The 288,358-nt window shown below is 40.5% G+C and overlaps 1 protein-coding gene and 1 long non-coding RNA gene across 3 annotated transcripts; one reads left to right on the top strand and one right to left on the bottom strand.

The window, feature by feature from the left end:
- Positions 1–81,949: 81,949 nt before the first annotated feature.
- LOC134344118 (cytoplasmic polyadenylation element-binding protein 2-like) lies at positions 81,950–206,328 on the bottom strand. 2 transcript variants are annotated; one of them, XM_063043417.1, is made up of 11 exons: positions 205,183–206,328; positions 203,178–203,462; positions 165,575–165,665; positions 139,121–139,171; positions 108,266–108,289; positions 96,120–96,296; positions 95,932–96,021; positions 93,504–93,622; positions 89,428–89,542; positions 87,343–87,524; positions 81,950–85,861 (listed from the first exon to the last, which is right to left on the bottom strand). In XM_063043417.1, exons 1-11 carry the CDS (start codon positions 206,326–206,328, stop codon positions 85,634–85,636), a joined length of 2,508 nt encoding a protein of 835 aa, XP_062899487.1. In that variant the 3' UTR covers positions 81,950–85,633. The 2 variants fall into 2 exon arrangements, with proteins under 2 accessions (XP_062899487.1, XP_062899488.1); XM_063043418.1 differs by lacking the exon at positions 108,266–108,289.
- Positions 206,329–248,487: 42,159 nt separating this feature from the next.
- On the top strand, positions 248,488–281,176 carry LOC134344119 (uncharacterized). Its single transcript, XR_010017363.1, has 4 exons — positions 248,488–248,743; positions 251,158–251,246; positions 254,945–255,087; positions 277,814–281,176. It is a non-coding gene; the product is annotated as an uncharacterized LOC134344119 (long non-coding RNA).
- Positions 281,177–288,358: the final 7,182 nt, after the last annotated feature.

Here is a 288,358-nt window from a genome sequence, read left to right on the forward strand (position 1 = left end):
AGTCGTGTCTAAGTGATTTTGTAGGGTTTTTTGAGGAAGTTACCAGGAAAGCTGATGAAGGCAAGGCAGTGAATGTTGTTCTACATGGACTTTGACAGGGTCCCACACAGGAGGTTGGTCAGGAAGGTTCGGCTGCTTGGCATTCAGGATGAGGTAGTAAATTGGATTAGACATTGGCTTTGCGGGACAGAGTGGTAGTAGATGGTTGCCTCTGGTGACGTGTGGTGTGCCGCACGGATCAGTGCTGGGTCTGTTGTTGTTTGTCATCTATATCAATGTTCTGGATGATCAAAGTCTAAAGACGTACTGGTTAGTCATTGTAAATTGTCCCTTGATTAGGCTAGTGTTAAATACGCTGGTTGTTGCGCAGTGTGGCTCTTTTGATCGGAAGAGCCTGTTCTGTGGCATATCTCTAAACAAATAAAAATAAAATTAAAATGTGGTAAACTGAATCAGTGAACTTACAGATGACACCAAGGTTAGAGGTGTAGTGGGCAGCGAGGAAAACTATCAAAGCTTGCAGTGGGATCTGGACCAGCTGGGAAAATGGCAGATGGAATTTAATGCAGACAAGTGTGTCATGTTGCACCTTGGGAAAGACAAACCAAGGTAGGACATACACAATGAGTGGCAGGGCACTGAGACGTGCAGTAGAACAGAGGGATCTGGGAATACAGATCCATAATTCCTTGAAGGTGGCATCACAGGTAGATAGAGCCGTAAAGAAAGCTTTTGGTACACAGACCTTCATAAATCAAAGTCTTGAGTACAGGAGTTGGGATGTTATGGTAAGATTGTATAAGATGATTATGAAGTTGTCTAAGATGTTGGTGAGGCCTAATTTGGAGTATTGTGTCAAGCTGTGGTTACCTACCTACAGGAAAGGTATTACTAAGATTGAAAGAGTATGGAGAAAATTTACAAGGATGCTACCAGTACTTGAGGACCTGAGTTATAGGGAAAGGTTGCATAGGTTCGGACTTTATTCCCTAGGGCATAGAAGAATGAGGGGAGATTTGACAGAGTATACAAAATTATGAGTAGTATAGACAGGTTAAATTCAAGCAGGCTTTTTCCACTGAGGTTCCATGAGACTAGAATTAGAGGTCATGGGTTAAGGGTCAAACGAAAATGTTTAAGGGGAACGTGAGGAAGAACTTCTTCACTCAGAGGGTGGAGAGAGTGTGGAACGAGCTGCCAGCAGAAGTGGTGGATGAGAGCTCGATTTCAACATTTAGGTGAAATTTGGATCGGGACAGGGGAGGGACCTGCCCACTGTTGGTCCTGATGCAGGACTTGACCCAAAACATTAGTGTTTTCCTTTCTCCCACTGAGTTCCTCCAGATTCTTTAGTTACTTCTGATTCCAAAATCTGCAGTCACTTCTGTCTCTACTATTCAAATGAGTCTTGGTTCAAGTAGTACCAAAAAAAAAAGACATAAACAAAAGTGAAGCAACAACTAAAAGTGCAAGAAAGCACAACCGTGCCTCTACTTCCTCGGGAGTCTGCGGAGGCTCAGCATTTCATCGAAAACCTTGGGAAACTTCTGTAAATGTGTGGTGGAAAGTGCGCTGACTGGCTGCATTATGGCCTGGTATGGGAACACCAATACCTTTGAGTGGAAAACCCTACAAAAGGTAACAGATTCAGCCCAGTACATCACGGATAAATTCCTCCCAACCTTTAAGCACATCTACATGAAACATTGTTGTAGAAAAGCAGAATCCATCGTCAAAGATCCTCACCACCCAGGCCATGCTCTTTTCTCTTTGCTGCCATCAGGTAGAAGATACAGGTGCCTCAGGGCTCACACCACCAGGTTCAAGAACTGTTACTACCCGTCAGCCATCAGGCTCTTGAACAAATGGGGATAGCTACACTCATTTAAGGACTCTATTGTTATTTCATGCTGGTTATTTATTGCTACTTAGTTATATCTGTATTTGTAGTTTGTTTATAGTTTATAGTTCCTGATGTTTACAGTTTACAGTTACTGTTCAATAGATTTGCTAAGTATTGCCACAGAAAAAGAATCTCAGGGTTGTATGTGGTGACATATTATGTACTCGGATAATAAATTTTACTTTGAACTTTGAAGTAAGGAAATATGAGCTGGAATGGATAAGAAAGTGGTTGACAATATGACTGGTAGCTTCATTTTTTTATCTTCTCATCTTTGGGATCTGGGTGCTGCTGGTAAGGCCATTATTTATAGTTTATCTTTATTTGCTCTCGAGAAGGTGCTGGTGAACTACCTGCCTAAAGTGCTGCAGTTCTTCTGGTGAAGATACCCTTCGCTGCTGGTGGGAAGGGAGATCAGGGCTAAAACTCACCCTATTTTATTATATCAATATACTTTCAGGTCAAGACGGTGTGGATCTTGGAAGGCGTCTTGCAAGTGGGGGTATGGCCATGTGTTTGTTGTCTGTGCACACACTGGGGGGCAAAGAGAGCAGAATTGGTGAGGGGAGGGGGGAGTCTGTTGGAGTAGCCTGAGGAAGTTCAGTGCATTTTGTGGATAGTACACACCAGGGCCACTGTGGTGAGGATATTTGGTGGGATGCCAGTCAAGTTCTGGAGGAGGACATCAAGTTATTTGAGGGTTGTTGGATCTGCATTCACCTAGCCAGGTTACACTTCTGCTTGTGCCTTGTAAATGACAGATAGGGCTTGGAGGGTTATAAGTGACAGGAGTCGAGTAACGTCTGGCAGAAAACCCAATCTCCAACCTACCCTTATGGCAACGATATCTATCTGCTAGTCCAGTTAAGACACCAGTTAATGGAGATGCCAGGAAGTTAATAGTGAATAAATCAGCAATGGTGTAGGACATGTGATTCGACTCTCACTTGTTAAAGATTTCCAATGTCCGATACTTTGGTAATACTTTACTTGCCATTTATTGATCCAAACCTAAGTGTCGTCTAAGTCTTGCTGCACGTAGACATGGGCAGCTTTATCTGCTGAGGAGTTGCATTGAAATGGCATTTGAGCATGTTAAAATCATCAGTAAACATCTCCCCTTATGAAATTGAGATAGAAATAAGATCAAGGATGATGCAACTGAAGATGGTTGACCTGGGACATTCCCCTGAAGAACTGCTGCAGTGATGTCCTGGGGCTGTGATGATTGACATCCAACAACCCCAACCATCTTTTGTGTGAGGTATGACTCCAGGCACAGAAATGTTATTCTCCTGATACCCATACACTTCAACTTATCAGGGCTCCTTGATGCCACACTAGGTTACATGTTACCTTGATGTATCCCTGTACCTGTGGAATTCAGCTCTTTGCTCCAGATTATGAGGTCTAGAGCTGAAATGTCCTGGTAAAATCCAAGCTGCCCACTGGTGAGCCTACTTAATAGTATTTCTGAAGACAACTTCCATCAGTTCACTGATTAGCAAGAATAGGCTGATTGTAGGGGGTACTTAGACAAGATTGATCCATCCTGTGTTTTGCACCCAGGGCATATTTGGCAATATTCCATATTGTTAGACCGATATCGGTGTTGTAACTGTTGTGGAAACATTGTTAGCTCTGGAATGCAGGCTCTCAGTACTACAAATAAAACATTGCTAAATCCTATAGTTTTTACTGATTCCAGAGCTCCCAGTGACTCTTGATACTCATAATGCGAACCATATTAACTAAAGACTCGTCAAGGTTCGGTCATGATTTTGCTGGGAGTACGGAGCTCTGCACCATTTTATGACTTTGCTCCAAGCATTGGAAATAGTTAAAGTAACAAACTATCTGGTGGAAGAACTCAATGGGTCAAGCAGCTTCTATGGGAAGAAGGGAATTGTCAATGTTTTGGGCTGAAACCCTGCATCAGGACTGATTTCAAAGGTTTTGTTACAATGGTTGCCGTTGTCCAGAACAGCATTTGACCAAGCATGGCATCAAATGACACCAGCAAAGTTGACGTAAATGAGAACCAAGATGAATACTCTCTGTTGCCAGTGACAATCAGAAATGGCTTGCTTACTGGAGGTCATCAATCACAGACCCACGGTATTGCTGCTCTGCAGCTTTTCAAGCTCCTGTGCCCAGTTTCTTCAAACAACATAGTCAAATTTGAACTTAATATTTTATATTATTGGTACTAATTTCTACATCAGTGATACAACCATTAGTTGACTTACTTTGCTAAACAAAAACATTTCTCCATTTCCAAATTGCTACAGTTATTTCTCTAATATAGAACCCACATGAAACATTTCTATTGAAAAAAATCTGACCACTAAAATATATGTTTGAATTGGCCCTGACATCAAGGTTTCTAATTTCAGTAAGATTATGTCTCTATCTCCATGTGAAAAATGGAAAAGTACTGTATGGGTTTCAAATAAGATTGCTTTATTTTATTTTCCAAAAACAGTGTGCTCAGCTGCATGGTTGAGCAGGTGGAGTTACTGCCTTAATAGACAACGTTGCAATGTTTACTCATGAGAACTACACGTCATGTGCAAAAGGTGCTGGGGGGCAAAATAAGAAACATTAATGGTTTTAGTAGATTACAATATCACAGCATAAACTCAGTTAAAACATGTGTCACATTTGCCCAGGAGCAAGGAGCATTTACTTTTCAGACACAATTCAAAAGTTAGCAACAAAACTCATTTTTTGTTTTAGCAATTCAGTGCCTCGATCATTTTACATGAATCACTGGCTACTTCCCAGGCTGTTGTCTTCTTATTGCCAACTCCAATCAATTTAGCTGCTTTCCTGGGGTTACAGAAGGAGACACAGATGATATGTGTCCTCACAGCCACCTGAACAGTTGGCATTGCCCTGTCTTTAGTCCCTGGGATTATCAAATCATTTGGCCTGCTGTCAAAGTGGCTTTGTTACTGCCAAAAGGAAAAGCAATAATATATTCCCAAGATGTGGTATGACATTCAGAATTCCTTCACAGTGTTTTGTCCAAGCCATGAAAATACAGTATGAATGATATATTTCTACAGCCACCATCTGGCCCATATTTATCTTGATTAAAGTAATAGCAGCCATTTGGAGAACACAGGTGTTGGCGAGGATCAGAAGACACGGGTGCCCTGTGGAAAAGCTCAATGTGAATCAACTGCAATTAATACAGCTGGTGCCTCGTCAAAAGAAATATCCATTTCATATTTTCTCAAGGGTCATTTCTAATTAAGCATTGCATATGGCTTAAAATCAAGTTGTGGAAAGTGCTGTTATATATAGATTATATCTTCCTATTACAGTATATGCATTGAATGAACACAAAGACTTCTAGATTTTTTGAGCAAGTTTGTGAGGACTGGTATTGATTTTTTATACCATTGTGTATATTTGTTAGTTTAGAACTAAGGTACAAGAGTTAGTATTCCCAAGTGCCTGCCATTTCTCATATAGACAGATCAATAAAGATATACTGTAGCAATATTTTACAGGAGTTTACTTCAGTGTTTACTACTAAGGTGAATGTTAAATATTTTGCAAGTTGCAATCAAGTGCAACATTCTGATAATGTGAAATATCTCTCAGTGCTGTTTGACGCACTGCTTTAAATTTAAAATAATCTTAAGGCAACCTGGAAAGACTGCTCTCAGAAGGAATAACAAAGCAAACCTTTTGGGCTGGATGGCATTTAACAAAAAGAGTAAGCACAGAAATTATACAAGCTGTGAAGCTACATTTAGCCTGCATACATCAAAACACCTTTTGTGGGATGTATCACTCTTGGTGATGGGATATTGTATGTTGCCCCAGTAATGGCCTCTGGTGCACATCACTCCATTCATTCCACTATTGGCAGCTGCACCAGGGTGACAACCTTTCCGAATTGTGTAGCACCACCGGTTCTCTCCCTCTCTAACTAACTTCTAGAAGCTTCCTTGATCATCTCATCATCATCAATCCAATGGCTCACCGTCAAATATGTGAGATAACTTTCTAATGATATTTCATTGAATATTCCACTGCTACACAGACAGATTCATTTTCGACAACGGTGGATCTCCCATGGAATTTTAGGTGGAGATCGCGAGTAAAGTGGGGTTAAGGTGATGGAGAAACTGGATCAGGCTCTGCAAATGTAAATGCATATATAAGTTACAAGTCATTTCTAACTGTTGTCAACAGCTAGCAATTGGTCAACATCCCATTTTACACATTACCCAGTGATACATAAAACATTTGCTAAGTGACCAACAATTTCCTTTTTACTTCTAATACTGTAATTTTATCTTCCATTAGTCATGGTGCTGCAAGTTCTACACTGGCAAGGGAATATAAATGCAGTTAGTTAGATTTATGTGAGGAGTTTCCTCTGAAAATAAGGGCTTAAGAATTTACAATGGCTGTAGCTGCAAGTGGATATGGGGGAAATTAAAACTATTAATATACTTTCAATAACATTGTACCTTAATTCTCTCAAAATGTAAGTAAATAATACTCCCGATGAGTTGACGGAAAGAAATTGTTGTATGTTTTGTGGAAGCATTAACATAACAGGATGAATTTCAAAATACAACATCTGCCTGTTTATAGAAGGCACTAATAAGATCAGTATAAATGTGTATTGACCATATGAAACATTGGTTTTCTAATGGGCTCATTTTCTGCTAATGAAAGTTGATGGCAAATAGCAACAGAGGTTCACTCTCTCTTTATAGCATTTCAACACTACAAAAAGGGAAGTTATGAGACACAGTTTTACTGAATCGATTATTTTCTTCTACAATATTGGGAAGATCTTGGAGACAATTTATGTATTTGATAAATAATATTGAATATTTCCTAACAATAGGCAGCTGTTCCTTGAACAAGAAAAATGCCATCCTAATAGATATATTCAACAAAAATGTTGCCTTTCCAGAAATGTATAATATCAGAGCACTTGAAGAACTGAGATTGAATGTGACAAAATCAGCATAGATTATTGAAAAGGAAATCATGCTTGAAAATCTACTGGAATTTTTTGAGGATGTAATTAGCAGAATAGATGAAATGAAGAAAGTTCAAAGTAAATGTTATTATCTAAGTACTTATATCTCACCATATACAAACCTAAGATTCATTTTCTTGTTGGCATAGTCAACAAATCTAAAGGATAGTAACTGTAACAGAATCAATGAACCACTGTCCAACTACGCTGTTCAGCCAGAGTGCAGAAGGACAACAAAGCATGCAAATGCAAAAAGAAGAAACAATAATATAAATAAATGAGCAATAAATATCGAGAAGATAAGGTGAAGAGTCCTTGAAAGTGAGTCCATTGGTTGTGAGAACATTGCAATGATGGGGCAAGTGAAGTTGAATGAAGTTATCCCCTTTTTACCAGTAGATGTGATGTAATTGAATTTAGGAAAGCATTTGCTAAGATCTCACACAAGCTATTAACATGAATTATTAAAGTACATAGACTGGAGTAAAGGTGCTGAATGCATATAGAACTGGTTGGCCAATAGGAAACTAAAGGTAAGAGTAAATGGATCTATTTCTGAATTACCAATGGGTTACCATAGGAACCATGATATGTATTAATATTTGTATGAGGGAACCAAAACAAATAACTTTAAGTTTGCAGAAGCTGTTTGGGAAGGTGATCCTTGAGGAGGATGCAAATCCTAGGCTCATTTGGAAACGTTCAGAAAGTGTAGAGATATATGACAAGCGCAATATAATTGGGGAAATGTGAGTTTATATATGCTAATTTAGCAACAGAGAAGCAGATTATTATCTGATTGGCAATTGATTGGGAAGGGCAGAGGTACATTGAGACCTAGTGTCCTTGTCCACCAGTCACTGAAAAGAAGCATGCAGGTGCAGTTGACCTTAAGACAAATGGCATGCAGGTTTTGTAGCGAGAGGATATGAGTATAGGCACAGGGAACTGGTGAAATGGCACCATTAGTAGGTGTGCAGCTTTGGCCTCCATATATGAGGGTGGATTTTCTTGCAGTGGAGGGAGTTCAATAAAGGCTCACCAGGCAGACTCCTGTGATGGCAGGACTGCTGTATGAAGAGAGACCAGGTCAATTAGGGTTACGCTCACTACAGCATAAAGAATGATAGGGAGCTCATAGAAACCTGCAAATTGTCAATTGGACTGGAAAGCTTAGGATACTCTGGATGATGGGGAATTCCAAGGCTAAGAGGTCACAGCCTCAAGAAGTGAGGTATTTAGGAACAAGAGGATAAGAACATCCCAATGGTTGTAATGGGGTAGGAAGTCAACAGCATCTTTTTATAGGAATATGCAGATTTCTTGCTTCAAATTTTTAAAAAATGAGTTTGTGTTCAACCTGTCAGAATTTGGTGAAGAGAAAAATTCATATTTCTGATGTTGTTCCCACCATATATCTGATCATCTTACAGCTGCGAATTGAGCTGTAATGTTTCTCCATCATTTCATTGCTTTTAATTTACTTTTCACAGCAGGTTGATGGCTGTTTATAACTGTGAATTTCTGTTGTGCTTGGCTAATTATTCTCTTGATATTCAAATGGAGTTGCAGCTCACCTAGAACTTCATCTAAAGTTTGAAGTAGTGGTGTTATAGTGATGATTCACTCTCATGTTACAGCAAGGTTATTCATTTCCAGTGTACGGGCTGGTAGCCCACCAGTGGGATGATTCAGGACAGAAAATGTTCGGCCTTTTTTTAGCATTATGTTTAAATTGGATGAAAGAATTGCTGTGAAATATCACACAGAGAAAATTGTTGCAAGCTGTGCTGAACAAATCACTATTCTGAAATTTATTTTGGTGGACATAAACAAACTTCCATCAATTTACCCTGTCAAATGTTTCCGATGATAGCTTAAAGAAGTGGAAAAGTAAAACAAAGTATGACTCAATAAATCCTCTAAGTGAGCTACACAATTTTGACATATGAGTCACAATCCCAATCGAGTTATTTATCCTTGATGTAGGTCATGAAGTTTGTCATTTTGTGACAGCAGTACAATGCAGAAAGTTAAAAGTCAGGATAAATTACAACAAATAGATAAGTAGATAAAGATGAAAGGTGAATAGCAATGTTGTGTTCATGGGTTCAGGAACCATTCAGAAATCTGATGGCAGAGGGGATATAGCTGTCCCCAAAGCATTGATTATGCATCTTCAGGCTCTTGTACCTCTTCCTTGATGGTAATGATGAGAAGACAGTTTGTCCCGTGCGATGAGGGACCTTTTCAGAATGGCAGGCAGTGACTAGTGGGGTACCGCAAGGCTCAGTGCTGGGACCCCAGTTGTTTACAATATATATTAATGACTTGGATGAGGGAATTAAATGCAGCATCTCCAAGTTTGCGGATGACACGAAGCTGGGTGGCAGTGTTAGCTGTGAGGAGGATGCTAAGAGGATGCAGGGTGACTTGGATAGGTTGGGTGAGTGGACAAATTCATGGCAGATGCAATTTAATGTGGATAAATGTGAAGTTATCCACTTTGGTGGCAAAAATAGGAAAACAGATTATTATCTGAATGGTGGCCGATTAGGAAAAGGGGAGGTGCAACGAGACCTGGGTGTCATTATACACCAGTCATTGAAAGTGGGCATGCAGGTACAGCAGGCGGTGAAAAAGGCGAATGGTATGCTGGCATTTATAGCGAGAGGATTCGAGTACAGGAGCAGGGAGGTACTACTGCAGTTGTACAAGGCCTTGGTGAGACCACACCTGGAGTATTGTGCGCAGTTTTGGTCCCCTAATCTGAAGAAAGACATCCTTGCCATTGAGGGAGTACAAAGAAGGTTCACCAGATTGATTCCTGGGATGGCAGGACTTTCATATGAAGAAAGACTGGATGAACTGGGCTTGTACTCGTTGGAATTTAGAAGATTGAGGGGGGATCTGATTGAAACGTATAAAATCCTAAAGGGATTTGACAGGCTAGATGCAGGAAGATTGTTCCCGATGTTGGGGAAGTCCAGAACGAGGGGTCACAGTTTGAGGATAACGGGGAAGCCTTTCAGGACCGAGATGAGGAAAAACTTCTTCACACAGAGAGTGGTGAATCTGTGGAATTCTCTGCCACAGGAAACAGTTGAGGCCAGTTCATTGGCTATATTTAAGAGGGAGTTAGATATGGCCCTTGTGGCTACGGGGATCAGGGGGTATGGAGGGAAGGCTGGTGCAGGGTTCTGAGTTGGATGATCAGCCGTGATCATAATAAATGGCGGTGCAGGCTTGAAGGGCCGAATGACCTACTCCTGCACCTATTTTCTATGTTTCTATGTTTTATCGCTAGATGCCATATTCTTAAGGCACTGCCTTATGAGGATATCTTCAATGGTGGGAAGCTTAGGCCCATGATGGATCTGGCTGAGACTACAGCCCTCTGCAGCCTCTTTCAGTCCAGCGCATTGGAACTTCCTCACCAGCCAGTGATGCAACCAGTCAGAATGATCTCCACACTACATCTGTACAAATTTACTACATAGTGAATCTGCTCAAACTCCTAATGAAGTATAAACACTGGCATGCCTTCGGCATGATAACGTTAATACGCAGAGCAAGGATAGATCCTCCAAAACGTTGACACCCAGGAATTTGAAGCTGTTCATCCCTGTGTGTGTTCCCTCGACTACCCCTTCCTGAAATCCACAATCAATTCCATGGTATTACTGACATTGAATGCAATGTTGCTATTCGACACCACTCACTTGCCAACTTATCTCTCTTTTGTACATCTCCTCTTTGTCATCTGAGATTCTGCCAACAATTGTAGTGTCATTGGTGAAGTTATCAATGGTGTTTGAGCTGTGCCTAGACACACAGTCATGAGTGTAGAGGGAGCAGAGCGCTGAACATGCATCCCTGAGGTGCATTGATTCTCAGTGAGGAAGAGATGTAGCTATGGATCTGCACTGACTATAGTCTCTCCAAGAAGAGATCAAGAATCAAGTTGCAGAGGGAGGTACAGATCCCTCAGGTATTGAAGCTTGTTGATTAGAAGTGGGAGGATGATGTATTAAACATTGAGCAGTTAATCAATAAATAGACGCCTGAGGTAGATATTGCTGGTTTAGTCATAGTCATAGTCATAGTCATACTTTATTGATCCCGGGAGAAATTGGTTTTCGTTACAGTTGCACCATAAAAAATAAATAGTAGTAAAACCATTAATAGTTAAATAGTAACATATAAATTATGCCAGTAAATTATGAAATAAGTCCATGACCAGCCTATTGGCTCAGGGTGTCTGACCCTCCAAGGGAGGAATTGTAAAGTTTGATGGCCACAGGCAGGAATGACTTCCTATGACGCTCTGTGTTACATCTCGGTGGAATGAGTCTCTGGCTGAATGTACTCCTGTGCCCACCCAGTACATTATGTAGTGGATGGGAGACATTGTCCAAGATGGCATGCAACTTAGACAGCATCCACTTTACAGACACCACCGTGAGAGAGTCCAGTTCCATCCCCACAACATCACTGGCCTTACGAATGAGTTTGTTGATTCTGTTGGTGTCTGCTACCCTCAGCCTGCTGCCCCAGCACACAACAGCAAACATGATCGCACTGGCCACCACAGACTCGTAGAACATCCTCAGCATCATCCAGCAGATGTTAAAGGACCTCAGTCTCCTCAGGAAATAGAGACAGCTCTGACCTTTCTTGTAGACAGCCTCAGTGTTCTTTGACCAGTCCAGTTTATTGTCAATTCGTATCCCCAGGTATTTGTAATCCTCCACCATGTCCACACTGAACCCCTGGATGGAAACAGGGGTCACCGGTACCTTAGCTCTCCTCAGGTCTACCACCAGCTCCTTAGTCTTTTTCACATTAAGCTGCAGATAATTCTGCTCATACCATGTGACAAAGTTTCCTACCGTAGCCCTGTACTCAGCCTCATCTCCCTTGCTGATGCATCCAACTATGGCAGAGCCATCAGAAAGCTTCTGAAGATGTCAAGGCTCTGTGCAATAGTTGAAGTCTGAGTTGTAAATGGGGAAGAGAAAGGAAGACAAGACAGTCCCCTGTGGAGCCCCAGTGCTGCTGATCACTCTGTCAGACACACAGTGTTGCAAGCAAACGTACTGTGGTCTGCCAGTCAGGTATCAAGAATCCATGACACCAGGGAAGCATCCACCTGCATCGCTGTCAGCTTCTCCCCCAGCAGAACAGGGCTGATGGTGTTGAACACACTGGAGAAGTCAAAAAACAGGACCCTCACAGTGCTTGCTGGCTTGTCCAGGTGGGTGTAGACATGGTTCAGCAGGTAGACGATGGCATCCTCAACTCCTAGTCAGGGCTGGTAGGCGAACTGGAGGGGATCTAAGTGTGGCCTGACCATAGGCCGGAGGAGCTCCAGAACAAGTCTCTCCAGGGTCTTCATGATGTGGGAGGTCAATTTTCCAGGTGGTTCAAGGCCAGTTGAAAAGCTAGTGAGATTATGTCCACTGCAGACCTGTTGTGGGGGTAGGAAAATTGCAGATCACCAGTATCCACTAATAGCTCATGGATATAAAATTAAACATAAAATAAAAATAAAATTTTCTGCTACGTGCACCTAGGGTACTGAAGACATTTCCACTTGTTTAAGTGTCAACTTTGATGACAAGTATGGGGACGAGGAGCTTCCCAGACCTGGTCTCATTCAATAATGGATCATTGCAGATCTAGAAGAGATTACCTTTCTTTTAAAAAAATGTTGAGAGCTTTTTTGATGTAGGATGCAAGTTTTGTAAAGATTGTGAGGTTTTAACCTATCTGCAATAATTGGTCAGATATTTCCAGGATATGTACTTTGTCCAAATAACCACTCCATTTCTTTAGATGAGGAGATTAGCTCAAACTCCCTGTGGAACCATTCACAAAAAGCAGTATCAGCATCTTTTTTCAGTCACTGCTTTAGTCGATATAGTTTTGCAAGCAATTCCTGGTTTGTTGCTTTTTTGTTGAGAAACTTGGCACAAAAGGAGCAGCCTTATACTTCTTCAGCTTACGACGTTCTCTATCACCGTGTTTGGCTTGTTGCCCAGGCCTGATTGTCAGTGGTCACAGCCATCCTCAGTCAGAAGACACCTTTGTGAGTCCCTATGGCTGCCGTCAGCACAGTCAAACTTTGCAGCTATCATTTTGCAACCAATTTACAGCATTAAAGTGAATCAGAATCAGGTTTAATATCACTGCCCTACTTTGTGAAATAACGAAAGAAACAAAATTAATTCAATAAGTAGATCAAAGAATGGTGGTGGGGAAGAAGCAGTTGAAGAATCATTGAGTGTGTGTCTTCAAGCTGCTGAACCTCTTCCTTGATGGCAGCAACAAGAAGAGGCCGGGCCTTGGGTGCTGGCGATACATAATAATGGATGCCATCTTTTTGAGGCAAGTGAGAAGATCTTCAAGAAAATTTTGACCCCACATTTGTCATAAATCCCACTTTATTCATGATGTGGATACAGAGTCACATCCTCATCACAAATTCTGACGTGCAAGCAAGATCGCAAAGAATCCGTCAGTGCTTCAGATGGTGTTCAACAGATAGGATAGAGCTGATGGCAAGAGGGCAAGCATTTCATGTTTATATCTTTTCATATATTTGCTTATTGAATATAGAACTTAGAACAGTGTAGTACATAAACAGGCCCTTTGGCCTACAATGTCAGTTACCAAATGTCAGATTAAACTAATCCCTCCTGCCTACACAATGTCCATATCCTTCGATTTCCTGCACATTTTTGTGTTTAAGAGCCACATTAAAGCCTCTTTTATATTTGTCTCCACCATCAATCCAGGCAGCGCATTCCAGGAATCCACCACTCTCTGTGTAAAAAAAACACTTTCCCCCACATCTCTGTTAAATTTACCACCTCTCACCTTCAATGCATGCCCTCTGGTATTAAACATTTTGACCCTGTGAAAAAGATAATGATTTTTGACTCTATAGTCTTACAAACCTCCATAAAATCTCCACTCAGCCACTGCCTCTCCAGTGAAAACAACCCAGGTTTGTCCAACCTCTCCTCATAACATAGCCTCGTGGTAAACCTTTTCCGTACCTCCTCCGAAGCCTCAATGTCCTTCTTATAATGTGATGACCAGAGTTGAATGTGACACTGGAGATGTGGCCTAACTAAGTTTTATAAAGACAGAAACCATAGAAAAACTACATCACTGAAACAGGCTTTTTGGCCCTTCTTGGCTGTGCCGAACCAATTTCTGCCTACCACTGACCTGCACATGGACCGTATCCCTCCATACGCCTCCCATCCATGTATCTGTCCAATTTATTCTTAAATGTTAAAAAAGAACCCGCATTTACCACCTCGTCTGGCAGCTCATTCCACACTCCCACCACTCTCTGTGTGAAGAAGCCCCCCGCCAATGTTCCCTTTAAACTTTTCCCCCCTCACTCTTAACCCATGTCCTCTGGTTTTTTGCTCCCCCTGCCTCAGTGGAAAAAGCCTGCTTGCATTCACTCTGTCTATACCCATTATAGTTTTATATACCTCTATCAAATCTCCCCTCATTCTTCTATACTCCAGGGAATAAAAGTCCTAACCTATTCAACCTTTCTCTGTAACTGAGTTTCTCAAGTCCCTGGCAACAACCTTGTAAACCTTCTCTGCACTCTTTCAAAGAGATGCAAAATTCCTTCCAATCTCTTGAACTGAGTTCCTTGGCTAATAAAGGCAAGCATGCCATATGCTGTGCTGTCTTCACCTCTGATTATGAAATAAAAAGTGGCCTTTGGACTATGGAGTCTATGTTGACTCTCAGGACAACCTTGCAAATCCCATTTCGCCACTTATTTCCCTGTAACCTATTACCTCAATCATTGCAATTCAGCACTACTGAATCTCCCAGTAGTCACCTTCACAAGTGGTAACCCACAGAAGTCAGTTAACTGACCAGCTATCACATCACTGGGATATGCGATGGAACAGGAGTACCTGCGGGAAGCCCATTCAATTATATGGAGAATGTACAAACTTTGCACAGACAGCACCAGAGATCAGAGCTGATCCCAGGTCGCTGGAGCCACGAAGCAGCAGCACCACATGTTGTACCCCTGTGCCATTCACTTTTAATAGGGCTAGAAGGGCTGAAGAACTTTTCTGTTTATTTTCAGTGAAGATTGTTGGATAGGTTGTCTGAAAATTTGGAGAGAAGGGAGGCGGTCAAGAGAGAGGCCGGTGAGGTAGTTCTGGCTATTGCTAATTCGCAGGTGTAACTTGGAGTGCTGCTAATGATATTGCTGAAGGCCAGTGTGCAGGTGAGAATTAGAAAGGGATCAAGGATATATTTTCAGGTTGGTGAGGTGGGTTTGCATACATATTACCAAAAAGGAAATGAGAAGACAAGCCATTGCAAGTGATTTTCTGACTGAGAAACTAAGTATGACCCAAGTAAATAGTGAACTGAGGATGTCACCTTCAACCCTGCCAAAGGCTGAGCACAGACTGAGAAGGAGAATGGCCATATATTTATTAAACTCACATTGGGTGACAGTAGTAACTTTGAAATAAGCTCTTTCAGTTCACGGGCACAGAAAATAAATGACTGGAATGTCTCCAAGAAGTGATAGGCACGGGCGTGGGACGTCAGAGCACATTTTGGGGATTCAAAAAGGAAAGATTGATTAAACTGTGTCGGGTTAGGATGACTTGCTTGATGAAGCAGGGTGCTATTACAGCAGAATTGAAGATTTAGTTTTGAGGAGAGAGAAGATAACAATATTTTATCTTGTGTACCAAGAAGAAAAACATTCAGGTAGTGAATGTTTGTTGATAATTGCACAAAGTTTTTTTGTGGTTCATCAATCTGTCTGCACTACTGTGACAAAAGCTGGATATTGCCCATATTTGTAGGCATGTATGAGAAGTAACATTCATACCAACAAGCTCCAGGCAACAGTCGCCTCAGGAAGTCTAACTACTTCTTCTCATCAGTCAAAAACGCCATTATTAAATCTACTACTCCAATGTTCTTATGGTCGCTGTTGACCAAAACCACAACTGGACCAGCCAGATAAATAGAAGAGCAACTCAGAGACTGGGCTTTATCCAATTGACTGGAGAGTTCAGCCCCACCAAGAAGCACAACCATCTAGGACAAAGTAAGCTGATTGAATTACACTAATCCAGCACCACAAATGTACGTTCCCTTTATCACCAGTGCATCGTGTCTGCTGTGTGTGCTGCTTACAAGATACGCTGCAACATTTTGCCAAGGCTTTTCGAGAACATTTGTCAAACCTGCAACCTCTATCACTGAAAGGGCATAGGAAAGCAATAAACACCACTTCCTCTAAATTCCCCTGCATAGCATCTTTCCTTTGTTACTGCTGAGTCAATATTTCCAAAATCCCTTCCTACCAATAAATAGTATCTTCCTGAGTAGATGAAAAAAAGTGTACTGCTTGTCAACCAAACCTCAATGAACATTTTAAAATTCATTCATTATCAAACGTTGCTGGGAAGAGGAATGTAACCTTAATTTACTGTATATTCAAAGGCATACTGCTGGAATATGAACATTATTTTGGGGAATATGGTACTTATAGAAGAATAACGACATGATGGTCTATCCGTAAGCTGAGTGTCAACACTTTACAAGTGTTTCTTTTAATAGTTGTCACTGACATAGACTAGTGTATGGTAGAAGCTTACATAACAAAGAATACCCAGAGCTGCAGAGAATTTTTATCCCTGCAAGCATGCTCTTTGAGCTGTAGGACCCTATGGTGATATTGTTCAGTCAGTATTGTTGGCTGTGTTGGAGTTTTTTCTGGTGATAAATTAAAAGGTAACGGGCAAGAGGCGCATTACTAGCAAGCCTAACCATACTTCTGGCTAAAATGAACAGTAGCTAAAAGATACTGTACACAATTTTTCTGTCTGTTCATTATACTTCCAGTATCCATTATCTAGTGCATGTTAACAACACTGCTGCTCTCTTTATTCCATTATCAAGGATAGTACATTTTGGCTGTAGCAAGTGGAGATGACTGTAGCTTCATTTAAGACATGAAAGGATTCTGCAGTGTTTTGAATGCTGCAGTGTATGAGTTGGTGGGGAAGATAGGAAGCAGAAGAGATGCCCTGCGTTAGCAGCGCCAGGAACATGCTCTAATAGCAATACAACAATGGTGGAGGACAATGCCAAACCTGAAGCCCTAAAGGTAGGGATGCAAGTCTGCTAAAAGTTTCAATTACTTCATGTTGGTCGCGTTCGGTGAAAGTACCATCTCATACTTTGTTTCATTACCAACAGTACTCGAGTCCTACATCTTCGATACACCACAAACCAAAGAGTTCAATTAATGAGCACTCAGATCTAATGTTAACACACTGTCATACAATGACCACCTAATCAAGCCTAAAAAAACCCTTCACTACCACTACTTGTGTCACAACCATAGGCTCAATGTGCAGCAGATGCATCTTTTGTACTCATGAATATGCAGGTGTCAGGTAATTATTAGTTCATTCTGGCTGTATTTAACTCCCTTCTTTTCGTTGTAGCGCTTGTCAAGACTTGAGTAAAGCACAACATTACGCTGCCTGCTTGCAATCGGCCTTGCCTGAGATTAGCTGAAAGACCTAAAAGTACATAAATCACATGGGCCAAATGACTGCACCCTAGGATTCTGAAAGAGGTAGTGTTAGAGATTGTGGTGGCACTAGAAATGATCTTTCAAAAATCATTAGACTCTGGCATGTGCCAGAGGACTGGAAAATTGCAAATGTCATTTCACTTTTCAAGAAAAGAGGAAGGCAACAGAAAGGAAATTATAGACCAGTTAGCCTGACCTCAGTGGCTGGGAAGATGTTAGAGTTAATTGTTAAGGATGAGGTGATGGAATACTTGGTGACACGGGACAATATACTACAACTTCAGCATGGTCTCCTCCAGGGAAAATCCTGCCTGACAAACCAGTTGGAATTCTTTGAGGAAATTACATTAGGATAGATAAAGGGGATGCAGTGGATGTTGTATATTTGGACTTTCAGAAGGCCTTTGACATGGTGCCACACATGAGGCTGCTTACCAAGTTAAGAGCCCGTGGTATTACAGGAAAGTTACTAACATGGTTAGAGCATTGGCTGATCAGTAAGAGGCAGTGAGTGGAAATAAAAGGATCCTTGTCTGGTTGGCTGCCAGTGACTAGAGGTGTTCTGCAGTATTCAGTGTTGGAACTACTTCTTTTTATGCTGTATATCAATGATTTAGATGATGAAATCAACCACTTTTTTACCACATTTGCAGATGATATGAAGATTGGTGGAGCAGCGGGTCATGTTGAGGAAACAGGTAGGATGCAGAAGGACTTAGACAGATTAGGAGAATGGACAAGAAAGTGGAAAATGAAATACAATGTTTGAAAATGCATGGTCATGCACTTTGGTAGAAGCATAAATGTGTGGACTGTTTTCTAAATGGGGAGAAAATCCAAACATCTGAGATGCAAAGGGACCTGGGAGTCCTTGTACAGAACACCCTGAAGGTTAACTTGCAGGTTGAGTCAGTGGTGAGGAAGACAAATGCAATGATAGCATTCATTTCAAGAGGTCCAGAATACAGGAGCAAGGATGTGATGCTGAGGCTTTATAAGGCACTGGTGAAGCATCACCTTGAGTATTGTGAACAGTTCTGGACTCCTCATCTCAGAGAAGATGTGCTGGCATTGGAGAGGGTCCAGAGGAGGTTCACAAGGATGATTCCAGGAATGAACGGGTTATCATACGAGAAACGGTTGATGGCTCTAGGTCTGTACTTGCTGGAATTCAAAAGGATGAGGGGGGATGCCATTGAAACCTTTCGAATGTTGAAAGGCCTAATCAGAGTAGATGTGGAAAGGATGTTTCCCATGGTGGGAGAGTCTAGGACAAGGCGGCACACCCTCAGGATAGAGGGGCGCCTTTTGAAAACAGAGAGGTGGAAAAATTTCTTTAGCCAAAGAGTGGTGAATTTGTGGAATTTGTTGCCACATGCAGCTGTGGAGGACAGGTTGTTGGGTGTATCTAAGGCAGAGATTGATAGGTTCTTGATTGGACATGGCATCAAAGGTTACGGGCAGAAGGCCGGGAACTGGGGTTGAAGAGGAGAAAAAAAAGATCAGCTATGATTGAATGGTGGAACAGACTTGATGGGCCAAATGGCCTAATTCTGCTCCTATGTCCTCTGGTCTGATTTCATTAAGATCACATCTCACTTTCCTAAATTCCAATGAGTAGAGACCCAACCTCCTCAAAAATCTGTCAGAAGACCACCCCTTAATCCCCAGAACAGGTTTTATCTGCCTCCAATAAAAATGCATACCTCCTTAAATAAGTAGACTAAAATTGTAAACAACAGAAAATCTGCAGATGCTGGAAATCCAAGCAACACACATCTATGGAAAAGAGTACAGTGAACATTTCAAGCAGAGACCCTTCATCAGGACACTTCATCAGGCTAAAGTTGTTTGCAGGTGTGGTCACAGTGATGGCCTGTACAATTGGCACAAAACTTCCCTACCTTTGAGTTCAAATTCTTTGCAGTAAAGGCCAACATTTTCCTTTCCATACACAAACGTAAATTCTGTGCCTGTGTGCTCACTTCCTGTAGGCCAGATGGGAACATCCAGATTCCCGTATTCTGCTGCACTCTGAGGTTTCTTTGTATCTAAAACAATATTCTGAGTTTCTGTTCTTGGCGCATGGGCGGGCTTGACAGAAAAAGCACTGTATGGATCAATCGTCAAAACATTGGTGTCTCCATATCAAAGTGCACAGAGCTACTGGCCAGCACCGAAAGCCCATCCTTTCCAATAGAGAAGTGCTGAGTGACTCCATTAACACATGCAGGGCTTCAAACAGAGTAAGTCCCTGCTTTTTGAATGACATAACAAAAACCACCAAGTAAACGTGTGCTGAAATGGCACTCAGATGCATAACATCAGAATCTCTTTAAAGAGCACCATTTGGTGGGTCTTTTGCACTGCTGAATACAAGTTTATTTCTAGGTGTCAGCTTGTCATTGAGGGCTAATTTGGCACAGCAACGTCCAATCAGCACTACACACTGAATGACATTTGATCTTACTGTTCTGCAAAACCTCCAGGGGGATTAGGTTTGCACTCATTAACACCTTTACCACTCCAGCAGCTGCACCTGGAGGTACAAGTGTGCAAGTGCATCAGGAACCATTTTGGAAACGTTACAACAAGCCAGGTGCGGACAAATTTTGCAGTAATAACTTTTTTTATCGTATCCCTCAGTATAAAGATGATGACAGTACTACACTAAATTGTCTAAGCAAATGCTAAAGATATCAAATTATATAAGCATTTGTTATTTGAGTGGAGTATAAGGTAGATCTGAAAATTAATATACTTTCTCCCACAGATATTAGGACTGATTACTCTCTAATAACACACTAAACAAAGATGTGCATCTTCATAGAAAGCCAAATTCATAAGGATTTTACTAGCATTTCAATTATGTGAAATTTATGGGAATAATTACAACTACTTACAGCACCTCGTATTTGACATCTCCACACAGCTGACAGATGATTTAGTCAACATTCGTGCAGAATGCAGAAAGTAAATGTAATTTCCTTTAAATACAATTATCCATCAAGGCAGCAAATTACATGTTATGCAGATGAAGAAAAATTAGCACAATTTAAGTTTTTGTTTTGTTCAATGTTAATTAAACCCAATGAACAGTAAATGCACCAATTGCTGTGCAAATTTCTGTATCTCCAGCAAATTCTGATATTGATTCCCAAAGAAGAGAAAATATGATGGTATGGCGTAAAATGTTAATCCATTCTGCAGTCTGACTATAACTCAGCACTCACTGGGGCTGTGCAGCTGTGCCAGCTTCCAATGTTAAAATGGATTCAGCCATCTTACAGATTCATAGATGCTTAAGATTCATAATGTTATACAGCAGGGAAAAGGCTGTTCAGCCCAATTTGTCCATGCTGACCAACATGACAATCGAAGCTAATCCCACTTGCCTGTGTTTGGCCCATATCACTCTAAAATTTTCCTATCCATGAACCTGTCTAAGTGAGTGTTAAATGTTGTAATTGTACCTGCCTTAACCACTTCTTCTGGCAGTTTATTTAGTATCCTCACTGTCCTCTGGAAAAACCTGCCCTCAGATCCTCTTTAAGTCTTTCCCTTCTCAACTTAAACCTACATCCCCTAGTCTTAGACATCCCTACCCTGGGAAAAAGACAATGATAGAATCTGTCTGTACCTATCAAAATTTTATAAACCTCTGAAAGGTCACCCCTTGGCCTCCCCTTTCCCAGGGAAAACAATTCCAGCCTATCCAATCTCCCCTGATAATTCAAGCCCTCCAGTCCTGGCAGCATTCCTGTGAATATTTTCTGTGCCCTCTCAGGATTAATCATATCCTTATCTTAGCATGGTAACCAGAACTGTAGACAATATTCCAAGTGAGACCTAACCATAGTAACCATGGTAACCAGAACTGCAGACAATATTCCAAGTGAGGCCTAACTATAGTAACCATGGGAACCAGAACTGCAGACAATATTCCAAGTGAGGCCTAACCATAGTAACCATGGTAACCAGAACTGCAGACAATATTCCAAGTGAGGCCTAACCATAGTAACCATGGCAACCAGAACTGCAGACAATATACCAAGTGAGGCCTAACCAATGATTTGTAGAACTCTAACATGACGTTGCAACTCCTAAACTCAGTGCCATGCTGATGAAAGCAAACATATTATATAAATCTTCTTCACGTCACTGTTACCTGTAGTAGATTATGTACTTGTATCCCAAGATCCTAGGGTTCAATTACATTCACCAGGGCTCTGCCATCCACAGTGTATGTTCTGGTCTGGTTGAATTTCCCAAACTGCACCACTTCATGCTTTTCTGAGTTAAATTCCATCCACTATTCCCTTGATCGTTTCCTCGTTAGAACTAAATACTGTTGCAATCTGACACAGCTTTCTTTAATTTCCATTATGCCACCAATTTTGGTGTCAGCTGCAAACTCACTAATCATAATTGCATTCTCTTCAACGTATTAATATATATGATTATCAATAAATTCCTGTGACACAGCACTAGTTACTTGATTCCAATCTGAAAAACAACCCTCTACCAGCACCCTTTGCCTCCTACCACTATGTGAGCTTGGTATTTAATTTTCAATCTCACCCCAGAGCCCATGTATCCTAAACTTCTGAACCAACCTGCTAAGTGGGATTTTGTCAAAGACTTTGTTGAAATTTATGCTATCGATATGCACTGCACAGCCCTCATCAATTCTCTTGGCTACTTCTTCAAAAACTCAGTCAAATTTGTGAAACATGTTCACCCATGAACACATCTGTGTTGACTATCCCTAATCAGTGCTGATATTCCCAAATGTAAATAAATCCTAGCCCTCAGAATCCTTTCCGATAGCTTTCCCACCACTGATGTAAAGCTCACCAGCCTATCTATACTCAGCGTTTCCTTCCAGCCCTTCTGAAATATAGTCACAACTTCAGCCATCCTCACCTGAGGCTAACAAAGATACAAAAATCTCTGCCAGAGCTTTAACAATATTCCTCCTCGCTTCCCACAATATCCTAGAATATACATCCTCTGGCCTCAGAGATTTATCCAACTTTACATGCTGGAAGACTGCAACAATTTCCCCCTTGTGATATTGATATGCTTCAGGATGTCATTGTTCGCTTCTTAGAGCTCATTGGTGTCCATGACTTTCTTCATAGCAAATCGGGCGTGGTAAGGACGGCACCTGAATGAATCCCTACAGCATTTGGTGACCCTGTGACCTCTGTTTCAGAGGCCGACGTGAGAACATCCTTCAAGAGGATGAACTCCTGCAAGGTGTCAGGTCCCGATAGTGTCCTGAAAACCTGTGCTGATTAACTGGCCGGGGTGTTCAAGCACATCTTCGTCTCTCACTGCAGCATTCCGAAGCTCCTACTTGCTTCAGTAGGGCATCAGTCATACTGGTGTCCAAGAGGAGATGGAGGAGTTGCCTCAACTAGTGCAGCTAGGACTCACAATGAACGTGTTGAAGTTCTTTGAGAGGTTGGTCAAGGGTAAATTTAACTCCTACCTATGAAAGGACCTGGAAGAGATGCTGTTTGCCTACAGGTCTACAGTAGATGCAATCTCATTGACTCTCCTCTCAACCTTGGAACACCTTGGCAACAGCAATACATATGTCAGTCTTAAACATGAGGAAGTGTGCAGATGCTTGAAATCTAAAGACACACACACACACTCACACACACACGCACACACACACACACACACACACACACAAAATGCTGGAGGAATTGGCATTCAGCACCATCATCACATCATTTTAGATCATCAAGCTTCAAAACCTGGGCCTCTGTACCTCAATCTGCAGTTAGATTCATGCCTTCCTCATTGAGAAACTACACTCAGAGCCAATCGGTAATAACATCGCCTCCTCACTGACAATCGACACAGGTGCACCTCGAGGATGTTGGCATAACCTACAACTCCCTCTTTCTACTCTCATGAAGAGTAGGCACAGCTCAAATGCAATCTACGATGCCAATGATGTCAAGGACAGCACGGTTGTTGGCAGAATCTCAGATGGCAACAGAGAGGTATACAGAAGTGAGATAGATCAGATGATTGAGAGATGTCCCAACAACAACCTTGAACTCAATATCAGCAAGAGAAAGGATTGATCATGGACTTCAGGAAGGGAACGTCAGGAGGACAAACACCAATCCTCCAGTAGAAAGGGTGAGCAGCCTTAAGTTCCTGGGTGTCAACATCTCTGAGAACCTATTTTGGGCCAAATATATTGATGCAGTCATGAAGAAGGCATGCCAGCAGCTATACTTCATTAGGAGTTTGAGGAGATTTGGTACGTCACCATAGACTCTACCGATTTTCTACAGGTGCACTATAGAGATCATTCTGACTGGTTGCTTCACTGCCTAGCATGGAGGCTCCAATGCACAGGATCAAAAGAGACTACAAAGGGTTACAAACTCAGTCATTTCCATCACAGGCACAGCCTCCCCACCATTGAGGACATTTCAAATGAAGATGCCTCAACTAGACAGTATCCATCATTAAGGACCTTCACCAGCACTTCTCGTGCCCTCTTCTCATTACTGCCATGAAGGAGGAGGTACAAGAATATGAAAAGCCACACAAGTTTTAAGAACAGCTTCATTCCCTCTGCCTTCAGATTTCTGAATGGCCCACGAGTCCATAAACACTACCTCGCTATTCCTCTTTTGTACTATATATCTTTTTGTAGTTTACAGTAATTTATTATGTTTACACTGTACTCTGCTGTCACAAAAGAACAAATTCACAATATATGCATATCACTGATAATAAACCTAATTCTGATTCTCATTCATTTCATTTAAGACTTTGGCTATATCAGTGGTTCTACCCATGTATTACCATATTCATCCTTAAGTGAACCTTTAGTGCCCTGAGTTACTTCTTTGCTCCTCATGTACTTGTGGAATCCTTTAGGATACTTTATCTGCCAGCGGTATGTTATGTCCACATTTTGCCCTCCTAATTTCCTTCTTAGTATCATCCTCAAAGAGTTCATGTGATCCCATATGCCTTCACCTGACATATTTTCCTATTTCTTACTGACCAGAGCCTCAACTCCCACGTTCCGAACGTTATATCAAAAAACTCAAAAAAACCCCACCAAGTTAAACAGTGCCAGTTCCACAACAGCACCAGCAGGTCCGCTTGTACAAAACCGCTCCGTTTCAGGAACAGTGAGTATTAGGTATTGAATTTCCAGCATTACTAGTGCTTTTCCTCATTTGATCTCGGGAAGCAACCTTTAAGGGTTCCCATCACAAAGCAAACAGCACTCATTCATCTACCAGGGAGTACTGGCAAGAAATCAAGTTAGACTCCAATGATGGAATTGGGCACGTTGTGAGTAGAGAGGGGGCAGAGGAATCTGCACCAGCTTCTTTAAAACACTGCACCCCTTTTTATGAAAATGGGCATTTATAGCAGGGAATGAAAATTTTTAAAAAACACAGAAGTTAGGAATCTGAAATAAACAATGATAATGGTGGAAACACCAGGTCAAGAAGCATCTGTGTAAAGAGGAAGAACGTTAATGTTTTAGGCAGGAGACAGTGTCAGAACTGTGAAAGAGAGACAAAGAATTTTTTTTCAGCTATGCAGCAGAGAGCAGCAATATCTTAATGGCAAGTACGAGCTGAGGCAAGGCTGCAGAGTGCGAGGGTGATCCTGACTTTGACCTTGAGAGCAGTGCAGGCACCTGTGTTTATTTTCTAGACAATCCTCAAATTGCAAATAAACACAAGCACCTGCACTGGTTGCAAAGTCAAAGTCGGTGTCATCCTTGTTTCAGGGTCCTTTCAAGTAGTTCATGCTGATCTACCTTACAAATGACACTTAGCTGTGGATTCCTGCCTTCCGGAAGTCACGAGTAGGATGACTATCTGTGATTTACAAACAGCACTCATGCCTTTGCAGGAAACTCCATAGTAACTCCTTGCTATAAGCACATCTTTACTCGGGAGTTTGTATCAAATCTTTTATCCATTCTCAATCAGATGAAAGCAGAACTATTTTTCTTTAGCGGGCATTTTTTTTCTGATACTTCTGGCCTTTTACTCTTCAGGAGAACCTGCTGAAACCACTGTGGGATGTGGTGCCAGAGACAGTCCGCGTTATTTCTCAGGGAACATGCAAGAAGAGCCCAGTCTGTGACAGCCCTGGGCTTGAATGGTTCTTTTGATTGGGTTCATTTTTTTTTTACCCTGTACAGAAATTCATTCCATCTTCCATCTTATATGTTAAAAATTAGACACTCTTTTTCACACTCACTTACTAGGTACAGAGATGGAACCCAGTGTGGTCTTCTGCAGTAGCCCATCCACTTCAAGTTTCAATGTGTTGTGTCTACAAAGATGCTTTTCTGAACACCACTGTTGCAACACGTGGTTATTTGAGTTATTGTCACCTTCTTGTCAGCTTGAACCACTCTGGCCGCTCTCCACCAGATCTCTCCCATTAACATGACGTTTCCTCCACAGAACTGCCACTCCCTGGATTTTATTTTGTTTTTTGCACCATTCTCTGTAAACTCTGGAGAGAATGGTACATAAAAATCACAGGATTTCAGCAGTTTCTAAGATACTCAAACCACCCCATCTGGCACTGACAATCATTCCCACTGACAAAGTCACTTAGATCACATTTCCACCACATTCTGGTGTTTGGTCTGAACAACAACTGAGCTACTTGACTGTGTCTGTCTGCTGTTATGTATTGAGTTGCTGCCACATGATTAGCTGATTAGATATTTGCATTAACGAGCACGTGTACCAAATAAAGCGAACCTGACAAAGGATCAGGATGTCTACAAATACAATTAATTGGAATCTCTATTTTTATGAAACTGGATATAGGTATATATTTATGAGCAGAGATTAAAAATGACAGAATAAATTGAGACTTCATGGATGCATAGGCAGGTTGGAAGGCTTGCTGAAACTCTTTTCATAAAAAAAGTCATGAATGGACTAGCGAACACGAGGAAATCTGCAGATGCTAGAAATTCAAGCAACACACATAAAAAGTGCTGGTGAACGCAGCAGGTCAGGCAGCATCTAAAGGAAGAGGTACAGTCGATGTTTCAGAAATCTCCACTTGCCAGACCACATAGCTCTGAGAAAGTACAGTAAGTACAATTCTAATCCCTTTTCCTCCATAGATACTGCCTGGCCCACTGAGTTTTAGCAGTTGCTGCAGATCCCAACATCAGCAGTTTGTTATCTCTCAAAAGTATACTGTATAAAGTTCATTTTCATATTAGGAGCAAAATATTAATTCATCCTCTCAGCTCTTTGTCTTTAGCCTCTTCCACTGTTCCACCAAAGCTCAATGTAAGCTCAGGAAAAAGCATCACATCTTCCTACCGGACACACTCTTGCCCTCCAGACCCAGCACTGAGCAGTGGTTTCCGATAATCAACCATTCCTGGTTTGTTGCTCGCATATCTGGACTTCTATTCTCTCTCCTCTTCTAATAGTTCTAGGATTTAGCTTGTCACTCATTTGCACAACACCCAGAAATATATTTACTAGTCTTTGTCATCTGTGTTCAGTCAGGAGTTACTTCACTCTGCTAATCTCCACCCCATTACAGATCTATTTTATTCTCTTCTCCCAGTTGTATCATCACCAGACTCTCAGTAATCCACCTCCCCATCCCTGAACTATCCTGTTCTCTGCAACTGTAAACTTTACCCTAACTTGTCCAAGTTCTGAAGAAAAGTTATTGACAGGGGGGCAATATCTCACTTTCTCTCCACAAATGCTCCCTAATATGCTGAATATTTCAAACTGTTTTTATCACAAAATTCTAGCATCTATATCTTTTTTTTTCCAAAGTTGAAAGTATATTTATTGCTAAAGTATGTATGCAGTATATAACCCTGAGATCTGTCCTCTCCAGACAGCCATGAAACAAAGCCGTTCAAAGAAAAACATCATCCCACCCCATGCACAAAAAAAACCCAAAATCACACAAACGCCAACAAGAAAGAACGGGTAAAAACACAGAATACAAAAACACAACATTTAAAGAATCCAAACAAGTCACAGTCCAATCCACAAGCTGTAGACCCAGGACATCAGTACCATCCTCCAAAAGAACTGAGGGAGAGAGAGAGACCAACCAAATGCAAAGAATTAGGGTGTTTTAGTCTGCACACGACAGATTGAGAAAGGCAGAAGGGAAAAGGGTGAATGGTTAGAAGAACCCTAAATGTATGAAATAGTTTGCAACGTTTAGTCCTCATTTTGTTCTATGCTTTCTCTGGGAGATCTCAACGTTAAATTGTCATAGTAAGTAGCAGAGAATATTTGGATGAATACATGCACTTTCTAATGGGGTTGGCTGTAACGTAAAACTAAGGCAATCTCAAAAACAATCTAAAGCATTAAGGAAAACATTCTGAATGTTGTCAGTCTGCAAAATATCTAATGCAATCATACCTGCATACGCTGAATCCTTTATGAATTGTAACTGAGTTTTATAAATATCTTAAATTGCATGTGATTAATGGGAACAGCCCTAGATTTTGGATTTTTTTTCATGTAATAGAAGTAAAAATCTCATTGACACAGAATTGTGCTTGTAAACAATGGTAACTAATCTAGGATGACATAAATAATTTTGCTATATCCATGGCCCAACATTAAGTAATTGTGAATTAAACTTCATCACTGTTTTTTCCCAACAAAGTGTTTTTTTCTATTTTCTAGAGAGTGTTTCACTCTGTATCTATAATCCTAAACTCATTTTTACCATATCTCTATAACAGGAAATGGAGAAATCTAATTTTTGTGAGGATTTCTGGGTGTTCTAATATGCTTTGGATAAATGAAATTGGTGGCATACTGATCATGGCACGTTTCCAAGGATTTTTTAAACATAAATATGATGACACATTGTTCTTCTTATCCACAGCAGTATTGGTGGCTTAGTATAGGAGAATTCTCAAGCATCTTTAACAAAATGCCGGCAGCGGAGTCTACCTCAGTAAATATATTTAAGACAAGATTGGATAGATTTTTGCATAGTAGAAGAATTAAGGGTTCTGGGGAAAAGACAGGTATGTGGAAATGAGTCCATGGTCAGATCAGCCATGATCTTATTGAATGGGGAGCAGGCTCGATGAGCCAGATGGCCTACTCCTGCCCCAATTTTTTATGCTCTTATGTTCTGATGAGACCTTTTAAAGGCATAATATCTGTATCTCAAAACTGAAAAAAGAAAATTGAATAAGATGTGTTATTATGTGTGTACATAATAACGAACTTCAGTTCTTCAGTTCCCAGTGTGCAATGCAGGCGGTTCACCCGGAACCAGAGGTGACATTGATGAACAGGTCTTACACATGCTCTTGGCAGGCTGAAAGTCCCAAGTAAAGTGTGGTCGAGCTGAAGCCATTCTGTAAATCTGTAAATAAAATAGTTCTAGCGTTTTTACCCACGCAGGTTTGTCTTTTATCAAGAACAAACATAACATGATGTCAGAAGTCAGCATGAGGTCTAAATATGAAGCGTAACAGAATACTAGGAGTGACTAAGAAGGAGACACTGGCTCCTATGGAGAGGAGTTGCCACTCAGAGAGCAGTGGTGTCTTGAAGCTGCTGAAGTTCACTGAATTCACCAAAAGAATACCAGGTGAGAGAAGCCCAATAAATTCTGTTATGGATAACTTAAGTCCACCCGCACCTATGCAGTTTACCATCAATCTCGCTGATAATTGGAAACGCTTCAAACAGCGATTCAATATATATTTATCAGCGAGCAGAGCTGGCAGAAAAAATTGAAGGCATCTATCTTTCTACATATAATTGGCAAAGAGGATTTGGACATCTATAACAGCTTTCAAATTGATGAGACAGACTTTAAATTGGACATTCTGATGACAAAGCTCGAGGAGTATTTTGTGCCAAGTAAAAACATCATGTTTGAAAGGTATAAATTATTTTCCTATGAACAGAAACAAGGTGTTAGCTTTGACCAGTACTTAGCTGAGCTTCACGCACTGAGTAAGTCCTGTGAGTTTGGAGACTTAAGAGACTCACCCTTACAGTTTGTAGAACAGTTTGTAGAATCCCAGATAATATTCTCAGAGAAAGATTGCGCCGAGAAAAAGATTTAACACTAGGAAAGGCTGTGAATATGTGTAGGGCAGTGGAGACCACACGAGCACAAGCTAAAGAACTGCACAGGGCAGAAACAACAATGCATGCTATGAAAACAGAGGAGCAGAGCACAAGGTGCTTCCCAAAGCAACAGGATAGCAAAGAGATAGGATCAAACAGCAGTTGCAGCAAATCTGGAGGCTGGCATATCCCACAGAAATGTCCTGCTTATGGAAAGTCCTGCAATAACTGTGGGAGGGTGATTCATTTTGCAAAGTGCTGTAAAACCACCAAGGGAAAGGTGCACAAGGTTGTAGAGGAAAAGGAGGAAGTCTTTGTAGATTCACTGCAGACTGCTGGTGCTGGTAAAACAGAATGGGTCGTTTCAGTGACTGAATGAGACAGTAATTCCATTCAAGCTTGATACCAGAGCCCAGATGAATCTGCTATCCATGGATGATTACAAAACTCTCAAAGTAAAGAGCAAATTTTACCCCAGTGAAGTTAAAAGTGACTGGATATACTGGAGAGAACGCTCCAGTAAAAGGAGGCTGTATCGTGATCTTCAAGCCCAAGGGACAGCACCCAAAGGCACATTTACTGATTATTGAAAAGTGAGTACAGCCAGTATTAGGCCTGAGTGCATGCAAAGAGCTCAATCTGGTGAAAAGAGTTTTCATAGTGGCTTAACAGACAAAAAATGACCACACTTCACTCATGGAAGAGTGCACAGATGCCTTTGAGGGGCTTGGATGCTTACCTGGTGTACACAAAATCCATGTAGATGAGTCAATAGCTCCTGTTGTCCATGCGTGCAGGGAAGTTCCGCTTGCACTTAGAGATGAGCTTAAACAAGAACTAGCATAAATGGAATGGATAAATGTCAGACAGAAAATTGAAGAACCAACAGATTAGCTGAGCTCACTGGTCATTGTACAAAATAAAAATGTAATATTGCGGATATGTCTCGACCCTAGAGATCTCAATAAAGCCATCAAGAGAGAACACTTTAAATTGACAACATAGGAGGAGATCATGTCCCAGTTTGCAGGTACCAAAAGGTTCAGCAAACTTGACGCGCCTTCTAGGTTTTGGCAGATGAAACTTGATGAGATAAGTTCAAGTCTGTGTACTTTCAACACACCAGAGGGAAGGTGGCGCTTTCTGCAGTTACCATATGGGATCCTGTCCTCACCAGAAGTCTACCATAAAACCATTCACATGATCTTTGAGGGCATACCTGGTGTCAATACCATGATGGATGGCATCATTGTCTGTGGTTCCACCGGGGATGAACATGATGCATGACTGAGACAGGTGTTAGACGTGATACAGAATGTCAATTTGAAATTAAATAATTTCAGAAATGTGAGTTTGGTGTTAAGATACTGACTTTCATAGGAGTTGTCACATCAGACCCAAGAAAGATGTCAGAAAACGGAGAGGCTGGACTTCCGGTGAGGCACGAGGCAAGATGGCAGCACGGCACTGAGCGCTGACATACAACCCTCCTTTTTCAAGTTCTTCAGAGCTCATAGACGGTCTTAATACAAGGTTGAGTTGGAGAAAGATCTAACTAAAGACATGGCTTCAAAAAAAGATACAAATTCAACCAGGAAACAAGATACCAGCAGACGACAACAAGCTAGCGATTCATCTGAAGAAATAGCTATGCTAATTAAACAAACAATGGCAACAGAGATGGAATCGTTGCAAGAAACGGTAGCCCACATGCTAAGGGAGTTGCTGGAAAAGGCTCTCGACCCCATACAGAAGCATATGGCAGAGGATGGCAACATTCTCCGGTCGTTAAAGAAGCAAGCGGACATTCACGCTAAAAAATTTAACACGGTCTTCAATAAAATAGACAACGTTCAGGTTTGTTTATGCAAAAATGAGGAAGTTACTAACTCCTGTCTCGTGGAGGTGTCTAAAATATGGAAGAAGTTAAACGACTTGGAGGACAGGTCCAGGAGAAACAACATGCGGCTGGTCAACTTACCGGCAGGTGCTGAGGGCGACAATGCAAGAGGTTACCTCCAGAAGATGCTACCTAATTGGATTGAAGCGCTCAAGAATTCCCACAGCACTCCTTTGGAGATCGATAGAGCGCATAGGATCTTTTTCAGCAACACCTCAAGACCACGGACCATGATTTTTAAGCTTCTACGGTACACCGACCGGCAGGCTATCCTGGAGGATGCGAGGAAAGCCAAACCTACTCTCCCTGATGGCACCCAGCTACAGTTCTTCGCCGACTTTAGCACTGGCACGATGCAGGAACGACAGGAATACAAGGAGATCCGCGCTAAACTTCGACAGAAGGAGATCGACTCGTTCCGTATATACCCAGCGATTTTGAAAGTGAATATCAAGGGCATGAAGATGTCGTTTAACTTGACAGAGGAAGCAAAAGAAGTTCTGAAATCATCGGTGCTGGGAGATATGGAAGAAGACCCTGGGCAAAGTCCACACGCCCCTCGGGAGGAGATGGAACAGCATTAAGAGGTCGGACTAGCCCGTATGCGCAATTTATCAGGCAAGGGCAAGTTAACATTCTAGGTGTGAAGTTTTCTGGTTATTCTTTTATCCGAAAGTCATTTGTTGCACCTTTGTATTTAGTTAATTAATGGGCCAATTTGTTTCTGAGTATTGCAGGTCAGAGTTTTAAGGTAATATTCAATATATCCAAATGTAATACTTCATCAGGAATTAAGCTGAAAAACAGCAGTTTGTTCTGACTAACTTTAGAATGTTATGTCTCCAGTTGACTTGTTTACATTTCTGGGCACCAGATAATACGTCATTAGCGCCATCGCTAAGTGACAGTTTATTGAAGCGACAGTTTCTTGCAAGATAGCTGTTAGGATCTTGATCATGTGCTATAATATATGTGAGACGGAAACGGTTTTACTTATATAGGTTAACGGGTTTGTCCAGGTTTCTTTTTACTTGTCTCATGAATATGATTGTCTATGAGAACTGCTTTGCCTTTCTAATTGGTTGGTGTGGGAAGGGGGCGGTTGATGTCAGTGTTCAGTGTCTGACATTGCTAAATGACACTCACAGATGTTACAAAGTAAAGGGTTGAATGGGAGGGGTGATGGGAGGGGGGGTGGGAAGGGGGTAACTCAGGGCTCCACCACCAACTTACAACAACAGATCCAGGGGAAGATGAGCAACACAGATAAATTAGAAAATCTTACTATTGTATCATTTAATGTTAGAGGATTAAACTCTCCCTACAAGCGTTCAAAGGTTTTAGATTTCTTACGCAGAATGAAAATAGATATTGCGCTGTTACAGGAAACACATCTTAAACCTAATGACATTCCCAGGGTTCAAAACCGTTTTTATAAACCCGTTGTGGTATCAGCTGATGGTACTCATACGAAAGGAGTTATGATAGTAATGAGACGTAATATTAATGTATCATTTGAAAGGACGGGCGCCAACAATAAAACTTTTTGCTGCACATCCATTCAGGGTAAAAAAGTTGCATTCATTAGCCTATATGCCCCAACTATATTCGAGATTGATTTTTTTCCCTCAATTACCTCACAATAACTGAAGTTAAGTGACTACCAACTATATGTTGGTTCGGACATGAATGCTTTGGTAAACATTAACCTTGATAAATCTTCCTCAACTATATCAAGCTCTCAAGAATCTGCTTCCAAAGCACTTAACCTTTTTCTAGCGGATTTAAATTTAACGGATGTGTGGAGGGTACATAATCCATCTGCTAAAGACTATACCTTCTTCTCCACAAGACATAAAACTTTCTCTCGGATAGATTACATTCTTATATCCTCCGGTCTGCTGCCTTTAGTACACTCAACAGAATTTTTGCCCAGACATCTATCTGATCACAACCCAGACATATCTACTTTTAATTATGGCAAAATTAAAAATAAGGCTACTAGGTGGAGGTTTAACTCCACCCTTCTAAAAAACGACAAATTTCTATCACAACTGAGAACACAACTGACAGAATTTATAAATGTAAATAAAAATAGTGTCTCAGATGTGACAGTGATTTGGGCCTCCATCAAGGGTTTCTTATGAAATAATGCTATGTGGTTCAGTTCTCACCTACCTAAAAGCCGGTTTCAAAAGACTTCCACCTTAGAAGAAGAATGTAAAGCTTTGGAAAATGATCTCAAAATGAGATACACCATAACAAAAGAAAACAAGCTCAAAACAAAACAAGCAGAATTAAATGATTTATTAAGAAGCAGGGCAGAATATATGATCCATATAACCAAACATAAGTATTACACAGAAGGCAGCAGGCCGAGCCATATTTTGGCGCTAACGCCCAAACAACAGGAAACTAAAAGGTCTATACCAGCGATTAGATGTGCTAAACGTGGAGTAGTATCTTCAACAGAGGAAATAAACGAGACATTCAAGAATTACTTTAAAGAATTGTATACAAGTGGCTCAATTCCTTCTGAGAATGAGTTCACGGATTTTTTCAGTGGATTAGACCTCCCTACGTTGTCATTAGAGGACACCAAAACTCTAGACTCTCCTATTACACTGGATGAGCTACTCAAATCAGTCAAAGCTACAAATAAGGGCCGTACGCCAGGCATAGGTGGCATACCTGTGGAACTTTACCTAGCACTTTGGGATATTCTTGGACCAGTATGGTTAGAAACATTAAATTATGCTTTTGGAAATGGCGCTTTCCATAGAGATCTAAACACAGCCCTGATCACAGTTATACCTAAGCCCAGTAAGGACCCCTTGGAGTGTGCCAATTACCGTCCAATCTCCTTGATAAATGCCGACCTCAAGATATTTTCCAAAGTCTTAGCCAGTAGACTTGAGACAGTAGTTGGGAAAATAATTAGCCCAGATCAAACGGGCTTTATCATGGGGCGTCTCGCATCTGGTAACATTCGCCGGCTCTTACATGTACTGAGTGCAACACATAAAATCCCACCTGCCTGTGGCCTGCTATTTCTAGATGCTGAAAAAGCATTTGATCGCCTTGAATGGCCATATCTTTGTAGAGTTCTAAAAGAATTTAAGTTCGGCGATAAATATATCAATATGATTCGAACACTGTATGCTAATCCTTCAGCCCAGGTATGTGTGGGAGGAGATTTCTCAGAGTTATTTGACACAGCACGGGGCACACGACAAGGGGACCCTTTGTCTCCTTTAATTTTTAATATATCTATTGAACCGCTTGCACATTTAATTAGAAACTCTCCTCAGACCTCCCCTGTTATAATAGGTACAACATCGCATTCAATAACACTTTACACGGACAACATGCTAGTTTATATGGCGAATGTTCAACAAACTCTCCCCTATGTTTTAAAAACACTGGAGCAATTTGGATTTCTTTCAGGATACAAAGTTAATTTGTTAAAATCAGCATTGATGCTGATTAATACGGATAAAAGTAAGGTGTCTCTTCCTCCCCAGATTAAAGTTACAAATGAGGTCCTCTACATGGGTATTAAAGTTAATACTTCCCTGTCATCTGTGGCTAAAACAAATTACTCCTTAATTCTGAAAAAAATAGAGGAAGATATTAATAGATGGAGACACCTGCCAGCATCAGTTCTGGCCCGTATTTCAGTCATTAAAATGAACATCTTACCCCGCATTAATTTTATCAGCTCAATGATCCCACTTGCACCTCCAGCAGGATATTGGCAAAAACTGGACTCCTTACTACGATACTATGTTTGAAATGGTAAACGACTCAATATAAAATGGTCAGTTCTACAATTCAAAAAGTCGAATGGGGGATTGGCATATTCAAATTTTAAATTGTATCACTGGGTGTTTGTATTAAAAAGTCTTAGCTATTGGATCGAGGAGGATAAAGTTTCGTCCTGGAAAAATATAGAACAAGAGCTAATAGCACCAATAAGGTTGAAGGACTTTCTCCTTATAGGTCTGTCTACCAAAAAATGTGATTTGCATTACAGTCCAATTTTAACCCATATGCTACAAGTGTTTAGAGCAGTAGAAAAATTCCTAAAATTTAAAAGCGTATGGTGTAAATCATCTCCATTATGGAACAATAATCGTTTTCTGTCTGGGGGGAAACCATTCACTAACTGAACTTGGGAGGATAAAGGTATTACTACTCTTCAAGATATTAATGGGGCAAGTACTATCCTTAGCTTTCAAGAACTGATATCTCACTATAATATTGATAAACACTCTTTTTTTTCTATTTTCGAGTAAGATCAGCTTGTAAAGCCTATGGTGTTCCCTAGGGGTCAGATTTAAAGGACCATTCCATTTTAATTTGGATACAAAGTGTTCCAGGACAGATAGTGTCATATATCTATGATAATTTAAACTCCCAGAATTATATGGCCACATCGGGAATGAAAGCTTGGGATCTGGACATATCTGAATTGGGACAAGACTTAGACTGGGATGCAATTTGGGATAATGCTGCCAGTGCTTCAAAAAACCTAAATCATTGGTATGTACACTTGAAATTTTGTCATAGAGCGTATTTAACACCGAGAATTAGACATCAAATGGGATTGGTTCCTGACCCATATTGCTCATTTTGCCCCCATGGAGCCATTGGCTCTTTTATACATGTTGTATGGGAATGACCAGGTGTTTTTGGTTTGTGGGGGAAGGTTATCAGGACTCTTACAGAACTAACAGGGGTACAATTACCAATGGTCCCCGCTGTACATCTTCTAAATGATGACTCCCACCTTTCCCTTACGGAAAGAAACACACAAAATCTGGCTGGCAGGCCTGACTGCAGCTAAGAAGATTGTAGTCCAGTGTCAGAAACTTCCCCATGATATTTCAAATACTCACTGGCTTCAGAGCTTTTTGGACATTTCTTACCTGGAATTATCATCAGCAAGAGTAAATGATGCATGACCAAACACAATCATAATGTGGACAAATTTGATATCTAACTTAAAAGATCTTTTGTTAAAATAGGAATGCTTCGTCTGTGTATGTACTACTATTCAGTTGATTGGTGGAGGGGAGAGGGATGGGGGAGAGAGGGGTGGAGGGGGGATGGTGATGAAGGTTGGGAGGTGGCTGGGTTTAACAGTCAAAATGTAATTGGCAACTGGTTGTATTGAATGTAATTTGCTGGTGTTGCAATAAAAAAAATAATAATAATAAAAAGAAAATGGAGAGGCCCCAAAACAAAAAGGAGTTGAGATGTTTCCTGGAGATGGTGGTTTATCTGGCTAAGTTTATCCCTCGACTGTCTACTGTGTCAGCATCACTTAGGTCACTCCTTGAGCAGAAAAATGAGTGGATTTGGACTCAAGAGCAAGAGGAGTGTTTCCAGAGGCTATGGAGAACTCTAACTGAAGAGCCTGCAATGAAGTTTTATGATCCAGAAAGGTGTACTAGGATCTCAGCTGATGTGTCCCGGTACGGCCTTGGAGCAGTACTACTGCAGCAGTATGACGGCACAAGGCAACCTGTGGCCTGTGCATCAAGGGCTTTAACAAGTGTGGAAGCCAAACATACACAGACAGAGAAAGAGTTCTTGCCAGTACATTTACATGTGAAAGGTTCTGTCAGTGTATGGACAATCTTTAAGTGGAGACAGACCATAAACTACCAATCTCAATTATGTCCAAACTACTGAATGGCTGTCCCATGAGGAAACAGCACATGTTGATAAGGCCGTAGAAATATGATGTGAAGATGATCCACCCAACAGAAAAATATATGTTTGCTGCTGATATACTGCCTCCTTGAGCAGTCAACAAGAAAGAAAAGAGTGACCAAGAGATTAATGCTGATATATAGGCCTATGTTGACATGATTGACACCTCCATTCCAGTATCTCCTGATAGAACAAAGAAAATTAGGACAGCTGTAGGGACAGATAAAACAATGAAAGTACTCAAAGAGACAATACAGAAACGATGGCCAAAGACAATAAGAACACTGTCCAATATGTACTTGACATTATTGGGCAGGGAGAGCTGAACTGTCAGTAGTGGGAGGTATGGTCTTCAAAAGGAACAAGTTTGTGATTTCAGAGTCACTACACAAGAAATGTTCCAGAAGATATGTGAAGCACATCTTGGTGAGGAGAAATGTAAACGAAGAGCTTCTGAAGTGATGTACTGGTCAAGAATGAATCAAAACATCAGCCAGACTACTGCTTCATGTGAGATATGCCATACTTGCAGACCAAACCAGCAAGCTTAAATGCATTACACCACAACCTGAACCAGACAGGCCGTACTTCAAAGTTGGAGGGGATTTGTTTGAATGTAATGGGAAGAGTCTTATAGTTGTAACAGACTACTTTTCCAATAAGCCAGAGGTCGTAACACTCCAATCAACATCCAACAAAGCAGTCATCACCTTCCTGAAAGCGGTGTTTTTGGGGCATGGAGTTCCATGTGAAGTATCAAGCAATGGCCCACAATCTTTGAGCTGTGAATTTGATTCTACATAAAACTTCAAGCCCACATCACCCATAATCTAATGGCCTAGCCGAGAGTTCGGTCAAGGTACTGAAGGGTCGCATGAAGGAAGTGCAAGATGGATGACAGGATTTCCACAAAAGTCTGGTGATTTACGGAAGTCCACCGCTATAGAATGGCCTTCCAATGTATGAAAACTGGTTGGCACTTAAATGAGCAAATTGGCTAAAATAAAAGGGGGACAGATACATGGATGGGAGGTGTATGGAGGGATATGGTCCGTGTGAAGGTCAGTGGGACTAGGCAGAAAATAGTTCGGCAAAGCCAAGAAGGGCCAAAAAGCCTGTTTCTGTGCTGTAGTTTTTCTATGGTTTCTATGGAAGGAGAAACAGAAATAGTATCACGACAAGACTGAGAACAGCCTACCAGTCCTGAAGCCTGGAGATCAAGTGCAACTCTGAGATCACAATTCTGGCACATAGTCCATGCAAGGATATGCGCAAGAGGAAGTTGTTCCACATTAATACCACATTAATCCACATTAATCACATTAATCCACATGGTTCCTTCTCAGAGGTGCTCTGTCTGGACAGAGCAAGTAGCATCTCTGAGAAGGAACCATGTGGATCTACGACCACAAGCTCCAACCCATAGCTGTGACACATCACCTGTCAGTACACCAAAGGGGTCAGCGGATGTGAAAAATTAACTGGTTGATCAGAACTCTCAGAAAGACTTAAATATTAATAAACCAGATATAGTCAATACACCTATGGAAACAAGCAGCAGACAAAAAAGAATCATTAAACCACCCCAGAGACTAATTGAGAGTTGTTGAGTGAATAAGAGATGTATTTGCTCATTGAAGTTAAAGTAAATATCTGTGTTCAAAAGCTTATTACGATTGAAATTAATGTAAGTATCTTTGTTGTTTTATTGCATTATTGTTTTTTGCAGGTTTATGAGGGCTTAGTATTGTGTCTGCTTTATTTAAAGGGGCGAGATGTGTTATTATGTGTGTACATACTAAAGAACTTCAGTTCCCAGTGTGTAATGTGGAACTGTAAGTGACATTGGTGAAAGTGTCCTACACATGCTCTTGGCAGGCTGAAAGTCTCGAGTAAAATGTGGTTAAGCTGAAGCCATTCTGTAAATCTGTAAATAAAATAGTTTGAGCGTTTTTGCAATGCAAGTTTGTCTTTGTTAAAGAGCAAACATAATACAAGATGCTTTGCTTCCTCCCTGTAAACAACAGATAACATCCTACAGCACAGGTAAAACTAGGTAGAACATCACAGAGTTGTGTAGGTAGTTTGAGGTTGACACCAGAACATTTTGTTTTAAATGGATAATGTGCCAGTATAAGGTTGTAGGTAAATCTTGCATTTTTATAAGCTATTAAAGTTGCTGGTGCCTGACTCTAATTAATTAATCAGATAAACAAAAAACCAAAAGCTTTTAATGATGTCACCCGCTTCATGCAAAGGCAGTCTTCCGGGAATGGACAAGTTCCCACATTGAGAAGAGGACTTAAGCAAGGAGCTCTGGATCGCCAATGAAGCTGAGAAACATTATTAAGGAAAATGAAACTTAGGATGATGTTGAAGTAATTTAAGATTATGAAAGAATTTAATATACTAGGCATGAGAAAAGGTATTTCTACTTGACACTGAGACCAGAACAAGGGCACATAAATATAAAAATAGCTGCTGTGTCCAAAGAGGAAATCAAAAGAGAAAACCTGATATAAAAATGTTTAGAATGTGAAATCTTTTATCAGAGGTATAGTTGGTATAAGATAATAGATTAAAAGACCATAAGATATAGGAGCAGAATTAGGCCATTCGACCCATTGAGTCTGCTCCGCCATTCAATCATGGTTGACTTATTATACCTCTCAATCCCATTCTCCTGGCTTCTCCCTATTACGTTTGACACCCTTAGTAATGAAGAACCTATCAACCTCTGCTTTAAACATACGTATACTGTAAGTACAGGGATGCATTTTAAGGGATGCTAAATAATTACATGAGGGAGGTAAACAGAGGGTCTTTTGATGGGGCGATGGAAGTAGGAGAAGGCTTTACTATCAGAGATGTGACATCAGATCTATTAAGCTGAGTGGCTAATTCTTATGATGTAACTATTTTGAAAAAAGAAATTCAGTTTGCATTATATGCATTCAGCATGCCAAAACAAATGGCTTTGTATCCATTACCCGTACCTGAGATTATAACTAGGAGAAGAGCTCAGTGCTGGATAAGAGTCAGTGAAAGCTCAAAAAACAGAAGAGTAGCAACTTGAATCATCGTGAATCTCTATGAAACCTGCCCATGTATGAACACAGCTGAATCAACGTTTGTTACAGATAAGTGTAAATGATTGTGCAAAGGGTAGTGGCGTGGTAGAGAGGGGGTCATAGTTCAATTATGCAGCTCAAAATGCATCTACTTGTTCTTCTAGATGGTCCGATAAATCTTTTGAAAAGGTTTATGAAGTACTTTATCCCTATGATTTCTGCTTCAGGAAAACCCAGTATATCAACTAGAATACTGTGTCACCATGCTGAATATATACTCTGTTTATATAATCTAACATTGTTGAAGCCAGATGAAGAAGTCATCATTCCCAACTATGTGTTAGTTGACTGATCCATAATCCTGATTTGAATCAGGAAGCCTGCAAAAGTTGACTCCTTTCATCTTGTTTCGTGTGCACTTGCAGATTGGAGCATGCACTGGAAGTTGCTCTTGCAGTTACCTTGAACTCACAGTCAGATTTCTCTTCAAGCCAACAGACTTGCTGGATACAGCCAGATTGTTCGGCGTGGAACAGACAAACCAGTTACCATAGTAACATTGGCTTGACATTTATGAAAAAAAACAATGCCACTACGAGATAAAATGTTTTCTGTCTGGCTCCCAGTTTTCTATTAACTATTATCCTAAAATCCCGATATTAATCTTACAAGGTCAATGGTATTGAGGTGAGCGAGTATTTAAAATGAAGACATATTATGTGCTCCTGCTTTACAGAGGGAAAATGAGCCACAGGTAGGCACAGACTACACATGTGGGAACCTATTAGTGAATCTGCATGAGAATCTATCAGCTCAAATTTTCTGGAGTGGAGTAGCCACTACTAGGCTCTGTGGAGAAGGGCCACAGTTAAAGTATACTAACTGGCCAGAAACTGTATTAAAATCTCATGAACTGCTTGCCTCAGGGTCGACCATAAATGAAAATTGATGTTGTGCTGATGTTAAGTAATTGGAATCACATGACCTGTGTTGAATATATTGAGTTGCATGTTATGTAGGGAAGTGGTGTTAGGTAAATTGAACGGATTGAAGGCAGATAAATCCCCAGGGCCAAATGGTCTGCATCCTAGGGTGCTTAAGGAAGTAGCCCAAGAAATAGTGGATGCATTAGTGATAATTTTTCAAAACTCGTTAGATTCTGGACTAGTTCCTGAGGATTGGAGGGTGGCTAATGTAACCCCACTTTTTAAAAAAGGAGGGAGAGAGAAACCGGGGAAGTATAGACCGGTTAGCCTAACGTCGGTGGTGGGGAAACTGCTGGAGTCAGTTATCAAGGATGTGATAACAGCACATTTGGAAAGTGGTGAAATCATCGGACAAAGTCAGCATGGATTTGTGAAAGGAAAATCATGTCTGACAAATCTCATAGAATTTTTTGAGGATGTAAGTAGTAGAGTGGATAGGGGAGAACCAGTGGATGTGGTATATTTGGATTTTCAAAAGGCTTTTGACAAGGTCCCACACAGGAGATTAGTGTGCAAACTTAAAGCACACGGTATTGGGGGTAAGGTATTGATGTGGGTGGAGAATTGGTTAGCAGACAGGAAGCAAAGAGTGGGAATAAACGGGACCTTTTCAGAATGGCAGGCGGTGACTAGTGGGGTACCGCAAGGCTCAGTGCTGGGACCCCAGTTGTTTACAATATATATTAATGACTTGGATGAGGGAATTGAATGCAGCATCTCCAAGTTTGCGGATGACACGAAGCTGGGTGGCAGTGTTAGCTGTGAGGAGGATGCTAAGAGGATACAGGGTGACTTGGATAGGTTGGGTGAGTGGGCAAATTCATGGCAGATGCAATTTAAGGTGGATAAATGTGAAGTTATCCACTTTGGTGGCAAAAATAGGAAAACAGATTATTATCTGAATGGTGGCCGATTAGGAAAAGGGGAGGTGCAACGAGACCTGGGTGTCATTATACACCAGTCATTGAAAGTGGGCATGCAGGTACAGCAGGCGGTGAAAAAGGCGAATGGTATGCTGGCATTTATAGCAAGAGGATTCGAGTACAGGAGCAGGGAGGTACTACTGCAGTTGTACAAGGCCTTGGTGAGACCACACCTGGAGTATTGTGTGCAGTTTTGGTCCCCTAATCTGAGGAAAGACATCCTTGCCATAGAGGGAGTACAAAGAAGGTTCACCAGATTGATTCCTGGGATGGCAGGACTTTCATATGAAGAAAGACTGGATGAACTGGGCTTGTACTTGTTGGAATTTAGAAGATTGAGGGGGGATCTGATTGAAACGTATAAAATCCTAAAGGGATTGGACAGGCTAGATGCAGGAAGATTGTTCCCAATGTTGGGGAAGTCCAGAACGAGGGGCCACAGTTTGAGGATAGAGGGGAAGCCTTTTAGGACCGAGATGAGGAAAAACTTCTTCACACAGAGAGTGGTGAGTCTGTGGAATTCTCTGCCACAGGAAACAGTTGAGGCCAGTTCATTGGCTATATTTAAGAGGGAGTTAGATATGGCCCTTGTGGCTACAGGGGTCAGGGGGTATGGAGGGAAGGCTGGGGTGGGGTTCTGAGTTGGATGATCAGCCATGATCATAATAAATGGTGCAGGCTCGAAGGGCCGAATGGCCTACTCCTGCGCCTATTTTCTATGTTTCTATGTATACACAAGCAATTTTTATGAATAAAGTATAAAAAAAAGAGCACTGTGTTGTGATACCTTTGCAAAGTGAGCAAAACATCTGTAGTTTATGGTGGTTTACAATATGTGGGGTAATTTACCACAGATGCAAGCCAGATTTCATTTTAGTGATGGAAGAATTGTTCAGTCATTAAAGTATTAAACAAGAAGTGAATATTACCACTGGCCACCAAGATCCAGCAAACTTTGAGACTTGCACCAAAATGTCTCAAGAAAATCCAGGCCTTGACCACTGATTCCGTGATACAACTAGGACAATGAGCACATTTTACTCAAAATAATAACAGCTTTCTCCATTACCCAACCTAGCAGCATTGCTTTCTTGGAGCCAATGAAATTATGCTTAAAAGACTATACATTTGTGACCAATTGAGCATTCTGTATATCATTGTACAATATGGATTCTGGGTGTGTTTCTATATTTTTAATCTGCCTTATAACCCCCAAAAAACTGTATTGGCTGTAACTGGTGCTATTGCAAGACTTGGATTGCGGGAAGAAAAGCACTAGCAGAGTCCAAGCCATAAACAGACAATGAAAGAAGGCAAGACGAAGAACAGGCCATGTGCCATCTGTGCACTTTGTGTCAAGGTATCTGGAAGCTGCTTTTCTTCAGCTAGGCTGGTGGTGATCTTGTAGGCCTCTGCAACACTGAGGGAAGATAGACTGGGGGCAATTCCGGAAGGCAGGCATGGCAAAACTAAACTTTACTATTAACTCAGTTTCTTTACTAATGCCTCCTTTTAGTTAGCTACAGCAACCTAAAACTGATCTGGCAGTCTGCATATTCACTGGTCAGTTTATCCTCGGGGCTGAATAAAGTCACCTATGGAGGGATGAAAGCAAGGTTTACCGAATAAAAGGAAAGAATCTGAATAAATAGCTATGCAAGAATGAGGCATGGACAAGCAGCAGAAATGCAGCAAACTATAAACTAACTGAAGATATAAACTGTTAAAAGTGGAATTAGTAGTTAGTATCTCTACCCTACTACCCTATCTTCAATGTGAAACCCCTGGAGGGGAGACAATATCGATGAAAGATTTATTGAAGCTATGGCTATAATGAGCACCAGCTATACCGAGACAATATCGGCAGAGAGTAGTGTCCAAGATCCCTACTGTGTAACCGGGAATTAGTTCTGTTAAATTATTCCAAGGGATTTGGTGAGTTAAAACACTTTTACTGTTCTGAGCGTATACTTTGTGTGTAACATATGTTTAGCAGTGTTGTAACTGAGAAATGTTTTGGAAGTGACAATGTGATATTGAAATAGAAAGTAGAAAGCGTATAAGAACTTATTGGATTATAATCCTGTTGTATACAGGTCAAGTTTTTTTTTGTGTCAGTATTGTGAATCGACTTTCCATGGATGACCCACCATTTCATCCAATGAACCAAGAAGCAAGATGGTGAGCCACCCAAGATCGAAGAACCAGCACAGGAACAAAATGCTTCAAGATGTAGAGGATTTAATATGGTTGGATGTATAAGTGTATTTCTCATTTGAAGGATCTGAATTTGATTATCTGGAAGAACTGTTGTGTACATACATCTATTGATGCTTCTGGACACATCATGCAAGGAGTTTGGTAAGTGACTGCATGAGACTTACTTTGTTTAAAAGTTATGATGTTGGGAATTTGTTGTTAAAGCAATTAGGCTGTGTGTGTGTGCATATATATATATATATATTCGGGGTTGAATTTGAACTTGTAGACTTACTAACCTGAAACTGAAACTGAAGTTAACCATGACACTTAAAAATAGGAATTCAATTAGTTTCCTAACTAACTAGGGATAAATAGAAAGGCAAATGTTAGTCTGTAATCCTTTTATAACACTAGGTCTAATTAGTTAGAGAAATTGGAATAAAAAAGATTATTGTAATCAATGTCACTGATTCTAACTAAAAAGGAATTTTCTGAGATTTGAAACCTAAGACAGAATGTTGGAAGTTTGAATTGTTCTTACTCATGTGAATATTTTGTATATATCGCTATTTTTAGAAACAAAACTTACCTCCAGAAGTACAGCAGCTTCCACCCGTGTAATTTGTAGAATTACAGCAGCTATAGTTAGCGTTGACTCTGTCTGTGAAGTGAGGCGGGGTTACCAAAACTGAGGCTAACAACCATCTCTTCAATCAGTTTTGTAGGCCATTTTGGGACCACCCCCTGATCTTAGAGCTGCAACTGGAACAGAAAAATCAAAACCTGCCATCGTTTACTGAGCTGCTGGCATTCCGACACACACACCAAGGAAAAGAAGCGGGCTTCCAGAACCACATGGAGGAAACAGCATTTCGGAACGGTCAAACAATGTGCTGTTATACAGTTTCAGACCGCAGGTGCCTGTAATGATGATGTAGTAGCACAACTAAGTTCAATTACTTCTCAACTGACTAAACAAATTGCTGAGCTTCAAAGTTAACTAGCTACTCTACAAACTACAAAACAGTTAAAGTCGAGCTCTAAGACAGCAAGTGATAAGCCACTAAAGGAAAGGCTGACTCAAAAGATAAACAGGAGTCCACAACCACTGACAAACAGCCAAGTGTATAACCAAAGCCTTGGTACTGTTTTAAATGTGGCGAAGATGGGCACACAGCCAGCTCTGATTGTTTATTTGATACAGGATCGCAGGTCACTACCATCTCTAAATCCTACTATGATCAGAACTTGGCAGACCTACCAGCTCATTCTCTTACCAACTTATTGGAAGTTGAGGGTGTTAATGGACAAACCATCCCATAGATGGGATATGTAGAAATCAATGTTACATTCCCAAAAGACTTTATAGGAGTGGATGTGGAAGTGCCCACCCTGGCATTGATTGTTCCAGACATCTCTTTACATTCACAGCCTGTGGTGTTAGTTGGCATGATTACCCTTTGCTGTATAAAGACTACTCCTTGGGTTCTTGCCCGAAACGTCGACTGATCGTTTCCATGGATGCTGTCCGACCTGCTGAGTTCCTCCAGCGTGTTGTGAGTGTTGAGTGGAAAACAAGACTTACCCAGAAATTGTGGAGCATCCCTGATGTTTTCTCCGTCATCACTTAGATTTCGGATGTACTGACAAAGTAGAACATCGAAACAACCTTATTGTTGAAACACCAAACACCGCCTTGACCTATACCCCCAAAAAATATAGAAGCTGTTCGAAAGCATTCCAAGAGCTGCTAAACGCAGGAGTGATCAGACAGTCTGAATCTCTAGTTGTTGTGGTGAGAACAAAGAATAAGAATGTCTGGTTGTGTATAAACTATCAGAAGTTAAACCAACAGACAGTTCAAGATGCCTATGCTCTCCCGAAGCTCAAAGACACTTTTATGGCTTTGACCAGTTCCAAATGGTTTTCAGTCCTTGACCTGAAACCTGGTTATTATCAGAGAGAAGCTGAAGAAGTCAACAAGCCTCAAAACCACCTTTGTGTGTCCTCTTGGATTCTATCAACTCCATGGGATTACAAACGTGCCAAGTACATTTCAGTGACTCCTGGAGAAATGCATGGCTGATATGAACCTGAGGGACATGCTTGTATTTATTGAAGGCATCATTGTGTTCTCTAAAGACTTGGATGAGCATGAGGAAAGACTGATGAGAGTGTTGAATTGACTCAGAGAGTACAGTCTTAAGCTGGCTCCAGAAAAGTTTGTTTTTGCACAGACCTGAGTCAAATATCTTGGACATACAATGTCCCATCAAAGAGTTCAGGCTGACTCTGACAAGATTGCCGCAGTCAAAACTTGGCCATTCCCAGAAGTCTGAAGGAACTAAAGTCCTTCCTTGGATTTATCGGATATTACCACCGATATATCAAGGACTTTTCTCGAGAAGTTAAGCCGCTCACTGATTTGACATCGGGGTGCCCACCTACCAGAAAGAACTCCAAGGTGAAGCATGATAGCCTGTATTATAATCCAAAAGATCCAGTTAGAGGCCGGTGGACTACTGCACGCCAAGTAGCATTTGACCCACTCATAAAGGGACTTATATCTGCTCGAGTGTTGCCATTTGCTAACCCTCAGCTGCCATACATTTTACACACAGATGCCAACACTACTGGTTCAGGGACTGTCCTCTACCAAGAACAGGACGGGCATGTCAGGGCCATCGTCTATGCCAGCAGGGAGCTCTCCCATAGCGAATCAAGATATCCTGCCCATTAATTAGAGTTCCTAGCCTTAAAATGGGCAGTCAGTGAAAAATTTCATGATTATCTTTATGGTAGTTCATTTACTGTAGTAACAGACAGTAACCCTCTGACTTACGTGCTTTCCACTGCTAGACTGGATGCAGCCAGTTACAGAGTGGCTAGCCATTCTGTCAACCTATAATGTTAATATAGGTCTGGGAAGCTGAACAGTGATGCTGATGGGTTGTCCCTACGACCACACGGAGGGCTATCAGATGATCTCACATCCAAGAAAGAGCAGAATCATATCTTAAAGCTCACTGAAAGTCATCTGGTGAACACGGGTGATGTGGTTGAAGTTAGCGCTGACGTTGTTCAAGCTGTATGTGAGAGTTGTCTTATCCGACAGACAGAACCTGCCACAGATGTCACCATTGCATTTGTTGGATCCTAACGATGCAATCAAGTGCTATACCTGACAGTTATGCACAAGAAGATCAGTGTGGGGGATTACCAGTCATTTCTCATCTCTCTGATGATGAGATTACAGACTCCCAGGTAGCAGATCCTTGTATAAGGGAAGTTATCGAGCAGATGGAAACTGGAGGAAAAGAGAAACGCAATCCCCAGACTACCCTACCTTCTCAGAGAATGGGATCATCTGGAGCTAAAAGATGGAATACGCTACAGGAAATGAAAAAACAGAGATAAAACAACATACCAGCTTGTTTTATCTGAAAAAATTCAATCTGACAAGGCTTCACGATGATTTAAATCACTTGGTTATTGATCATACCCTGGTTTTAGTTAAAAGCCAATTCTATTGGCCCAAGATGGCTGCTGATGTGGACACAAGATTAAAACATGAGGTCAATGTGTAAGAAGAAAGACCTTGCCTGAGAAAGCTGCTCTGTTAGTGAATGTTGTGACTATTTGACCCCTTGCAGCTGGTCTGCATGGACTTTCTTACACTAGAACCCGGTCAAGGTAACACAAAAGATGTATTAGTCATAGTTGGTCATTTTACTAAATATGCTTTGGCTATTCCTACACCTAACCAAAAAGCCAAGATGGTTGCAATGTGCCTTTGGGAGCATTTCATCTTGCTTTAGGGTTATCCTGAGCACTTACACAGTGATAGAGGGCATGACTGAATCCCGCTTGATTAAAGAATTGTGTGAGATAGCTGGAGTTCAAAATGTCAGAACTATGCCATGTCATCCCTATCAAGCAAAGCCCTCTCGAGAGGTTTAATAGGACCTTTCAGTAGTGAGCAGTTGTTGGAGAAAATCCTGAGCGGCAGGACTTATAAGCATTTGGAGAGACATAATCTGAATCGGGATAGTCAGCACAGGTTTGTCAAGGGCAGGTCGTGCCTTTCAAGCCTGATTGAATTCTTTGAGGATGTAAGAAGACACATTGATGAAGGTAGCCAACAGCTGCAGATTTTCTTTTGTTTGTTGATGAAGGTAGAGCACGGGATGTAGTGTATATGGATTTCAGTAAGGCATTTGATAAGGTTCCCCATGCAAGGCTCATTCTGAAAGTAAGGAGGCACGGGATCCAAGGAGACCTTGCTTTGTGGATTCAGAATTGGCTCGCCCACAGCAAGCAAAGAGTGGTTGTAGATGGTTCATATTCTGCATGGAGGTTGGTGACCAGTGGTGTTCTGCAGGGATCTGTTTTGGGACCCCTCCTCTTTGTGATTTTTATAAGTATACTGCCAGTGACGATAGTAGAGGAAGATACAATAGGGTCTTTTAAGAGACACTTAGGTAGGTACATGGAGCTTAGAAAGATAGAGGGCTATGCAGCAAGGAAATTCTAGGCAGCTTGTAGAGTAGGTTACATGGTCGGCACAACATTGTGTGCCAAAGGGCCTGTAATGTGCTGTAGATTTCTATGTTCTATGCTCTATGTTCTTAAATATGCTGGGAACCCAGGAGACACAAAGTAAAATTTGCTGGCGACAATTTGTGAAACCATTAGTCCATGCCTACAAATGTACTAGGAATGAGATGCGAAACAAGTGCTACACATGCCCTTACACTTCCTCCCTTACCACCATTCAGGGCCCCAAACAGTCCTTCCAGGTGAGGCATCACTTCACCTGTGAGTCGACTGGGGTGATATACTGCGTCCGGTGCTCCCGATGTGGCCTTTTATATATTGGTGAGACCCGACGCAGACTGGGAGACCGCTTTACTGAACATCTACGCTCTGTCCGCCAGAGAAAGCAGGATCTCCCAGTGGCCACACATTTTAATTCCACATCCCATTCCCATTCTGACATATCTATCCACGGCCTCCTCTACTGTAAAGATGAAGCCACACTCAGGTTGGAGGAACAACACCTTATATTCCGTCTGGGTAGCCTCCAACCTGATGGCATGAACATTGACTTCTCTAACTTCCGCTAGGCCCCACCTCCCCCTCGTACCCCATCTGTTACTCTTTTTAATGCACACATTCTTTCTCTCACTCTCCTTTTTCTCCCTCTGTCCCTCTGAATATACCTCTTGCCCATCCTCTGAGTCCCCCCCCCGTCTTTCTTCCCAGACCTCCTGTCCCATGATCCTCTCGTATCCCCTTCTGCCTATCACCTGTCCAGCTCTCGGCTCCATCCCTCCCCCTCCTGTCTTCTCCTATCATTTTGCATCTCCCCCTCCCCCTCCAGCTTTCAAATCCCTTACTCACTCTTCCTTCAGTTAGTCCTGACGAAGGGTCTCGGCCTGAAACGTCGACTGCGCCTCTTCCTATAGATGCTGCCTGGCCTGCTGCGTTCACCAGCAACTTTGATGTATGTTGCTTGAATTTCCAGCATCTGCAGAATTCCTGTTGTTTTTTTTAGGAATGAGATGACTGGTTTCAGTCTGTATGAATTAATGTTCAGACGACATCGCAGACTCCCAGATGACTTAGCTTTCAGACTACCCTTGAAAAACAAACATGGTACATGACACTCTCAGTATGTACAAAATATAAAATCTCATCTTGAAGAAAGCTTCAAGATAGCAATGGGGAACTCATGGAAAATTACAGATTGGAACAAGACCAACTATGATAAACATGTGATAGCTTCAGAACGAAGGAGACCAAGTGCTGGTAAGGAATGTCCGCTTATGAGGTAAAAACAAAGTTACTGATAAATGGGAAAAAAATAGTCTATGTAACAGTGATCTGCCTGTCTACAAGGTATGTCCTGAGAATCAGTCTAGGCCCATATGAACATTGCATAGGGATTTATTGCTCCCTTGTGGATTCCTTCCTTCTGAAGAAGATGAACAACTCTCTCCTGTCCCTATGTATAAGTACAGAACTCGCAGGAGTACTAAGAACAAACAGTCTGTTGAAGAGGAAGAAAACCCAATTGACTCTGAGGGGGACGAGGATGAGATTTATTACCACAGACCAAGACCTGATATTCAATAGGTTTCAATAGGTTCATTTAATGTCAGAGAAATGAAAACAATGTACATCCTGAAATTCTTTTTCTTCACAAACATCCACGAGAACAGAGGAGTGCACCAAAGAGTGAAAGACAGTTAAATGTTTGAACCCCAAAGCCCCCCCCAGCTCCCCCCTCCTATGCATAAGCAGCAGCAAAAGCGACGACAGCCCCTCTCCCACCAGAATAAAAAGCATCTGCACCCTCCACCGAGCACTCAAGCATGCAGCAAAACATCAATAAAGACCCAGACTTGCAGTACCCCAAAGGCTACTCATTCGCCCGGTAATTTGACATACCACAGGGTCTCTCTCTCCCTAATAAGGGAAAAAGAGATGTCCCCATTTCACAGCCAGAGGGGAGACCTAACAAAACAACTCGCTGGTTGTGCTTTTTCCAAGCTCTGTGCCAGAAGAACTCAGGTTTCTGGGCACACAGCCAGCAGCCAGCTCACTGCTTTCGATCTTCCATGTACTCCCATGACACATCAAGCAGCAGCACCAACCTTGAATCCGTCCGTCTTCAAGGCCACAAAAATCCGGCACCCTGAAGGTGCACTGGGCTTCAGGGCCACGTCTTTGGCACATCAAAAAGCAGCAGGTCGTGAGGCCCTGAGAGCAGGTCCCATTTCTGCAAAGAACCAAAGTCAGCGTGTAACACCAGGTCAAGGTCTTCAAAAGAACTGGAAATAGAGCTGTTTTGGAAGATGCAAGCAAAGGAGTTGTCGTTAGGCGCCATCATCCTAAACTCCACCCTCCAATTTGCCAGATGAACCCTTTAGGTATCGGGAAGCCTGGGAACAGATTCACAAAAGAATGTGTGCTCCAACCCAAGCCCTAATCAGCCACCTACAACCCCTCCAGTTGCAGACCCAGTACTGGAATCCCAAAGAAATGTAAGTGTTGATGTAGCAGACTCCACTGTAGAAAGTAATTTACCTGTCAGTCCTGAAGAAAACTCTGTGGAAGAAACAACAACTGTGTAATCAGCATATCCGACCTGATGGAAGAAGTCTGGAAACTTTGTAAATCCCCGATTATTCAAAGGTTAGACAAGAAAAAGAAACGTGATGAAATATTGACGAGAAAAGATGTGACAAATAAAAATTCTCACAAAGATGAGCCTGAACTCAGGAGATTTTCCAGACACAGAGAAAAACCTAGAACTCTAACATATCCTGAGCTAGGAAATCCTTTAGTGACAATAGTTCAGTCCCTTTTCCAAGGTCTGAGTCTCTTCGAAATTTCACATATGTTGAACACCCCAGACCCATTACAGTGCAAACTGTAGCCATATGCAAAGGGACTTGCATAAGTTCAAAGGGGGTGGGTATAACACTGGTTAATTAAACCCAAAAGATGTAATGTTAGAAAGCTCCAACTGTGGAGGGATGAAAATGAGGTTTAACGAATAAAACAAAAGAACTTGGAAAAAAAGTTATGCGAGAATGAGGCATGACTGATGACGTGTGGACAAGCAACAGAAATACAGCAAACTGTACAAACAATTAAAAGTCAAAATATAGTTAGCATCTCCACCCTATTTACTGGAAATCCTCAGGGTGAAGCCCCTGGAGGGGAGACGATATCGATAAAAGATTTATTGAAGCTATGGCAATAACGAACACCAGCTATAGTGAGACGATATCAGCAGGGAGTAGTGTCCAAGATCTCTACCGTGTAATCGGGAATTCTTCTTCTCCATGTGCTTTGCATGTTACATGCCTGGGCGATCATGGCTCTCCACATTGAACAGTCCCTCACAGGATCAATGATATTCCGCACACTTAAATCTGTTAGTTCTTTCACAGTGTCCATATATTTTCTTCTTTGCCTTCCTCTACCATGTTTCCCAATCATACGGCCTTGTAATGTAAGGCATTCTATTTCTCCCTTTCTGATGACATGGCCCAGGAATTTAAGTTTCCCCTCATTTAATGTTCTCATTAAAGATCTTTTCGTATGGGCACGTTGGAGTACTGTCTCATTAGTTACCCTATATCTATATGATATTTTCAGCACTCTTCTAAGAAACCATATTTCTGTTGCTTCTAAATGTCTTTGGAGTTCTGGTAAACACAAAATAATCTGCAGATGCTGGGGTCAAAGCAACACTCACAATACGCTGGAGGAACTCAGCAGGTTGGGCAGCATCCGTGGAAATGTTCTGTCGACGTTTCAGGCCAGAACCCTTTGTCAGGACTGAAGGGGGAAGGGGCAGAGGCCCTATAAGGAAGGTGGGGGGAGGGAGGGAAGGAGAAGGCTGGTAGGTTCCAGGTGAAAAACCAGTAAGAGGAAAGATAAAGAGGTGGGGGAGGGGAAGCAGGGAGGTGATAGGCAGGAAAGGTGAAGAAGGAATAGGGGAAAACACAATGGGTAGTAGAAGGAGGTGGAACCAAAAGGGAGGTGATAGGCAGCTGGGGGAGGGGGCAGAGCGATATAGTGATAGGGGAAGGGAGGGGGAGGGAATTACCAGAAGTTGGAGAATTCTATGTTCATACCAAGGGGCTGGAGACTACCAAGATGGTATATGAGGTGTTGCTCCTCCAACCTGAGTTTAGCCTCATCATGGCAGTAGAGGAGGCCATGTATGGAAGTATCTGAATAGGAGTGGGAAGCAGAATTGAAGTGGGTGAAGCCCCTCCGCGACTCCCTGGTCCACACGTCCCTCCCCACGGACCTCCCACCTGGCACTTATCTCTTTAAGCGCAAGTGCTACACCTGTCCCTACACCTCCTCTATTGCCACCATTCAGGGCCCCAAACAGTCCTTCCAAGTGAGGCAACACTTCACTTGTGAGTCTGTTGGGGTCACCTATTGCATCCGGTGCTCCCGGTGTGGCCTCCTCTACATCGGTGAAACCCGACGCAGATTGGGGGACCGCTTCGTCGAGCACCTCCGCTCCATCTGCCAAAACAGACAGGATCTCCCAGTAGCCACCTACTTCAACTCTGCTTCCCACTCCCATTCAGATATGTCCATACATGGCCTCCTCTACTGCCATGATGAGGCTAAACTCAGGTTGGAGGAGCAACACCTCATATACCGTCTAGGTAGTCTCCAGCCCCTTGGTATGAACATAGAATTCTCCAACTTCTGGTAATACCCTCCCCCTCCCTTCCCCTATCCCCATGTCACTCTGCCCCCTCCCCCAGCTGCCTATCACCTCCCTCATGGTTCTGCCTCCTTCTACTACCCATTGTGTTTTCCCCTTTTCTTTCTTCACCTTTCCTGCCTATCACCTCCCTGTCTCCCCTCCCCCAACCCTTTATCTTTCCCCTTACTGGTTTTTCACCTGGAACCTACCAGCCTTCTCCTTCCCACCCTCCCCCCACCTTCTTTATAGGGCCTCTGCCCCTTCCCTCTACAGTCCTGACGAAGGGTTCCAGCCCGAAACGTTGACTGATCTTTTCCACGGATGCTGCCCGACCTGCTGAGTTCCTCCAGCATGTTGTGAGTGTTGCTTTGGAGTTCTAGTCCATATTTTGGAAGCATACAGCAAGATTGACCAGATGTAACATTTTAGTAGCCTAAGCCTTGTTGTCATAGAAATGTGTCTGTTGGTAAAAATGGGTTTCATTTTTTGGAAGCTGGTTTTGGTAATGGCAATTCTTCTTTTTATTTCTACTTTACTTCTAGCATCTTGTGATATAAAACTACCAAGGTAATTAAAGCTGGTCTTTTGTTCAATCTCTTGGTTACCGACGTACAATTGGCAATTGGGAGTATCCTGCTGTTTTGATTGGGAATTAGTTCTGTTAAATCATACCAAAGGATTTGGTGAGTTAAGACATATTTACTATTCGGAACATATAATTTGTGTGTGTGTGTGTGTGTGTGTGTGTGTATGTGTGTGTGTGTGTGTGTGTGTATGTGTGTATATGTGTGTGTGTGTGTGTGTGTGTGTGTGTGTGCGCGCGCGACATGACAAGCTTTTTTGGTATGCTCATTGTACGGTGTCTTGGGCATCTGAAACCTGGCAGAGCCCATCCCTCTCCAGGTTTTTTTTTTATGAGGTTGAGTTGTTAGCTTGACACTCAACCCAGGCACGGATGGAGAGCATGCAAGGGAGCCGGCTGGATTCGAACTTGGGACCTCTCGCCCCAAATTCCAGCGCTGATGCCATCACACCACCAACCAGCGATATAATTTGTGTGTGAAATATTTTCAATAGTGTTGTAACTGAAAAATGTTTCAAAATGGCAATGTGATATTGAAATAGAAAATAGAAAGCTTATAAGAATTTACAGATTTTAATCCTGTTGTATACAGGTCAGTTTTTGTGTCAGTATAGTGAATCAACTTTGCATGGATGATCCACATTTCATCCAACAAATCGGGAAACAAGATGGCGAGCCACCCAAGATCGAAGAACCAGCGCAGGAACAAAATGTTTCAAGACATAAAGGATTTAATATGGTTGGATATATAAGTTTATTTCTCATTCGAAGGATCTGAATTTGATTTTCTAGAATAACTGATTATTTTTGGAAGGTGTTTGATAAGTGGCTGAATGAGATTTACTTTGTTAAAGATGTGCTATTGGGAATTTGTCGTGAACGGATTTAGGCTGTATATCTATATTTATATACATACAGTGGCATAGAAAATTTGGGCACCCCTGGTCAAAATTTCTGTTACTGTGAATAGCTAAGCGAGTAAAATATGAACTGATTTCCAAAAGGCATAAAGTTAAAGATGACAAATTTCTTTCATATTTTAAGCAAGAAACCTTCTTTATTTCCATCTTTTACAGTTTCAAAAGATGGACTTCATAGGTCCACAGAACTTGTTTCCAAAATGCATCAGGCTTGTTTAGATGTTCCTTTGAACCTCTTGAATAGAACTTTTTGGCCGCAATGAGCAAAGGTATGTTTGGAGAAAAAAGGATGCAGAATTTCATGAAAAGAACCCCTCTCCAACTGTTAAGCATGGGGGTGGATTGATCATGCTTTGGGCTTGTGTTGCAGCCAGTGACATGGGGAACATTTCACTGGTAGAGGGAAGAATAAATTCAATTAGATACCAGCAAATTCTGGAAGCAAGCATCACACCGTCTGTAAAAAAGCCGAAGATGAAAAGAGAATGGCTTCTACAACAGGATAATGATCCTAAACACACCTCAAAATCCACAATGGACTATCTCAAGAGGCGCAAGCTGAAGGTTTTGCCATGGCCCTCACTGTCCCCTGACCTAAACATCATTGAGAATCTGTGGGTAGACCTCAAAAGAGCAGTGCATGTAATACAGCCCAAGAATCTCATAGAACTGGAAGCCTTTTGCAAGGAGGAATGGGTGAAAATCCCCCAAATAAGAATTGAAAGCCGGGGGGGCAGGATCTCCCAGTGGCCACACATTTTAATTCCACGTCCCGTTCCCATTCTGACGTGTCTGTCCACGGCCTCCTCTACTGTAGGGATGGAGCCGCGCTCAGGTTGGGGGGGGGCAGCACCTTGTATTCCGTCTGGGTGGCCTCCAACCTGATGGCATGAACATCGACTTCTCTAACTTCCGCTAAGGCCCCACCTCCCCCTCGTACCCCATCTGTTACTCATTTTTATGCACACATTCTTTCTCTCACTCTCCTTTTTCTCCCTCTGTCCCTCTGAATATACCTCTTGCCCATCCTCTGGGTCCCCCCCCCGTCTCTCTTCCCGGACCTCCTGTCCCATGATCCTCTCATATCCCCTTTTGCCTATTACCTGTCCAGCTCTCGGCTCTATCCCTCCCCCTCCAACTTTCAAATCTGCGTTCACCAGCAACTTTGATGTATGTTGCTTGAATTTCCAGCATCTGCAGAATTCCTGTTGTTAACGTCGACTGCGCCTCTTCCTATAGATGCTGCTTGGCCTGCTGCGTTCACCAGCAACTTTGATGTATGTGGTTTCAAATCCCTTACTCACTCTTCCTTCAGTTAGTCCTGACGAAGGGTCTCGGCCTGAAACGTCGACTGCACCTCTTCCTACAGATGCTGCTTGGCCTGCTGCGTTCACCAGCAACTTTGATGTGTGTTGATTGAAAGACTCTTAGCTGGCTACAGAAAGCGTTTACAAGCTGTGATACTTGCCAAAGGGGGTGTTACTAAGTACTGACCATGCAGGGTGCCCAAACTTTTGTGTCGGGCCCTTTTTCTTTTTCGTTATTTTGAAACTGTAAAAGATGGAAATAAAAAAGTTCTCTTGCTTAACATATTAAAGAAATGTGTCATCTTTAACTTTATGCCTTTTGGAAATCAGTTCATCTTTTACTCGCTTAGCTATTCACAGTAACAGAAATTTTGATTGGGGTGTCCAAATTTTTGCATGCCACTGTATATTTGAGGTTGAATTTGAATTTGTAGACTTACTGACCTGAAACTGAAATTGAGGTTAACTATAATACTCAAAAATAGGAATTCAATTAGTTTCCTAACTAACTAGGGATAAATAGAAAGGGAAATGTTAGTCTCCAAAAATTTAACAACACGAGATCTAATTAGTTAGAGAAATTGGAGTAATAAAGTTTATTGTAATGAATCTCACTGATTCTAACAAAAAAGGAATTTGTTTTTCATTTGATATCTGAGATCTGGAACCTGAGAAAAACGTTGGAATTTTGTATTGCTCTTACTCATGTAAATATTTTGTATATATTGCTATTTTTTATAAACAAAACTTATCTCTAGAAGTGTGTGTTTTCTATTCACTGCCTGCTTCTGATACCGAGAGCTCCTGGTGGCCCACTAGCACCTAGCGTAGTCCGAGGTAATTTGATTTTTTTCATAAACAGTGCAGCAACCAGTCACACAAGCACTACACAGGTGTTACATATCACCATCCTTTATCATTGGCAGCTGAAGACTTGCCACTGTCTTTTCAAGGGAAGTTAGCAATTGGCAATAAATGTCATCAGCTTCCACACCCACAATGGAATAAAGCGAAGTATCTGTGGCAGTGATGCCAGTCAAATAGAATTATTTCCCTGGGTGATACTGGGCCTCCAAAGTGTTGTTGTGCGATCCAAGCAATTGCAGAGCATTTTATTTCACCACTGGAGGACAAGCAATGGTGAGTGGTTGAGCTGGATCACTCATCTCAGAATATCCAGGCTCTGTCTTACTGCTGTAGCCACAGTTGTTATAAGGCTGGTTCATTTCAGCTATAACTTTATAATAAATCCCAAAGTTTAAATGCTGAGAGTCTTATTTAAGGTAGCACGTTGAAGAGCAGTTGAATGTTGCCTGCCATGTATTGTAGATTACCGACTACTTGCCTTGTAAGCCTAAATCTTGTGCTGTTCATTTACATGCTAAACTGTTTCAATTCTGAAGGGGTTACAAAAAAATGTGACTTTTATTATATTGTGGGGTAACAAGTCCACTTCTAAAGATGGTGCTGGTGAACTATGGTGACGTTCTGCAGGCTATATATAATACTGGGATGTATGGGGTGTCAGGGAGGGGTAGGACCTCTGGTGGGGGAACATGTCGCGTCCTTTTCAGGGCGGTTAGTCCACCTTTGGTCCCCACCTGGCACTCAGCTCTCACCTGTGGCTCCCCGTAGCTGTTTGCATGCGACAGGGGCCACACCCTGGGCAAGGGCTTCGACAAGCCGGCTAAACCAGGTGAGGGTAGCCGATGGGTCTCAAACCGTCAGTGAGATAGGGAGTTGTTTATCCCAGCATGTGAAGACAGACTCCGGCAGATTGAGCGGACGAGACCAATGGAAGGTCCAACGGTCAAGAACGTAGTCTCTGCAAGTGTCGTGGAACGTATAGAGCAGGACAAGACACAGAAGACATCATGGTCATCCACTGCGCCTAGTCCCATCTCCAGCCGTCTTGACTCTTGTCTTGCCGCTGGATCCAGGTGGGAATTGGGAAGAGAGAGTGAGGCTGACGCTGCGCAACTCTCCCTCACTTAAATCCAAATCACGTGCTAGTCTCAACACCGTCATCAAGCCAGCTGGTGGCGCAGTGACATCAGTGCCGGACTCCAGGAGGGAAGGTTCCCAAGTTCAAATCTAGTTGAGCCGCTCGCGGGCCTGCTTTCTATCCGTGCCAGGTTGAGTGTCGAGCTAGCAACTTGACCTCGGAAAAAGTACTAACGGTGTTGAGGTCTTCATCGATGACGATGGACAAACCTTATGTATAATACTTCTAAACATACCTCTTTTGAATTACTCTCCCTGTAATCTGCAGCATGTGGATTTCCTTTAAGCAATGTACTTTTAAATCAATTTAACGATCTACAGATTTCACGCCTTCTGAAGGACTCGACAGAACAAGCAGGTACGACACCATTAAGTGAATAAAGACTCATTGCCATGGCCAGAAGCGAGGCAGGAGGTGGGGGGACTGGGATCTCCAAAGCAGGCTGAAATGCAGAGTGATAAGGTCCATTCTACCCAGCATCTTGTTAGCAAATGTGCAGTCACTGGAGAACAAAGCTGAGGACCTGAGGATAAGATTGATGTATTGGAAGGAAATGAAAAATGTTTATGTTTTATGTTTGTGTGAGACATGGCTTTCTCCCAACATACCAGATACAGTGATCAGATGTGAAAGCTTCTTGATTTACAAAATAGATTTGGAAATGGCAAAATGTGGAAGTGTATGTTTCATGATGAACTCTTGGTAGCGATCCGATGTGGTGGCTTTGTCGAGCTCATGTTCCCCAGACCTAGAACACCTAACAATCAAATGCCGTCCATTCTATTTACCTAGGGAATTCTCAGCCGTGATCCTCACAGGAGCATACATAGCATTAGTGGTTGACCAGTGGTGGAGAGGGTAAACAATTTTAAATTCTTCAGTGTTATTTTGGAAGACCTGTCCTGGGTCCAGCTCATAAGTACAATTATGAAGAAAGCGCTACAGCACCTCTGCTTCCTTAGGATTTCGCAGAGGTTCAGCATGGCACCTAAAACTTTGACAAACTTCTGTAGGTGTGTGGTGGAGAGTATATTGTTTGGCTGCATCACAGCCTGGCATGCAAACACCAACAACCCTGAATGTAAAATCCTACAAAAAGGAAGTATGCTGATTGGAAAAACATTCATGGATTAGATGAATTTGGCTAGATGAAGATGAGTGGTAACTTGCAGCAATGTTGTAGGTTTAAAGCAATTGGCTTTCAGCAACCATAGCCATTGTACTTCAGGACAAACATGACTAACATATGGGGTTTTAAATTTGGCCCTCATTGATTATGGTCTTTGCTTGGGCTGCTTGACGCAGCTGAATTCTATTTTATATCAAGTATAATAACAGCCTTATCTCCTTCCATTCAGCTCTGTGTACATGCCTGAATCATGCCCATGAAAAAGTCCAATGAGGATTCAGCCCAATGCATTAGTAGTGATACAACCTAGCAACTCTTGGTGTGAATATCACTGCAGTGGGATTGCACAAATGTCCTCCATCATCTAGCCCTTATAGAGAGCAAAAAATGGCGAGTGGACATTGTCTAAAAGGAGAGTGTCTCACTGAATCCACTAGCATATGTTTACAATCACATTTGGTTCCTGCTATATGCTTCAGGAATGGTTCCTTGTGCTCTAGCAGTGCTTTATCATAATTACCCTGGTAGTGTAACAACTAGATATAGGGTGTGGGCTGGGAGAGAAGAAACATAGACTTCCTTTACTATTCCACCTTAGTTCAATTGGCAGAAATCTCTCAAAGTCCAAAGTAAATTAATTAACAAAGTAAATATACGTCACCACATACTACCATGAGATTTATCTTCTTGCAGGCATTCACAGTAGAAAAAAGAAGTACAATCAAGTCTGTGAAAAACTACACAGAGATGAAGAATGACGGACAACCAACCTGCAAAAGATAAACTGTGCAACTGCTAAATAAGTAGATGGATAGATAGATACTAAGTACATGAGTTGTAGAGTCCTTAAAAGAGAGCACATAGGTTGTGAAATCAGTTCAGTGTTGAGGTGAGAGAGGTTATCCATGCTGGTTCAGAAGCCTGATGGTTGAAAGATTATAACTAATCTTAACCACAACCTGGTGGCGTGGGACCCAAGACCCTTTTGCCCCCTACTCAATGGCAGCATCGAGAAGAAAGCATGGCCTGGACGGTGGGGGTCCATGATGATGGATGCTATTCTTGTGGCAGTGCTCCTTGTAGATGAGAGTGGTGGTGAGGGCTTTCCCTGTGATGGACTGGGCCAAATCCACCATATTTTGTAGGCTTTTCTGTTCGTGGGCATTTGTGTTTCCATACCAGGTCGTGATACATTCAGCCAAGATATTCTCCACTGAGCATCTATAGAAGTTTTTTAAAGTTTAGATGACATGCTAAATGTGCACAAGCTTCTGAGAAAGTAGAAGTGCTACTGTGCTGTTCCCAGGTTAGATCCTCTGAAATGATAACACCAAGGAATTTAAGTTACAGGCCCTCTCCACCTAATGAGGACTGGCTCCTGGACCCTGGTTTCTTCCTCCTGAAGTCAGCTCCTTGGTTTTGCTGACGTTGAGTGAAAGGTTAATGTTCTGGCACTATTCAACCAGATTTTCAATCTCCCCCCTCTATGCTGATTCATCACCACCTTTGATTCAGCCCACAACAGTGGTGTCATCAGCAAACTTAAATATTGCATTAGAGCTGTATTTAGCCTCACAGTCATAAGTATAAAGCGGATAGAGCAAGGGAATAAGCACATAGCCTGGTAACGCACTGGTGCTGATGGTGACTGTGGAGGAGATGCTGTTGTCAATCTGAACTGACTGTGGTCTGTAAGTGATGAATCAAGGATCCATTTGCACAAAGAGGTTTTGAGGCATACGTTTTGGAGCTTATTAAATAGGTTCGACTGGATGAGGTAAGGGGTTGAGGATATCAGTAAAGGCTCCTGCTCTCATGTTGGCCTCAGAGGATGAAGTCACAGGATCATCGGGGGGCTGTAGGAGTTCATGAATGTGCCTCTGTGTTCTGTCTGTCAGAGTGAGCATGTCACATTTGTTGTTTGGTATTGCTTTGTAGGAGGTGATAGTATTCAAGTCTTACCACAACTATCAAGCAACATTTGGTGATTCAAGTTTGGTCAGAAATTGCCACTTTGCATGTGAGTTGGCTTTCTAGAGGTCATACCCGGACCTCTAGAACTTTCCTTGGTTGCCAGACCTGGACACTACCGAGTTAGTCCCGAGCTGTTTGCAGATCTTTGGTTCCTCCAGGGCTTCTGGCTGAGGAAGATTCTGAATGATTTTGTGGGGACACATTTGTCCACAAGTATCTTTATGAAGTCCATGACAATCGTGGCATATCCATTCAGGTCCTCTGATGAGTCCTTGACTGTGGCTGAGTCCACCAGCTCAAACTAATTCCATAGCCATTCCCATGACCACCTCTTTATTGTCCTTACCTCTGCTGCCTTTCTCTTTAGCCTCTACCCGTATGCAGGTAGAAGGAGGACAGCCAGATGATTAGATTTCTCAAACTGTAGGCCAGGGATGGAACAGTGGGCGTTCTTGGTGGTAGTGTAGCAGTGGTCAAGTTGGCTGGTTCCCCTTGTGCTCCAGGAGATGTGCTGATGGCAACTGGGCAGAGATTTCTTTCATGCAAGCCTGATTTAAGTCCCCAGCAAGGATGTGAAAGATGTCAGTGTAGATTGATTCTTGTATGCCAACCATGCCAATACATCGAGTGTTTGCTTGACATCTGTCTTTGGCGGTATGCAAGCTGTGGTTAGGATCTGTTGCTGTACATCAACAGCAGCATCTTGATTCCCCAGCACCATCTTTCTCCTTGCTACTTGTACAAAGATAATTTAAATGCAATGCAGAAAGAATGGAGATTCCACTTATACTGAAATTTCCACCTATCAACAAGCATTTCCTGCTAAGTTCTCTATCAAAGAAAACATTTTCACGTAATATGATAATCACTTATGTTTCAAAAGACAAAATGTTTTATCTTTCCATTAAGAAAAGAGAACATTGCTGAGATCTTGAGATGGATTAGTGGGTCATGTGCGACAGCGAGGGCCTTCCTGGGAAGAAAATTCTTTCCAGTCTATTTTGAAAATTAAATAACCCTAGAGAAACTGCTCTCTTGAGCATCCAGAAGGCATTTTACTTATTGGAACAAACCCTTATTAAAGCAAAATAATATGGGCTGCAAATGGTTGGCTGAAAAAAACAGCAAGTGATGCAGAAGAGTAAATAGAAAGGATGTAGAGATTTAACCAAATCTGAAGAAACACTCCTCATTTTTTTCATTTGAGATAGTTGAACCTCACCACTGAAAAAGCAGATGATTTTCATATATGTAAGGATGTTCAAACTCGAGATTTTGCTGGCAAGTTTGGTGCCACCTAACGTGTAAATTTTTATATTGAACCCTGGATACAATCTTTACTTTCTCTGGTGACGTTCTAGCATGAAGACTAGGGATGAAAAGATGAATTGGAGGAGAGATCCAACTTATTTCTATTACATGGCTGCAAAAGCAAAGTTAACCAAATAATGATGATGTTAAATCTCCCACCCACGTTCTATGGTTTCTGTGGCCATCTGCTCCATCTGGCTGGTGGTCAAATTCTTGAGAACTATTGACATGTGGGAGCTTGCAGCCAGGTGATACAATTGGCCAGTGGAAGCATGCAAATTAAAATGAAGACAAGTTGGGACTAGAATACCAGTGAGGGCCATTTTAACCCAAGCACTGTGGCTTTAACGCTGGAGTTTCAGATTTGAGTTTCGACTTCAAGCCATTTATATTCTAAATTTGCATGACATTTTCTAATTTATGATCCAGTCGAGAGGAGGTAAAGCTTTTAGAGCTGCAGCTTTCAAAGGTTTACAGTACTATATCTAGATTATTTTTGCTGGGGCATGGTCTGGAACTGAGCCACACATTGGAATAAATTAAAATGCTGGTTCTGAGGTTCAGTCAGTCATGCCATTAGCATTTGTGTCAAATCACTGTGGGCACAGTTTAACAAAATCATTAAGCCCCAGGATTTTTAACTATTTTTCTGAACTTTCTTCCCTCCTCTCCTAAAGGTTCAAACACTTGCTGGGGTGGAGCTGCACGGTTCTCAGTAACACATCAGATAGCTGCAGTTAACGTGTTAGCCCCAAGGACAGTTGCGAACATGTGTACATTATTGAAGATCTGCATTCACATTGCTCAAATGCTTGACCTCAGTCCGTTAACTCCTGCTAAGAGGTGGAGATAGAGGAATTTGCACAACTGGGAACAATTAGCTTTTCTTTTTTTTATATTTTTTCCCCCAAGTCTCTAATTTAAGGGTGTACTGCAACTCAATTTTAAATCATGCCAGTGTTGAGTTTCAAGTAACACTATCCATGGTTTCAATGTCTGTGCATGGTTTCCTTTACTGCCACAATGAAACCCAACTCCTTTGGAGGGGCAACACCTCATTCTGTCTGGATAGCCTGTAACTAAATGGCATAAACATCAATTTCTCCAATTTCTGGTAATTTCACCCCCGTCCTTGCTTCTCTTTTTTCCATTCCCTATTCTGGTTGTGCTCTCACCCCTCTTCCTCTTCACCTGACCATCACCTCTCCCTGTTTCCTCTCCTCCTCCCCTTTCTACCATGGTCCACTGTCCTCTCCTGTTCCTTCTTCAGCCTTTTGCGACGAGAGTCCTTGATGAGGATGAATTGGACCATAATGCTGGGATAGCCAAAGAAACGATCGAGACACAGTATCACACTGGATCTGAGCTCAAAACAAACAGCAGATGATATCACATGTAGGCTTATGATTGAGCACTGGAGCACAGTTCAGGTGTTCCTTAAACACTCAATTCTTGGCACTCGAAGCATGATTACCAATTAGCAGGACTGTCCTGGACCCTTAAAGGAGCCACGTCAACCATCTGTACTCTGTTTGAGTGTATAAATTCCGGAAGTTGGCATGGTTAGGGGTGTCTCATAACAGGATCCCTTCCCCTATGGCCGACTCCTGACAGCCCTGGCTGCATGGAGAGGTGGTGATGGTAGTCGTGGATGAACACTGGATCCAAGATGTCTCTTTCGGGTACCCAGCCCTTCTCTCAGTTCACGAGATATTGTCGAACAGTACGCGAGCCCAAAGGTCTTTTCACCATGAAGACCTGTTCCCCCTTGATAAACCTGGGTAGTGCTGGGGCTGATGGTGGTGGGGCTAAGGAGCTGGTGCAGACAGGGTTTAATTTAGAAATGGGGAAGGTGAGGTTGATCTTTATGGTCTTGGGGAGTTTCAAGATGTAAGCCACCAGGTTTACTTTACTCTGGATGTTAAAGGGTCCAATAAAGTTGGGCGCCAACTTTCTAGATTCCACTCAGAGAGGCAAATCATGAGCGGACAGCCAGATCATGCTGCCTTTCTTTCCTTTCATGGCTACCCGGGAAAGAAGAATTTCAGAGTTGTATACTTTGATAATAAATGAGCCTTTGAACTACATTCATCTATTGAGATGTTCCCACAATGAGTGATCTCACTTTAAGGACTCGTTATCTGTTATTTCATGCTCTCATTATTTATTGCTATTTGTTTATATTTGCATTTTCACAGTTTATTGTCTTCTATGCTGTACTTGCTCTTTCATTGATCCTGTTTACTGTTACTATTCTATATGTTTGCTGAGTAAGCCTGCAGGAAAAAAGAATCTCAGGGTTGTATGTGGTGACATTTATGTACTCAATAATAAAACTTACTTTGATCTTTGAACTTCGAGGTATCATTATTTTTGGCTCAAAGAACATAGAATATAGAGGAGTACAACACAGTACAATGGCTCACAATGTTGTGCCAATCTTTTAACCCACTCCAAGATCAATCTAGCCCCTCTTTACCACTTTTCATTTATCTACGTTGCAGGCTAGGAGCCTCTTCAATGTCCCTCATGTATCTGCCTCAACAACTTGTTCCATGGCCCCAGCACCCTGTAAAACACTACCTCTGACATCCTCCTTATAATTTCCTCCCTCACCCTAACATTAGGCCCTCTTGTATTTGCCACTTTTGCCCTGGGAAAAAGACTCTGGCTGTCCACTCTATCTATGCCTCTTATTATCTTATACACCTCTATTAAGTCACCTCTGAGCCTCCCTTGCACCAAAGAGAAAAGACATAGTTTGCTCAACCTCGACATGAGGAATTCTGCAGATGCTGGAAATTCAAGCAACACACATCAAAGTTGAAGGGTCTTGGCCCGAAACATCGACTGTACCTCTTCCTAGAGTTGTTGCCTGGCCTGCTGCGTTCACCAGCAACTTTGATGTGTGTTGTTCAACCTAGTCTCATTTGTACCGAGAAGAGTAAGAAAGAAAAGGAAAAGCATGGATGAAGAAAGAAAGATGAGAAAATTAAAGGAGCAATATGACCACAAAATTCAAGTCCTTAGTGCTCATTGTCCGGCTGTTAAAAATTCTGGTCTCATTCTAACATGCTGATAGGAGAGGGAACACATACTTCAATGACTATTAGAACATGTATTGTAAATGGCATCCAAAGTAGGTGAGACAGGCAGGTAATGACGCTGTTTAACATGCAACACTGATTTCATGCCTGTTCTGTCAAACTGGAGCTAATTTCTCTAGCTACTGTTCCCTTTTAATCTCGCACAGCTGTACACACATTCGTGAGTACGAGGTAACACCTCAGTGCTATTTGAATGTATAATCAATTGCCTGCAGGCTGCTGATTGATCGTTGCTGGCAGGTGTTATAATTCTACAAATGTTCAAAACTATGATTTTTTTAAAATGTCTATATGCTACAGGGAGTGCCTGCTAAACACTGAAGGAGTTTGTCTCGACCTCAAGGTTTCTCACAAAGGATTTGTTTCCAGAGGTGGGCATTTGAGTGGGAATTTGATGATATAATTGTTGAATATAGACCTTGCATGCTGCCTGTGTGGAATGTGCAGGCTCCTTCTGTGGTTGTGTAGGTTTCCTCAGGGATTTTGGGACTCCTCCCACAACCCAGTGATGCCAAGTTTGGTGGGTTAATTGGCCATTGAAGGTGAGTGGTGAAACCCAGAAAGAACAGATGAGAATGTGAGGAGAATGAAAAAAAGATAGGTGGACGATGTTGGCATGGACTTGAGCAGCATGGTGGTATAGTGGTTAGCACAACACTTTACAGTGTAGGAGACACGGGTTCAATTCCCGCAGCCACCTGTAAGAAGTTTGTACGTTCTCCCTGTGGCTGCCTGGGTTTCCTCTCATAGTCCAAAGATGTACTGGTTGCTAGGTTAATTGGTCACTGTAAATTGTCCTGCGGTTAAATCAGGGGGTTGCTGGGCAGCGCGGCTGTTCTGTGCTATACCTCAGTAAATAAACAAAACAGGCCTGTTTGTTGGAGGCAGCCCTCTGTGATTCTGTTGCAAATTACCTTCTCTCAGCAGCTGCCACCAAATCAAGATGGGAAACTTGACTGAATTCTGTAATCCACACCATGGGAGTACCATAGCCTCCTGCAGCCTTTTGGAAGCAGCTCTGTGCTGGAATTAGGAAGGGGACAGCTCTAGTAAAGCAACTTTATTGTTGACCATGCACACCTGTATTATGCTGCTGTATAAATGGGTCAAAGTTCAGCATACAAAGGGATCTGTGTACTTCAGGAATTTGCTTCACTGTTGGCACTATTTTTGGACAAGGATTCTTTAGAACACATTGTGAAACTTAACATTGAACATAAATGGACTGGGTTATGAATCCCTTCTTTCATCCATTATTCATGATGAGGCCTCAGCTGCAGATCTGATCCAAACAGAAAGTTCCTTCAATCTCTCAACTACTGAACTTCCTTTGTGACTAATAACTTTTCAGTGTATTTAGAACCTGGAAAATAGAATAGTACAGGCCCTTCAGCCCATAATGTTGTGCTGACCTTTTGAACTATTACGATCCATGTAAAATTTCCATCATAAAATATTCTTAGTAGGAAGTCTGTATGTAAAATGTTATGAGAATCAGTATAAAGAGTAGGAGAAAAAAACAAAAAGAGTATCTATTATTATCTAGATCTGCTACTATTGGGCTCTTTTGATCAGAGCAAGTGATGTTATGAAGTGTCATGCAGGGTGTAACTGATGGAACAAAATTGCTGAGGAGGTTTGAAAGGATTTTGAACTGAGTTCTCTTGTGTAACATTCAAATGTGCAGTAATAATTAAAAGCTACATTATTTTAACATGTATATTTTCTTACTGGGCAATTATTATACATTTAAGATTTGATAGCATAGAAACGGAGCAATAAATGAACTGAAGTATAATTGTTTTCTGATAGCTCAGCAGTACAACTTTTGCAAACAGGTTGCTGACATGGTCCCTGTTCATTTCAGCAAATAGATTCCAGAGACAAGCAATGCGCTAACGCCCTTCATAGAGAATATCAATTAGCTGCTGTAAACTGTTCCTATTGTACACATGAAAATATAAAGGCAATGTCGGAGGTTGGGGAGGGGGTGGGGAAGAGATTAGTGCAGAATTAGTGTAACTGGATGCTTGATGGTTGTTACATATCCAATAGGCCAAATAACCTGCTTCTTTACTGTATGGCTCTGTAGGTCTATGACCAATATGACTGATTGCATAAAGTGCTGTTTTAAAAAATGTGTTGGCCTTATCATGTGGTAATGGAGCTTGAGATAGTGGCTATATGGCGAGACTCAGTTTACCTTATAGTAACCCGAGGGTATAATTGTACCATTGTAGGTTTAGACCATAAGACTTGGAAGCAGAATTAGGCCATTCTGCTTTATCATTTGACCATGGCTGATTTACCTTCCTTCTCAACACAATTCTCTTGCCATCTCCCCACAACCTTCGATGCCCTTAAAAATCAACTACCTATCAAACTCAGCTTTAAGTATACCCAGTTACTTGGCCTCCACAGCCCTCTGTGGCAATGAATTCCACAGGCTCACTACCCTTTGGCTAAAGATGTTCCTCTTTTTCTCTGTTCTAAAGGTTCATCCTTCTATTTCAGGAAGCCCTCGCCTCCCAAACAACCCCCATCCTCCTCTGGCCCTCCCAATTTTTTGTCCCTTCCCGTATACGTCCCACCCTACCCTGCACCAACAGTGTCCCACCCCCTTCCCCTCCTGATTCCTGGATTCCGGCATCTTCTATCCATTCCTAACCACACTGACACTTCTCCCTCTGGTTTCCCATCTCCACCTCCCCCCGTATGGTTCTGCTTGCATTTTGTCATTCCGGTTTCCCTACTGGTTATCATGATCCTCTCCCTCACTTTAGGATTTCAGCCCTGGTCATCCTTGTGTACCGGCTGATTACCTTCAGCCTCCCTTCCCTCACATGAATCTATCTGCCTCTGGCTCCCAACTCCACTCCTCCCTTCCCCTACCTGATTCAATTTGCCCGTCATACTTCATCCCTCCTTGGTTTACAAATCAATTCTGGCCCCTGCTCCACATTCCCCCTTTCCTCTTGAAACTGGCTATCTCCTCCCTCTATTCTTAGTCCCGAAGCATGGTTTTGACCCAAAACGTCAACAATTTATTCCCTCTCACAGACGCTGCTCGATTGCCTGCAGCAGACCAGTTGTGCCTGATTCCAGCACCCGTGGCCTCTCATGTCTCCACTTCTCATCCTTCATTTGCCACAGTACAAAATGGAGGAAAGGAACCCTCGAGATGTAATTGGAACTGAAGGAAAAGACAACTGATTCTTAGATCCACAAGCAGAATTATCAGGCAATTGAAATACTGTATACACCAACCTTAAGAGGTAATTGAAATGTACACCCACTTTAAAAGATGAAAATTATTTTTTGTGGCATTCTGTAACACTAGTACAGACATTACTGAGGGAATATAAAACCTTAAAAAACAGAGATTAACACTGCTTATCACATTCATATCTTGAAAATAGAAGCCGCTATTGTCTCAGTCCACCCTATATGCAATATAGGGTGGCCACTTTATTAGGTACACCTGTGCACCAGCTCATTAATGCAAGAATCTAATCAGCCAATCACGTAGCAGTAACTCAATGCATAAAAGCATACAGACCTGGTCAAGAGGTTCAGTTGTTGTTCTGACCAAACATTAGAAGGGGGAAGAATTGTGACCTAAGTGATTTTGGCCACGGAATGATTGTTGGTGCTAGGTTTGAGTATCATAGAAAATGCTGATCTCCTGGAGTTTTAATACACAAGAGTCTCTAGAGTTTACAGAGAATGGTGCAAAAAACAAAAAAAAATTCCAGTGAGTGACAGTTCTGTGGGAAAGAGAACTTGTTGAGGGTGAGTACCACTTCTGCCAGACAGAGTAGGATGGTGGCAGGCGGAACTAGTTATGTCTGTTGATGAGAAAGAAGTAGAAGCTTTAAGGCCTTCTTGATGGGGAATAGAACTGTGTGAGGACTGGACATTCGTGGTGAAAATGAAGTGGTCAGGCCCAGGGAATTGAACGTTGTTGAGGAGATCGAGAGCATGTGAAGTATCGCAGATGTAGGTGGGAAGGGAATGAATCAAGAGGGATAGAATGGAGTCAAGGTGTACTGTCATGAATTCAGTGGGGCAGGAGCAGGCAGAGACAATGGGCTTACCCGGACAGTCAGGTCTGTGGATCTTGGGTAGGAGGTAGAAATGAACTGATAGGTACGGGAACGGAGTTTGGTGCCAATGGATGGGAGTTTCCTTTTCCCCCCTCCCTCATCCCTCTTCTTCAATTCCTCACTCTAGCCTCTGACCTCCTCCCCTCACCTGCCTGTCACCTCCCCCTGACGCCCCTCCTCCTTCCCTTTCTCCCACTCCTTTCCTATCAGATTCCTTTTCTGAAAGTAATGATCTTACAAGAATCAATAGATTCTGGCATTGTTCTAGAGAACTGGAAGTTTGCAAATGTCAGTCCACTCTTCAAGAAGGGAGGGAGGCAGAAGAAAGGAAATCGTAGGCCAGTTAGCCAGACTTCAGTGGTGGGGAAGATGTTGGAGTTGATTGTTAAGGATGAGGTTTGAGGGTACTTGGAGGCCCATAATAAAATAGGCCATAGTCAGCATGGTTTCCTGAAAGCAAAATCTTGCCTGACAAATCTGTTGGAATTTTTAGAAGAAATAACAAGAAGAATAGACAAAGGAGAATCGGATGTTGTGTACTTTGCTTTTCAGAAGGCCTTTGACAAAGTACCAAAAGTGAAGCTACTAAACAAGGTGAGAAGCCAGGGTATTACAGGAATGATACTAGCATGGATGAAGCATTGGCTGAGGCAAAGAGTGGGATTAAATAGGTCCTTTTCAGATTGGCTGCTGGTGACTAGTAGTGTTCCACTGGGGTCTGTGTTGAGACCCCTTCTTCTTACGTTGTATGTCAATGATTTGGGTGATGAAATTGATGGCTTTGTGGTCAAGTTTGCAGATGATACAAAAATAAGTGGCAGGTAGTGTTGAGAAGCAGTGAGTTTACAGAAGGAATTAGACAGATTAGGAGAATGGACAAAGGGGTCGCAGATGGAATACAGTATTGGAAAGTGTAATGTCACGCACTTTGGTAGAGAAATAAAAGTATAGACTGTTTTCTAAATGGAGAAAATGCAAAAAATCCGAGGTGCAAAGGGATTTAGGAGTCCTTGTGTAGGGTTCCCTAAAGGTTAATTTTCAGGTTGAATTGGTGGTAGGAAGGCGAATGCAATGTCAGCATTCACTTCAAGGTGACAAGAATGTAAAAACAAGGATGTAATGCTGAGGCTGTATAAGGCACTGGTGAGGCCTCACTTGGAGTATTACAGGGAGTTTGGGCCCTTTATTTATTTGGGAAGTGCTGACATTGGAGACTGGAGAGGGTTCTGAGGAGGTTCATAAGAATGACTGCAAGAATGAAAGAATTATCATATGAGCAGTTGAGAAGGCTCTGGGTCTTTACTTGCTGGAATTTAGAAATCTCATTGAACTTAACGAATGTTGAAAGGCCTAGATAGAGTGGATGTGAAGAGGATATGATATTTGGTGGGTGGGGGCGGGGGGCGCGGGTCTAAGACAAGAGGGCACAGCCTCAAAATAGAAGGACATCCATTTAGAACAGAGATGAGGAGGAATTTATTTAGCCAGAAGGTGGTGAATCTGTGGAATTTGTTGCCATGGGCAGCTGTGGAGGCCAGGTCACTAGGTGCATTTAAGGTAGAAGTTGACAGGTTTTTAATTAGTCAGGGCATGAAAGGTTACGGGAGAAGGCAGGAGACTGGGGTTGAGAGGGAAATGGATCAGCCATGATGAAATGGTGGAGGAGACACAATGGGCTGAATGGCCTAATTCTGCTCTTGTCTCTTATGTCTTCTCCAGCCCATTACCTTTTCCTCCTATCACCTCCCAGCTTCTTACTTCATTCTGTCTCCCCCACCCACCTGGCTTCACCTATCACCATCCAGCTTGTCTTCTTTCCCCTCCCACCACATTCTTATTCTGGCATCTTCCCCCTTCCTTTCCAGTCCTCATGACTGCTCTTGGCTCAAAACATCGACTTTTTATTTCTTTCCATAGATATTGCCTGATCTGCTGAGTTCTTCTTGCGCTTTTCATGTGTTGCTGTGGATTTCCAGTGTCTGTTTACGATACACCATTACTGCCTTCAGATTGCTTTTCTGAGCAAGGGAGATGCCAAGATTGTCTTCAGGAAAAGCATGAATGCAGCTGTTTAATTGTACTATGGAACTTCTCAGAATACTAGGGATACTAGTCAACATAATCCTAACTAATCCTCAAGATAGTAATTATGATGATACAGATTAAAGTATTTCTCAGAGGAAGATGCCTGTGGTTATTGTAGATCAACCATCCCAGCCCTAGGATACTATGGCATGTGTCCCTCGGGGAAGTCCATTTGTCAGGTGCTTTATCAGTGATTTCATTCACAGTAAAGTCAGAAATTATGATATTCCTAGAGGAATGCATGGCGTTAGTTCCATTTATAACTTCTTAGAAAATCAGGCCATTTAAATTTGCACTCGGTAAGATCTGGACAATGTTTAGGAATGGGCTGTGAAGTGGTAAGTAACATTCACACCATCGAAGTTCAGTAACTGACCATTTCAAAGAAAGACAGGCAGATTACAGAACTCCAATCTGCATGGCATCCTGACTTGGAAATGTACGGCTGGGTCTAAATTCTGCAGCTCTACAAGAAGCTGGTCCACCATTAATCTTGTCACTGATGCCCATGTCCTAGGCTTAACTTCTCCGTGGATTGTCACCTTGTCGTGGTGGAGAAGCTTGTGTGGTCCTGTGATCCCGAGAGCGATGCCGTCTGGAGCTATGCTCCTGGTAGGGTCACCCATGGTGGTAAGGTGAAGGGTGAGGTCCCTGAAAAAGAACAATCCAACCAAGACCTTAACAGTGGAACAGGAGGACGAAGTTACTTCGAACTCAATGACTGTGAAGGTGAATGAAGGCTGCAACAAATCCATCAGCTCTAATCGTCGTGGTTTCCATGCCATTGGAATCAGTTGGTTGATTTGTGAAGTATCGTGTGCTTCTTGGAGTGCAACATCAAGTACACGTTAAACAAATACACACACAGGTGCCTTCTCTCTGTGGGCCACTTCTTCAGAACGAAGACCATCATCCTCGACCTCGAAGGATAGCCACGTTGACCTAGGCTTAAACAACAGAGGGAATGATAGAAATTAAAATTTACCATTAGGTAACATGGAGTAATACCTCAAATGCTTGATGGAATCCATGAAATTGATTAATCAATGGCAACTGGGTTCCAATGGCTCTATCCAGAACTCCACTTCCGTATGCAGCTCCTCGAAGATTGGTGTTGCATTGAAGTGTCCGAGGAAATGTTGGGCGATTATCTCTTATAGGCTGATGATCAGATAGGACCGGTTATTTAGATTCATTGTTTTCTTAAGTTAGAAAGGCCAACCTGTATGTCATTCCAATTTAATCTTGTAGTGATGACCAAATTAATTGTCAATCACATTGATGGATCCAAGTGCCGGACTGACCCAGGATGCTACATATGTTTCTTGAAAGACAAATGAACCAGGTAATGACAACCTGTAGATTCATTTTCATTATTATTTTACTAGCTTTTAAATTCTATTTGTCTTTTTTATTTCAGTTCCTCAGTTGTCATGATGGAATTCAGATTCGTTGTTCCAGAGCAATGGTCCAGACCTCTGGATACCAGTCTAATAAGTGAACCACTCTTTCTGGTTGCCATTGCTCAGGACTTTCTAACCATTTCAAAGTAAGCTCTATGCAATGAACCACAAACATAAATTGTTTTTTTTTACTTCTTTTGAAAGATGTGCGCAAGGTTTGTTTTCTCTAAAGTTGTAACAGATTATTTTCTGCTGCCAGCCTTGGATTTTGGACATACAGTAGGTTCATGAAGTGCAAAAGATGTGAAGGAGCTCCTATAGAAATTCATAAATGGAAGGAAAAGAAAACCAAAAAAAAATTGGGTGAATGATTTCTTTTGAATGCACAAGCCAAAGATTTAAATTGGAAAAGGCTATTTAAGTATGGTACTTCTACTGCACCAGGCCTTCCTTTGTTGCATTTTGCTGTTTCAGATGCTAATATCTCAATTTATTGAAAAGAGAACAATGCAGTCTTCTGTCCAAAACCTAAAGAGAACTTGAAATTAAAAAAAGCACTGCAGATGCTAGAAATCTAAAATCAAAACAGAAAATGTTGGAAATATTCAGTAAACAAACAAGAGAAAATCTGCGGATGCTGGAAATCCAAGCAACACACACAAAATGCTGGAAGAACTCAGCAGGCCAGGCAGCATCTAGCTAAAGAATACAGTCGACATTTTGGGCTGCGACCCTTCAGCAGGACTGGGGATAAAAGATGAGGAGTAGATTTAAAAGCCAAAGGAGGGGAGAGAGAAACACAAGATGATAGGTGAAACCTATCATCATCAAACCCACAGATAAAGGAGGTGCTGTCGTAGTCTGGCGGACTGACCTCTACCTTGCTGAAGTCCCACGACAACTCTCAGAGTTACCCCTCGAACAGGACCCCATTAAGGAGTAGCAGGCCATTGTCTCCCACACCATCACTGACCTTATTACTCTGCGATCTCCCATCCACTGCCACCAACCTCAGTTCCCAGGCCCTGCATCTCCCGCTTCTACCTCCTACCCAAGATCCACAAACCCACTTGTCCAGGTAGACCCATTGTTTCAGCTTGTTCCTACCCACTGAACTCATATCTGCAAACCTTGACTCTGTTTTATCCCCCCAGTTCAGTCCCTTCCTACCAACATCTGTGAGACTTCACACGCTCTGGATCTTTTCAATGATTTCAGGTTCCCTGGCCCCCATCATCTTATTTTCACCATGGATGTCCAGTCCCTATACACCTCCACCCCACACCAGGAAGCCTCAAAGCTCTTTGTTTTTTCCTGGACACCAGACTCAACCAGTTCCCCTCCACCACCACTCTTGTCCGTCTGGCAAAACTTGTCCTCGCTCTTAATAATTTCTCTTTTGGCTCCTCCCACTTCCTTCAGACAAAAGATGTAGCCATGAGCACTTGCATGGGTCCCAGCTATGCCTGCCTTTTTGTTGGCTTCATAGAAGAGTCTATATTCCAAGCCTATATTGGTGCCTGTTCCCCACTTTTCCTACGCTACATCAACAACCGCATTGGTGCTGCTTCCTGCACCCATGCCGAGCTTGTCGACTTCATCAACTTTCTTCCAACTTCCACCCTGCCCTCAAATTTACCTGATCCATTTCCAACACATCCCTCCCCTTTCTCAATCTCACTGTTTCTATCTCTGGATACAGCTTATCTACAGATGTCTATTATAAACTCACAGACTCTCACAGCTACCTGAACTATACCTCTTCCCACACTGTTACTTGTAAAAACACCATCCCCTTCTCTCAATTCCTCTGTCTCTGCTGCATCTGCTCTCAGGATGAGGCTTTTTATTCCAGAATGAAGGAGATGTCTTCCTTTTTCAAAGAAAGGGACTTCCCTTCCTCCATAATCAATACTGCCCTCAACCACATCTCTTCCATTTCACACATGTTTGCTCTTATGCCATCCTCCTGCCACCCTACCAGGGATAGGGTTCCTCTTGTCCTCACCTACCACCCATCAGTCTCTGCGTTCAGCACATAATTCTCTGGAACTTCCACCACCTCCAGCGGGTTTCCACCACCTAGCACATCTTTCCCTCCTCGCCCCCACTTTCTGCTTTCCACAGGGATCTTCCCCCTACACAACTCCCTTGTCCATTTGTCCCTTGCCACTGATCGCCCTCCTGGCACTTATCCTTGCAAGCGGAACAAGTGGAGTTTGCAAAAAAATGCAGGGGAAAAAAAACAAAAAATGCGGGTATTTTTTTCCAGCATTTGCTGTTTTTATCTGAAAGGCCAACTTTAATGCTTTGCTCATTTGTGATTGCAGCTGTGTACTGATGAACAGCATAGATTTATTCAGAGCCCTGTTCTTCTGTTCTCCCCGAACATCCATCATCCATGCACTTGAGTTCACTGATTCAACTTGCACCAACTAATTGACTTTATCTCTATGGTTTTAAATCACGGTCTTGCAGCAGCTTATGTTGATGACCTCCTCTGGAACAAGCTGCAGTGCTCTGATTTATCCTCTGCTCCCTCCTCCCTTAAGCCTTTCATTGGTTGCTGCCAATACATCACTTTGTTGATGTTTTTCCCCCATAACTGTGCTTCAAAAAACTGCAATACACTTGTTTTATTTTACCATTGCAGCAAGCTTTAACCATGCTTTCTGCCAGATTTTAAATATTACTAAAAATTACTTTATTTATTTACTGAGATACAATGCAGAATAGGCTCTTCTGGCCCCTCGAGCCAGGCCACCCATCAGCTCCTGATATAACCGCAGCCTAATTAGAGACAATTTACGATGACCAATTAACCTACCAACTGGTACGCCCTTGTAGTGTGTGAGGAAAGCCATGTAATCATGGGAAGAATACAAACCTCTTACAGGCAGCGTCAGGAATTGAACCCGGGTCACTTGTACTGCAAAGCACTGTGCTAACCACTATGCTGTTGTGTAGCCATCTGTTTTCAGATGTGGAGAAGTTTGGGCTTTTGGTTGTGATCAGGCCATACATAACTACAGACAACTCAGAAAGTCACACACAAAGCACTGGAGGAACTCAGCAGGTCAGGCAGCATCTATGGAAAAGAGTACTGTTGACGTTTCAGGCTGAGACCCTTCAGCAGGACTGGAGAAGAAAAGATGAGGAGTCAGGATTAGAAGGTGGGAGGAGGGGAGGAAGAAGCACAAGGTGATAGGTGAAATTGGGAGGGGAGGGGTGAAGTAAAGAGTTGGGAGGTTGATTGGTGAAGGAGATACAGGAGGGCTGGAGAAGGGAGAATCTGATAGGAGAGGACAGAAGGCCATGGAAGAAAGAAAAACGGGGAGGAGCACCAGAGGGAGGTAATGGGCAGGTAAGGAGATAAGGTGAGAGAGGGAAAAGGGGATGGGGAATGGGGGGGGGCAAAAGAAGTGGGATCTCCCGGTGGCCACCCATTTTAATTCCACATCCCATTCCCATTACGACATGTCCATCCATGGCCTCCTCTACTGTTGTGATGAAGCCACACTCAGGTTGGAGGAGCAACACCTTATATTCTGTCTGGGTAGCCTCCAACCTGATGGCAAGAACATTAATTTCTCAAACTTCCAGTAAAGCCTCCCCATTCCCCATTCCCATTTCCCCCTCTCATCTTATATCCTTGCCTGCCCATCACCTCTCTCTGGTGCTCTTCCCCTTTTGCTTTCTTCCATGGCCTTCTATCCTCTCTTACTAGAATTCCCCTTCTCCAGTCTTGTATCTCACCAACCAACTTCCCAGCTCTTTACTTCACCTCTCCCCCCTCCCAGTTTCACCTATCACCTTGTGTTTCTTCCTCCCCGCCCCCAACTTTATAACTCTGATTCCTCATCTTTTTTTCTCCAGTCCTGCTGAAGGGTCTCAGCCCAAAACATTGACTGTACTCTTTTTCATAGATGCTGCCTGGCCTGCTGAGTTTCTCCAGCATTTTGTGTGTGTTGCTTGGATTTCCAGCATCTGCAGAGTTTCTCGTTTGTGGCTTAGCAGAGTCACTGGGTTAAGTTAGAGATACATGACGGGCTCTTTGGTTTCCTCTAAATACTTAGACTCAAATCTACAATCAAAGGAAGGTGTCAGATGCATGCGTTCAGGTCTGCAGCCATGCATATGAAAAAGGTTGGTCAGGAATCAGCTCTGATTACCTCTCTTTCATATTTTTGCTCATGAAGTCGAAATGTGCTGATTTGCAGGAGTCCTTATTTTTCAATTATCTTTTCCTCTGAAGATGAGCAAGATTTCATTTTACCACTTATTATCAAGAATGGACAACCTGTTAATTTTTATCTTCAACCTTTTTGCTGTCTCTGGCCCCATAAGTGTTCCACTGTAATAAAGGATATCACTTGGTTCTTGTGTACAAATAACATCAAGCTTGTCATTCATGATCTGTAATTGCCATTGGTGACAAGTGTAAAAAGTGCAACCCTATAATCTTAGGCTGCACAATTCATTCCAAAGTCCAACTAAAGAAACAGATGTTACTTTCCAAGGTGCTCAAGAGTCCAAATTTGGTCGCTAGGTTCTCAGTTGATCATCCACTGTTTTTAATTTCTCCTAGTATGTCTGAAATGACGTGTCAAGCTTTAATCCCTCTGATCCCACCAACCATTTGATGCCCTGAAAATGACCAAGACAGTATTCTGCTTTTGTTTTTGTCTAGCTTCCTCTTCCAAAACAAAACAATGTTTGAATCAGATAAATATTTGCAACAGAGGAAGGGGCGGATCTATGCGAAAAGAGGAAAGTTGACTGGCAGAAATACAAGCTCAATGGCCTATGTCAATTCATAAATTGCCTTAGCTCCTTGGGCTGGAGTTTTAAAATTCATTGAAAATCACAATAGAAAGATCTGATTATTGTCATAAGCTTAACCATCAGCAACACAACTGGCTTCTTAAATGTTTTTCTTAGAATTTGAAAATAAAACATGTTTATTTGCTAGTAAACCTTAAAGAACAATTAGGATATACAGTTGGTAGATCCTGTGACCATCTGATCCTGAACATATCAATTAGAGTTTTATGTGGAATGGTGTGGGTTGTGCACTGGTTAGCCAATAATATTAATATCGAGACATAATTTGATATCCAAATTATCTGTACACTTTCAGCAACATACAATATGATTAGACAGGTGAATCAAAAGGTATGTTTTAATGTGATTTCATCTTTATTTGAACTTTGTTGCTCCAAGTAGCACCAATACTGGATCTCCTATTAGGGAGCAAGACAGAGCAGATGACAAAAATGTGTACAGGGAAACACTTTAGATCTAGTGATCATAATGCTATTAAGCTTCAAGATAATTTAAAAAATGTATCTGTATTTATTTCAGTTTCAGACACAGTCTACAGAAGTGAGGCAAAGCAGCAGTGAGGTCATGGATAGTATACAGACAAGAGGAGGTGGTGTTTGCTCTTTTAAGGCAAATTAGGGTGGACCCAGTGGGAGTCCAGTTCAGAAAACTGCAAGGGCCCAAGCTGAGATATTTAAAATGTTCTTAGCCATGGCTGAGATGCCAGAGGATCAGAGGACAGCTACTTTTGTTTCATTGTTTACAAAAAGCTCTAAGAATAAGTCAGGAAGTGATTGGCTGGTGAGCCTGACATCAGTGCTGGGTGAGTTATTGGAGGTATTCAAAGGAACCGGTTATAAAATATTTGGAATGACCAGGACAGATTAGGGATAGTCAACATGCATTTGTGCTCGATTGATTGTGTCCAACCAATTTTATACAGTTTTTACGAGGCAAGTTGATGAAGGCCGGGCTACATGTTGTCTACTTTGACCTCAGCAAGGCCTTTGTCAAGTCCCACGTGGGAGGTTGGTCAAGAAGGTTCATTTGATTGGCATTCAAAATGAGGTAGTAAATTGGATTAAACATTGGCTTCGCAGTAGATGATTCTCTCTGACTGGAAGCCTGTGACTGGTGGAGTGCCGCAGGGATCAGTGCTGGATTTGTTGTTGATTGTCATTTATATCAATGACCTGGAAGATACTGCAGTAAACTGGATCAGCAAATTTGTGATGACAAGAATATTGGGGGTGTAGTGGGAAGCGAGGAAGACTATCAAAGCTTGCAGGGGGATCTGGACCAGCTGGAAAAATGGCAGATAGAATTTAATAAAGACAAGTGAGAAATGTTGCACTTTGGGAGGCCACCCAGATTAAGTCTTGCACGGTGAATGGTAGGACACAGAGTGTAGTAGAACAGAGGGATCTGGGAATACAGATCTATAATTCCTTAAAAGTGACATCACAGGTAGATAGGGCCGTAAAGAAAGCTTTTGGCACATTGGTCTTCATAAATCAAAGTATTCAGCGTAGAAGTTGTGATTTTATGTTGACGTTCTATCAAGACGTTATCCGCCACCTACCTACAGTACAGATATCAGTAAGAGTGAAAGAGTACAAAGAAAATTTACAAGGATGTTGCCAGGATTTGAGGAGCCGAGTTCTTAGGAAAGGTTGAAATTTTATTCCCTAAAGTATGGAGAATGAGGGGAGGCTTCGTAGAGGTGTATTAAAATTATAAGGGGTATAGATAGGGTAAATGCAAATAGGGTTTTTCCACTGAGATTGTATGAGACCAGAACTAGAAATCATGGATCAAGAGTGAAAGGTGAAATGGTTAAGGGGAACTTCTTCACTCAAGAGAATGGTAAAAATATGGTATGGGCTGCCAGCAGAAGTGGTGGATGCAGGCTCAATTTTAACATGCAAGAGAAATTTGGATAGGTACATGCATGGGGGTGTATGGAAGGCTATGGTCCAGGTCGATGGACTAGGCAGATTAACAGTTCAGCATGGACTAGATGGGCAAAAAGGTCAATTTCTATGCTGTAGCATTAAATGACTCTAAAATTATGGTGAATGATAGGACTGGTCCTCACATTGAGATTCCAAATTGGAGAAAGGCCAACTTTGGTGGTATCAGAAAAGATCTGGCAAGCGTGGATCGGGGAAGGTTGTTTTCAGGCAAAGGTTATCTTGGTAAATGGGGGGCCTTCAAAAGTGACATTTTGAGAGTACAGTTTTGTATATTCCTGGTAAAATAAAAAGCAAGGTTAACAGGTTTAGGGAACCTTGATTCTTGAGATAGAGACCCTGATTAAAGAGGATGTTCCCAGCAGATACAAGTAGCAAAGAACAAATGAGGTTCTTGAAGTGTATATTAAATGCATGAGAACACTTGGGGAAATCAGGAGGGCTAAAAAGTACGCAAGTGGTTGCTCTAGAGGACAAGATGAAGAATTCTACAGATATATTAAGAGGATAGCCAGGGACAAAATTGGTCATCTAGAAGATCGGAGTTGTCATCTATGCAGGAAACCTTAAATAGATATTTTGCATCTGTATTTACTTGGGAGTTGGACACAGTCTATAGAGGTGAGACAAAAAGCAGTGAGGCCATTGACTGTATACAGATTACAGAGGAGGTGGTCTTGCTGTCTTGAGGAAAATTAGGATGGATAAATCCCCGGGACCTGACAAGGTGATACCTTGGACCTTGTAAGAGGCAAGTACAGAAATTGTAGGGGCCTTAGCAGAGGCATTTCAAACATCCTTAGCCATGGGGGAGGTGCCGAAGGATTGGAGGATAGCTAATGTTGTTCGTTTTAAGAAAAGCTCCAAGAATAAACTGGGAAATTATAGGCCAGTGAGCCTGATATCAGTAAAGGTCAAGTTATTGGAAGGTATTCTAAAGGACCAGATAAGAAACGTTAGTTTTTCTTCACCTTTTGTTGCAACATTCAATTACTAAACAGAGTTTAAGTTATAAGAAATTAGATTTCAGATAATTAGCATCGAGTATTTTGCTTCCATCTCTCACCATTTTATCTCAAAAACTTGCTTGGCACAACATGCATCAAGATTGATGTAATAATATTAATTCTCTGCTTTGTAAAGTTTATATTCTTTAATCTTGAGACTTTTGTACAACCAAAGGTAACTTATGGTGGTTGCTTGGACAGAGCTTCAAATTATCTAGTTTATTGTAAACAATAACAAACTTCAACTTAATAATTACTCAAGACCTCTAAAACACTCGAATTATTAGTAGTGATATGGCCTATTTAGACAGGTACGAGTTTCTGTACCACTTTCTACCACTGTAGAGAAGGAACTATAATAACTGACGGAGTGAAAAGATGTGAGGCATGGTGTAATAGAGACACATTTTAGGAAAACAGACCTAAACTCCTACTCATGGGTCAGACAGTGAACTAATTTTCTAATTTCAAATAGGACAGCTGACAGATACATTTTTAGCATAGAGCAAACATGCAAATAGTTTAATGGTTTATTAATTCAGTCAACAGTTAATATTACAAATATTTAAAAATGACTTAATATAAATAGTTGGCAGCAAACCATTCCAGTACAGAATTATCACCAGTACAACAGACAGACTGGAGGAATTAGACATCAACAGAAGTATGCAAAAGAAACATAAAAGTTGAAAGTAAAATTAAATCAAGCTTGAGGTGATCTTGTGTCCAAAAAGCATGGGTTCTCCTTTATTTAAAAACCAAACAAAAATTACTAATCAACTTTCCCTATAAAGTACAAAAAGGAACAGAAATGGCAGAAGTTGATGGCTGTCTAATTTGCATATCAAAGAACCATTAGTTGCTAATTACAACCTAAACACTCCTGTAAACCACTGCTCTGAATCTATACACAAGCATTTAATTAGAATCTAGATACTTTAACAATATTACAAAGATTTAGCTCCAAAAATAATTCAACATAAAATAAACTTTAGGAATTAGCATCATAAAATTATATTTTCCACATAAAAATACAAAATAATATTAATGACACTGGCTGAATAAGAAAATCATTCCAAGTATCATGCTACCATTGAAAAAGTAGTCATATTTTTAAAGTAAAATAAAACAAAATAGGCAAATATGCATGAAAAGTATCTCCTTTTTTTTCTTTTTTTTTAGCAAAACACTATCCAAAATAACTACAATCATTTACATCAGTACAAAGATCTCTGGATTTAAAAATATTAGCATGACAAAGGGGTAAAATTCCTGACAGTAAAAAAATGACATTGTGGATAACTAGTCTGCAAATATGCAATGAAAAAAATAAATCTGCATTAAAAGGTTTACACTGTTATTCTTTTTCTTTTCTTACAAACATTAGAAACAGTATTGCACATCACAACACAGAGTCGAGGTTAATCAGCCTTCCAAAATGTGTTATATTCAAGTCTTTCAGCATCTTTGAGGAAAGGCCTCGCTTGGCCAGATGCAACAGGGGTTAAAATGTCAAGTGTTTCCCATAAAATATATTTGCTTATGTTTTCTTTGCAAAACACAGCATGATTTTAAAAAATTAATTTCTCTGCAGAGCCCTGCATCTGGGCAGAAATACATACATTCGGGGAACACAGTATGTGAACAAGCTTATTAGAATATAAAAATAATACAATCAAAACAAAATAATTACATTTCTACAAAAATAGTGAAATAAATATGATTTCTTTAAAAAAGATGCATTACAGTGTTTACCATTTTCTTCATGGCAATGCTGAATAATTCAGGTGCTACAGTGTCACGGGAAAGAAATGACAGCAGATGAAACAAAAATCATTCTACCACCACCCCACCCTTAAAAAGGATTCACTTAATATTTAAATTAAATTAATTTAACAAAATACATGGGTGATTATGCCTTTAGTTATTTTTCAGGAGCTGGGGATATTTCAAATTACTGCACTTACTTTCTGCAGAGCCCTCCTAAGGTTACCACATTAGTTTACAAATGTTTAGACCCTTCCAAATTTAGGAAGTAGAATGTATGGAAAAATAAAATTATCAATTTGTTAAATCATTTATTTGCTGAGTTAAATTATATATGCAGATCTTTTGATAATAAACATAGCAAAACTATTGATTTCTCTTCTAAATTCAGAAAAATTGAGGTATTGCAAAGGAGATGCCATCAGTCAAAAAGTGTGCCCTAAAACAGCCGACTGTTGGAAAAAATTCTCACCAAGATACAAAAGTAGTGCATAACAAATGCCAATATGGATGTCTGAAAAGGGAACAAATTTGGCAGAGAACAAATACTCCAAATAGCCTGGAGAACCATGGTAAGTAACAAATGGGAGCATTAGCCAATAAATAAATTAGTAAAAAAGCTATTCTTCAAAACAGCATAGACTTCAAACATTTTTAAAAGTTGCATCACAATCACTAAACAGCAGTTAGACAAACTACATACACGAAAGCACACTAGGAGACCACCAATGTTCAAGACCAACACCTTGCTTACATAAAAAGATTGTCCCTAAGGATTATATACGGTTGTTCTATACAGCAAAAGCTTGTAATGGCATGATCACCTTTTTCAAAATAAATAACTGACACCCGCATAACTTTCTGCAGCTCACTAATACATTTTTTTCCAACCTAGTGTGATTAAACTGCAGAGAAATTCAATGCTCTATGCCAAACCAGGTTAATTTAATACCATATTCATCTCCATTTTGACTTTAAAATGGTTAGGTTTATTAAATCATGTTTCTAATATGACAAAATCAGTACCATTTTACATTTTTGTGGGAGGGTTGGTAGGAGGAAAAGGACCTTAACAGTTTGGTGATTGTTTAGCAGTGTGCTGACCATCTTTGGTTTGTAGAGGAAGTCTGAGCTATTATACCAAAGAGTGTTATGAAAGGGGCAATGAAATCAAAGCTTTTCATTTTTTTCCCATTTAATATTTTGTTTAAAATTCCTAGCTAGCTACTTCTAGATTTCTACTTAGGACAACAATTTGCTGAACACTAAAACTAAATCCACATATTAACAAGATTGCACAAGGAAATACGAGATTACATCCAGTCTGCAGAAATCAAACTCCACAACCCACCAGGTCACGATAGTGGCTGCACTTCTACTCTAAAAGCTAGTTTGCATAATGTACACAAAGTGTAGCAGGAGGACATTGTCGTTACAGGAGTCACATTTATACATGCAAGTTAGGTTTTTTTTCCTCTTTTTTTTTAAAAACTATTATTGTATCTTTCATGCTAACTAATTTTTCTGAATGTTTGCCAAATCTGACATTGCATTCATTGTTGTGAAGAACATGTATGAATATACTAAATATACTACTGCATGCAATAGGTGTACAAGTAAACATGCAGTTGTTTAAATTCACATTCTATACTCTGGCAGTCTAGGCCATTGCTGCCTGCATTTACTTCTTCCTTAATGCAGCTGTTATAATTATGTTTCTGATCCCATTTTGTTACTTTGAGTTCTGGCATTAAATATAACACTATATAGCAGCAAAGCTCCTAATGTAGCTCAAGAATAATACAAATGCTAAAATAGTTAAACCAGATCAATCTCGAGGTATTATTTCTTGCAAGTCAAAATGGAGAGCAAAAACGTAACCTATTTTTTTTTTAAGTTTGTGTATACATTGCAAATAGCAACATTAAAAAATAAAATTTTGTGTGGCAGAAATCACTCATCTATAGCTAATCTCGCCTCCTACTATGTGCTACCTTTGGTAAAATTACTAGGGATAGGTCTTAGAGATGAAACTGAGCTTCCTGAAATAAGTGCATGCTCCACCCATTTAAGATAGCAGCAAACTGTGCGCCCCTAAGTGGCAACATTCTCACTAAGTTTATTTTATATAAAAAAATAACTTGAAAAAACTACAAAAAATCCTTTTTTTCTCAAAAACATGAAAGTACCTCAAAAAAGTTAGTAAAGCCTGAGATGCAGGGTTTTGGTGACAAACAGAGGCCTGTAGTGTATTAGCTGCTACATATGATGTATGCGTTGAGCTGGGGTAGGAGGCAGAGGAATGCACTTATTTCTCCTAACTAGTCATGGTTTCTTCTGCTTTTTAAACCTCATGCACTCTCCTTTTCTCATCCGTCATGATCCTTCAGGCGCCTGAATGTTACGTTCAGCTCCAGCGGAAGTGAACTTGTCGGGGACGGTCAGCTCCTTCCTTCACCAGTGGCTTATGGAATTCCCGCCCTGCACGAGAGTGGATGTTTGCCCAACAAAATTCACAGTAATACTGCAGGCAAGTGACATTGGCACAGAAAAATGGAGCAAACTTTCCACCACACCGGGCACCCTGGCATTCATCGCACATTTGATCATCTAGCACGTATGGCTTAACTTCCACCTGTTGGAATAAAATACAGTTTTATATTAACAGTTCTCCCATTAAGTCAGTACAAAACATCTTTCAATCTAGAGGACTCATATAGCATACAAGTGAGAATAAGTAGTTCAAAGCAATTAGGTTTTGCAATTACTCCCCACTATCAAGTCATCATGAGATATTTTATTCCATTTTTCTTAATCATTCCAGTAACACATTAAAGCTTAGCGTGTTTCAGCTGCATCAGTATTTCTGCCCAACCAGTCCCCTAACCCTCAACTAATCATTCAAGAACACGAGCGATGCGTATGCATTGTGCAACTGTGTACACTCACGAAGTACACCCATTTACATTCTTGTAAAAGTGGCTCATTTAAAAGTTCTATTGTTTGGCAATAGAAGTTCAGAGATGTGTTCCAATCCTCCACACAATCTCTATCATTTTACTAATCACTTTGATTATTTTCATTTCTGTGCATGACATATTTAATGAGTCCCCTATATAAAATTCAATGCCTTTTTGGACCTTCACCACTTCCAAGATTCTACCATTTATGCAACAGTTTCTATCCTTTTTAGTTGAATATGACTGACGTCACTTTTACCTGTGTTGAAATCCATTTGCTATACTTTGATTGCAAGCCACATCTATTACTCTGTGTATTTTCATGCTTGCAACATCCATGTTTTATCGCCGCAATGTGGAACTTAGTATTTCAGCTCTTAAAACTGTTTATAAAGATGGTGAGCAGTTCCAGCCCAAATACATAACCTTTCAAGCCAATAGTAATGACATCCTGCCAATCTATGTACTGCAATGTCAACATCCCCAGCTTGTCCTATAGCGTAGTTCAGAATTTTTTTTAAACTTTCAGTAATTCTATGACCTTTAACCCTGGCTAAGTTACCCAAGGAACTCTTCCCTATTGCCTTCCAGGACTTCAAATAAATAACCCATATTTTAATGTATGATTTGACAAGAGGCTATTAGCTTAAAATTACAGATTTAGCCTATCTAACAGCTGTGCACATAAATTCAAAGGAGTGCCCACCTAACATATTCTCCATGGAAGTTACAGTATGCTAATCCACAAAAGCATCCAAGTGTATCGTAATTGTAGTTTCTTTCTCTATTACCCTATCCTTATCTAATACGTAGAGTGCAGCCTTTCCAGAGAAAGATGTTTGGAGGCAAAGCTGCAAAAATATACAAGTTTCCTTGATCTAAGATCTACACAATAAAAGCTACATTTAGAAACCTTTGTTCAAGGGCCATTGTCTTCAACTTTTTGCCCACTTATACCAAGCGATTCATGCTACATTCTCTGCACGTAGTTTCACAAAGGTACCATTATTTTGTTTAGTTAAGTCACTCAATTTAATGTGCATTTCTTTTTGCAGTTTGCTGTAGCTGGAGGTTTTAGCCGTTGAATTTTACAGCTCTTCTAAAATCAAATTTAAATGAGCAATTAAGTGTGTCAAGTTCTAAAGATACCACTTACCCGTTTATCTATATCTCCATGCTGCAGCTGAACAAATCGAGCACTGATGGCTGCTATATAGCTCTGCTGATTTGAAAAAGCAACACGCCCTGCACCTTTAGGGTACTTCAGCTCTGGGTCAGTATCAATTCCTGCATAACATACTCCACCATAAAGGCGATCCATTATCATCGCTAGTTCCACTAAAAGAAAGTACAGAAGCCTTTAATACTGGAATTTACTGAAATGAATGAATCATATAAGAAAGCAATTTTATAAAAAATATCTTCTGTTGAGCCTACTGGTAGTGTAAAATGCCTGATTGTTTTGCTGATGGTAGTTTATTAATAAACTCCCCCACAATCCTGCTTTTTGATCGGCTTCATTTTCAGCATCTGAACTTTTTGCCAAAACCACACACTGGAATTGGAATGATGCATGATAAAAAATAATTTAAAAAATCAAAATTAAAGGACTGATATTGACAATGACAGAGGTGACTTCAGAGAAAGCAATAATCCTCAAGACAACATAGACTTAGGGTTAAGGGAGGAACACTTCAGGAGGGTTTAAAGAAGCATTTTATTCACCCAAATGGTGATGAGAATCAGGAATTAATCAGGAACTGCTGGCGTGGGTGGTGGATTTTGCATCTGAACAAATAATTGAAGCACCAAAGAATAGAAGATTAAGATCTAAAAGTTGGTTGATAGGAGCGTGGGGGTTTGGGTAATTGATGATCCCATAGGTTCTGTTTCAGTGGTGTCAGACTCTATCGCAGTGTACTTGTATTGTCAACTATTTTGAAGGAGGTAATCTAGAATGCAATATAAACAAAAATAATCTTCAATGTTATGCTTTTTTAATTCTATTTTACAATGTCTGGCATTTTACATCCCTATCACTCCTAGATTATAACATTAATTAGTACAATTCTGCAATCAAAAGGGGAATGAATACACTTCAGAAATGCACTCTGTTGCCGGTATATACACTGCTCAAGAGTATATACTATACAGACAAACTTTGCTCGGTTTCATGTCAAATATCAGCAACTTATGTTGAATGTGCTTTTAACATTTAAGTATTCAGATTCGCATAGGATTTAATGGAAAAGATGGATGAAAATTAAAGGGGGAAATATTTGCAAGTTTCTCAAAAACCTTCAACAAAACAGGCTTCAGAGGATGAGCTGAAAGTAGAAAGGTAGAGGCATTTTGTAATGCAAGACTTAGATAACTGAAGTCATGATGCTCAGCAATTGGGTTAAAGAGAGTGAATGTATAGAATCAGAAAAAAGATGCAAAACTAATGACAACTGAATATAATACTGTGACAAGAGTAAAAAAAAACAAATTCTCGATGGAACAGGCTCAAAACAGAGGCAGCAGAGTGATTAAAGGCATTTGTAGTGGGTAGTATTTAACATCACCAAAGATACACAAGGCAGTTCTACATATATGGATAATATTGCCCAGCAACAACACATAAATATGAAGCTAATATGAGTTGAAGAATGGTTCACAAAGAGACTCTCAAAAGTGATGTAAGATAGCAGAAGACATTGCTAAAGATTCCTAGACTTAAGGAACCTGAAGAATCATACAATAACTGTCCCATGAACTGAAGAATCAGAAGATAGTGTGATTAACTATGCTAACATCTTCAGAGATTGAGGACAATGAAGAAAAATATAGCATTAGCACAATGGCAGCATACATTAGTAATTTTGAGTAGGCCATTTCCATTTGTGTGGATGGGACAGAAAGCATAGAAGGGCTCAAAAAGTGTTACAACTGATATTGACTATTCAAAGAAACAATAAAGGAATTTAGGAAAAGAGAGATTGTTTGCAAGGATGGAAGAATATTATTTTTAGAAAAAAAATCAGAATATGACAATTATTTTGAAAGCAAAGAGACAGTCACCAGAAAAGTAATCATTTTCAACTAGATAGAATGTGAGTTAGCATGAGTCAGCAATGGAAGATATTTCAGGTTAAGGTAAATTTAATATGCAAGTGATTTTCAGTAATCATGTTTAAATGTACTATTAAGCAATATGCAGAATTTATTTTTCAAATGCTTTACAGTATTTTTCTTTTACCAGCTCTCAGAGGACGAGGAACCCCTCCGACAAAAATGGTTTTGCGAGGATCAAGTGGCTGTGAACCATCCATTACAAAGTCGCTATCACTTAGATTCCATGGCCGAATCTGGACCTATTTGAAGAATAGCAATGTTCAGTTTGTCCAGCTATTACCACACACAAAAAAAATCTTTGCTCAGAGAAATGCAACTGGCATTGTTCAACCTCTATGAATCATCAATAAAAAAAAAATAATCAAAATCAATTGGATTTTCCAAGGACGTTTTGGTGAAATGGTCAGTGCTTATTGACAATACCATATATAACTAACAAATTCTTCATTTTCACACATGGAATCACTCTCAGTGATTCACCACTGGGCAGCTGACTGTATTACAATGCTGAAGGTCCATGGGAGTGCGACTCCATTTAACACTTGGTGGGGAAGATACATTTGTGGACAGTGGTAGCTCAGGGAAAGCTAGCCCACTGATTTCAGTGGAAGGGCTGAAAGGCTGGCTGTGATGGACAGGCAAGTATGTGGTCTCTTAGCTAAAATGCATGTTAAAATATTGATGAATGTGTTTCAAGACATTAATTTATCTTTAAATATCTAAGAAATTATCATCTTTTCATGAACGTTTAAAAGCATTCATTCCGAAGACCAAACTGGTTTTTATCAAAAATCATCTTCCCCTTTTTAATATACGGCGCTTATTTAATATCTTATATTTACCCTCAACTGGGTTTCCTAAATGTGTTATTTCTCTCGATGCGGAGAAAGTGTTTGATCGTGTCAAGTGGAATTACCTTTTTGTGGTTTTAGAAAAATTTGATTTTGGACAAAGTTTTATTACATGGATTAAATTGGTATATTCATGTCCGACTGCTTCTGTCTTAACTAATTCTCAGCTATCCCAGTCTTTCAGTCTTAAACGTGGCACTTGTCAAGTTTGCCCTCTAAGTCCCTTACTCTTCGATTTGGCTACACAGCCACTTGCCATTGCGCTTCGTAGTTGTGCTGAAGTGATGGGGATTTGGAGGGGAGGTTTTGAGCATAAAGTTTCCCTTCATGCTGATGATCTTTTACTTTTTATTTCAAACCCGACCACCTCCTTACCTTCAATGTTTTCACTTCTTAATAAATTTAGTCAACTCGCTGGTTATAAGCTTACTTTACATAAGAGTGAACTCTTTCCAATCAATAGAGAAACACAAACTTTAGTATTTCAGCACCTCCCTTTTAAAGTAGTTAATAATCAATTCATTTATCTTAGCATTACAGTAACAAGGAACTTCAAGAATCTTTCGTGAAAATTTTACCAATCTCCTAAACTCTACAAAAGAGAGTTTGACACAGTGGTCACCCTTGTCTATGTCTCTCATAGGTTGTATTAATGTTACTAAAATGTATATCCTTCCTAAATTTTTGTATTTATTTCAGTCTCTACCAATTTTTATTTCTAAAGCTTTTTTCGATGGGTTAGATTCCATTATTTCATCTTATCTATGGCAGGGAAAACATCCTAGACTTAACAAAGCTCATTTTCAAAAATCTAAAAAGGAAGGTGGTATGGCCTTGCCTAATTTTCATTTATATTACTGGGCAGCCAATATTCACTGTCTTAATTTTTGGTCTTTCTTTCATAAGTCTGACTGTCCAAAATGGGTGGTAATGGAGTTGAATGCTACTGAGGATCTTTCAATTCCTGCACTTCTCGGTTCCGCACTTCCTTGTCATTTACCTAGACTTATTGCTAATCCTCTTTTTAGACATACTTTAAGAATATGGGCTCAGTTCAGAAAATTTAATGGTCTTCATGGTTTTTCTCTCTCTAGCCCTACTTTACACAATCACCTTTTCCTACCTTCTATGCAGCTTTCAACATTTCACGACTGGCATAGAAAGGGTATTAGGCGTTTTGAAGATCTTTTCATAGGTAATCGTCTTGCAACTTTTCAATAACCGTCTGTAAAGTTTAACCTACCTAATACTCATTTCTTTAGATATCTTCAAATTCGACATTTCATTAACCCTTTGATATCAAACATCCCTGAGATGACTGAGAGAAATGTTTTGGATTTGTTTCTATGTACCAACCCACCGGGTAAAGGTTTAATATCGGCTATCCACTACATAATGTCCTGGGTGGGCACAGGAGTACATTCAGCCAGAGACTTATTCCTCCAAAATGCAACACAGACCGTCATAGGAAGTCATTCCTGCCTGTGGCCATCAAACTTTACAACTCCTCCCTTGGAGGGTCGGACACCCTGAACCGATAGGCTGGTCCTGGACTTATTTCATAATTTACTGGCATAATTTATATATTACTATTTAATTATTTATTACTATTTTCTATTACTATTTATTATTTCTATGACTATTACTATTCACTACTTACTAATAGTAATATTACTATTTATTATTTATGGTGCAACTGTAATGGAAACCAATTTCCCCCAGGATCAATAAAGTATGACTATGACTATTCAGGATAAGATAGTGATTTTGAGGTGTGCTCCTTTCGATAAAATTAGAACTGCCTGGGAACAAGATCTAAATATGTCTTTACCTGATGCAGTTTGGGACTTAAGTCTTAAGTCAGTTAACTCAACCCCTCTACGTGCTCACCACGGCCTTTTGCAGTTTAAGGTTGTACACAGAGCTCATATGTCTAAAACTAAATTATCGCAGTTTTATCCTGACATTAGTCCTGTCTGTGATAAGTGTAAAGGGGCTGAGGCTTCCCTTATTCATATGTACTGGGCCTGTCCTAGTCTAGGGAAATTCTGGAGAGAAGTTTTTTTAACCATATCTCATATTCTTAATTGTCATTTAGAACCTAGCCCTCTGGTTGCTCTTTTTGACACCTTGGGTGAAGTAAATATGCACTTGAGTACGACTAAATGCCGAACATTATCTTTTGCCTCTCTTTTGGCTAGATGTTTGGTTCTTCTTAGGTGGAAAGATGCTGCCCCACCCACTCAATGCTCAATGGCTCAATGATATTATGGCCTGTTTAGACCTCAAGGATTACTTATTCACTTCTTAACTTGGACATAAAGTTTCATAAAGTGTGGGGACATTTTCTTGAATATTTTCACAGCGCTTCTTTAGGGTACCTTTAACCTTTTTTTTAAGCATGCTACAATCCCTTACTTTCAGCTTTTTTTTCTTGAAAGTTATACGGTTTTTTGTTATGAATTATACTATACTTTTGGTAGTTAGCATTGTTTTTTTATATATATATTTACAGTTCTCTGGAGTTGAATGTTCTGATTGGATTTTTTTTATATATGTAAAGTGGCTGGCCTGGGCTTTCTTTTTTTTCCCAGTGGGAGGTTGGGGTGGATATTAATTTTACATAATTCTCTTTTGGGTGCTTTTTTTTCTTACTGTTATGAACTATACATTGGATTTGTTTGTTTTGCACTGTATAAATTTCCATTTTGTTGCTGGGTTCCTTGTAGTTTCATTGTGGAAATGTATTAAAAAAATTTAAAAAACGCATTCAGTCACAGTTTTAGTTATGATATTTTTTGTTTTGAAGCTCATAGGATTGGTCACATTCACCTGTGACTTCCAAATGGCAGGATTGCTTCAGGGAAATGTGCATTCCCAGCCAGACAGTTCATTCATACAAATCAACCATTTGGGATAAATACACCAAAATAAGCTCTTGTTAGGAGTATTATTGTTAAATAGTAAAAATCTTGTTACTATTAATAACAGCTTTTGATGTATATAGTACAAAAGAATAACTCTAAAAACATTCTTATTCTTAAACACCAATATTAGAATTGGAACAGTCACAATTACTTTTCTATAAAAATGAACAAAATTAGTCTTTGAAAAAAAAATGAGTACAACAATGAGGCATTAAGCAATTTGTTTTTTGTTTATTTCAAGTTTAATCAGGGTACATTACACTTAACGAGAAGCAAACTTATTGTCACCAAATTTGCAAAAATATAATTAGGCCATCCTGCACAAGGACAAAATTATACAGAAACCCATTTGCCAAATGCTTAATTTACAGTACTATTTTCAGATGTACTGCTATTGTCTACAAACATATTTATAAATTTACCGGTTTGTCCTTGATGGTAGGACTTGAGACACAAAGATAGAGTTTGCTATCCTCTTCAATGCATGCATCAATTAAAGCCTGGACAGAACTCTCCTCCTGAAATAGGAGAAATGCATAACCTGCAACAGTAAAATACACTGTAGATTAGCAAGCAAATTTACTGCACGTCTTTGATTGCATTTCAAAAGACAGTAATTGTTGGGGACATCGGCAAAAGTATGTACCTGCATTGTGCATAAATACATTAATTTTGCTTCCATATTATACAAATGTTACTTCAGAATTGTGTGCTATTTTAAAGAAGTTTCCCAAAACATCATGTGTGATTTTCATGTGGGACCCAGTGGTAGGCACCATTAAACAGTAGAAGGAATTAATACTGTGAAGAGATTTTATTCTCTTTTGTACCAGACAGCACTAGGGTAGCACAAAACTAAATGGAACTATGCTGTAAAGTTAAGGTACATCTAAAGGACAAAACACATTCTGTGGTTATGTTTCAGATTCTGCATTCTAGACTCACTCCTTTCACAATGAGCTTATATGGGCAACCACTTAAAATAGTTTAGCAGTTGTAATGACTGCAATGTAATCTCTTTATGATAAAAAGGTTAAGCATTATGGCTTTAAGAAAAATAACCCTGTTCCATTTTTAAGCTTGGAAACTATAGTTGGATTAATCATTGAAGACTGGATGATGAAAATGCTTTTATTACCTCTAATATGTAATTGAAAATTCAAAGTCTTCAAATCCCCGAGAGCATCAGATTTTTGTTACTTCCTTCAATCTCACAACCATCAGAACCCTGCACACCTTCTTTCATGGTCTCCTATGCATCTTCGACTTCCTTCACCCCACATATGGTAATTGTATCAGTAAATTTCCTATAACTGATGGCCAGACGAACTAAGGATAGTATTTTTTTTGGTGAGATACAAATGGGAAAGGAGACTGGGATAAGAAGTGAAGAGACCAGGTAGACCTTCCACTTTCAGTGACTAAACCAGACTGAGATAAAGCAAATTCAGGCTCAAGGGAATGTGCAAATTGAAAGTTCACTCCAGACTAAATGTGGAATTGCAGATTCAGTAATTGTAGACTGAAAGCTACAATCATATAAATTTTGCTATAGCAGTCAACAAAAATCCTTCCAACTCTCATTATCTAATTCTCTGATGACTCAGCAATAGTTGGGTGTATAAATGGAGGATGAATACAGGGCTCTGGTAGAGGACGTTGTCAAATGGTGCAAGCCAAATCATCTGCAGCTCAACCACCTTAGTAAGACAAAGGAGATGATGATGGACTTTAGGAAGACTAAGCATGCATTGCTCTCTGTTACTATTGATGGTGAGGCCGTGGATGTGGTGAGGGCCTAAAAGTACCTGGGGGTGCACCTGCATGAGAGACTTGAATGGAGCATCAAAGAGGCTGTGTACAAGAAGGACCAGAGTTGCCTCTACTTTCTGAGGGGACTAAGATCCTTTGGAGCACGAGGCCTCTCCTTCACGTGTTCTACCAGTCTGTTGTCACCAGTACAATCTTCTATGCAGTGGTGTGCTGGGGCAAAGGTATCAACACGGGTGATGCCAGCAGGCTCGATAAACTGATTACAAAGGCTGGCTCTATTATAGGAGTCAAACTGGACGTTCTGGAGACTGTCGTAGAACAAAGGACCCAATGGAAAATCCTGGCAAATCCAGACAACGTTTCTCACCCTCTGCATGCCACCTTCGCTGAACAGAGGAGCACTTTTAGTAACAGACTAAGACAACTGTGCTGCTCCAAAGGACGCTATATGAGGTCATTCTTACCGTTGGCCATTAGGGTCTATAATGAGTCAAATTATAGCTGGGGAAGTGATGACTCCTCCTGTTAGAGGCAACTTATTCTTTATTCTTTCTACTTCTCTTCTAATATTTATATCTGTGTACTTGTAATACTACTGTGACACTGTAATTTCCTTTGGGATCAATAAAGTATCTATCATTGCAAATTTGCAATGTTTGACTCTATAAATACTTTAATTAAAATAAATTCATGTATCGTTTAAATAGCTTGGACAGAAAAGCTATAATAAGGCAATAAGCTGAATTTAAACTTCAAAAAATGACTGCAGTAATGTTTTCTACAGAACTAATAAGCAATGAAGTAAACATCCTAGCCCTTTTTCTGTGCTTTATCCTATCTCTCTTCATCCCAAACACAATTGGAAACCATTTATCTTGGTCACTTTCCATTTGTAGTACTTGCCCTCAGAGATTTGGCCTTGCACATGGGTTACCAATGACTGGGGACTTCACAGAAAGAAAATTTTAAAAAGGAGCCTGCTTTATATCAGCAAAACATATTGCCTTGACCTCATAATAACTTTGTGGAGCTCATCCAGAGTCTATAAATTCACTCATGATTAGATAACTACCGTACCTTTTGGTGGAAAATAGGATTTGCTTTCAGCCTTATGTGGCCAGTCGACAACCAAAGGTCCAAAACGGCGAAAACTGGCTGTAATTTCATCTGTAAATGCAGATTTTGACAATGTATACAATCTCCACAAAGAAGGTCTGTATAAAACTGAAGGAGGAACGTCACAAAAATTTCACAATGAGCATTACCTTCATCGATGTCGGGTGGAAGGCCACCAACAAATACTTTACGTGAGTATCGTTCAATTCTTTCTCCATTCTGGTGAGATGAGCAGCAATTAACAGAATTCAAAACACCAGGGACAGTCTGGTCACCATGTCCATCATCAAGAAAACCATCTTCTATAGGGAACAATGAGGAACGGCCTGAAAAGAAAAAGCAATTTTGAAAGAGTTCAGCTCTAACAAAATAAGGGTAACATTTTGAAATTTCAGCTAAACATTCATACCTCTATTTTTATATATAAAATAACACCGTTTAAAGTTTAACAAGTAGAATTTAAAAATTTCAACTTGCTTATTAGTTCAACTAGTTTATAATATTATTCAAGAGTTCATTTCCCCAGAACTTCAAAGATTCACAGGATTTCTGAAACTATCTTTGAAGAAAACGTTTGCCAAAGGGGGGGGGGGGGAAGCATCTATAAATGTGTTATTGCATCTATCTTAATTAAACAAAGCAAATTATTTCTTAAACTAGACGGTTGATGCATTATCACTCATGGATAAATGTATTGATGGAAGGTATCTCTTTGATCAGTCAGTGAATAAAACATCAGCAGTTTCTCTCTACAGACATAGCATTTGTAACACTTCATTTATAAGAAATATTTCCAGTACCTGCAGTACCTTGAATTTATGATGCCAATAACTGTATTGCCATTATGGATGACTGCAAAGATTGTTCATTTCAAGACAAAGATTCATATCTTCCCATTTCTGTGTTGCTTTGATTTTTACTGCAGCAGCACCTTTCTCCACACTCCTCACATCCCTGACTCCCCTAATATCTAGAAACACATTAATCTCAGTCTTAAATGTACACAGCAGCCGAGTCTTCACATCCTTCTGGACAAAGAACACCAAATTAACACTCATGGAAAGTACCCCCTAGACCCATAACTTCTATGACCAAAACAAAGGTAATATAGGAACATAAAAGAACAACATAACCTTCAGGTTTTCCTAAGCCCCATACCAGCATAACTCGGAAACACATTATTCTTCCCAGCCTAAACCTTGGAATTCCCGATCCACAGCATCGTAGGAGCACCTTACATTTTAAAACTTAATACATAAAAATACTTTAGAATTTTAAAATAGATTTATTACATGTTTTACTGATTATTTTAAAATTGATGCTGATCTAGTTCATTCTTCTCTTTCAGATAATAACTAGGAATTTGAATTTTTCAGTTATATGTGATAAACTTTTCTGCCAGGCAAAACTTGCCATGTACAGTACAGTCAGAGGATGCAAGTTGGACTGCTTGCTGAACTTGTAATATTAGTAAATGCAAGTATAAACAAGGTCACTTCACAAAAGTCAGAATATAAAATGCATTATATAGTTTGTATTAAAGATTACATTCAAGTAATCAGGAATAGAGTCAGAAGTTCGAGCAGCTGACAAATCAGAAACTGAAACTGAGTCATATATCCCCATGCCTATCTTAATAAATATAATATCTGCATGAGGTACATACGGGTTTAATAATGCCTAATGAGTTTAAGCAAAGGTGAAATTACTGAAATATGTTTTCTGCAGAAGTTTAAAACCTCTAAGAATGGTAGAACCACAAATGTAATGTTCAAACATAAATGTCAGTGGAAATGTAAAAAGATTATTGATCAGGTAATTGCTCCTGTTACCCTGCTTTAACTTTTAGTTAATGCTAGTATTGATTCTCATGAATTTCTATTCCCTTTAACATCTTTTGTATTGCAGGGGAAAAATGACTCAGGACAAGAGGAATAAAGTTAAAGCAAACAATGAGAAAATGTTCATATGTAATGTGAAAAGAAACAAGTAATAATGGACTTTTACCGCAAGTCAAAAGAATATATAAATTAGAATATATCTTACCAAACCGAAAAGTGTGAATTTAATTATGTGTTGCATGCTCCATAAGCACTTAAAATGTTAAATAATTTTTATTTTAGTCTGAACAAAGAGAATGCCACTTTTATTTGTAAAGGAAATATCGACTTATTAAGTGTTGAAATCAGTTTTACTGTTATACAAATCAAAGGTTACAAAACTGCAATGAAAATTCTACAGTTACATTTGATTTAGGTAAAGCATACATGACAAATAAAGCCAAAGTAACCATTCACACTGAAACTGTGAAAACCTCTATTGATGGTATTGTAGAGACTGAATGAAGAATTACTGAACATGCTTTTTCAGCTTATACAGTTAATACTAATTGTGGTTTTATTTTAGAAAATACACAAGAACTTTGATTCTTTTTATACATGATTAGTAATGTGTGTGCTAATGTGTAAATACAGAATTCTTCACCTAATTAAAAAAGCAACCACATTTATTATTCCTCATGTGTTACTTCTGTACAACCATTAACCATGAGTTAAAGAAATCCTAAGTATATTTTAAACAAAACTTTAATTATACTATGTAGCATTTGAAGAGCAAAGGTGACTATCTCCGCTAAAGGTTCTCATACTATATTCTCCACTGTCAATTTGGTGCCCAAATCAGCAGTTATTCTCCAAATTAAGAAAATGCCCAAGGTAGAATCCATTTTGAAGCATGTGAACACAAGACACTATTCGTACTCTTAATTGCTAATCTTTAACAACTAAATGGCAGAGAAATTAATCATGTTGGAAGAGAAGGGAGTGCTTACTAAGTACATGATTTAAAGGAATTCATGACTACAACTTAAAATTGGACAAAAGGAACTTGAGGTTTTGCAAGTAAATTCCAGGACAGAGAAGAAACAAATATAAAGTATTGTATACTCTCATCAGTAATTTAATTAAGCAAATATTACGGAAAGCTTTTAATAATATGATCAAAACAGAAAAGGACACTTTTCATTCAGTCATTATAAGTTATAGTCCACCCACCCCACCCCTACCCTTCATTAGTTTCCATGAAATATGTCATCTGTTTTTAGTGTCCTTTTTAAAGAAGAGCTTTAAACAACACCAGCAAATTGTTTCTGTCAATAACTGATATCAAAAAATGGAAATGCAAGGATATGTTCCCAGCTATTTAAATGAGGTAGCCTACTAGCCCTCTACAAAATAAAACTTCCCTAACAACCATTAACAGAAGAAATGCAAATTAACTTTGCCTAGAAAAACATTCTCTCCTATTATGTGCTCCAAAGAATCTATGGACATGTGCTGGAACAGTCTTCATGTTTCAGACAAGAAAGTCATAATTCCTTACATAGATTCATTCAGCTTCATGCAAACTACAGAAACAATGTAATTAAGGCACAAATTTACTGACCCATCCAGATAATACTGATTGCATATAAATATCTCTCTATAAATAAAACATAGAGCTGCATTTACAAAAGCTCCAGTTTGTGTTAATACCAGATTTAACCATCTTCCAAAATTGGAAGCTTGTGATGAACAGTTGTTTGATGTTTGCTTTGAAAGGGAGAACAAAACCGTAGCTATGAAGATCCCTGCAGAATCTGATGACCCTGTGGTCTCTGTCTTGGAGGTCGACTTCAGACTGTCATTCAAGAAGGGTGAACCCTCGCAAGGCAGCAGGGCCTGATGGAGTACCCGGTCAGGCTCTGAAAACCTGTGCCAACCAACCAATGGGGGCATTCAAGGCCCTTTTCAATCTTTCACTGCTACAGTCAGAAGTTCCCCACTGCTTCAAAAGAACAACAATTATACCTGTGCCCACGAAGAGTAGCGTGAGCTGCCTCAACAACTATCGTCCAGTAGCATTCACACCTACAGTGATGAAATGCTTTGAGAAGTTCGTCATGGCTAGAATCAACACCTGTCTCAGGAAGGACATGGGCACACTGCAATTTGCCTATATCTACAATAGGTCTGGAGCAGACGTGATCTCAATGGCTCTCCATGCAGCCTTGGATCACCTGAAAAATGCAAATACCCATGTATGGATGCTGTTTATTGACTATTGCTCAGCATTTAACACCATCATTCCTACAGATCTGATTGAAAAGCTACAGAACCTAGGCCTCTGTACCTTCCTTTGTCATTGGATCCTCAATATCCTAACCGGAAGACAATAATCTGTGCAGATTAGAAAAAACATATCCACCTCAGTGACGATCAACACTGGTGAACCACAAGGATGTGTGCTTAGCCCATTGCTCTACTCTCTCTGCACATATGACTGTGGACAGGCATAGCTCAAATGCCATCTATAAATTTGCTGATGACACAACCATTGTTGGCAGAATTTCAGATGGTGGCGAAAGGGTAACTAGGAGCGAGATGTACCAGTTAGCAGAGTGATGTTGCAGCAACAACCTTGTATTCAATGTCAGCAGGACCAAAGAGTTGATTGTGGACTTCAGGAAGGGCAAGACGAGGGAACACAAACCAATCCTCACAGAGGGATCAGAAGTGGAAAGAGTGAAAAATTTCATATTCCTGGGTGTCAATATCTCTGACCTACATGGATGCAACATTTTGATGCAGCTATGAAGAAGGCAGGACAGTGGCTATATTTCATTAGGAGTTTGAGGAGATTTGGTCTGTCAACTAAAACACACGAAAACTTCGACAAATGTACCGTGCAGTGCATTCTGACTGGCTGCATCACCATCTGGTATGGGCGGGGTGGGGGTGGGGTTTCTGCACAAGACGGAAATAAGTTGCAGAAGGTTATTAAATTAGTCAGCTGTACCATGAGTACTAGACTCCATAGATCCAAGACATCTTCAAGAAGCAGAGCCTTAGGAAGACTCCATTCATCCTCAAGGATCCCCACCACCCAGGACATGCCCTCTTCATATTGTTACTGTCAGGGAGGTATAAAAACCTGAAGACTCAGGAATAGCTTCTTCCCCTCTGCCATCTGATTTCTAAATGAACATTGAATCCATGAACACTACCTTAATACTTTTTTTATTTCTGTTTTTTTTTGTAATATTAATTTTAACTTAACTATTTAATAGACATATATACTTAATATAATTCAGTTTTTTATCTATACTTTTGACATATTTCATTGTACTGTTGCTGTAAAATTAACACATTTCATGACATATGCCAGTGATATTAAATCTGATTCAGATTCTTTTAAAAATTGATAGCAAAAAATTATTTCTCAAATCAAGTGATACAGGTCGAGTACGCCTCATCCAAAATGCTTGGGGCCAGAAGTATTTGGGATTTCGGAATACATAGTGAGGTAGCATGGCATCAGCATATTTTCTGACTCTGAATTTATGTGCTACCTGTGGTAAGCAGTCTTTGTCTTACACTTGTTCATCACACACGTACTTAACAGTAAAAAAAAATTACATACCATTAATATAATGAAAATAAGGAATGCAGGGTAACAAAAGCATCACTGCAGCATTGGGACAATACCTGAAACAGCTGCTGAACAACAAAACGGCAGACTTTCAGTCTCCACCAATGATGCCATGTTTTGATTAAAAGGTTACTGTAACCTGTATATATAGTTTATATTTTATGTAAGCTATAAAACCAACCAGCATCATAAACTTGTTCTGGTGTTAGATTTTCATCAGTGACGATCGTGGGAAACTCAATAAATTTCTCTGCTGCATTGTGATCAACAGACGTTTAATCTTTAAGATTTCTAAATCCTTAAAAAAATTAGTGCCATGCTTTTCTTAAATATCTGCAACCAGCCTGCTGAATATTCACAAATACTTTCAATTTTCTGTTTGTCATGATAGATCTTCGCTTGTTTCATGATCAGCATACCCTTAATTGGCACTTGTTCACTCCAACACTGACGAATCCAGTTTTTCAATATTTCATCATGATCTTCATTTTCACTTATGCAGTGTTTTTCTACTTTTCATTAAATTCTGTTCATTACATATGTGACGTCACTTCTCAGAACTGTTTGTAACGTGCAGAGACCTGTGCATCGCTTGGGAACCTTCCCAGCGTCTTGTAGAAGTTTCCATTTGCGAGCTCTCAAAAAATTACAGATTTCAAAAGTTTTTGGATAAGGGGTACTCAAACTGTACTAAAATAACAGAATGTATGCATTCCAATATAATTACTCATAAGGCAGAATACTACAAATAATGAAGTTAATGCCAAAAGGGCAATGTTACAATAGTGTTGGGGGATTTCAATATGCATGTAGATTGGGAAAATCAGGTTGGTGCAGGACTCCAAGAGAGAGGATTTTTAGAATATCTACTAGATAGCTTCTTAGAGCAGCTTGTGGGCTGAGCCCACTAAGGCATCAGCTATCCTGGATTGGATGTTGCGACCCAGAATTGATTAGAAAGCTTAAGGTAAAAGAACCCTTCACGACAAATGATCATATGGTTGAATTCACCCTGAAATTTGAGGAGAGGCTAAAGTCAGATGTATCACTATTACAGTGAAGTAAAGGGAATTAGAGGCTTGAGAGAGGAGCTGGCCAGAACTGATTGGGAAAGAACACTGGTGGAGATGATGGCAGAGCAGCAATGACTGGAATTTCTGGAAGCAATTTGGAAGGCACAGGATATATACAGGCTAATGACGAAATGACACAACCGTGGCTAACAAGAAATCAAAGCCAACATAGAAGCTAAAGACATGGCATATAAAAGAGCAATAATTAGTGGGAAGTTAAGAGGATTGGGAAGGTTCCTGGGAAACTGAAAGGTCTGAAGTTAGATAAGTTACCTGGACCAGATGGTATACATCCCAGGGTTCCGAAAGAGGTGGCTGAAGAGATTGTGGACGTATCGGTAATGATCTTTCAAGAATCACTAGATTCTGAAACAGTTAGGAAAAACTGGAAAATCGCACATCATTCCACTCTTCAAGAAGGGAGACAAGCAGAAGAAAGGAAATTATAGGCCAGTTAGTCTGACCTCAGTGGTGGAAAGATGTTGGAGTCGATTGTTAAGGATGTGGTCTTGTGGTGACTTGGAGGCACATGATAAAATAAGCCCTAGTCAGTATTTTGAAGAAATAACAAGCAGGATAGACAAAGGAGAATCGGTTGATGTTGGGAACTTTGGTTTTCAGAAGACCTTTGACAAGGTGCCACATAGGAGGCTGTTTAACAAGTTACAAACCCATGGTATTAAAGGAAAGCAGACATCCCACCTCTCCCAGAAGTTCCCGCAGTCTCCCGCAAATTTGCGGGCTCCCTGATGCCCGCAAATTATATCCAATATCACAGAAATCAATTTTTTTGAGAGCAAGCGACCATCCACGAGAGCAAGAATGACAGAGCGAGAGAGAGAGAGAGAGCGAGAGCGAGAGAGACAGAGACAGAGACAGAGAGAGAGAGAACACGAACGAGAATGTCAGGGCAGAGTGTTCCAAAAAAAGAAAATATAAATATAAAACGTACGTCACCCCAGACCTAATGACAGTGTTGCTCACTGTGCTATTTGCAACAGTGACTTTTCTATTGCCCATGGTGGTTTAAGACTGTAAAAGACATGTTGAGGTGAGTTTAACAGGTGTCATTCATTCATTAGCATAGCTAAAGTTATTTAAACTAGCTAGCTAGCTGCTAAGGAGCTACTCTGTTGCAGACATCCCGCCTCCCCTGGAAGTTCCAGGACTCTCCCGCAAATTGATGTGCTACCTCCCTGAAATGAGTTTTTGCAGGGTGGGATGTCTGAAAAAGATACTAGCATAGATAGAGGATTGGCTGATTAGCAGGAGGCAAAGAGTGGGAATAAAGGGAGCCTTTTCTGGTTGGCTGTCAGTGACTCGTGGTGTTCCAGAGGGGTTTGTGTTGGGACTGATTCTTTTTATGTTACATGTGAATAATTTGGATGGCGAAATTGATGACTTTGTTGCAAACTTTGCAGATGATATGAAAACAGGTGGACGGAAAGGCAGCTTTGAGGAAGTAGAGTGGCTAAAGAAGGACTTAGATTAGGAGAACGTGCAAAAAAGTGGCAGTTAGAATACAGCGTCAGGAAGTGAATGCTCATGTACTTTGGTGGAAGAAACAAGAGTTCACTATTTTCTAAATGGAGAGAAAATACAAAAATCCGAGGTGGAAAAGAACTTGGGAGTCCTTGCTCAGGATTCCTAAAAGGTTACTTGGCAGTTTGAGTCTGTGGTGGGGAAGGCAAATACAATGTTAGCATTCATTTCAAGAGGACAAGAATATAAGAGCAAGGATGTAACATTGAGACTTTATAAAGCACTGGTGAGGCCTCACTAGCAGTATCGTGAGCAGTTTTGGGACCCTTTATCTTGGAAAGGATGTGCTGAAATTGGAGAGGGTTCAAAAGAGGTTCAAGAGGATGATTCCAGGATTGAACAGCTTGTCATATAAAGGGAGCTCGATGGCTCTGGGCCTGTATTCATTAGAATTCAGGAGAATGAGGGGTGACCTAACTGAAACCTATCAGATGGTAAAAGGCCTTGATAGAGTGGATGTGGAGAGGATGTTTCCTGTGGTGGAAGAGTTTAAGACCAGAGGACACAGCTTCAGAATAGAGGTGCGTCCTTTTAGAACAGAGATGAGGAGGAATTTCTTCAGCCAGACAAAGTGGTGATCTGTGGAATTCATTACCACAGGCAGCTGTGGAAGCCAAGTCTTTATGTATATTTAAGCCAGAGGCTGACAGACCGGGGGGGGGGGGGGTCAGGAGATTGGGGCTGAGAGGAAAATTGGATCAACCATGATGAAATGGTGGAGCAGACTCAATGGACCAAATGGTTTATTTCTGGTCTTAAATTCACTACATGCATTAAAATGGGGCAACAAAATGCTTTTAAAAAATGTACGTAAATGAAACCAATCTCTTGCACCCATTGTGTTATGAAAGAAATCTACCCAGCCACCAAATCCTTCCTCATCTGAAGCACATCTTCATTCTTGCTGAATTTAAAATAATGCATAGTACATGAAGAGAAACATTTGCTCCTTTTTGAATATAAGTACTGCTTGTTTTAATCCTTTGCTTCTTCTTTGGTAGTCCCTTAGGATCAAAGACCATTTGCTTCCATCCTGGTTTTGTGGCCTGAGTTGTTATTAAGGCTACACTGAGAATAGGTGACACTTCCATAGATGGGGCTAGAGACACCTGACTGTGGAAGTAAGGTAGATTGTTTCTGAATGGTGTGCTATTTCTGTCACTTATACAAGTTTTCCACATACTTCAGATACAAGATCCTTCATATTATCCTCAATGTTCTTTCTCCATTTTTAAGTGGTCATGGGTATAGAGTTGTGAACAGTCAGTGTGGTTATTGCAACTTATGATTTATGCACTTCACGAATCTTTCCCTCAGTTTGCCTGGTAACATTCCTGTGACAGAGCTTGGATTAATGCATTTGTTCCTGGTGTCTTACATCGCTCATAGAAAAATCTTGATTTGTTCAACAGAACAAAAACTAGGGAATCATTGCAGGGAACATGTCCCTGAGACTGGTTTAATATCCTTTAGTAAAGTTGGAGGATTTTACAAACTAAGCAAGTTTCATCACACGCATTCAAGAAGGCAGCATCTATCATTAAGGACCTTCACCATCCAGACATGCCACTTTCTCATTACTACCATCAGGAAGGTGTACAGGAGTCTGAAGACACCCACTTTAGGAACAGCTTTTCCCCCTCCGCCATCAGATTTCTGAGTGGTCCGTGAACCCATGAACATTACCTCATTATTTTACTCACTTTTTGCATTATTTTGTTGCATTTCTTTTTGTAACTTATACTAGTTTTAAAAAAAATGCACTGTGCTGTACTGCTGCTAAACAAAAAAATTTCACAACTAATGTCAGTGATTATAAACTTGATTCTGATACCGATAAGTCTTTACTCTTCAGTATCTTACTGGAGACAGACTAAGTGTCAGAAGCATACAAGACCAGGGTTCATTATTCTATGCCAAGTCTTAAGATTTTGATCTTCAAACACCTCTTTGCTTAATCAACCAAAAGCTATGCGTATGACACAGATCACCTCAGGTTTGGTTGCTTCGGCTGATGTACGTAAGCAGACAAAAACTTGTCTATATTACCTGAGCTAGGAAGGCAAAAGTAAAACCAATAAGTTTTCTAGCAGAAAATGAGAATTTGCAAGGACACAGTTAGGTTAGTTGAAGCATCCCCTTAGGCTGCCTGCACTCAAATGTTTACACACATAAGATGTCACTTCAGCAAGACATTTCTCAGTTGACTGAACATAACAGCATACCTCTAGTAAGAATGAACATCTTCAGACAGAGGAGTAGAGTGAAATGGAAGAATTCTAGCCCAAGACTTTTTAAAAATGCTAATTTTGAACCTTGGGAAACAGATCTAAGATGCCTCTGAAATAAAGAATCTTGAGTATAATAAAGCCTACTGTCAAGATGAAGCCACACTCAGGTTGGAGGAACAACACCTTATATTCCATCTGGGTAGCCTCCAACCTGATGGCATGAACACTCCACCTCCCTCTCGTACCCCATCTGTTGTTTATTTATATACACACATTCTTTCTCTCTCTCTCTCTCCTTTTTCTCCCTCTGTCCCTCTGACTATACCCCTTGCCCATCCTCTGGGTTTTTCCCCCCCTCCCCCTTTTCCTTCTCCTCAGACCTCCTGTCCCATGATCCTCTCATATCCCTTTTGCATATCACCTGTCCAGCTCTTGGCTCCATCCCTCCCACTCCTGTCTTCTCCTATCATTTTGGATCTCCCCCTCCCCCTCCCACTTCCAAATCTCTTACTAGCTCTTCCTTCAGTTAGTCCTGACGAAGGGTCTCGGCCCGAAACGTCAACTGTACCTCTTCCTAGAGATGCTGCCTGGCCTGCTGCGTTCACCAGCAACTTTGATGTGAGTATTAAACCTTACATCTTTTTGTATCTGTACTGCCGTTCAATAAGAATCATGACTGTATTATTTTTCCCTCATTAACCAACACCCTTGAAACCAATATCTAACAATATATTAGGGTGTTCAAACTATGTTTTAAAGTCTTATCTTCAGGCAAGTCATCAATTTCTTTACTTCATTCAATATTGCGAAAAAGGGTTAGAGATGAGAAGGAGCACAGTCCTACTCTAACTCATGCAGTTTGGTCTGTAAAGAAACCCTGCTGACGATGGCCTAAGCTGTCTCATAATTCATGGAATAAAAATAGGAACTTTAAGTTCCGTTTCAGAGAAATTACTGGACAAGTTCAGGTTAAAGTATACAAATGAATAATCAGAGAACTACTTTAATGCTACATTCATATAACCTTCATTAACATACAAAATCCCAGATAAGCATTTTTACATCAAAATTATTAACGTTTCCTTGTAGCATTATACAGCTTTATAATCATGCAATTACAGTAGAAGATCTTCAATCCAAATGCATTCAAACCGAGATGCATTCATGATTCCTGAATAAAACTGATTATGGACCCCTATTCAAGCATTTCCATGCACTGCTTTTTAAAAACCAAGGAAGTTGTGCTTGATACCCAAAGGGAGTAAGAGAGATCTGTAGACGGACCACAGAAATGCATGTATAGTAATTGCAAAATGAAAACCTCACTTAAATTCATAATGCAGATGAAATGAGCTTCCTCTATTATTGTACTCTAGGCATATCTTTAAAGGAAATTAAAGAGAATGACTATTCTTGTGCGTGTATAGACAGCAGTCATACAGAGATACAAGCTGCTGATGATCTCCAAGAACGTCACCATCACACACCATAGAAAGCACTGGCTGTGCTTTGGAGGTAAGATAAAAAGGACCTGGATTCTAAAGAACTGACCACTGATTAGTTTAATAATGATATTATAAGGTGACATTGTGGCATAGAAAAATTTTGGGCCTGAGTCTGCCAGATGAAGAGATTGATTCCCCGGTTTTGACTTATCAGAAAGTACTAACGACAACTATAGTAGTGAGGAATCACAGGAGAAAAATCAGTATGAAATTAGTGATAAAACTGGGAGATCTGAACATTGGATTAGGGAGAAGAGCTTCATCACCAAGCAAAATTATACATATTTATTACATTCAAGAGAAAAAAAACAAGGAGTAGAGATCTTCAACTGTAGTTATTTTCTATTTAACTAAAATCTATTAAGAAATCAACACCCAATCCATGATTCAATTAATTGTCAAAATAATAGTTATCCAAGTGTAGTGATTCATTTAAAGCATACAATCTAGACAGCACTAAAAACCAAATGTTTACCTCGTCTTCTCCCATAACTTCTTGCTGCATGCAAAGGATAAATAGAATTTGTATCAAATGTCAATGTGGACTTAAAGTTCACAGAATGTAAGCTAAGTAAAATCAAAACCTTTACAACAAAGCTACTGAAACATCTTAATGAAGCCACATCCCTTTGTACATATTACCAATTCCCAAATTTTAAAGTACAAGTTTTCTTCACACTAAAGACAAAATGATGAACCGATCTGTCAAATCACAACTGATTAAAACTTAAACTCAAACTCTGTATTCAAAAATGTTTTAAATATACTACTGAATAAATATTAAGCAAATCAACTGCTTAGTAACTAAATGGCACTGCATGCTTGACAATATGACATTTTACTGCTAATTGAACGGACTTGTACTTATTCAGGCTTAACACAATGTTCATATAAATACATTTAATTTCTTAGGGGAAAGAAAGGTTAAAGCTTCATGCGTTTTTAAAACATTTTGAATGAGGCGGAGAGTAAATGAGACTGCAGAATTCTGAGGATGCAAGTGAAAGGTAGCAGAGCAACGTGTCTGCAAGAAGTGGATTTGTCATTCAAACAGTCTAATTAGACCCCCTGGTTTCATTCTTGCATTCTCATTTTAACTACAGAAACTGGAGATCCAAGGCTTTAGAAAACTGACAGCTGAAAGGAGACTTGAATGGCCTAGTTCATAAAGTTTGCATCTATACACAGTTTATGCCCCAGATGAGGAATATTTCCTCCATCAATTTGAAAACCACTACCCTTCCACCTCCATCACAATCTGTTTCAGTATGCAATCCATCCATCACCATCTGCTCAACTACCACCTGCCTCACCACAACACTCACCATCCCCTCACCATGGACACAACCTTCACCAATCTTCTCCCACTTAACATTCAGAACCACAACCCCCCACCCCCAGAATTCCAGATTTACCATATAGACTGCTTGCAGAAAGAAAAGAAACATAGCCATGCTGTTAAATTTTGCAGGGCTTTGGGAATCCTTTCCCAGATTTTCCACATTTCTGAACAATCTACTCCTTACTTCACTCGCAATGAATTCCTCTCTAAGTCATACTCCCTGCCCCTCGATTTTTAAACAATTAATATTAAAATACCTTTAAAAATTACATGACAACGTGAGAAATTGAGTTAACCCCATAAGTAAAAATATAGCTATAAAAAACTATATTCCACTCAAGGTAAAACACTGCTTGCCTTAAACAACTAATTTAAAATGACTCCTTTGATCCAAGATTAAGTTTAGTACTTAATCTTGCCTTCCCCAAAAGGTCCAAGCAAACAGCTTCTCTCCCTCTTCTGTATGGTGTCCATGCCAGCTGCCCAATACAAATATTAACATTTCAATTTCCAAATTATATCTGAGGTGGTTACACAATTTCCAATAGTAACAATCAGTTGCTTCAGTGCAAAAAAGTGGTGAGTCAGATTCAATGGAATTATATACAAATGGAGTACATTTTAGTTGGAATTGCAAATATTTTAATATTCCCAGCACCTCCTGTTTAAGATAACCCCATATTCCATTGAAATGCTATACTATACACTAACAAGTCATTCACATATATTTCTAGAGTTTTTAACTGAGAGCCACAAAGACTTCTTTAAACTCACAAATCCTCTGCTCCCCACTATTCTAAACCTACACCCCAGCTCAACTCATGCATCTCAGAGCTTTGGTTACTTGGAATTCTACACATTTGCTCAACTATCTCCTGTATAGCTGCCCAGACCCATTATCCTAGGCATGGTTACCCACTCTTACTGTAGGAATTGCTGCAGAACTCAATACTAGGTTGCCATGAAAAGCTGGAGAACAATGGTAGCAGAATTATTTCCTACTAATTCACATTGATTCATGGCCTGGCATTTTGCTCATTTCAGTCATTATCATTTAATCAGATTCAATGAGTATTGAAGAGTTAACCAGAAGAACACCAGATGCATCTAAAATAAAAATAAATGAGATGCCAACCTGGTGGGAATTATAACCACTGGACAACACATACATACAATCTAATGAATATAGTACTCCCTAGATTTAGCTAGGCTATCACACAAACAATAGATTAAATCAAACTTGTATGTAATATCAGAACAAATAGTAAGAATTTCAATAAAGACAGAAAAAAGGCATCTAATGGAGGCATGGGGCCTCTAGAGAACTATTGGTGAATTAATATGAGACAAAGAAATGACTAATATGTTAAATTAATTTTTCCATCATTCTTCATTGTGTATGATTCTACAATTATCTCAAGATAACGGATGGATTAATTGCAAGTAACAGGGAGGAACCTGTAAAAATCCCACTCATAAGGGACAGAGAAACTCACAGGTCTAAAGGTGGACAAATTGCCAGAACCTGACTGCCTACACTCAAGGGATTTAAGATGGTGATATAGATTGCTGCATTGGTTAAAAATTTTCAAAACTAGCTAAATTCTAAGAGAACATCAGAAGATTTGGCAAATAGCCAATGTAACTCTATTGTTAAAAAGGAAGGAAGACAGAAGGTGGAGAGCCATAGGCCAGTTGCTGGCAAGATGCTGTCATTTAGGAAATCTGAATAAAATCAAACCGTGTCAACATGGCTTAATGAAATGTAAATCATGTTTGAAAAATTTGTTAAGTAGTGCCTCTACTTCCTCAGAAATTTGACAGGTCTCTCAGCAACTGATTCTCATCAATGCTTAGCTGATGCACTGTAGAAAGCATCCTATGCAGATGTATCATAGCTTGATATGGCAACTGCTCTGCCTATCACAAAAAGCTGCAGAGCATTGTAGATACAGCTCAGCACATCATGGAAACCAGCCTCTACTCCATGGACTGTATTTTTCAGAATGTCTCCGTAAAGAAGCCAGCATAATTTAGGACCCTAAACCACCCATGACATGCTCCTTTTTTCTCTCCCCACCCCACAGGACAGAAGATACAAAAAGCCAATACCTCCTGGCTCAAGGACAACTTCTACCCTGCTGTTATATGACTAGTGAATTGTTTCCTAGTACGATAAGATGGACTCTTAACCTTATAATCTATCTTGTTATGACCTTGAACCTTCCTGTCTACCTACACTACTTCATTCAGCACTGTTAACATTTTATCTTGTACTACCTCAATGCACCATTGAATTGATCCGCATGAATGTAAATAAGTTTTTCCACTGAAACTCGGAATATGTGACAATGAGAAAGACTTCCCATTTGTAGATCCTTTTATAACCTTAGGCAGTGTACAAAGTAATGGCAGATGAAAGCTAACTTGGACAAGTGTGAAGTGATGCATCTTGGGAAGGTAAATCAGTGAAGGTCATACAAAGTAAATGTCAGGGATCTGGGAAGTGCTGATGAATAGTAATACCTACAAGCACCTGAAAATGGTGACAACGCAAGTAGGGTGGCGAATGCCTTCATTTGTCAGCACACCGAGTTGTAATGTCATTGTACAGATGACAAACTTTGATAAGACATTTGGAGAGTGCACAGTTCAGGTCACCACATTATGTGAAGGATTTGATTAAGTTAGAGGGGTGCAGAAAAGACTTACTAGGATGGTGCTGGGATGAAGGGCTTGAGTTATAAGGAGAGACTGAAAGGCTAGGACTGTTTACTCTAGAGCAAAGGAGACTGAGTGACATTAAAGATGATTTTAAAAATTCTGAGGGGCATAGATGGGGTGGAGAGGCACAGTATTTTCCCAAAGTAGAGCTTAAAATTAGAGAATGTAGATTTAAGATGAGAGGGAACTACCTAAAGGATAGTTTTTTCCCCTACAAAAGGTAATGGAACAAGTCACCAGAGGAAATGTTAGTAGAGGTGGATCTAATTATAACACAGAAAATTTGGACAGGTACATGTAAAGGAAAAGGTACAGGTACATATAAAGGAAAAGGTACAGGTATATGTAAAGGAAAAAGGCAAGGCAAAATTTAGTCAAATAGGACTAACACAAGAGAATACCTTGGTTAGCAGGGATAAGTTGGGCGAAGGATGTGATTATATAGTACAACTCCTTGACCCCTTGATTTCTAAGACTTTTGGCCGATATTAGTAGGGTCACATTTTAATACTGCATCAGTACTGCACCTCTTTTCACACTAACCATCCTTTCACTCTCGTAAGTGGACACAAGATATCTTTTTGTCATTTTTAGGACATAAAATATGGAGTTCTCAATATCCTGCCTCTGCCATTCAATAAGATCATGGCCTATCCTAGTTCCTTAGTTCACTCTACTGCCCAATTCTCTTAGCAGTGAAACATCTAATCAATCTTGAACATCACAATGACTAAGCATCCCCAGCTCTCTGAAGTAATACTCAGCCAGCATTAAAACAGATTACATGGTTATTAATTCACTGTTATTTATAGAACTTATGGTGCACAAATTGGCTGCCACATTTCCTACAGTCCAAAATTAACGACACTGCAGAAGACTTTTTTTTGGTTGCAAAGCATTTAAGAAGCTGTGTTTGTGAAAACTACTACTTAAAGACAAACATTCCTTTTGGAAAAACACCTTGCTCAAAAGATTTTAAATAAAAATATAAATTTTTGCTAGAAGGATTACTCTTTTAAATGCTATTCTTTGGGTGGTGGGGTGGAGATATGTCTCTACCAAACGAAGTGTGAGGCGCTCCTTCCCTCCACTAGCCTGCAGGTAACCTTTGGGCAAGGTGTAGCACCTGTTTACCCCCCCTACCCCCTCCAACCAGGGTCACATGAAGCCATTGGAGCAGATGGTGGATAGTCATATAAGTAGCTGGTGCATATCAGAAGTCCTGGTTATGCAACCACTGATGCCAGGCAGACAATCTCTGAAGAGTATTGATAATGGCTGGGGTAATCGTCTTGTAGAGACTGCTCAGAAGGCAATGACAAACCATTTCTGAAGAAAAATTTGGCAAGAACAACCATGGTCAAAGACTGCGATCACCTATGTCATACAATATGACAAATAATGATGATGAAATGCTATTCTGAAAAGGTGACTGTAGCAGTAATCTTAATGCAAAGAATTTTAAATAGCTGATATCTCGGGGAGTGGCAACCAGTTAAGCACTTTTGAACTGCATTTACTGTCAAATCACGTTTAATTATTATTCAAATCATACATGGATACAGCTGAACGAGACTTTTTCTGGGGTAAGGTGCAAAACATTCAAAATAGCAAGCAAACATTCAAAAATAGTAAGTAACTTAATTCAAAATAGCAAGCAAAGAAGCATATTCACTAGAAAAAACAACTATATATAGCACAAGACCCTGAGCAACAATATCTGGCAATCGATGGTATAGTCTCCTGGCAGTACACAGACGCACGCAATCCAGCCTGTCATTCCACCACTTGAACATAGGAGGACAGCTCCGACGAGAGAGGCCAGGCCCCAGCACAGCTTGCACGCCATGCTATAAACGCTTCTGTGTTTCAACACCAATATAATGGAACAAAAGACAATATACAAGGTAGTTACATCTGCAAAAAATAAATGCAGATTTTGTTTAATCAAGCAGAGCAGAAGCTTGGCAGAAATGGAATTACATTTTCTAGATATAAAAGTAGATGTTCTTGTAGTAGTGCAGTTGAAAATTGGCAGGTATGATATTGCAGGCGTCAGAGTTACGATTGTAAAAAGATCACAGATGGGAGATTAACATCCAAGAATACACATTTTATCAATAGGACAGGCACATGGGCAGAAGTGGTGAGTGGTTTTGAAAGGAGTGACATTGGATCAGAAGATGTAGAATCCTTGTGGGTAGAGTTAAAAAACTGCAAGGGTAAAAGGACCATTATGGGAATTGTACATAGGGTTCCAAACAGTAGCCAGGATGTGGGGTACAAATTACAATGGGCAAAGAAAATGGCAATGTTACAATGGTCATGGGTAGTTTCAATATGCAAGTGGATTGGAAAAATCAGGTTGGTGCTAGAGCTCAAGAGAAGGAATTTGTAGAATACCTATGTTTTGAACAGCTTGTGGTCTTGACTAGGGAAATAGCAATTTTGGGTTGGATGTTGTGTAATGAAATGGATTTAATTTTAAGGAGCTTAAGGTAAAGGAACAGTTAGGAGACAGTGTTCATGACATTATACAATTCACCCTGCAGTTTGAGACAGAAGCTAAAATCAGATGTTTCAATATTACAGCTGGGTAAAGGTAACTACTGAATCATGAGAGATAAGCTGGCCAAAGTCAGTTGGAAGGGGACTCCAAAAGGAATGATGGCAAAGCAGCAATGGTTGGAGTTTCAGAAAGTAATTTCGAGGATGCAAGACCAGTTCATTCTATAGAAGCAGCAGCATTCTAAAGGGAGGATGAAGCAACCATGGCTGATAAGGGAAGTCAAAATACAGCATAAAGCAAAACACAGGAGATTCAGCAGATGCTGGAAATCCAGAGTAACACACACACAATGCAGGAGGAACTCAGCAGGTCAGGCAGCAACGTTGGAAGGAAATAAACTGTCAACGTTTTGGGCCAAGACCCTCCATTAGAACTGGTAAGGAAAGCAGTAGAAGCCAGAATAAGAAAGTGGGTGGCGGGGGGTGGGAAGAGGATGAGTTGAAGTGTACATGGGGCAAAATCAAAAAGGATGATGAATACAGGACTGAAGGTGTTATCTTTGAATGCACACAGTATATAGAATAAGGTAAATGGCTTGTAGTGAGATTTGCAGGTATGACGTTGTGGGCATCACTGAGTTGTGGATGAAAGATCATATTTGGGAGCTTAACATCCAAGGCTACGCATTGTATTGATAGGACAGGCAGCTAGGCAAAGGGGATGGCATTGCTCAGCTGGTAAAATGAAATCAAATCCTTAGAAAGACACGACCTAGGATTGAAAGATGTAGAATCCTTGTGGGTAAGAAACTGCAAGGGTAAAAAGAGCCTGATAGGAGTTATATACAGGCCTCCGAACAGTAGCTGCATTGTGGAGTACAAATTATAAAGGGAGATAGAAGGGCAATGTTGAATTTTGATGAGAGGGGAGCTGGCCAAAGTAGAAAGGAAAGGGACCCTAGCAGAGATGATGGAAGAAAAACAATGATTGAAGTTTCTGGAAGCAATTCAGAAGGGCAGGATAGATACATTCCAAAGATGGAGGAGTATTCTGAAGGGAGGATGAGACAACCGTGGCTGATAAAGGAAGTCAAAGACAGCGTAAAGTCAAAAGTGAGGGTATATAATATTGCAAAAATTAGTGGGAAGTTATAGAGAATTTGAATCTTTACAAACCAAGAGAAAAGATGAAATATGAAGACAAGCGAGCCAACAATATAAGAAGAAAAATTATGCTGGACAGGGAGTAAATCGAGGGGGTGGTGGCAAAGAAATGGTGGATGAAGTCAATAAGTATTTTGTGCCAGTCTTCACTGTTAAAGACACCAGAAGTACGCCAGAAATTCAAGACTGTCAGAGGTCAGAAGTAAGTGTAGTTGCTATTACTAAGGGGAAAGTGCTTAGGAAGAGGAAGGGTCTGAAAGTAGACAGTCACCTGAACCAGATAGCCTACATCTCAGGGTTCTGGGAAAAGGTACAGTAGCTAAAGAGATTGTGGTGACATCTTTTAAGAATTACTAGATTCTGGAATGCTTCCAGTGAACTGGAAAATTCCAAGTGTCACTTCACTGTTTAAGAAGGGAGAGAGGCAAAAGAAAATAAATTGTAGGCCAGTTACCCTGACTTCAATGGTTGGGGAGATGTTGGGAGTCCATTATTGAGAATTTGGTTTTGGGGTAGTTGGGAACACATGATAAAATAGGCCAAGGTCATCAGGGTTTCCAGAAATCTTGCTTAACAAATCTGTTAGAATTATTTGAGGAAGTAACAGGCAGGATAGACAAAGGAGAGTCAGTGAATGTTGTTTACTTGGTTTTTCCAGAAGGCTTTTAATAAGGGGCAGCACAAGAGCCCATGGCATTGCAACAAAGATACTAGCATTCTCAGAAGATTGGCTGACTGGCAGAAGACATAGATTGTAAATAAAGGGAGCCTTTTCTGGTTGGCTGCCTGTGAATAGTGGTGTTCTGCAGCGGCTGGTATTGGGTCCGCATATTTTTCACATTATGTGCAAATAATTTGCACGTCAGAATTGATGGCTTTGTGGCTAAATTTGAGGGTGATACAAAGATACGTGGATGAGCAATTAGTGCTGAGGAAGCAGGAAGTCTGCAAAAGCTTGTGGTCAAATTAGGAGAATGGGTAAAGAAAGCCTAGGGAATTGTATAGTTATGCAGATTGAGAGAAGGAATAAAGTTTCTAACCTGGGAACAAATTCAGAAATCGGAGGTGCACAGAAACTTGGGAATCTGAGTGCAGAATTCACTAAATATTAATTTACAGATTGAGTCAATAATATGGACTGGGACACATAGACTGGGAAGCCCATACTGTAAAAGGGCTGGATGGTTTGGAGTTTGTAAAATGTGCGCAGGGTAGTTTTTTGCAGAAATACATAGAGGTACCAACTGGAGAAGTGGCAGTGTTGGATCTCCTGTTAGGGAATGAGATAGGTCAGGTGACGGAGGTTTGTGTTGGGGAGCACTTCGGGTCCAGTGATCATAATGCCATTAGTTTCTTTTTTTTTTAATTTTATTTTTATTTGGATAAGGAGTTCACAATTATCATGTACTTTTTTCACACATATAACCTTTTCCATTTTTTTATATGTATAAAACTACAATTATTTATACATTCTTAAGTACACATTGAGATGATATAAAAGCAAAATAAACATTTAAATAGATAATTATGTACTGTGGTAAATCTAACCTATTAGGCTAAGTAATGAAATTAGTTGTTAAGAAAAATGGTAATAATAGTTTCCATACAACCCTTCCGGACCATTTCCACTGGTCCAAAATGTTGCATACAAGCCTATATACCAACCATTGTAGGTGTTCATATCCCAATTTGTTCGTGCTTGTTCCTGCCCGCAGACATAATTATCCAATCCCTATGTACTTACTTACTTAATTTTTTCATTTTTTTTTATCCCTTTCCCAAATCTTTCCCTTTACTTGTGTTAATTCTCTATTTTCCAAAAAAAAACAACAAACATTTAGACTAGGGGTGCTTACGTTAGCAATATTACTGTGTTGATGAGAAGAGCAATATAAATCATTAGGAGAGTCATCTAAAGTCTGCTCGCATTGGGGTTATATATTCAATCCATTTATTCCAGATTTGATAAAATGTTTCTTTTTGAGTTCTCAGGGAGTAGGTCAACTTTTCCATTTTAAATATTTCCAAGATAATTTCGTACCAATCTTCTAATGTAGGTGGTATTGGATTTAGCCATTTTCTAGTGATTGATTTCTTACTTGCCGCTAAGAGGGCCTGCAGCAACTTTATATCTTCCTTCTGTTCAAGGGACAATACATGCCCCAAATAGAGCGTCTCAAAGTTCAGAGGTATCTGGGACCTAAGTACCTTAACTAATGTTCTATGAATACCTTCCCAAAATAGACTTAATTTAGGGCAATCCCAGAAAATATGAAAATGATTTGCTTCCTTGGAGCCGCACCTTCTCCAACACATCACATTTGTATCTTTATATTTTTCCTGATATGGGGTCTTGAAGTATCTTATAATGTTTTTCCAACAATGTTCTCTCCAAGTCAAAGAATTAGTCGAGGACCATTGAAAGCTGCAGATTTTCCCCCAAGCCTCCTCTGAAAGTACCAACCCCGCTTCTTTCTCCCACTTCTCTTTAATATACAGTGTATTTACATTTTTAGCATGGGAGAGTGCATTATATAGGCGAGAAACTGATTTACTAGGTATTGAACTGCAAGCCGAATTCAGAATCTTGAAAAATTCTAATTCTACTGTTGATAGGTCTGTATATCTACAACTCTGGTTAACATAGTTTCGTATTTGAAGGTACCTAAAAAAGTCATTATGTTCTAGGCCATGTTTGTCCTGCAGAATTTGGAAACTTTGTAATACTCTTTTATCTATAAATGAGAGGTAGGTTGTAAGACCTTTCTTTATCCATAGCTCAAATCTTTTATCTCCTCTGTTGGGAAGGAATTCGGTATCATATGCACACCATCTGAAGAGTTTTAGCATGTTATTAATTCCACATGAATTAACCACCTTCTGCCATACTTTTAATGTAAGATTTATCCAAGCATTATTAAATTTTTCCAACTGGGCCATCAATCCTTTGTCAGCTATTGAGGCCTGAAGAGGAAAACTGTCAACTAATCCAAATTCTATTTCCTTCCATCTAGCCTTATATTCCCTATTACACCAATATAACAGAGGGGTTATCTGTGAGGCATAAAAATAATTTCTCAGGCAAGGAAGAACCATACCTCCTCTTTCCTTCCCTAACTGTAAGGTGTTATATCGAATTCTAGGTTTCCTTCCTTGCCAAATGAAGCGGGAAATCCATTTGTCCCATTCCCTGAATTGATTATCATCCACCTCCACTGGTAAAGTACGGAAAAGATATAATAACCAAGGAAGAATATTCATTTTTAATAGTATTTATCCTTGAATTTAAACTTAAAAAGGGGATAAGATTCCATCTATGCATATCTGCTTTTATCTCTGAGATTAATGGCCCATAATTTACCTGTGACAGTGTTGAAAGATCCTTCAGCAGGGTTATTCCTAAATATTTTAATGATTTAGCTTCCCACTTAAGATCGTATGTATCCTGCAATTTTTTGGATGGTGTATAATTTAGGGACATAACCTGTGTTTTCTTTACATTTATTTTATAACCTGATATTTTCCCAAAGTCATCCAACAGTGTAAACAATCCTATAAATGATTTTTCTGGTTCACTCAGATAGACCAAAACATCATCTGCGAATAACACCACTTTCTGTTCAATCCCTGCCACCTTGATACCTTTTACGATTTCGCTCTGTCTTATTAGTTGGGCAAGTGGTTCAATACATAGCGCAAAAAGGAGAGGAGAAATTGGGCATCCCTGTCTAGTGCCTCTCTCTAAAATGAAGGAGTCAGAGAGGTCCCCATTTATCTTAATTCGGGCTGTTGGGCTGTCATACAGAGTCTGAATTACTTTAATAAACCTTTCTTGAAAGCCGAATCTTCCTAACACTCTGTATAGGAATGCCCAACTAACCGAATCAAAAGCTTTCTCAGCGTCCAATCCTACTACCATTGTCTCTGTCTCGTTCTTATTAACCTGTTCTAATATGTGCAGAGTTCTCCTTATGTTGTCCTGTGTTTGTCTTTGTTGAATAAATCCAGTCTGGTCTAAATGGATTAGGCCAGGTAAAAGCTTTTCCAATCTGCGCGCTAATATAGATGTAAATAGTTTGTAATCTAAATTAAGAACACTAATTGGCCGATAATTGCCACATTCTAGTTTATCTTTACCCTCTTTAGGAATAACTGAAATAATCGCTTCTCTCCAGGAAGGTGGAGTTTCTCCTCTCTGCAAGATCCAATTAAAGGTGTTAAGTAGTAATGGGGCTAACTGTGTCTTCAGGGACTTGTACCACTCTGAGGTAAACCCATCAGAATCCGGGGACTTTCCAGCCTTTAACCTAGAGATGGCCACGTTCAGTTCTTTGACAGTTACTGGTTCTAATAAACTTTCATTTTGTAAATCTGTAAGTTTAGGTAGATCTAAAAAATTCAATACACTGTCTATATAGGGCTCATTGGGGGCCCGGGGTTGGGAGTACAGCTCTTGATAATACGTTTCAAAACTCTCTTGAATTTTCCCTATTGTACTCTCCACAAGCTTTGTCTTTGGATTCTTTATTTTATGAATTGTATTGTCTGCTTGTTGTTTTCGTAATTTATATGCTAATAATCTAGCTGATTTACCTCCTACTTCATAATTCTTTTGTCTCAGGTAAAGAAAATTTCTTTGAGTTTCCAACGTATAAATATCATCAATTTCACTTTGCAATTTCCTAATTTCCCGTTTTCGATTTGAATTACTTTTGTTGCTATCTCCAACTTGAAGTTGTTTTAATTTTCCTTGAAGGTCTGCTAATTTTTGTGCATTGATTTTTTTCATGTGAGTAGTAATGGAAATAATTTTCCCTCTCAGTACAGCTTTCAATGTATCCCATAAAATCACTGGTGATGTTTCTCCCGTGTCATTAAGGTCTAGATATTCTTTGATTTCTCCCCTTAATCTCTCCATTACTTTTGGGTTATTAAGTATATGTGAGTTTAGCCTCCATAGTGTTTTCCTCATTTTCCTTTCCAGGATTAGAGACATAGAGACTGGGCTATGATCCGACAGATCAATTGTTGCAATATTACAGTTTTTTATCCTGAGTCTATCTGTATTAAAGATAAAGAAATAGTCTATCCTTGAATAGGCTGAATGAGGGAAAGAGTAATATGTATAATCTTTACTAGTAGGGTGTAATTCCCTCCAGACATCTATAATTCCCAACTCCTCCATCAATGAATTCACTTTCCGAGTCAGAGGTTTATTCTGAGTAACTATTCTTGAAGAATCTAATATAGGATTTAATCTAATATTAAAATCCCCTCCACAAATTACTACCCCTCGAGAACTGACCATTAGGTCAAAAATGTGTCTATAAAATGACCATTCACTACCTGGAGGAGCATAAACATTCAGCAATGTTATTTCTGTACCTTCTATTCTTCCTGTGATTTTTACAAACCGTCCTTCTTTGTCTCTAGTCTCTGAAATATGTTCATAATTAAGAGTACTTGATATTAAAGTAGCTACCCCTCTTTTGTGACTCAATTTATATGATGAATAAAATACATGCTTAAAGCCCATTCTTTTTAATTTTCCATGTTCAGATTGGCTCATATGTGATTCCTGGAGGAAAGCTATTTGTGCCCTCTCTTTTTTCAGTTTAGACATAATCTTATTTCTTTTAATTGGATTCAAAACCCCATTATTATAGGAAATTATTTTTACCAATTCAGTTTGCATTTTTCTCTAGTAGAAAAAAAGCACTCTCCTTTTCTAGCCAAACAGTAAGCAATCCCTTCTCAACAGTAAACCAAGACATATAACCACACCCTAGACATTTCTGAACGTATAACATTTGAAAATTTTCCCCGACTTCCCACAGTGAGGCCTGAGCACCGACCCGCCTCAGTTCAGAGGGATAACCTCTATCTTCACCCTGTGTTAGAGGGCCCTCAGCAGTTTGAATAATCATAGAGAATTTTCTCCTATTTATGTCTCGACCATATTGCTATCATTCAAGTTATTCCGCCTAGATTATTTTCAGTTACCAGTTTTCATTTTACTTTTAAGTCCGATTTACTCTTTTCAGTCATTTCTCTTAATTAATCTGTATTCTCTGTACATTCGCGTCTGAATATTTGCAGCTTTTCCTTGTAGTTTGACACTCTGGTTCGAGTGGAGCGTCCTCGCCCCACTAACTGCCACGACTTCTGCCGAATCCTCTCCAGTAGCGACTCCGGTTGGGTGATAACTTTAATAGGTAGTCCCCAGTCCGCCAGGTCCGACGTTGCCTCCTCCACCGTAGCGTAAGTTTTTGTCCCTTCGTCGTAGAAGACTCTCAGCCGAGCTGGATACAGGGTCTGGAATCTGATGTTGTTTTCCTTCAGGACTCTCCGTGTTTCCGTATATTCCTTCCGTCTGGCAAGAATCCCCGGTGCGTAGTCGTGGTCTAAACTGATTTTACAGTTGTTCCACATGAAACCTTTCTTTTGCCATGCTCTTTTAAGCACCTCTTCCTTCGTTCTGTAACTGAGAAATCTGATCAGAATCGATCTGGGCTGGGTGCCTGCCAGAGGCTGTGGTGCCAACGCACGGTGAGCCCTTTCTATCTGTAGGTCTTTTGCGGCCGGTATATCAAGGTTCTCTCTAAGCAGCTTCTCCACGAAGGGAATCATCAATCCGGGTTTACCTTCGGTTCCTTCGGGAACTCCGTAGATCCTCACATTTTCCCTTCTCGAGCGGCCTTCTTGATCTATTAGTTTCCACTGGAGTTGGTCTTGTAGCTTCAGCATTTCTGCTATCACCTCCTCTGCATTTTGTAGCTTCTCTTCAATTCCAACAATCCTCGCTTCGGCTTCATCTATCCGCGAGTTAGTTTTTACTATTTCTCCTTTAATATCTTCCAGCTGTTTGCTGTTATCTTGTCGGAACTCGCGAATCTCTCCGAGAATCAAAGACAAAGTCACCGATTCCCCCTCATTATCTCCGTCCTGGCTTGCCGTGGGGGAGCTAGGCCCTTCGCCTTGCTGCATCTCTTTATGTTTATCAGCCTTCAGAGCGGACTTTTTATTCTTGTTCTTAGACATCATCCTTGCCCCTTTTATTAATATAGTTATGCAATATTAAGTATTTGTCTAAATTCGATTTTGGGGCAGTTTACCTTCTTTTTTGTCGAGAGACCTTTTCCTTACGCCGCCATTCCCTTGATGACCCGGAAGTCCCCCTCAATGCCATTAGTTTCAATATAATTATGGAGAAGGATAGGTCTGGACCCAGGGTTGAGATTTTTGATTGGAGAAAGGCTAACTTTAAGGAGATGTGAAAGGATTTAGAAGGAGTGGATTGGGACAATTTGTTTTATGGTAAGGATGTAATAGAGAAATTAAGGTAATTTAAAGGTGAAATTTTGAGGGTACAGAATCGTTAGGTTTAAAGGAAAGGTTAAAGGTTTGAGAGAGCCAGGGTTTTCAAGGGATATTGGAAACTTGGTTCGGAAAAGAGAGATATCTACAATAAATATAGGCAGCATGGAGTAAATGAGGTGCTCGAGGAATATAAAGAATGTAAAAAGAATCTTAAAGAAATTAGAAAAGCTAAAAGAAAATATGAGGTTGCTTTGGCAAGTAAGGTGAAAATAAATCCAAAGGGTTTCTACAGTTGTATTAATAGCAAAAGGATAGTGAGGGATAAAATTGGTTCCTTAGAGAATCAGAGTGGACAGCTATGTGAGGAGCCAAAAGAGATGGGGGAGATTTTAAACAATTTCTTTTCTTCAGTATTCACTAAGGAGAAGGATATTGAATTGTGTAAGGTAAGGGAAACAGATAGGGAAGTTATGGAAACTATGATGATTAAAGAAGAGTAAGTACTAGTGCTTTTAAGGAATATAAAAGTGGATAAGTCTGCAGGTCCTGACAGGATATTCCCTAGGACCTTGAGGGAAGTTAGTGTGGAAATAGCAGGGGCTCTGACAGAAATATTTCAAATGCTATTAGAAACGGGGATGATGCCAGAGGATTGGCATATTGCTCATGTTGTTCCATTGTTTAAAAAGGGTTCTAAGAGTAAACCTAGCAATTATGAATTGATGTCAGTGGTGGGTAAATTGATGGAAAGTATTCTGAGAGATGGTACATATAATTATCTGGATAGACAGGGTCCAATTAGGAACAGTCAACATGGATTTGTGTGTGGAAAGTCATGTTTAACATATCATATTGAATTTTTTGATGAGGTTACTAGGGAAGTTGATGAGGGTAAAGCGGTGGATGTTGTCTATATGGACTTCAGTAAGGCCTTTGACAAGGTTCCACATAGAAGGTTGGTTAGGAAGGTTCAATCATTAGGTATTAATATTGAAGTAGTAAAATGGATTCAGCAGTGGCTGGATGGGAGATGCCAGAGAGTAGTGGTGGATAACTGCTTTTGTCAGATTGGAGGCCGGTGACTAGTGGTGTGCCGCGGGGATCTGTACTGGGTCCAATGTTGTTTGTCATATACATTAATGATCTGGATGACGGGGTGGTAAATTGGATTAGTAAGTATGCAGATGATACTAAGATAGGTGGAGTTCTGGATAATAAAGTCGGTTTTCAAAGCTTGCAGAGAGATTTAGGCCAGTTAGAAGAGTGGGCTGAAAGATGGCAGATGGCGTTTAATGCTGATAATTGTGAGGTACTACATTTTGGTAGGACTAATCAAAATAGGACATACATGGTAAATGGTAGGGCATTGAAGAATGCAGTAGAACAGAGGGATCTAGGAATAATGGTGCATAGTTCCCTAAAGGTGGAATCTCATGTGGACAGGGTGGGGAAGAAAGCTTTTGGTATGCTGGCCTTTATAAATCAGAGCATTGAGTATAGGAGTTGGGATGTAATGTTAAAAGGCATTGGTGAGGCCAAATTTGGAGTATTGTGTACAGTTCTGGTCATCGAATTATAGGAAAGATGTCAACAAAATAGAGAGAGTACAGAGAAGATTTACTAGAATGTTACCTGGGTTTCATCACCTAAGTTACAGAGAAAGGTTGAACAAGTTGGGTCTTTATTCTTTGGAGTGTAGAAGGTTAAGGGGGGACTTGATAGAGATATTTAAAATTATGAGGGGGATAGACAGAGTTGACGTGGACAGGCTTTTTCCATTGAGAACAGGGGAGTTCAAACTAGAGGACATGAGTTGAGAGTTAAAGGGCAAAAGTTTAGGGGTAACATGAGGGGGAACTTCTTTACTCAGAGAGTGGTAGCTGTGTGGAACGAGCTTCCAGCAGAAGTGGTTGAGGCAGGTTCGATATTGTCATTTAAAGTTAAATTGGATAGCTATATGGACAGGAAAGGAATGGAGGGTTATGGACTGAGTGCAGGTCGGTGGGACTAGGTGAGAGTAAGCGTTTGGCAAGGACTAGAAGGGCCGAGATGGCCTGTTTCTGTGCTGTAATTGTTTTATGGTTATATGGAAGGTAAAAGCAATTTATTGAGAGGACTGGAACATAAAAACAAGAATGTAATGTTGAGGCTTTATAATGTGTAGGACAGACTACCCTTGGAGTATTGTGAGCAGTTTTCGGCATCACATCGAAGAATGTGCTGTCATTGGAGAGGGTACAGAGATGCTTTACCAGAACGCTTTTGGAACAGAAAGGGTAAAAGTATGAGAAGCTTTTGATAGTTCTCTCACCAGAGTTTAGAAAAACGTGGGGTGGGGGGTGGGAAAGGAAGAGACATCTTATTGAAACCTATGGAATACTGAAAGGCCTGGATAGAGTGGACATGGACAGGATGTTTTCAATAGTGGCAATATTGGGAGAGTTTAGGACGAGAGGGTACAGCCTTGGAATAGGATGTCCTTTTACAACAGAGTGGAAGAGAAATTTAATTAGCTAGAGGATTGTGAATCTGTGGAATTTATTGCCCCAAATGGCTGTGGAGGTCAAGTCATTGCATATATTTAAAACAGAGGTCCATAGGTTCTCAATCAATAAAGGTGTCAAAGGTTACAGGCAGAAGGTAGGAAAAATGAGGTTGAGAGGAAAAATAAATCAGCCATGAATGAATAGTGAAACAGACACAATGGGCCAAATAACCTAATTATGCACTTACAGTGCCTATAAAGTATTATCCACCCTTTGAAATTTTCATATTGTATTCTTTCACAACATTGAATCACAGTGGCTTTAGTTTTTTTTTGACACTGATCAACAAAAAAGACTTTCATGTCAAAGTGAACACAGATCTCAACAAAGTGATCCAAATTAATTACAAATATAAAACACACAATAATTGATTGCCTAAGTATTCACCCCCTTTAATATGACACATCTAATCATCACTGGGACAGCCAATTGATTTTACAAGTCACATAATTAGTTAAATGGAGATCACCTGCGTGCCATCAGGGTATTTCAATTGATTGTAGTAAAAATACACCTATATCTGGGAAGGTCCAACTGCTAGTGATTCAGTATCCCGGCAAAAACTACACCATGAAAACAAAAGAACACTCCAAGCAACTCTTCGAAAAGGTTATTGAAAAGCACAGGTCAGGAGATGGATACAAGAAAATTTTCAAGTCACTGAATATCCCTCGGAGTACAGTTATGTCAATCATCAAGAACCAGAAAGCATATGACACAGCTGTGAATCTGCCTAGAGCAGGCCATCCTCAAAAACTGAGTGACTCTGCAAAAACGGGGACTGGTAAGGGAGGCCACCAAGAGACCCATGACAACTCTGGTGGACTTGCAAGCTTCAATGGCTGAAACGGGTGAGACTGTGCATACCACAACTGTTGCCCAGGTGCTTCAGTAGTCACAGATTTATGGGACAGTGGCAAAGAGAAAGCCACTGTTGGGAAAAAAAACCTCACATGAAATCTCAGTTAGAGTTTGCCAAAAGTATTGTGGGAGACTCTGAAGTCAGCTGGAAGGATCTATGGTCTGATGAAACCAAAATTGAGCTTTTTGACCCCATCAGACTATACGCTATGTTTGGTGTAAGCCAAATACCACACATCATCAAAAATACATCATTCCTACTGTGAAGCATGGTGTTGGCTGCATCACGTTGTGGGGATGCTTCACTGCAGCAGGCCCTGGAAGGCTTGTGAAGGTAGAGGGTAAAATGAAGGCAGTAAAATGAAGGCAGCAAAATACAGGGAAATCCTGGAGGAAAACCTGATTCAGTCTGCAAGGGAACTGCGACTTGGGTGATTAGTTTTCCAGCACGACAATGACCCCAAGCATAAAGCTAAAGCCAGACAGGAATGGCTTAAAAACAACTAAGTTAATGTCCTGGAGTGGCCAAGTCAGAGTCCAGGCCTCAATCCAATTGAGAATTTATGGCTGGGCTTGAAAAGGGCTGTTCATTCATGATCCCCATGCAATCTGACAAAGCTTGAGCAGTTTTATAAAGAAGATTGGGGAAAAATTGCAGTGTTCAGCTATGCAAAACTGATAAAGGCCTATCCACAAATACTCAAGGCTATAATTGGTGCCAAAGGTGCATTTATAAATATTGACTTGAAGGGGGTGAGCAATTATGCAACCAATTATTTTGTGTTTAATAATTGGTCTAAATTTAGTCCAATTTGTAGAAATTTGTTCCACTGACAGAAGAGTCCTCTCTGTTGATGAGTATTTTTTTAAAAAGCCAAATTAAATCCACTGATTCAATGCTGTAAAATAATAAAACATCAAAACTTCTGGGGATGAGGGGAGGATGAATACTTTTTATAGGCACTGTATGTCTTATGGTCACTACAATGTAGGAAGGGCTCAGTACCCCTGCTCTTCCATCAGTTATCCTATCACTACCAGGAACCTGCTCCATCAACCAATCTCTATGTAGATAAAGAATCAGATCTTCCCTCAAACTTCTCTGAGCCACTCATTTGTGTTGTGGGGACAAAGCAAATTTTCCTGGAAATGAATATTGCTAACTTATATGACTGGTTTTAGAGTCTACTATGTTCCTGAAGAGTTTGCTAAAGAACATGTCCATTTCATATTCCAAAATTAAATTGTTTAAAAATAGGTACCAGTTCCAAGCACAAAGATGACCAGAATGTGTAATTTTGATATACAGTTGCAAGAAAGTCTGATCTTCAAAGTCACAATAATAGACAAACACTAACTATCTAAACAAATAATACACAATTATACTTTTTATGTCATTATTGAACACCTTGTTTAATTATTCGCAGTCCAGGCTGGAAGTATGTGAACCCTTGTATTAAATAACTGGTAGAACCTTCTTCAGCAGCAAAAACCTCCACCAAATGTTTCCTGTAGTTGCTGATCAGACTTACACAATGGCGAGGAGGAATTTTGGACCATTCCTCAATACAAAACTGCTTCAATTCATCAATATTCCTGAGAGACCTTGCATGAACAGCCCTCTTCAAATCATGTCACATCATCTCAATTGGTGTAAGGTCTGGACTCTGACTTGGGCATTCCAAAACACTAATTTTTTTCTTTTTTAAATCATTCTGTTGTTGATTTACTTGTATTTTGGATCATTGTCTCGTTGCGTCATCCAACTTCTACTAAGCTTCAGGTGATGGACTGCTGTCTCCTGTCAAATGTCTTGATACAATTTTTGAATTGATTGTTCCCTCAACGATTGCAAGCTGTTCAGGCCGAGGCAGCAAAGCTACCCCAAATCATAGAAACCATAGAAAAACTACAGCACAGAAACAGGCCTTTTGGTCCTTCTTGGCTGTGCCGAACTATTTTCTGCCTAGTCCCACTGACCTGCACACGGACCATATCCCTCCATACACCTCCCATCCATGTATCTGTCCAATTTATTCTTAAATGTTAAAAAAGAACCAGCATTTACCACCTCATCTGGCAGCTAATTCCATACTCCCACCACTCTCTGTGTGAAGCCCTGCCCGCCAATGTTCCCTTTAAACTTTTCCCCCCTCACCCTTAACCCATATCCTCTGTTTTTTTTCTCCCCTTGCCTCAGTGGAAAAGGCCTGCTTGCATTCACTCTATCTATACCCATCATAATTTTATATACTTCTATCAAATCTCCCCTCATTCTTCTACGCTCCAGGGAATAAAGTCCTAACCTATTCCACCCTTCTCTGTAACTGAGTTTATCAAGTCCCGGCAACATCCTTGTAAACCGCCTCAGCACTCTTTCAACCTTATTTATATCCTTCCTGTAATCTGGTGACCAAAACTGAACACAATACTCCAGATTCGGCCTCACCAATGCCTTATACAACCTCATCATAACATTCCAGCTCTTATACTCTGATTAATAAAGGCCAATGTACCAAAAGCTTTCTTTACAACCCTATCTACCTGTGACGACACTTTTAGGGAATTTTGTATCTGTATTCCCAGATCCCTCTGTTCTACTGCACTCTTTAGAGTCTTACCATTTACCCTGTATGTTCTACCTTGGTTTGTCCTTCCAAAGTGCAATACATAACACTTGTCTGTATTAAACTGCCATTTTTCAGCCCATTTTTCCAGCTGGTCCAAATCCCTTTGAAGGCTCTGCAAACCTTCCTCACTGTCCACTACACCTCCAATCTTCGTATCATTAGCAAATTTGCTGATCCAATTTACCACATTATCATCCAGATCATTGATATAGATGACAAATAACAATGGACCCAGCACTGATCCCTGTGGCACACCACTAGTCACAGGCCTCCATTCTGAGAAGCAATTCTCTACTACCACTCTTTGGCTTCTTCCATTGAGCCAACGTCTAATCCAATTTACCACCTCTCCATGTATACCTAGCGACTGAATTTTCCTAACTAACTTCCCATGCGGGACCTTGTCAAAGGCCTTACTGAAGTCCATGTAGACAATATCCACTGCCTTCCCTTCATCCACTTTCCTGGTAACCTCCTCAAAAATCTCCAATAGATTGGTCAAACATGACCTACCACGCACAAAGCCATGTTGACTCTCCCTAATAAGTCCCTGTCTATCCAAATGCTTGTAGATTCTGTCTCTTAGTACTCCCTCCAATAACTCACCCACTACTGAGGTCAAACTTACCGGCCTATAATTTCCCGGATTACTTTTCAATCCTTTTTTAAACAACGGAACAACATGAGCTACTCTCCAATCCTCTGGTACCTCACCCGTAGACACTGACATTTTAAATATATCTGCCAGGGCCCCTGCAATTTCAACATTAGTCTCCTTCAAGGTCCGAGGGAATACCCTGTCAGGTCCTGGGGATTTATCCACTTTAATTTGCCTCAAGATAGCAAGCACCTCCTCCTTTTCAATCTGTACAGTTTCCATGATCTCACTACTTGTTTCCCTTAATTCCACAGACTTCATGTCAGTTTCCTCAGTAAATACAGACGCAAAAAACCCATTTAAGATCTCCCCCGTTTCTTTTGGTTCCGCACATAGCCCACCACTCTGATCTTCAAGAGGACCAATTTTATCCCTTACAATCCTTTTACTCTTAATATATCTGTAAAAGCTCTTTGGATTATCCTTCACTTCGACTGCCAAGGCAACCTCATGTCTTCTTTTAGCCCTCCTGATTTCTTCAAGTACTTTCTTGCACTTTTTATACTCATCAAGCACCTTATTTACTCCCTGTTTCCTGTACATGTCATACAACTCTTTCTTCTTCTTTATCAGAGTTGCAATATCCCTTGAGAACCAAGGTTCCTTATTCCTATTCACTTTGCCTTTAATCCTGACAGAAACATACACTTTCTGCACTCTCAAAATTTCTCCTTTGAAGGCTTCCCACTTACCGATCACATCCATGCCAGAGAACAACCTGTCCCAATCCACGCGTTTTAGATCCTTTCTCATTTCTTCAAATTTGGCCTTCTTCCAGTTCAGAACCTCAACCCTAGGACCACATCTATCCTTGTCCATGATCAAGCTGAAACTAATGGTGTTATGATCACTGGAACCAAACTGCTCCCCTACACACACTTCCGTCACTTGTCCTAACTCGTTTCCTAACAGGAGTTCCAATATTGCATCCCCTCTAGTTGGTACCTCTATATATTGATTTAGAAACCTTTCCTGAACACATTTTACAAACTCTAAACCATCTAGACCCTTCATGATGCACCTTCCAGCATATTTCATAGTTGAGATGAGGTTTTGGTGTTGCTGTGTAGTGCCCTTTTTCCTCTAAATATAGCACTGTGCATTTCTACCAAAAAGTTCAACTTTTGTCTCATCTGTCTGCAGAACATTGACCCAGAAGCATTGTGGAACATCCAGGTGGTCTTTTGCAAACTTGAGATATGTAGCCATTTTTTTTGGGAGTGTAGTGGTTTCCACGATGGTGTCCTTCCATGTACAGAGACTTTAGCAAGTTCTGGAGATTTCTGCAGGTCTTTTGCTATAACTCTTGGGCTCTTTTTCCACTTCCTTCAGCATTGCATGTCATGCTCTTGGTATGATCTTTGCAGGAAGCCCACTTCTAGGGACAGTAGCAAACAGTACTGAATTTCCTCAATGTGTAGACAATTTATTTTACTGCGGACTGATGAACACTTAGGTCTTTAGAAATACTTCTGTAGCCTTTTCCTGCTTGATGCATCTCTACAATTCTTCTAAGTTCCTCTGAAAGTGGTAGTGATCGAGGCATGGTGCATATAAACAGATCTTTCTTCTGAAGAGCAAGATCTGTCAGTAACCTGACTTGGTGTGTTTTTTTATATATAGGGCAGGGCACCTCTACAACTCATACTCCAATCTCATCTCACTGATTGGAACACATGACACCAAGTAGCTTTTTTTTTAGAAGTCATTACCCCAGAGGTGGCATACTTTTTGAAACTAGGACTATGATTGTTTAAATAGTGTTCTCATTGTTGACAAGAAGTACAATTGTTTGTGAGGGTTATTAGTTTAGGCATACTGTGTTTGTCTATTATTGTGATTTAGATGAAGATCAGACCACATCTTATGAGTATTTAATGCAGAAAACCAGGTAATTGCAAAGGATTCACAACCCTTTTCTTGCAACTGTATATAGTAATATACCCTACAAAAATCTTCCTCAATTCTTAAAAGAAGCAAACAGTCTTTTGACAAATTCCTCTTTTTTATGCTGTATCCCTTCCAGCTACTCTGCTGCTGAGAATGTAATCATAGTCGGTTTTATACATACAATATATCCTGTAAAATCATTGTGGAGATTTTGAATATCAATCACACATCAATTTGCTCATCACTACTTAATATTTCTTTATTAAAGACTGAAATGTGGTATTTAGGACAGCTCTATTTAAACCATGACCATTCTTGCATCAAGGTGTCCTCACGCAACCAGGAAAAATTTTAATATTTGTAGCTTAGTCTTTTTTCTGGCATTCACAAGTTTAAAATTTGACACTACATTGTCATTCAAGCACTTCTTTTACCAGTAGGATCAAATTCAATATTTGTATAGCATCCTTAACTATTTCTCCTCTCACAATTTGATTTCTCATCATTATGTTGCCTTATCCCACCTTATCTCTGAAACTTCCCCCAGCCACAGCCCCCTACACAAAAGACTCTGGGTTTTGTTAATTATGATTTTGTACTTAATCTATTTTAATCAATTCACTATTGATGGCTGCACTTTAAATGGCCAACGCTTCTAAGTCCTTGAACCCTTTAAACTTTTCTAGTTGTTTTTCCTTCCATATACTCCACAAAACTGCTAAAACCAAACCCTAAACTTCCTGCTGTAATAGCTCCTTTATGTGTATTTTTTTGCAATAGCAGTGCCTGGGACAACATAAATAGAGGTTGTTAATATTTTAATATTCCACATAATTCACAATCAAGTCATTTAGACAGTACATATTCAGATTTCAAACAGATTTTCCAGTTAGTGCTGACAATCCTAACTATTAAAGTGCACAAAATGCACTTTGAATTGCATCATATTCTGTAAATAAAGGTAACAGGTTACCATTCCTTCATTTTTTTCTGAACTATGAGCCTTAGCAGAACAAATATTACCCCATCCTTTTAAAATTACTTAACAACAGGTCTATTTATTACTTAGATTAGACTGCTAACACCATAGAGTAATAATATATTATTGCAAGTGGCAATATAACTATGAATTGTATAATTCATTTATATTTAAAACAAGTACATGCTTCTGGAATTTTTATTAATAAACAAATCACCTATAGATACAATAAGCATCCATCTATTAAAACACACAAAAACAACTAAATTCTTTACAAAAGAAAATTATACATATCCAAGAAGTTCGCTCAATGTTAGAAGGAAAGTTTACACAACTGTGAAGGTCAGACTAAAAATAGACCATTCCCTGATGCAGAAAAAGTAAGCTCCACATGTGACATTTTGATATGAATTTTTCTTCCTTGTGTGGCACATTCTCTTCACATCTATACCACTGACCTTTCTTGGGAATGATGTGATGCAGTGAGTCATAGTTTCTGCAGCACATTATACAACAGTTCTAAGAACCAGCCAGTGGCCAGCTTCAGCAAACTGTCCTGCTCTAGAATTACAAACCCCATAAAATAGAATGCAGGAGTATACACAACTCTACAGAAGTCTTCAAAAGATTTTAAACACCATACAAAGACCTTGTGGATTTTCTATGTGCATCATGTTCAATGCACATGGGAATCCTACTCATAGCTGATAAAAACATGTCAAAAAAACAGTGCTGGAAATATTCTGCAAGCAAGATAGCCTCTGTGGAGACTGAAAAAGAATTAATATTACATCAGAACTGAGAGAAATTAAAAATTAAATGTCTCAAGACCAGGGAAAACAAAGATCAGATGGAGACCAAGAGTGACCAAGTAATAGTGGTGGGGTAGCTGAGTACCTGGTGAAGCTTGTTAACCTCAAGAGGAAATGCAAATTTGAGAACCAAATCTGGGGGAACCAAACAGGGATTGGACAACTACCCTGCACAACACCACCACTCAATCCATAGATGGCCCATTACATATTGCTTTAATTCACCATCCACTCAATCTTTGGCCTTCTACACTGTTCTAATGAATCCACACAGGTTCAAGGAACAGCATTGTATTGCCCACTTTAATAGATTTTAGTTTGTAGAACCTAACCTTAATTTAAAATGGTTGAATTTGAACAGTAATTCTGGTCTGTTACAGAATTGGCCAGTTCAGACGAAACCTATAATGAAGTGCACCATGGCAGGGAAGCAACTTGGTAGGTGGGGTGGGGGAATGGTGAGCTGAGTCAAGGAATGGAAAATTAAGTTCAACTGATATACTGGAGATTTTTGAAGATCTGATCAGTAGAATACTAATGGAGAGAAACCTGTAGATGTGGCGAATTTAAATTTACAAAAATATTACCAAAGATTAGCCACACGTTTAGCACACAATGAAATGAAGGTAACATGTCAACTTGATTGGTTACTGACAAAAGTACAGAGTGGGAATAAACAGATCCTCAGATCCTTTTCAGTTTGGCAGAGACAACTGGGATACTACCATCATTAGTGCCTGGTTCTAGTTATTCACAACCTAGAATAATGATTTAACTGAGATGACCAAATATATTAACACATTTGCTGATAACACTAAATTAGGTGAGATGACTGATGTAGGATATAAAAGGCTTAAGGAGGATACTAGCAAGCACAATGAGTGAGAATGCAGCAGATAAAATATAACTACATTTACCAATGTGGATGGTCACACAAAACAGAAAACTGTGACTTTAAAGCAGTGACCGATTGGGTAGTAATGTTCAAAGGGATGTATAGTTGCAAGAGAAAGTTCGTGAACCCTTCGCAATTACCTGGTTTTCTGCATTAATTACTCAAAATGTGATCTGAGATTCATCGCAATAATAGACAGTCTGCCTAAACTAATAACACACCAACAATTGTTCCTATCATTAAGCAGAAAATCAGGTAACTGCAAGGGGTTTACAAACGTTTTCTTAAAACTGTCGGTGTTTTATGCACAAGTCACTAAAGGCCAACATTCAGATGTGCAGGTATGTTAGCCTGAGTAATGAGAAAATTTGATTATATAGATTATCTCACTTTTCCAGATATAGTTCAATGTCTAACATTGTGTTTTCTAGAGAATGTCATTGCTAATTCTCACTTGCATCAAACAGTAAACATTCATAATAAAGAGTAATTAATTCACTTTGTTACACTAGACAATTTTACTGGCATAATATGCCATGGTTTCACAATAAGTGAACCAAATTAGAGAATGCTTGGAGATCTTGAAGAATGTTTTTTGAACAACACCAAGTGCTAGAGGGACTCAGCAGGTCAAGTAGCATCTATGGAGTGAAATGGACAGTTGACACATTTCAGGTCAAGACCCTTCACCTGAACTGGAAAGAGATAGCTAGTGTAAAATGCTGAAGAGAAAGGATGAACCAAGAGCTGATAGGTGATTGGTGGATGCAGGTGAGGGGGTGAGGAGGGCAGGAATGATGTCAGAAGCTGAGAGGTGATAGGTATAAGTGACATAGTGCTGCAAATAATGGAATCTGATTGAAGAGGATGGTGGGGCTTGGAATAAAGGAAGGGAGGTAGAGAGAGGAGCTGGTGGGGAGTGTGTGGGTGATGGACAGGGTGGGAAAAGGAAAAAAATGTGAGGAGGGGCCAGTTGAATCAGGAGAGTTTAAAAAAAAAGTAGAAAGAAAGAAGGTACAGTAGGGTAGTGGTTGCCAGAAGTTTGAGAACTTAATGTTCATACTGCCAGGTTGCCCAAGCAGAATACAAGGTGTTGTTCTGCTAATTTTCATTCTGCCATGGGCAGACATGTTTGTGTTGGAATGGGAAGTGAACATATGAACACTATTTCAATATTCCTTTCTTTACTTGCACCCTTTATTTTTGCAACTTTTTGTCATTTTGTGTCTTTGCACTGTACAGCTGCTGCATATCAACCAACTTCACATAATATACAATGCCTTGGAAGAGTATTCAGCTCCCACAACTATTTTCACACTTTACTGTCTTGTCTTCAAAATTTTAAATATATTGAAGTAGGATTTTTTGACCTAATCTACAAAACATTGTGTATCATGTCAAATCAAAAGAAACATTCCAAAGCCTGTCAACAATCTACTAAAAATTAAAAACCAATATTGTGAGGTTTAAGAAGTATTCATCCCCTTTGTAATTACTACACTAACTTTCCTCAGGAGCAATACCAACTCACCCAATTTGCTGATGTAGAAAATTAGAGGATCACTTGTTTTCAATGAATAAATACCTCCTCTCTCTGTAAGGTCCAATAGTATGGTAGATTTTCAACAAACCAAAATAAAGATAAAAGAACATTCAAGACAGGTCAGGAAAATGATAATAGAAAAGCACAGATCTGGGAAAGTGTACAAGATCATCTGAAGGACACTAAACATACCTTGGAGCTCAGTGCAGTCCATACAGAAAAAGTGGAAAACATATGAAACCACAGCCACACTGTCTAGTTCAGGCTTCCCCTCTAAACTTAGTTGCCAGAGAAGAATGGCACTTGTAAGAGAGGCTACTGTGACACCAACAGTCACTGAATGAGCTGCAGGTCAGTGGCTGCAAGTGGAGACGAAGTTCATGGTTCCAATCTCAAAATGGATATTTATAGAAGAGTGGCAAGGAAAAAGCCCTGGCTTTTTTAAAAAAAAGCATATCCTTGCCCATAAACACTTTGCAAAATGTCACCTATAAGATACCATAAAGAAGTGGAAAAAGGTCTTGTGGTTGATTGAGACTAAAGTGGAACTTTTTAGCCTCAACACTAAGCACTACACGTGGTGTAAATCTAATACTGTGCATCAGCCAGGTAACATCATCCCTACTGTAAAAGCATGGTGGAGGGAGCATCATGCTATGGGAAAACCACTTAGCCGCAGGGATCGGAAATCTGGTCAGGATGGATGGAAAGATGAATGCTGCTAAAGCCAGAAAGATCCTGAATAAAAACCTGTTAGCCTCTACCAGAAAGCTTGAACTGGAGAGGAAGTTCATCCTTCAGCAGGACAATGACCCAAAGCACACTGCCAGAGGAACCATGGAGAGCTTCAAATGAGGAAAACTGATGTCTTTCAGTGCCCAGTGTCCTGACCTTAACTCAATCAAACATCTCTGGCATGACCTCAAGATTGCTGTCGAATGTTACTCCCTAACTAACCTGTCACAGCTTAAACAATTTTGCAAGGAGGAAAGGGCAAATCTTACTCCATCACATTGTGTAAAGCTAAGAGACTTATCCAAAAGACTACTGGCTGTAATGGCTGCAAGAGGTTGTTCAACTAAATAGTAAACAGAGGAGGATGAATACTTTTGAATTGCAGACATTTCAGCTTTTGAATTTTTAAGTTTTTTGCACTTTACAATTTTCCCTGTTTTTTGGGCTCTGCTGTGAAAAAAAGGAGCCCATGATTAACAAATAAAAGTTCTCTGTTAAATTGATCAAAATCCCTGATTGCAGTACACATGTGAACAAATGGCTGAGTGGCTGAATACTTTTACAAGGCACTGTAAATCAGTGGTAATAAATTCTGAAATGACTGGCCAAAGGGTGATCCTGGCTAGCACAGGGGATAGTATACTTGTCTGGTCATAGTAGGTCAGTGACTTCAACTGTTGTCTATCACATTTGTTAACTGTCTTCACAGGTGCTGCATTATTCAAAGACTATTACCAGAAGCTTTGATTTTTACTTCTAATGTCCAGCATTCAAATATTTTTAGCTTTGCTAAATGATTAAAATAACTCTGTACATACATCACATAGATTCTACTTCTAGAAGCAAAATAAAATGCCATAATCTGAATAATAAGTACTCTGAATTGAACAAAAAATGTAGTGTTAGGCACATCTAGATTGACAATCGTACAACTGCTCAAAAACTTGAATATACAATATAAAATGAATTCCAAATGGGCGCTAGCCTACAAAGTACCCAGGACATCTTTAGGGAGTGGTGTCTCAAAAGGCAGTGTCCATTATTAAAGACCTTCGGCACCCAGGGCATGTCCTTTCCTCACTGTTACCACCAGGTAGGACATACAGAAGCCTGAAGTCACACACTCAGCGATTCAGGAACAGCTTCTTCCCCTCTGCCATCCTATTCCTAAATGGACTTTGAAGCTTTGGACACTACCTCACTTTTTTTAAATATACAGTATTTCTGTTTTTGCACATTTTTTAATAATCTATTCAATACACGTAATTGATTAACTTGTTTATTTGTTGTTTTATTTTATTTTTTTTTCTCTCTCTGCTAGATTATGTACTGCATTGAACTGCTGCTGCCAAGTTAACAAATTTCACGTCACATGCCGGTGATAATAAACATGATTCTGAAATAACTATCACAATTATCTGGACAAAATAATATTGGTCCATTGTTTATTCACATATAAACCTAAGCAAAAACTAAAAGGAAATCTGCAATCAAATACAATGAAAGGGTATAGTGATTTCAATGTAAGATTTCTATCATGAAACACAGCTTGACGAATCCCTATCTAATACAAGTACTTAGCTCATTGGAAAGGCAACTGTTGTTAATCCAATAAATTGAAGATCACTTTTACATATACTATTAAAAATACTGGAGCATGCATATCCTTTCATCATTTAATGACTGTCACCAAATAATCACCAGTCTTTGTCTCACACTACTTTATACTGATAGTTAACAAAAAAAATCTAAGACTTAAAATTAAAGATTGATTGAACAGATTACTTCATATTTTACCACTCTGTATATGCAATTATTTTCAACCTTCAAAGAGCTCCAATTGTAGATCCCCTACTTTTAAGACTCCACAACCAAGGAACATACTAGGAAGTGCAGCCAATCTGGTCTCTTTAATATCTCAAAAACCGTTATCTGATTACTCTGGTTGTGAATTCTGGGACAGGAACCTTAATTTGAATGTTCTTTTTCTTTGGAAACCTTGGTATTATTTTACTCAATCAAGATTCCACTCCCTTCAGGACTGTGCATCCTTCCCAAGTTATGTTGTCAGAATCTCATTAGACTTTTCTAATTGTACACTTCCCTCTACCTTGCCTACAATATCTCCCATCTTCCTGGCCATCAGCAAGCTGAAATATGGATTTGAGGTACAAACGTTTGTATTAACCGAACCTTTTTTTTTGAAAAAAAGCAAGTGAATAGCTGAGGGTCCAAAACAACTGTTAGTGGGAAACCATTCAATATTCCATTAAGCAAAGAAACAACTCATCTGCCTCTATTATTTGGTCAATTTACTTGCCTACAATTATACACAGAAAACATTTTGCTATTACTTAAGTACTTCTGTTCTGCTTTTTAAACCTGCACTGGATTTCTCTTATCATCTAAAAGTTTGTCATTCTGCCTTTCTGCCCTTAAGTACAGACTTCATTAATGCACCATTTGATATCAAGCTTAATTCATACAAAATATACTAAGTGAAGGTAATATTACAGATGTAGAAACAAATGAACTAGAAATCAATTTCAAAGCTGAAAATCAGGTCATGTGTATTACCACCACTATAGTGCTGCTGCAAGTTAATCTGCCATTGAACTTTTACCAGTTGCCCATTCCACGTCCTGTAATATGTTTCATGAGCTGCCAATCAATGTGGTTTCCTAATAACAGCAAAGGAAAAATACAATACTCACAATACTTACCATTAAGCATCAGAAAATTGTCAGTTCCTGGATGGGGATATCCTAAACGACCTGGAATAGGGCAAATAACATAATTAATGATTTTTAAATGAAAGGGGAAAATGCAACATATCAATACCAAATTATTGAATTAATTTTTTTTTAAATAGACCCTGGTTACTCCACCCTATTCTTTCCCTTGCACTCTGCTGGTAACTTCCATAGAAGCTCAAATGAGAGAAAACGGATTCAGTTTTTTAAAATATTCACTCATTTATTTTTCCCTATTTCCCTCTATCTGGCAGCTGGGACAGCTAAAATTGTGTGTGTTCTCATGTTGTTTAAACCTCACAGACCCCTATAATTTTAAGTATGACTCCTCCTTGCCCTACAACAGAAACTATTCATCAATGCCACAATATTTTGGTCTATCTAAATTTCTCTCCCTTCTGGACACAGGGTAGTGAAATGAGTTTGAAGTTACCACAAAAACCTACAATAAACTTTCTACTATAAGCACAATTTATATTTAGTAAAATTGTTACTTTTGCAACAGCTTCAATCTTGACTGTGGCTACAAGGACTGAAATTTCATTTGTCTGACAAAAATCCACAAAATATTCCAAAGCAGTTTTGAGGTAGTCAATAAAAGTAAAAAGAAGAAAATATATCAATGAACAAAAGCTTGGAAAGGAGCTTCTTAAAAGAGAGCAAAGTGGAAAGATCAAGCTACAAAACATGCGGTAAGGAAACAAGCTACAAGCATCCTGTTGATGAGCATCTGGGACGCAATGCTCAAATCAGGTGACCCTAACCTTCACAAGAAATTGAGAAGTGATCTCCATAAAGCTATCAGGGATGCCAAGTGACAATACAAGTTCAAAATTGAGTCATGGACCAGTCAGTTGCAGCAGGGCTTACGTGCTATAACAAGCATTGCTGACAACAGCACACCAGTTCCCAATGAGTTTAATGTGTTTTATATGTTTTGAACAGAAGAGGACTGGATTGTCACCTCTTACTCCATCAGCCTCGGATGCACTGAATCCACAGTCACTGTAACTTCTAGAGAGTGAACCCACAAGCATGTGGCCCAGATGGTGTTCCTGGCCATGTCCTAAGATCCTATACAGATCAATTGGTGGGAGCATTTGCAGATATTTTCTAAGCTCTCTCTACTTTCACCTGAGCTTCCCACCTGGTTTAAGACCATTATCATCCTGATACCTTAAAAAAAGGTAACCTGTTTTAATCACTACCACTCAGTGGCTCTGCCATCCACCATCATGAAGTACTTTGAGAGGCTGGTTACAGCAAACATTAACTTCAGCCTCCCAGACAACTTCAATCTACTGAAATTTGCCTACTGCCACAACAGATACAGTGGATGCCATCTCCATGGCACTTCAGTCATCCCGGGAGCATCAGGATAGGAAAGATGCATGCAAGACTATTCACAAAGAGAAAATCTGCAGACGATGGAAGTTCAAACAACACACACAAAATGCTGCAGGAATTCAGTAGGCCAGCTGGCATCTATGGAAGAGAGTACAGTTAACCTTTCAGGCCAAGACCTTCATCGGGTCTCGGTCTGAAACGTTGACTGTACTCTCTTCCATAGATGCTGGCTAGCCTGCTGAGTTCCTCCAGCATTTTCTGTGTATTGCATAAGACTATTGTTTATTGACTATAATTTCACCACAAATACTAAAACTCCAAGCAAACTCATTTCCAAATTCCCAGACCTAGGACTCAATGGTTTCTTTTGCAACTGGATGTTGACTTCCTGACCTCCAACATAATACAACAATAGCTCCTCCATAATTACCCTCAACACTGCATCCTTAGCCTCCTACTTTACTCCCTATACAATCACGACTGCATGGCCAGATTCTGTTCCAATTCCATTTACAAGTTTGCAGATGACATCACCAAAGTGGGTTGTATCGCAAATAACCATGAATCAAGGTACAGAAAGGAACAGAGAGCCAAAAGACATGGTATAATGACAACAATGTACCTCACAATGTCAGCAAAACAACATGATGGTCACTGATTTCAGAAAGGGAGGGAGGAGGGCAGTGTACGTGATCCTGTTTAGATTAATGGTGCTGAAGTCACGATCAAGAGCATCAAGTTATTAAGAAAGATCATTAATAACTTGTCCTGGTCAAACCACATTTGACATAGGACTAAGAAAGCTTACTGGTGATTCTTAGACAAGAGAAAACCTGCAGATGCTGGAAATCCAAGCAACACACACAAAATGCTGGAGGAACTCAGCAAGCCAGGCAGCATCTAAGAAAAATAGTACAGTCGACATTTCAGGCCGAAACCCTTCAGAAGGACTGGAGAAAAAAAGCTGAGATGTAGAAGGTGGGGGGGAGGGAGAGAAGAGAGAAAAACAAGGTGATAGGTGAAATCTGAAGGGGGGAGGGGATGAGATAAAGAGCTAAGTAAAGTGGTAAAAGAGACAGAAAGCCATGGAAGAATGAAAGGGGGGGTGGGGTGGGGGGAGAGCGCCAGAGGGATGTTATGGGCAGGCAGGTAGATAAGGTGAGAGGGGGAAAAGGGGATAGGAAATGGTGAGGGGGGGGCATTACTGGAAGATCGAGAAATCAATGTGTGGTTGAAGGCAGTGTAAATGGTGGAGTGTAGATGCTGCCTGGCCTACTGAGTTCCTGCAGCATTTCATGTCTGATGCTTCTTACTTCCTGAAGAGGTTAAAGAAATATAGCACGTCTCCTCTGACCCTCACCGTTATTTTAAAAACCGAAAATGTTCTATCTGGATGCATTGCGGCTTGGTATGGCAACTGCTGTGCCTTGCTTTGAAAGGAATTGCAGAGTTATGGACACAGCTCAGCACATCACCAAAACCAGGCTTCCTTTCATGGATTGTCTATACTTCTTGTTGACTTGGTAAAAGAGCGAGCATAATTAAAGACCTCTCCCACCTGGAGATTTTCCTCCATTCTCCCACTGGGCAGGAGAAAGAAAAACCTGAAGGCACATATTACCAGGCTCAAATACGGCTTACAGTGCCTATAAAAGGTATTCACCCATGCCACCCCACCCCCCAGATTTCATATTTTATTGTTTTACAACATTGAATCACAGTGGATTAAATTTGCCTTTTTTGACACTGGTCAACAGAAAAGGACTCTTTCATGTCAAAGTGAAAACACACTTCTACAAATTAGCCTAAATTTATTCCAATTATTAAACACAAAATAATTGATTGCATAATTACTCTGCTCCTTCAAGTCAATATTTAGTAGATTCACCTTTGACAGCAATTACAGCCTTGAGTATGTGTGGATAGGTCCCCATCAGCTTTGTACATCTGGACACTGCAATTTTTCCCCCAGTCTTGTTTACAAAACTGCTCAAGCTCTGTCAGATTGCATGAGGACTGTAAGTGAACAGACCTTTTCAAGTCCAGGCACAAATTCTCAATTGGATTGAGGTCTGGACTCTGACTTGGCCACTCCAGGCCAATAACTTTGTTGCTTTTAAGCTTTTCCTGTGTAGCTTTGACTTTATGCTTGGGGTCATTGTCTTGCTGGAAAATTAATCTTCCCCCAAGTCGCAGTTCTCTTGCGGACTGCATCAGGTTTTCCTCAAAGATTTCCCTGTATTTTGCTGCCTTCATTTTACCCTCTACCTTCACAAACCTTCCAAGACCGGCTGCAGTGAAGAATCCCCACAGCATGAAGCAGCAACTACCGTGCTTCACGGTAGGGATGGTCTGTTTATGATGATGTGCAGTATTTGGCCAAACATAGCATTTAGTTTGATGGCTAAAAAGCTCAATTTTTGGTTTCATCACACCCTAGAACCTTCTTCCAGCTGACTTCAGTCTCCCACATGCCTTCTGGTAAACTCTAGCCAAGATTTCATGTGTTTTTTCAACAGTGGCTTTCTCTTTACCACTCTCCCATAAAGCTGCAACTGGTATAGCACCCATGCAATTGTTGTATGTGCAGTCTCTCCCATCTCAGCCACTGAAGCATGTAACTCTCCAGAGTCTTCATAGATCTCTTGGTGATCTCCCTCACTAGCCCCTTTTAGCACAGGCAGTTTTTGAGGACGCCCTGCTCTGGGCATATATACAGCTATGCCATATTCTTTCTATTTCTTGATGACTGACTTAACTGTACTCTAATAGATATTCCGTGACTTGGAAATTTTCTTGTACCCATCACCTGACTTGTGCTTTTCAATAAGCTATTCATGGAGTTGCCTGGAGTGTTCTTTTGTCTTCATGGTGTAGTTTTTGCCAGGATACTGAATCACCAGCAGTTGGACCTTCCAGATACAGGTGTATTTTTACTACAATCAATTGAAACACCTTGATTGCACACTGGTGATCTCCATTTAACTAATTATATGACTTCTAAAACCAATTGGCTGCACAAGTGATGATTAGGTGTGTTATATTAAAGGGGGTGAATACTTATGCAATCAATTATTTTGTGTTTTATATTTATAATTAGTTTGGATCACGTTGTAGAGATCCATTTTCACTTTGACGAGTCTTTTTCTGTTGATCAATGTCAAAAAAAAGTCAAATTAAATCTACGATTCAATGTTGCAAAACAATAAAACATGACAATTTCCAAGGGGGGGGGGGTGTATGCATTTTATAGGCACTGTATACCTTGCTGTTATAAGACTATTGAATGGTTTCCCAGTACAAGATGTATTCTTGACCCAACAATATATTTATTATAACCTTGCACCGAGTGCCTACTTACATTATACTTTCTCTGAAACTCTAACACTTTATTGTGCAGTTTGTTATTGTTTTACCTTGTATTACCTCAATGCACTGTGTAATGAATTGATCTGTATGAACAGCATGAGATACAACATTTTCCACTGTATTGCAGTACAGGTGACAATAATAAACAAATTTACCAAATGAATGTGTTGGGAGGAAATGCACAAGAGTGAGATGAAGATTTTTCTCAAGAGGATGTACCAATACACTACAGAGATGGAGAGGAGTTTGACTATAAACAGAAGGATGATTTTATTTCTTGACAAGCTGGGAACAATTAGATTGGAAAATGGTGAATGTAATTCCTTTATTCAGTAAAGGTGGGAAATAAAGCTTAATGTCTGCCATGGAGGGAGTGGGGTGATATTAGAAACTATCAAGGCAAAATTCTAAGTAGGCTGCAATGCTAACATGGGTTTGAGAAAGGGAAATGGCAACTATACTTAACAAATATATCAAAAAGGCAAGAGCCTCAAGATGCAGTGTGATCTGGGCATCTTTGTGCATGAATCACGAAAGGATTAGCTTGCAGGTATTGCAAGTCATCAACAAAACTAGGATACTATTGCTAGGAGGAAGAAATAGAGAATAGTTATACTTTGGTTAGAGGGTGTGCATGAGACAATATTTGGAATAATGTGCACAGCATGGATCTTTCCTTGTTTTAGGATATTGAAGTTTTGGAAGTAATTGAGAGGTAACGAATTCCTGGAATTGCCAAGTTGTCTCACAAGGAAAGTTGAAGTGGTCAAACTTGTATCTGCTCTTATAGAAGAGCAGGATGAGGCCTGACTAAATTATACAAAATCCTGACAGATCTTTACAGGATAGATGTGGAGAAAATGCTTCTTCTGGGAGAATCTAGATTTATAGTCACCAGTTAAAAATAAGGAGTTACCCATTTCAGACAAAAGAAAAATATTCTACTCCTTTTAGAACATGGATTCCCAACCGGGGATCCACAGACCCTCCCAGTTAACGGTAGGGGTCCACGGCTACCTCTCTTTTCGGGCCTTCTTCTCAAAGGACAGTGGAAGGAAATTCTGATTATATTTAAGGCCAAGTAAGTTCAGTGGGTGAGTGGGAGATCCTTTAAACAACTCCCATATCAGACTTTCCCATCTGCAAATTGTGAGTGCAAGATTAAGATCACTAACAAGAGAAAATCTGCAGATGCTGGATATCTGAGCAACACGCACAAAATGCTGGCGGAACTCAGCAGGCCAGGCAGCATCTATGGAAAAAAGTACAGTCGATATTTTGGGCCGAAACCCTTCAGCTGGACTGGAGAAAAAAAGTTGAGGAGTACATTTAAAATGGTGGGGAGAGGGGAGAGAGAAACACCAGGTGATACACAAAACTTGGAGGGGGAGGGATGAAATAAAGAGCTGGGAAGTGGACTGGTGAAAGACACAGAAGGTCATGGAAGAAAGAAAAAGGGGGGAGGAGCACCAGAGGGAGGTGATTGGCAGGCAAAGGGATAACGTGAGAGTGGGAAAAGGGGATGGGAAATGGTGGTGGGGGGCACGGGCATTACTAGAAGTTTGAGAAATCAATGTTCATGCCATCAGGTTGGAGGCTACCCAAACAGAATATGAGGTGTTGTTCCTCCAACCTAAATGTGGCCTCATCACGACAGTGGAGGTGGCCATGGATGGACATATCAGAATGGAAATGGGAAGTGGAATTAAAATGGGTAGCCATTGGGAGATCCCGCTTCTTCTGGGGACAGAGCACAGATGCTTGGTGAAGCGGTGTCCCAATCTAAGTTGCGTCTCACCGATAGACAGGAAGCCACACCAGGAGCACAAAACGTAATAAATGACCCCAACAGACTCACAGGTGAAGTGTCATCTCACCTGGAAGGACTTTTTAGGGCCCTGACCCATCCCCTTTTCCCTCTTTCACCTTATCTCCTTGCCTGACCATTGTCTCCCTCTTTTTTTAAACAAAACTATAAACATTTAATTACTTCACATATACACAAGGTACAGTCAATATTTACAAGTATGCTCAAATTAAAATACGGCACGAACATATCCTTGGAAAAGAGGAGGCAGTCAGCCCGGGCAGTGCCCTCCACTTCCACCACTTAGACCTGTGAATGGCCATCTTGGCAGACCCAGGACCAAACCCACCAGGAGATCCTCCTCACGCCCCACCCCCTTCCGAACTGGGTGCCCATATATGAGGGGCGCAGGACTTAAGTGCAGCCAGAACCTCAGCAGCAGCCCCTTGAGAAACTCAAAAAGGAGCTGCAACCATAAAGCTTTATCATTGTAAGTCTGAGCTCACCAGGCCTTCTGCTTACTGCATCGGAATACATTGAGGCTCATTTCAGACACTGCACCAAGTGCCAACCATACCACTAGTAATCCCTTTAAGTGTTTCTGAAAAATGTGTTCCCCACATCGCCTTCCTCTGGTGCTCTTCCCTCCTTTTTCTTTCATACATGGCCTTCTGTCTCTTTCACCAATCAACCTCAGCTCTTTACTTCATCCCTCCCCCCCTCAGGTTTCACCTATCACCTGATATTTCTCTCTCCCCCTCCCCACCTTTTTAAATCTACTCATCAGCAATTTTTCTCCAGTTCTGCTGAAGGGTTTTGGCCCAAAACGTCAACTGTACTTTTTTTTCATAGATGCTGCCTGGCCTGCTGAGTTCCTCCAGCATTTTGAGCAAAATTAGGATGACCTGGCCTATAGTTACATATCAAGCAGAATACAATGCTGTACCATCAATACTCTTTTATTCAGTCATTAATAGTAATCCATGCTAAATACATTTGCAGATCAACAGTAGAAAATGTCCCTCCTTGTTTTTTTAAAAAAAACCCAACCTCATTTACAAATAGATTTCAAATTAATTTAAATAAAATTTTAAAATAATTTAAAAAGAAAATTAAATCAGTTTGTAATTAATTATAAATTACTTCATTGAAATTAGGATGATGGATACAATTCAGGAGATAATGCCAGAGCAACTGGCATGTTATTTTCTCTTTCTGCAGGACAATTTTCCATTCAAACTTTCTCACTTCAAACTTCTGAAGAGTAAAGGCAATTGTTCATTAAAACATTTACATCTGCAAAAATGGCCAAATTGTACTGATATAGAGTTCCAAATTCCTTGGGTACTGCTAGCTTATATAAGTGTGCAGCAAAGGACAGAGGTCTGGGACATATTACAATTGCATCTATATGCTCCACTGCAATACTGAATCAAAGAGGAGACACTATGGATGCACTTAAATCCGTGTCTCCATTTTAGGATAGAGGATGGCTGGCCAATGAATATCAATGGTACTCATTTAATTGATTCTGTAGAAATAGTAAATGCAGTTCAATGTTTTACATATTAACATACCTTCCATAAATATCTCTACTACAAACAATAAAGATATTTGATAGCCAATCAGTTGACAAGGAATATGCTGACAGTAGGGGCCAAGATCTTGGGTAATGCTACCTGAGGTCTACTTGATGCTCAAAGTACACCCACCAGATGCTTATTGGGTACAGCCCTCTGGAAAATGGGAGTGCAAGTAGACAGCAAGGTTAGGGCAACCTGACAGTTACATACTCCGTGGGTATCTTGTGACTGTCTTATGAGCATGATGTAATGGTCTTGTGGAGGTCACATGATGTAATCTTCCCACCAGTGAGGTCACACGATGACCTGTTCTCAACAGGTATAAAGGAGACCCCTGGTGTAACGCAGTTAGTGTTTCAGTTGAGTTGTTCTTTGCTTCGTTAGTTACTCCGTTATGCTGTGTATTTGTCTCATGACGCAGTTTCGTTTTAAAGAGTTCTACTTTCTATTGTAAGGTAAAATAGTTGTGCCGGCAGTTTCACCAATCGCTGCCAGCTTTGTTGGTGTATTTTTGATTTACCTTTACAGTAGTATTGGAGAGTGAAGACCTTACTAAAGGATGGGAACCTGAATCCAATAAAGTTGGAGTCATTTCTGTGGTTTAATGAAGGATCAACCTTATTAAGTCTTTGTTCAGAAAAGTGACCTATATCTGAGATAACTTCTGCAAGAGCAGAGAAGTTTGTGCAGTGTTCACTTGCCAGGAAAAGGTCAGTTCCTTTAAGCTGTTTTATTTCCTTCGTCCTGATTCCTTTGGAGAATCAGCAGTAATGTCATGTCTTTGAAGAAATCCGTTTCCAGAGAAGTCTCTCCTTATTGACTGTGTAAATCACTTGGACTTTCGAATTTACCATTTTAAGACAGGGTTCGAATTTACCACTTTAAGAACTGTTTTCACATTTACCCTTTAAGAACTGTTCCAGAGTGGCCGTATAGCAGTTAACTTCCGATTAAGTAGTCGTTTGAATACTTTTCACCATTGTTGAGCAGAGTTTAATGAATGTTTTGTTTGTTTTTATGAAACCTGCCTCAATTGATAATTCATTGTTGCCGATCACGTGACACTGACCCATATTTACATACCATGCGGTATCAACAACATCCATTTCAGTCAGTGTAACCCATCCACAATATAAAGTCCAATAAATATTCAAATTAAACTAAGCTTACAAGCCAAGTGAACAAAGGGGAATGTAGCTTGTAAATATCTCAACTGATGATCAAAATCAAGTTAAACTGCAAGTCTATAATCACTTAGAAATTAATTAACATCTCTCAAAAGATAAAACATTTGGGAAATGCAGTGCTAAAATTAATTTGATAACTCATTAAAATACTAGCCAACAATCATGAATGCCATGCCCTTGACCCAAGTATAAAGGAACACAGATCAGCTTAATCTTAATTCCTTCATCACAATTTGTTATGCAAAGCTCTTGGAACCTGATACAATAGAATAAAGCCTTTTTGTTACACTTCTCCACATTCCCTTCCTCTTTTATCAGTGATAATAATTCATGCTTAATACATTTCTAGATCAACAAGCACAAAATGTCCCTACTTGCTTTTTTAAAAAATATACACTAAAAACAATGCCAACCTCATTTAGAAATACACCCTATCCTCATTATATGCGTCTCAGACAATGCGGATTCACAGTTACGCGAGGAACCTATTTCTATCAACTTCTCGTTATATGCGTTCAAAACTCACAGTTATGCGAGGAGCACTGCTTTCCCGCCAATACAAGTCACATGCGCATGCCTTACAGTCTCACTCCCGCTAGTTTCGCATTGGTTTTGGCAACGCATGGATGTGCGATCTTGTGCTCTTAAACTTTTGTGTTTTTACCTACGGTGCAGTGATTTCGTGCTTGAAATATTTAACTATGCCTCCTAAGTGTCCGATGTCAAGTCCTGGGCCATCAGCCAAGCAGCACAGAACCACTTGGAAAAAAAGTTGGAAATTATAAGCAGGGCAGCCGGCGTCAGGTGAAGGTAACACAGTTCTGGGTCTTTACCCTGTGCAGTGGCGGGCTATGACAGCTGAGTTAGGCATCACACCAAAGCAGATGTTTAATGCAGATGAGACCGGGCTTTTTTGGAAGAGTATGCCGAAACACACTTACATAAGTAAGGCTGAAGAAACTGTGTCAGGTTTCAAGGCAGCAAAGGATAGATTGACTTTGCTTATGTGTTCCAATGCCGAGGGAGACTGTAAGGTGAAGCCCCTCTTAGTTAACCATTCACTAAACCCCCATGCTCTTAAGGGTTTGAGTCAGAATATGCTTCCTGTCCACTGGGCAGCTAACAAGAAAGCATGGGTCACTGGTCAAATCTTTGAAGATCGGTTTGCTAATCATTTTGCTGTTGAGGCTGAACGCTACTGCCGGGAACACAATCTTGCCTTTAAAGTTCTTTTGTTGCTTGACAATGTGCCAGCCCATCCTAAACATTTGGACAGCATTCATCCTAACATAACAGTGCGTTTCCTGCCACCGAACACAACATCGCTGATTCAACCACCCGACCAAGGTGTGATATCCACATTCAAGGCGTTTTTTTTTTTTGCGGTGAACTGTCTCTCAGATGCTGCAAGCAACAAAAGATTTTGAAAATCCCAGGAGTTTACCAACGGTGAGGGATTGGTGGAAGTCCTTCAACATCAAAAATGCCATCAACAACGTTGATGAATCCTGTAAAGAGGTCAGGTCTTCCACTCTGAAGCAACCGACAGAATTTTTTAAGGCTGCGGAACACTTGACACAAATGCTGATGGACATGGACCCAAGTTTAGATCGGAGTCAGCATTTCAGTCATTCCCTGTGGTCAAGCCTTCTTCCCTACAAGCAAATTTAAGCTGAAAAACAAAATGCTGCCAAGCAAACAATCCTCACCACTTTCTTCAAACTGGTGTCATCTCCTGCTGCCGGCAGTACTGAGAGTTTTGAGAGTCTTCCTTCACCTCTTGCTGTCCTTGATGATGCTGACGACAGACAACCATCCACCTCATCCACGTAAAGCTGCCCAACACCACAACAACCACTCATCTCCCGCAGCTAACACACCTGCCACTGTTGGTGAGTACTGTATACCCTAGTATGTTAACTTTCTGTGATTTATTACATTGAATATTACCTTAAATTGATGAAATATAATATGAATGTTACCTTGTGGTACTGCTTTTGTGTCAGATTGGTATGAAAATGTGAATAAATTACAGATAAAACATATTTAGGAAGCCCTCAAGAATGCGTCCCTATTTTCTCCATTTAAATAATTATTCACATTATGCGTCGACTTCGAGGAAAGTATCCCCCGCATATAACGAGGGTAGGGTGTAGATTTCAAATTAATGTAATTGTCAAATAACTTAAAGGAAAATCAAATCAGTTTCTAATTAACTATAAATTACTTCATTTATAGTTAATTAGAAGCTGGGAATATTCATGAAAAGGATAAATCTAATATGGTTTATTACCATCCAACCAGTCTACTCTCAAAGTGACGAGTGGTGGTGTTCTCAAGTGGCATTACTTACCAGTAACCTATTCATTTATGCCTACCTTATTTTTGAAACACAAACCAAGTGTAGAATTCCAAATGAGGTGAATATGACTGCACTTAGCATTAAGGGTGCATTGCATCTGACAGATTTTGGGAATCAAGCAAAAGTCAATGGGCAGCAAAAGTGAAACACTACAATGGTGGGAGTCATACTTTGCACAAAGGAAAATAGATTTGGTTGGCAAACATTAGCATCTCTGCCCTGGTACATTTCTGGAGGAGACTGTACCATCTTCAACTGCTTCAATTATAATTCCAGTGAGGTCCTGCACTAACATTTGACTACTAATTCCACTCAACTCAACAAATGAATTAGTCCATACTGCAAGACCTAAAGAACATTCAGGCATGGGCTGATAAGTGGCAAGTAACATTTTTACCACAGAAATACCACGTAATAATCATCACCAAATCAATAGTTTAATCACCTATCTTAGACATTGAGTGGATTTAGAAGCCCACAATATCAACGTGTCAGAGATCATCTACAAGAAACTCAACTACACTAATCCCAAAAGCATAAGCAGGTCAGGAGGTAAGTACACTGCCATGAAGATCAAGTTACTCTAAAGCCTGTCAATCATCCACAAGGTACCAGTCACATATGTAAAGCCATACACTCAACTTTTTTGGATGGGCTCAGGTCCAATGACACTTGATCCATGACACCATTCAGAGCAAAGGAGCCATTTTCAATGGTACCATACCTGTACCATAAACATTAGCTCCCTCTACCACTGTTAGAGGATGGCTACATTGTGTACCATCTGCAAACTAAACTATTACTTGCCTGGGCTAGTCTTGATAACACCTTCAATAACCACATGGTTGAACCATTGAGGAAAAGGTCAGCAGGTGCATGGGAACACCTCTGCACTCCTCTCCAAATTGTAAACACCCTCATATCACAGTCAAGTACTGCAATTTCCTACACCACAGAACTGGGAGGAGTACCTTCACTGAAGAAAATCAAGAACAAGCTCTCAGTGCACCACCTTCAAGTGCAATTCTGGAATAGTAAGAAAATACTAATCTAGCCTGATCCCAAAAATGAATAAAGAAAATACAACAAACAGAATAAAAGAGCAGTCAAAAGGAGACAATGGATTCCTTTTATTGAGTACTGCAAAACTATCAATTTGACAGCAAAATTAGCTTGTACATATATGAAAAAAATCTGAAACATGCTCAAAGTCAAAATGAAGATTTATCTCGTTCATTTTTAAAATACCTTCAAACCACTTACAAGCAAGCAAAGCACATATTCTTTTTATGTTTCAGTTGATGGTCAAGTCTGGGCTCTACCAGAACCTATTTGCAGATGTCATTACAGTGTTGCTTTAAATGTAAAAACATTTGAATTCCAATGGTGGGATGATAACAACTATCCTTGAGATGAATACAATGTTACATTAAACAGTCCCAGAAAAATTGAAGTCAACAATTAGGCAGAATACCACTCCACTGTTTAGATTCATGCCAAAACAAAGGAAGAGGATTCTTGTCGTCAGAGGTAAAATGTATCTGACCATCTTCAGCTGTTTTATCAGTGACCTTCCTTCCTCATTTTTGACCATATATAGATGTCCTTGATGTTGACAGCTTGCAACTCTATTCACAACTTCTTTAACCAAACCAGGTAACAGTTATATGCAATGTACCAGCATAAATTTCAATCATGGGCTGCAAATTAAATTTGTGCTATGCAAGGAGATTGAACATCTCCAAAAGAAACTTCTTCCTAAACACTGAGGTCAGACCAACTGGCCGATAGTTTCCTTTCATCTGAGTACATACATGTTACCATATACTAACTTGAAGTTAATTTTTTGCAGGCATTTACAATAGTATTAATATAGTTGAATCACTACCAAAATATCAATGCATGGCTAAGATGGGGGTGGGGTTCAGCAGTGGCTAAAAACTGTACAGAACAATGTACATGGAAACAAAACTATGTAAAAGACTATGCATGCTGCAGCAAAGCATTTCCATGATTTGAACTAGAGATAGAGGACATACCCTCAAAATTCAGAGGAGCAAATTTAAGACGGAGATGAGGAGGAACTGTTTTTCCCAGAGATTGATGAATCTGTGGAATTCTCTGCACAATGAAGCAGTGGAGGCTACCTCAGTAAATATACTTAAGGCAAGGTTGGATAGATTTTTGCCAGATGGCCAACTCCTGCTCCTATTTCTTATGATTTACAATATACAAGTCAGGAAGGCATGAAATATTACAAAATTACCTTAATGAGTCCAGCTCTAGCCACATAAAAGTTGAAAGTAAAATTTATTATCCAAGACCATAAGATCATAAAATACTGGAGCAGAATTTGGCCATTTGACCCATCGAATCTGCTCTGCCAGTTTATCATGGCTGATCCAATATTCTTCTCAAAATTGATCTCCTGCCTTCTCCACGTATCCCTTCATACCTTGACCAATTAAAAATCTATCAACCTCTGCCTTAAATATACACAAAGACTGCCTCCACAGCTGCCTATGGCAAAGAATTCCACAGATTCACCATTCTGTGGCTAAAGAAATTCATCCTCACCTCCGTTCTAAAAGAATGTCCCTCCTTTCTGAGGTTGTGTCCTCTGGTCATAGACTCTCCCACCATAGGAAACCTGCTCTCCATGTCCACTCTATCAAGGCCTTTGGTCATTCGATAGGTTTCAATTAGGTCACCCCTCATTCTTCTAAGTTCTAGTGAATAGAGGCCCAGAGCCATCAAACACTATTCATATGACAAGGTATTCAATTATGAAATCATTTTCATGAACCTCCTTTGAACCTTCTCCAGTTTCAGCATATCCTTTCTAAGATTAGGGTCCCAAAACTGCTACCGATATTACAAGTGAGGCCTCACTAGTGCTTTATAAAGTTTCAACATTGTATTCTTGCTTTTATATTCTGGTCTTCTAGAGATTAATGCTAACATTGCATTTACCTTCCTCACCACAGACTCAACCTGCAAATTAACCATTAGGGGTTCCTGCAAAATGACTCCCAAGTCCTGTGCACATCAGTTTTTTTGTATTTGCTTTCCATTCAGAAAATAGTTAACCCTTTTGTTTTTTTCTATCAAAGTGTATGACCATACACTTCCCGAGACTATATTCCATCTACCATTTCTTTGCCCATTCTTCTAATCTGTTGAAGGTATTCTGTAGCCTCTCTACTTCCTCAAAGCTATCCGTCCCTCCACCCATCTTCCAATTTTTCTACAAACTTTGCAACAAAGCCATCAATTCCATCAGCAAAATAATTGATAAACAACATAAAAAGAATCTGTCCCCGTGGAACACCACTTGTCACTGGCAGCCAGCTGGAAAAGGAGCCTTTTACTCCCAACTCTTTGCCTCCTGTTAATCAGCCATTGCTTTAACCATGCTAAAATCTTCCCTGTAATACCTAGGGCTCGTAGACTGTTAAGCAGCCTCATGTGTGGCACCTTGTCAAAGGCCTTCTGAAAGTCCAAGTACACAACATCAACTGATTCTCCTTTGTCTATCCTGCTTCTTATTCCTTTAAAGAATTCCAGCTGATTTGCCAGGCAAGATTTTCCCTTTTGGAAACCATGCTGACTATGGCTTCTTTTATCATGTGCCTCCAAGTACAGGTGTTCCCCGCTTTTCGAACGTTCACTTTACGAAACCTCACTGTTACCAAAGACCTACATTAGTATCCTGTTTTCGCTTTCGGGTGTTTTCACTGTTATGAAGAAAGGCAGCGCACGCCCCGAGCTGCCGCTCTGCCCCGGATTCGGAACGGCATTGCTTAAACACGTTGCATTGAGCAGCTGTTAGCAAGATGAGTTGTAAGGTGTCGGAAAAGCCTGAAAGAGTAAGGGTGTTACACTTAGCGTAAAACTAGACATAATTAAGCATTTCGATCGTGGTGAACAGAGCAAGGACAAAGTGAGTTTGGCTTGTGGAAGTTGAAGATGATGATGTTGAAGAGGTTTTGGCATCCCATGACCAAGAACTGATAGATGAAGAGCTGATACAATTGGAGGAGGAAAGGATAACAATCGAAACGGAATGCAGGAAGTAAAGCAACTGTGTGAGATTTTCGCTGCAATGATAAAGTACGACTTTAATTTTGAAAGGGTACGTAGGTTTAGGGGATATTTGCAGGATGGTTTGAGTGCTTACAAACAACTGTATGATAGAAAAATGCGCGAGGCTCAGCAGTCAAGCAAGCCTTCCACATCAGCCACAGCAGATGACGAACCTCGACCTTTGACATCGAGACGGGCAGTCATAGGAGAAGATGAGCTGCCTGTCCTGATCAACGATGAGATGACACCCCCGTGTCCCACCACCCAGGCCCCGGACAGATACTGTACCGATTCGCGAAGAATGCAGTGGTAGCCGGGAGGCATACAGCACATCTTTAAGAAAACAGCCGAAATAAACGTTAATTAATTAGGTGCCGGCTAGCACATAATTGTCGGCCCAGATTAGAGGCGATGCAATCGGCAATCGCCTCTGATCTGCGCCGACATTTACGTGCCGGGCAGCACCTAATTAATTAGCATGTTTATTTCAGCTTTTTTCTTAACGATGTGCTGTGTACCTCCCGGCTACTGCTGCGTTCTTCACGGAAATGTATCGGGTCGGCGGCCTGGAGGGTGGGGGCCACTGCACCACCCAGCCTGCGATGACTCAGTCTAACACACCATCATCGGTGTGCTCGGCGCTGTTTTCCCAATTCCGGTAAGTGATACTGCACTGCACATACATTATTTCTACTTTATATAGGCTGTGTATTTTTACGTGTTATTTGGTAGATTTGGCAGCTTCATGGTTTAAAGGTTACTGGAGAGTGCGTTTGTGCCAACAGCGCTTGCATGAGATTTTCGCTATGGAGATCTGTGCAGGCAATCGTTGTAGAGAAGTATTTCTACTTTATATAGGTTGTGTATTTATCATATTATTCCTGCTTTTACTATATGTTACTGTTATTTTAGGTTTTATGTGTTATTTGGCATGATTTGGTAGGTTATTTTTGGGTCTGCGAACGCTCACAAAATTTTCCCATATAAATGGTAATTGCTTCTTCACTTTACGACATTTCCGCTTACGAACTGTTTCATAGGAATGCTCTACCTTCAGATGGTGGGGGAAACCTGTATCCCGAGACCTCATGCTACATAATTGACTCCAACATCTTCTCACCCACTGAGGTTAGACTAACTGGCCTGCAGTTTGCTTTCATCTGAGTACATAAATGTTAGCATATACTAACTGGAAGTTAGTTTTTTGCAGGCATTTACAGGCAAATAAAGAAATGCAATAACATTTATGAAAAAACTATACATAAGCAAAGACCAACAAATAATCAATGTGCAAAAGATGATAAACTGTGCAAATGAATAGTAATACCAGAACAGTGAGTTTTAAGAGTAATTGAAAGTGAGTCTGTAGCCTGTTTTATCAGTTCAGAGTTGTGGTGTGAAGTTATTCATACTGGTTCAGCAATACGATGATTGTAGGGTTATTACTGTTCCTAAATCTGGTGGTGTGGGAACTACAGCTCCTGTAACTCCTACTTGATCGTAGTAGTAAGAATAGAGCATGACCTGGGCGGTGGGGATCTTTGATGATGGATGCTACTTTCTTCTGGTATTGCTCCATATAAACATGTTCAATGGTGTGGAAAGCTTTGATTGCAAAGGACTGGGATGTATTCACCACTCTCTTGTGGTATTTTTCATTCCTGAGTATTGATGTTTCCATATCAAGCAGTGATGCATCCAGTTAGTTTTTGGTGACATGCTGAACCTATGCAAACTTCTAAGAGAGTAGAGGCATTGTTGTGCCTTCTGTGCCATGATACCTATGTGCTGATCTGCTCTGATATGATAATGCCAAGCAATTTAGAAGTACCAAATCTCTTCACCACTGATTCCCTATTGAGGATCTCTGGTTTCTCCCTCCTGCAGTCAATGATCAGATCTTTGGTTTTGCTGACATGTTACTGTGGCACAACTCCACCAGATTTTCAATCTCCCTCCTATATGCTGATCCATCACCACTTTGATTCGACCAAGTGGTGTGGCCAAAAAACTTAAATATGGCATAGCAGTTGTACTTAGTCACATAATCATAGGTATAGAGTAGTGGGCAGTAGTTAAGCATACAGCCTTATGGTGCACCTGCGCTAATGGTGAATGTGGAGGAGATGTTGCCAATCCATACGGACAAGGACTGCCAGTGAATAAGTTGAGGTTGCAGTTGCATAGGCTCCAAAATTGGCACCAGAGAATAAATTCATTTATTGTCACATTCACTCAGTGGCCACTTTTCTAGGTACACCTGTACACCTGCTCATTAATGAAAATATCTAATCAGCTAATCATGTGGCAGCAACTCAATACATAAAAGCATGCAGCCATGGTGCACAGGTTCAGTCGTTGTTCAGACCAAACATCAGAACTGGAAGAAATGTGATTTAAATATTGGTACCAGATGGGGTGATTTGAGTATCTTAGAAACTGATCTCCTGGGATTTTCACACTCAGTCTCTAGAGTTTGCAGAGAATGGTGTGAAAAACAAAGAAAATCCAGTGAGCAACAATTCTGTGAGCAAAAACAACTTGTTAGTAAGAGAAGTCAGAGGAGAATGGCCAGACCTGTCAAAACTAACAGAAAGGTGACAGTAACTGATATGACCACTCATCACAACAATGGTGTGTAGAAGAGCATCTCTGAATGCCCAACACATCAAACCTTAAAGTGGATGAGCTACAGAAGACGACCATGGACATACACTTGGTGTCTACTTTATTAGGACCTCCTGTACCTAATAAAGTGGCCACTGAGGTACAATGAAAGCTTTATTTTGCTTATCATCCATTTAATTACAAAATTGCATTCAGGAAGTACAAGGTAAAATGATAAGAGAATGCAGAATAAAGTGCTACAGTTAGCGAGAAAGTGCACAAGGCCATAACAAGGTCAAGAGTCCATTCTACTCAATGGAAGAGAGCAGATGAGAGAATGGCCAGAGTGAGAGGTCATTTTATTACTTTTTGCTGCTTTAAAGAGGCAGGGAGCAGTACAGACAGAGTCCACGGAGGGGCAGCTGATTTCCATAATGTACTGAGCTGTGTCCACAGCACTGCAGTTTCTTGCAGTCACAGGCCAAGCAGTAAGCATAATGCATCTGGGTAAGATTTCTTTGATGCATCAGTAAAAACTGATGAGGGTCAAAGAGGACATACCAAATTTCTTTAGACTCCTGAGGATGCTGAGGCACTGGTGAGCATTCTTGTGTATGGCAACTACATAATTGGACCAGGACAGGCCACTGGTGATGTTGACTCTAAGGAACTTGAAATTTTTAATCCTCTTGCCCTCAACAACCTTGATGCAAACAGAAGCATATTTTCTGCCCCCCCACCCCTTCATGAAGCCAAAGTTCAGTTGGCATTCTTTCCTCCATTTGCAACAGTTTCTTCCTCTACCACCACCACTTCATTTTGGGTACTGTACGCAACTCAAAACTTCACAAACTCACTAACCTTGATCTTTCAAGTGGTAAGCGGTGTTGAGTACTTGTAATTATCTCCAAGTTCCCTTTCATGTATCATACCTTGTATGTCTTGTAAATACGTGATCATTCCTTATAGTCACAGTTAAAATGCTGGGTACCCTATCTATCATCAGTGGAGATACCATCACTACACAGAGTGCAAAGGTCCAAGAAGCAGCTCATCACCACCTGTTCATGAGCAATTAGGAATCCACAAAAAAAAAGCTGTCCTTACAGATAACAATAGGTATCCTACCTAATTTCATGTTCCATAAGCATTTGCTGCTGAGTTCACACCCAACATATCACTGCCACTGGTCACTCCTAGAAATCTGCACTATGTTATTAATATCATGCATGCTTGTTATATGGAAGGTGCCCAAATGATACAAAGAATAATGACAACTGGCTACACTTACGCAGATACTTAACCCTTGTCCTTTTTGCAAATATTTTTGTAGCTATTTTCATATGAATTGCATTGCAAATAAATGTTTTGTTTGGTCATACCCAGCATGTAATCAGGGTATTGAGTCCACATTGCTTAGTAACCTAAACTTAAGACAAAGGCTCAACATTCCATTGGCTTTCATTCTCAACCACAACTATACAACATAAAAGATGTACTGTTTCAGTTCGTTTCAACTTTCTACTTGAAGATTAGGTTGTAAACAAATTCTAAGTCTGAGAATAAGATCTTTGTGTTTTGTTCGTGACTTTCACCAAGTTAAAACAAAGCAACCTTCACAAGACCTACTTCAAGTCTTATCAGTGCTTTGAAAAAACAATTTTTTCCCCAAAAGTGGATAATTATTCAGTTTTACACAGTTCTCTTTGCCGAAACAAATCTTGAAATGTACAGCTAAATTAAGTCAGATTTGACTTTAATTGTACCTTTGAACAGAGAAAATCAAATTCCAAACTGAAATCTTCATGACTCAATAGCTGCAACCTCTGCAACTCTCAGCAAAAATTATTAATTTGTTTGGACCAGGAACATGCCATTATGAAGATCATTACCCAAAAGTATGCTATTCTTTCATCATCCACCAAAAAGATATACAAGTTTTCTAACATGCGGATCACAGACTGCAATCAAGATATTTTTCAAAATGTTATTAACGCCTTTTAAAAAGTGGCTATTTTGCATGTATTATTTTCTTCTCCTACTTGCTCTTCAACTAACATCTGTAGAGGGTGACAGAACTGGTCAAAAAGAATTAAGCATGCAAGGCCATAAGAAACCAGCAAAAAGTAACATTTTATGCTTATTAATCTATATAACATCTCTGAGGACAATACAAAAGTGATTCACAGCCAATAAAGTTTGAGTATTGCCACATTTGTAGTGCAGGAGCAAAGCAAGTGTGAAATGAATATGACAAACATCAATTCATAAATATTTCTTTAAAAACTGCAATTACTAAAGGAAGTGTAAGGAAATGTTCAAAACAGGAATGCAACTGTAAATAAAAATAGGAAACTAAAGTTGGAAACATGCTGAAACAACATATACTTAGTGAAATCTGATCCTACGAAGTCTACCAGGTATATTAACTCACACTATGCTCATTTTTCATTCTCTTTATTTTGTACCATTGCACACTCTTTTGCATGTGAATTGGATTACACCCTTGCACCACCATATTATGTGCTATAATCTTACACTTGATGTTGCCATTCAACCAAATCAGGCTTCTTGAATCACTGCTGGTGTTGTGACAAGAACCTCTTTGTTAGTTTAAGTAGGTTAACACACCAGAGAGAACAGCCAAAAAAAGCAGATTATTATCCACATAGAATAATAAAACCAATACACAGACTATTTAACACTTCAAGCTCAGGACAGACACTGACAGAAACACATTAGTACCTAGCCCTTTCAGTATTCAAAAGTTAACCTTTAGCACACATTTGCTGCTTTCATCATTTTGTTCATAAGTCTTTGGATATTGTCCTAATATTCTGTATATCTTTTACAAGTCTAAAACCTTATTCTGCTGTTATTAGAATATCTGAACTAAATTAAACCCTTCTTCTTGAATCATAGAAGCTTCAGAGCTCATTTTATTAAAGAACTTAGCTCATAATTCTTTAATAAAGAATGAGATGGAAAAGCAATTCATAAGAACAGGCATGTTAGCAGAAAACCAGCATGGGATAGCTCTTCCCAGAAAATGGCTCAAAGATGACCCAATATCTCACAACCAACAGGAAGCTGCAGTGTCTACTCTGTCTGGAGTGTCCTAAAATTAACCTGTGAAAAAAATTCTTGCCATCTGCCCAAAAAGTACCTGATTTAGTGAGACTGAATGGGAGACCAGTATCCAAATAGCCACAATTTAAAGTATGCCTAGCAACATCACACTCAAAAGAAACAACTCCACTGGCACTTGAATGTCAAAATTCAATAGAAAACTATTATGATCCAAATTAAAGATGATGCGCAGGAAAATCTAGCAACTAGCTGACTGCCAAATTATTAACAAATAGATAGGTACTTTGTAATTTGCTTTGACATCAATAGTGTCACAGCAGTATTATAAGTGCACAGATATACAAATATTAAGAGAAGTAAGAAAGAAAAAAAAGTAAGTTACCTCAAATAGTCTAAAAGGAGGGGGTCATCACTTCCCCGGCTATAGGTTGACTTATTATAGAGCCTAATGGCCAAGGGTAAGAATGACTTCATATAGCGTTCTTTGGAGCAGCACAGTTGTCTTAGTCTGTTACTAAAAGTGCTCCTCTGTTTAGCCAAAGTGGCATCAGAGGGCGAGAACAATTGTCCAGAATTGTCAGGATTTTCTGTAGGGCCCTTTGTTCCACCACAGCCTCCGGTGTGTCCAGTTTGACTCCTATAACACACCCAGCCTTTCTAATCAATTATTGAGCCTGTTGCCATCACCTGTGTTGATGTCATTGCCTCAGCACACCACCACCTAGAGGACTGTACTGGTGACAACAGACTGGTAGAACATGTGAAGGAGGGGACTGCCTACTCCTAAGAACCTCAGTCTCCTCAGGAAGTAGAGGCAACTCTGGCCCTTCTTGTACATAGCCTCTTTGATGCTCCATTCAAGTCACTCATCCAACTGCACCCCCAGGTACTTGTAGGTCCTCACCGCATCCACGTCTTTACCATCAATAGTAACAGCGCAGGCTTAGTCTTCCAAAATGCCCAAACACCCAGAGTCCACTATATAGAGAGCCAAAAATAGAGCTGAACTTAAAGGGATAAAAATTGTCTGCACCACTTGAAGGAATACTGAATCTATTACTACATCCTCGATACTGTGCTCTTAACATCGTCCTTCAAAGAAGTATGTATTTTATTTGACTACAGTTTTGGTCATCCCTTCAAAAGTTGCAAATTTCATGGATTCCTTTTCTCCACACACAATCTTACACTTAAGACAAATGCTAATAAGAACAATGTCTGCTTTGTTACAGCTAAAAAAAAAGTCCTACACAGAAAAATAATCACAAGACCAATGAAACATAGAAAATAGGTGCAGGAGTAGGCCATTCGGCCCTTCGAGCATGCACCGCCATTCAGTATGATCATAGCTGATCATCCAACTCAGAACCCTGTACCAGCCTTCCCCCCATACCCCCTGACCCCTTTAGCCACAAGGGCCATATCTAACTCCCTCTTAAATATAGCCAATGAACTGGCCTCAACTGTTTCCTGTGGCAGAGAATTCCAGATTCACCACTCTGTGTGAAGAAGTTTTTCCTAATCTCGGTCCTAAAAGGCTTCCCCTTTATCCTCAAACTGTGACCCCTCGTTCTGGACTTCCCCAACATCAGGAACTATCTTCCTGCATCTAGCCTGTCCAATCCCTTTAGGATTTTATATGTTTCAATAAGATCCCCCCTCAATCTTCTAAATTCCAACGAGTGTAAGCCTAGTCGATCCAGTCTTTCATCATATGAAAGTCCTGCCATCCCAGGAATCAATCTGGTGAACCTTCTTTGTACTCCCTCTATGGCAAGGATGTCTTTCCTCAGATTAGGGGACCAAAACTGCACACAATACTCCAGGTGTGGTCTCACCAAGGCCTTGTACAACTGCAGTAGTACCTCCCTGCTCCTGTACTCGAATCCTCTTGCTATGAGTGCAGCATACTATTCGCCTTTTTCACCACCTGCGTACCTGCATGCCCACTTTCAATGACTGGTGTATAATGACACCCAGGTCTCGTTGCACCTCCCCTTTTCCTAATCGGCCACCATCCAGATAATAATCTGTTTTCCTGTTTTTGCCACCAAATTGGATAACCTCACATTTATCCACATTAAATTGCATCTGCCATGAATTTGCCCACTCATCTAACCTATCCAAGTCACCCTGCATCTTCTTAGCATCCTCCTCACAGCTAACACTGCCGCCCAGCTTTGTGTCATCCGCAAACTTGGAGATGCTGCATTTAATTCCCTCATCTATGTCATTAATATATATTGTAAATAACTGGGGTCCCAGCACTGAGCCTTGTGGTACCCCATTAGTCACTGAAATATTTACATTATTTGAAGAAACAATGTTAACTGTTGAAAATGATATTCAATATTGTCATTTCAACAGGTTCTAATAAGGTTTAACAAATTCTCACAAGGCAAGGGCCTACCTGCACACAATATTTAGGTAACATAACAAAGAGATGTGAAGTTGTTTAAGACACAAACTCTGGCCAAGGAAGCTATAGACACCTCACCTTCTACAGTTATGTATAGTGATTTGATTTCCATTGTCCGTGAGAGAAGAAACCACATACTGCTTTTGCAGCAGTTCCAGAATGGATATTACATCTTCACTAGTTATTTCTTTGTCTCCAATTAAATCAGAGGAAGTTTAAAATTGACAGTAGGTGAACAAATTAAAAATTGTTTTCACTGCACAATTTATAAATATTCTGGCCTATTTTATGCCTCTGTCGGTCAAGACTACGAATGTATTTAAATTCATTACAAAGAAAAACAAGATATTTTGTCAGAAATATCCAGATTCCAACTAAGCACTCCTACCTATAATAATAGTTAAACAGGCATACTTTGTGTTTCAATATTTTTTAATAATTAATATCACTAATAGCATTTTTTTGTAGAGATGGGTTTTGAGGCAGCTTGGGAAATTAGCAGTCAGGTTAGGGTTCAGGGACTGGGATGAGGGAGACTTAGAGGTGAGGGGCAAGAGCCAGCGTTTGTGTCAATATGGTGCTGAGCTGCGATGTCCATTGATGTCAGAGTTTCGATTTTGTTTTAGATTCGTAGGGATGGTTTTGAGGACTATGCAAGGAGTTATGGATCAGGTTAACATTTAGCGACAAGAATAAATGAAAACGAAAAGGAGGAGTCAGGGGCAGAGCCAGTGTTCAATGCCTGAGTTAGAGTGCTCCTTGCAGACCAACATTCAAAAGTCAGTGATCCTGGAGATTGGGTCGGTTGGCACTGAGGAAATGACCTACTCTAAAGTCATCGAGTCCAGGGTCAGGGGTCTGTATGGGTGGGAGTCACGCAGGCCGGTGAGCCCCAGGTCATCAGAGGGTTGGAGAGCTGTGCCAAGTCCAGAAGTTGATGCTTGAAGGTCAAGCCCATGATCAGCAAACCCTGGGGTTTAATATCCAAAGGTCAGTGAAGCCCAGAGAGCACAGCTGAAAGTCAAAGTCCAGAGGTAGAAAACCCGAAGATTGAAGATTAAAGTTGGTGAGTCTGAGAGTCCGATGCAAATGACTAGAGGCAGTCTTTCTGTGTCTGAGGGGGAAGGTGGGAAAGGGGCTTGTTTTGCTGCTGTCTTGTTTTGTTCTGTTATTGTTGCCATTTGTATCATTCTGATGAACATTGTGGGCATGGAACGTTGGTGCCAGAATGTGTGACAACATTTGCAGGTCGTCCCCAGCATGTCCTGGGGTGTTTTGCTTATTAATGCAAATGATGCACTTCATTGTATGTTTCAATGTACATTTGATAAATAAATCTGAATTTATTAATCATATATAAAACAGAGAGTATATTTGCTTCTCTTGTTGAATCTTTCACACATGCTATAAAAGTCCATTTAGCTCATTGCTGACTCCCAGCAGAATAATCCCATTATTTCTATTCCTCTCTCCTTATTTACCTATACAGTTGCACCCATTCTCTCACGTCCATCAACTCACTCGATTATTTTGCCAGTTATCTAAACTAAGGGGTAACTTTAAGTAATTAACCTTTGGGATGTTTGAGGGAACCAGCAGCATTTCTTGGTGGAACTCCAGGAAATCGTAGGAGAATGTGCAAGCTCCACAAGTCAACATTGAAGTTAGAATCTTAGAAAGGTGAGGTACCAACAATAACAGTTTCTCCACTGCGTTACCATATATTCAAAAATGCTATTCACTATTGGAACTTTTCAATAAAAAAGTTGCACAAAATGCACAAGTTGACCTATAGCATATAAAATTTACATTAACAACAGTGAAAATGAAATCACTATCAGGAGGCAGTATCTTGAATTTTGTGTTATTACCAATCTTCAGTACCATATGGAATAGCTGAAGTCCATGGAGTTGTATATGGCAGAAGCTAGTTAAGTACAGAAAGATGCAAAAAATACAAGGATTTGTTGAGTGGGTCAATTTAAAGGGGAATGAGTTAATCAGCAACAAATCAGTTGCAAGTTCTCTTTCTGCACCACAAAATTCTATACAATACTAATTACAATCATTAGGTTATTTTTCTACAGCTTTAGTTATCCACTGATTTCAACTAGGGTCATGTTTGGATTTTCCTCAACCTGAAAAATGAAAATATTTTCTGCATGCAATAAAGCATACTTTTTATTAAATATAACACTGGAAATACTCAGGTTGTGTAATATTTATGGAGAAAGTAAGTTACTCTTTCGAAATTGCTTGCGTACATCTCCACAGACACGGCTTGAACTGCTAAGCATTTCCAACACACCGCTTTTATTTCAGACCATTTATTTGCTTTTTTTAAAAAAAAATCTGGCGGTTACTAAATCCTCCTGGCATATATTCAACTGCACAAGATTACTCTTTTACAGCTTTGTAGACTTGCATCAATTTTATGTTTAATTCTTCCTTATTTTAGGTCTAAAATATTTATATATTGCTTACACAGGTGTTCCACCTTTTGTTATTAGACTGAATAATCACTTCTTAAGTCACATCTACTTTAATACCTGTACAATAACACTAACCTTTCAGGGGATCTTGTTCAGCTCTCATTATATCAATGAGAGAGTTTTCAAGTGAAATCATATTGAGGGAATCATGCAGACGAGTGCGATCCTGTAAAGAGAAAAATACATTCAGACTATATGGTAATCCTTGCATTGCTTGTCATAATTCTAGGCAAGATAACAAAAAGGGACAGATTGAAACTCGTATATGGCACATTTGTTGTGGTTTTCTCAAATTCTGAGTTACTGATTTATTTTAGTGTATATTGCGTGTCCTTCACCTTATGTACATGGTTATAAACTTATTTATTTCAGGCTTATACTGATCTATACTTATTTATTTCAGGCTTATAATACTTGATAACTTTCTAAATCTTTGCAACAAATACTGAACATTTTACAACTAATGAAATACAAGAACAGTTGCAACAAAACACTACTCAGGCCAGTTTGAACAAATTTGAATGGCTTAATTGTATTTATGTACCAACAATTCCCAGCAATTCTTGAAGCCTGGAAATGGAGAAGTAGCAGCTCTGACAGATTTATCGCTGCTATAGTTTGTTTCAAACGTCAGAAAACAGAAGCTAGCAGACCTTAAATCTCCAGAAAGTGAAGGGTTTCTGCTTCATTGCACCGACCAGGGACACATTCAAAGCCCAAAAGCTTATTTCATTGGGCAGTGTTCAAATAACCAACAAGTTAAAGGCATGGAATGCGTCCTTCAAATTCATTTAGGCAATCTGCCCTGGACTATCTCACAACAGGCTCACAAGCCTACAGACTTTGAGCAAAGCCTGAGCAATAGCATTTTGGGGAAGTCAATGAAAAGAGGAAATTAGTAAATGCCAGGACCCTTGGAAGCAACGATGTACAGAAGGATCTTGGAGAGCAAGGGTACAAGTTACTGAAAGTTGCAACACAAGACGACAGGGTGAAAGCTGTATGGCATACTTGCCTTCATCAGCCAATGTGATGAGTATACAAGTCAGGAAGTCTTGTTGCAGTTGTATAAAACTTTGAGGTCATATCTGAATTATTGTATGTGCAATTCTGGTTACAATGTGGAAGCTTTGGAGAAGACGTAGAAGTTGTTCACCAGAACATTGTCTGGATTACCAAGAGACAGATGGGAATAGTTTAAATTGGTATCATGGTCAGCTCAGATATGACAGGCCAAAGGGCCTGTTCCTATGCAGTACTATTTTATGCTCTATCGTTAATAGACAGCGGAGTCCTGGCACCACAAATCTTTGCATTTATTTGTACCTAAAATCCAGATAGTATCTATTCTCCTGTCACGTCACAAAAAAGACAGACCTTCACAACTAATGAATACAAATAAATTTAATAATGAGTTGCCCAGTTGATATACTAACTTTTAAATGAAAATTGTTTAAAGTTTAGACAACAAAATTGAAATCAGAGCACTATATGTGCCAAAATTAAATCTCAATCCTAATACTACACATCAGAACACTTGACTTCCTCACAGTCAGTGCAGATTGGAAATAATATCTCCTCCTTTCTGACAAACAACACCGGCGCATCTCAAGGATGCTTGCTGCTCTACTCACTCTACACCCAGGACTGTGTGGCAGGCACAGAGCAAAAGGCATCTACAGTTGAAGTCAGAAGTTTACACACACCTTAGCCAAATACATTTAAACTCAGTTTTTCACAATTCTTGACATTTAATCCTAGAAAACATTCCCTGTCTTAGGTCAGTTAGGATCACTACTTTATCTTAAGAATGTGAAATGTCAGAATAATAGTAGAGAGAATGATTTATTTCAGCTTTTATTTCTTTCATCACTTTCCCAGTGCGTCAGAAGTTTACATACACTTAGTTAGTATTTGGTAGTATTGCCTTTAAATTGTTTAACTTGGGTCAAACGTTTTGGTAGTCTTCCACAAGCTTCTCACAGTAAGTTGCTGGAATTTTGTTCCATTCCTCCAGACAGAACTGAGTCAGGTTTGTAGGCTTCCTTGCTCGCACATGGTTTTTCAGTTCTGCCCACAAATTTTCTATCGGATTGAGGTCAGAAAATGATGTCAAGTCTGGTTCATCCTTGGGAGCAATTTCCAAACACCTGAAGGTACCACGTTCATCTGTACAAACAACAGTACGCAAGTATAAACACCATGGGACCACACAGCCGTCATACCGCTCAGGAAGGAGACACATTCTGTCTCCTAGAGATGAACGTACTTCGGCGCGAAAAATGCAAATCAATCCCAGAACAACAGCAAAGGACCTTGTGAAAATGCTGGAGGAAACAGGTAGACAAGTATCTATATCCACAGTAAAATGAGTTCTATATCGACATAACCTGAAAGGCTGCTCAGCAAGGAAGAAGCCACTGCTCCAAAACCGCCATTTTAAAAAGCCAGACTACAGTTTGCAAGTGCACATGGTGACAAAGATCTTACTTTTTGGTGAAATGTCCTCTGGTCTCATGAAACAAAAATTGAACTGTTTGGCCATAATGACCATCGTTATGTTTGGAAGAAAAAGGATGAGGCTTGCAAGCCGAAGAACACCATCCCAACCGTGAAGCATGGGGGTGGCAGCATCATGTTGTGGGGGTGCTTTGATGCAGGAGGGACTGGTGCACTTCACAAAATAGATGGCATCATGAGGAAGGAAAATTATGTGGATATATTGAAGCAACATCTCAAGACATCAGCCAGGAAATTAAAGCTCGGTCGCAAATGGGTCTTCCAAATGGATAATGACCCCAAGCATACCTCCAAAGTTGTGGCAAAATTGCTTAAGGGCAACAAAGTCAAGGTATTGGAGTGGCCATCACAATGCCTTGACCTCAAACCAATAGGAAATTTGTGAGCAAAACTGAAAAAGCGTGTGCAAGCAAGGAGGCCTACAAACCTGACTCAGTTACACCAGTTCTGTTTGGATGAATGGAGCAAAATTCCAGCAACTTACTGTGAGAAGCTTGTGGAAGACTACCAAAACGTTTGACCCAAGTTAAACAATTTAAAGGCAATGTTACCAAACACTAACAAAGTGTATGTGAACTTCTGACCCACTTGGAAAGTGATGAAAGAAATAAAAGCTGAAATAAATCATTCCCTCCACTATTATTCTGACATTTCATGTTCTTAAAATAGTGATCCTAGCTGACGTAAGACAGGGAATATTTTCTAGGATTAAATGTCAGGAATTGTGAAAAACTGAGTTTAAATATATTTGGCTAAGGTGTATGTAAACTTCTGACTACAACTGTATAAATTCGCCAATGACACAGAATCTCAGATGGTGATGAGGAGATATATAGAAGTGAGCTAGATCAGTCGGTTGAATAGTGTTGCAACAACAGCCTTCCACTCAACACCAGTAAGATCAAGAAATTGATTGTGGACTTCAGGAAGGAGAAGTCAAGGGAACACAAAGGGTCAACAGTGGATAGGGTGAGCATCTTCAACTTCATGGGTGTCAACATCTCTGAAGATCTATCTTGGGCCCAGCACATTCATTCAATTATAAAGCTATATTTCCCTTGGAGTGTGAAGAGATTGGGTACGTCAAAGACTCACAAATTTCCACAGCTGTACTATGGAAAGCATTACAACAGGTTGCATCACAAACTGCTGTGGAAGGGCCACTGCAGAAGATCAAAAATAGCTGCTGAGGGTTGTAAACTCAGGCAACTCCATCACAGACACAAGCCTCCCCACCATCAAAGACATCTTCAAAAGCTGATGCCTCAAAAAAGGCGCCATCGATCATTAAGGACCCCAGCACCCAGGACATACCGTCTTCTCATTACTACCATCAGGGAAGTAATATTGGAACCTGAGTTTACAATCCTCTGCAGCTTTTTTCGATCCTGTGCAGTGTCTCAATGTTTTACCAGTTGCTTCTTCCCCTGCACCATTAAATTTCTGAACGGTCCATGAACACTACCTCACTATTGTTGAACCGCTTATGATATGTACAGACATATTTCTTATTGCAATTAATAATATATTTTATGTATTGTACTGCACTACTGGTGCAAAACAAATTTCATGACATGTCAGTAATAATAAATCTGATTCAGAATAAATGCATAAAATGAGTTATATTCTGCACAGTTTTCATCTGTAGTTTAACAAAAATTAAAAAGGATCCAAATATAATTCTGATTAACCTTTTTTTTTAAAACCAAAGTTGTTATTCTCCAACAGGAAATCCAGGGATTGCTTGATGTGTTGGAACTCATATTTTCCAGTTAGTCTTTCAAACGTCTAGTACATATGCAAAGTGTTTATTTCAACATCACTGATTAAAAGAGAAATAACGTGCTCTGAATAACGTACAGCCTTTTACAGGTGTCCCCCGCTTTTCGAACGTTCGCTTTACGAAACCTCGCTGTTACGAAAGAACTACATTAGTTACCTCTTTTCGCTAACAGGTGTTTTCACTGTTACGAAAAAAAGACAACGCACGAAAAAAGCAGTGCGCGCCCCCGAGCAGCCAAGCTCCTCCCCCGGAACTACATTCTAGCCCGCACTGCTTAAACATATGCCTGTGAGCAGCCGTTAGCAAGATGAGTTCTAAGGTATCGGAAAAGCCTAAAAGAGCTCGTAAGGGTGTTACACTTAGCGTAAAACTAGACATAATGAGGCGTTTTGATCGTGGTGAACGAAGTAAGGACAAAGTGAGTCTGGCTTGTGGAAGTTGACGAAGATGATGTTGAAGAGGTTTTGGCATCCCATGACCAAGAACTGATAAATGAAGAGCTGATGCAATTGGAACAGGAAAGGATAACAATTGAACCGAATGCAGTAGTGAACGGACCGAAAGTGAAGTCGTCCAGGAACTGAACATGAAGCAACTGCACGAGATGACAGAAAAATGTGCGAGGCTAGCAGACAAGCATACTGCCATTTTTCACGCCTTCCACATCAGCCACAGCAGACGACGAACCTCCACCTTCGACATCAAGGCAGGCAGACATAGAAGGTGACCTGCCTGCCCTGATGGAAACAGATGACAATGAGATGACACCCCAGTGTCCCACCACCTTAACCCTTGGGCCGCTCACAGATACATTGCCGTGGAGAATGCAGCGGTAGCCCGGATGCACCCAGCACACCTTTAAGAAAAAAGCCGAAATAAACAAGCTAATTAATTAGGTGCCGCCCGGCATGTAAATGTCAGTCCAGATCAGAGGCTAATTGCCCATTGTGTATCGGTTCGCTGCCCGGAGGGTGGGGACCACTGCACCACCCCAGCTTCCGACGACTCAGCCTAACACACCATCATCAGTGTGCTCCGCATTGTCTTCCAGATTCCCATAAGTGATACTACACTGTACATACATTATTTCTACTTTATATAGGCTGTGTATTTTTATGCATTATTTGGTATAATTTGGCAGCTGCATAGCTTAAAGCAGGGGTCCCCAACCTTTTTTGCACTGCGGACCAGTTTAGTATTGACCATATTCTTGCGGACCGGCCGACCGGGGGGTGTTCAAATAGGGTTAATCTCACCTCAACATGTCTTTTACAGTTAGGGTTGCCAACTGTCTCACTCCCAAATATGGGACAAAAGTAGCAGTCAAATCCCGGGACACTTCACCCCAGGAAAGACTACCATGACCATGAAGCCTTGCGTGGGCACCTGTGTGCGCATGCGTGTACATGCCGACTTTTTTCCAAAACATCGGTTTTGCCTTCATCTTCCCGACTATACTGTACATACATTATTTCTACTTTATATAGGCTGTGTATTTATCATATCATTCCTGCTTTCACAATATGTTAGTGTTATTTTCGGTTTTGTGTGTTATTTGGTATGATTTGGTAGGTTATTTTCTAGGTCTGCAAACGCTCACAAATTTTTCCCCATATAAATAAATGGTAATTGCTTCTTCACTTCATGACATTCCGGCTTACGAACCGTTTCATAGGAACGCTCTACTTTTGGATGGCGGGGGAAACCTGTACATTGTACACTTAATAAGAGATTAGCTTTCTCTAATTAATGTTTTGTTCATTTTTACTCAATACCTTGAATTGTACCACAAAAATTTTTGAAACAAAGCACTGACCAGGTCACAGTGACTCCAGAAAATAAAACAAAACTGTATTTGAAATCTATATGCACCCTCTAGCATTTTAAACAAGATCTGTAAGAACCAACAAACCACTGTACATAGTAAACTGGAATGGAGGACATAACTGGTGACAGTGTCAAAGTACTGCATTTGAACAAATTCAAGTTGCTGTATACAATTGAAGTAATTTAGCTAAAGAAAATAAGTTTAAAATAAAGTCTTAAAATCAAGTTGCCTTTTAAAGCTATCCATCAGAGCAAAACATTAAAAACAGTTCAATTTTCCAGGATGAAAGCATCAAATTACAAAGTAGGTTGCCGCAGGATCATGGACAATAAGTTCAAACAGGCAGACAAGGGAAATTAATTTGAATTTCACTGAAATTTCTTAAAATTTTTGCAATTTCAATAACCTGCATCCAATTTGTAGGCCAAGAAAAACTAGTCACTCTTACTAGATCCATCCAAATCAGGATCTTCTGCAAAGCTACAGATAACACATTCACATTATAAACCAAAATGGTACATCAACCATAGAATTTCACATTAGTTCACTCCTTTTAAAAGGTCAGCAATATTTCAATATACTGATGTAATAAATTGTTTAAATTTTTAAGTAGTGTGTGCAAATGGAAAAATAAAGTTGAAACTTATAAAATTAATCTTGGGTTTCAGGGGCCAGTTTCAAGTTATAACCACCATTTTAATAGCTCAGGGTGATACCTGAGCATTAATTACATTAAAATCCAGAATCATCAGCATGGGCCCAAACTGATTAATTATTACAGCTGGTTATTTTAAACAACAGCTTGTTGGGACATTCATGGGACAAGTTACTATCTGTTCAAGGGAAGGAAATAACCATCTGTTAAAACAAACTGCAAGTTATAATTTAATCCAACCACTACAAGAAACAAACTCGTGATATTTACTGTGTAATAATAATGGCTGTCAGTGGTAATGCAGTACATGAATTTTGAGCACTGAGCATTGTATGCAGTACTACATACGGCATTAACTGTATGACAACTGCCTTCCCAAATGAACAGAGCATTTAAAAAATAAATTGAAATACTGGAAGTACACATTTGGCACCTGAAAGCAAACTCCAACTGAGCATTGATGTAGTGGGAAATAGTGCTTTAATAATTCAAGCCATGCATGAGAACAGTTGATGCATTCAGCTTACATTAAGCAGACAGGGAGGACAAGTCAAGGTAAATAGCATAGAAAAACAACAATCCCTTTATGCTTTTAAATACTAGATGAAGGCACATGTTACAGACCACAAGACATAGGTGCAGAATCAGGCCATTTGGCCCACTGAGTCTACTCCATCATTTCATCATGGCTGATTTATTATCCCTCTTTATTCTCCTGCTTTCTCCCCTAAACTTTGATGCCCTGATTAATCAAGAACCTGTCAACCTCCGCCTTATGATTTGACCTGCACAGCTGACTGTGGCAGTGAATTCCATAGATTCACCAACCTCTGGCTAAAGAAATTTTTCCTCATCTTGGTTCTAAATGGACATCCCTCTACTTTGAAGCTGTGCCCTCTAGTCCCAGATTCCCCCACTGTAGGAGACACCCTCTCCATATCCACTCTTTCAAAGGCCTTTCAATATTCAATAGGTTTCATTGAGATCCTTCCTCATTCTTCTAAACTCCACTGAGTACAGGCCTAGAGTCATCAAACGCTCCTCATAATTCCTGGGATCATTCACGTGAACTTACCCTGGACCCTCTCCAATGCCAGCACATCTTTCTTCGATAGGGGCCCAAAGCTGCTCACATTACTCCCAAGTACAGTCTGAGCTGTGCTTTATAAAGCCTCAACATTACATCCTTGCTTTTGTATTCCAGTCCACTTGAAGTGAATGCTAACATAGCATTTGCCTTCCTCACCACAGACTCAACCTTTATGGAATCGTGCATGAGGATTTCCAAGTCTCTCTGCACCTTTGATTTTAGAATTTTCTCCCTATTGAGAAAATAGTCCACACCTTTATTTCTTCTGCCAAAGAGCATGATGATGCACTTCTGCACTTCCCAACACTATATTCCATCTGCCACTTCTTTGCCTATTCCCCCAATCTATCCAAGCCCTTCAGCAGGCATCTTACTTCCTCAACACTACCTGCCACTCCACCTTATCTTCATATTGTCTGCAAACTTGGCCACAAAGCCATCAATTCCTTCATCCAAATCATTGACACATAACATGGAAAAGAAGCAGCCCCAATACCAACATTGAGCTCTGCAGCGCACCGCCAATCACCAGCAGCCAACCAGAAAGATACCCTCTTATTCCCACACTTTGCCTCCTGCCAGTCAGACAATCTGCTAACCTTGTCAGTACCTTTCCTGTTATACAGTTGGCTTCAGTCTTTTAATGGTTTTGCTTTCTAACTTGTAAAGCTGACTTCATAGCCAAGCAGAAAATCTGGAATGCTAAGTATAATTCGAATAATTCAGCACTACATCTTCACATATCAAGGTTGACATTCAGAAGCGAAATTAGTGCATCATTGTATTAATATGTCTTACATTAAATACAGCCAATACATTAAAATAATGCAATTCAAGTCAACTAATGTATTAATCAATACAATATTTTGTCCTTATAAAGGAAATGAATTTTTCATTAAAATATTACCAAATTCACAGCATAATCAATCTATTCTTGACTTTAAACAACACCCTAGTGCAGGAGATGGTAGGCTTCACTCCATTATCCAAAGAAAAAAATACAATGATGTGATTGTATCTACAATCTTATGATAGCAATGATCACATTACAAGTTATTTTTCAAGCTGAGCAATAACAGTGATTTAAGAGAAAACCATTAATCAACACGAGTAATGCTCTATATTATACTTAATAGAATTTGGCATTTGGAACACTTCCTGGCTAAATCTGTGGAGACTAACTGTGCCATCCCATTGCCATTCTGGCTAAAATTAGCTCATAACTGCAAAGGCCAATTATAGTCATAGTCATACTTTATTGATCCCGGGGGAAATTGTTTTTCATTACAGTTGCACCATAAAGAATAAATAGTAATAAAACCATAAGTAGTTAAATAGTAATATGTAAATTATGTCAGGAAATAAGTCCAGGACCAGCCGATTGGCTCAGGGTGTCTGACCCTCCAAGGGAGGAGTTGTAAAGTTTGATGGCCACAGGCAGGAATGACTTCCTATGACGCTCTGTGTTGCACCTCGGTGGAATGAGTCTCTGGCTGAATGTACTCCTGTGCCCACCCAGTATATTATGTAGTGGATGGTAGACATTGTCCAAGATGGCATGCAACTTAGACAGCATATTGTGTTAATACTCCAACATCCAAATGGCTCAACAAAAATAGTCATAATATATGCACACATTGAGTGCTACTGCCGGAATTCAAAAACATAATAGATTAAAATCAATTTGTAAATACTCTCAGTGAACTGCACATAGCATCCAATATGGTGCCAAAGTGACGGGATATAAAATTTAGTCAACAACTTCCTACAGTGAAATCAATCTTGTAGGGAACTAACTTTGTAGCCAATTCAAGCACACAGGCATAAAGGAATAAGTGGTTGAAATAAAAATGCTGGCAGCAAAGACGCGGACAATTATCTACAATATTTAGGAAAAGGAAAAAAATATAAAAGAGTAGTGAGAGCATTATACCAAAACCATCAGACAAACATCAACCATCAACTCATGTGACTTACTTATCACGTTGGAAACTAGTACTTAAAATTGTGTTACAGGAATGTGCAGAAGATTCCAAAACAACACCCCAGCCCAAAAAAAGCTGTTTCTTGTCCCACATAGGAAACCTGGACTGAAAACCTAGGATGGATAACACTTTAATTCAATCTTAAGACAATGTTACACATTTGGACATGTACTTAGATCAAAACATTAAACAAAGCTATGCCTCCCTTCTCATACTGATGTAAAACATTCCATGGATTCTTTCAATGAAAAACAGAAGAAATTTCCCAGTGTCATGGGCAATATGAATACCAGAGACAAATTAATAAAATTGAATTTACCATATTAAGTTTGAACAACAGTATGAGGAAATAGTTTCTGATGTTACAACATTGATTACACTTCAAAAGTGTTTCATTATTCATGTAAAGTATGTTCTGGCATTATAAAAGGTGTACATAAAAAGTAAATAGAGTAGATTTTGGTTTATTGGGCCATTGATTAATCAGGGCAGCTGCTATTTGGAACAACTCTTAAAGGACAAAAACTAATTGAGAAAATAGCTGGGATTCCCTTTGTTTATTTTGGACAGGAGACCGTTACCAAACAATTTCTAGCTATTGACAGATGCGCATACTTCTTTTGAGTGTGTTTTGAGCTAAGAGTTTTTAAAATAGTATCAGTTGTGTGTGCTTGTGTTCAAAAGTGGTGATTTTTGTCACTGATAGTTGGCGAGAAATAAGCAGTAGAACAATTCAGAATTGTTTGGCTCAATGCAGTTTCAGGCATTTGGGTTTGGAGATGCCAAGTGAAAATGAAACAATTTCATTACTTCAACAAGTTACAGTTGCTAGAAAAAGTTTGTGAATCCTTTGCAATTACTTGGTTTTCTACATTAAATACTCATAAAATGTGCTCTGATCTCCATTTAAGTCACAATAATAGAAAAACATAATCTAACCTAAACTAGTAACACACAAACAATTGTATTTCTTGTCATCAATACTGAATACATCATTTAAATAATCACAGTCCAAGTTCAAAAAGTATGCAAACCTCTAGAACCTTCTATAAAAGCTATTTGGAGTCTGGTGTTCCAATCAATGAGATGAGATTGGTAGTGTGGGTTGCAGAAGTGCCTTGCCCTCTAAAAAAAAAAAGACACACAAAGCCTGGTTACTGACAGAGCCTGCTCTTCTCAAGAAAGATCTGTTTATGTACACCATGCCTCAATCAAAACAGCTTTCCGAGGACCTTTGAAGAATTGTAGAGATGCATCATGCTGGAAAAGGCTACAAAAGCATTTCTAAAGACCTGAGTGTTCATCAGCAAGAGAAATTGTCTGCAAATGGAGGAAATTTAGTATTGTTGCAACTCTCCCTAGGAATGGGCGTCCTGCAAAATCACACCAAGAGCATAATGTGCAATGATGAAGGAGGTGAAAAAGAACCCAAGGGACCTTAAAGAACTTCAGAAATCTCCAAAACTTGTTAAAGTCTCTGATCATATGTCCACTATAAGAAGAACACTGAACAAGAATGTTTTATGGAAGGACACCATGGAGGAAACCATTGTTCTCCAAAAAAAAACATGGCTACATGTTTCAAATTTACAAAAGGCCACCTGGATGTCCCACAACAATTCTGGGAGAATATTCTGTGGATAGATGAAACAAAAGTTGAACTTTCTGGCAGAAATGCACAGCGTTATGCTTGGAGGGAAAAGAGCACTGCACACCAACACAAAACCTCATCCCAACTGTGAAGCATAGTGGAAGAAACATCATGCTTTGCTACCTCAGGGCCTGGACAGCTTGCAATCATTGATGGAACGATGAATTCAAAATTGTATCAAGACATTTTACACGAGAATGCCAGGGTAGCAGTCCGTCACCTGAAACACAGTAGAAGTTAGGTGATGCAACAAGACAATGATCCGAAACACAAGAGCAAATCAACAACAGAATGATTTAAAAAGAAGAAAATTTGTGTTTCAGAATGGCCAAGTCAGAATCCAGACCTTAAACCAACTAAGATGCTGTGCCATGACCTGAAGAGGGCTGTTCATGTAAGGTACCCCAGAAATATTGATGAACTGAAAGAGTTTTCTATTGAGGACTGGTCTCAAATTTTTCCTCGCTTTTGTGCAAATCTAATCAGCAGCTACAGGAACTGTTTGGAGGTTATTGCTGCTAAAGGATGTTTTACTAGTGATTAAATACAAAGGTTCCCATACCTCTTCCAGCCTGGACTCTGAATGATTAAACAGCATGTTCAATAAAGACATGAAAAGACAATTGTTCGTGTGTTATTAGTTTAGGCAGATGGTATTTGTCTATTATTGTGACTTAGATGAAGATCAGACCAAATTTTGAGTAATTAATGCAGAAAACCAGATAATTGCAAAGGATTCACAAGCTTTCTTCTTGCAACTGTAGGAACTACAATAAATTTGAAGGTATCATGACAATCATCTTGAATGTCACAATGAAAATTAATACTTGGAAGATGCAATTGTTGAAAGCATTGTATGAAGGCAATCCATTATCTACACCTTGTGTCTATGCTAATATGTTCATTTACAGTCAACCAAAAGAATGCAGCTGTAAGCACTGGATCAATTCCTCTGTTGATAACTATTAGGAACTAATACAGTTTTATAGAACTGTTGTAGTTTTGATAGTGTTCCAATTCTGTATTTCATTTCAATACATAATATGTTACTCAGTTAAATGGTAGTTTGCCTTTTTTATATCTTTCTTATTTTCATAAAAATTCAGCTAATCAGGGCAGCTGTTTAATTGGACCAAAATGTACTGGTGCCGATGTGATCCAATTAACTGGAATCCACTGTACTTTAATTTACCAAAGGTTAAAGAAAGTCTGATTATTGTAAGTAAGGTGAAAATCGCAATAGAAATTTAAACTAACACACATCAAAGTTGTTGGTGAACGCAGCAGGCCAAGCAGCATCTGTAGGAAGAGGTGCAGTCGACGTTTCAGGCCGAGACCCTTCGTCAGGACTGTCAGAATGTTTAAACTGTCAGAATTTAGTATTGTAAAATAGTCGGAAGTATCAACAATTTCAATATGTATTTAATACTCAAAGGTGATTAAAATTCAAATGTGACTTTAAACAAAACTAATTAAATGTTATCATTTTGTTGCACATTTACAAGATTAGATTAGATTATGAGAACACTCAGTCCTCTTTTATTGTCATTTAGAAATGCATACATGCATTAAGAAATGATACAATGTTTCTCCGGAGTGATATTACAGAGAACAGGACAGACCAAAGACTAACATTGACAGAACCACATAATTATAACATATAGTTACAGCAGTGAAAGACAATACCATAATTTGATGAAGAACAGATCATAGGCACAGTAAAAAAAAGTCTCAACGTCCCCAGTCGATCGACTCCCAAGTCCCTGATAGTAGGCAGCAAAAGGGAGAAACTCCCTGCCATAAACCTCCAGGCACTGTCAACTTGCCAATACCTTGGAAGCACCTGACCACAGCCGACACTGAGTCCATCCGTCCGAAAACTTCGAGCTTCCGACCAGCCTCTCTGATACAGCCTCCCAAGCGCCTTTGACCTCTCCCCAGCCGCTGAAACACACAAAGCTGAGGATTGAGGCCCTCAGCTGCGGAGATTCCGGTTACCACACAGTAGCAGCGGCAGTGCAGCGGGTATTTCAGAAATTTTCCAGATGTTCCTCCATGCTCTCACGTCTATCTCCATCAAATCAGAATTTTGTACAGTCCCCTACTTGACAGATAACATCACCGAAGTGGCCGCGTGCGCTGCCGTCGCGCTGCCATCTTCTCCCCGCTCCCGGGAGGTTCTTGATATCTTCCCTGTTATATGTCAGCTGATTAGTTCATTAGTTGGTTAATGAACAGTATGCAAAATGGGTCTATGCCTCAAAGGTTGCAATTAGTCACCGATTCATCAGAATAGATGTCTAATGCACAGTGTGTACAGGAGAACCAAAAATAAGAAAAACAAGCCATGAAAATTACTGTGCATTATTTAAAAAAAATCAAACAACTCCAAGGTTCCAGTTGACAAAGCTCTGTGCAGCTAAATGCAGAAGTAATATAGAAACATAGAAAATAGGTGCAGGAGTAGGCCATTCGGCCCTTCGAGCCTGCACCGCCATTTATTATGATCATGGCTGATCCTCCAACTCAGAACCCCGCCCCAGCCTTCCCTCCATACCCCCTGACCCCCGTAGCCACAAGGGCCATATCTAACTCCCTCTTAAACATAGCCAATGAACTGGCCTCAACTGTTTCCTGTGGCACAGGAGATACAATCTAACAGTTTATGGTTTAAAATATGTCACAGAATCTGTCAGTTAAAATCACATGTAATTTGTGATTCTTAAATGGCCAGAGAAGCCCAGACACAGATAGTCTTCTCCCTATCCCTTCTAAAAAAACAACTTGATTAAGCAGAATATATTCTGTAGCATTTTTCTCTGCAATCAGGTTGAAACACTGCTATCTTTTGCCAAGAATTCAGATTCTTGTAATATTTTTCACACTTTGTAAAACATGTTAAATGAGACATCCCATGCAAACTAAAATATTATCTGATCCTCATTAACCCTTATTATTGATTCTTCTTCTACGGACTACTCTATTCTACTCATTTCCTAAGGGATAAGGAAAAAAGATAAAAGATAAGTTCCTGGTCTCAATTAACATTCTCAAGACAGTTAGAATTTAAGCAAACCTTATTTATGGACACACAATGTTCAAGATTTTTGCTTTGTAAAATGTTGATTAGCCTTTCCTTAATGCAGTGATTTGGTTCATAACTACATTCAGCAATAAAACAAAGCATTTTAGGTTGGGTAATATTAATGTATGTACTTTTATTCATTTTATGGTTATACTTGTCTTAACGTTGAAAACAAAATGGAGGAATAAAATCTGGGTCACTCAATGCTGATGGTATGACATACTGATCAATGCACAGCACTCTACTTTCAAAATTTGTTCCACAGAAACCTGTTGTTAAATATTTTAGTGGTCAAAAATGCAACTTGGTAAAGCACACAGAAAACCTGTTCAAATTTTTAAGTCTTGTATAGTAATGCTGCCACAAAACAACAAATTTTACAATATTGAGTATGTTAATAATGATAAAACTGATTCTGAATGTTTTCTCATAAAATTTAGCTTTTTAAAACAGTTTAGTGTATAAAATCTCAATGTCAAATATTCTGCAAGGACAGCTTTCCCTTGTAAAATGCAAAACATAAATAAGAGATTTATTAAATTCTATATATATTCATTGTGCTATTCTGTTCCATTGCTAACGTCCAAGGTCATTTTGCTAATTCGTAGGTCGACCAAAAATTTTTAATGGTATTATCTAAATGCTAAACTAGTGATACTTCAGTCACTGTTAACTTACACAGTACTTGTTTACATGACAAATCACTTGATTAAAAACTATGGCAGGAACTGTTTTCATTAAAATAATCAGAATCAGGTTTATTATCCATGTGACGTGAAATTTGTTAACTTAGCAGCAGCAGTTCAATACAATACATATCTAGCAGAGACAGAAAAAAAGTAATAATAAATAAAATAAAAAATAAATAAACAAGTAAATTACATATATTGTATAGGTTATTAAAAAATGTGCAAAAACAGAAATACTGTATATTAAAAAAGTGAGGTAGTGTCCAAAGCTTCAAAGTCCATTCAGGAATTGGACGGCAGAGGGGAAGAAACTGTTCCTGAATCGCTGAGTGTGTGCCTTCAGGCTTCTGTATGTCCTACCTGATGGTAACAGTGAGAAAAGGGCATGCCCTGGGTGCTGGAGGTCCTTAATAATGGACGCTGTCTTTCTGAGAGGAATACTTTCTGACCTACTGAAGGGACTCAGCCTGAAATATCAACTGTACTCTTTTCCATAGATGCTGCCTGGCCTGCTGAGCTCCTCCATTTTGCGTGTGTTGCCTATACCTACTTTCTCTAATTCTTGACTCTAAGAGGAAGTACTTGTGATGCTGACTGAATAGGCCAATTACTACAGTATGATAAAAACAAATCTATTGGGCTACAGTGCAGTTATCATCATTCATTTTACTGAAAATACATTTAATTATTTACAACTATATGACCAACTGTAGTTAACAACTCAAAATTGTAAACTAACAATTGTAAACTAGATTGTGCATCATGCTAGTTTCTTGCCAAACGCTATACAATAGCAACAGTTTTGGATAAAGTGAATAGAAGTGAAATTAGGATAAACAACTGTTGTGAAAGAAGAAAATAGACATTATTCAACATAATAATGATGTAATTAGGTTACACAATTTAGGAAAATATCCATAGGCTCTTCAGGTTTTGAGGTACAAGTTAAATAGATACAATTAAATAAATCAGCTTCAGAAGTCTTAAAGGAATGAGAAGCAAAAAAGCTTAAAGAAATTCTAGAACATAGATAAAAGCTCTACAGGAAGGACAATGCACTTTATATCTGAGAAGACAACCAAAAATCTCCACTTAATTGTTACTGGCTTTTGGAAAACTCAGTGGCATTTCATATTCAACCTGGAAAATTATTTAAATGTACACTTAGTTTGTGTGAGTCAAACCAGTTCAATAAAATCACATTAGAGATTTAAAACAATTACTACAGATTAAAATTCACTTGAAACCCACAAATCAGGCTCCATCAGTGGTAATAAGAACAGCTAAATGTGAAGATTCAGAATCATGGGGTGCTAGTGCACTGTAACGTACCCCCAGTACATTGAGAATATAACCTTTCAAAGTTATCTGACGCAAGGAAGGCAAAGATGTCTCAATACTTAGATTTACACAGAAGGGCTATCCATTTTGCTCAAGCAACCAAGGTAAAGTGTTTCAGAAAGTCAATAGTACAAAGTCCAAAGTCAATAAAATATATCTGGAAATGTGAAGCTTGTTCTTCTTCTGAATTCAGCAGAGTACATATAGACTATAAAATCATTGTTACTTCCTGAATGGGAATTTCTGTAGTCTCTTTCTCAATTTCAGGGCAAACACTATGACCCTGACTCCCCGCTCCTCCAATCTTCTTCAATCTTATTTCATAAGGAAACATCCTAAAATGAAATAAAAATGGTCCTGACTTTTCGGAGTGAATGAAGAATATTTATTCAAATACAGATCCCAGCTGGTGGCGTAGTGGCATCAGTGCTGGACTTCGGAGCGAAGGCTCTCGAGTTCAAATCCAGTCAGCTCCCTTGCATGCTTTCCATCCGCGCTGGGTTGAGCGTCGAGCTAGCAACTTGGCCTCGTAAAAATAAGAAAGCTTGCTTTAAAAAAAAACGCCGTCATGACGGCGTCCCAATGACTCCACTCAGAGTTAAGGGCTTTCTTCTTCTTCTTCTATTCAAATACAGATAGTTCAAAGCACTTAACAGATGCTACCGGATCCACGGAAAGAGTTTAAAGTTTAAGTTAATGATTTCTCTGGCTTCACCCTGGTCTAAGCAGTTTCTGATCTACAGAGTGCTGATTACTTAGAATTTAATGAAGAATCCAAGTCCAACACACCACAGAGACAATTGTACACTAAGAAGCAGGGCCTTCAGCCCACATTGATGTCTACCTTACTAATCTTACTTGCCTCAATTAATTCCATCCTCCTCTATGCCCTATCATTGATGTACCTGTCCAGATGTCTCCTAAATTTTATTACTGTTCCTCCCTCCAGCTCCTCTATCAGTTCAATTACCAACTATTCTGTGTTAAAACTTTACCACTCAGGCCCCCTTTTAACCTCCTCCATCTCACCTTAAACTCATTTGTGGATATCCCTACCATAGGAAACTATCTACCCCGTCTATGCATCTCAATTTTATACACCTCTGAATTTTATACTAATTATATACCAATATCTAGTACCGTGTCTTCCTCAATCCTTGGTCAGCTCTTCAAAAAACCTCAAAATTTGAGAGACATGATATATCATGTACAAAGCTGTGTTAACTATCCCCAACTGGTCTTTCCTTTCCAAGCGCAAATAAATTCCATCTCTCAGAATCACTTCTAATAATTTTCCCACTGTCGATGTCAGGCTCACTAGCTTGCAATCCCTGCTGCTTTCTTACATAAAGCTGGAACATTAGCTATTTTTCAGCCTTCTGATACTTCACAAGTGGCTAACAAAGATACAATAATAATTGCCAGGAGCCCAGCTATCTCTTTCCTTGCTTCCCGTAACACCCTAACAACACCTGATGAGGCACAAGGGATTTCTCTGCTTTTGTGCTTCAAGACCTTAAACCCATGTCTAATTTTGGATATCCCTACCATGGGACACAAATCAGGTGAGAATGTTAGGTGGAGGCATGGTGGGGGAAGAGAATGAAGCAAGAAGCTGGGAAGTGATGGGTAGAAAAGGTCAAAGTTGAAAGGCTCCTTCATAGTGCCGTATATTCAAGAATATCATTATTTCCTCCTTCCAATTCACTAGTTTCCATGTCCTTTTCCACTGTGGGGACTTGGCTCTCTTCCCAAAATGCCCCTTTACTCTTAACATACTTAAAGAATCTCTTATTCTCCTTTACCTTATCTGGTAGGAATATCATGTGGACATGTCCTGCCCTAAATTCCTTAAGTGCATTTGTACCTCCCTTATACTCCAGAGACCTCCACTGATCCCAGCTGTCTTTATCTTACAAATGCCTCATTTTTGTAAACTAAACCTAGAATATCCCCCATCAACCAATGACGTTATCTTGCTTACCTTGCCTTCACCTCAACAGGAACATACCTGTCCCTATCACTCTTAAAAGCTACCCATTTGCCAGATGTCAGTTATAAGCAAACTGCCTCTCCCAATCAACCTTTGCAAAGTCCTGTCTGATGCCATTGAAATTAACTTTTCCCAATTTAAAACTTTAACTGGAGAACCAGTCCCATCTTTTTCCAGATGTAGATTGGGAAACTGCTTCATCGAGCACTTTTGCTCCATCCACCACAAAAATTGGGTTTTCTTGTTGGCCACCCATTATAATTCTACTTTCTATTCCCATTCTGACATGTCAGTCCATGGCCTCCTTTCTGCCACAATGAGACTACTTTCAGGTTGGAGGAGCAACATCTCGTATTCCATGTGAGTAACCTCCAACCTGACAGCACAGACATCAATTTCTCAAACTTCTGGTCATTTCTCCCTCCTCCTGTCTTTTTCTATTTGCCATTCTGGCTCCCCTCTTACCCCTTCTCATCTTACCTGTCCATACCTTCCTCTGGCACCACTCCCCCTTCCTTTTCTCCCATGGTTCACTCTCCTCTCCTATTAGATTCCTTCTTCAGCCCTTTACCTTTTCTGCCTATCACTTTCCAGCTTCTCACTTCATCCCCCTCTCATTCCTCCACCCACCTACCTACCCTCTCACCTGGTTTCATCTATCACTTGTCAGCTTGAACTCCCCCCGCAACTTCTTATTCTGACTTCTTCCCCCTTCCTTTTCATTCCTAATGAAGGTTCTCGGCCTGAAATGTAACTGCATGGATGCTGCCAGACCTGCTGAATTCTTCCAGCATTTTAGTGTTTGCTGCATCTGCAGAATCTCATATCCATCTTTTCCCATGACTATCTTAGAATTATAATCACCAACCGCAATGACACACTCACTTCCCAAGAGGACACAGAGTAACTGCTTCTCTGGTACGGCCATCTGCATAGTGTTTTAGAAACTTTACCAGGACACATTTAAATTATACCCCATCTAATAATCTCTTAACAATAAGGCAGTCCCACCTCATTAATATGGAAGTTAAAATCACCTGTTATCACAAACCTATTATACCTGCACTTATCTAAAAAATGCTCCACTAACTCCTGCTGACCATTTGGGATGGAGGGGAGGAACATCAGTGCAAAGACTGCCAAAGTAGGCTTTTTGACAGAAAAAAGCAAAATAAAACTAACCGATATTATTACTTATTGAAGTGCATTTAATCATTTGCAAAGTAAAGGAAGACTTCAAATATGCTACCAATCAACTCTTAGACCAGGGTTTCACAACCAGGGCTCTGCAAGAAGATGCTGGGGTTCCATGAGAGATTGTGATATAAAAAAAACATTTTTTGAACTTTGCGCAATGCTAGCACTCACAGCAGTGGGCAGTGACCGAGCAGCCCTCTTAGCAACCTCATTAGAGGTCTCTCAGCCCAGTATGGCAGTGCGCAGTAGGACTATGATTACTTGCTTGAGTCCATCCTCATTTTTTGACATGAGTTAGGGGAGGCCGTTGATAATTGGTGAGCGCTGTAATATACAGAAGGGAGACCGGTAGGCCAATGAGGAGCATGAAGTGCATTTTCCGAGCATTGAATGGACTCACACAACTTCAGCTGTGACATCAGCCTCTCCCTCCAGAATTACCTCCCCCAACTTGCTGCTGACTGACTTCTGGGAGTGAACAAACTGCAGGTGTAGTAGAAAACTGGAAGGGAATTCTCATTCTATAGGGAGAGATATTTTTACAGGCCATGACACAGCTGCTGGCCTGCTGCTTTGCTGTTGTTGTAAACATTGCATAAGCTGGATTGTGTAGGTTAGAAGTGAATTGTGAAGTTTTTGTATTTTTTGCAGTTTTCTCATTTAGATATTTATTATGCCATTCTTTTTTACATTTTATTAACCCCTGTGTTGAGACAAGATGCAGTATGAGAAACTGAAAATGTTTCATTCTCAAACAGTACAACAAGTCAACATATTGATGACATGTCACATGATATTGAAGAGATTTCATACGATAAACTGAAGAACAACAAATTCTCTATCCAGGTTGATACGTGAATAGATTTCACCAATAAATGTCATGTTGTAGCATTTGTAAAATGTGTAAATGATGGTGAAATTCAAGAAAACTTTTTCTGTTACAAAAAGCTGCCCAAAACATGCAAAGGCCAAGATAACATTTGTCTTCTTATCTGGAAACAAAAGGTCTATGTTGGAATAACTGTGTTGGCATCTGCACTGATGGTGTCCCATCAATGCTTGGTTCTCTGAGAGGTTTCGTTTCTCTTGTAAAAGAAAAGAAAATCCTGATGTCACAACACACTGCTTTCTCCTCATAGAGGTGCAAATACCAAAAACTCCTGGAGATGAAATGAAAAAGTTCTGGATAATGCTTCAAAATTGGTTAAGTTTATTAAACAAAGACCAGTTCACTTTAGAATGTTGAGAAACAGTGTGAAAACCTGGTCAAGCAGCACACCAATCTCCTTCTACATACAGAAATCCGGTGGCTTAGCAAAGGAGAGCTCTCAACAGGGTGTCTGAGCTGAAAGCTGAATTGCAGGAATATTTTCAAAAAAAATAGTAGGCCAGATTTCGCTGAGAGCTTTGAAGATGAAGAATGGCTGCAGAAACTAGCCTACTTAGCAGACATCCTTCATCATATGAACCAGTTGAACAAGTCTTTACAAGCCCCTGGAGAAAATGTTTTGCCTTTAAGTGACAAATTCTTGGTATTTAAAAGGAAACTGAATCTTTGGAAAAATCATGTTGCAAAAGGAAATCTTGAAATGTTTCCTCTGCTGCTTGGGCTTGAATGAGGAAGGATATCAGAAATTCTCCAGTTTTGTTGAAAATGGAAACTTACTATGTTTGCCTTATGAGCTTTAAAAATTTATGAAAGAAAAAGAGAGAGATTAATTTCAAGAAAGATAAGCTAAGCTTAATCACCTGTTTTTTCAAGAAAGGTTGGAAAAAGAGCATTGACAATAATTCTCTACTCAAAAGAGCATTGACAATAATTTTTGGATTATTATATGTACAACTTACTTGATCACGCTTACGTATGGTGAGCTGCAAATTAATAATGTTTGTGAAATAATGTTAGTGAAAGAAGCAGGAACGCCAGCATAACAAAGGGTTGGCTGGTGCATTCTTACCTCAGAGATATCAAAAGTACCATGCATATACTCCACTTCCCACATCATCCTGAACTGATAAAACTTAAGTACATTCTATTTCAGAATTGTCCACTCACACTAAATAACATTTCTCATTGCAAATGGGGTGTCCATAATCTTACTTGCAGAAGAACAGCCTACTACACAACAATGCAAAAATTTCAGGCACCCCCCACCCCCCCATAGCAATTTTCAGTCAAAATTTTCTTAAATTGCCGGTAACATTGTACTTCAGACTTTCCCCTGCTAAGAATGAAATTAAAATTATATTATTTTCGCCAATATTCTAGAGTAGGCACAAGCATGTACATCACTGTAAGAAAGCGAGAGTGAGAATATGGTCAGACGTACAAAACAAATATTTACCCTTTACTGTTACACATACAAAATTAGTGCTGCAAAACAAGTAAAATCATACTGATCAATCAAAAATAACCTATCAAGGTTATGATTTGAACAGAATTTTCAATCAAAACTTATTTTGCACTTTCTTGGCTTGATTGCTCCACTCACATTCTAAGGTCAACTTCCTTGCATGTAAAATATATCAGAGATCAAAGGCTTCTGCATTCAAATCTTAGCGCAGTATGAATTTCTTACTTGCTGAAAGGGTCTGGCAAAAAAGTTAAATACCCTTAGGCCAAATTTCCTCTTAAGTTAGTGCTAAATGCGCACAATTGAGAATGGGAAATAAGGAAGGGATAATATTTTAATATTGAGAAACCACAGCAGAATGGAAGTTGTAGTATGCATCTGGTTTACATGATGGTAGCTTTTTGTATCTGGTACAGTTGTGAGATTTTCAAAGAGAAAATTAAATGGCTTATCTGGACAAGTGCAAAGTGTCTGACAAATTCTTATGAAAAGCTTGATTGGAAAGGTCATCCAGAAAGACAGACAGAAGTATATACAGAAGGTATAATTCAGATTGAAAGGGTGATGTTGTACAGCTTTGAGACAACAGTACTTAGATCAGAGCTTCCAAGCTGTATTATAAATAGAGAACGCAATCATAAGCAGTTTTCGCTGAATACAGACTTGCTTAAAAACTAAGATGCAAATGACAAACACTTACTTTGTTAGCAATTTTCCAAATTTTCTAACATTAGGGGCATAAAATCAGTAAAGCAGTTAAAAATTTGCCCAAAAGCAAAAACGATCAGTTATGCAATGGGACAAATTATCTATATGTTGATAGTGTATATGATTATACAATGGAAATAAATAAATAAACACACACACACACACAATGAAATTAATAGGGTCGACGTAACAGGACTTAACAGTAATATTTATCACCAGTATAGAAAAGTAATTTTACGATCAAAATTTTCCAAAAAAAAAGTTTGTCACAGAGGATGCATTTACCTACATTGTGCCAGTTGTCACACTAATGAAAACATACCTAATTGTCCTACTCTCTTCCCATAAAGCTCTACTGTCCTCATCTCAAGTTTACTCATACAGCTTTAATCACAGCAGAGCAACTATATTCATGAAGAAATTTCTCCGAAGAAATCTCCTTGCCCTTGGTGACTATTATAATAGCATATACTAAACTGGAGTCGTAGGAAACTCAATCATGTGCATCATTCAAAGCAGTAAAACCCTATCCAAGCTTCAGAATCTGCTCTACTTAAGCTATTTGTTTTTACAAGTCACTTAGCGATGTTCCTCCCTTACGACCTTGCATGAATACAAAAAATGCTCTCCAATATTTGTTTCGCAATGCAACTTCGTCTTAAACAATGCTTTGCATAACTTGTTACTATAATCCTATATTCTAACTTAATTATAAGATATTTTTGTAAGAGCCCTGTATCTACTTTCAGTCTGCATTGCAGTTTGTGGGATGTTTATAATGGTAATCTGTCAAGTGGGTTGGGGTGTGGTAAAATTAATGGTGTTTGTAGGTAAAAACAACAAAGACATAAAAAGGTGTTATGCTACATTTTCAGTTAACAAATGAATGCATGCCGCCAAATTTCTTTTGTTCTTTACTCTCTATTTTATTCTTTCTAGTAAAGGAGAGATGACAAAACATACTGAATACATTAAAACCAAATTTGCTACTGAATAAACAGACACAAAATGCTGAGGGAACTCAGCAGTCCTGATGAAGTGTCCTACATTGCCATGGGTAATGTACGTCTATATATAAAAAGCTATAATGACCCCTCTTGGTGTCACTTCCATTAACACACGTCTCTGGGAGTGCACCCTGGATGCTGAGCATGGTACCGGTTTATGCAATGTATTGCCTGTAATTTCACTGTTTTAGTAAAAAACTAATCCTGAATGCGAAACGGTTATTACATCAATAAAATGCAATTCAAACTATAACTCTACATCCATCTAACATAGTAGGCTGATGAGCTTTAACTCTAATTAGTTTGTCTATAAAACTGAATGCAACATTTAAAAAGGGTAGCTTTTAATTAAAAAGTGCAAAATCATTTAAATTTCATGGGGTTTGAAGAAAACAAGAATATAAACAACACGGAACCATAGAATTCATATTATATCGTGTAAGGTTCAGATTGCTTAGCAATGTTTTTAACATTTTTCTTTTATTGTTCTTCCTTGCAAAATTATCCCCTAATTTAACAGAAAGTCAAATTGCTGATATCAGGATTCATAGTCTCTAGTTTGTATTTGGTTCCAGATGTAGCAATTCTCAACTTTTTTCCAGGTTTTCATGTTAAGCTTCCACAAGGAGACAGATGTCCAGAACCACAGTCGAAAAAAACTTTCCTCTAAAAATGGAGACCCACAGCTGATGAAAATGCTGGAAATCTCTGGTCTGAGATTGCCACACTATAGGAAACACCTTCACCACATCCACTCTATATAGGCGTTCAATATTTGATAGGTATCAATGAGATCCCACCCGCCGTTCCTCTAAACTAGTGAGTACAGGGCTAGAACCATCAAACGCTCCTCATACATTAACCCTTTCACTCCCATGAACCTCCTCTAGACACACTCCATTGCCAGCACATCTTTTCTTAGATAGGAATCAGAATCAGTTATTATCACTGGCAGCAGTAGTACAATGCAATACGTGATAATAAAACCATAAGATATAGGAGAAGCAGGCCATTCGGCCCATTGAGTCTGCTCCGCCATTCAATCATGGCTGATCCAATTCATTCCAGTCATTTCCACTCTCCTGCTTTCACCTCATACCCTTTGATGCCCTGGCTAATCAAGAACCTATCTCTGCCTTAAATACACCCAATGACTTGGCCTCCACAGCCGCTTGTGGCAGCAAATTCCACAGGTTTACCACCCTCTGACTGAAGTAATTTCTCTGCATCTCAGTTCTAAAAGGACATCCTTCAATCCTGAAGTCGTGCCCTCGTGTCCTAGAATCCCCTACCATGGGAAGTAACTTCGCCATATCTAATCTGTTCAGGCCTTTTAACATTTGAAATGTTTTTATTCCCACTCTGCTTTCTGCCAATCAGCCAATGCTCCACCCATGCTAGTAACTCCCTTGTAAATCCATGGGCTCTTATCTTGCTAAGCAGCCTCGTGTGCGGCACCTTGTCAAAGGTTGTCTGAAAATCCAAGCACACCACATCTACCGCATCTCCTTTGTCTACCCTGTTTGTAATTTCCTCAAAGAATTGCAGTAGGTTTATCAGGCAGGATTTTCCTTTCAGGAAACCATGCTGGCTTTCACCTATCTTGTCATGTGCCTCCAGGTACTCCGTAATCTCACTCATAACAATCGATTCCAACAACTTCCCAACCACTGATGTCAGGCTAACAGGTATATAGTTTCCTTTCTGCTGCCTCCCACCACCCTTCTTAAATAGTGGAGTAAGATTTGTAATTTTCCAGTCATCCGGTACAATGCCAGAATCTATCGGCTCTTGAAAGATCATTGTTAATGCCTCCTCAATCTCTCCAGCTACTTCCTTCAGAACCCAAGGGTGCATTCCATCAGGTCCAGGAGATTTATCCACCCTCAGACCATTAAGCTTCCTGAGCATCTTCTCAGTTGTAATTTTTACTGCAAAAACTTCACTTCCCTGACACTCTTGAATGTCCGGTATACTGCAGACATCTTCCACTGTGAAGACTTATGCAGAACACGCATTTAGTTCCTCTGCCATCTCTGCATCTCTCATTACAATATCTCCAGCATCATTTTGTATTTGTCCTATATCTACCCTCGATTCTCTTTTACCCTTTATATACCTTAAAAAGCTTTTAGTATTTTCTTTGATATTAGTCACCAGCTTCCTTTCATAAGTCATCTTTTCCTTCCGAATGACCTTCTTTAGTTTCCTTCTGCAAATTTTAAAAGCTCCCCAATCCCCTATCTTCCCACCAGCTTTGGCTTCCTTGTATACCCTCTCTTTGGCTTTTACTTTGGCTCTGACTTCTCTTGTCCTTCTTCCTTTTGAAAATTTCTTATGTGGAATATATCTCTCTTGCACTCCCCTCATTTTTCGCAGAAACTCCAGCCATTGCTGCTCTGCTGTCCTGCCTGCAAATGTCCCTTTCCAATCAACTTTGGCCAGTGCTCTTCTCATGTTAATTGTAATATCCTTTATTCCATTGAAATACCAATACGTTGGATTTTATTTTTCGCCCCTCACATTTCAATGTGAACTCAGTTATATTGTGATAATATAGAAAGAAAAAAGGAATAAATCAATTAAAGTACACATGTATATCAAATGGTTAAATTAAAAATAGTGCAAAACAGAAATAATAGATTTTTTAAAAGTGAGATTGTGTTCATGGGTTCACTGTTCATTAAGAAACCAGATGGCAAAGATGAAGAAGCTATTCCTGAGTCACTCAGTATGTGTCTTCAGGCTTCTGTATCTCCTTCCTGATAGTAACAATGAGAAGAGAAGAGGGCATGTCGTGGGTGATGGGGGTCCTCAATAATGGACACAGCCTTTCTGAGACACTGCTCCTTGAAGATTTCTTGGATACTATGGAGGATAGTAAAGAAGATGGAGCTTACTAATTTTACAAGTTTCTGTAGCTTCTTTTTGGACCTATGCAATAGCCCCCCCCCCATACCAGACAGTGATGTACCTTGGTAGAATGCTCCCCACAGAATATCCATAGAAGTCTGAGTGTTTTAGATGACAAACTAAATCTCTTTAAACTCCTAATAAAATATAGCTGCTGTCTCGTCTTCTTTATAGCTGCATTGACATGTTGGGACTAGGTTAGATCCTCTGAGCTTTTGACATTGCTCACTCTCCACTTCTGATCCTTCTACGAGGATTGGTTCATGTTCCCTTGCCTTACCCTTCCTGAAGTCCACAATCAGCTTTAAAGCCTTACTGACGTTGAGTGGAAGGTTGTTGCTGCGACACCGATCAACTAGCTGGTATATCTCGCCTCTGTATGCCCGCTCATCTCCATCTGAGATTCTACCGACAATGGCTGCATCATCAGCAGGTTTATACGTAGCATTTGAGCTATACCTAGCCACCTAATCATGGGTATGGAGGGAGTAGAGCAGTGGACTAAGCACACACCAGGGGGCCAAAGCTGCTCACAGTAGTCCAAGTGCAGTCTGACCAATGTCGTATGAACCATCAGCATTACATCCTTTCTTTCACACTCTAGTGCTCTTGAAATGAATGCTGAATTGCATTTGCCTTCCTTACCACAGCTCAATTTGCAGGTTAACCTTTAGAGAATCCTGCATGAGGATTCAAGTCCTTCTGCACCTCTGATTTCTGAATTTGTTGAGTTTAGAAAATAGTCTATGCTTTTATTCCCTCTACGAAGGTGCAATATCTACACTATATTCTACTTGCCACTTCTTTGCCCCTTCTCCCAATCGGCCTAAGATCTCTTGCAAACTCCCCATCTCTTCCACCCATCTCCAAACTTCACCGCAAAGCCATCAATTCTATCATATTAATCATTTGATGTATAACGTGAAAAGCAGTCCCAACACCAATCCCAGCGGAACACCATTAGTCGCCAGCAGCCAACCAGAAAAGGCTCCCTATATTCCCACTCTTTGCCTCCTGCAAGTCAGCCAACCTTCTATCCATGCTAGTATCTTTTCTGTAACATCATACATGGGCTCTTATCTTGTTAAGCAGCCTCATGTGCAGCACCTTGTCAAGGGCATTCTGAAAATCCATATATACAACATCCACTGATGTCTGTCTATCCTGCTTGTCATTTCCTCAAAGAATTTCAACAGATTTGTCAGTCACGATTTCCTCTTTGGCCTATTTCTGACTTTGGCCTATTTTATCATGCCTTCAAGTACCCTGAAACGTCATCCTTTGTAATGGACTCCAACATCTTCCTAATCACTGAAGTCAGACTAACTAGCCTATAATTTCCTATCTTCTGCCTCACAATCTTCTTAAAGAGTGGAGTGACATTGTAACTTTTCAATCCTCCAGAACGATTTCAAAATCTAGTGATTCTTAAAAGACCATTACTAATAAAGGCATCCGTTAGTCTTGCGAGACCACGGATCTGCACCGGAAAGTCTTCACTCTCCAGGGCGAAGGCGTGGGCAAGGTTTTATGGAAGACCGGCAGTTGTCCATGCTGCAAGTCTCCCCTCTCCACGACACCGATGTTGTCCAAGGGAAGGGCAAGGGCCTGTACAGTTTGGCACCAGTGTCGTCGCAGAGCACTGTGTGGTTAAGTGCCTTGCTCAAGGACACAACATGTTGCCTCGACTGGGGCTCGAACTCACAATCTTCAGGTTGCTAGTCCAATGCCTTAACCACTTGGCCACATGCCCACGACCATTACTAATCCCTCCACAATTTCTTCAGCTACCACTTTCAGAACCCCGGTGTGTAGTCCACCTGGCCCACTTACCTACCTTCAGACCTTTCATTTTCCCAAGCAACTTCACCTTAGAAATAGCAACTACACTCACTTTTGTCCTCTGATACTCTAGAATTTTTGGCATACTACTAGAGTCTTCCAGAGTGAAGACTGACACAGAATACTTATTAAATCATTTGCCATTTCTTCCCCAATTACTAGCCCTCCAGCATAATTTTCCAATGGTCCAAAATCCACTCTAGCATCGCTTCTAGTCTTTAGATATTTGAAAAAAGCGTTTGGTATCCCCTTTTATATTATTGGCTAGCTTACCTTCATCAACTTCATTTTCTACAGATCAAATTGTTACATACTGCATTGAGGCACAATAAGGTAAGACAATAACAATGCAGAATAAAGTGTAAGAGCTACCAAGAAGTGCAGTACTGGTTCACGATGAAGTACAAAATCACAAGGTAATTGAGGTCAAGAATCCACCTTATACTACAACAGGCCCAATCAAGAGTCTTATAACAGTAGGGTAGAAGCTTTATTTGAGCTGGTGGTATGTGCTTTCAGGCTTTTGCATCTTCTGCCCAATGGGAAGAGGGAGAAATGAGAATGTCAGGGATGGGTGGGGTTTGAGAATATGCTGACTGTTTTACTGAGGCAGCAAGCAGTATAGACAGATAGAGCAGAGGCTAATTCCTGTGATGTGCTGAGATAATGTTGAAACATGCAATTTGAGCAAGTATGGAAGCACAAGTTCCTTCACACACCAGATAATGAAAATGGGCATAGTCCACATAAGCTATTAAGTGGCCAAAAGTTAACAGAGTAAGTCAATCAACAGAATGTCTTATAACCTTAAAAGATACACTAAGCACCCAAAATCCAACAAAAAATCAGTTGTTGGTTAGCTATTTCTAACAATGCGTATTTCCCCCTATTATTTCAGTTTCAAAAATCATTTTGCATTTTATACAGGTAGTTTTAACAAATTCTACAACTATATAAGATAAACACAAGATATTCTGCAGATGCTAGAAATCCAGAACAACACCCACAAAATGCTGGTGGAACTCAGCAGGTCAGGCAGCTGGGGAATTAATAAACAGCCAATGTTTTGGTTGAGACCCTTTTCAGGATTAGAAATGAAGGGTGAGATGCCAGAATAAAAAAGGTGGGGTGGGGAGGAGAACTAGCTAGATGATAGGTGGGTGGGAAAGGTGAAGGGCTGGAGAAGGAGGTATCAGGTAGAAGAGGGTGGACTATGGGAGAAAGAGAGGAAGGAGGGGCACCAGAGGGAGGTGATAAGCAAGTAAGAAGAGGTAAAAGGACAGAGTGTGGAATATAAGAGGGAAGGGTGAGGGAAAATTTTACCAGAAGGAGAAATTGATGTATATAACATCAAATTATATTGCTTGCAGCAGCAAGACCTGTGACACTGTAGCTAGCTCTGAGGCACAGCAGGGAAAGGTAAAGTCGGTGCAGGAATAGTGATAAGAGAATCCATAGTTAGGGGACAGACAAGAGATTCAGTGGCTACAAGAGATGCCTGTAAGGTGTGTTGTCTCCTAGGTGCTATAGTCAAGGATATCTCAGAGCAGCTGCAGAATATTCTCAAGAGGGAGGATGATCAGTCAGAGGTTATAGCGCATTGACCCCAATGTCATGAAGTAAGGGGGAAGAGGTCCTGTGTTGTGAGTATAGGGAGTTTGGAAAGAGGTTGAAGAACAGGACCTCCAAGGTAGTACTCTCTGGATTACTCCCGGTACCACGTGATGATAGTACAGATGAATGAGTGGCAGAGGAACTGGTGCAGGGGGCAGGGTTTCAGGTTATTAGATAACCTGAATATTTTCTGCGGCAGGGGTGACCTGTACAAAAGCAACAAGCTGCACCTAAACCAGAGGGGAACCAATATCATGGTCAGGAGGTTAGCTCGTGCTACTTGGGAGAGCTTAAGCTAGTTTAGCAGGGGATGGGAATCAGAGCATCAGGTCAGAAAGTGGAGGGATGGTGAGGAAAGTAGATGTCAGGGATGGATAGCTTGAAGTGTGTGTATTTTCTCACTCCCCTAGCATTAAAAAGGGTAAAGGTGCATTGAACTATGATGTTGTGGCCTTTACACAGACTTCGTTGAGGGGGGATAGGAATGGGTTCTTAATACACCAGGGTTTCAATGTTTTAGAAAGGATAGAGAGGGAGGTAAAATAGGTGGGGGAGTTGCACTACTAATCAGGGATAATATCACAGCTGCACTCAGAGAGGACATAATGGAGGGTTCGTCCACTGAGTATATGGAGCTCATAAACAGCAAGGGTGTAATCACTGATTTGATCATACTAGACACCCCAATAGCCTTCGGGACATTGAGGAACAGATATGCATGCAGATTAAGGAAAGGTATAAAAAAAAGGATTGTCATGAGGGACTTCAAGTTCCCTAATATAAATTGGGACTTTCTGACCTGCTAAGAGGATGCAGGGTGACTTGGATAGGTTGGGTGAGTGGGCAAATTCACGGCAGATGCAATTTAATGTGGATAAATGTGCGGTTATCCACTTTGGTGGCAAGAACAGGAAAACAGATTATTATCTGAATGGTGGCCAATTAGGAAAAGGGGAGGTGCAACGAGACCTGGGTGTCATTGTACACCAGTCATCGAAAGTTGGCATGCAGGTACAGCAGGTGGTAAAAAAGGCGAATGGTATGCTGGCATTCATAGCAAGAGGATTCGAGTACAGGAGCAGGGAGGTACTACTGCGGTTGTACAAGGCCTTGGTGAGACCACACCTGGAGTATTGTGTGCAGTTTTGGTCCCCTAATCTGAGGAGAGACATTCTTGCCATAGAGGGGGTACAAAGAAGGTTCACCAGATTGATTCCTGGGATGGCAGGACTTTCATATGATGAAAGACTGGATCGACTAGGCTTATACTCTCTGGAATTCAGAAGATTGAGGGGGGGATCTGATTCAAACGTATAAAATTCTAAAGGGATTGGACAAGAAAGATGCAGGAAGATTGTTCCCGATGTTGGGGAAGTCCAGAACGAGGGGTCACAGTTTGAGGATAAAGGGGAAGCCTTTTAGGACCGAGATGAGGAAAAACTTCTTCACACAGAGAGTGGTGAATCTGTGGAATTCTCTGCCACAGGAAACAGTTGAGGCCAGTCCATTGGCTATATTTAAGAGGGAGTTAGATTGTGGCTAAAGGGATCAGGGGGTATGGAGAGAAGGCAGGTATAGGGTTCTGAGTTGGATGATCAGCCATGATCGTAATGAATGGTGGTGCAGGCTCGAAGGGCCGAAAGGCCTACTCCTGCACCTATTTTCTATGTTTCTATGAATACAAGAGATTTAGACTGAATCAGTGTTCACCACAAAGAATAAGAGTAACATCTGAAAACAGATATACAAAAGGAATTGGGAAGATCTTAGGAAGGTTACAATCACCAGGTAAGTGGCACTTAAGAAACTGTTAGAGCTGCAGGCTGTCAAGTTTCCATATCTTTGGGGGGAGTCATCTCAGGATCTTTAAAAAAAATGATTAGTGGAACAGTTGGTGTTGCTTTTAATCTTCCAAAACTCCGTAAGTGCAAGGAAGGTCACTTTAAATTGGAAAATAGCAAATATAATTCCTTTATTCAATAAGAGGCAAAATGAAATCATGAAAATGCCAGAGCAATTAGCTGAACATCCATGAAAGAAAAATTGATAAAGGCTGTTATTAAAAATATTATGATAGCAGGGCACATAGAAAAATTCAAGGTAATCAGGCAAAGTCAACATGGTTTGGTGAAAGGAGTAACTTACTGGAACTCTTTGAAGTAGTAACACAGACTATCCTGAACTATACTTAGACTTCTGGAAGTATTTGTTAAGTAGCTGCATCAACAGTTATTATAAATAAAAGCTTGCAGTGTAGGATGTAACAAATTAGCATGTATTGAAGACTGGTTGGTTAACAGAAAACAGAGCTGATATGCTTTCCTTCCTGTGGACAAGATATAATGAGTTGTGTTCCTCAATTTCTTATAATTTACATAAATAATTTAGATGAAGACACCAGGGTTATGGCTATTACATTTTCTGATGACACAAAGATGGTAGAAAAATTAAATTGTGTAATACCCCTTGTAGTTTGTTTCAACATGTGGATAACGTGGGAAAATGTTAAATTGTCCATTTTGACAGGAAAATTTAAGAAATGTAGTAATCTAAGTGGTGAGGAAGTATAGAGGCCTGAGAAGCAGAGGGATTTGATTGCCTTCGTAGTTGATTTGCAAAAGGTTTGTACGCAGGTGCAGCAAGTAATTAGGAAAGCTAAAAGGATAATTTACTGTAAGGGGGATAGAAGGCAAAAGTAGGGGTGCTTTTGCCTCATATAGACAGAGAAATTGTAAGACCACATCTGGAGCAATGTGTACACTAATAACCTCCTTAATTGAAGGCCATTATTGTATTGAAGGCAGTTTAGAGAAGTTGGTCAGACTAAAACCTGGAGTAGGGGGTCATCTAGTGAGTGAAGGTTTCACATCAGGCTCATAGCTGCTGAAGTTCAGAATGAAAAATGACTTGACTGAAACACAGAGAATAAGTTATAGGTGTGGAGAAAATATGTCCTCCTGTGGAAGGATGTGGGAGAAGGCAGTTGAAGAAGAGCCTTTGAATATCTTCCCCACCCCCACCAAGTTATAAGTAGTCATACCCAAGTATTGAAAGGCTACATACATATACAACTAGATTATCCATGATCTTTTTTTAAAAGCTGAAACACTCTTAAGGTCCAAGATGTATGCAGATGTTCATAATTTATTTCTAGTCAGTCAGTCAGAGAAATATAAAGGGAAACGCAGAACAGACCATTTTCTCCTTTACTCTTAGTATTATATAATGTATTACCATCAAAAAACATAAGCAAGGACACATTTAAAGCAAGCTTGATAAGCACAGGTACACACAGAAAGGAATAGATGTATCAATTTATGGATTTAAATCAAATGAAGAGAGAGAGCTCACACAGAGTAAATATAGAATGATGAATGAACAGCACTGAAAAGCCTCTGCTTTATTTCTAACTAACTAACTTTAATGAAGGTGGAAATCAGTCTCTTGATTCTTATGTTTGTGAAAAGCAAAACTGAGGTCTCAGTACTTCCTTCGAATGTTTCCCCAAAAACAAAGTTGTATACAGATATATGCATAATCATGGTTGTCAGTACAGAAAGGAGAAAAAAATAAAAATTCAGCATCATTTTCTTTAAAAACAAGTTTGTTTCTCCAGTAAGCTTGTTTTGGTTCGACTACTTTGAATATTGAATAATACTTATTTTCTGTAAGTTTGGTTTTGTAGTTCCACCAATGAATCACAGAAGCAATACTGAGCTCCAGATCTTGAAAGCACAGCTGTTGTAATTGTTGGTGAATCTGAAAAGAAATCGTCCCTTCTAAGGATGTAGTAATTAGAGAAATGCTGAGCAATTATCAAAAACATCATCATGACATGCTTTCAAACTAAAAGCATAATTTAGCGAGTTAATCTATCAGAGTTCTGGTGACAATATTCCATACTTATGGTTTAGAAGTATCCTCTGCACTTTATGTATTTCTAAAATAATTTGTTAATTAATGGAAACAAATTCATTTTTTTTTAAGTATTCTGGAGAAAGCAAAATACACTATATCTACATTGCAACACACATCAAAGTTGCTGGTGAACGCAGCAGGCCAGGCAGCATCTGTCGGAAGAGGTGCAGTCGACGTTTCAGGCCGAGACCCATCATCAGGACTAACTGAAGGAAGACTGAGTAAGGGATATGAAAGTTGGAGGGGGAGGGGGAGATCCAAAATGATAGGAGAAGACAGGAGGGGGAGGGATAGAGCCGAGAGCTGGACAGGTGATAGGCAAAAGGGGATACGAGAGGATCATGGGACAGGAGGTCCGGGAAGAAGGTCCGCTCTGTCCGCCAGAGAAAGCAGGATCTCCCAGTGGCCACACATTTTAATCACATCCCATTCCCATTCTGACATGTCTATCCACGGCCTCCTCTACTGTAAAGATGAAGCCACACTCAGGTTGGAGAAACAACACCTTATATTCCGTCTGGGTAGCCTCCAACCTGATGGCATGAATATTGACTTCTCTAACTTCCGCTAAGGCCCCACCTCCCCCTCGTACCCCATCTGCTACTTATTTTTATGCGCACATTCTTTCTCTCACTCTCCTTTTCCTCCCTCTGTCCCTCTGAATATACCTCTTGCTCATCCTCTGGGTCCCCCCACCCCCACTCCTTGTCTTTTTTTCCCGGACCTCCTGTCCCATGATCCTCTCGTATCCGCTTTTGCCTATCACCTGTCCAGCTCTTGGCTCTATCCCTCCCCCTCCTGTCTTCTCCTATCATTTTGGATCTCCCCCTCCCCCTCCAACTTTCAAATCCCTTACTCACTCCCCCTTCAGTTAGTCCTGACGAAGGGTCTCGGCCTGAAACGTCGACTGCACCTCTTCCTACAGATGCTGCCTGGCCTGCTGCGTTCACCAGCAACTTTGATGTGTGTTGCTTGAATTTCCAGCATCTGCAGAATTCCTGTTGTTTGCTATATCTACATTGCTTCTGTCTGCCCTTCTTAGGGAGATCCTTACGAGTTGAGGATGATATGCTTCAGAGGCAATACTGTCTGCACATGGATTCTTCTTATGTGGCATGGCTGTTGTTTATCAGTTTCCAGATGGTCTTGACAAAGCAAGGTCTCAGGAAGGAATTTATTGAGTTAACACAACAATTTTATATATTAACAATGACAACTGAATAAGCACTTATAAAATTAATACTTTAGCATATTTCTAATACAATCCACAAGTTATAGAAAAACCAAAAAGATCTAAATGGACGCACATCACTTACTGTACATAGAGAGAAGACCTGTTTATGTAACAATACTCAAGAGTAACTGATCTTCGTCACAAATGCTTGTGCTAAAAATATTACATGTTTTGTGAAACATCTTCATTTGAGGGCTGTCCACTTATATAACTGCAAGTAGCTACTCCAGATGCCATCTACTGAATTATAGATTGCAAGCAATACCTGTACAACATTTAAGTTATGGTCTTTAAATTGATTCAAGAACAATCCCATTGAATTGGAATCTTTCCAACATAAGTCCATTTAAAATGGGAGAGAACCCAGGAAACTAGCTCAAAATTGTTAGAATCCGATATTTTGACAAATACAAGCTGTGCAGAAAGAATTGGCATTAATTTGCAAACTGCAAACCATGAGCTTTTTGGGACAAATTCTGCACCCCAGCAAAAAAAAGCACCAAATTTAGTATTACGATAGCAAACAACCTTCAAATGGCCTCTATCTTGACAGATGCCTTCTATCATTCAAAGTAAACTGTATATGTAAGTTTTCATTATTTACAAACACTAATTTCTTGCTTTTCCCCTTGGAACTGATATTTGTGATGCACAAGATGAAATAAATATTCAACACAATGCTTTACATTCAGGACAGCATCACAAATCAGTTCATCTTAATTCAACATGCATATACGCATGCCTTCCAAAGAATACTTTTAATATTGGGTACTAACAAAACACAACCCATCCCCTAACTCTAGAGCCACGCTTAAAAACAAATCTGCAACTATCCTTGTCTGAATGGCTTAGCACAATAATGTACAATCAGTGGTCACTATATTAGGCACACTTGTACACTTCATTAATGCTAGAATCGAATCAACCAATCACGTGGAAACAACTCAATGCGCAAAAAGGATGCAGACACAGTCAAGAGGTTCAGTTGTTGTTCAGACCAAACATCAGAATGGGGAAGGAATGCAAACTAAGTGACTGACCATGGAATGATTGTTGGCAGAAGACAGAGTGGTTTGAGTATCTCAGAAACTGCTGATGTTCACAGCCAACAGTCTCTAAAGTTTGGAGAGTGGCACAAAAAACAAACATCCAGTGAGCAGTAGTTCTGTTGAAGAAAGTGACTTGTTAATGAGGGAGAGTAGTTCAAGCTGAGAGGAGATTAACAGTAACTCAAATAACCACACGTTACAACAGTGATGTGCAGAAGAGCATCTATAAATGTACAACACAGCGAACTTTGAAGTAGGTGGGCTACAGCAGAAGACCACTGAGTGTAAGTTTAATATTGAAGACCAAACAAGTCACCATATATAACACTGAGACTCATTTTCTTGCAGGCAAATAGAATAATAACAATAGAATCAATGAAAGACCGCACCAACTGGGCATTCAACCAGTGTGCAAAATACAACAAGCTGTCCAAATACAAGAAAGAAAGAAATAATAATCAATAAATATTAAGTGAGCCCATAAGTTTTGGGAACACTTCAATGATGGGACAAGTTTAGTTAAATTATTCCCTTTGGTTCAAGAGCCTGATGGTTGAGGACTGTTCAGAATAACTGTTCTTGAACATGGTTTTGTGAGTTCTGAGGTTCCTCTACCTTCTTCCTGATGGCAGCATCAAGAAGAGAGCATAACCTGGGTGGTGGCAGTCCCTGATGTTGAATGCTGCTTTCCTGTGACATCGCTCCATATAGATGTGCTCAATGGTGAGGACATTACCTGTGATAGACTGGACCATATCAACTACTTTTTGTAGGATTTTCTGTTCAAGGGCATTGGTGATTCCATACCAGGCTGTGATGCAGCCAATCAATACCTCTCCACCACGCATTGTTAACCATTAGTCAGATTCTTGCTGAACTTAAAGTCTACCGGCATAAAATACTGTTAGCGTTTTGGAAAATAGTCACTGTCAAAAAATTCAAAAATGTCTGTACGGAATCAGAATAACTCACTATTTTAAAAATGTTTAATTCCTTCACGATGTTATGCTTAATGATCTATGAGAAAACTTCTCAAAAAATAACTGCTTGGCATTCAATGTCCAAATATCTGAATGACTGTGGCACATGGAAGACATGATAGTGCTATTCCGATCAGGATTTTAGAAAGTTTCTAATTAATCTTACCATTCTGGAAACTACAGCAAAGCATATTATGTTTTTGACTAGCACATACAAATAAAACAGCACGTTCTGTTCTTACCTGTAAAGGTAACAGTGTGTTGCTATTGTTGTCTGTCCTGAAAACATTGTCTTCAATCCAAGATTTTGGTGTCAGTGTTGGGGCTGAACGAGGAAATTTGGGTGGGGGCGGTGCTATAATGTTACTGGAGAAAGGTTTCTTCAGTGGAGAGATTTGGTTCATGGTCGTTGGCATTCCCACACCTCCAGTTCTGCGGTGATCTCTTGTCTGCAGGCCTCCCCATGAGACGCCTGCACTCCAGCCACTGCTCTGATGGCTGTTCCATGGAGACTGTTTCATTATGGGCTGATAATATTAAACATACATAATATTTAGCAACTGGACATGTTTAATTAACAGAACACAACTTGTGTGAAACTTTGTACAAACCCCATCACTCAAGTAGCCATTTGTGCACTCTGCCTAAACCTCTATTCCTCCATTTTAAAATTACCAGTAGTTTCAAATCCAGAAAGAATTTACCCCAGGAATATCTACCGCTATTTTTCACAGGTAAGCTTAGTCGATATACTCTTTCTCCAAAGGTTAATATTAAATTTTTATATATATATAAAACCAGCAACGGCTGGATATCCTTTCAATATTGTAATCTCCTTTCAATAAATTATTGCAGCCACATCCAACAGACAAAAAGGGCAGAAAAGTTAAATGTAATATAAAACTATTTTTGGCAATGTTTGTGTTTCAATACTGGGCATTAATATTGCTTAATACATATTACTGTAAATATTAATTTCAAAAAAGCAATTTGACAAATTCAGTCTCTTGATCGCATTTCAATTCAACCTATCCAGAGAAAAATATTTAAAATTTTCCGAATTGATATGACACAACATGGGATCGAAGTAGATTCAGACGAAATGAAATCACAAGTTCAAGACTAAAAGAATTATAATCTTCAAATTATGCCTATTAAGGCAGAGTTTTTTTGTTTTTGTACAACATTTTCCAGTTTTCATTGCCTAGCATTTTCCTACAACACGAAGTATTAATATTTAGTTAGATTTCCAGCAACGTCCAGCATTGTTCTAGCTAGAGTTCAAGATATACTGTGTTTTTACGCAACATCAATCTTAAACTATAGATAATGAAACTATGTTTAGATTAAGGATGTAGCTCGTTTAATGATTTGCAAAACAAAGGGTTGAAATTCTATGTTAGCTAAGAACCTTGTTCCCTATTTAAAACCGGCAGAGAACTGAAAACGTAAACACTAAACTGCACAATAAATTTCCATAACCACTCTTTTCCGCATCATGACGCTTTTATTCATCCAACTAAAATGCTGTATCAGACCGAATATTGCATTAATTCCCTTTATTTATCCCTATCTCAGGCTCATTAATGTAAAATTAAAGTAAAACTTCACAAATTAGCCAGTTCTTTGGGAGAGGGCGGGGTACGTGTAGGCAAGTGCTAAACGTCCCTCATTATCTTAGAAGAAATAAACTTGCAACATAACCCACTGCCGTCAATTGGCAACGTGCCAGTGCTAATTCACTCAAATATACTAATAAATTAGTTTTTCGCGTATATATTTAGACAGCAGTACGAAATCCGCTTTTCTTGAGGCGTAAACAACTTCAGTCGAGGTGTGGCTACAGAACGCCAAAGGGGAAAAAAATACAAGTACAGTATTTTGTCTTTCTTAACCTTTCCCAGGCGTTGACAGCTCACTCAGTGCACCATATTTCAAAAATGGAGAAGAGCAATTCACATAGCCCTCCAGTTTTCCTAGCGACTCCGCAGTTGCGATCGAGAGCAATCGGAGAACCGGATCCTTTCCCAAGGATCAACCTCCCTCAGCAAACAAAACCCAGCCGAAATCAGCGAGGCTGCCTGAAGCGCAACCTCGCAGACCACAAGCAAGGGGAGGAGGGAGAACGCAAGGTACAGCTTTAGATATGAAACGTATATCGAATGCACATTTTTAAAAAAAAAAGTGATGCTTCTCTGCACACAAACCGCAGAGGCTAATGAGGGACAGGGACGCCTCCGGCCTTACCTGGTGGTGGCTGTAGGTGCTCCTCTGGTGGGGGAAGGCAGCCTGGTGTTGGTGCTGCGGGTGGTGGTGATGCTGAAGGCCGACAGGGGACCGTCGGTTCTGCTGCTGCTGAGGTAAAGGCGAGAAGGTGCCGCCGTAGCCGTGGCCCACACCCGCCGTGTTGGCGGCGAAATTCTGGAAAAGTACTGTGCCATTGATGGACGGGATGCCGTGGAAAAGGCTGTCGTCGGCGGGGCTGGGCACCGGGCAAGGACCGCCACCCGATCCCGGTGAAGTGCTCATCTCAGCAGCGGTGGCGGCGGGTGCCGGAGACCAGGCGGTGCCAAAACCGGCCAGAACAGCCACTGGAGACGGAGAGGAGCCATTGCTGCTGCTGCCGCCGGCGCTGCTGCTCCCAGCCGGCCCGGACTCCTGCTGTTGGTGGAGCTGTTGCTGTTGTTGAAAACTAGCTCCGAGCCCCGGTAACATCCCGATTCCACCGCCTCCAGCTCCAGCGCCACCGGCCGCCGTCATGTTACCAGTAGCCTCCATCAGACCTTGTCCTCGGTGAGGCTGCTGCTGGGGGTGGTGGCTGCACTCTGCAATGTTCACGGAAGCGGCGGCGGCGGCAGTACATGCATCGGTGGAGGCGAGCGCGTCGCTGTCTCCCGTCCTTTCCTTCTCCAACTCCTCCTCCTCCTGGCGGCAGGGCGGCGGCGGCTCTCCGGGGTTGGTTAGCTGAGGCGGCGGGGCAGGAGCCGGGTGCTGATGACTGCGTTTGGTCAGAGAATCCGGACTGGGTTGCGGCCGCCGATCGCTCCTAGGTGTGGAAGTTGGGCGGCTGGCGTTCAGGACTGGAGCCAGAGCCAGTGACACGGAGCTGCTGCTGCTGCTGTTGCCGATGGTGGTGGTGATGGCGGTGCCTGTCGTCCTGTCCGGTATCAGAAGGTCATCATCCTGCATAATAGGGCTGGTGTGTGGAGCCCGGCTGACTGGTGGGAAAAACAAAGAGGCGGAGGAGGAGGCGGCGCCGGCGGCAGCCCGGGAGGTGGAGGAAACTGAAGGGCACGACGTGGCCGCCGCCAACACCGGCTTAGTGCATCGGTAAACGCCGACACCGCCCCCGCCGCCCGCCGGCTGGAACAGGGCGAAGCCGAAGTCGCTCATTTCTAACGTTACTCAGTGTTTGTCAGGGGCCAGCGCAGCTGTCCGCGCTGAGGCGGGCCACTCGTTCAGCACCGGCAGGGGGAGATCATGGTGGCTTTGGCCGGGCAGTGAGGGTGGGTAAAGATTTATTTCTCACCGAGGAAGCCCACAGTGTGTTGACTGTTTCATGTTGAGGGCACGGGTCTCCAGACTGACTCCCACCCACCGATCCCACACAGCGCCGGATCCCAACCTTTCGCCTCCGCCGGGGTCTCGCTGACCTTCCCCTCCGCCCCGCCACCCCCAAACCGCTGTGCTTGTTTCTAGGCTCCCCCTCGCTCACAATCGACGGGCTCCTGTTTGTCACAACCGTCCCCCTTCCCCGGCTGCGCGTGCGCACTTGACTTCCACTGTAAGCAGCGCAGTTTCGAGATGCCCCCTTCATTTGCATTGACGTCAGTAGCACGTGCGAAGCGCGTAGTAATCGCGCGCCGTGGGAAAACAAATACGCAGTAATTTAACGGTTTGTGTGCCGGAGGGGAGGCTTAATTCTAGTATATGGCAACTCAAGTTTGTATCTGCACTAATCCCATTTATCAGCCTTCTATGAGTTGGCAATTAATGTGTTGGTTTAGATACTTGTTAAATTTTGTATATGCCTCCTTAAATTTTTCAGCAAGCGTATACCAAACTACAACCACTCTCTGGGTGAAAGTATTCTTCCTTAGATCCACCCTATATTATTATTACTCACCTTAAACGTGTGCCTTCTGGTGTACTATGGAGGGAATCTATCTGTACCTTTCATAATTTTGCATACTTCTGTCAGATCCTCTCTCTGCCTCTTCAAGGAAAGCCATCCTGGCTTGTTAATTCTCCCCTCATTTCATCTCAGACAACAGAGAACAGGGGCTAGGGAAGAGAAAACAGAGGAGGTGGGAAAGGGGAGTGAGAGGGAGATGTCAAGAGGGTGGAGAAGGGAGGTTATGGATTGGAGAAAAAGAGACCTATAGCAGGAAGGAAGAAAAGCAGGATGGGTGGGTGGGTGGTAGAAGTGAAGGTGGTAACATTAGGAAAGGGGTCAAATAGGGGTGAGGTATTGAAAGATGGAGACTGGGTAGGTTGGGAGAGATTTCCAGAAATGTTCTCTTCCTGATGTTGATACTTGGATATGATTTCCATATTGTATAATATGATTACTCATACCCCATCTGTTATTTATTTATATACACACATTCTTTCTCTCTCTCTCCCCTTTTTCTCCCTCTGTCCCTTTGACTATACCCCTTGCCCATCCTCTGGGTTGTTCCCCCCTCCCCCTTGTCCTTCTCCCTGGGCTTCCTGTCCCATGATCCTCTCATATCCCTTTTGCCAATCACCTGTCCAGCTCTTGGCTCCATCCCTCCCCCTCCTGTCTTCTCCTATCATTTTGGATCTCCCCCTCCCCCTCCCACTTTCAAATCTCTTACTAGCTCTTCCTTCAGTTAGTCCTGTTGAAGGGTCTGGGCCCGAAACGTCGACTGTACCTCTTCCTAGAGATGCTGCCTGGCCTGCTGCGTTCACCGGCAACTTTGATGTGTGTTGTCTAATTCTAAAGTTGTTTTATAGTATTGTTAATTTCTCTTTAGAAATTTTTATAATTATTTCCAATGATAAGTGTTTAAAAATTATAACTAAATTTTGGGCCATTTGAAACTAAAGTTAAACATGCAAATTTTGGAGAATGTTACAACTTTGGTAAATTTATACAAATTTAAAGAAAATCTTAATTCGAATTAAGATGTTTTTCCATGGGAAAAAAGCTACTTTAAAATCATGGTAGTTGTTGAATACATGGAATAATACAATGCCAATTACAATCTTTTCAACCACTGTATGCTTGAAATAATGGTGGCATGAATTAAATTCATGCCTGGCTCTAGCACCTTGATAAACCCTCCAGTTCCTCAAAACCAAATAAAGTTTAATATGCTTTTGCCCTGAAGCAGAGAATCTTTGAGATTCTGTTATCCTACATGACATGTTGGTGTGATTGTACTAAATCTGTACTGTCTGCATATTCATATATAAATTACATATGTTCATCCATAATGTGTTCATTGACTCTGTTATTACTCCTGCAATAGCTGTTAAAATTATATTGTGGAGCCTGCATTAATATAAATTTGTAATCTTCGCATTGCCCTAAAATGCTAATTTGATTTTTTTAATTGTGAAGTTCCATAATGGGAGAGTATCATATGAATAAAATGACCCCAGGCAGCTTTTTGTAGATGCCATGAACTAGTGGGAGAATTTAGTAATGGTGATACCATTGAACTTCAGGCTGATAATAGCTAAATTTTCTCTTCTAGGGTATTTGGAATTGGAATTGGAATGACAAATGATTTGAAAGGGGTGGATAGCCAGAGGCTTTTTCCCGGGGCTGAAATGGCTAACACGAGGGGGCATAGTTTTAAGGTGCTTGGAAATAGATACCAAGGGGACGTCGGGGTAAGTTTTTCACACAGAGAGTGGTGGGTGCACGGAATGCACTACCAGTGACAGTGGTGGAGGCGGATACAATAGGGTCTTTTAAGAGACTCTTAGGTAGGTACATGAAGCTTAGAAAAATAGAGGGCTATGCAGTAGGGAAATTCTAGGCAGTTTCTAGAGTAGGTTACATGGTCGGCACAGCATTATGGGCCGAAGGGCCTGTAACGTGCTGTACATATTCTGTGCCCTGTGCTTTTCTTCAATAACAAGTTGCAAAGGAATAGCACTTCATGTTCTTGATGTGCAATGCCAAGAGCCTGAAGGGAAAATTTAGATAAAGTCTTAGAATGTTTATTCGCCCACATCAAAGCAATTTTTTTAGTTCTGCCCACTAGAATTTTCTATGTAGTCTTATAAATATTTCTTAATATACGTGTGTGTGTGTGTTTTTGTGTGTGTATGTATATTCTTCTTGGTGCACAAATATATCAGTGCTGTCCCACTCTGCTCACCAGACCTGGAATATCTAGCAGTTAAGTGCCGTCCTTTTTACCTACCACGGGAGTTCTCTGGGGTCATTTCGGTAGCAGTTTACATTCCTCCTTAGGCCAATGTCAAGCAGGCTTTAGATGATCTGAGCAATGGGATCAACATGCACGAAACAGCGCACCCTAACTCCTTCACCATCGTTTTGGGAGATTTTAACCAGGCCAGTCTGAAAAAAATCACTAAGCAATTATGATCAACAGATCACTTGCAATACCAGAGGAAACAACACACTGGACCATTGCTACACCACCATTAAGAATGCCTACCATGCTGTTCTGTGCCCTCACTTTGGGAAGTCTGATCACCTGGCTGTACTTCTACTCCCTGAGTATAGGTAGAGACTGAAGACTGCAGCACCAGCAGTGAAGACCAAGAAGGTATGGACAAGGGAAGCACAGGAGTAGTGGACTGGGCTGTATTCAGGGATTCATCTTCGAACCTGGATGAGTATGCTGCAGTTATTACCGACTTCATTAAAACCTGTGTGGATGATTGTGTGCCTACAAAGACTTACTGTACATTCCTAAACCAAAAGCCATGGGTGAACCAGGAGGTACATTGTCTGCTGAAGGCTAGATCTGTGGCATTCAACTCTGGCAACCCAGGTCTGTACCAGAAAACCAGGTATGATTTGCAGAGGGCTATTTCAAGGGCAAAGAGACAATTTCGAATGAGGTTGGAGGCAACATTGGATGCACGGCAACTCTGGCAGGGTCTGCAAGACATTATTTCCTACAAAGCAAAACCCAATAGTATGAATGGCAGCGATGAACTCAACACCTTCTATGCCCGCTTTGAAAGGGAGAACACCACTACAGCTGTGAAGATCCCTGCTGCACCTGATGACCCTGTGATCGCTGTCTCAGAGGCCGATGTTAGACTGTCTTTAAAGAAAGTGAAGCCTCGCAAGGCAGAAGGTCCCGATGGAGTACCTGGTAAGGCTCCGAAAACTTGTGCCAATCAACTAGCGAGAGTATTCAAGGACATTTTCAACCTCTCACTGCTACGGGTGGAAGAACCCACTTACTTCAAAAAGGCAACAATTATACCACTGTCTAAGGAGAATAATGTGGGCTGCCTTAATGACTATCACCCGGTAGCACTCACATCGACAGTGATGAAATGCTTTGAGAGGCTGGTCATGACTAGACTGAACTCCTGCCTCAGCAAGAACCTGGACCCATTGCCATTTTCTTACAGCCACAATAGGTCAACGGCAGATGCAATCTCAATGGTTCTTCACACAGCTTTAGACCACCTGGACAACACAAACACCTATGTCAGGATGCTGTTCATCAACTACAGTTCCGCATTTAATACCATCATTCCCACAATTCTGATTGAGAAGTTGCAGAACCTGGACCTCTGTACCTCCTTCTGCAATGGGATCCTCAGCTTTCTAACCGGAAGACCACAATCTGTGAGGATGGTGATAACATATCCTCCTCGCTGACAATCAACACTGGCGCACCTCAGGAGTGTGTGCTTAGCTGTACTCTCTATATACACATGATGGTGTGGCTAGGCATACCTCAAATACCATCTATAAATTTGCTGACAGTACAGCCATTGTTGGTAGAATCTCAGGTGGTGATGAGAGGGCATACAGGAGTGAGATATGCCAACTAGTGGAATGGTGCCGCAGCAACAACCTGGCACTCAGCGTCAGTAAGATGAAAGGGCTGATTGTGGACTTCAGGAAGGGTAAGACGAAGGAACACATACCAATCCTCATAGAGGGATCAGAAATGGAGAGTATGAGCAGTTTCAAGTTCCTGGGTGTCAAGATCTCTGAGGATCTAACCTGGTCCCAACATATCGATGTAGTTATAAAGAAGGCAAGACAGTGGCTGTACTTTATTAGGAATTTGGAGAGATTTGGCACATCAACAAATACACTCAAAAACTTCTGTAGTTGTACTGTGGAGAGCATTCTGACAGGCTGCATCATTGTCTGGTATGGAAGGGCTACTGCACAGGACTGAAAGAAGCTGCAGAGGGTTGTAAACCTAGTCAACTCCATCTTGGGCACTAGCCTACAAAGTATCCAGGACATCTTTAGTGAGTGGTGTCTCAGAAAGGCAGTGTTCATTATTAAGGACCTCCAGCACCCAGGGCACGCCCCTTTTCTCACTGTAACCATCAGGCAGGAGGTACAGAAGCCTGAAGGCACACACTCAGCAATTCAGGAACAGCTTCCTCCCTTCTGCTATCCGATTCCTGAATGGACATTGAATCTTTGGACACTCTCTTACTTTTTTTTTAATATACAGTATTTATGTTTTTCCACATTTTAAAAAATAGGTTCAATATATGTAATTGATTTACTTGTTTATTTATTATTCTGATATATATATATTCAGTTCTCTCTTGTGGGCCACTTTGGAATATGCCCTCATCACATCTGCAGGCAACGATCACTGGATTGCAACCATATAGTGTGTCAAAAAGCTTTTCTCATGTGACTTTCAATTCTTTTTGTTTTACTCCTGTGATCTCTTGATTTCAAGTATAGTTAGTGTACGGATGAGCAGATTAGGGTGGTTGACGAAGGCAGCTGAAATAATGTGGGAAAGAGGGGCAGCATTCATGGGAGATTCTTACCACTGCTTGAACAGGAGGAACTGTATCACTGAAATAAGTGACATATTAATCAAGCTGGGACCAGGAACATTGCAATTATGTAAATGAAATTTGACAGAAGCATAAGTGAGGTCATCTAATTTGTACTTGGAAAGTATGGAACAGAATGCTTTCTAAATTGTGTAAAGCAAAAATCTGTGGAGATTGAAGGACTAGGAAACCTAATTGCATTGAAGCAAAATGCAGACAGTATAAATAGGATAATGCAATGCTGTTATTTATACCTAGGGGACTGAAGTACAAGGTTGAAATTATGTTGCAACATATTCCCTGATTAGAACACAGCCAGAGTGTTTCAAGTCATTCTCAGCACCAGGGATAAGCCATGCCAAGGGTGAAGTGTATATTTAGCAGAATGACGCTGAATTTCAGAAGTAAAAATTAGCAGAGATTATATAAACCAGAGGTACATCTAATCCCTAATTTATAAGATTGAAGTTTGATTTGATTAGGAATTTGAAGATATGAATACAATGAAAGGAGAAGTGGAGGGAAATCACTTTTGCTGGTTGAGTGACTTTGAAGTAGGTGCGAAAGTCAGAATGACTTTTAGCAGTGAAGTTGAAAACACTTCTCACACATTCTCTTCTGTATCTGGCAGTTAACTTATCTGAATTCTGAGATGATACATTGTTAAATAATTTTATTAGATGTTGAGAACAGTAGTGATTGAAATATGGTTGTATAGATTGGTAGAACTGACTGAAGCATCTGCATGACCTATCCTTGATCCTGTGTCACCGATGAACTTTTCTGTATGCTGAATAAATTTTCAATTTTTTTTGAGTGAGATTTCAGAATCAGATTTATTACCTCTGACGTATGTCATGAGATTTATTGTTTTGTAGCAGCAATATGAAGCAAAACATAAAAACACTATAAATTACAATATGAACATATAAAAATAAAGTGCAAAATGAGAGCGAATTAATGAGGTAGTTTTTATAGACCATTCAGAAATCTGTTAGCAGAGGGGAAGAATCTGTTCCTAAAATGTTGAATGTGCATCTACAGGCTCCTTTTCCTCTTCGTTGATGGTAATCATGAGACGAGGGCATGTCTTGGATGGTGAAGGTTTTTCAAAATGGATGCCACCTTGAGGCATCACCTTTTCAAGGTATCTTCAGTGATGGGGAGGCTAGAATCCCTGATGGAACTGGCTGAGTTTACAGCCCTCTGTAGCTTTTTCTGATTTTGTGCGTTGGCAACTCCAATATACAGGATCAGAAGATATGAAATAATTACATCTCAGTAAAACATTCAACAGATGATCCCAGGATAGGTCACCCTGCGGAGGAATTTGGGGTAAGAATCAGTCAGGAAATTGGAACACTGGAGCTCTGAACTTTCCACTGCATCAACCTTCCAGCATATGGAAACATTAGATTCCAGGTTATCTTGTTATCCAATGTGGTTCTGTCTGATACTTCCAGTTGTTTGTTTCTAAAGTCACATTAATATTATAATAGGGTATAGTTGTCCCTTTCCATGACCAATGCCAGTTATGTTCTTTTGCCATATGGGACAGATGAAATAAATATGTCAAACTGAGGCAGGTGATAGTGCTGTTTAGTGTTGAATAATCAGTGGTAATAATTAACTAGGCAAAACCTGACAAAAATAATGGGCTTTCGACCAGCTGAGGTCTTTAAGTGATGTTTGAATGATCTCTTATAAAGAAAATCTTCTGCGAGGTTTTTCTTATCAATAGGGACAATTTAGATAACAAAATAAACTTAAAAGGTGTTGACTCCTAAGATAGGTATTTTTTTAATTTCAGAAAATGTCACAAGGATAATGTTAAAATTAATAAGTTGCATAATGATCAAGCAGTTCCCGTTACATTAATGTAATAAATTAAATACATAATAAAATGTTTCTGATTTAAAAAAATCCTTAAAAGCATTCCCAAATTTAGTGCTTTTACAATTTAAGGGGTATCAGTTTTGTATTCAAATATTACTATCTGTTAGAACAGGCACCACATATAAGCTCTTTGACACCATTCATTATGAATAGCTCTTAACTTCACGCCAAGTGACAAATCTGAGGATTCAGATAATTTGTCAAGATGGGTATTTATAGGAGAAGTACTGATCTTCTTTAGCTGTAAACATACAGTGTCCTACAATGCTGCTTAGTTATTTAAAGCATTTTTTGTTTTATTTATGATTTATCATTATTAATACTTATTAAAATATTTCTGAATTTAAGATCCTTATTTTGTGTTAAATATAAACTATTGGTAAATCAAAATATATATCTTATAAGACAAACAATGAGTTTATTATCATTGTTAATTGTTGCATCATCAGAGATTATCTGTTCCTTCCACTTCATATTTTAATTTAGTTGTCATAAAAGTTGCATTCTCGTTTTTACTGGTAAAACCCTAGACTGAAATAGATCTGCAGCTGTTGATATTGCCATTGTGAATCTCTTCGCCTTTCTGTGATCTTCACTCTTCATTGGTCGTTTGATTTTAATATTTAGCCTAGGATGTAGGGGCTTATTGTTATAATATCATTAAGTAAAATTATGTGGTGTTATGCTAGGTGTCTCAGCTGCAGTGATTGTACTGACTTAGTATCTGTTATACAAACTTGGGTCTTTCTTTTCCTTTCACAGATGATTCAGCACTATTTGACCATTTTCAATGTGCCACCTTCGGTGACTGTCAGCTGGACTATGCACAGATACACAAGCCTATGTCAACAGATGGTACAAGAGATACTGTGTTTATACTCTATTACTTTCTTTCAAGTTGTGCCAAATTTTGTCATTTTCAAAGATTGACTGATAAATTAATTATGAAATATTTCAGTAAATAATAGAAACTGACTACAGGAAAAGAATTTAAAGATGATTTATTTGCAACATTTCCTAAGATATTTTTAAGCAATGAAATAGTCTCTTGCATAATTACTTAGCATGGTAATTCAGTATGCGATACTTGCAAAACCTTTTGGCGCACAGCTCAGCAAAGTATGCTCATAGGGCAATAAAGCACAAAAAAGTTCTGTATTACATATTCTGCTTGTTAAAATATTTGGCGGTGTCTATAATTATGAACTAAAATGAAGTTTTTTTAAACAGATATGAAATGTTCCTTTGCTTGACAACTTTTTTCAAGATAAAGATGAGTTTAAAGCTTGTTATGAACATATAGTTTTGACTTTATTTTGGCTCCCATTGGGATTTTAATTTAGTGAGATGGATTCCACCCTTTTTAATGCCATGAAACCCAGGTTGGAAACCCCTGGTTTAGTGTAAGAGCCAATGAAGCATTGAGCCTCTAAAGGTATATGTCCCAGGCTACTATTGAGGACAGAAGCTGGCAGAAAGAGGGACAGGGCACCAAATTTCACACAGAGGTATTGAAGTTATGGTCAATAAAATGGAGGCCTGAGTAGGCCCCATGTCTTATGGTGGAGGAACGGGATGGGCAGCTGAGGAGACAGTGAATTTTGTTTCGATTAGGTGTGAGTTGCATAGTTTGGTGGGGTTTGATTGGAGTTTGGGGGTGCTGGATAGAGAGCAGAGAGGGCGATGCAGAATGATGGCCACAGGATACTTGCCAGAGATATTTCTTGAAGTGCCTACTGTAGTCTGACCCAAAGAGTGAGAGATCCTATGCCATGGAGCAATGTGGAAGACCGTTCATGATCTCACATTAAATGATATATCAAGCTCTAGGCGAATAACAATATTGTATTTTTTTTATATACTGACACTGTCACACACTCATACACACTCTTACTCTCTCACACACACACACACACACACACACACACACACACACAGACACACACACTTTCTCTTACAGTGTCTCACACTCTTTCATGCTTGCACACACTCGGTTACACTCGCACACACCTCAGCACCTCTTTGATGGTCTAATGTGCAGAGGTCAACCCTGTTTGTACAAGATATAGGTTGTGTATACAGCATTATCCTGACTTTATTGAGGAGTTACTGAACACTAAACTACCTCAGGAGCAAATGCAGTTGTAATCTGGCGGATTTCTGTGTGATCATTACATTATACTAAGAAGGACATGGAGGATAGGGAGATTAGTGCTGAGAATATTAATATGCCAGGGCATTTTTAAGTAAAGCAGGAGGTAGTATTGGATCTGTTAAAGAGTATTAAGATAGATAAGGTCCAGGGCCTAATGGGATATACCCACCCCAGGTTATTGAGAGGGGTAAGTGAAGAGATTGCTGGGGCCTTGACTCATACCTTCATGTCCTCCCTAGTCACAGGTGAAGTCCTGGAAGACAATTGAGTACCTAATATTCTTCCATTATTGAAGAAGAGATCCAGGGATAATCCTGGAAACTATAGACTGGTGAGTCTCCTGTGGGAGGGAAGTTACTGGCAAGAATTCTTAGGGACAGGATTTATGAGCATTTGGAAAATCATGGCCTAATCAGTTAGCACAAGCCTGGCTTTGTGTGGGGCACTTGATTGAGATTTTTTGAAGAGATGACGCAAGTGATTGAGGTAGGTAGAGCTATGGATGTTTCCTGCATGGATTTTGGTAAGGCATTCAGCAAGGCCCCTCTTGGGAGTCTCATCTAGAAGCATGAGATCAATGGTGAATTGGATTCAGAACTGGCTTGCCCATAGAAGACAGAGGGTAGTGGTTGAAGGGTCTTCTTCTAGTTGGAAGTCTGTGATCAGTGATGTTCCACAGGAATCAACTCCTGCCTCAGCTAGGACCTAGACCCACTGTAATTTGCCTATCGCCACAATAGATCTAAGGTGGATGCAATCTCTTTTGCTCTTCATGCAGCCTTGCCTCACCTGGATAATTCAAGTACCTATGTCAGGATGCTGTTTATTCACTACAGCTCAGTATTTAACACCATCATTTGTATAATCCTGACAGAAAAAGCTACAGAACTTGGGTCTCTGTACCTCCCTCTTCAACTGGATCCTCGACTTCCTAACCAGGAGATGAAGATCTGTATGGTTTGGAATTAGCATCTTCATCTCACTGACAATCAATACCGGCACACTTCAGGGATGTGTGCTTAGCCCACTGCTCTACTCTCTCTATACCCATGACTGTATGGCTAGGCACAGCTCAAGTATCATCTATAAGTTTGCTAATGATACAACCATTGTTGGCAGAATCTCAGATAATGATGAGAAGGTGTACAGGAGTGAGATATACCAGCTCGTTGAGTGGTGTTGCAGCAACAACCTTGTACTCAACATCAGTAAGACCAAAGAGCTGATTGTGGACTTCAGAAAGGGTAAGGTAAGGAAACACACACCAGTCCTCATGGAGGGATCAGAAGTGGAGAGAGTGAGCAATTTCAGGTCCTGGGTGTTAATACTGTATCTCTCAGGACCTAACGTGGTCCCAACATATTGATGCAGCTACAAAGAAGGCAAGACAGCAGCTATAATTCATTAGGAGTTTGAGGAGATTTGGTATGTCATCTAAAACACTTGCACATTTCTACAGATGTACCATGGAGAGCATTCTAACTGGCTGCATCACTGTCTGGTTTGGGGGTGGTGGGACTACTGCACAGTATCAAAGTAAACTGCAGAGAGTTGGAAAATTAGATCCATCATGGATACTAGCCTCCATAGTATCCTAGACATCTTCAAGAAGCTGTGCTTCAAAAAGGCTGCGTCCATCAATAAGGACCCCCACTAAACCAGGGCATGGCTTCTCCTCATTGTTACTATCAGGAAGGAGATGCAGAAGCCGGAGGCACACTCTTAGTGATTCAGGAACAGCTTCTTCCCCTCTGACAACCAAATTCTGAATGGACATTGAACCCATGGACACTGCCTCACTACTTTTTATTTCTGGTTTTGCACTACTTATATAACTCTTCTATTTAATAATGTATATATTCACTGTAATCCAGCTTTATATTATCATATATTGCCTTGTACTGCTGCTGTAAAATTAACAAGTATCACAACATATGCTGATAATATTACACCTGATTCTGAGCTTGGATGTCTGCTGTTTATGATATATATACAGCAAATGACTTGGATGAAAATAAAGATGGATGGGTTAGTAAATTTGCTGATGATATGGAGATTGGTGCTGTTATGGATAGTATAAGTGACTAGCAAAGATTATACGGGATATAGAACAGTTACGGAAATGGGTGGAGAAATGGCAGCTTGAGTTTAACCTGGCCAAATGTGAAGTGTTGCACTTTGGTAGGTCAAAAGAGACAGTACACTGTTAAGAGAAAGGTCCTTAACAGTGTCGATGAGCAGAGGGATCTTGGGGCCCACGTTCATAGCTCCCTGAAAGTGACTCCACTGGTTGATAGGGTGATTAAGAAGGCACATGGCATGCTTTCCATTATTAGTCAAAGCATTGAGTTCAAAAGTCAGGAAAGCACACAAAATGCTGGAGGAACTCAGCAGGCCAGGCAGCATCAGTCCTGATGAAGTGTCTCAGCCTGAAACATCAACTGTTTAATCTTTTCCATAGATGTTGGCTTGTCTGCTGAAGTTGCTCTAGTATTTTATCTGATTTCCAGCATCTGCAGATATTCTCTTGTTTGTCAAATCAGGAAGTTACGTTGCAACTTCATAAAGTTCTAGTTAGGCTGTATCTTGAATATTGCATACAATTCTGGTTGCCCCATTATAAGAAGGATGTCGAGGCTTTGGAGAGGGTCCAGAAGAGGTCTACTAGGATGCTGCCTGGATTAGAGGGCATGAGCTATAACAAGTGGTTGGACAGACTTGGGTTGTTTTATCTGGAGCAGCAGATGCTGAGGTCAGATCTGATAAAGGTTTAAAAGATCATGAGAAGTATGGATAAAGTAGGCAGATATATTTTTCCCAAGATCAAAAAGTTAGATACCAGAGGGCATTTAAGGTGCGGGAGGTAATTTCAAAGGAGATGAGTGGGGCAAGTATTTTGCATTGGTGGGTGTCTGGAATGCGCTGCTTTGGGTGGTGGTAGACTCGGATTGATTAGGGACTTTTAAGAGATGTTTGGATAGGCATGTCAACGTGCGGAATATGAAAGGATACGGACATTGTGTAGGCATAAGGGATTAGTTTAGTTGGCCATTTGATTATTAATTTATTTGGTTCAGTACAATCTTGTAGACTGAAGGATCTATCCCTTCGCTGTACTGTTCTATGTTCTATTATCTTTGTTTCAATTGCCTGTGGATATTCTCATTGCCACCTGTGCTACCAGATCATGATGAAGGTAGTTTGGCTGCTGCTTAGAGCCGAGCTATATACTGTTTTGTCTTTGCGGAGTATCGGAACAGCTCACGTGATTATCCTTTCTGGAAGAAGAGTAGGTAAAGCCTGATATCACACAGCACCACATCAGAGATTGGCTCTGCCGGGCATGTGTATATTAGATTGGAGGATTTGTATCATGGGTAAATACAGCTGAGCCTAATGGGCGACTTTCTGGTGTGAATCATTGGGAATCCGATGCAGGTGTTTGAGTTCACTGGAGGAAGGATCTATGGCATCCATATGGTTTTAGAGTGTTCAGATGAGGACCACAATTGGGATGTATTCATGACTAGCTGATGTAGCTGCACAGATGGTTTGCCATCTGTCAGGCCAGTTTCACAGAATTCATAAGATGAGAAGGAGCATGCAGGACTATGGTGGTGGCGAACTGGTTAAGCTATCAAGACAAGTAATTCAAAGTTCCTGATTAACAAACCAAAGGCCTGAAATCAAATTGCATAGTAGCTGTGTGATTTAAGTTCAGGTAATCTGGAACTTTGAGAAATAAAGCACTCTTAAAAATGACAAAAGATTCCAAATTGTCATTAAAAAAAACATCCAGATCGTGAAGGTCCTTCAGGGAAGAAAATCTGCTGTCTTTATCCAGTCTGGCCTATATGTGCCTTAAGATTCACCACAAATAGTTGACTCTCAAATGTCCTTTGAAGTGCCTCAGGAAACCTCTTGTTTGTACCACTTACTGTTACATTTAAGCAGAGTGGGGACCACATTTAGTACTGACCTAGTCACTAACATAACAAAGGCACTCTCAGTCCGCTTGCAAAGTCCTTCACACAACGATTTGGGGAATAGGAGCTTTCCCCCAGACTAATCAAGCAATAACTTAATACATGTGTACTCACAGAATCATACCCTACAGACAATGTGCCATAAACTCAAATTGGATTAGATTAGATTAGATTCAACTTTCAAGCAACACACATCAAAGTTGCTGGTGAACGCAGCAGGCCAAGCAGCATCTGTAGGAAGAGGTGCAGTCGACGTTTCAGGCCGAGTCCCTTCGTCAGGACTAACGAAGGGTTAGTCCTGACGAAGGGTCTCAGCCTGAAACGTCGACTGCACCTCTTCCTACAGATGCTGCTTGGCCTGCTGTGTTCACCAGCAACTTTGATGTGTGTTGCTTGAATTTCCAGCATCTGCAGAATTCCTGTTGTTTTAGATTCAACTTTATTGTCATTGTGCCGAGTACAGATACAAAGCCAATGAAATGCATTTAGCATCTGACCAGAAATGCAAAGAATAGTGTTATTTACAAAATAACTGCGAATAAAAAAAATGCTACAGCACACTGATATGAAAGTACTGAGACAGTACAATACGGGTGCAGTACTGCTTAGCGCTGTGATGAGAGGTTCAGCAGTGTCACAGCCTCAGGGAAGAAGCTCTTCCTGTGCCTGCTGGTGCGGGAGCAGAGGCTCCTGTAGCACCTACCGGATGGGAGGAGAGTAAAAAGTCCAGAGTTAGGGTGAGATGCATCCCTGATAATGCTTTTCACCCTGCCCAGGCAGCATTTATGGTAGATGTTCTCAATGGTGGACAATTGGGTGCCGATAATCCACTGGGCAGTTTTCACCACACGTTGGAGTGCTTTGTGGTCTGATACGGGACAATTGCCATACCACACTGAGATACAGTTGGTGAGTATGCTCTCAATGGTACAGCGGTAAAAGTCCGTCAGTATCCTGGGACAGAGGTGAGCTTTCTTCATGCTCCGCAGGAAATAAAGGTGCTGTTGCGCCTTTTAGATCAGGATGGAGGAGTTCAGGGACCAGGTGAGATCCTCGGAAATGTGGACACCAAGGAATTTGAAGCTTGATACATGTTCCACTACAGCTCCGTTGATGTAGATGGGGACGTGAGTATGACTCCTGGCATGCCTGAAGTCCACATTGATCTCCTTGGTCTTCCCTTTAATCCCTGGAGATATTCTGTCCTGGCAGAACAGATCCACCAGACTTAGTGGCAGAGTGGCATGCAGGAAAGAAGATCAATTTTACATCCCATTGAAGTTCCATGGCATTAAGCCGAGCATGGGTAAGGAATCCTGTTACTACCTACTAAACCCACACTACTACCCTTCCTCCCCACTAGCTATGAATCAGTGGTCCTTCACGTTGAATAACTCTTGGAAGAAGGATTGAAATTAGCAAGAAAATAGAATGAAAGACTGAAATTAACAAGAGCACAGAATGTACGCTGGATATGGGGTGGGGGGTGGGGGGTGGGGGGGGTGGAGGGACTGCAGTATCCATCACCAATAGTGGCTTGATACCACCACAACAGAGCGAGTTAACTGAGTCCTGAAGGATGTAACTCGTTGTCTGGGTCTGTGTCAAGTAATGAGTGAACAAACATAGGATAAACATACTTGATCACTTCATCAGAATTTTGCTGTGACTAATGCATTGCTACCACATAGTCTAGTGGAGACAAAGTAATGTCTTGAAATTAAGCCCACCTTCAGTCATTTTCTAAGTAACTACGGGGCATCCATAAGGCACTAGAACATCAGCAACAGCAGAAATGCATACAACCATAATCAGTAACTTTGTGCCTTGGTGTATTCCTCATTTTACCATACTAAGTAGCTAGGGGCTCAATGTAGTTCAATGTGCAGTGTAGATGGGTTTGTTGGATGCAGCAACATGCAAAGAGGGATGAGATTCCAGAAACTGCAATGGAGTACTGTTTGCATTATAAATACTAAAAACACCAGTGCAAGCTCAAAACCAATGTATCAGCTCCTACCACATCGCGACATGAATGAATATGATGGATAATTAAAGAACTAACAGATTAAGGAGGCTCAAAAAGCATTTCCATCCTCAGTGATGGTTGTGTCTGCCATAAGGTTGAAGCATTCACAACTATGTTAAGTCAGAAGTGCCAAATACATAATCCACTTCAGTTTCCTTCTCAGATCGCCAACATTAAAGAAACCAGTGTTCGGCAAATTCTGTACACTCCATGTGATATTGAAGAAATGTATAAGAGCAATAGATACAGCAAACCCGGATCTGGGCCGTACCCTCCAAATATCCGGACCTGCCTCTTGGTTTTTTTGCATTACCTGACTTTCCATTTTCTATTTTCTATATATGATTTCTAATTTAAATTTTTAATAATTACTATTGATTTGTACTCCAGGGAGCGGGAAGCACAGAATCAAATATCGCTGTGATGATTGTACGTTCTAGTATCAATTGTTTGGTGACAATAAAGTATAAACAATTCCAGTATTATCTATAAGGAGTTTGTATGTTCTCCCCTTGACCACATGGATTTCCTCCTGGTGCTCCGGTTTCCCCCCACCGTCCAAAGATGTACCAGGTAGTAGGTTAATTAGTCATTCTACATTGTTCTACGATGAGGCTAGAGTTGAATAGGCGGGTTGCTGGGCCATGCTGCTCTTTGGGCAGGAAGGACCTGTTCTGCCGCTGTATTGCTAAATAATAAATAAATAGATAGATAAATAAATTGATAAGTGAATAATTAAATCAACCAACATGGCATTTGTAAAATGGAAGGCCTGTGTTCCAGAACCATTTATATATACCTGTGGTCCAGCTGTTCCAATAGAACATTTATGTCTGCCTGACAATGAAAAAATGCCAAAATGCATTTCACACAGAAATCTATCCAGCCAACCACTGCCTAGTCAGTCCACTCTCAATCAACAGAAAAGTTGTCAGGGGCAGTACTGTGAGGAAAAACGTACTCCCCTGTACCTATTCACTGACACTAGCAAGTTTTGAGAGAGCCTCTTGACTCCAGACCATTGCAGTCTTTCTTTAAACATGGTCAAAAGAGCTGAATTGCGGACTGTCTGCTCTTGACATCAAGGTAGTATTTGTCTGAGTGTCCATCAAAGCAACATGGAGCAAATCCTTATTAAATCAAACACTTAAAATTAGACAGTAGGTGGCAAGTAAGATTTGCACTACAGAACTGCCAGATGATGTACCAGGTGGTGAAGTGCCACTACCGACAATAGTGAGTCTAACCAACTACCCTTGACGTTCAATGGCATTACCGTTGTTGGATGCCCCAGCATGAATTCCATCATTGACCAGAAACTTTACCTTATTAAAATTTTCTTACTATAAAATTAAAATTAACACTAACATTTTAAACAAGATAACATCTAAAATTATCCGTTTACTGGCTGGTTTCATGACTTTTTGCTCCAGAAGACAAGCTCATTGTACTTGATGTATTCACCATCTAAGTAACGTTTGCCAATTTAATTTGTCCAATCTATATTAAGATTTAAGTTGCCATAATTGTTGTTTTACCTACAATAAATAATGAGCTGTCCTTGATTAATTCCATCTCCAACTATGTTGCTGATGTTAATAAGCCCTTAACCACTCTAAACTCCATCCGATTTCATTTCTTGTTATTCTGTGTGAAGATAATTTCTTCTATGAGTATCTCAATCTTTTTCCATTTTGTTTAAATTTTCTAAATATCAAGCAGACTTGAAAATTTAATTCATGGCCTTAGTCATCTTGCATTCATGACTCTGTGACAGCTATTAAGTCAAATGGATTTATTTTAATTTCTGTCACAGTTTTGTCTTCAATTGGTATGAATTTTTTATGCATTCAGATATAATAATTTAAACTTATTATCATTTTTCATTAATTTCTCTGTTCATTCGTGTGCTACCACAGTTAAACCCTGCCATGTTTATTGTACTCAAATTTTTATCCTATGGCTATTGCCTTTCCCTTTCCAAATAATGTGTAATTTTTCCTGCACCTGAACTATCTTTAAGCCATCCTACCTATTTTACCTTTTCTTATTCAAGAGTTCTGTCTAAGGTCTGGTTAGGTGGAGTTCAGCCCAATGGTACAGCCCTATCTTTTCCAGCATTGCAGCTACCTTCTCAAGAATCAAAACCCCTTTCACCCTCACCAGTTCTTGAACCACCCATTCTGTTCACTTATCCATAAAAGCCACAGCTATTTCCATTGGCATACATAATAATCAACCATATTCAGTCTGGATCTTTTTATTTGATTCAATCGGAGATAAATATGAACCAAAAAGAATCAATAAACATGATCTCAGTATTTTTCTAAATGACCTCCGGGCATCTTGACATACCCTATTCAATTCAGTCTTCTAGTGTTTCACTCTGTACACTTAGAGTAGAAGCATCAAATAACTTGAAAGTTAATGTGGAACTATCACTGGAATTGCTACATATTTCACTCTTGCAAAAAAAAAGCTAATAAATATCCCTTTATTAGTAAGAACATGCAGCGTGCTGCTTGGAACCCTCCAAATTATTACATCAATGCTTAATGCTTAGATATCAATCCCTTTCAACAAAAAAAATTCCAGAAGTCCAGATTACCAGCAACGTTAACTAAACTGGTATGAAGACTGCACCTGGTTCCCTTTTAACCCTGAGAAACTATTTGTTACTGTTTACATCTGTCACTCAGTACACACCCTGCTAGCTTATTGTCGAAGTGTTCTGGAGAGTATGGACATGAAATGGTGCTTGGAATGGATTTAATAATCAATGTGTGTGGTCTACATGTAGTACTCATGGCCTTGTATATAATAGGACACTGTGGAGAAGACGAATGCTGATCTTATGTATGCCTGTCTCTTGTTTGTGGAACAACTTCTGCAGCAATTCATGTATTCTTGGCAAACACAATTAAACTCCTAACTGTAAGTATTTTTTGCCTGCACATTGCCCACATTTATAATATGCTGACCCAGGTGTGTCCTTCAGGTTAAGTAGACAGTTCCTTGATTGTTGTTTTCCATTCTGACTCTTTCCCAATTAATAAAAACTGAATCAGTGAGCAGATAACACAATTACTCTCAAGACCATCTAGTAAAGTCATGAATCCTTCTATTGATGAACACGTTGTACCAGATTATATGATGAATAGCAATAGCAGGATTGGTGGGAAAAAATGCTAGAGCAGTATTGTGGATGTTCCTTCTGTGGCATGATCAACAAATGACAATTTGTCAAAGATGCAAAACAGTTCTAGGCAATATAGTGCAACTTACATTGCATGGCAAGTGTTTAAAATATGTGTGTCATTTCACTTACTTTGAGCAGTGTCAAAGGGAATCCAAACCTATGTTTATTGTATGCAAATGATGTACTTCACAAATTCTGTTGTTCTTGTTTGGTTACTAATGCCTTTTGTGTAATGCTCTTAAAGAACAAAAGACATATCAATCCATTCACTTGCAACATAGAAGGCACCAGGAAAAGCATAGAGGATATCTTCACTCTCTGACTTCAGCAATCATAAAAAAATTGTCTCATTTTATTTCTGATTTAAGAAGTAGAATCTGAAATATAGAAGCTCTTCCCAGTCTGCTTTCATACCAAGGACTGTTAAAATTAAGGTTTTTAACTTCATTTAGACATTGTGATCTACTTTTTAAAAAAAATGCTCTGTTATTCCCTTATGCTACAAGAAAAATATAGTCTAAGAATGTTTTAAAATCCACTAAAAATAAATAGAAGATGGCAGAATGTGTCAATTAATCTGCAAAGACAGAATATGGACCCTGACAAATATAGATGTCACAGAGATTGACATCAAGATATTATGATAATGCACACAAAATATTGGAGAATCTTAATAGGTCAGGTAGCATCCATGGAAAGGATTGAACAGATGAGGTTTTAAGCCAAGACTGTTCACCAGGACTGGAAAGAAAGGGGGAGGAGGTCACAATAAGAAGGTTAGGCAGGGTTGTGGAGGGGATGTGGAGGGGAAGGGGTACAAGCTGGACGATTCTAGGTACATGTCTTTTAAATAAACTATCATACTAAAGAAAATGATTGGTCCATTGCTGCAATCGAGCCATTATGTTTTATCCTCAACACCATTTATCATTCCTCAGTTGTTGTTGGAACAGAGTTTGTTTAGGTTGTGTTTCTTAAATATCAAGGATGTGTGTTAATGCATATTGCCAGAAGGCAATCAATATGTTTAAGGGTATGCATTTAATTAAAGTAATAGCTGACTGAAATGTTTTGCTTGCTCACTAGTAAATAAAATGTGCTGCTTGGAAATTATTTTAAATTAGAAAGGGTATTAGATCAAATTATAGAATGAAACAATTGTCCTGTAACTTCAACAAACTGATCATGTTTTTCCCTTCATCGTTCAAATAAATTGTTTTTTAATATTAGCTTCTGCTCCTAATAATCACTTGGGTTTGATGTTCATGGCTTCGTCATTCATAGCTTTATTTGTACAGTTGTGATAAAAGTTATATTCTGCAAACTAGTTGTCACTTTCACCCTCAAATACTATACCACTCATCTTGAATGGATGTCAGATCTTTGGCTAAAAGGTCAACGGTATTGCACACTGTTGTCTCTGATCAATCCTGCAGCAAGTTTCACCACGCAAAGATAATCAGCCCATATTTGTTGCTTGTAGCAAACAAAATGTTCTGTGAAGATGATTGCAGGAAACTGAAAGGGTAGTGTGAATTGCAAGGGTTGCATCAGTGGTATCTGCGATGGTACTCAGAAATCATGACTGCTGTATATCCTGGTAACTCCAAATTGCTTCTTTCAGTCCATAGAAATCTCTGTCTGGATTTTTGTCGAAGGTGATGGATTGAAAAATTGAATTTTCTGATTCAAGTATCTTCCAAATCATCATCAATGATAGAATCACATGGGTCAAATACACATGCCATGGAGTTTACATCATTTTTATTTTAGAATGCTGAACTTTTTAATCTAATATTTCAAATTGCAGGGCTGTTAATTAATTATCAGAATGATAGCAAAAATTGCAATACAAGAAACTGTAGCACTAAAAATTATCCAAAGCCCTGTATACAGAAATTAAAACTTCAGATGCACTTTAATATACATATTACAAAATAAAAGGCAGTTTCTATGTGGAAGTTAGAATGGAACAATATGGTACAAGCCCTTTAGCCTAGGATATGTGCTAATCTTTAAACCTGCTCCAAGATTAATCTAATGCTTCCATCCCTAAAAGCCTTCTAGTTTTTCTTCTTCCATGTACCTATCTAAGAGTCTCTTAAATGGGCCTCATGTATCTGCCTCTACCACAACCCCTGGTTGTGTATTCCATTACTCTCTGTTTAAAAAATCTATCTCTGATATAGACTGCTATATTTTTCTTCAATCACCTTAAGATCACCTCTTGTATTAGCCATTGCCACTTGGGAAAAAATGGTAGCTGTCCCCTCTATCTATTCCTCTTAACATCTTATACACCTCTATCAAGTCACCTCTCATCTTCCTTCACTCCAAAGAGGAAAGCCCTAGTTTACTCAGCCTTTCTTAGACATGCTCTCTAATCCAGGCAGCATCCTGCTAAACCTCCTCTAGCTTTCATATCTTTCCTATATTGAGGCAACCAAAACTGAGCACAATACTTCAAATATGGTCTGACCAGAGTTTTATAGAGCTGCGATATTACCTTGCTGCTCTTGAACTCAATCCCTCAACTAATGAAGGCTAATAAACCGTATGCCTTCTGAACCACCCTTACAACTTGCAGTGCACCTTTGAGGGATCTTTGGACATGGACTCTAAGATCCCTTTGTTCCTCCACACTGCTAGGAATTCTACCATTGATCTTGTTCTCTATCTTCAAATTCGACCTTCCAAACTTCACACTTGTCTGGATTGAACTCAATCTGCCACTTCTCAGCCCTGCTCTGCATCCTATCAATGTCCTGTTGTAACCTATGGCAAACCTCCTATACTACAATAACTTCAAGTCCAGCAACTTTTGTGTCATCTGCAAACTTATCAACCCTCCCCCCCACCAACTTCTTCATCCAAATGATTTATAAAAATCACAAAGAGCCGTAGTCCCAGAACAGATCCCTGTGGAACACCTCTGGTCTCTGAACTCTAGGCAGACTATGTTCCATCTGTTATCACCCTCTGCCTTATGTGGGCAAGCCAGTTCTGAATCCATGCAGCCAAGTTTTCCTGGATCCCATGTCTCTTGGTTTTCTGAATGAGCCTACATGGGACACCTAGTCAAATGCCTTACATATTTTCCATATACATCACACCCAGTGATCTATCTTCAACAAGTTGTTTTTTTCACTTTCTCAAAGAAGTCAAGCAGACTTGTGAAGCATAGCTTCCCCCTCACAAAGCCATGATGTCTATCCCTAATTAGACCATGTTTCTCTAAATGCTCATAAATCTGGTCCTGAGGATCCTCTCCCATATTTGGCCCACCATTGATGTAAGAGTCACTGGTCAATAATTCCTGGATTATCCCTATTACTTTCCTTGAACAAAGCAATAACATCTACCATCCTTTAATCTCCTCATACCACTGTGGCCAGTGAGGATACAAAGATCATTGCCACAGGTACAACAATCTCTTCCCCCAGTGGCCTGAAGTATTTCCCATCCAGCCCAGGGACTTATCTATCCTAATGCTTTCATCACGTGGCAGTCTGGAACACCAGCTGTACTTAAGACATCAAGGCAGATCAAATGATGACTATTGTGAAACATTATTCACTGTCAACATAGTTGTTGATTCTATTATGCAAACCAAACACATGAGCCCATGCATGTACAACAATAGCCACTCTGCTACGAAGATCTGTGCTGACAGAATAGGACATTTCTATCCTGATGCAATGTTTCCATTGACTGAACTGCTCTGCTGTACTGAAAATGATAGGTATGATCTACAATACAATCAAGTAGGGAGCTCCTGTATTTTAACTCAACAATATTGAATGAGTGACATTATACTTCCAAATCACAATGGAGTGTGACTTGGAGGTGATTGTGTATCTAAGTACTTGTTGCCTTTTGTCTTTCTTATTGGTTAATCTTCCAGGGTTTAGAGTTGTTGATCAGTTGCTGTGTCACCTTTACTGTGAAGAAATTATTAAAATTTGGGGTACTAAAAAAAAGTCACCAAGAGCGTTTTGATAAGAGCAAGAAAATGGAACAATCCTGATCTGACATAGATAAAGTTTAGATCAGGAATGTGATTGATTATTCTTCACTTGCTTGAATGAGTATAACTGTATCAGTACTATTAAAGGTTAAGGAACAAGGAAAGTGTCATCCAAGAGTATATTTAAAGGCAGAGGCTGCATTAGTTTGACAGAAAACTCTGGTCACACAGTCCAGTCAATCATTCTGAAACTAAAGAAATCCATTTGCTACTTGGCACGTAGGCAATTTGAGATCTAATTGGCTACTCCCTCTCTCAGATCCCATGCTGTTTAATTTTTTGACCAGTCTGCCATACAGCACCTTTGCTCAAGCCTTGCTAACACATAGCCCTCATCAACCCTGTTGTTACTTCCTTGGGTAATTTAATTAAGTTAGCCAGGAATGACTGTTCCTGATTACCGGTAATCTTTCTCTTTCTAGAGGAAGATTTATGCTGTCCCTTAAGAATGGATTGAAAAAAAAATCAAAAGCCCCTGGCAGAAATAGATAGATAGGCATCTGTTAGTCTCGTGAGACCATGGATTTGTGCCTTGGAAGGTTTCCAGGACGCAGGCCTGGGCAAGGTTGTATGGAAGACCAGCAGTTGCCCATGCTGCAAGTCTCCCCTCTCCACGCCACCAATGTTGTCCAAGGGAAGGGCATTAGGGCTAATACAGCTTGGCACCAGTGTCGTTGCAGAGCCATGTGTGGTTAAGTGCCTTGCTCAAGGACACAACTCACTGCCTCAGCTGAGGTTCAAACTAGCGACCTTCAGATCACTAGACCAACACCTTAACCACTTGGCCATGCGCAGCAATATCTGCACTGGAATCCTAGAGGCATTATATGAAATCTTCCTTAATTCTTACAGAGTCTTGTTGAATTTTGCATGCAGTTAGAGTTCAGACCTTTATCATGAGAAAGCATAAGAAATGATTAGCTTTGAAAATAGAACATTAATGTTGAAAGAAGCTTCCATTTATGTCACACAGTTCATTAGCAAAACCTATGAAAGTGCTTCACAAGAAAATTATCAAACAAAATATGGCCCTAAGCAAAAAAAAAAGATATCATAGGGCAAAACCAGGAGTTTTGTTGGCCATAGATTTTAAGGAACTCATTAAAAGATGTAGAAAGGAGTAGAGTTTTTTTTCGTAAAGAGATTGCAGAGCTTGATTGAAGGCATCACGATCACTGGTGAAGTAAATTAAACTGGGGATGGTAAAAGGCATAGACACCACAATGTGTGAAATTGTTGGAGGAGAGTGCAGAAATGAATAGTGAAACAATGGAGAAATTTAAAGTGATGAGAATTCTGAAAAAAAGGCATTGCACAACTAAGTCAGTATAGGTCAGCAGCCGTGGGATTGATAGGTGAATGGAATGTGATGTGCATTAGCATGTAAGCAGCAGGGTTTTTGATTTGTCTACAAAAAAATAGAACAAGGAAGGTCCATTGGAGATTTACATTGGAATAGTCAACTCTAGAGGCAATAAAGGCGCAGGTAAAGATTTTGTCATCATGTTCAAAGTTCAAATTAAATTTATTATCAAGGTTAGCATATGTCACCATATACTACCCTGAGAATTATTTTCTTCCAGCCATTCACGATATAAAGAAATACAATAGAATCAATAAAAAACTACACTCAAAACTGGCAAGCAACCAATGTGCAAAAGAAGGCAAACTGTGCAAATATGAAAAAAAAATCCTAATAATAAATAAATAATAGTGACTACATAAGTTGCAGATTTCCAGAAAGTGAGTACATAGGTTGTGTTGGGTGATAAGTTCGGTTTTGAGGTGAGTGAAGTTATCCGCTCTGGTTCAGGAACCTGATGGTTGAAAGGTAATAACTGTTCCTGAACGTGGTGGAGTGGGCCCTAAATCTGCTGCGCCTCCTTCTTAATGGCAGTGAGAAAAGAGCATGGCCTGGATGGTGGGGCCCTTGATAATGGATGATGCTTCTTTGTGGCAGTGCTCCTTGTAGATGTGTTCTGGGGTGTGGAGAGCTTTTCCTGTGATAGACTGGACTGGGCTGTATCCACCACTTTTTGGCAGATTTTCCATTCTTGGACATTAGTATTTCCATATTGGGCCATGATACAACACATCAGAATATTCTCCACTGTGCATCTATGGAAGTTTGTCAGAGTTTTGGTTGAGTTGTGTTGAAGGAATAGTCATTTATAGAAGTGGAAAAAAGAATGGAGTCCTAGTGATAGCATAGGTATCTGTTGCGAAACTCTAATTAGGCTCAAATATGACACCCAGAGGTAATAAAATAACTTGTAGAAATATTAGCAATAATGCATGATCTCACACCAGTTTTGAATGGTATCAGTATCTAATCACAGTAGGATCATATCCACTTGTGTATCTTTAAATTAATCTTGATTTGTTGGGAAGGTGCTAGTATTAGAATAGGTTGCAAGTTCTTTTTAGCATTTAGAAGAATTGGTCTGTACATTAATTTCAAATGAACTCTTCTTATTAAATTTTATCTTTTTAAATATTTATTGAATTCCAACTTCAGTTAAAATGTGACTGATGTTAAATCAAATCCTCTGGGAAATAAATCACGGCTTTAACTGCCAATAAATGACAGTGCTAATATGAATTTGTTGCGCAGTGTCTTCAACTGAATATTAAACAATAAATACATTTTTATATTCTCCAGGTAGAATGGTGAATTAAATGTGCTTGCCTCATAGTTAGAGAAGTATTAGATGACATATTTGCTGCATAGTTAATAAAAATACTCCATCACAGCTCTCGTCCATCGACCTGCACCCAGACAGTAACCCTCTCATCCATATACCTATTCAAATTTCTCTTAAATGTTGAAATTGATCCCAAGTCCACCTTTGCTCTGGCAGCTCATTCTACAATCTCAATACCCTCTCAGTGAAGAAATTCCTCCTCATCCTCCCCTTAAACACTTCATCTTTCACCCTTTACCTATGACCTCTATTTGAAGTCTCACTCAACCTCAGTGGAAAAAAGCCTGCCTGCATTTTCCCTATCTATACCCCTCATAATTTTATATACCTCTTTCAAATCTCCTCTCAGTCACCTAAATTGTAGGGAATCAAGACCCCTATTCAACTTTTCCCCATAACTCAGGTCCAGCAACATCCTTGTAAATTGTTTATGCACTCTATCATTCCTATTTACATCTTTCCTGTAGGTAGATGACTAAACTGGACAGAGTAGTTCAAGTTAGGCCTCAACAACATCTTATACAATTTCAATATAACATCCTAACTTCTGTACTCAATGCATTGATTTATGAAAGTCAATGTGCCAAAAGCTTTATTTATGACCCTATCTACCTGGGACATAAAACCAAATCAGATAACCAAGCACATTGAATTTAGTATCTTCATTCTTTGTCCCTAACTAATTTCAATATGAAATGAATTATCATATATATTTAACTCATTAAATAACTAATTATCTATGCTTTGTTTGTTATTTGTGGAATGAATTTCTGATTAAATGCACCTGCAGTACAATGAAAACTGAAAGTGCAAATATTGATAATATCTTGGGGGCCAATGCATATTAGACTAATACCACTGTTTAATTTTTCTCTACATAGAACATAGCATAGTACAGCACAGTACAGGCCCTTCGGCCCACAATGTTGTGCCGACCCTCAAACCCTACCTCCCATATAACCTCCCACCTTAATTTCCTCCATATACCTGTCTAGTAGTCTCTTAAATTTCATTAGTGTATCTGCCTCCACCACTGACTCAGGCAGTGCATTCCACTCACCAACCACTCTCTGAGTAAAAACCCTTCCTCTAATATCCCCCTTGAACTTCTCACTCCTTACCTTAAAGCCATGTCCTCTTGTATTGAGCAGTGGTGCCGGGGGGAAGAGGCGCTGGCTATCCACTCTATCTGTTCCTCTTATTATCTTGTACACCTCTAAGGTACAGCAGGTGGTGAAAAAGGCGAGTGGTATGCTGGCATTCATAGCAAGAGGATTCGAGTACAGGAGCAGGGAGGTACTACTGCAGTTGTACAAGGCCTTGGTGAGACCACACCTGGAGTATTGTGTGCATTTTTGGTCCCCTAATTTGAGGAAAGACATTCTTGCCATAGAGGGAGTACAAAGAAGGTTCACCAGATTGATTCCTGGGATGGCAGGACTTTCATATGATGAAAGACTGGATCGACTAGGCTTAGACTCATTGGAATTTAGAAGATTGAGGGGGGATCTTATTGAAACGTATAAAAACCCTAAAGGGATTGGACAGACTAGATGCAGGAAGGTTGTTCTCGATGTTGGGGAAGTCCAGAACGAGGGGTCGCAGTTTGAGGATAAAGGGGAAGCCTTTTAGGACCGAGATGGGGAAAAACTTCTTCACAGAGAGAGTGGTGAATCTCTGGAATTCTCTGCCACAGGAAACAGTTGAGGCCAGTTCATTGGCTATATTTAAGAGGGAGTTAGATATGGCCCTTGTGGTTAAAGGGATCGGGGGTGTGGAGGGAAGGCTGGTACAGGGTTCCGAGTTGGATGATCAGCCATGATCATACTGAGCGGCGGTGCAGGCTCGAAGGGCTGAATGGCCTACTCCTACACCTATTTTCTATGTTTCTGTGTCTCCTTTCATCCTCCTTCTCTCCAAAGAGTAAAGCCCTAGCTTCCTTAATCTCTGATCATAATGCATACTCTCTAAACCAGGCAGCATCCTGGTAAATCTCCTCTGTACCCTTTCCAATGCTTCCACATCCTTCCTATAGTGAGGCGACCAGAACGGGACACAGTACTTCAAGTGTGGCCTAACCAGGGTTTTATAGAGCTGCATCATTGCATCATGACTGTTAAACTCTATCCCTCGGCTTACGAAAGCTTTCTTAACTACCCTATCCACCTGTGAGGCAACTTTCAGGGATCTGTGGACATTTACCCCCAGATCCTCCTGCTCCTCCACACTACCAAGTATCCTGCCATTTACTTTGTACTCTGCCTTGGAGTTTGTCCTTCCAAAGTGTACCACCTCACACTTCTCCGGGTTGAACTCCATCTGCCACTTCTCAGCCCACTTCTGCATCCTATCAATGTCTCTCTGCAAACTTCGACAATCCTCTACACTATCTACAACACCACCAACCTTTGTGTCATCTGCAAACTTGTCAACCCACCCTTCTACCCCACATCCAGGTCGTTAATAAAAATCACGAAAAGTAGAGGTCCCAGAACAGATCCTTGTGGGACACCACTAGTCACAATCCTCCAATCTGAATGTACTCCCTCCACCACCACCCTCTGCCTTCTGCAGGCAAGCCAATTCTGAATCCACCAGGCCAAACTTCCCTGGATCCCATGCCTTCTGACTTTCCTAATAAGCCTACCGTGTGGAACCTTGTCAAATGCTTTACTAAAATCCATATAGATCACATCCACTGCACTACCCTCATCTATATGCCTGGTCACCTCCTCAAAGAATTTTATCAGGCTTGTTAGACACGATCTGCCCTTCACAAAGCCATGCTGACTGTCCCTGATCAGACCATGATTCTCTAAATGCTCATAGATCCTATCCCTAAGATTTATCTTTTCCAACAGCTTTCCCACCACAGACGTAAGGCTCACTTGTCTATAATTACCCGGACCATCCCTACTACCTTTTTCGAACAAGGCGACAACATTCGCCTCCCTCCAGTCCTCGGGTACCATTCCCATCGACAACGAGGACATAAAGATCCTAGCCAGAGGCTCAGTAATCTCCTCCCTCGCCTCGTGGAGCTGCCTGGGAAATATTCCGTCAAGCCACGGGGACTTATCCGTCCTAATGTATTTTAAGAACTCCAACACCTCCTCTTCCTTAATATCAACATGCTCCAGAACATCAACCTCACTCTTATTGTCCTCACCATCATCAAGTTCCCTCTCATTGGTGAATGCCGAAGAGAAGTATTCATTGAGAATCTCGCTCACTTCCACAGCCTCCAGGCACACCTTCCCACCTTTCACTCTAGTCCGTCCTACCTTCACTCCTGTCATCCTTTTTTTCTTCACGTAATTGAAGAATGCCTTGGGGTTTTCCATTAAACTACTCGCCAAGGTCTTCTCATGCCCCCTTCTTGCTCTTCTCAGTCCCTTCTTAAGCTCCTTTCTTGCTTCCCTATATTCCTCAATAGACCCATCTGATCCTTGCTTCCTAACCTTCATGTATGCTGCCTTCTTCCACCTGACTAGATTTTCCACCTCAGTTGTCACCCATGGTTCCTTCACCCTACCATTTTTTATCTTCCTCACCGGGACAAATTTATCCCTAACATCCTGCAAGAGTTCTCTAAACATCAACTACATGTCCATAGTTCATTTCCCTGCAAAAACATCATCCCAATTCACACCTACAAGTTCTAGCCTTATAGCCTCATAATTTGCCCTTCCCCAATTAAAAATTTTCCTGTCCTCTCTGATTCTATCCTTTTCCATAATAATGCTGAAGGCCAGGGAGCAGTGGTCACTGTCCCCCAGATGCTCACCTACTGAGGGATCTATGACCTGACCCGGTTCATTACCTAGTTCTAGATCTAGTATGGCATTCCCCCTAGTTGGCCTGTCCACATACTGTGACAGGAGTCCGTCCTGGACACACTTAACAAACTCTGCCCCATCTAAACCCTTAGAACTCATCAGGTGCTAATCAATATTAGAGAAGTTAAAGTCACCCATGATAACAACCCTGTTATATTTGCACCTTTCCAAAATCTGCCTCCCAATCTGCTCCTCGGTATCTCTGCTGCTACCAGGGGGCCTATAGAATACCCCCAATAGAGTAACTGCTCCCTTCCTGTTCCTGACTTCCACCCATACTGACTCAAAAGTGGACCCTGCTACATTACCCACCCTTTCTGTAGCTAAAATAGTATCCCTGACCAGTAATGCCACCTCTCCTCCCCTTCCTCCCCCCTCTCTATCCCTTTTAAAGCACTGAAATCCAGGAATATTGAGAATCCATTCCTGCCCTGGTGCCAGCCAAGTCTCTGTAATGGCCACTACATCATTATTCCATGTATGTATCCAAGCTCTCAGTTCATCACCATTGTTCCTGATGCTTCTTGCATTGAGGTACACACACTTCAGCCCTTTTACCTTACTACCTTTACACCGTTTAATCTGCTTCTCTTTCCTCAAAGCCTCTCTATATGTTAGATCTGGCTTTACTCCATGCACTTCTTTCACTGCTCTATTGCTCTGGGTCCCATCCCCCTTGCAAATTAGTTTAAACCCTCCTGAACCATGCTAGCAAACCTAACTGCAAGGATATGTACCTCTGGAGCCACAACTTTTAATAGTGATCAGTTGACGCCTAACTTTTGTAACTTTGATTGATTGAACAGAATCAACGAAGTGTGGAATTAATTTAAAAAAGAAAATCAGACCTGATAAGTCTATTTTCTTAAATTGTGTCACATCTGCTGTCATGAAAGAATATTGCCTGTTCATAGGAAGATGACTTTTGAAGGGATCACCGATAATAAGAGTTCTCAAAATGCAGAGTAAACAGTAGCAAACAAATAAGATGTAAAAAGTTTTCATACAGGGGATTTTTGAAATTGGAATATAGGTTCCATTTTTTAAATTAAATCTTCATTAAATGCAATATAAATTTCATGGACAGAACTGCTCGTTGAACATTGCATGGCCTTCAGCTGTATAATTAACAAAAAAAGATAGCAGCCTGAGGCGTAGAGGAGTGAGATAGATCAGCTGTTTGAGAAATGTTGAAAAAACAGCCATGAACTTAATGTCAGTAAGTCCAAGGAATTGATTGTGGACTTCAGGAAGGTGAAGTTGATGGAACACACAGACACTGGTGGGATCAGCAGTGGAAAAGGTGTCAACAACTCTGGAGGTCTATCCTGCACCCAACATATTGATGCAATGACGAAGAAGGCACGGCAGCAGCTATATTTCATTAAGAGTTTGAGGAGACTTAGAATATCACCAAAGACTCTCGCAAATTTCTACTGATGTACTGTGGAAAGCATTCTAACTAGTTGCATCACTGAATGGACATTGACCTCGTGCATTACCTCACTTGTTTTTTTTAATCTATTTTTGCTGTCTTTTTGCACTACTTATTTAATTTAATTTATTATATATATATATATTTCTTATTGTAATGTATAGGTTTTTAATTATGGATCGCAAGTACTGCTGCCGCACAACAACATATTTCATGACATATGCCAGTGATATTAAACCTGATTCTTATCTGCTGGCTTTCCCAAACTTAGCAGTATGGATTGATGCAAAGTAACAACTTTTACATAATCGAATGCGGTAGATTCAAGACGCATAGAGACGGAACTTTGTCGTGTATGTCACTGCAATGGATCCCTATGGATAGGATGTTTATCCACCAGACAGGCAGCTGAATTTCATTATTGAAGTCTGTAGATAAATCGAGAGTGGAGTATATGCTTATCGGATTTACTGAACTCATAATGTTAAAATTGTGTTCAATAAGTCAAGTATACCTCTCCCGTGCTAGAGCTAATTGCTTCACTCTGAATATACCAAGTTTGTCCAAGACTTTAAATGTTGTATTGTACCTAAACATGGGCAGTATTCCAAATTGCAATTTTGCAAAAATTGTTTAGGCCAAAAGATATAGGAGCTGAATTAGGCCATTTTGGCCCATCGAATCTGCTCCACCATGATCATCCTAGTTGATCTAATTTTCCTCTCCACTCCAATCTCCTGCCTTCTCCCCATATCCCTTAATGCCCTGACCAATCAAGAATCTATCAACCACTGTCTTAAATATACATAAAGAATTGGCCTCCATAGCTACTTGTGGCAACAAATTCCACAGATTCATCAAATCTCTGGCTAAAGAAATTCCTCCTCATCTCCCTCTATTCTGAGGCTGTGTCCTCTGGTCTCAGAATCACATCTTCCACCACAGGAAACATCCTCTCCACATCCACTCTATCAAGGCCTTTCACCATTCGACAAGTTTCCATGAGGTCACCCCTCATTCTTCTGAATTTTAGTGAATACAGGCCTCGAGCCATCAAATGTGCTTCATATGACAGGCCTTTCAATCCTGGAATCATCTTCATGAACCTTCTTTGAACCCTCTCCAGTCTCAGCATCTAGTATCAGCACATCCTTTCTATAATAAAGGCCCCAGACTGCTCACAATACTCAAGTGAGGCCTCACCTGTGTTTTATAAAGTCTCAACATTACATTCTTGCTTTTATATTCCGGTCCTCTTGTAATGAATTCTAACATTGCATTTGCCTTCCTCACCATAGACTCAAACTGCAAATTAATCTTTAGGAAATCCTGCACAAGGACTCAAAAGTCCCTTTGTGTTTGAGTTTTTTGTATTTTTTTTCACCATTTAGAAAATTGTCAACACTTTCATTTCTTCGATCGAAATGCATGACCGTACACTTCCCGATACTGTATTCCATCTGCCATTTCATTGCTTATTCTCCTAATATGCCGAATTCCTTCTGTAGCCTCTCTACTTCCTCAAAACTACCTGCCCCTTCACCAATCTTCAGATGATCTTCAAAGTTTGCAATAAAGCCATGAATACCATCATCTGAATCATTGACATATAATGTAAAAAGAATCGGTCCCAGCACAGACCCCTGTGGAACACCACTAGTCACCAGCAGCCAAACAGAAAAGGCTCCCTTTATTCCCACACTTTGCCTCCTGCTAATCATCCACTGCTTTATCCATGCTGGAATCTTTCCTGTAATATCAAGGACTCGTAGCTTGTTAAGTAGCCTCATGTGTGGTACCTTGTCAAAGGCCTTCAGAAAATCCAAGTACACAACATCAACCAATTCTCCTTTGTCTATCCTGCTTGTTATTTCTTCAAAGAATTCCAATAGATTTGTCAGGCAAGATTTTCCCAAACAGAAACCGTGCTGAATACAGCCTATTTTATCATGTGCCTCCAAGTACTCTGAGATCTCATCCTTAATAATTCACTCCAACATCTTCCCAATCACTAAGGTCAGGTTAACTGGCCTATAGTATCCTTTCTTCAATCTCTCTCCCTCCTTGAAGAGTGGAGTGACAGTTGCAATTTTTCAATTTTGCAACCATCCTTTCATTTTCTCTAGCCTCAACCTCTATTTCATGATATCTTTCCTTTCCTTTCAGCAATGGCACTTTAAGCACAGTTATGCTGCCAAGACCTAGTAGGTCAGACAGCTTCTGTGGAAAGAGAAAGAGTTAATGCTTCAGATCAAAGACCTTGCCCCCACCCCCCCTTCACATTTTCAATTGAAAACAGTTTCACTTTTCACAGATGCTGTATAACTTGCTGAGTGTTTCCAACATTTCCATTTCAGCATATTTCAGTTTTCCACTGCATGCACTTTTACCTTTCAACCACTTCAATCATTTCTTCTCTGTTTGTGACTTCACTGTTCTTTGAATATATAATATTTCTTTTCCTGCATCATCATTCAGCTGCAGTAAAGATTTCATTGCCATCTACTGATCTGAATTTTCTTTCCTGGACCCAAGGAATATAAACTACCTTGCTTATTTGCTTTGGACGTTTAACACTTAAGCTCGACATCATTTAACCTATGCATCTACATTCATCTCTTGACTCTTTCTTAATTTTAACAGGCTCTTCGAGTGCTAGGTTACGAGTCTACTGCAAATCCATGAGTGGATCCTCCTATCTCTTGATGCGTAAATGTGTTTGTGTGGACTGCAGATTGAATGCACAGAGGTGAGTCGTTGATGGGTTTGGGACTCAGGACAGTACTCTTGCCAGCATGGTAAGTGCATTCCATTGTTGGATACTGCCCATAGCTGCTCCATGTGTTAACAAGATGCACTGATCTAATGGCCTCAGAATCGGAATCAGATTTATTACCATTGACCTAGCTGACTGAAATTTACTTTGTGGCAGATGTGCAATATAAAGACATAAAATTAGTATAAATTACAAAAATACATAAATAGTGCAGAAAAAGAATAATGAGGTAGTGTTTGTGTGTTCGTGGACTGTTCAGAAATTTGATGGCGGAGGGGGAGAAGCTGCTTCTGAATCACTGAGTGTGAGTCTTCAGGTTCCTGTACCTCCTTGCCGGTGGTTGTAATGACCCAGATGATGAGGGTCTTTAATGATGGATGCCACTTTCTTGAAGCACTGCCTCTTGAAGATGTCCTCAGTGGTGGGGAGGGTTTTGCCAGGCTGAGTCTACAGACGTCTGCAGCCTTTTGTGATCCAATGCATTGGAGTCTCTGTACCAGGTTCTGATGCATCCACTCTCAATGCTCTCCACTATACATCTATAGGAACTTGTAAGTGCCTTTGGAGACATCTGAATCACCTCAAACTCCAAATGAACGGCAGCCACTGGCGTGCCTTCTTCAGAATTGCTGTTCTCTAGATAGATTCTGCTGGACATTAACACCCAGGAACTTAAAATTCTTCACCCTTTCCACCACGGATCCCTCAACACGGACTGGTCTAGGTTCTCCCACCTTCCACTCCCTGAAGTCCGTAATAAATTTCATGGCCTTGCTGATGCTGAGTGCAAGGTTGCTGTTGTGACAGCACTCAATCAGCTGATCTACTGTACCTCATTCCTTGTTGCCATCTCAGATGCTACCAACAGGGGTGACATTGGCAAATTTATAGATTCTGCTTGATCTGTGCTTAGACACACATTTATAAGACCGTAAGACCATAAGATATAGGAGCAGAAGTAGGCCATTCAACCCATCGAGTCTGCTCCACCATTCAATCATGGGCTGATCCAATTCTTCCAGTCATCCCCACACCCCTGCCTTCATCCCATACCCTTTGATGCCCTGGCTAATCAAGAACCTATCTCTCTCTGTCTTAAATATACCCAGTGACTTAGCCTCCACAGCTACTCATGGCAACAAATTCCATAGATTTACCACCCTCTGACTAAAGTAATTTCTCCACATCTCTGTTCTAAATGGATGTCCTTCAATCCTGAAATCGTGCTCTCTTGTCCTAGAATCCCCTACTGTGGGAAATAACTTTGCCATATCCAATCTGTTCAGGCCTTTTAACATTCGGAATGTTCCTATGAGATCACCCCTCATTCACCTGAACTCCAGGGAATACAGCCCAAGAGCTGCCAGACGTTCCTCATACAGTAACCCTTTCATGCCTGGAATCATTCTCATGAAACTTCTCTGAACACTCTCCAATGTCAGTATATCCTTTGTCACATGACCGGCAACAATGAACATCAATTGAGTCAGGTTTTATAAAAACAAACAAACATTTATTAAATTCTGATCAACAACAGCGAAAAAATATTCGAACGACTAATTTAACTGGAAATTAACTGCTATACGTCAACTCTGGAACAGTTCTTAAAAGGGTAAATGCGAAAACAGTTCTTAAAGTGGTAAATTCGAACACAGTTCTTAGAATGGTAAATTCGAAGGTCCAAGGGATTTATACAATCAATTAGGAGAAACTTTCCTGAAGTAAAGAATTCCTTGAAGACGTCACATTACTGCTGATCCCAGCTGGAACCTGCCTTGTCCGTAGGATTCACGACAACGGAAATAAAGCGGTTTAAAGGAACTGACCTTTTCCTCTGGCGAATAGACACTGCACTATCCTTCCTACTTTAGCAGGGGATATCTCAGTTGCAGGTCATTTTTTTCTTGAACAAAGATTCAATAAAGGTCAATCCTCTCCAAAACCGCCAAACGATATCAGCTTCACTCGGCTCGGCGAATTCCTGTAATTTGATAAGATCTTCACTCTCCAATACTACTTACAATAGAAAGTAGAACTCCACTTTAAAACAAAACTGCGTCATAAGCCGAATACGCAGCAAAATGGAGTATCTAGCACAAAACTAAACTGAAAAACTACCTGCATCACCAGGGGTCTCCCTTTTATATACCTGTTGAGAACAGGTCATCATGTGACCTCACAGGTGGGAAAATTACATCATGTGACCTCTGCAAGACCATTACATCATCCTCATAAGACAGTCACAAGATATCCATGAAGTATGTAAAACCTTTCTGAAATAAGGAGCCCAAAACTACACACAATGCTCCAAATGTGTTCTCATGAGTGCCTTATAGAGCCTCAACATCACGTCCCTGCTCTTATATTCTACACCTCTAGAAATGAATGCCAACATTGCATTCGCCTTCTTCACCACCGACTCAACCTGGAGGTTAACCATTAGGGTATCCTGCACAAGGACTCCCAAGTCACTTTGCATCGCTGCATTTTGAATTCTCTCCCCATCTAAATAATAGTCTGCCCATTTATTTCTTCCACCGAAGTACATGATCATACACTTTCCAACCTTGTATTTCATTCGCCACTTCTTTGCCCATTCCCCTAAACGATTTAAGTTTCTCTGCAGACCCTCTGTTTCCTCAACACTACTCACTCCTCCACTTACCTTTGTATCATCGGCAAATTTAGCCACAAATCCTTTAATCCCATAGTCCAAGTCATTGACGTACATCATAAAAAGCAGCGGTCCCAACATCAACCCCTGTGGAACTCCACTGGTAACCAGCAGCCAGCCAGAATAGGATCCCTTTATTCCCACAATGAGTGTATGGAGAGAAGAACAGTGAACTAAGTTACCTATCCACATGGACCATGGTCTCCTGATAAGGAAGTCAAGGATCCAGATGTTGAGAGGCCTAAGTTTTGAAGCTTGCTGTCTAGTACTGAGGGTGTAATGGTGTTGTACATGGAGCTGTAGTCAATAAACAGCAGCCTGCCATATGTTTTACTGTTGTCTAGATTGTCTGGCCTCCCTCATCACATCTGTTGGATATGATGCAGACTGCCATTGCCCCTTCCCTTTGGCTGCACAGCCCTGTCCAGCCTTTGGCTTTTAACTTGCAGTGACAGGCTCAAGCATGGCTACTAGCTGTTGAGCATTGCAATGACTCATCATGGATTCATACCAGGTTCCCGGTGCACCAGTTCTGTCCATAATCAAACTCTCTCCATATTATGCTATGTTGACTCCTTTTTATGTTTATTGGTGGGGCCAGATCCTTGTGTTAAGCAAGACACCAGTATAATGTCAGGACAATGTCATAAGCTGAGAGGAGAAGGTAGATTGATAATGCTTTTGTTATTCTCATAATAGTACAGAAGGCCAAGTGGTTTAATAAGAATAGAACAATTAATGATAGGAATTTAAGTCTCCACTTATGAATGTGAAATATAAAGGCAAATTTCATATTGATGCGATGCTTTGAAAATATAAGTAGATACATTGTATGTTTCTGCAGAAACTTCAGTTGAAAATCAAAAATGGAAATAGAATATGGAAACAAAAAATGGTGGGCCATGCAGTCTGCATTGGTATTTACTCTCTGAGTGCCAGTTGCTCTGAATTGTTTCGAATGTCATCTAAAACTTTGACAAACATCCATAGATATGTGGTGGAGATTACATTGACTGGTTGCATCGCGGCCTACAGAAAGTAGTGGATATGGCCCAGTCTGTCATGAGTAAAGCCCTCCCCAGCATTGAGCCACATGGAGAGATGTTGCAGGAAAGTAGCATCCATCATCAAGGATCCCCACTATCCAGGACATGCTCTCTTCTTGCTGCTGCCATCAGGAAGAAGGTTCCAGGAGTGTCAGGACTCATGCCACTAGGCTCAGTAACAGTTATTACCCCTCAGCTGTCAGGCTCTTGAACTAGAGGGGATAACCTCACTCAACTACACCCTCCCCCATTACTAAACCAATGGGCTCATTTTCAAGGGCTCTTCATCTCATGCCCTCGATACTTATTTATTTATTTAGCAATACAGTGCAGAGTAGGCCCTTCTGATCCTTCAAGCCATGCTGCTCCAGTGACCCCACAACCCCAATTAATCCTAACCTAATCATGGGACAATTTACAATGACCAAGATTTTTTTTTTGTTTTTTGTATTTTCGCAGTTCATTGTCTTTTGCAAAACAGTTGGGGGTTGTCTTTCATTGATTCTATTGTGTCTCTTGCATTTACTATGAATGCCTGCAAGGAAATAACTATCAGGGATGTGTATGGTGACATTTGTATATGTATTTTGATAACAAATATACTTTGAAATTTGAACTTCAATTACCCAATCCTTCTCTTTCATTTGATTGTGATTACTGACATGGTTTTGTCACAGAGGCACTAAATTGTCTAAGGTTTCACCTGTTCTTCTTTCTAAATCTTACGAATTGAATCTGTGACTCCAAATTTAATCTGCTAACTCCTGAGAACTGTCCACTTCTATCCACTTCTCTCTCATTCATGATGTTAAATTCTTTTACCATATTATTGCTTAGAAACTGTAACTTCATATCGGCCTGGTTTGAGACATCAGAATGGATAAATTGAGTGTGATATGAAATTTGGTTGATGATATGTCTAGAAACCTTGATAAATTTTAAACCTATCTGACCTCACTTTAAATATTTTAGTCTGCAAAAATTCTCTTCTTCCCACAGAGTCGTTGCCATGTGCATCATAGGATATGTAGTGCTCTCTGCATAATAGAATAGGATATGAACCCTTCTGTACTTGTTAACTACCATACCACCTAGGATCTCAGTTTCTATGCAAAGGTCCTTTAAAATATTCCGGTCTTTTAGATCATAAGGCCATAATACCATAAGACATTGGAACAGAATTAGGCCCATTGAGCCTGCTCTAGCATTTTATCATGGCTGATCCATTTCCCTCTCAACCCCTTTTCTCATGCCTCCCCTCCCCGACCCCTGTAATCTTTCACACCCCGACTTATCAAAAATCTATCAACCTTTGTCTTAAATACACTCATTGATCTGGCTTCTACAGCCATCTGTGGCAACGAAATCCACACATTCACCAGCCTCTGGCTAAAGAAATTTCTCCTCATCTCCATTCTTAATGGACAACCCTCTGGTCCTAGAATCTCCCTCGAAAGGAAACATCCTCTCCACATTCACTCTATCTAGGCCTTTAAACATTTAATAGGTTTCAAATAGATCCACTCTCATTCTTCTAAATTCCATTGAGTACAGGTCCAGAGTCATCAAACACTCCTCATATGATAAACCCTCCAATCCCAGAATGATTTTTGTGAACCTTCTTTGAATCCAATCCAACGTTAGCACATCCTTTCTAAGAGAAGGGGCCTAAAATTGCTCACAATACTCCAAGTGAGGCATCAACAGTGCCTTATAAAACCTCAGCATTACATCCTTGTTTTCATATTCTAGTCCTCATGAAATTAATTCTCCCGCCATTGCTGCTCTAGCATCATCTCTGCTAGTATCTCCTTCTAGGCAACTTTGGCCAATTCCTCCCTCATGTCTCTGTAATTCCATTTGCTCCACTGTTAGACTGATGTATCTGAGTTTAGCTTTTCCCTCAAAATTGCAGGGTGAATTCTATCATATTATGATCACTGACTTCCAAGGGTTCCTTTACCTTAAGCAAATCCAATCAAATCCAATTCATTACACAACACCCAATCCAGAATAGCTGATACCCTAGTGTGCTCAACCCACCAATTGTTCTAAAAAGCCATCTCATAGGCATTCTACAAATTCTCTCTCCTGTGATCCAAAATCAGCGACATCCTGATTTTCCCAATCTACCTGAATATTGAAATTCCCCATGAATATCGTAACATTACCTATTTTACATTTTCTATCTCTCATTGTAATTTGTAGCTCACATCCTGGCTACTATTTAGAGGCCTGTATATAACTCCCATGAGGGTCATTGTACCCTTGCTTTTCCTTAACTTTACCCACAACATTCTACATCTTCTGATTATATGTCACCTCTTTCTAAGAATTTGATTTCACTTTTTACTCCAGAGGCACACCACCCCCTCTGCCTACCTGCCTGTCCTTTTGATGCAATATGTATGCATGAAGATTAAGGTCCCAACTATAATCTTCTTTCAGCCATGACTCAGTGATTCCCACAATGCTTTACCTGCCAATCTCTAACTGTGCTACAAGATCATCTGCCTTATTTCATATACTGCATGCATTCAAATGTCACACCTTCAGTACTGTATTTGTCAGCCTTTTCAATTTTGTTTCCTTGTTGCAATGCAACTCATTTCACTCAGTGCAATTTTGCCCTATCATCTGGCTGTCCTTCTTGACCATCTCACTTCACACTGCCTCTGTATGTATACAAACTGCCCTATCCTCAGCCCTATCACTCAGTTACCCACCCCCTCCTGCCAAATTATTTTAAACCCACCCCAACAACCCTAGCAAACCTGTTCGCAACGTTATTGGTCCCCCTTGGGTGCAGGTGCACACTGTCCCTTTTCTATAGGTCATACATTTCCCCGAAGAGATCCCAATGACCCAGAGATCTGAAACCCTGCCTCCTGCACTAGTTCTTCAGCCACATACTTATCTGCCAAATCATCCTGTCCTAACCTTCAAAAGCATGTGACACAGGCAGTAATCCAGAGATGCCTACCTTGGATGTCCTGCTTTTCTGCTTTCTACCTAGCTCCCTCAAGCCTCTCAGAGAGGAGAATTCAGGAACTCCTCTCTTTCCCTACCTATGTCATTGGCACCAAGATGCACCAAAACTTCGAGCTGCTCACCCTCCCTCTTTAGAGTGCTGTGGACCCAATCCGAGATGACCCTAGTATCTGGGAAGCAACATACCATCTGGGTATCTCTATCGCATCCACAGAATCTTGTGTCTACTCCTCTAATTATTGAATACCCTATCACTACTGCAGTCCTCTTCATTCCCCCCGCCTTTCCCTTCTAAGCCATAGCACCAGGCTCATCACCGGAGACCCGATCGCTGTGGCTTCCTCCTTGTAGGCCACCCCCCAGCAGTAACCAAAGTGGTATACTTATTATTGAGGGAAATGTCCAAAGGGATTGCACTGGCTGTCCATTTCCTTTCCCTCTCCTGACAGCCTCCTACAACTTAGGGGTGACCACCTCCTTGTAGCTCCTATCTGTCAATTGCTCAGCCTCCCTTGTGAATGGAACGTCAGTGAGCTGCAGCTCTAGTTTCTTAACGTGTTCTCTGAGGAGCTGCAGCTTGGTGGACCTGGTGCAGCTGTGGTTATCTGAGAGCTGGAGGTCTCCCAGAATCCCCACATCTCAGACAAAGAACATAACACACCCCCTGGAGCCATCTTCACTGCACTATTTATGTGCTAACAGAGGAGGAATGGAGAAGAAGCTTACCAGAGGTATACCTTACACAGGTCTGTTCTCACTGAAGTCAAATGAGCCAAAGCCTCCCCACTCCAACACTGGTCCACTTATACAATAGTCGCTCTACTAATCGCTGCCTTATTTTTATTTGCCCTTGCTAATGAATCCATAGATCCATACACATTTCTTCAGTACAGGTCAACCAAATGCATACTTAAATGATGTCAAATGGACTTTTGAAATAGTTCTAGCCAGAGATTTGAATAACAAACTAAGGATCAAAATGTTAAAGAAATTCACTAGGAATAACTATAGAGAGAAAAAATGTAGCTAAAAATTAATTAAACTGCAGTCAATCAATCTAATTGATTTCCTTAGTTTATCTATATAATGTTTAATATATTTAACCAGTTAGTCAGAGATAAGTTGTTGATCGTCAATCAAGTTATAACTTGTGATATTTGCTATGAATGTATACGTTTGAGAAATATTCTGGGTAAAAGAATCATGCTATGTATGCACAATGGTGTCAAGAAAACAAATTGAGAAGTAACTCATTTTTGTTTTCTGAATGCCAAAGAAAAAGTACATGCATTGGCACCTTTGTCATTATTCAGAAAATCAGAAATACCAACTCTGATTCATTTTTGTAATGCTTTAGCTGCGTGCAATGAATTAGTTCCTGCAGTCACGCTCGAAGGCGATTAAGAGGATGGGAGCAAAGGAAGCATTTTTTTTTCTAAACGGAATCTGACCTGCAAGTCTTGCAACATATTTGCATTAATTTACTTTGATACGCTTCCAAGGTTAATGAAGTCCGAAGCAATGTGGATACTGTTTCTGTATGAGGCAATACATTACCAATACTTCATGCAAGGCAGATTGCAGTAAATTTCAGTGGCACTGTTGTCTCCTACCTCCCGGCACCATGTTAATCCAGTAATTAAATGTTCCTCTATTAATATGATAATATGTGCAAGGTTTATAAATACCAGGAGCTCAGATTTACATTTTAGCACCGGATGAGCATATTTTTTGATGCTGCAGTATTTTTTTGTCAGAATATTTATGAACTGACAAGCTGTGCTTGTAGCTTAATGACAGAGAGCTTCTACATTTCAGTGACCATTAACTACAGTCATATTTTAAAATTTTATTCCAAAATTGTTCTGAATTCTGAATTCTGAATTACTGATAGGTTATATATACTTTTTTTCTAATTCTTTGTATTTCATTTTCAGCAAGAAAATTGTGTCAAGAAAGGAAATGGACCTCTATTCTGAAAGTTTTAATGCTTGAAGCAATGAGCAATTTTGAATGTGGTTGACTGGTGCTGATTTTTAAGGTGAGGGTACTTGTGATAGTGAATACTGTGTGCATGAGCCCTAAGCAAGTGATGGAAACTGGGAATGTGGCCTGGTAAATCTGGTTCATTTCTATATCACTCATCAGATTTTCACCTTTACCATACCAGAATGCAGGCAGGTATGGGAGGTTATAGGCAGAAAGCCACTGTCAGACAGCTGTGATACTGTTCTTCCAGCTGTTACATAAATGTTAAAAGGATATGGGAGATATTGGGGCAGGAGAAATAGAGGTGGGAGATAATAAATGTTGGGCAAAAGTGGTCGAGGAAATTCAGAACAAATCCAGAATCAAACCAAGGCTTCATTGTGAGTCCTGGAGAATTGTACAGAAACTTAACATAGAAATTTAAAAACCACCCTCTGAGCAGATCTTAGCTTACACTCCACCATGGCATGTTTGGTCTAAAAGGGAAGCCAAATTTGCTTCATCGTTCAGGTCTTCAACTAATATAGAAGATTATGTTCTGATGTTATCATCAGGCTTTGTGCTGTGTATTCAGAAAGTACTTCTGAAGCCTGGGGTAAAAGAACATGTAAATGTTTGAATCTGACAGAATTTGGAAAAAAAATCATAGTTACCATATTAGTTAATTGATGCACTTTCTGAGGAGTTAAAATCTTATCAGCAGAAATCAGAGAAAAATCCAATTCTCAATCTAAAGTTGTCACCTACACTTCTTTAAACATGAAAAGTAATTTGTATAGTCCATGAAAGGAAATTGCTGAATTCTGTGAGAATGATTGACTAATTGGTTACTCTTGAACTGTACTGAACTAAAATTTAATAAATGTTGAATCTTAATAAACTGGGAATTGTAAGTCACAAAAGCAATCTTTTTTGGAGACTATGAAATGAAGATTGTTTGTCAAATTTGGTTTATAGTAGGCATAGTTTATGTACTAAATTACTGTGGATGTATTATTTATAAGTATAATGGCCTTACTCTTTGGCGTAGACCATGATAAAATTTAATAAAGAGAAGGGAATTGGTTTCAATCATATCACAAGATGACAACCAGAAACCTTTCTCTGGAAGAGTTAGGAAGTCTCTTTAAATTTGGGTTAAATGAGGTACAACATAAAGAACATTCATTAATGAACTTCAATAAAAAATAAATTACAAAAAAAAAGAAAATGAATGCACACATACAAATCAATCCCAAAACAGAGAACCAGCAGAGAAAAGTTACATATTTATTATGGAATAATTTCAAAGTTAGCGTATGATTAAATTGGTTAGAAATACTAAATGAAATATATGTGGTAGCATTGAAAATGAATTAATCATTGTTGACATGGAGATAAACTAGATGGGAACAAAGAAGTCTCTTCTAATACATCAAGCATCAAGATGTGTATGTGATTTCCATGGCTTATATAAAGTGATAAATAGGTGAATAGATCTGAGTTCAGAATTTGTAAGACAAATGTAAATTAAGATCTCTGTTAGATCATAATGAATAAGACAGTAATTCTTGTGGATGCCGGAGTCTGCATTCTGATTTCTAAGGTGATTAGAATAGTTTGGGGATTGTATTTGCATTTATGTAGTGTAAGAACACATCTGCCATACCACTTGTGCAGTGGGCTTTTGGTGAAGTAATGGGGTGTGCAGTCACTGTTCATTGCATTTTCTCCTCTCAAAGTCATATAGCACATTCTGTTATGTGGCACAAGGGTTATTGTTAACCCTAGAGAATCAGTTTCAAAAGGTGTTGATTTTACAAAGGGTAGTAAGAAAAGCAGCACATCTAATTAGTATGGCTGCATCTGTTTCAAGAACTCTTGGGATTGTTGTTGAATCAAGCTGAAATTAATGCAGTGAAGACATTTCGTTTTGTTGAAATAAAGTCATCTGGTGACATGTAACAAGCCATATTAAACATCAGCTACTGCAGCACAAGTACAAGTGCTATGGTTTTATTTCTAAAAACGTTTGTAATCATGTGCATCAGCTTAGTATACAATCATTCAACAAAATTTTGAGAGTTCTTCTAAGTTATTCAATGAAATTATATTAGTAAATAAATAGTAATGAAGGATTAGCCAAATATTGGCCATGTTAATCCTTGACAGGTTTAGTGAGTTGGGCAGATATAAAGTTTCAGATGCCTGATTCAACTTTCCTAATAATGCCAGTCTTCCTCTAGGTATTGGGCAATGAGAAAGTTGATTTGATAAGTTTGCTGTCCTGGTACAAATGTGTTTAAAAGTCCTAAGCTGATGTATGCAAGTTTATAGCATAAGTTCATATTGCATTTCATGTTGGAAGGCCAGAGAGTGTCTTAAGATTTTCAGGCTGTTAGTTTTCTAGTATGAGCTGCTCATAACTGATTTATAATAATCTAGTTGTGTACATTGATCTAATGGAAAGTTGTACTTATCTTGCAGATACGATCGAAATGGAGGCATTTGGACATACATACACATGAACAAGCATTGAACAGAGGGATTCTGACCATGCAGGCAAATGGGATGAGGTCAGTTTGACATTATGGCTGGCATAGGCACGATGGGCTGAAGAGCATGTTCACGTGTAGTTCTGTTCCAAATTCTATGTCTGTGTTTATAGCTAACCTTGTATATGTAATAAATCTGAGACATTTAGTAAAGTTAATCATCTATAATAGTTGCACCATTAACAGGCTGCAATTTTAGAATATTTTTAGCCGAAGCTATTTTGCTTAATTACTCCTCTTCTATACCTCCATGCCTAAAAATGAAGGCAAAACAGTGGCCTAAAAGAAAATGGAATAACACAAATACATTTAAAAGTCCTCAGCTGACACATGCAAGTTTACTGGCCTTGCACGAAATAAAGCCTTTGGTAGAGCAAGCAAAGGAAGTATATTTTCCAAGGGCCCATTGTTCATTAATAATCTTCAGGGCCTGCATCCATTGTTGAACAGCAAGACCTAATGTATAAGTACATTGTTCTCTGAAAGTGGTGACACAGGTAGGCAGAATGGTGAAGAAGGCATATATTTGCTGAGGCATTGACTATTGGAGTTGGATATCACATTACAGTTGTTCAAATCATTGGGTAGGCTGCATTTGAATATTGTGTGCTATTCTGGATGCCACACTGTAGGAAGGACACAATTAAGCTCGAAAGGGTGCAGAAAAGCTTCATAGGAATGTGCCTGAACTAGATGGCTGGAGCTGTAAGGAGAAATTGGAAAGGCTGGAGCTGTTTTCATTGGAATAGTGGAGGCTGAGGGGGCACTCACACAGGTTGATAGATGTAGATAGAGTAGATTGCCACAGTATTTTTCCAAGGGCAGGGCAGTCTAAAACTAGAGTGCATAGGTTTAAGGTGAGCGGGAAAAGATTTAAGGCAATCTGAGGCAAAAGTTTTTCCAGAGGGTGGTGGGTATTTGAAATAAGCTGCCAGGAGAAGTGGTTTTGGCAGGTACAATTACAACATTTAACAATCATTTAGACAGGTTCATAGATAGGAAAAAAAGCTTAAAGGGATATGAGTGAAACACAGACAAATGGAACACAGGCTTGTTTCCTTACTGTCTAACTCTATGAAGTCTATTCTGTATAACTATTAATTTTAGGTCAGGTTTCAGAGATCATGGAGATCAAGGTGACAGGGACATTTGGAAATAATTACTTTTAGATTTATTCACATCTTACAGATGTACGTTGGTATCAAGGCTGTAATTTATTGTCTATCTCTAATTACACCACAGAAGAGACACAAGGCCCAGATCTATTAAGAATAATAGGCTTTCTTCTATATATATATTGTTGAACTGTGAATCAGAATTTTTTATTGTAATACAGTTGTTTCACGTGGTCACCATTGTGTATTACTGAATGCATAGGAGTGGATCAGAGCTCAGAAAAGGGATAGGGCTATTATCAGCAGGGAGAATAGTGTAAGAATGGAAGGACAAAAGACACGCTGAGATTGGATCGGAAGAGGCTGACCCAGTATCAGAAGAATGAGGATCAGCAAGTAGTTTGCAAGGCTAGACATAAACCACAGCACTTTGCCCCTGGCCATAATATTTCGGTTCCTTGTAACTGTTGAATCTAGCTCATAGGAACAAAAATCCATTTGCCCTGCTTGTGCATCATGCTTTGTGGTTGGACTGTTATATGTCTTCACTTCAGAGGCTTTAGGAGATTACTAGAATAGAGGCCAATCATGTTTCACTGTATAGGTGGTAATTGGAGCACTTGGTTGATATATCAACTCCAGTCTGAGAAGCTACTTGGACTCACTCCATTTTGGCTACAGGTCCACAGCAGATGCCATCTCACTGCCTTGTCACTCAATCCTGGAACGTCTAGACAGAAAAGGTGCCGATATCAGAATGTTCTTTATGACTACAGCTCAGCATTCAACACCATTATCCCCTGAAAACTAATCAATAAGCTTCAATATCTTAGCCTGAATGACTCCCTGTGGAATTAGATCCTGGATTTCCTTACTTGCAGACCCCAATCTCTTTGGATTGGCAACAACATCTCCTCACTTATGACTGTATAGCTAAGCACAGCTCCACTGCCATATTCAAATTTGTTGATGACACCATTGTCATAGGCCAAATCAAATGTGGTGATGAATCAGTATGTAAGAGGGAGATTGAAAATCAAGCTGCGTGGTGGCATAACAACAACCTCTTACTCAATGTCAGCAAGACCAGGGAGCTGATTATTGCCTTCAGGAGGAGGAAACCAGAGGTCCATGAGCCAGTTCTGATTGGAAGATCAGAGGTGGAGAGAGTCAGCAATTTTAAATTCCTCAGTGATATTATTTCGGAGGACCTGTCCTGGGCCCAGCGCATAAGTGCAAATATGAAGAAAGCACGGCAGTGCCTGTACTTCCTTAGGAGTTTGTGAAGACCCAGCATGACATCTGAAACTTTGACAAACTTCTTTAGATATGTGGTGGAGAGTATATTGACTGGCTGCATCACAGCCTGATATGGAAGCACTAATATCCTTGAAAAGAAAATCAGAATCAGGTTTATTATCATCGGCATTTGATGGGAAATTTGTTAACTTAGCAGCAGCAGTTCAAAGCAATACATAATCTAAAGAGAGAGAAAAAATAATAAATAAAATAAAAATAATAATAATAATAAACAAACAAGTAAATCAATTACATATATTGAATAGATTAAAAAATGTGCAAAAACAGAAATACTGTATATTAAAAAAAGTGAGGTAGTGTCCAAAGCTCCGATGTCCATTTAGGAATCTGATGGCAAAAGGGAAGAAGCTGTTTCTGAATTGCTGAGTGTATGCCTTCAGGCTTCTGTATCTCCTACCTGATGGTAACAGTGAGAAAAGGGCACGCTTGGGTGCTGGATGTCCTTAATAATGGACACTGCCTTTCTGAGACATCACTCACTGAAGATGTCCTGGGTGGTACCCAAGATGGAGCTGCCTAGATTTACAAACTTCTGCAGCTTCTTTCGGTCTTGTACAGTAGCCCCTCCATACCAGACAGTGATGCAGCCTGTCAGAATGCTCTTCACGGTACAACTATAGAAGTTGTTGAGTGTATTTGTTGACATGCCAGATCTCTTCAAACTCCTAATAAAGTATAGCCGTTGTCTTGCCTTCTTTATAACTACATTGATATGTTGGGACTGGGTTATATCCTCAGAGATCTTGACACCCAGGAACTTGAAACTGCTCGCTCTCTCCACTTCTGATCCCTCTATGAGGATTGGTATGTGTTCCTTTGTCTTAACCTTCCTGAAATCCACAATTAGCTCTTTCGTTTTACTGACGTTGAGTGCCAGGTTGTTGCTGTGGCACCACTCCACTAGTTGGCATATCTCACTCCTGTACGCCCCCTCGTCACCACATGAGATTCTATCAACAATGGTTGTATCATCAGCAAATTTGTAGACGGTATTTGAGCTATGCTGAGCCACACCGTCATGTGTATATAGAGAGTACAGCAGTGGGCTAAGCAAACACCACTGAGGTGTGTCAGTGTTGATTGGCAACAAAGAGGATATGTTATCACCAACCCACACAGATTGTGGTCTTCTGGTTAGGAAGTTGAGGATCCAATTGCAGGGGGCGGGGGGGTACAGAGGCCCAGGTTCTACAACTTCTCAGTCAGGATATTGGGAATTATGGTATTAAATGCTGAGCTATAGTCGATGAACAGCATCCTGACGTAGGTGTTTGTGTTGTCCAGGTGGTCTAAAGCCGTGTGGAGAGCCATTGAAACAACATACATCAAAGTTGCTGGTGAACGCAGCAGGCCAGGCAGCATCTATAGGAAGAGGCGCAGTCGACGTTTCAGGCCGAGACCCTTCGTCAGGACTAACTGAAGGAAGAGTGAGTAAGGGATTTGAAAGCTGGAGGGGGAGGGGGAGATGCAAAATGATAGGAGAAGACAGGAGGGGGAGGGATGGAGCCGAGAGCTAGACAGGTGATAGGCAGAAGGGGATACGAGAGGATCATGGGACAGGAGGTCCGGCAAGAAAGACGGGGGGGGGGTGACCCAGAGGATGGGCAAGAGGTATATTCAGAGGGACAGAGGGAGAAAAAGGAGAGTGAGAGAAAGAATGTGTGCATTAAAAAGAGTAACAGATGGGGTACGAGGGGGAGGTGGGGCCTAGCGGAAGTTAGAGAAGTCAATGTTCATGCCATCAGGTTGGAGGCTACCCAGACGGAATATAAGGTGTTGTTCCTCCAACCTGAGTGTGGCTTCATCTTTACAGTAGAGGAGGCCGTGGATAGACATGTCAGAATGGGAATGGGATGTGGAATGGAGAGCCATTGAGATTGCATTTGCCATTGCCCTATTGTGGCGATAGGCAAATTGCAGTGGGTCCAGGTCCTACCTGAGACAGGAGTTCAGTCTAGTCATGACCAACCTCTGAAAGCATTTCATCACTGTCGATGTGAGTGCTACCGGGCGATAGTCATTAAGGCAGCCCACATTGTTCTGCTTAGGCACTGGTATAATTGTTGCCTTTTTGAAGCAAGTGGAACTTCCTCCTGAAAAAGGCATGGGCCAGATTAAAATGGCTCCACGACACAACCCTATCCACCATAGCACCTCATAACTCACCACACAAAATTCCACAACCTTATCTCTCCTAGCCCCACATATACATCCACCAGTCCTACCCTCAAACCTAATCATAAGGTTCAACGGGGTACACACCCCCACTAACCCTAGGCACACTCCAATTAACCCTGACCACACCCCCACGAACCCACAGCCACTACACTATCCTACCCGCCAGAGCACCACATCCTCACCACACAAAACTCCACAACCTTATCACTCCCACCCCACATGGACATCTGCCAGTCCTACCCTGAAACCTAATACTAAGGTCCAAGGGGGCACAGACCTCCACTAACCCTTGGCACACCCCGATTAACCCTGACCACGCCCCCACAAATCCGATGGCTTGTGTAAGGAGGTGCAAAATGCAATAAAATATTTCTGTACCTACCTACAGGAAAGATGTAAATAAAGTTGAAAGAGTACAGAGAAAATTTACAAGGATGTTGCCAGGACTGGAGTACCTGCGATATAAGGAAAGATTGAATAGGCTGAGACTTTATTGCTTGGAATATAGAAGACTGAGGGGATATTCCATAGAGGTATACAAAATTATGAAGGGTATAGACAGGATAAATGCAAGCAAGCTATTTCCACTGAGATTGGGTGGAACTACAACTAGAGTTCAAAGTTCAAAGTAATTTTATTATTAGAGTACATACAGTATATGTCACCACATACAGTCCTGAAATTCTTTATCCTGTGGGCATATTCAGCAAATCTATAGAATAGTAATTGTAAACAGGATGAATGAAAGATCAAGTGGAACAAACTGTGCAAATGCAAATGTAAATAAATAGCATAGATAACAAGAACATGAAATCATAAGATAAGAGTCCTTAAAGTGAGATAATTGGTTGTGGGAACACCTCAACAGGTGAATGTAGTTATCCCCTTTTGTTCAGGAGCCTGATGGTTGAGGGGTAGTAATTGTTCTTGAACCTGGTGGTATAAGTCCTGAGGCTCTTGTACCTTCTACCTGATGACAGCAGTGATAAAAGAGCATGGCCTGGGTGGTGGGGATCTTTGATGATGGATGCTGCTTTTCTACAACAACGTTTCATGTAGATGTGCTCAATGGTTGGGAGGACTTTACCTGTGATGTACTGGGCCAAATCCATTACTTTTTGTAGGATTTCCCATTCAAAGGCATTGGTGCTCCCATACCTTGCCGTGATGCATCCAATCAATACACTCTCCACTACATATTCATCGAGGTTTGTCGAAGTTTTTGATGTCATACCGAATCTCTGCAACCTCCTAAGGAAGTTGAGGCACTGGCGTGCTTTCTTTGCAATTACATTTAATTAACCAATTTCCCCTGGGATCAATAAAGTATGACTATGACTATATGATTTGTCCGGGACAAGTCCTCTGAGATACTAACACCAATGAATTTTATGTTACTGACCCTTTCCACCTCTGATCCCCTGATGAGGACTGGCTCATGGACCTCATTTTCCTCTCTTCTGAAGTCTACAATCAATTCCTTGTTCTTGCTGATATTGAGTAAGAGATGGTTGTTGTGACACCACTCAGCCAAATTTTCAGTCTCCCTCCTGTATACTGATTCGTCATGGGTCAAGAGTGAAATGTGAAAAGTTTAAGGGAAACATGAGGGGAAACTTTTTCACTCAGAGGGTTGTGAGAGTGTGGAATGAGCTGCCAGTGCAAGTGGTGCATGTGAGCTTGGTTTCAATGTTTAAGAGAAATTTGGATAGTTACATAGATAGGAGGGGTATGGAGGGCTATGGTTTGGGTACAAATCGATGGGACTAGTCATTTTAAATGGGTCAACATGGAAAAGATGGGCCAAGCTGTACTTTTCTATGACCCTATGACTTTAAACATTGTATGACACTCACTGAATCTCCTCGACCTCACTTGCAGAAAGTTTTGCATAGCCAGTGCTGGCAGCATCAAACTACAATTTCAGTGGCTTGTCCCCATCCCCCTTACCCTGGCAATACAAGTGGAGCTATCATTAGAGAGTGTGTCATCAGCGACAGCGCAGAGACCAGATATAGTCGTTGTTATATTCCTCCTTAATCTCACTCACTTTCCACTTCTTTATCACCCCAAACAATAGGTACAACAAAACCAAATTTCGTGACCACAAAGAGTGGCAGCTGATTATTGCATAAGACCTTAAGACAGAAGAGCAGAATTAAGCCATTTAGCCCATCGAGTCTGCTCTGTTAATCTGTCATGGCTGATTATTAACCCTCTCAAACCCATTCTACTGCCTTCTCCCCATAACCTTTGACCCCTGAATGGAATTCCAGTGATTATTATGGCACTGCAGATTTATTATGTTTCCATTAGCATAATATAATGGTGACTATATGGATGACATTCTCTCTTTGGCTATTTGTTAGCATATTAATTGAGAGATTGATTTTCCATATTTTAATGGTGTTAAAACCGCACCTAAGTGTTTAATTTTTTTTATTTGTGAGATTCTGAGAATAGCATGGTTACCCTGTGTAATATTGTGTAACTTTTAAAGCATACCATGTTATCTATCTATGACAAGATCTAGACAGCAACCAGCCTTTAAAGAGGTTTACACATTACTCAGAGCATTCTTCCAGCTCCACTCTTCAAAATGAAAACAAAGTGATAGAAGAAGTAATGGATAGTAGACCCTGGAGGGTTAAAGGGACAAATAAAAAGGTGGAAAAGCGCATTTGCAGGTCCGCATTCATCGTAAAATGGGCCACAGAGGCCTCCACAGGCCCACAGCCAGGTGCTTTCAGCAGAAGAATTTTTCTGAATTGTATTCCATGCTCTGCATTCTTGGCAAACCTACTTTTGCAGTTTAGATCAACTAAAGGATATCATTCACAGGATAAAAGGATTCCTTCCAGCATCCTAAGCAATACTGTTACATCAACCACAGTAATCAAAGCAGATCAAATTTATTGTTATTAAATCATTGCCTTGTTTTTCTTAATCAAGTTTTTTCTTTACCCGCATAATAAGAGTAAACCTAGCAATTATCAGCCTCTGAGTTTGACGTCAGTGGTGGGTAAATTGATGGAAAGTATTCTTAGAGATGGTATATATAATTATCTGGATTGACAGGGTCTGATTAGGAACAGTCAACTTGGATTTATGCGTGAAAGGTTATGTTTGACAAAACTTATTGACTTTTTTGAAGAGATTACTAGGAAAGTTGACGAGGGTAAAGCAGTGGATGTTGTCTATATGGACTTCAGTAAGGCCTTTGACAAGGTTCCACATGGAAGATTAGTTAGGAAGGTTCAATCGTTAGGTATTAATATTGAAGTAGTAAAATGGATTCGGCAGTGGCTGGGTGGGAGACACCAGAGAGTAGTGGTGGATAACTGTTTGTCAGATTGGAGGCCGGTGACTAGTGGTGTGCCTCGGGGATCTGTACTGGGTCCAATGTTGTTTGTCATATACATTAATGATCTGGATGATGGGGTGGTAAATTGGATGAGTAAGTATGCAGATGATACTAAGATAGGTGGAGTTGTGGATAATGAAGTAGGTTTTCAAAGCTTGCAGAGAGATTTAGGCCAGTTAGAAGAGTGGGCTGAAAGATGGCAGATGGAGTTTGACACTGATAAATATGAGGTGATACATTTTGGTAGGACTAATCAAAATAGGACATACATGGTAAATGGTAGGGCACTGAAGAATGTAGTAGAACAGAGGGATCTAGGAATAATGGTGCATAGTTCCCTGAAGGTGGAATCTCATGTGGATAGGGTGGTGAAGAAAGATTTTTGTGTGCTGGCCTTTATAAATCAGAGCATTGAGTATAGGAGTTGGGACGTAATGTTGAAATTGTACAAGGCATTGGTGAGGCCAAAATTGGAGTATTGTGTACAGTTCTGGTCACTGTATTATAGGAAAGATGTCAATAAAATAGAGAGAGTACAGAGAAGATTTGCTAGAATGTTACCTGGGTTTCATCACCTAAGTTACAGAGAAAGGTTGAACAAGTTGGGTCTTTATTCTTTGGCATATAGAAGGTTATGAGGGGGATAGATAGAGTTGACGTGGATAGGCTTTTTCCATTGAGAGTGGGGGAGATTCAAACAAGAGGACATGAGTTGAGACTTAAAGGGCAAAAGTTTAGGGGTAACATGAGGGGGAACTTCTTAACTCAGCGAGTGGTAGCTGTGTGGAACGAGCTTCCAGGAGAAGTGGTTGAGGCAGGTCCGATGTTGTTGTTTACAGTTAAATTGGACAGCTAGATGGACAGGAAATGAATGGAGGATTATGGGCTGAATGCAGGTCAGTGGGACTAGGTGAGAGTAAGAGTTTGGCACTAGAAGGGTCGAGATGGCCTGTTTCTGTGCTGTAATAGTTATATGGTTAATAGCAGAGATACTGTATATGCTTCAGCGTAATTTGCTAGTAGTGCAGGATGCTAAGGCAGGGCATATGATAAACTCTATAAAGGACAAAACTTGTTTATATTTCTTTCTGTGATAGCATCTGCAGATCAGAATGGTGGTTTCAAATCACACTTCAGAGAGAAAATGTAACCCAGGCTGACATTTTGAAGCAGCACAAGGGAAGAGCTGCACTGACAGAGGTGGCAATTTTCAGTTGAGGTGTTAAATTAAATCCCTCCTCTTAGACAGGCATAAAAACTTCCATGACACCACTTCAAAGAGGAATAGGAGTGTTCGATCTGCTCTTTTCCTCTCAATCAACAAAACTGCAAACAGATTATCTGGTCATTATCTCACTGATGACTGTGAAATCATATAGATTCTAAATTTGTTGGTATGCTTTCAACGTCAAACTTCACTACTCTTTATAAAACATTACCATTGGCTTATAAGTGCTTTCAAATCTTCTGGGTATATAAAAAGTTTTTATTCCTGATAATTTCTTCTCTCTGTCGATCACTTGGGCACTTAAGGATAGGCAATAAATGCTGTCTCGTTAATGACACTCACATACAGGAACAGTAATCCCTTTCTTACCGAATTGGCATAGGAGAATACCAAAATCTGAGAACAATTTTTTTCATAGGTGGTGTTTTGTTGGCTTGGTAGTTTCAACTTTGTTAATCTGCAACTAGAAGGGAAAGATCTCTTCTGGCACTGTAAGCAGAATCTGTCAATTTTTGGTCCCTTATGTCATAGGGTAAGAAGAAGATAGCTGATCTGTAGAAAGCTGTCAAAGTAAAGCAGCAATGTTGTTTCCAATACTACAGGGCACCAAACTCTCTTGGAAGAAGCAAGGTTTCCAGCTGAAATCTCAATTAATTCAGCAGTAGTTCAAATATTGGCATAACCATATAGCAACAGCAATTTTTAATCACTATAATCCGTTAGAAAGTACATTTCTCCAAATAGTTCAGGAAAAGGGAAATAAAGGTTAGGGCTGGATAAAAATGCAAAACTGGATCTGTGAAGTAAAATAAAATAAACAAATATTACAATTTGACCTTAAGTCACATGTTATCAGACTGAGGTCAACCATCAGAATTTATTTATGGCTGTATTATATTCCCACTCAAGTGTCTCTATTTTTCTTATCCCTCTGTAAATTCATTTGCATTTAAATGATTAGGAATAATTACAATAAGCAGAGTGCTGTGGAGTTTGAAATTAGTTATTGGCTATGTACAACGGTGTCATTAATAATATCATTTTGAAGATCTTTGGTGACTCAAAATTTATTCAAATTAAATTCTGTCAACGCACGTGTTCTAGAATTATGTACTATTAGTGTTAACACAAGGGGAAAATAAAGTCATTTACATTGCTATTATGTCCTTACTGAACTTGCTGTTCAAGGATAGGAGAGTTTTCCCCCATGTATAGATTGGTAAAGTTATGAAACATGCATAGAATTATTAATATGTTCTTTAGGGTCCTGAAACAATTGAAGTCCCTGTTACATTATAAATCCAACAATTTAATGGCAATCCACAGAAATTCAAAAGAGGATGCTGCATTTGTAATTTAAGATTGTGTAGAATATCTTAAATCAATTGTTTTTTACCCAATTAATTGACATACATTTATTGGTGAGTAATGCCTGGCCTGGGAAGGAGCATCCATGAAGATGGAAAGTTATTGGAATCTAAATCCTGCAAAAATGTATTTGTCTCTCTTTAGGTTTTGGGGCAAAGTATGACCAAGTTACAGTTTCAGATTCAGATTCAGATATATTTATTACATGTACTTGAAATACACAGTGAAATGTGTGTTTGCATTAACAAGTAACATACCCAAGGATGTCCGAGGGCAGCCGTGAGTATTGCCATACATTGTAGCCCCAAGATAGTATGCTCACAATGCTTGGAAGAGCAACACAGAAAACAAAAAAATGGGTGTCTAAACAACAACAGCAAAACAAGCCCTGTTCCTCCCTCACAAACAAGAGAAAATTTGCAGATGCCGGAAATCCCCCTGAAAGATCGACACTACTCTTTTTCCTCGATGATGCCTGGCCTGTTGAGCTCCTCCAGCATTTTGTGTGTGTTCGCTGTCCCTCCTTTCCACCCACCCATGCACATACATAGTCCCCTAATCAGACAGGCCTGAGCTCTATTGGACTGGTGGATTTGCAGATATTGGGTCTTTGACTTCTGCAGCAGACTTTCACAGACTCAGAGCTCTGGCTATTGGGCCTCGACTTTTGAAATTTCATTGACCTCTGGGGTTCGACCTAGACCACTGATCGGTCTTCAGACTTTAATCTTCCTTATCGACCCAGGACTCACGGATAATATCTAGTGAAGACTCCGTATAAGAACCTAAAATCCAGGTCTTGAGCTTCGGACTCACTGCTAAAGGGGCCCTGAACATTTGGCCTTGACTCCTGGTCTGGCGGTTCGTGTGCCTAGGTGGTCACCAGCCCAAATTCCTCTGGCCCATATTCTTCCTTCACAGAAGCTGCTAACCCTGTTGTGGCTCCACCTTTTTTTTTGCCCCAATTCCTTGCCATTTATAATTGTAGCATAATTTCTTGTCTTTATTGGGAGCACAGTTTCTAGTAAGGAGGACATTTTGTATACTAATCCAAAAAAGTTCAAAGTTCAAATTCAAATTTATTATTGGAGTACATACACGTCGCCACATACAACCCTGAGATTCTTTTTCCTGTGGGCATACTTGGCAAATCTATAAAACAGTAACTGCAAACAGGATCAATGAGCAACAAACTGTGCAAATGCAGATATAAATAAATAGCAATGAATAATGAGTACAATAGAACAAGTTAAAAAGTCCTTAAAGTGAGACCATTGATTGTGGGAACACCAGAAATAGAATGGTTGTAGTTGTCCCCTTTCATTCAAGAACCTGATGGCTGAGGGGTAGTAATATTCTTGCACCTGGTGGTGCGAGTCCTGAGGTACTTGTACCTTCTACCTGATGGCAGCAGTGACAAAAGAGCATGGCCTGGGCAGTGAGGATCTTTGATGATGGATGCTGCTTTTCTACACCAACATTTCACGTAGATGTGCTCAACGGTTGGGGGGGGGGGTGGGATTTACCCTTGATGTACTGGGCTGAGTTCACAAGCTTTAGTAGGATTATCCACTCAAAGGCATTGGTGTTCCATGCTATCATGCACCGTGCTATAGAAAGTCAATACACTTTCCACCAGACAACTACAGAAGTTTGTCAAAGTTTTTGATGACATGCCGAATTTCTGCAGAGTCCTGGGGAATTAACGGTGCTGCCACACCTTCTTTGCAGTTGTATATATATATGATGTGTACAGGACAGGTTCTCTGAGATAGTGACACCCCAGGAATTTAAAGTTACTGACCCTCTCCACCTCTGATCCTCTGATGAGTACTGGCTCATGGACCTCTAGTTCCCTCTCCTGAAGTCTATAATTAGTCCCTTGATCTTCCCAATAAAACATTCAGGGTGATTAAGAGCAGCCATTATGAACATTTGCAAATTTCTAATGATCAATGATTTCTGAAATCAAATCTTTTGAGTAAGGACAAAACCTCTATAGATGCACAGTGGTGAGTATCCTAACTGGTTGCCGCTTGGCCTTATATAGAAATACCAATGCCAGGAATGGAAAGAGGCCACTGAAAGTGACAGATAACAGCTCACCCCATCGTAGCCAAAGCCTTCCCCGCGATTGAGTACATTTATGTGGAGTGTTGCCACAAGAAAGCAGCACTCATCATCAAAGAGTCCCACCATGCAGTCCATACCCTCTCCTCTCCTCTGTATTGTGGCTGCCTGTGAGAATATCAGTCTCAATGTTGTATATTGTTCCTGAAGCTGGTGGGTAGGACCTAAGGCTTCTGTACCACCAGCTTCAGGAACAGTTATTACCCTATAGTAGCAGGTCAGGGGCTGGGTGTCCTGTGGAAAGTGAGCTATCTCATGATACTGCAAGACCTTCAGGGTACAAATCAGCAGCATGATGAAATACTCTCTCTTGTCAAAGTTCAACGTTCAAATTTATTAACAAATTATGTTTACAATATACAACGTTGAGACTGATATTCTCACAGGCAGCCACAATACAAAGAAACGCAATAGAACCCATGAAAAGCCACACACAGCAATGACTGACAAATATCCAATGTGCACAAGAAGGCGAGTTGTGCAGATAGTTTAATAATACATAGAATACGAGCTTCAGAGTCCTGAAAGTGAGCCCACAGCTGTGGACTGAGGCGAATTAAGTCAGTCCAGGAGTCTGATGGCAGCAGGGCAGCAGTCTGCAGTCTGGATAACTGGAGCTCCTGTATTCTTAAGCAGACCAACACCAATCAGAGCAAAGCTTGATGTTTATACATCCAAACCTGACACATCATTCTGTTCACTACTGATGCATAGTGTCTGCAGTATGCACTGACTACAACATGGCCTGCAGTTACTCATCCTGACTACTCCAACAGCAACACCCAAACCTGCGAAGGACAAGGTGTGCAGATGCATGGCAATGTGAATGAATCTAGGATTACCCTCAGAGTCACATACTATCCAGATGTGCAAATAGATTACCAGGTTTTCACTGCCTTTGCGTCTAATTCCTAGAACTCCCTACGACAGCACAGTTGGAGTACCGTAACGAGGAGGGCTGCATTGATCAAGTGGATGGCTCACCATGACTTTCTCAGGGCAATCAGGGAAGAGGAATAAATACTGGCTTTTTCAGCATTCCCAGGACTTGGAGCAATGAATGAATACAAATAACGGACCAAGGGATTATTTATGTATATTTAAGAATTTTAACTTTGTTCCTATTTGAAAAGAGCTGCAAAACACTGACAGAGAATATATCACTTATGATAAAACTGCTCAAGTTTAATTAATTAAAATTAGAATCTCATAGCGTTATGCATTTATTTTCCATTAACTGAAATGTCAGTAGTAAAAACCTGGATTCCAAGGTAAGTTCAATGCCTGGTGTCTGGTTAGCTATAGAAATTATGTTTGGGAAGAAATGGTATCCAAAGAGATGCTGTCTCTGAAATTCAGCTATCTTACTTGTGTTCTACGGGAGAATGGACAATAAAAAGTACCAACTTCGTGTAATCATGACTGTTGTTTGCTTAGGTTAATATTTTACACTCAAAGGTTTCACCTGACATTTAGATTTTGAAATTCTGATGGGACTTAAGTCCCCAGGCTGATTGTCTAAATCTATCTCACTGATGCAAAGTTCCTCAGCAATATGATGATGCAAAGAATGGCTTCTTTAAATTTAAGCCGAAGGGACAAAATATAAAATGTAATAAAAAAAATCCCTGCAGAGTTACCAAGGACAGATGCGTGCCAAATAACAGAAATGACTAATGTTCTATTTATAGTAGAAAAAAAAGAGATTTCATAAATTCTGAAATTCCAGCTGCATTTTTCAGCTTTGGAATGCTCTGGAATTAAAAACACCAGCTTCTGGTAAATCTGCTTCCAATGCTCAAGTGAATTTCTTCCAATTGGACATTCAGCCTGAATATCCATCTTTCCTGTTTCAATAACTAATGAATATAAAGATGAGAGCAGAAGTCACTAAAACCCAGCTTTTTATTTTTGCATATTTATCTACAGTTTCATAAAGGATTCAGAGGAAAGGTGATTTACAGAGATATGCAGTGTATTCCTTTGCTCTATTAGAATATCAGCTGTACAGATCAAGGATCTAGGTTTGATCCCCAGTTTGTGTTGAGGAAACTAATATCAGGAAGACAATATGGATCTTGTGATTGATCTTTGTACTGTGAGGAAGGTAGCAGCAAACTAACTTGGTTTCCCAAATCTGATTGGCTTTTGGAACTTTGAACTATGTGTGCCTTGTAGGCAACACCAACAATCAGCTTCGCTTTGGTGTGGCTGTGATAAATCTTTTCTTTTCGTTTAATTGAAAGTTTTATAAATATGTCATCTACCATGTATGTGTATATTTATACATATATTGAAAAAGGAAATTTGTGAAAGGAAAGTCATTACTAACTCGAGCTTCTTTTGTAAGTACAATCTCATAATTCAGTTTATGTTTAATGGGTAGGATCAAGCATGAGGAAGGTCAAGAGGGTAAAGTACTAGGAGGCATGGAATAATAAGTCACTGGAATGGAGGAGACTATTTTCAGAAACATTAGGACAATGTGAATAGAAATGAATGTTTGTTATTCTATTATCTATTTGCAATATCTGAGTTAGAACTGAAATTGATTCAGAATTATAAAGCATATTTGTAACCTAGTTTACCTGGTGGGAAGCTGATGGAATCAGATTCTTCAGATTTTGTTTCCTTTTTAACTTGCTTCAGAATTTTTACCTTCCATTTAAATCTCCTTTTCCTGCCCCCGATACTCTTATTTCTCAAATAATGATGTAATACATTTAAGTATGTCACACTTTAACTTCTGTGGGCATAGAACATTTGAGTTAAAATTTTTACACAGTTTCTCTGAAAATCATGCTGTTGCTTTGGTCAAAAAATCCCTGAGGAATCCCTGAGAAATGGGATAAATGAATCAGAATCAGAATCAGGTTTATTAACTCTGTCTTATATGATGTGAAATACATTGTTTTGCAGCAGCAAGGCAGTGCAAAGACATTAATTTACAATAAATTACAATATAAATGTAAATAGTGCAAAAAAGGAATAATGAAGCAGTGCTCGAGGAAACGCCCAGTACTAGAAGTGCCCATTGACACTAGTCCATCGATATCTGGATAGAGGCTCGTTTTTTTGTGCACTCCTCTGACCTCTGGAGAGGAAAACCTTGACTTTTATTCTCTTTGTAATGTATATTTTGAACTGATTCTCCCATCAGGGGAAGAAACCCTCTACAAGTGTCTGTTTTCTAATTTTCATGATTTGAAATTCTCTTTTCTGGTGAAAAAAAATATATATTTAATTTAAAGGCAACAAGATAAGACATTTGTGGGACTTATGATAACTGATTATTGTACTATTGTACTGAGAGAGAGGTATCTGCGTGTCTAAAATTGGATTTTGTCATTCTGGCTGATTGTACAGTATTTGCACCTCTGCTAGATGTTACAATGAGTAAAGTTGGCAAGGTCAGCATGTGAAAATCATTAGAACAGTTTTCCCGTGCATGTTCTTGGATGTAAGCAGTCCAATTAGCAAGAGAAAGAGTGTTTAAACATAAAATAATTTTCTGCAGCAGTAAATAAGTAAAGTCAGCGATGGACAGTAGTCTAGATGTAGGAAGATTGCTGCCTTTGACGTAGAAGCCCTGGATTATTTCCAATGTAGAAGAATGTCCTTATTTATAACTAATAGAAAACTTTCATGTTCCCTATTATAGAACAGACATGCAGGAAATTACAGATTATGTCAACAATTCTTCTATTTTCTAAGACCATGAGGCAAGAAGTGGAAAAGTTGAACTGGCAAAGGAGAAACATAATTTGCAATTTTAAATTAATATATTGACTAGCTTGCACAATGAGTCATAGCTTGAGGCAGCATCAATAAAGGAACACATGGAAGAACAAATACAACCTTCAGATCTTCCATAAACTAAGATCCAGGGCACTCAGGTAATCTCTAGATGTCTCACACAGACCACGGCATCTTCACTGATAAACTTAGTTCTCCCTCCCGAATCCTGCACAATAAGATGGCTGACAGCATGTTATTTTATGCATGTGAGGTTTTGGATAAAACTTTAATGCTGCAAACAGATAATAGGAATTAAAATGTGCACTTCTCAAACCCCACCCCCACCAAATGTATTAAGACCGTCAGACAATAAGAATTAGGCCATTCAGCCCATCAAGTCTGCTCTACCATTTCATTATGGCTGATACCAGATCCTACTCAACACCATACACCTGCCTTTTTGACATATCCTTAGATGAACAGACCTATCAGGAAACTATCAATTTCTGCTTTATATATACGCGTGGACTTGGCCTCCACCGCAGTCTGTGGCAGAGCATTCCACAGATTCACTACTCTCTGGCTAAAAAAAAAAATTCCTCCTTATCACTGTTCTAAAAGATTGCCCCTCAATTCTGAGGTTGTGCATTCTAGTTCTGGACACTCCACTATAGGAAACATCCTCTCCACATCCACCTTATCTAGTCCTTTCAACATTCGGTAGGTTTCAATGAGAACGCCCTGTGTTCCGGTGAGTACAGGCCCAAAGCTGCCAAACACTCCTCATATGTTAACCCCTTCATTCCCAGAATCATCCTTGTGAACCTCCTCTGGAGTATCTCCAGTGATAATACTTCCTTTCTGAGATATACAGCCCTAAACTGTTGAAAATACTCCAAGTGCAGCCTGACTAGCTCTCATAATTGCTCAACATTATCTCCTTGCTTTCATATGAGGGGTGGTTGATAAGTTCGTGACCTAAGGTAGAAGGAGTCAATTTTAGAAAACCTAGCACATTTACTTTTCAACATAGTCACCTCCTACATGTACACACTTAGTCCAGCTGTCGTGCAGCATACGGATCCCTTCTTTGTAGAAGTGATCCACAGCAGGGGTGATTAATAAGTTCGTGGCCTAAGGTAGGAGATGAGTTATGAGTTCAAACTTTCTGCATTTTCACTCAAAGAGTTGAACTGCACGTGCATGTGACGAGAGCGTCTTGGACCTCCAGGTGGTCCACAGCAGGGGTGATTGATAAGTTCATGGCCTAAGGTAGGAGATGAGTTATTACCTTCAAACTTTCTGCATTTTCACTCAAAGAGTTGAACTGCACGTGCATGTGACGAGAGCGTCTTGGAACTCCAGGTGGTCCACAGCAGGGGTGATTTGATAAGTTTGTGGCCTAAGGTAGAAGGAGATGAGTTATACAGCTCTCATTACATGCATGTGCAGTTCAACTCTTTGAGTGAAAATGTAGGAAGTTTGAAGTTAATAACTCATCTCCTTCTACCTTAGGCCATGAACTTATCAATCACCCCTGCTGTGGACCACTTCTGGAGGTCCAAGACAATGACTTCTACAAGGAAGGGATCCGTATGCTCCACGACCGCTGGACTAAGTGTGTAAATGTAGGAAAAATAAATGTGTCTAGGCTTTCTAAAATTGACTCCCTCTACCTTAGGCCACGAACTTATCAATCACCCCGGTATTGTATTCAGCTTGAAATAAATGCCAACATTGTATTTCCCGTCTTTACCACAGACTCAGCCTGTAAATTAACCTTCTGAGAGTCTTGCATGAGGACTCAAAAGTCCCTCTGTACCTTTGGTGTTTGAACCTTCTCCCTGTTTAGCTATTAGTCCTCGTTACAGTATTGTTCCTTTTACCATAATGCATTATCATGCTTTTCACAACATTATTTCATCTGCCAGTTTTCTGCCTATTCTTCCGATTTTTCCAACTCCTGCTGCAATCACATTGCTTCCTCAGCAATACCTACCCCTCCACCTATCTTCATATTATCCACAAATGTTGCCACAAAGCCATCAATTCCATTATCTAAATCATTGACGAACAGTGTGAAAAGTAGCGGTCCCAACACTATTCCCTGAGGAACATCACTAGTCACTGGCAACCAACCAGAAAAGGTCCCCTTTATACCCACTCACTGCCTCCTGCCCGTCAGCCATTCCTCAATCCATGCCAGTATCTGTCCTGTAACGCCATAAGATTTTATCTTGTTAAGCAGTCACATGTGTGGCATCTCATCAAATGCCTTCTGAAAATCCAAGTAAATCACATCCATTGTCTCTCCTTTCTTCACCCTGCTGGTTACTTCCTCGAAGAACTCAAGCAGATTTGTCTGGCAAGATTTCCCTTTACAGAAACCATGCTGACTTTGACTTATTTTATCATTAGTCAAACAATATATTGTTTGCAAGTATTCCAACAGTTTCCATGCAAACACACTGTAATTTCTTTCCCTTCATATAGAGATTCCCTGACATAAGGCTGTATCTGTAGCGCGAGATTAGGTATCATCAAACATGGCAATTCAGGAGGGGACACACTGCGAAGCATGTAGCACAGGTGAAAGGAGTACATGGAGATAACAGTGAAGAAACAAGGGCCCTGCCCCAGCCCCAGGCTGAGGAATTCTTCACTTGTTGGAGTTGTCAATAGAAAAGGGATTAGAAATGAATAGTTCCACCTTATGCAGAGAACGTTGAGAGCATTTTGCCTAATATGACCCAAGCCCGACAGATGAAATAAAAGAAATGGGGAAGGAATTGCATCAATGTAACATTTCACTACTTCGGAATTTTCTGTCAACTTCAATGGTAATTTTTTGAAATGTGGTTATGTGTTGTACTGGAAAACACTGCAATCGTTTTCATGTGGCCACGTCCATGAAAATGGGGAACTGTAGTGTACATGTGATGTTGATTAAGAGATGGATGTTGGCTGGAGATCGGCTCCTGTTCTATTTTGAATCATGTCATGCATTTACTTTTATCTCCACATGAGGTTTGCCAGAATATTCCATTTAACTTATTATCCAAAAGATGAAACATTTGTTAGTTCAGTTCTCATTTATTAATGTAATGAGCCTACATTATAAAACATCTGATAGTGCAAAAATTTAATGGAATTGGCACCTTCACAGCCATAGTTAGAGCAAACGTTTGGCTATGGTTGGATTTGACAAGAAAATGTAACCTATTGGACTACATCTCTTGTAAAAAAAAATGATGAAAATTAATATTTGCTTAGGTTATCACTGGAAGTCTGCTTAACATAGGAGCAGGATTTGGCCAGTTGGCCCGTTGAGCCTGCTCCGCTATTCAATCTGGCCATGGAATCATCTCCATCTACCTGCCATTTCCCCATAACTCTTAATTCCCCTGTGTGGTGCGTGGCCACCTGGTTAGGGTGTTGGGCTCATGATCTGAAGGTTATGGGTTCGAGTCTCGGCCAAGGCAGCGTGTTGTGTCTTCGGGCAAGGCACTTAACCGCACACTGCTCCAGTCCACCCAGCTGAAAATGGGTACTGGCAAAATGCTGGGGGTTAACCTCGCGATAGACTGGGATCCTATCCAGGGGGGATGCGACATGTTGCATTCTTTTCAAGGCGGTTAGCCCACCTTTGGTCCCCACCTGGCTCCCCGTAGCTGTTTGCATGCGACAGGGGCCACACCCCGGGCAACAGCTTCGACAAGCTGGCAAAACCAGGTGACGGTAGCCGACAGGTCTCAAACCCTCGGTGAGATAAGGAGTTGTCTATCCCAGCACGTGAAGACAGACTCCGGCAGATTGAGCGGACGAGACCAATGGAAGGTCCAAGAAGGCGGTCTCTGCAAGCGTTGTGGAACGTGTAGAGCAGGACAAGACACAGAAGACATCCTGGTCATCCACTGCGCCTAGTCCCATCTCCAGTCATCTCGACTCTTGTCTTGCCACTGGATCCAGATGGGAATTGGGAAGAGAGAGTGAGGCTGATGCTGCGCAACTCTCCCTCACTTAAATCCAAATCACGCGCTAGTCTCGACACCATCATCATCATAATGGTGTTGAGGTCTTCATCGACGACGACAATGGACGAACAACATCTGGGTGGGGGGGGGGGGGGGGCCGGTAATGAACACAGTACTCTCAGTCACTTCATGCCACAGAAACTGGCATAAGCACCAGCCTGATGGGCCATAAGGCTCGGGACAGACTTTAACTTTAACTTAATTCCCCTAGTATGCAAAAATCTCTCCAATCTTGTCTTAAGTATATTTACTGAGGTAGCCACTGTTTCATTGGCAGAGAATTCCACATATTCCCCACTCTCTGGGAAAAAGCAGTTCCTCCTCATGTCTGTCCTGAACTTACTCCGCAGAATCTTGAGGCTATATCCCCTAATTCTAGTTTCACCTACCAGTGGAAACAACTTTCCTTCCTCTATTTTATCTATCCCTTTCATAATTTTATATGTTTCTACAAGATCATTATACTTGGTTCTAACAGAAGTTACAAACACAGTGGAGGCATTAGTAAACTGGATGAATATATAACGTCCAACTGAACCACAAAGGTTAATCAGTGTGGAAGTATGTACTCCCGAGGAATACATGGGTACTCCCCGGGTTCTTCCATTTCCTCCCACAGTCAAAAGACGTACCAAGTAGGTTATTTGCTCACAGTAGATTGTCCAATGACAGGATTAGGGTTAAATCAGGGATGTTGGAGGTTGCTAGGCAACGTGGCTCAAAGGGCCGGAAGGGCCCATTCTGCGTGGCATCTGTAAATAGATGAATAAATAATAAGCTGGGAAATGGGATGAGCTATGAATAGTGATCCCTCGTGGCTGCTCTTCACTACACGGTCTTAAGGAAGACACTTAAGTAGGCAAGGCATGGAAGGATACTCCTAAAGCATTTGGAACATGTTAATGTAGATGGGTAAAACAGTTGGTGTGGATTTGTGGGGTTGAAGTGCTCAGTCCTGGGCTAGATTTGAGATTCATGAACTGAAACAAGCCCATTATTTAGCATGAAATTCTCTTAAATTAAAATAGCAAGTTCTTGTTGCAATCAAGAGGAAACACTTTCATGGTCCTGTAGATCCCACAGAAAAGATCTCGTGGTATTTTGCATCATCCTTGCAAATAAATTGAAAAATAAAACAGGCATCTTATAAGTTTACCCTTGTAGGAAGAAGGAAGAAGGTGAGAATTTTGCCAGCCAAGAAGATTACCTTGATCGAATTCTACACTGTTATCAGTACCATTTCAGAATAAAGAATCCCAAACCTTTTCCAATCAATTTAACTATGACCTTCCCATTTATTTAAATATCATTCAAACCAATTGTAATGAACACAGAAAATGATAGAAATAACTGACACACTAGGCTGCCTTTGAAAGTAAAACGAAGCTAACATTATAGGTCAAAGGCATTAAATTAGAACTGGCCGGTTCTGGTATTGGTGGGGGGGGGGGAGCAGTAGGGAGCGGGTGCTATTGCACAGGATCAGAATAAATTGCAGAGTGTTGTGAACTCAGTCACCTCCATCATGGGCACTAGCCTCCACAGTATCCAAGACATCTCCAAGGCGGCATCCATCATTAAGGACCCCCATCACCCAGGTTGTGCCTTGTTCTTACTGCTACAATCAGGAAAGAGGTACAGAAACTTGAAGGCGCATACTCAGTGATTCAGGAACAGCTTCTTTCCCACTGCTATCCGATTGCTGACTGGACATTGAACCCATGAACACTACCTCACTGCGCTTTATTTATATTTTTGCATCATTTATTTAATTTAACAATTTTATATGTATATATATATATATACTTTCTGTAATTCACATTTTTTTCTATGATCATGTATTGTTTTGTACTGAAAAGACAAAAAAATTTCACTACATATGGCAGTGATATTGAACCTGATTCTGATGCTGGTTCCAACTCTAAAACAGCTAATTATCTGAAATTGTTCAATGTTGAGTCTTGAGAGCTATAACATAATTGGTTATTCCTTGAGGTTACGCTGAGCTTCATTGGAATAGTATAAAAGCCCGAAGATGGAGGTGAGAGTGGAACTAAAGTAATAAGCAATTGAAAACTGAAGAATAAGTTTGCAAAGTGAAAGCAGATGTTCTGCCATGCAGTTGTCTATCCTAGTTTTGGTTTGTCTTGTACAGAGTAGACCACTTTGTGAGAGAGAATGCAACAAACTAAGATGGAAGAAATACAAATGAATCACTGCTTCGCTTGGATGTATTGTTCGGATCTCTGGTTGGTGTCGCATTTCTAGAAGTTGCATGGAAAATTGCTGTTAGAGGGTGATTGTGTACTACAGGCGACGGTAGGGTGAACCAAGGAGCTAGAGAGGGAATGGTGCCCTTTCGCTCATCTCCAATTTCCCTTTAACCAGGGTCGACAAACTTTTCTCAAATGCATACATTACACTGTGTACTGTGTTTGATTTCCTGTACTTTTTTGCTGTCTCTCTCTCCTCCCATTCATAACCAGGTCAGGTTTCCCCTTGTCCTCAGATTCCACTCCAAGAACCTCCACATTTGGGGGATCATTCTCCAGAATTTCTTCCACCTTCAATGTGATGCAATCAGCAGATGCGTTGTCCCCACCCCTTCCCTTTCACCATTTGAAACCATCCTTTCTACTACTACCAGGTTCAGTCTTCCAGTGCCATCTAAACCCACCCTACTCTGCTCCTCATGGCATTTTCCTCACAACTACAGGAGAGGTAACACCTGGCCTTTGACTTCATCCTTCTTCCCAATGCAAGGGAACCAAATATCCATTACAGGTGAAACACTAATTCACTTCTACTTCTGAGTTAGTGTAAATCATCTGGAGCTCACAGTGCACTCTCACCTACAATAGAATAACAAGACTGAAATTGGGTGACTACTTTGCAGGAAAAAACTTATTCAGTTCTCAGTGGTGACCTTTAGCTTCCAGTTGTTTGTCACTTTAATTCTCTGGTCCGATGTTGGGCTGCAGACCAGCAAGCACGAGGGCTGGTGACCCCATCCCCCAGGTCAGCGATTCATCATCATGTTCTGAGATCGGATTTCCATGTGGGCAGAAGGCATGAGTGACAGTAACACAATAGGTACGTGAGTCGGTGAGGATGGAATTCGAGGCCTAGTGCTTGGGGTCCCAGCATCGGCAAATCTGGAGTTTGAGAGCTAGTGTTCATTGTTGGTGAGGATGGAATTCTATGCCTGGAGTTCAGAGTCCTCATTCATTGACGTTGGTTAGTCCTCAGATGACACTGAAAGTCAATCAGAAGTCTGGAAGTTGAGGCCTGATGGTCAGAGGAAGCCCTGGATATGCAAGTTTCTGTGTGTTTGCTGGGGAAATCACAGGCCCAATGTCTGCAAACTCCTGAGCCCGCTGGGGACGGCCTTTCCTGGGGTTGGAAGACTGTGTATGTGCTTGGGTGGTGAGGTGGGAGTGTGGAACAGGTTGTTTTGCTGCTATTGTGTTGTTCAGCTGAGCATTATGAGAATGCTATCTTAGCACTGGAATGGGTGGCAAAATTTGTGGGCTGCCCCAAGCATACTGTTAACTTGTGCTGGTTGTTAACACAAACAAAGCATTTCACTGCCATACATCGATATACATGCGATGCGGTAAATGAATCGGAATATAAATCTGTTCAACATCCCCTTTGAGCTATCCATCTGTGACTAATACAGCTTCCTACCTCTCTCAGCTAGCACCATCATTATCTATGATTCAGTCTCTCTTGTCTTTCAGTACCTTGGATAAATGTTATCAATCAGTGAGCAGCATGAAAAATAGACTCTCGGAATATTTACCTCATTTTGGTTCTTGGCTGATTATAATGCACAAATTGCTTTTGTGTTTTCTATGACAATATCGGACTGGTTTTGACTTTGGGTAGTCTAGATGGTACAAAAGTCATGATAATTTTACTCAGTAAAAGTTGGCAAAGGCTTCACATTACTCGAAACTTGGTAAGGATTTTGAATTATTGATTGAAAATGTGGGGAGGGGTGGTGCTGGAGAGATGAAGGAAACAGACAGGTATGAAAAGGGAGTTAAATAGCTGAGGAAGGGAAGGGAAGGCAATGCTTCATGGGGCAAACAAGGAGGTTTGGGGGAATGGCATACAGTCTTGGAGGAATCAGGAAGGACAAGGCCACGAAGTAATCTGTCAACCAGAAAACATAATTTTTGAACTCAAGAAGCCTAGGGATAGAGGAATGAAATGATAACTTAAAGACAGTAATCTTAGGTGGATAAGACACAGCCCAGGAAAGCATACTGCAATGGGATTAGGCATAAAAAGGGATGCTCTGCCATTTTTACAGGTATTTTGGGAATTACATTTTTCTGCTCAAGCTAGAAAGCTGATGCCTTGGTCATATCCAGTAATGAAATATCTACCAGTGCATCACTTTAACATGAAATGGTCCTTTAATTTATTTTCATTCTCTATTAAAATAGATTTAAACACAGTATGGTTCCATTTTCTTCTGAACCAGAATGATTGGATTTCTACTACAGTTCAAAATAAATTAAGCTGGGCATTGCTGAATAGATATCTCCAATATCTTCTGAAATGCAGAAGAATTCTGGCAGTGCTTCTGATGTCTGCTGAAATCAATAGGCAATGAACGTCATCCAGCTACTGCATTCCCATGATGCCACTTGCACAGGGCTGCCATGCCTCACCCTCTGAATTTCATTGCAGGAAATTAAAGCCTGCACCCTCATTTGAACTATATTACATTTTCTACTTCTGGAGGTATTTTCTTTGTATTGGCTTGTCACAAAATAAATAATCAAGAATTTGCTGCATTTGGAATTAAGTAAAACAGTAAGATCAATGAGAACTGATATCTATTTTTGCACTTAGGCACATGAATGACAGCAGAAATGGAGGTCTGTATGGGAGGAAAGAGGTAGATTGATCTTACAGTAGACTAAAGGATCAAGACAACATCGTAGTCTGAAGGACCTGTACTGGGCAATAACGTTCTTTGTTCCATAATATGATTGAAATTGAACTTTACGGAAACGTGCTTGAAGTAGAGACGTAGAATCATCGATAGGTACAGCACAGAAACAGGCCCTTTGGCCCATCTAGTCTGTGCTGAGCCATTTAAACTGCCTACTCCCATTGACCTGCACTAGGTCCATAGCCTTCCATACCCCTACCGTCCATGTACCTATCCAAACATCTATTATAGTCATAGTCATACTTTATTGATCCCAGGGGAAATTGGTTTTCGCTACAGTTGCACCAGAAATAATTATATAGTAATCTGTAAATTATGCCAGGAAATAAGTCCAGGACTAGCCTATTGGCTCAGGGTGTCTGACTCTCCAAGGGAGGAGTTGTAAAGTTTGATGGCCACAGGCGGGAATGACTTCCTATCACGCTCTGTGTTGCATCTCGGTGGAATGAGTCTCTGGCTGAATGTACCCCTGTGGTTGAAATTAAGCTCGCATGGCACCACTTGCACTGGCAGCTCGTTCCGCACTCTCACCACCCTATGAGTGAGGAAGTTTCCCTTCATGTTCCCCTTAAGCTTTTCACTGTTCACCCGTTAACCCACGATCTATGTTTCTATGACCTGTATTGCAGATTTTAATTGCTGCACAGTTAGTTAACATAAAATAAGCAGATATATGAAAAATAGATGGAATTTCTCTTCCAAAATATGTTGAAGTGTAATTTTCCATACTGCTTACCCAAAAGTTTTGAATGGAATCTCCTCCCTATTTTATGACAAGGCTGAAGTGCACTCAGTTGCCTTTTCTTCAATTAGGATTTCTCTTTGTACCATATACTCACGTGACATGACAAATGTCTAGCTGAGGATCTCTATTTTGAAGTGCATGGTTGAAGTAGCTGAGATAGGAAATATGCCCTGGTGCAGATGCTAGAAATCGTTTTGATTCTGGTCTGTCAGTTATCCTGGACATTCATATTGGGAGGTTGGAAAGAAGAAGAGTTGGGAGCAATTAATCAGTGATAGTAATAAGCAATATTTTCCTTAAGCAATGTTACTTTAATAAAATAGAGAACATTTTGTATGTGTCAAAAACTACAGAAGCATTTTGAATTTTGCTAACAAAAAATATTTCTATTCTCAGATTCCAGGTATTTCCCTGAACTATTTTGAAATATGATGATTTGCATATCTAAGAAGCAAATGTATTCAGGAAACCCTGTATCCTTTCTAAGAATGTTATTTATTTCTCGGACTTAAACAAAATTATATGGGAGCATCTTACATGATCGAATAGCCCTCACTGAGTATTAATCATGTCCAAAACTCTGAAAGCAAGCTGAAGCTGATGAGAAGACATCATCAAAGAAAAACACGACTAACTTTGATTTAATGAGTCCTCTTACCTCTAACATGTCATGAATTCAAATTGATTAGAATTTGTTCTCTGTGTTATGTAAGCTCTTGAGATTTTCTTGGTAGGCACTTTTTTGTTGACAGCAGTTAAGTCAGGGTTATGTATAATCAGATAATTGCAGAATGATACAGCGCAGAAATGTGAGAAGGTTTGAAGGTATTCAAGGCAGAATTAAAAACAGCTTTCTAAGCACAACAGCTTCATACAGCAACTGCCTTGTGGCAGGACCTGTGTCTGAGAGCGAGGAACAAACCGAAGTTTGGCTGATTTAAGCACGGCCAGGTTGAAAAGGTCAGGGTGTCGGGGCTGGAGGCGAGGGACAGCTTGCTACTCCACGAGTCTTATTCGCCTCTACGCTGAACGGAGACATCGGCAACGAATGGGCTCCTGGACTGGCTGCGCTGATGGACAGGCTTTATGGCTGTGGACTCACTTTGGTGAACTTTAGTTCTGAGTGTTATTTGTTTGCTTTCCATTGCTTGCACAATTCATTCTTTTCCCCACACATTATGGGTTTTATCAGTCTTTTTTAATGGGTTTCTTTGTTTTTGTGGCTGCTATAAGAAGATGAATTTCAAGGTTGTATGTAGCATACATAATTTGAGAGCAAATGCATTTGAACCGTGACTGCAAGAAACTGCAGGGACTTGTGAAGCAAGCTTGGCACATCTCGAAAACCAATCTCCTTGCTTGGACTCTGTCTGTAATTCTTGCTACCTCAGTAAAGCAGCCAGTATAATCAAAGACCCCAGACACCCTGAACGTTCTTCTCTCCTCTCCCATCAGGTAGAAGATACAGAAGCCTGACAGCACATACCATCAGGCTCAAGGACAGCTTCTATACCACTGTTGTTAGACTCTTCGAATGGACTTCATGTATAAGATGGACTCGACCTCACAATCAACTTTGTTATGATCTTGCACTTTATCATTTACCTGCACTGCACTATTTAAGTAGCTTTTAAACTTTATTCTGTGTTGTTACTGTTTTAACAGATTCATTTTAAAGTTGAAATCATTTTAATACAGCTGTTATAGTCTTGATGATTTCTTATTATTTGTTGATTTCTATTGTGCTAAAGATGTCAACACTGGTGGGTGTGGGTATTAATTTCCTGTACCACACACTAATTTGCATATCAATTTGATTCTTATAACTGCTTGCTGTTTCTGTAAGAATAACCACATCAGCATGAATGCCTTTTACTGCAAAGGATGCTGGGAAAGGTGCAGCGTAATACTTGCAATTGAGGAAGTGCCCTGTCTGTAGGATTCTGCTTTACTTTCACTGACTAGACTTGGCTTGTGTCACTGAAAATTGGACAACTTACTGTATATCTCCAAGTTACCGGTCCATTATCAGCCAAGTCATTCTTGAATGTTGACTACATCTTAGTTTTAGGGGGTATTTTTCCGAAGATGTTTCACAACTCAATTTTCAGGTCTATTGGATTTTTAGTTGAAAGTCAATGAAAATGAAAAGCTTACAAAGTATAGCTTAGCTTTTGCATTGTGATATATGTGTATGCAAATTATGTCATTGTACATGGGATTTAAACACATGATTTACTAAACATGACAGATTCTGCAGATGCTGGAAATCCAGAGCAACACACACAAAATGCTGGATGAACTCAGCAGGCCAGGCAGCATCTATAAACGTGACATTTCGGGCCAAGACACCTCTTCAAGATTGGAACTGAAGATGACAGAGTAAAAAGGTGAGGGGAGGGAAAGGAGGACAGTTAGAAGGTGATAGGTGAAGCCAGGTGGGTAGGAAAGGTAAAGGGCTGGACAGGAAGTAATGTGTTAGGACAGAAAAGTGGATGATAGGAGAAAGGGAAGGAGGAGGGGACCCAGATGGAGGTGAAAGGCAGGTGAGAAGAGGTAAGGGGTCAGAATGGGGAATAGAAAAAGAGAGGAGGTGCAGAGAAACATTTTTTTTTACCAGAAGGAGAAATTGATGTTCATGCCATCAAGTTAGAGGCTACCCTGGCAGAATATACGCTGTTGCTCCTCCACCCTTTGGGTGGCCTCATCATAGCATAAAAGGAGGCCACGGACCAACATGTTGGAACAGGATTGGGAATCGGAATTAAAATATTTGGCCACCAGGAAGTTCCGCCTTTGCTGGATGGAGAGGTGGGGTTTGACAAAGTGGATCCCCCATTTACAACGGGTGTCACCGATGTAGAGGGGGCTGCACCAAAAGTACTGGACACAATAGATGACCCCAGAAGATTCGCAGGCAAAGTGTTGTCTCACCTGGAAAGACAGTGGAGGTGGGGCAGGAGGTGAATGGGCAGGTATAGATCTTTGGCCACTTGCAGTGATAAATGCCGGAAGGGAGATAGTGGGGAGGGACGATGGACAAGGGAGTCACAGAGGGAGCATAGTAATACATGTTTTAGTAGTTGTTAATCTGCAGATCATTGTACAGGCATGTTTTGAAGATCCTGGTGTCCTCTGGGGACGATTATCTGCTTATACTAAAGGTCCATCTTAAAATACACTTCTGTTGCTATCAGTTACAACAATAGCTGTTATCCCGCTCTAGAAAGTCAAGTGCACTGCTTTGAAGAAACTCTCCAAAGCACCCAGTGAGCACTGCTGAAGGGCAGCACTTACCACAGTGTTGCATGTTTAATATTTCAGTAATATTGTAAGTATATTGTTTGGGGCCTGCTGGTGGTGCAATGATATCAGTGCCGGACTCTGGAAAGGAGGTTCCCGGGTTCGAACACAGTCGGGTCCGCTCCCATGTATGCTTTCCATCTGGGCCGGGTTGAGTGTTGAGATCGCAACTCGACCTCGTAAAATAAAGGGAAGAATACTGTGAAAGTGTCTGTGTGAGGAGTGACGTGACACACGGTCTCTCTCTGGCTCCGCGCCTTGTAAAGGCATGGAAAAGACATCGTCCCGCCAACATCGCACACGCACGCATTCACATATGCACACGGAGAAAAAAAAAGTAAATATATTGTTTGATTAAGCATTCTTCGTTGTTACATAATCACTCTGGGTTTAAATGTGAACGGCTGTAATGATATCACCATATTATAAGTGCATGCGCCTCATGAGAAGTAAAGAACCAAGTAGACACGCTGTTTGTGACTTTTTCTTTCAATTAGTTTTATGCTTTAGAGTTACAAAAATAACAATAGCAACAAGTAAGTTTTAACATGAACCCGAGGCGACTACCTACCTGTCGAAGTGGAGCGAGACGTTCAAGTTGAAAACTAAAGCACAGCATGTTTGTTTCTTCATAAGATGAAGAGAAAGACAGATGAATTATAAAAAGGCAGGAAGCGGATGAAATTCATGGGTTTATAAGCAGTGAGTTACAGAAGTATTCTCCCAAACCAAATCGAAAGTCTCCCTATTATGCCTATTATGGCAGAGATGATCCAAAGGGAAACTAGAAAAGAGCCCACACTGTCTCAGGTCTACATGGCCACCCAAAATGAATGGAATGTATAGCAGAAATTCCAGTTCCTTCTTTTCTTTCAGTGCCAGGGTGAACTTTCCTTTGATGGAGCTTGCCTTATGTGGAGATTTTGAGTTAAGAGCTGAGAGCAGAAGTGTTGTAGGAGCTATGTGCCAGTCATCCAGGTGTGGTCAAATGAGAGCATTGGCTCGAAGCTTTGTCTGGTGGCCTGGGATAGATCAGCAGATCGAGCAGCTTGCCGTGCACTGTTCGGGGTGACAACACATCCAGGAGATGCCGAGAGCAGTACCTCTCCATCCTTGGGAATGGCCTGCACTTCCCTGGCAGATGATTCATGTGGATTTTGCTGGACCATTCATGGACACAAACTTCTTGGTAGTAGTGGATGCAGCTATAAAGTGGCCAGAATTGTTCCCAATTGCCTCCACTACAGCCACACTGATGTGTTGAGAAGCCTCCTCACAAGGACTGGTGTTCCAGAACACTTAGCCATTGACAATAGACCACAGTTTGTGAGGAAGAATTTCAATCATTCCTGAAAATGAATGGAATAAGACATATTACATCTGCACTGTACCACCCAGGTACCTGCGGCTTGGCAGAAAGGTTTGTCATGGGTACATGTGCTTCGCTAGAAGTAAAGAACAAAATAGAAATGTTATTCCCCACTCTGTGTTTTGCTCTCGATTAATTTTTTGTTTTGGAGTTACAAAATATAACATGTAGGGCCCCAGAACCCTACTGTCATAAGGTGGTGACTGGGAACAAACCCAAGTGCAAGACACAGACACTGAAGTACTAGGGACAGGACTAGGATACAGGGTGAGAGCCAGGACATGGACACGAAAACCAGGAACCCAGAACAAGACTGCACAAGAGAGCTAGGAGCCCGGGCTTGGACTCCGAACCAGAGACTGGACAAGGACCCAGAACCTGGGTCTTGCCTCTGGCTCGGACCCAAGAACTAGGCAAGGACGTGACTTGGCTGGCAGGCAGGATGAGGCTGGAGACCTGGGGTCTTGAGGCGAGGCTGGAGACCTGGGGTCTTGAAGCTCCTCCTGGGCAGGGCGCAGATCTCCACCCAACAGAGGCAAGGGACAGGAAGGAACAGAACCAACCACAGGGTAACGGCAAGACAGCCTGACTTGCCCGGCAGAGGCAAGGGACAGGAAGAAACAGAACCAACTGCAGGGTAACGGCAAGACAGCCTAACTTGCCCGGCGGAGGCAAGGGACAGGCAGGGAGCAAGGCGAGGTTTCAGGTGAGGAAACAGAAGGCAGGGGAAGGGATACAAGGAGTAAAGACAAGAACAATCCAGCAGCCACACTCTGGTCTCTGGAGGTATTTATGCAGCCAGCCCCAATGGGAATCAGCTGCTTCAATTAGTGCTCAAGAGGAACAGAAACAGGGTAGACAGGAAAACCTGGAGCAAGGATCAATGGACCGGACAGTGAACCGGGTTGTGGACTTCATGGAACGGACCATGACACCTACAGGCATGATGAGAAAATGGCTCAGTGTCATGGTCTGGTCCGTGAAGTCCGTAATACGGTTCACGGTCCGGTCCATCGACCCTTGCTCCAGGTTTTCCTGTCTACCCTGTTTCTGTTCTTGTTGAGCTCTTATTGAGGCAGCTGATGCTCATTGGGGCTGGCTGCATAAATACCTTGAGAGACCAGGGCATGGCTGCTGGATTGTTCATCTCCTTACTCCTTGTATCCCTTGCTCTGCTTTTTGTTTCCTCGCCTGAAGCCCTGCCTTGTCTTGCCGGTAACTCTTGCCTCTCCTGAAGGTCTCATCTCGCCTTGCTTTGCCAGAAGCCTTGCCTTGCCTTGTCTTGCCGGTAACTCTCACCCCACCTGAAGTTCTCGCCTTGCATTGCCTGAAGCCTTGCCTTGTCTTGTTGGTAACTCCCGCCTCATCTCGCCTGCAGCCTTGTCCTGGAGTCACCCTGTACCTAGCTCCCTTCCTGTCCCTTGCCTCCACCCAGGTAAGCCAGGCTATCTTGCTGTTACCTGGGTTGGTTCGGTCCCCTCTTGTCCCTTGCCTCCGTCAGGTAAGCCAGGCCGTCTTGCCGTTACCTGCGGTTGGTTCTGTCCCTTCCTGTCCCATGCCCCTGTCGGGTGGTGATCCGTGCCCTGCCCAGGAGTACCGTGCCCTGCCCAGATGAACCGCGCCCTACCCAGGAGGAGCCTGCCTAGCCTCAAGCCTGAAGACTCCAGCCTCCTGCCTAGCCTCAAGCCTGAAGACTCCAGCCTCCTGCCTCCTGCCAAGCCTCGCCTCTAGCATCCAGCCTCCTGCCAAGCCTCGCCTCTAGCATCCAGCCTCACCTCTAGCCTCAAGCTTGAAGACTCCAGCCTCGTCCTGCCTGCCTGCCAAGCCTCGTCCTTGCCTAGTTCTGGGGCCCGAGCCAGAGGCAAGACCCAGGTACTGGGTCCTTGTCCAGTCTCTGGCTCGGAGTCCAAGCCCGGGCTCCTAGCTCTTTTGTCCAGTCCTGTTCCAGGTTCCTGGGTTTTCGTGTCCATGTCCTTGCCCTCAGCCTGTATCCTGGTCCTGTCCCTAGTACTTCAGTGTCTGTGTCTTGCACTTAGACATAGTCATACTTTATTGATCCCGGGGGAAATTGGTTTTCGTTACAGTTGCACCATAAATAATAAAGATTAATAGAACCATAAATAGTTAAATAGTAATAGAAACATAGAAACATAGAAAATAGGTGCAGGACTAGGCCATTCGGCACTTCGAGCCTGCACCGCCATTCAGTATGATCATGGCTGATCATCCAACTCAGAACCCTGTACCAGCCTTCCCTCCATCCCCCGATCCCTTTAGCCACAAGGGCCATATCTAACTCCCTCTTAAATATAGCCAATGAACTGGCCCCAACTGTTTCCTGTGGCAGAGAATTCCACAGATTCACCACTCTCTGTGTGAAGAAGTTTTTCCTAATCTCAGTCCTAAAAGGCTTCCCCTTTATCCTCAAACTGTGACCCCTCGTTCTGGACTTCCCCAACATCGGGAACAATCTTCCTGCTCATCCAGCCTGTCCAATCCTTTTAGAATTTTATACGTTTCAATAAGATCCCCCCTCAATCTTCTAAATTCCAATGAGTATAAGCCTAGTTCATCCAGTCTTTCATCATATGAAAGTCCTGCCATCCCAGGAATCAATCTGGTGAACCTTCTTTGTACTCCCTCTATGGCAAGGATGTCTTTCCTCAGATTAGGGGACTAAAACTGCACACAATACTCCAGGTGTGGTCTCACCAAGGCCTTGTACAACTGCAGTAGTACCTCCCTGCTCCTGTACTCGAATCCTCTCACTATAAATGCCAGCATACCATTCGCCTTTTTCACCGCCTGCTGTACCTGCATGCCCACTTTCAATGACTGGTGTATAATGACACCCAGGTCTCGTTGCACCTCTCCTTTTCCTAATCAGCCACCATTCAGATAATAATCTGTTTTCTTGTTTTTGCCACCAAAGTGGATAACCTCTCATTTATCCACATTAAATTGCATCTGCCATGAATTTGCTCACTCACCTAACCTATCCAAGTCACCCTGCATCCTCTTAGCATCCTCCTCACAGCTAACACTGCCGCCCAGCTTCGTGTCATCCGCAAATTTGGAGATGCTGCATTTAATTCCCTCATCCAAGTCATTAATATATATTGTAAAAAACTGGGGTCCCAGCACTGAGCCTTGCGATACCCCACTAGTCACTGCCTGCCATTCTGAAAAGGTCCCATTTATTCCCACCCTTTGCTTCCTGTCTTCCAACCAATTCTCTATCCACATCAATACCTTACCCCCAATACCGTGTGCTTTAAGTTTGCACACTAATCTCCTGTGTGGGACCTTGTCAAAAGACTTTTGAAAATCCAAATATACCACATCTACTGGTTCTCCCCTATCCACTCTACGAGTTACATCCTCAAAAAATTCTATGAGATTCGTTAGACATGATCTTCCTTTCACAAATCCATTCTGACTTTGTCTGATGATTTCACCGCTTTCCAAATGTGCTGTTATCACATCTTTGATAACTGATTATAGCATTTTCCCCACCACCAATGTTAGGCTAACCGGTCTATAGTTCCCGGTTTCTCTCTCCCACCTTTTTTAAAAAGTGGGGTTACATTAGCTACCCTCCAATCCTCAGGAACTAGTCCAGAATCTAAAGATTTTTGAAAAATTATTACTAATGCATCCACTATTTCTTGGGCTACTTCCTTAAGCACTCTGGGATGCAGACCATCTGGCTGGGGATTTATCTGCCTTTAATCCCTTCAATTTACCTAACACCACTTCCCTACTAACATGTATTTCTTCAGTTCCTCCATCTCACTGGACCCTCTGTCCCCTACTATTTCTGGAAGATTATTTATGTCCTCCTTAGTGAAGACAGAACCAAAGTAATTATTCAATTGGTCTGCCATGTCCTTGCTCCCCATAATCAATTCACTTGTTTCTGTCTGCAGGGGACCTACGTTTGTCTTTACCAGTCTTTTCCTTTTTACATATCTATAGAAGCTTTTACAGTCAGTTTTTATGTTCCCTGCCAGTTTTCTCTCATAATCTTTTTTCCCCTTCCTAATTAAACCCTTTGTCCTCCTCTGCTGAACTCTGAATTTCTCCCAGTCCTCAGGTGAGCCACTTTTTCTGGCTAGTTTGTATGCTACTTCTTTGGAATTGATACTATCCCTAATTTCCCTTGTCAGCTACGGGTGCACTACCTTTCTTTTGCCAAACTGGGATGAACAATTGTTGGAGTTCATCCATGCAACCTTTAAATGCTTGCCATTGCATATCCACCGTCAACCCTTTAAGTGTCATTTGCCAGTCTATCTTAGCTAATTCATGTCTCATACCTTCAAAGTTACCCTTCTTTAAGTTCAGAACCTTTGTTTCTGAATTAACTATGTCACTCTCCATCTTAATGAAGAATTCCGCCATATTATGGTCACTCTTACCCAAGGGGCCTCTCACGACAAGATTGCTAATTAACCCTTCCTCATTGCTCAATACCCAGTCTAGAATAGCCTGCTCTCTAGTTGGTTCCTCGACATGTTGGTTCAAAAAACCATCCCGCATACATTCCAAGAAATCCTCTTCCTCAGCACCCTTACCAATTTGGTTCACCCAATCTATATGTAGATTGAAGTCACCCATTATAACTGCTTTTCCTCTATTGCACACATTTCTAATTTCCTGTATAATACCATCCCCAACCTCACTATGACTGTTAGGTGGCCTGTACACAACTCCCACCAGCGTTTTCTGCCCTTTAGTGTTATGCAGCTCTACCCATATCGATTCCACGTCCTCCCGGCTTATGTCCTTCCTTTCTATTGCGTTAATCTCCTCTCTAACCAGCAATGCTACCCCACCTCCTTTTCTTTCATGTCTATCCCTCCTGAATATTGAATATCCCTGAATGTTGAGCTCCCATCCTTGGTCACCCTGGAGCCATGTCTCTGTTATCCCAACTGTATCATATTCATTAATAACAATCTGCACTTTTAATTCATCCACCTTGTTACGACTGCTCCTTGCATTGACACACAAAGCCTTCAGGCTCGCTTTTACAAGTCTCTTAGCCCTTATATAATTATGTTGAAAAGTGGCCCTTTTTGATTTTTGCCCTGGATTTGCTGGCCTGCCACTTTTACTTTTCTCCTTACTACTTTTTGCTTCTACCCTCATTTTACACCCCTCTGTCTCTCTGCACTGGTTCCCATCCCCCTGTTGTGAACTAACTTCCTCTCTCCTAGTCTCCTTAATTTGACTCCCACCCCCCAACCATTCCAGTTTAAAGTCACCTCAGTAGCGCTCGCAAATCTCCCCGCCAGGATATTGGTCCCCCTAGGATTCAAGTGTAACCCATCCTTTTTGTACAGGTCACGCCTGCGCCAAAAGAGATCTCAATGATCCAAAAACTTGAATCACTGCCCCCTGCTCCAATCCCTCAGCCACGCATTTATCCTCCACCTCATTGCATTCCTTCTCTCACTGTCGCATGGCACAGGCAGTAATCCCGAGATTACTACCTTCGCAGTCCTTTTTCTCAACTCCCTTCCTAACTCCCTATATTCTCCTTTCAGGACCTCTTCCCTTTTCCTACCTCTGTCATTGGTACCTATATGTACCACGACCTCTGGCTCCTCACCCTCCCACTTCAGGCTATCTTGGACACAATCAGAAATATCCCGGACCCTGGCACCAGGGAGGCAAACTACCATCCAGGTCTCTGGACTGCGTCCACAGAATCGCCTATCTGACCCCCTTACTATCGAGTCCCCTATTGCAACTGCCCTCCTCTTCCTTTCCCTACCCTTCTGAGCTACAGGGCCAGACTCTGTGCCGGAGGCACGGGCACTGTCGCTTCCCCCGGGTAAGCTGTCCCCCCGTAACAGTACTCAAACAGAAGTACCTATTGTCAAGGGGCACAGCCACTGGTGTACTCTCTATTACCTGACTCTTCCCCTTCCCCCTCCTAACCGTGACCCACTTGTCTGCCTCCCGTGACCCCGGTGTGACCACCTGCCTGTAACTCCTCTCTATCAACTCCTCACTCTCCCTGACCAGATGAAGATCATCGAGCTGCAGCTCCAGTTCCCTAATGCTGTCCCTTAGGAGCTGCATCTCGGCACACCTGGCGCAGATGTGGACGTCCGGGAGGCTTGGAGACTCCAGGGCCTCCCACATCCGGCACCGAGAACAACAAACTGCCCTCACACTCATACTGCCCCTCTCCTCAAATAACAAGTAAAAATGAATACCAAACCTTCCTCGCCTCGCCCGTTTCTGCCTAAGCCTGG

The sequence above is a fragment of the Mobula hypostoma genome, chromosome 3 (genome assembly GCF_963921235.1).
Source record: "Mobula hypostoma chromosome 3, sMobHyp1.1, whole genome shotgun sequence".
Lineage (NCBI taxonomy): Eukaryota > Metazoa > Chordata > Chondrichthyes > Myliobatiformes > Myliobatidae > Mobula > Mobula hypostoma.

Excerpts from the sequence above, each read along its gene's own strand:
- LOC134344118 (XM_063043417.1), bottom strand. The coding sequence starts at position 206,328 with ATGAGCGACTTCGGCTTCGCCCTGTTCCAGCCGGCGGGCGGCGGGGGC. Across the intron at positions 87,525-89,427 it reads TCCTCGTCCTCTGAGAGCTG|TGGAACTAGCGATGATAATG; the intron begins GTAAAAGAAAAA and ends ACTTTCTTTTAG. Across the intron at positions 85,862-87,342 it reads ATGGAGATATAGATAAACGG|GTGGAAGTTAAGCCATACGT; the intron begins GTAAGTGGTATC and ends TTATTCCAACAG.